At 37.6% G+C, this 240118-nt stretch overlaps 7 protein-coding genes and 1 long non-coding RNA gene across 35 annotated transcripts; 6 read left to right on the forward strand and 2 right to left on the reverse strand.

Annotated features, from left to right (window-relative positions):
• The first annotated feature begins 401 nt into the window (after nt 1–401).
• On the forward strand, nt 402–45205 carry IPPK (inositol-pentakisphosphate 2-kinase). 7 transcript variants are annotated; one of them, XM_075096559.1, is made up of 15 exons: nt 474–561; nt 8212–8299; nt 8979–9037; nt 14410–14457; nt 19886–19981; nt 20754–20820; nt 23393–23514; nt 23940–24029; nt 24664–24722; nt 25106–25178; nt 26183–26462; nt 27574–27724; nt 29203–29305; nt 29794–29873; nt 30870–34226. In XM_075096559.1, the coding sequence occupies exons 5-15, from the start codon at nt 19943–19945 to the stop codon at nt 31093–31095; spliced, it is 1290 nt and encodes a 429-aa protein (XP_074952660.1). In that variant the 5' UTR covers nt 474–561; nt 8212–8299; nt 8979–9037; nt 14410–14457; nt 19886–19942; the 3' UTR covers nt 31096–34226. The 7 variants fall into 7 exon arrangements, with proteins under 7 accessions (XP_074952659.1, XP_074952657.1, XP_074952658.1 ...); XM_075096558.1 differs by lacking the exons at nt 8212–8299; nt 8979–9037; nt 30870–34226 and adding exons at nt 1079–1204; nt 45118–45205 and having other exon boundaries at nt 402–561; XM_075096556.1 differs by lacking the exons at nt 8212–8299; nt 8979–9037 and adding an exon at nt 1079–1204 and having other exon boundaries at nt 402–561.
• On the reverse strand, nt 22028–195089 carry CENPP (centromere protein P). 12 transcript variants are annotated; one of them, XR_012661102.1, is made up of 11 exons: nt 191726–192086; nt 189375–189529; nt 188406–188563; nt 187969–188057; nt 183247–183335; nt 175720–175816; nt 35748–35827; nt 34663–34754; nt 34228–34371; nt 27604–27872; nt 22028–24237 (listed from the first exon to the last, which is right to left on the reverse strand). XR_012661102.1 is itself a non-coding variant. In XM_075096571.1 (11 exons), the coding sequence occupies exons 3-10, from the start codon at nt 189509–189511 to the stop codon at nt 34250–34252; spliced, it is 864 nt and encodes a 287-aa protein (XP_074952672.1). In that variant the 5' UTR covers nt 189512–189529; nt 191726–191775; nt 192260–192375; the 3' UTR covers nt 27719–27872; nt 34228–34249. The 12 variants fall into 12 exon arrangements, 11 of the variants coding, with proteins under 11 accessions (XP_074952668.1, XP_074952672.1, XP_074952671.1 ...); XM_075096571.1 differs by lacking the exon at nt 22028–24237 and adding an exon at nt 192260–192375 and having other exon boundaries at nt 27719–27872; nt 191726–191775; XM_075096567.1 differs by lacking the exon at nt 27604–27872 and having other exon boundaries at nt 24026–24237.
• On the forward strand, nt 67221–88984 carry ECM2 (extracellular matrix protein 2). Its single transcript, XM_075096554.1, has 11 exons — nt 67221–67396; nt 68144–68223; nt 71458–71776; nt 76789–76977; nt 78333–78815; nt 79112–79227; nt 80739–80874; nt 81818–81975; nt 83963–84102; nt 85225–85551; nt 86324–88984. The coding sequence occupies exons 3-11, from the start codon at nt 71482–71484 to the stop codon at nt 86529–86531; spliced, it is 2052 nt and encodes a 683-aa protein (XP_074952655.1). The 5' UTR covers nt 67221–67396; nt 68144–68223; nt 71458–71481; the 3' UTR covers nt 86532–88984.
• Nucleotides 106929–125168, forward strand: ASPN (asporin). Its single transcript, XM_075096563.1, has 8 exons — nt 106929–107216; nt 112736–113009; nt 114834–114946; nt 117024–117237; nt 117623–117733; nt 119973–120066; nt 122567–122705; nt 123932–125168. The coding sequence occupies exons 2-8, from the start codon at nt 112760–112762 to the stop codon at nt 124127–124129; spliced, it is 1119 nt and encodes a 372-aa protein (XP_074952664.1). The 5' UTR covers nt 106929–107216; nt 112736–112759; the 3' UTR covers nt 124130–125168.
• Nucleotides 143248–150036, forward strand: OMD (osteomodulin). 2 transcript variants are annotated; one of them, XM_075095483.1, is made up of 3 exons: nt 143248–143570; nt 146647–147602; nt 148478–150036. In XM_075095483.1, exons 1-3 carry the CDS (start codon nt 143341–143343, stop codon nt 148795–148797), a joined length of 1506 nt encoding a protein of 501 aa, XP_074951584.1. In that variant the 5' UTR covers nt 143248–143340; the 3' UTR covers nt 148798–150036. The 2 variants fall into 2 exon arrangements, with proteins under 2 accessions (XP_074951584.1, XP_074951583.1); XM_075095482.1 differs by having other exon boundaries at nt 143257–147602.
• Nucleotides 160796–173148, forward strand: OGN (osteoglycin). 2 transcript variants are annotated; one of them, XM_075096564.1, is made up of 7 exons: nt 160796–161151; nt 161779–162031; nt 166322–166406; nt 168292–168450; nt 169082–169284; nt 169854–169949; nt 170443–173148. In XM_075096564.1, exons 2-7 carry the CDS (start codon nt 161864–161866, stop codon nt 170611–170613), a joined length of 882 nt encoding a protein of 293 aa, XP_074952665.1. In that variant the 5' UTR covers nt 160796–161151; nt 161779–161863; the 3' UTR covers nt 170614–173148. The 2 variants fall into 2 exon arrangements, with proteins under 2 accessions (XP_074952665.1, XP_074952666.1); XM_075096565.1 differs by having other exon boundaries at nt 161082–161151; nt 161803–162031.
• NOL8 (nucleolar protein 8) lies at nt 192374–208062 on the forward strand. 9 transcript variants are annotated; one of them, XM_075096551.1, is made up of 17 exons: nt 192374–192462; nt 192997–193158; nt 193326–193388; nt 194355–194433; nt 194703–194850; nt 195715–195783; nt 196087–198027; nt 198313–198429; nt 199694–199813; nt 200187–200268; nt 201131–201275; nt 202802–202885; nt 203650–203927; nt 205795–205921; nt 206361–206431; nt 207055–207137; nt 207459–208062. In XM_075096551.1, exons 2-17 carry the CDS (start codon nt 193020–193022, stop codon nt 207510–207512), a joined length of 3600 nt encoding a protein of 1199 aa, XP_074952652.1. In that variant the 5' UTR covers nt 192374–192462; nt 192997–193019; the 3' UTR covers nt 207513–208062. The 9 variants fall into 9 exon arrangements, with proteins under 9 accessions (XP_074952652.1, XP_074952649.1, XP_074952645.1 ...); XM_075096548.1 differs by having other exon boundaries at nt 192390–192462; nt 192979–193158; XM_075096544.1 differs by having other exon boundaries at nt 192396–192553.
• Nucleotides 208063–211446: 3384 nt separating this feature from the next.
• Nucleotides 211447–225403, reverse strand: LOC142058783 (uncharacterized). The gene is made up of 2 exons (XR_012661104.1): nt 225236–225403; nt 211447–215877 (listed from the first exon to the last, which is right to left on the reverse strand). It is a non-coding gene; the product is annotated as an uncharacterized LOC142058783 (long non-coding RNA).
• Nucleotides 225404–240118: the final 14715 nt, after the last annotated feature.

A 240118-nucleotide genomic window follows, 5' to 3' on the forward strand; every position in this document is an offset into this window, starting at 1 on the left:
AGAAAACGCATTTCGGGCCCAGGTCGCCGCTTCGGGAGGAAGATGCTTTTCTCCCCCCGCCGCCGGTTTTGCTCAGTGGCCCCGAAAACCGGCCCCAGGGTGGCAGCATGAGGCAGGCCGGGCCAGGCCCCGGAGCGGATGCCCGAGGCGGGCAGCGGTCGGCCGGGGTTCTCGCTGTGGAAGAGGCGCCCGAGTGGCCTATCCCGCGGCTCTGCCGACACTAAACGAAGGGAAGGGGCTTCCTGCGCCCCCCGCCTCCGCTGCCGCCCTGACTTCCTGCCCCGCTCAATGACGGCGGCGGGCGGAGCTGCCCGGCGCTAAGATGGCCGCCTGGAGCGATGGGGCGCGGCCTCCCCTTCTCCCGGCGGAGGGCGGGACTTCCTGCGGTGGGGCGGTGCGCAGCCGCGATGGGGGAGGGGTGAGCGCGGCGGGCCGGCGGCAGGCACCGTCCCCACGGGGCGCGGCGGCGGCGGGCCGGGCATGGAAGTGGAGAAGATGGATGAGAATGAATGGAAGTACCACGGGGAAGGCAACCAGAGCCTCGTCGTTTCTCACTGCCAGGTGTGTGTGTGCGCGCGCGTGGTGGGGTGGGCTGCGATGGGTAACGGCCGGCGGCGCGCGGGCGCCCCTCCCCCTCCCCGCCGGGGCCGCGCCCGGGTCTCCACAGGCCGCCGGGAGGACCCGGAGCGGACCAGGCCTCGTGTCCAGCTGAGTCTTACCGTGCCTCCAGGAGCTCGGGTCTCCGCCGGCGGGAGCGGCCGCCTGCCTCTCCTTTTCCCCTTTCCCCCCCCAAAAGGAGTTTCCCGCCCGGTCGCGAGTGCCGCGGGGGCGAGTGTGTGCCGTCCTGCGGGAGAGGGCAGCGGGCACTTTCCCTCACGCCTCGCCCGGGTCCGGCAGGGGCGGTGGGCGGGCGGGCAGCTGGTGACTGGGCAGCTGCCGTCTGGGAGCGGGAGTTGTGGGGAAAAGTCCTAAATCCGGCCTGATCCCCTGCGACGCTGTGGTCGTGTCGGCGTCAGGGAGCGGGAGATGCAGGGAAGGAGCGTTTGTCCTTTTGTCACTGGCTCGTTTTCTGTACAAGGGTTCGAATTCTCGCTGCGGCGCTGATCCGGGACTCCGGGATGTAATTTCGGTTTCTGGCTTGGCCGTAGACCTCAGCGTGAACGGGGGCAGTCACTTCACCCCCGAGTGGCCGTTTACTCTTGGGGTATGTTTTGATTGGGGTTCTTTTTATTTTATTGTTAAAAAAAAAAAAAGGAGGAAAATAGATCCAACGTTTTGGTGAGCAGTAACAATTAAATGAAGCTAAATCCAATCAAGCAGACTATGTCAGTTAAAAAGCACATTGGCTGCTGTTACTGAATTCTTGCCTACTTGTATGCGTATTATTTACTTAATATATTGGGACACGTGTCCCATAAAAGAGTTTATTCTTTTTCTAAAATGTACTCGTGGCTATTTTTATGGTCTTAAAAATATGTTTGTATTTCAGCTTAAATTCTGGTATGGATTTGCCACAGAAAGCTCTTGATACTTCATAGATCTAAAACCAGTAAAGCCGAAATGATAAAATGTAGGCTTTATGTGGAAAAAATCTATAATAAGAGTCAAATTCTGAGAATTATTTTCTTCATAATGTCTAAATGAATGGCTGAAAATACTAGTTTTTTTTGATGTCTGTGTTCCGGATTATAAGCATAAACTAGGTATAAAAAATGTTAACATATATCAAGTCTGAGAAAATGCTGGAAATCTTACAGTGCTCTCCAAATGTAAGGAGGAGCACTCTTGTGGCTCTTGTTTCTTCCTTCTCTTGCTTTATATAAAATATTTTTTAAAATATATTTTTGTTACAAGAAGAAAGTGCATGATTTTGTTTCCTGTCTAACTTTTAGCTTTGAGAAAGACAGTTTAAAAAATACTTAGTCACTGAATGATAGAGATGAGAATACATAATGGATTAATAGTGATGTAATTGTGATATCTTTAAAGACCTGGAAAGTGAGGGAGTTTGCCAGAGAGTCAGGATAGTTGCTGAGTGTGTCAGTTCTCTTTTTAATAAGATGCTAAAACTTTAAGAAAGTAAAAGTGGAATAGGTATGATTTTTCCTTTGTAGACAGTTTTGAACCAGTAAAGCTGCTGTCTTAGGGCTTTGTGCCTACTGATGGTGCACTCTTGTAAAATTGCAGTGTATAAAATACTGTTTAGATGTTAATTGTTACTTTCTGCCTCTTATAAACAGGCTATACTTGCATGATTAATCATTGTTCTTGTGATCTGATGTCAAGTCATTCTCAGGTTTGTGTGAACAGAACAGCAGCATAACTAAGTGAATTTAATTTTAGCTCTCCTTGCTTCGTTCCATGTCTCTTCAGTTCATGTTTTTTGTGTATAAATGGTAGCGGGAGGGACAGCGATTTGCTTGCAGCAAGGAAGATGTGAAGGGATGCTCAGATACAAGTGCCAGGGTTGTGAGAGGCCAGGGTGGAACTGTGTGTGTGCTGCTTGTTTCCATGTCCTCTCTTTTGATGTGTATGGCATTCTGGAATGCGAGGAGGAAGCTTGTCCCTATCTCTGTAGGTCTGAACCTCTCTGATCTCTGATCCAGAAGATGCTTCTTCTGGAAGATCTATGAAGTTCTAAAAAAACGCGAAACAATAAAATATAATAAAAAATTATCCCTGTCCTCCTGGAGAAAAGGCCATGAGCTTCTTTGCCCTTTATAAAGTAAGATCTAGGGAGTTTTGTTTCAACTCCTGCCCTCTGGACCGCTCTTCAAAGCACTGCTAACAGGTACTGTGCAAGCTCACGTATCAAGCACAGGGTGTTTGGGCTAGGGTGAGCAGGCAGCCTGGGTGGGTGCTCTTGTTCTTGGTTGTGTGGAGTGTGGCTGGTTTGGGGGTGAAGGGTAAGAGGAACAAGGTGTGCATCATCAGTTCTTGGTGTTCCTGCATGTTTAAGGCTATGCTTATTTCTTTGGTTTGCTTGATTCCCTGTATCTTTCTCTTTAAGACATGAATGTAATGCACTGTTAATCCAGAGTTAGTACAGTACCAAAATTAAAAACTTGGTCATAGGAAAGTCACATGCCCAATAAATAGCTCTGCTACCAATGAGCTGATAAGCCCTAGATGCAGGCAAAAACATGCAACCTTTTTTTCCAGTGCCTTTGAATGGTGGCACATAGACAAAGGTTTGTCTGACAGTCAGACGTTGGCATTTTGTGGAACATGCTCTGTTGTTCAGGCGAAAGTGTTGTAAAGTACTGCTTGATGTGCTGTTTCTTCTTCCTAGTTATTAATCCTGCAGAATGCAACAGTGACTAAAGTTTCCCTCCGTGCCTGTGCTGCTACAGCCTGCGGAATGCTGTACTGAAACTAGTGGCTGAAATCACTGCAAGCGCACCTTTGTTCCTTATTCATGCAGTTAAGAAAAGATGACTTAGGCAGGCCTTGGTCCAATCAAGATGTCTCTTCTTACAGTGGTAGTTCTACAGAGTTACTTTAATTAGTTCTCTAGCATTTAGAAAGTGATTTGATGACTAAAGATGGAATGCCTGTGCCGAGCATTTCCAGTTACCATTGTTATCTCTGGAGCTGCATGGTTGCTTGGTGCACACTCAAACTTCTGCTTTCGTGGCTTTCTAAAGTTTAAGTTCTGATGAATCTAAAAGTCTGGAAGACATAACAATATCATGGTGCAAATTTCTCTGTAGATAAAGCTTTTCCTGTTGGTTTTTGTTGCAGCTGTGATTAAGTTAATCTAAATTGAAACTGAATTGTGGTCAAAAAGCCTTTGTGTCTTGGAGCCTGCTGAAATACTTCTGGTAGAAAATGAACAAAGACAGCTTTCCTCTCATGATTTTAGCGAGAAATACAACTGGCAACTCTGGTTCCTGAAGACAGTGCTTGAGACGGTCGGAAAGATCAGTCTGAAGTACAGAAAAACTGCAAGTTCATTCAGGCAGTGTCTGTATGATCCTTGTCCATAGGCCACAGTTTTGAATATTTGATTGAATCATAGTATCCTCATCAAATTACTCACTTGCCACCCTTCCCACCATCCAGTGAATTGTCTAGTTACTTCTAATTGCCATTTCAGAGATGCATGAAGTGCTGCAGTACAGATACAGCTCTACAAAACCTGAACCAAGCACTGTCACAGAAAGCCAGGCAGTTTAGAAAGGATGCTTCTTACTCCCTGTGTTTTTAATAGTGTCACTCCTTCCACATTTAGTGTGGCTTCTGACTTAAAAAGAGGGATAAACCACGCTTTCCCTCCTCCTCTCTGCTCTTGAGCAGTAGAGAGGGTTCAGAGGAACTGCTCTAGGAGAGTAATCTTCTTGTGTCTGTTGACTATCTAGGTTTTTCAGAAGTGAGCTGCTAATCCTCATTTGTAGTTCTGTGTTTTAATCAGTTGTTTGCTCTTACAGAGACACTTAACACTTCATTTCAAAAGGCTTCAGGAGATATTTGTAGAAAGTAGCATAAGCACCTCTAGAAATAATGACTCGTATTTCCTTTCACTGTTGAAACATGTGCTTGCAATCTCCAGTTTTTGCTTTATGAGATAGGGTATGTACATTCCTCCTGTGTGTTGCTGCAGTTGATTTCTACTTATTTTTAACCAAATGCTTAATTTTAAAATATGTTTGAACATTAAGCTTGTGTTTCAGGGTGACTGCTGGGAGGTGGTACAAGAGAAGAGGAGGGTTTTTTCCCAGCTTGTTTTTTATTCAGTGAGATGGTCCAGAGGAACCTTGGCGTGTGCTTGCAAAAGGTTGTGGTTTGTGTCCTCAGATGCCTTGATTGATAGTAATGAACTACTACTTGTCTTGGAGCACTTGCAGCTCTAACAGATATCCTTGGGTTTTGGTATGGGACTTAATTAGTAAATATGTAAACTGTCTCAGAGCATATGTAAGCTTAGGAAATAGAAAAGGGAGTGGGATGGTAGACAGAGAAGGTAAATGAGGCAGAGCTAAGGAGACTGGGTGAAGGAGTAAAGTCTGAACCAAACCTGCAGAAGATTCCCAAAGGTGGTGCCTGTAGTAAGTGAATAATATCTGGCTCTTCTCTGATTTTTTTTTTCCTTCAAGACATATGGGTAAAGATGGAGGCTATCACAGTGCTGACAAATGGCAAATTACTCTTAGTGGAAAATTTTGTCGTAATAAGCTTACTTTGAGAGAGGATCATTGACAAGATTGTATGTTGAAGACACGGGTTTTTGCTGAAAGAGTGAAAAGCTTATGGTCAGAATTACTAGCTAGCTGCAGCTTTCCTATTTGGTCTTGTTTGGCAGAAAGAGAATGATGCTGATTATTAATTGCAGTTTTGGTAAGAGAGTTGTCTTGGGGCACTTTTTCTGATTATGTTGTTCTGTACAAGTTCAAACACCTGTGTGTCCTGTTTCTTCTTCCATTGTTTTTTTTTTTATTGTGTGCAGTTGGCTGAATTTTTTGTCCTGTTGAAATTAGTGTAAGTAAAGTATAGCCCCCAAAACTTCTGAGTTGTTAATGAGAAATCCCAGATCCCTGACTATAAAGTGGATTTTATTCTGTTTTTTGTTCAGTTGTGTTCTGTTTGGTTTTTTCCTTAATGTCTGAGGAATAGTGAATTAACATCTGTGAACATCTTGAAATATATTTCCTTGATTTCAAGGAAATATGGAACAGACTGCTGATTCCTGAGTGAAAAGAGTCTTCAGGTAGGGGAGAAATACTGAAAAAACTAGTTCCTTGCAAGTTTACAATAGCTTATTAACAATGGCCTTCTCTGAATATTTCTCTGATTTAAAATATGGCTAAATTATGGTGTCTTGGTTCTTTCACAGTAAGCAATTATCAGAAAAGGCAGGATGCAATTTCTATTTATTGATTTTTATTTTGACTAATGGGAAACATACAGTTTTCGTAAGACTTGAACTTAAACATTTTTGTATCCTTGAGGAGATTCTTCTATTTAAATTCCAAACCTATGCAAATTCTTATTTCTGATGGATTTCATGCTCTAAATGTATCCAAAAGATTTACCAAGGCTATGTGATGTAATATAGGGAGGAGTTTTTCATCTGGTTCTGTAGAATTTTCTGGAGGAAGCAAAACTTATATGTGAATGAGTTGGATCTTGATTCCAGCATGAACTTCAGTGGGTATTAAGGGGCATTAAAACCTCTTCTGCCATTTTGCTAGTTTGTAGGGCATTTCTTTGACCGGATTTCTCCAGCATTGTATTCCTTTGGGGTATGCATACCTAAACATTGCCTAGCAAAAAAACCCCACCTGCATACCCTTTGCCTACTTAGGAAAAGGACAAGAAAACAGGTGGTTGCCTAAATGTAATATATTGCTTTGTTCTATATTTCCTAGTTGTAATGGCTTCCCCCCACTCCCCCCACACCATTATTGATTTACTTATTGTAAGCAAGTAGAGGAGCTTCTGCCCAGATTTACTGAAGCAAGCAGCTATAAAAAACAGTTGAAAAGCCAAGTATGTGATCAGGGTATGTCGTCGGTGGAAAAGAAAGGAAGAGATGCCTGCCTTGCTGTAAACAACAAGTTTTTAGGAACAGGAGGCAATCACAGTTTGAGTTGGAATTCGGGACCCTTTCTGGCAACTGTGTGAAACTGTATGCTTCCTTGCCTTAACCTTGGTTAACTGATATTTAAATACACATCTGTGGTCACTGGAAAAAAAGTTTTGGTTTTGGTTCTTTGGCTAACCTGTGATTGCAAATGTCATAGCTAATTGGGCTAACTCTACTTGAGTACAATCTACAAAGCTTTTACTATAAATGAAGAATTAAAAGTTGGAAGCACTTCCAGTTCTGTGGATTAGCTGCAAAGCCTTTTTTGACCCCCCCCAAAAGTCAGCAGCTTGAATCAACAACTATATAGAATTTTAATTCGATATTGCACTAGTGTAGTTAAATTTACTTTTTCTTTGGCTTTACTGGATATCTGCGTCGAAAGGATGCTCTGAATGCAGTGTAGTGTAGTAGTATCTTCCATAAGGTGAAAGGGAAAGTGGTGGGGCTGAACGAAGAGAGGAGAAAGCACAGAAAGTCAGCAACTAAAACTTCTGTTATCATATTAGTGCCTTAGGTTCTGTAGGTGGGAAAACACAGCATGTGTGTGGAAGGAGATGGGAGACAGAAACACTGCAAATCTTAGGTCTAGTACTACAATGTAATACAGCAGTGATACTTTAACTGTAGCAGCAGCAACACCACTCTCCTCTGGCCAGAATATGTTTTTTCAGAGGTGTCTTCTTATTTCACTAATAATAGAGTGCTGGAGCAGACTTGTCCTCTGATGACTTTCTCTTGAAATTCAAACTCCACTTTATGGCTTTTTTTTGTTTGTTTGCTTTTTCTTTTTCTGAGTGACTTCTGAGAATGCTGAAGGCTATGTGCAATGAAAATGTAAAACGAACTCCGGTTTTGCAGGCAAGCTCAGGAGGTAGCCTTGATTAAAAATCATCTAGTTTTTTCTGTTTGGGTGCTCGCTCAAACTCGAATGGGTTTCTTTTCACAGTCAAGTCGATATCTAAAAAGCTTTTTTTTTTCCTGTTATAAGTGTTTGGTAAATGGTGTAGTTCATAAGACTACACTTTGTCTTTTCTGTGCTGCATGTGTATCTTCCCTCAGTTGGCAGCAGTAGTGGGCTGGTTGCTTTGGTGGAAGTAACTTGGCCAACCCAGAAGCTATATAGGAGTGGTCAGTCTAATAGCCTGTTTTATTCACTCTTTTGGTTCTTCCCTCAATGCCAGCCTTTCAGTGGGTGTTTTCTTTGCCTCAGTATATTATTTTTGAGATATGCAATAACCGTGTTCTGACCTCCTGGTTTTGTTTGGGAAGGGACAGAGATGCTGCATTCTATTGAACAGTTGCCCAAGACTTGCTTAGGTTTCTTCTAGCTGAGGTGTTTAGGATGCTTGGAATTACTAAATTGTTCTAACTCTCTGTTTTATTACTTAACTTCATTCTAATCCCTCTTACTGTTTTGACTTCTTATTTCCTCCCCTCCTTATAAATATTTCCTGAAATGCCTTGTTTCCCCAACGTAGCAGAAGTGAGCAGCTTAAAGGAAGGAAGCTCGGTACATGTTTCCGTGTTCTTGTTGGTATAACTCACCTGTATGAGATGGATGATGTATTTGATACGCTTTTAAATGTTAAAGACTGGATTTATTTCTTGCTTGTTTTTAATAGGTAGGGTGTCCGGGACATCTACCATCTTACCCAGACTATGTGCTGAGGGCCAGGCATCAACGGGTTTATTCATTCTGTTCTCACTCTGGTATGTGTTTCATCCTAGTACCTGTGGGCATATCACTTGATACCGTTTCAGATGCTGTGATTAGGTGGCTTAGCTGAAGGGCAAACATTTCCTTCTCACTCATGGCTAGTGCAATCATAAAATTCTCTTGGAATTGGTACCATCTTCATATTGTAAAGTTACACAAAGCGTAGTTATGAAGCGAAACCTGAGTTAGCGCTTAACTATCACGGGAATCTAGATCATAAGCAAGCAGAAAAAAAGTGGAATTGAATACCTGAAGTCTGATGCAAGCTGTGAGCTCTTTGATAAAGAAAACAAGTATTGTGGTAGTGTTTGCTTTCCAATAATGGTTTAATATATTGAAAAGCATCAAGCCAGGTGCTATGTCAGAAATTCTTTATTCATGTAAAGAAATAAAAAGATTGTTCTTAAGGGACTCCTATGCTAAATAAGAGTATTGTGATTTTTGAATGCTTCCTTGCATTTCATGTGAGCAATTGCTAAACTTCCTCTATACTGGCAGGAAATGTAGCTTTCCTCACTTTGTTTTGTGTGATCTTATCCACCTTATACAGAACAAAACTGGGTTAGAAAACAACGTTTGTATGCAGTATTACTATGTGTACTTCATTGCAAGATGAGCAAGATTTTCCAGTGCTTAGTTTTTCATTCTCCCACATTCCTTCACATTGTACAGCACGCTGACACCCTTGGTGAGGAGACCTCTAAAAACGTCTTGTGTTGAGTGTTGTAAAGGTAAGTGTTGATTGAAATGCCCAGGCAGCATAGCAGGCATGGTTTTTTGAGTTTTTTAGTTCTCAGAAGAAGGAAGTCTCCTCTGTGCAGCTGCCTTTTCTGAGATGTGAAGATGACACCTCTTTGTCCATTTGCCTCCTACCCAGAAATCACATTTTCTGAATAGCAAACCACTGTTTTGTGTTTAAATCTCTCGGACTAGAGTTAGAATTCAAGGGGCTGTGGAATGTAAATTTGGAAAAAAGTGTCATAATAATTTTTTTAGTTGTCATATGCTGCATGTAGCTCTAATGTGTTACTGCAGAAATAGCTAATATCAGCAAGATAGTTCCATAGTTCATATTTAATACCATGGAAACTGTCATTAATTTGCATTTGCACGTCACTATGTTCATGTAGGGCTGGAAGAGCAGTTTGTAGTTTAACATACCACACACCCCCCCTTTTGAATTTTAGATAGAATGCACTTTTTGTAGGCGTCATGGCTGTATGCTGTCATAATCCGCTATGATTATGTTGCGCTGAATAACTGCAGTGATGGTAGAAGGCTTGGTATGCTTAGAGCTGTGTTTTGTTACCTCTTCAGATTCAGCAAAAGTCAATGAAATAAACAACCGGTTTTTGCTGCATAAAGAAACTCAAGAGCCTTTTCAGGCACCGTTCTCTCTAAAAGTACTTGACGTCCTATCTTCATCTCCTTAGGTAGTAGTTGATGGTGGTGCGTGTGATTGATCGCAACAAATAGTGTAGTAATAATTGCAGGGAAAGATTTGTTACCAGTCTTTGAAAGTTTCCCCTGTGTTGACTTGACAGTTGGAAGTGTGTGACTCTTACATGTACAACTTTAAAACAAATGTGGGTTTTCTTGTTCTGCTTGTATATCATGTTCCTTTTCAAAATTATTGGCAACAGAATGTAGTAGAGAGGTAGGTAACTTTGTGATGTAAGATTGCATATAGTGCTTACAAAAATACTGGTGAATTTTTAGATACTGCCATTTATGAGATGGTGTGGAGTGAGGGAGATGAGGTAGGTGGGAAGAGGGGTGGATTTCCCTTTGGGACTTAAAAAGCTGGTTCCCGAAGTGCCTTGGTTTCTACCAGTAGATCTTGTATATGTGAACAAAAGTTGGTAATCAACTAGATAAGAAGCTTTTCTAGTTATACTGGGCAGTTGCCGGACTAGATGTTAGAGTCATGCTTTGCCTCTAGACAAAAACACTTAATTCATGCTGTTTAAAATAATAAAAGAGTAATATCAAATGATGTGGACCTGCTTATCTGGAAAAGCAGAAACCGAAGTGATGTTTCCCAGGCTTTGTAGTTTGGACGTTCTTCATATTTTCATACAGAAGCTTATTTTAAAACCGCTGTGGTAACAGCAGAGGGAAAATACACATATTTCTGTACTTCTAAACAATTTTACCAGCATTTGAGCTTGTTTTTATGCAAATTTTCCTATTTCTTTCACTGGCACCACCTGTTACAGATTTTGTTAATAATGCAGCAAGAGACAGAAACCTGAAAAAACCTCAGTGATGCAAGCAAGGTTTTTCTCTGAAGGGGAATATCAAGATTATGGATTTGCCACAGTTGTGTTTAACTTGTGAGAACTCTCCAGTTCAGGAGGCCTATGTGGTAGCTTTATCTTATAACATGGAATTTTAGAAGATGTTTTGGGAAAATGTGAGGTCAATATCAAACATCAAGCTGTAAAGAAATAAATGTAAGCTTTTATCCTGGTTTCATAATGCTACCACCTAATCCACAGTACCTGGATTGATCCCAGTTGTATTTTGGCCTAACTACCAGGGACTACTTTGGATTTGGGTTTCATTAAGGATTAAAATAATAGCTGTAGTAACCACTGTGGAGAAGAAAAATGCTTGCAGCTAACCTTCACAGGGACTAAGACCAGCAAACGAACTCTTCTTATCCAAGATGCAGTAGGACAAGAGTTGTGTGTACGCATCCGCGTGTTTCTGTGATGTCAGTCACTTCTTTGAATACATTTTCACAGCCCCTCCCACAGCTTCTTGTCACTTCATTGGCAACCATTAACCTTCAGTTATGATTTAACCCAAACAATTGTTTTATGACAGGGTGCTAAAGAGGTGTTTGCCTTTCTTGGTGGGACCTTAAGCTTAAGGCTGGTGTTTCAAAATACTGTGGCTTGAGATAGTGCTCCTCCAGATTTTAGGCTCCTGGTTACATCATCCCGGCTGCCAAGCAATTGTAGACACAAATTTCAGTATCCTTGCTGCTATTGTTTGTATTGAATTTCCTGTAACAATTGGAAATGGTTTTTGTTGTAGCCCTAGCATGGTCCTGGATGCCAGTAAGAACAACGTTGTTTGTTATCTGTTCTCAAACTGCTGTGCCCTCATGTGAGAGTTGCACTTAAATCCTTTATTTGGAGGGCAAGAGCAGTCATGTTTGATATTTTGATGGCTTGGTTTTTTTTGTTTAATCTTTTGTTGCTAACTGGATTCTGAACATATTTGCAGAGAAAGGGCTGCTGGATTAAAAAAATTGTATTCTAAATTCTTCCTTTGAATTTCCTATTTTTCTAGCTTGTCTTGCTTCTTCAAAAGATGGGAAGCCTCTTAATGTTTCATGTGTTACATTTGCTTACCTCCGTGCATGGTTTCTTTTTCTTCTTTGCTTGATTTTTGCAGCCTGTTTTTTTCATCTTTTTGTCTGTCCAGGACTATTATCCAATTAACTAAACACTTTGGTAATAGTGCACTGATGGAAGGGGTGTTAAGCAGTGGAAAGGCTTACAGAGGTGCATGTAGAAAATTGACATTTAGGGAGCATTAGGATATAGTTGTTCTGATTTTCAAAGTGCTAAGGAGTAGTGATAACCTCTTAAGAAATCTGTTCTGTTCTGGATTTGGGCCATTCTTTTGTGTGCAGATAAGCATGTTCAATCTGTAAATAAAAACATTTCTAGGGAGTTTAAGATAACTGACAAAAAAAACCCAAACCCTTATGGTAACAACCACCCACAATATTTCCAAGTAAAGAATCAGTCAAGTGAATCAGTAATGCAACAGAATGTAAAATGTGGACCAGTATTTTCAGTGGTCATGTTTCTGGAGCAGTTGGCGTCTTTGACATCTGATGGGTTAACCTTTGTTCTGTGGCAGTGTGTTTGTGTAATACCTGTGTCGTATTGCACAAAGAGATGGATCTAGCAGAAAGCTTCCCCCCAAAACAAGAAAAAGTGGTTTTGGTTTGTTTTTTCACTCTGATAATCTAATAGCCTTATGAAGGCATAGTGTGGCCAACTGATTGAAGTGCAGCTGTGACTGAGAAGTTTTGTTTGAACTTTTTCCTTTTGACATCTTTAAACAAGCAGTGTGTTCTTCTTTTGCCATATATTGTTTTGGCCATTTTATCCTGGCGTGTCTTTTCAGAAATGATTTGGTAATGAAAAAATGCTGTAGTGAGTCCTGTGAGAGCAATTGGATTTTCCAGAGCACTGGTTGGAAGCTTGTTGGCTGGGAGCTGATCAATAGATAAACATTTACAATGCCCTTGAAATGCTGCAGGATCAAGTTACTGAATTGAAGTGATGATTAGATCCACTGATCCACTTGTTTATGAATATTTAAAGTAGGGGATACAAACATTTGAAACACTATAAAAATAAGATGCCGCGTACACAGAGCGCACAGGCTCATCAGACCTGAGCTCTGTAATCCACGTGTAGGTCATAATGGGAGAAAAAGAGCAGGTGTCACCCAGCAGTTTTGTGAAATCCAGGTGATTACAATTAGTGTTCAGTTTCTCTGTTGTTGTGACACTCGTGCCGTTTAGATCTTGCAGAACAAGTTGAATCAATATTCAGCAAAGTATCATTTTACCCGAGAGTGTTTTCCAGATGTAGGCGAGCCATGTGATTTATGCTGGCTTGAGGCTTTCTAGATACTGAAGGGGCTGTTTGGATTTCACTAGCAATGTCTGAATCCCAATCTTGTTTTGTTGGTATTTTAGACTACACATTGTCATCTGTTTTGCTTTTCTTCTGCTTTTTCTCTATATGTTAGTAATTAAAGATAACTGCAGTGCTCTCCCACTCAGCACTGTCCAGAGACAGCTTTCAGCCCTGAAATGTGGACTATATCTGGTGCTGTCATGCTATGGGATTTTTTTTAGTGGGAAGTCATTTGGTAGGGAAAAAGCTTAGATTCCATAAACCTGATTTGTAACTATAGCATTTTGTCTGCATTATCTTTTTCAGGGAATCTAAGTGTTAGTACTTCTTTGACAGTGCTTTAAATAGAATGTAATCCTTTTGATGTGTCTAGGAGAGGTTCAGATGGAGATGCTGAGTGACTAAGAGGTGACTCCAGAAAACAGCTGTTCATCTCTACTGTGGTGCCCAGTTTTTATCCACATTGTATATGGATAGGCTGAAGGGCATCAGTGGGAGTAAATACATTGATCAGATATTTGGGCTGACTAATCTGAGGTGGGGCTATATGTTGCCTCGCCTAGTAAAGCTGCAGGTTCCTTAGTACTATGTCAGAATTCGATTTTAATGTAACAGTCTATTTACCAAGTGTAATGGTTAATTTTGGCAAGATTCAATTGAGAGAAAGACAATTCAGGTGACTTCTGTGATGGAAGTCACTCTTTTAATAGGCTTAAGGAGAAAGGCTTAACTTCGGACATCTACAGAACTTTAACTGAACTCTTAAAAATAAAGGCTGAGGATGTTTTTAGAATTTGTGTACTTTGAAAATATGAAGGTGTTTGAATTGTTACTAAATTTTATAGAAATTGTAGAAATGACAAAATTTAGTGATTTTTTTTTTTTTTTTTAAAGATAACCTGCTGCATTTGTCCCTGTGTTTACTTTCTGGAAGTTTAGAAGTAGCAGGTTTTAGTGTTTATAAGTAGAGATGTGTAGCTACTGCTGGTAAGTGTCTTAATATTTTGTAATGCTGTGCTGATACTGTAAGCAGATGATATCTAGGTGGGTCTTCCTTTTTCTCCACCCCTCACTGCCCCTGACCTGTGGCTCAAAAATGATGGGGTGTTTTTCTGTTTGTTTTGATGCTGTGTTTTACCAGATTTTCAGTGCAGTGCTATAAACTAAGGGAGTATTTCTTCTGTTACACTTGGCAACTGGAAGCGCGGAGTGGCTGCCTTTTTAAAGTGGTGGCAAATCTGGGAACAGACGTTGATGTATTTGATTTCAAGTCGAGTGAAATAACCGTCTAAAATGCCTATTTTGCCCCTCCCCCTTTTTTTCTTAATTTCTCAGAGGAGATAATTGTCAGATTCCCCAATCTGTGCTGTTCAGAAATTGTGATGTACTTAAATGCTAATGAAACCATATTCTTTCCTGTCTTTCTTTAGCGCTGTGTGGTGCTGCGGTTTTTGAAGTCCCCCCCCGACCAGAATAAGGTAAGATTCAACATCTACTGTCAATAAAAGCCCCCAGGTGAGCTAATAACAAGTCTGAGGAGAAACAGGAAACCTGTGAAAGAACTGTGACTGATAGGAGTAAGAATAGGGGGATGTTTTGAAATGCGCCTGTGTTTCAGGAGTTTTGGCAACAGGAGGAAATTTGAGGTCCTTTTACATGACTAAGATTATGTGACTGCTGATATCAAGACCTTTGTGTGGGACAGATTGTGAGACTGCACAGTGTAGAGGGTATGGCTGTCTGTAAGGATAGCTGTGGCAACAGAGAAAGCATTAAATGTTGCACGTCAACGTACGAGAGCGGGGTGATGCTGACAATGAAATGACAGGAGACACAGGAGTGGTGTCATGATGAAGGTCTGCTGTTGGCTACTTGTTCAGTAGCTAAAAAGCCATGGAATTTGGACAAAAATATGAAATATTCACAGAATAGCCTTTGTCAGTGAGTGATTTTAGTGTGCTGTCTTGCAAAAGGAACACAGTGAGACACAGTCTACCAGTTTCTTGGACTGTGGCAGAAGGTTTTTCTGTTCGAGAAGGAACTGAAGTGATTTACCTTAGATTTGTTTTAACAGAGCTAAAAAATGATCAAGAATGAAAGGTGGAGAGCAAAAGTTTGGTGTTCCAAGGTGAAAAAAAGAGAGCACAAGAGGCAGGAGGTTCAAATTCTGCTGTTTCCCTAACCTCCTGAGTAGTCTTTAGGGCATGTTACCTGAGAGATGCAGGGAACGGCTTGATTTACAGCAGCTTCTGAACGACAGCTTTGTAAGGTTCAGTGGCAGACTGTTCCGTTGAGAAAGAAATACAAAAAGCATTATGACTGTACTGAGAGCTGGCCATGAGTGCTTCATTTTAGGAAAAAGAAACAAGGATGAATGTAAAGTAAGTGTATAGGAAGGATGTTTTGCTTTAAATGAGGAAGATGAATGCAAAATGCGTCCAGTTTAACAAGGGACAAAAGAGACATTTCTGAAGAGGAAAGCAGAGGAAGGTAAAACCCATGAACACAGTGTATGTATGAGTTATTTGATGGCTTTTCTGCTACTATTTTACTTGAAAAGAAGTCTGGTAAAATTAAAGTGTGATTCAAGTAAGTTTTTTATCTGCTTATAGTGGCAGGATTTCAAAAATGTATCCTGTGCCTCTGTAGTAGTTCAAGATAATGTTTAGAGTTTTTATGGGAACAGGGAAGAACACAGTGGATTGGAAGAAAGGAAAATGTTTCCTGTCTCAGTTTTTAATATAGCAGGGAGAATTAGACCACAAGTTTAAGTAAAAAGTCAGTTTATTATTGCCACTTATTTAAGAAAACAAAACACTGAGTACCAGCTTTTTTCCTGTGTTTTTTTTTTTTTTTTTAATCCAAAGAGATCATTGTATAGTAATTGTTTTAAAAAAATTGACAAAGTACGATGAAGTCACAAAGGAAGCCAGGAAGTGACTTTTCACAGTTACCCACCACAGCATTGAAGCTGATAGTACTTCTGCGGACTGCTTTAGTATGCATATAGGTTTTTTGTGATTGGGATAGCAAAACACAAGAAAAAAACCCTCCTGGCTGTGGTGTTCTGTTAGTATTCCAATGCTGGTCAGGTTCTTGAATGTTTTTTTCGTTGTGTAATCAGATTAATAAAATTGCTCAGAATCCATCCAAGCATGGAGGTGGATGGCAGTAGGTATTCCTGTGGGCTGTAGCTGATGAAGCACCAATGAGTTTGCTTTTTAGAAACTGTTAGCAAAACTTCTATTCAGAGTTGCCCCAGACAGGCAGGCTTCTCTTCTTACCCGTGTAACAGCAAAAAGGCCATTTGTAGACGCAGGCAGTGGTGGAGCATACTTCTGGAAGCATTCTAAACAGTCTCTCTAAATTCATGCTCTGGATTGATAAACGTATGCTGTAAGGGCAAACTCCCCTGTTATGTGTAAAAGTGCTATGTTTTGAGGAAAGCTGGCTTGTGATGGTTCCAGCATTCTTTCTTTGCCTTCTATTGTGATTGTTTGGCCTTCGTAATATACAATTCCTTTTGGCTTTACTCTCTAAATGGGAGATTATGTATTTTGAATTTATTTTATTATTCTGGTGATTTTTTTTTTTAAAGCATCGGGTTTCTTGGAGCAGAGTGGAAGACTATTTAATCTTCAGATCTGTAAACAAGTTCTGGAGAATCAGAGTTTTGTGTAAACTTGGATGTAGCAACATGACAACTGTAGAGGAGAAAATGTTTTTAAGATGTAATCTGTATTCCTGACTAGTGCACGATGAGTTAGGATATGAAGTGTTACAGATCTGTGCATGACGTTGTAGCTCATCCAATGTAAACAATTTTGAAAGAGGCAGTTGAAGCCAAATATTTTCTAGTAAGGCATGTACTGAAATTCAGATGTGGACAGATGCATCTCAGTCTCTTCTGCTTAACTCCTTTGGTAAAGGTAAAGTCTGGACGCTGCTTTGTGTTTATACTCTTTGGTTATTAATTTTCGACTAGATAATCTAGGAGTTAAACAAGGTGGTGTTATTGCAAATTGTAGTCTTATTGTTACAATTCAGTGGTTTAGTGTAAAATAACCATGATCAGTAATGTAACTCTGGGGCTTGCATTTCTTGAGTAGAAAGTCAAGTGTCAGGATTCATGGAATTATTTTAATTGCATATTGCTGATTTTAGTGTATAAGTCTTCTGCAGGAATGAATTTTTTGCCTCTCTATTGTATAGAAACTATTTGATGAGTTTTAGTGTTTTGCTAAATAAGCTGTCAGTGGTGATGGGTGCTTCAGAAGCTTTTTTATCTGTGTTTTATAACGTTGCAAGGTGATGCTCCGGTAGCTTGGTAGTTTTTTTTTGTTTCTCATTCAGAGCACATCAAATTTACTTGCTCTTAAAAGGAGGTGAGCAGGTGTCATAAGCTTGATTTGTAATTTTAAAGTTCTATCTATAATTTTAACTGGTGAGTCTTTCCTTGTAGTAGCAGTAGTGGTAAATGTCCTGATCTTCCAAAGTGCTTACTTCCCAATATGTGTGTGTGTACACATATACATCTATGTATGTTAACAAAAAAAAGCCTGTGGGTACTATGTACATAAGCAAACCGTGTCAGAATAGCCTGTAAGTGGGAATCAGCTGAGACTTCTGTTTCTGTATAAGATGATGATAACATTCTTCCTCACTATTCAGAATTTGTATAAGTTAAAGAAAGGCTTTTGCTGTCTTTAAAAGGGCAGAATATAAATTGAAGTTTTTGCTATAGTATGTGTGCAGAATTGTCATTTCCCACTTCATCAGGTGTGGAAGATACTTACTGTAACTATTGATGTTTTAAATGGCCGGGGGGGTGGGGTTTCTCTCTGCAAAGCAACTACTTCTTCCCCAGCCCAGAACACATGAAACACAAGGGTGGGTGGATGCAGTGTGTTTGCAGTCTGCTCAGGGTGAGTGCGGAGGGCTGGGGAGCTGGCATTTCCCCAGTGGTGGTCTTGGGCCGAGAGGAGTGAAGGAGCTCAGGCTGCTGGCAGCCCTCTCTGATGGGCCTCGGCACGTTCAGCACTAGCGATGGGGCACTGGCCTTCCTGGGAAGCACAGATTGAGCAATGCTGCTGTGAAATACCCTTTTGCATACTCATGTGGGTGGCCTGCTCATGCATCTTGTTGCTTATTAATTATTTTTTCTTAAATACACTTCTTTAGACCAGATGAGAAAGTTATTCAGGCATCGGAGTGTGTGTTCTGTTCTAAGGCTCAAGCAGTGGAAGGTTGCCTGTTGTAAAGAGGCTCCAAGCTTATTTTGGCTCCCTTAGAAGGATTCCGGGAGAGCTGTTCTGAGAAACAACTCCAAGTACAATATGCCAAGCATTTTAAAGAATAAGCACTGTCCTGACCTTCATAAAATTTATAGAATGATGGAAATTCTGTGTGAGAGCTTTGGAAAAATTGTGGTTTTCCTACTTGCTGCAAAGGATTGGGTTTTTTGGTTAGTGCTCTGCGTACTGAAGTCACAGTATTTAGTACAGTGTTACTGAAGTAAGTGTGTAGTAATGTGTATCACTGTAGGGGTTTTTCTTTCTGTAAAGCATTGTTGCATGTTGCAGTATTGTGTATTGCTGCTTCAGTCTGGAAGATGAATCCTGCTAGAGGACGAGTATTAAACTTGTTATGTAGTCTTAGCAGACCTGTGTTACAGTAACAAACTAATCTTTCTAGTCCTACATCTTGTGTAAGTCTGTTAGGTAACAAACCCTTCCGGGTGGAAAAAAAATCTACCTTTTATGATGGCATTATAAACCAAAGTTAATAAGATCGCTTGATTAGTGACAATCTCCTTTACCTGTAAACACTTTTAATTTGTGTTGGGTGTGGCCTTCCCTTCTTTCTCTAGACTTTGCCATTACATGAGTGTCACCCTCTTAGCATTTTGTTTTCTCTTAATCTGCTCCGTTTATTTTCCCCCCTCCTGCTCATGTTGTTTTCCCTTTGTTATTTTTCTAACTTGAATGTGAGTGTTGCACTTCCTCTTCCTCCACTGTTACTCAATCCCAAGGGTAAATCTGTCTGGTTCAGTGCTACATAGTGTACAGTGGTAGGCAGAGTAGTGTTTTTCCAGAAGAGGTTTGTTACAAAAGGATGCAGGAGCTTGGAGCTTGTCTGCCATAAAAATAAAATGCTGTGTGGAGAATCAGAGTATGCTGGAGTGCGGGATAATGTTGTAAATCTTTTCTGCTACCTCCTTAATGAGCAGAAGTCCGTCAAAGTCAGACTGCACCAATGTTGCTGTCCTGCTTCCAGTAGTCACTTAGTGTTGTTTCTGTCTAGCTTGGCATGCCTTGTAGAACTTTTGTGTTTCCTTATAGCCAGGTAACATGAAGTTCATGGAAGATGACATTATAGTAAGATTTTTCATTGTCTGGGGCAGGATTTGGCAAATTCTGTACCTGTTGATGCAGAGATTTTTTATGTGGCTAAGACTTTTAGGCCTTTAGGACTTCTAAATATCCAGGTGAAGTATTTTATAACACTCAAAGCTTCTCCTGCACATCACCTGTTGCTAAGAAGGCATGCTGTGCATCTCTTGACTATTACAGTTATTTGAGCTGTTTTAAGAATAATGGTCAAAGAGTAGATCTTGAGTAATTGCCCCCTCTTCCACCTTTTCCATTTTCTCTGTCCTTTCCCCCTGTGAAACTTAAGAAGTCAGAACTTCTGACCCTCTTCCTGGTTATCCCAGCCCCTCAGACAGCAGTAGGGAGATAAATGTAGCAGATGTTTCATGTGTCTGTTTAATTTCAATGTGCACTGACTTACCAAACTCTGTAGAACAATTAAGCTACTTCGCTAAATTGTTGACTACTATGTGTATGTATTCTTAAGTGTTGTTTGTCGTTATTTCATTGTTAAATTACCATGTTTGTGTTCCAGACTTCAGAGGAAATACTACACCATCTGCAAAACATCGTAGACTTTGGAAAACATGTCATGAAGCAGTTCTTTGGGGAGAACTATGTTCACCATGGGGTAAATCTTTTATTCTTAAAATAAATGGCTTATGCACTGTAAGCACTGAAGTGTTTTGGGAAACGCTGCAAGCTGGTAAAAGGAATTAATAGGGTTTGCAGATATTCTTGAGCAAGATACATGCACAAACAGCATTTGAATCAGATCAGAGATCCTGCTCTGTGCTGGATTGCACTCTGGTCTGAGCTATTTGAAGCTACCAATGGTAACGGTGGTTTCTGTGCCCTGCATAAGGTGAGAGGTGTGTGAGACAGATTTTTAGACTAACTGCAGAATAAGGGGAGCAATCTGGTTTCTGTGTAGTCAGAGATAACATTTTTTCCTTGCTGCTTGCTCTGTTCTTCAGGGTGGCCAGATCTAATTAACTGGATGTCAGATCCTTGAATGGAAGTTACACCTGCTCCTGGAACCCAAGTTCCAGAATTCTGCCTTGGAAGGGTGGGATGTGAGACATGGGATGGGATTAAATGGGATTGTTTCATTCATGAAAAGGACAAAATGATGCAAGTTTCTCCATGCACATTAAACTTGAACTGAAAATGCTCTTTCTTCATGTATTTATTTAAATTGGTTCTTGGTTTCACAGTGGAGTAAGTATTGTGTGTGATTGCAGGTACAGGTCTTCACATAGATGGTTAATCAGAGGGAAAAGCTGCTGATCATACAGTTTAGTACACTGTTAGCATCCATTGAACTTTGCTATTCCATTTTAAGGCCCCCAAACTGGATATTAATTTTTGTGCTGAAATACATTTTTTTTTTTTTTAATTAGGAAATTATTCAACTGCCTTTAGGCTTCGTAAGACAGCTCTGCTTAAAAATTCAGCCAGAGAGACCAGGTAAGTGCCAGGGTTAGCATTAAAAAGGGGGCCTTCCTCAAGCTGTAAAGCGCTGTGCTTTATTTTAAAGTAAAAAAGCATCATACCTCAGAATGTGAGGAAACTTTTTTCAGTATCTGGACCATGACACTTGGAAAAATGGGTGTATTCTGGAACTAAAAATTGTGTCTGATACTGGTGCCATTAAACTGGGGAAAGGGATCCTCTGTAAGCTGGTGTTTGTTAAATCTTGAACAAGCTTTCACCTTGCTGTGAAGTTCTTTATAAAGGTCAGCGAGGGAGGTGGAAGATGCATCCTGAAACAATTGTTTTGATTCCATCAGTTACTTCTCCTGGAATGTGCACAGAGCTTTGGAAGGAAGATCGTTTCAGAAACTCTCCATTACATTGTCCTGTTTTCAGTGTTAGTATTTTACTTGGGGCTAAGCATCTCGTGTCTTACGAGTCATAGCATTCAAGCAGTGTGCGACTTAATATTCCAGGTACTCATGTCTCTCTTTTCTGATATCTGGCATGTCTCATTGCGAGGGGGTGCAGTGTCACAGGCTGTGCTGCCTTTAAAGTTTAATGAGCGTCTCTGGGATATGGGGCAGTGCTTGCTTTCTCCCGACTCAGACAGTGCTCTGGGGTCGCTAGCCAGTGGTGAAGTGTGAGTATGCTTTTCTAGTCCCCTTGGATGGTGGCAGGGGTTGAAGGGGGCAAGTGTGCGAGGTAAGGGTGCATTGACCTTGTGAAACCGTTTGGAACATGCTGCAAGACTCGAAGCTTGGCAATCCCTGACACAGTCAGTGTGAAGTGAAGTCCTGCAGAATGTGGTGTCATCATTCTGAGTCAGCAACACTTGGGTGCATTGTTCTTCATGTATGGCTAAAAGTACAGTAAGGTGTAAACTCTAAAATGGGCGAAGAGAGGAGGTGTTCCTCATGGCGTGTTCATGCTGTTTTCTCAAACGTTCTCGGGAATGGCCAGAAATTCCTGCTTTTGCGAAGTTTCTTGAAGAAAAATGTGGTATTAAAGTACTATAACCAGTACTTCGATTCAGGGGAAAAAAAAAATGAAATGAATATACCTATAGTGAGCACAGGACATTCTGTATTGCTGACCTGTCCTCACCTTTTTGAGAAACAGTTCCACAGTGCCGGAAACCAGCAAGGAAAGTAAATAGTGTTTAATAAAAGTTACAAAATCTATGATACTCTGGTAGGAGTGAATGATAGAATTCAGTTTTATTTCTTAAATTTTGTGCGTCCACAGCTCCTGGGGTTTTCTTTAGAGGAAGAAATGTGGATGTGAGCAGCTGTCCAACTGGTATTTCTTGCTTTACGGCAGCAAATCTCGCTGTTCGTTCTTAACAGGAATTTTTTTTTAAACCTTGAGGAAAGAATTTCCTTTAATATTATCTTTCACACAAACCTGTGTGGAACTCCTCTAATACTTCCGATTTCTGGGTCTGTCTGATTTGACAAGTGGCTCTCAGATGAACATGGATGTACTTTTGCTTGAGTTTAGAAAAAACCACAAACCCCAGTGTTTTGTTGGAGAAAGATTTCTTCTTGCTTGTCCTAGTGAAGTACAGCATGTAATTGCAGGCTGATGCCTAATGAGGCTCCTGTTTCTTAGATTTTGTTTTTCTATTGTAATATTTTTCAGAATGGGCATTTTTCTTACCAACAGAAACTATAACAGAACATATGTATTCCATATGTCTGTTCAGTAACACAGATATCTGAAAATCTAGGAGTATGTGCTTATTAAATTTGAACTAAAATCTCGCAGACCTTTGTCCCAAAGGATGCATGTGGAGGGAGATTATTTAAAGGTTTTATCTATATAATGCCTCTTAATCTTAGTCTGAAACCATTGTGCTACTTTGTTTCTTCTCAGGATCATTAATCTGGACTATATTAAAAAATGCCATTTTTAAAAGGGTGGTCTTAGCAGAGAAAATTCTTGTTTGAAGTTGAGAGCTTGTGAGGAGGGGGAAGTTAACTTTTGTTCCTTCTATGTTCCTTTTCACCTTGTAATTATGTTGATGTAAGCACCAGAATGGCTAAGAAGAGGCTGCATACAGATAAGGAGTTGAGTGAAGCCACTTGCAGGTTCTGCTTAGATTTACACTTTCTCCTGAACTTCTGAACAGTTTATGATATTTCTGCCAGTTTTCACAGGTTCCTCTTGACTAGACTGAGGGATGGTAGTTCCTGCAGTTCTAGTAAGCAAAGGTGAGATGGCACCTTTGAATACAGTAGTCTCTTTACCTCTTGTTGGCCAACTGAGTGCACTCTGTTGCTGTTTCAGGCCTCTCACTGATACTGGAAACCAGCTGTTAAAAGCAGCTCTTGAGGCACTCTATGTACTTATGATAGTTTTGAGGAAACTGAAAACAGGTGTTGGTAATGGGGAAGGCAAATTTATGCAAGTGTATGATTGGGTAAAGACTGCTAAACTGTGTCCTGTCTACCTAAGTTTGTTCTGATCCCCCACACCTGGTGCAGAGGACAACTACAGGGTAAAATAAACACCCACACACCTAACTTTCTTGTTTGTGTTTTTGTTTGTTTGTTTTCTCCAGAGTCTCGCTGTGATAAAGATATGGACACTCTTAGTGGTTATGCAATGTGCCTTCCTAATCTTACCAGGCTGCAGACCTATCGTTTTGTGGAACACCGGCCAATCCTCTGCATAGAAATTAAGGTATTGAAAGGGAGAAGAACCTTCTGAGGGGTTTGTTTTGCATTTTTAAGCACATACTGATCAGAGCAGTTTTAAAGGAGTGCGGCAGTGGCATAAGGCAGAGCTCACAGCTTTCACTGTGACCCACAGGATGAAATATCCCCCTCCCCCTTCCAATTCCTGATCTTTCAAAACTTGAGAAATTCCCAGATATTACTAGACTACTTTTGTAGGCTGCAATAGTTTTGTGTGTCCTTAAGTGAGGACTCTAAACTAATTGGGAAAATAATATACAGTGACATATATTAAGCTTTTAAGTGTTGGATCTTGACTGGTTTGTTTGGTTTTAGTTTCCTTAAACAGAAGAGATTTGCATATCATGTGCCTTTATATTTATATAAAGAAATACATTTATATTTGTAATCTTTTTTGTTTCTTTGTTTTAGCCAAAATGTGGCTTCATTCCTTTTTCCAGCCATGTTTCACAGGAGATAAAGCACAAGGTGTGTCGTTACTGTATGCACCAGCATCTAAAGGTAATGTGTTGTTTGGTTTTTTTTTAAGTAGTTGTCCTGCTTTCCTTTCACTGCAGTTTGCTTTGCTATTCTAGCCTTGCTTTCCTGTTGAAACTCGCATGTTGTTGCTTAAATCTCTGGTATGACTAAAGATAGTAGGTGGGGATACATGCCTGAGTTGCTGGGTGTGGATCTGTTCAGTGAGAGATGGAACAAGTTCTGTGGGAAGCTGGAAGCAAAGAAATACAAGATTAGTTTTTGGGGACTATTAATGCTGCTGATTGAGTAAACTCCAGTGTCAAATTCCCTACTGCTCACCAAGTGCATGGTGGCATTCCGTAACTTACAACAGCATGTAACACACATGGAATTCATCTGACTGATGCTCATTATGTGTCTGAAATGATATAACTGTGTCTTACTGCAACTTAATGTGAACTTTCTCCATGCCTTCCATTTGTGAATGCAATCTAAGTGACTTGAGCTAAATATGATGAAGACCACCCCTACTAGTCATGAATTGTACATTCAAAGGGTTTTAAATGTCATAGCACTTCTGAAGACAGGATGTTAGTGCCATGCGCCCGACACTTAAAATAACTGAGAGTAGTTACTCCAGAACATGGTTAACAGCAGTGGTGTGGGTTTTCGACAGGTAGCGAACGGAAAATGGAAACGACCAAGTAAATATTGCCCATTGGATCTCTTCTCAGGGTAAGGAACCGTACAGATTTCTTTCTCAGATTATTTTGACTTTTGCTGTGATATTAAGGATGATCAATGCCTGCTTGTCTGATTTTTACAGCGGATATTTCTGGTGCTGTAAACCTTTTTACACCTATTTCGGGAATCAGAGTTGCTTACTAATATGCCAGTGCCTTTTGCTACATACCAGTACACCTAAGAGCTGCTTGCTTTACTCAGATTTAAACTTCTAATTGTGAATAGTCACTTTGTGACTTCAGCATGCATAACAGGCTTAATGGGTGTGTTCACTTCAAGTGCCTTGTTCTGATTATGCAGGGTCCTCCAGGCATGGGTGTGAACACCTTAAAAGCTGTGATAAAACATTCTTGGATTTATTTTTTCCCCCCTAGAAATAAACAGAGAATGCACTTTGCTTTGAAGAGCTTATTACAGGAGGCACAGAACAACCTGAAAATATTTAAGGTAAACAATCAAATCTCTCTGCTTTTTTTTTTTTGTGGCTTTTAAACAATTTAACTTCAGCATCTGAACAGTCAAGATCCTACTTCAACCCGACCTAGTGAACACTGTCACTATTGGACCCTACCAAAAGAAGAAAAAGGGAAAATTCTTAGTTAGATTTCAAGGTAGGACAGGTAAGTAATAATTTCCCAGAACTACTTAGTCTGAAAGGATCACCAAGGAGTAATTAATAGAAAAAGACTTTTAAAGATGACCAAAGTTTTAAAATGTTATGTGCTTCTTCCTTCCAAACTAAACCATTCTCTGATTCAGGAGGAAGATGATAGACAACTTTGCATGTTGCTGAAAATATTTTTTTAATTATCATTACAACACTCGTGTCAGCCAACTGCACAGCCTGCCTCATGGAAGAAGTAGAAAGTTACCTTTTTTATGGAATATAGTTAAAATATAAAGCAGTAACTGATGGCTTCTGCAGATTTTCAGATTAATTTTAGGAAATCAGATTCTTTACAATTCATTTCCAGTATTAAAGCAACTGTTTGAATTACTTAAACTTGTAGGAACTGTCCTGTTTTTTTCTATTAGTACAGGTAACAATCACACCTTTTCTGTCCCTTTTTATAGCCTTCTGTTTTCCAATCTGGCTTTTAAAAGAAGGTCGTTTCATGTAGTGCTTTTTCATCACTGACATTATTCAGAAAGAAGCGATAGGAAAATGTGCTAAGTATCAGTTCACTTTTATTATTCTGATTGCTTTTAGTTGGTGAAGTTGGGAAAATAGCACTTGACTTAAATGGGCTTTTTGGTCCTCACTCAAAGGTTATCACTTGTGGTACCCAGTTAAACTTGAGGGCAAATTTGCAGGAGATTGGGAACGTGTGTATTTGTATGCAGGCTCTTATACAATTTTATGTGCTATGTGTCTTTAAATCTGATGCTTCGATTAAATACAAATAACTGGATTTTATGACATGCCTAAATCTTTTTTTTCTCATTTGTAGAACGGGGAACTAATTTATGGCTGTAAAGATGACCAGGACTGTGTCTCTGACTGGAATGAACTTGCTCGTCACTTAAAACCTTTCTTTTTTCCATCCAATGGGCTGGTCAGTGGACCACACTGTACAAGGACAATTGTTAAAGAACTAATCCACGTTATAACTATGACGCTACTAAGTAGTACTGATGCCTGCAGGGCAGGTGATATGAAGACAGTTCCCATTTCACAAGGAAGAAGCTACTGTGAAGCAAGTGCTTTTAATAAGGAGCTACTAAGAAATGGTAAGAAAGAATTTCTTGAGTGCTGTCAACAATCAACTGTTATCACGTAATGATTCACGTCTTTGCCTCTCATTTGCAGTTTAAGGCTGATGTGAGAATGGAAACAGTGGAGTCTTAGTGACATTTTAAAAATAGGTTCTGAGCTGCAGAATTGCTAGATAATTGTTTTTAATATGACCTTGTAGTGAGCACTTTTAGCATTACCTACTGACAAGGATAAAAATAAATTTAGAAGGTGGTGGAGGAAAAATGGAAAAAAAATACCAGTTTGAGCTCATAACTGTCATGGGTATTTCAAATGAGGGGGGAGTTTTTATGTTGTATGTGATGAAGTTGGCTGCTTTGGTTGGTTTGTTATGTGACGCCTGTTTCTTGCCTTTTCCTACTCCTGTCAGCCCTCCCCAGCTAGGGTGTAGCTCATTCTGTTTTATTCTGCTACTCCACTCCTGGTAAAGAGAAAGGTATGAATACTGGAGGGAAAAGAAATGGGAAGTGAGAGTTGGAAAACTTAAAATTATGTTAATCCCTCAGTGTGGAAGCTCTAATTATTCAAGATGCTGCTAGTTATCCTAGTGACAAAAACAGCATGGTGCTTACTCTGCTTTTGAGGAGAATCTTTCCAATTGCTGTTTGCTTCTGCTCTGTTATGTGGAGAAAGCGATCTGACAGAAATGATAGCAAATACAAATCTGTTTATACTATATTAAAGCGACAGGATATTTGAAATGCAAAACATTTCTCCCAGCAGTCATGCTCTTGAAAGTGAATTTGTGGTGGCTTCAAACTCATGAAAAATTTCTCTTGTAGACTCACACAAGTAGATTGCAAGGGAAGTGTGTGGGTTTGGGGTGTTTTTTGAGTAATTTGTAGAGTTGCATACCAGGTGTTTTATTCTGCAGCCAAATATGTGGTGTTTAAATGTGCAGGTAAGTATGTGCACCTAGAACATTAGTGTTTGGGAACTGAAGTTGTTTTGGTTCGGTTTTTAATTCGCCCTGTGATTGGTCTAAGGAGTATTTGTATTTGCTTTGTAAACAAGCACATGTAATGGCAAAATGAAGCAAAAGACAACACTCATGTCTGCCTTATTTGAAAATACATTTTCTTCCAGGTAAACATAAATTGGAAAGCTCTGGCTTACCGAGGGGTTGTCTCCTTTATAAAACCCTTCAGGCTCAGATGCTGGACATGCTGGATATTGAAGGACTCTATCCTTTGTACAGCAGAGTTGAACAGTACTTAGAGGAATTTCCTGAAGAGAGGTAAGACTTGAGGGCTTTTCTTTTCAGTGCTGATTAAGTTGGTGTGCAGATAGGAGGGGCTCTATGCAGACACAAACAACCATTTGTTCTCTCTTGTTATGTTGTAAACAGCCTTCCTTCATGGAATTGCATATTCTGAATTTCTAACCTGAAATGCCAGATAACATAGAAGATCGAGTTTTTTTGTCAAAAGTTTTGTTGTCAGTCACTTTGACCTGAATTTTTATGTAATGAGTATGGGAAGTTCACAATAGGATAAGAGAGAAAATGCCCTTTTCCTTAGTAGTGGAGGTTGTATATTTGAGGAGAGATAACAGTAAAATAGATGGTTGGTTTTTCCTGCCTTTAGTACCTGCAGAGCTAGGACTAAGTCTGCAGTATTAATGATGTTTTTACAGTCATTCTCTAATCTGTTGGCCTACCTACAACCTGCCCTTTAAAAGCTTGGATTTGGTATTCAGCAGCAGTCCAGCCTGTGCCTGCAGGATCTTACAGAAGGCACGAGCGGGTAATGGCCCAGTATCTGCTGTTGCCCAGCCTGCCCCTGTTGCATGATGCGAATAGCTCCAAAAGCCAGATTCTAACCTGCATCACAAGTGATCAAATCGTACTTAAGGCACAAGAATCTTTATCTCATGGTATATCTTGCCTTGTGAAGAAATACTGGGCATTGCAAGCTGCTACATTTGTTCTCAAATAAAGCTTATTAGTTGTAATAATAATCACCATTAAAAAGCCTCGACCTGGACGGTTCAGCATTCTCAGGCTGTAATTTGCCTGTAATTCTGATGTTGCTCACACGAGGGCACGCTGGCCTCACTTGTAAGACATTGCTGCTTGTGCTCCTTCAGCTCCCTCTGACTCCTGTTGAAGGGTTATCTTATGGGCAGCAGGTTGGCCTTAAGTTCTGCTTAAATCACTTGCAGTGTGCCTTACTTGGATATTTATGCATTAAACAAATTAAAAATACATTCTTTCACCTGTGCGTGGTGTTTGTGTGCTGCAAACCCCACTTTTATGAGTTCAGCTTTTCATTAGGAGTTCAGGTATTTAACATGGGGAGGAAGGAGGGCAAATAAACCATCCCCTTGTTAGCAGATATTGTGAAGCTGGGGGCACAGTGGGCCCCTGGCGGCTAAAGGTACATCCTCAATGTTTTCAGCAAGGCTTCTGGGAGCTCCTGCAAACTGTAACAAATTTTGAAACCTACACATTTTTGCAAAATATACTGTTCTTGTAGTGCTACGCAGGTGGCAGTGGATTAAGAACGATTCGTCTTTTTAAAAAAACAGCATATCTCAAGTGATATGAGAATGAGAGGGACTGGTCATGGTGTTAGACTCTGAATATTAACCTGTTGTCATGTTTATTGGTGATGGTGGTTTTTTTCTGAGTATCTGGGCTGCTGAAGAAAGATCTCACTGAAAATCAGTAAATAATCCTGGTTATCTGTAAATCTTCTTTTAAAATTTATTTAGAAGTACATTACAGATAGATGGACCTTACAATGAAGCATTTTATGAGAAGCTGCTAGATCTTTCAATGGAAGATGATGGGACAGTAGCATTTGCATTAACAAAGGTACTTTTCTTGTGCATGTTGTTGAAGCTTATTTAGTCTATCAGTTTTGATAAACACCTGTCTAAGGGAAATGGATGGATAGTGCATTAGCAGCACTGCTGGCTTGTCAGATATCTATATGGTTAAAGGTCTTAATTGTGCCAGGGTCTAGCTTGATAGCAGAAGCAGTTAAAACCAAACATGTTTAGCACTAGTTCTGGAGAGAAAAAATAAAGCTGGTTATTTTCTAGACTGAGGAAGCATTTGCATGAACTGGTGCTGTTTTGGCGTTCAAGAAAGTATCTGCAGGAAATAAGCAAAATTCTTATACAGGGTGCTGTAAAAGCACTTGCTTCTGCTAACAATCGGTTATAGAGAGAATTTCCAGCTCTTAAAATATGAATGTACTAATACACCATGTGTACTAATGTCTTTTATAAAGAACAGTGTGCTTTTACTAAGGTAAATAAACTGCAATAGAAAATTCATGTTATTTTTATGTCATATAGGTGCAGCAGTACAGAATAGCAATGACTGCTAAGGACTGCTCTATCATGATTGCCCTTTCACCCTGTCTACAAGATGAATGGTAAGAGAGACCTGCTTTTGAACAACTCATTTAGAAATTGCAGATGGGTTTGCAGAGTTCAGTCAGTTCAAGTAACTTCAAAAAAGTGGGAGTTTTTTGGGGGGTGCCCAAATACTTGGCTGCGAGCATATAAATAAGGTAGAGCTCTGATTGAATATATTTAGGACAAAGGTCTGTTTCTGAAGGTTTAAGTTGATGAAAAGTGTTGTTGTTATTTATTCCCTTCTTGAAATTTAAATTGACTGTTCATAGTAGATATACATGATTTTAACTGGGTACAATTTTTCTGCCTTGGTGTCCTCAAAGGAGAGATTTTTTCAAAACGAGTTGCCTTTAACTGCCTCATTAGAAAACAGAAGTCTTTATTCAGCACATCAGTAAAAACAAGGCAATAATCAAGAGGTGACATCTTTCACTGTAAGGCAGGAGACTTTGCCACAATATTGTAGTGTGTCTGATGTGGGGGAGTTTGCTTTACCAAAGCCTTGTTATTTTGGTTTTCTGCATTTGCCCTGCTGTTCTTGAATGAAATATTCATGAGGGAGATGACTTGCGAAATGGTTGACATTTATTAAGTCCTCCATTCTTCAGAATGCTCAGACTGTAGTTCTGATACTAAATTTGTCTTACCTTGAACCTAAGGAGGAGTTGTAATGATTCCTTCTGCTTCTGGTTAATAAGGCTATTGCTTTGTGTGCAGATTGCCTAGAACCAGGTGAGGCTTACTAAATACAAAGACACAATAATTGAGAGTAAGGTTTTGACTTAAGCTGTGTGGAAACTGAAAGGAAAGCGACTGGAAGCAAGTTCACTTTAAGACTAGTTAAGCTGGAGCTATAGTTTCCTAAATGCTACATTAGCTGAAGTTTACTTTCTTTGGCTCTCAGGAAAGGCCTAAGATAGACCTTAGGGTCACTTTTGCAAGGAGACTCAGGATACACAAATGAAAAAGTCCCCTTCAGTGACTCAAAGGTGCAAAACGGCTTTGTTTTCCAGCTCTGAGCAGAGACCCATGGTACTAACGTCCAAATCAAGATTCACCTTTTCTGTTTCTGTCCTGGACCTCGATCTAAAACCATATGAAAGCATTCCTCATCAGTACAAACTTGATGGCAAGATAGTGAACTATTATTTGAAGAATGTACAGGCCAAAGATGACCCAGTTATGTCCAATCTCTTAAAGGAGAATGAAGACTGCACATTAGTTCTCCATAAAGTGTAACAGTTTCCTTAAGGTTATTTTTATTCAAACACACTAGAAAGTGAAAGATTAATGGAATACAATTATGGTGATTTTTTTCTATTGTGTTCAGTGGATTTTTCAGCTGTGAATGTTTTTGCTTTAAGAACTGATTTCTAATTGGTATGCCTTTTCAAAGACATGGAATAGCACTAAAACATGCATTTACTATGTAACCTTAATGAATGTATTTAATATGACAGAACAGATAATGTGCCATACCTTGGGACTAGAGGACAGATCAAATTAATACTAGAATTCAACTTCCTTAGAATTGAAAGAGCACAGAATTAAAGGTTTTGAAGTATTGCACTAATGTAGAAAGCTGAATTAACAAGAGATTTGCCTTGGAGCTTGTGCTTTGAGTCTCACTCATACCTACTAGGAAGAGGGAATGCTCTGATAAAACCTAATATAAAACTTTAGCATTAAGTTCATTGAAAATACAACTGAAGTGGCTACTCACGTGTTACTGATCTATGGAACTACCATGTTAGTGCAGAACACTTAAGTACTAATGCATGAGATTAAGAACACCAGACTGCCTCCAGAGGTTCTGTGATCACCTTGTACCTACCTAAAGCATCTGAAACTAAGTGAAAGGGTTAAAGGTAAGCATCTTTTGAATTTTATGCAATAGCTGGGCTTAGCTCATCTGACATACTGGTCTTTTTTATTTTCTATTCGTTGTATGCTGCTATTGAAGGTGAAACCACAGCTCACTCTTACCTAATTTAAATTGAGCTATAAGAATAATATATTCTGAATTTTACAGATTATTTCAGGTCTTTCAGATTGTGTCAAACATTGGCATTATTTCACAGATACCCCATGTACTGCATAGCGGGACCAGCTGCTTTCAGGCTTGTTCTTTTTAAGTGACACAGAAAAAAGGTGGTGGTATCTGATTTTCTGAAGCAGCAGGGTCACTTGTTCATGACAACTACTGGAGCTGAGCTTGGATCACACTTGAGCAATTTAACAATGGCTTTACTGTGTAAACATTGGCGTGTGCAGCTGAAGTCTTGTGAGATGTTGCAGTAAAAGCCATCCTCGGGGAAGATCCTGAGCTGGAGACTGAGGATATATTCAAAACTGAGGGTAGTACACAGACTTTTCCCATACACTTGGGGATTACGCCCCCTGAAATGTGCAAAGAGATGCTATTCAAGCTCCAGTGAACTGCTGTTACCTGGACATGATGTGTGCTTACCGGTAATGTTTTTCAAAATAGTGTAGGTTAACATTAAAAAAAATATATTTATGTTGGGTTCTCAGTGTAATGTTTGAATTGTTCCATTTTACCTGAAATTTAAAAACCGAAGCCAGGAAACCCTGTATATTGGTACAACTCAAGGAAGAAACATGAACTACAGATTACCACCCCTCCCACAGCAGTGGGGCTTTGCTGTGGCCAGTGACCCCTGTTAGCAGTGTCTTGTATCCTGCTCCCAGGTGACAGTGTGCCTGTCTGGGACAGGCTCGTGGGCTGCTCTCACTGAAATGTGATACTACAACAGTGCAATAAGCTGGTAGCTGACAGTGGTAATAACTCCTTCTTTCCAAAGAAAACCTGAGGGGGAGGGAGTTGTTTCTAAATCCAGAAATCCTCCGTTAGGCAAGAGGAAGAAGGAAGGACTATCCACAGCTGGAAATTTTTCAGGTCTTTACGCTGTAACTTCACACACATTTCATGTGCAACTAATGCGTGTGCTTGATCAGTTTCATTTTTATGCACGAGGGAGGTAAAGACAAAATAAAGGTTACACAAAAATAGCTCAAGCGGTAACATGTCAGTGGATAAAGTAGCAATGGATTTTGCCTGTCTCCTGGATTCCAAACTTGAAATTAGTCTGCCTTATATCTAACAAGATATTTTATAGAGTTGCTGTTCATCAAAACTTAGTCTGTGACATTGCTCAGCTGTAGGCTCTGACAGAAACACATCTGGTCTGTCAGTTTTTCCTGACCTACGAGAACAGTGGGAGACTAATTCAGTGATCAAATAGTGGATTATTAAAATTATGATATTATAAACACACTGTTGCTTTAGTTCTTGTTTCTCCACCTATTTCACCATTGCTATAAAATACTTTGTGATAAACAGAGCAGGCAGTTGTACTGCTTTTGTATAGTTAGAGCAGCTGTGGACTCGAAAAGAGGGCCTCTTAATATTACTCAAGAATCCACAGTTCTTATTTTTGGCTCCCTGATTCCAGGAACAACTGTTGCTCCCTGCCTAAGAAGGACATGACTTACAGTTGTACAGGTTTGCTTTGGAAAAATGTTGTTGGGTTGTGAGAGCTAGTCCGGAGCAGGAACTCTCTTGAAAAATGCTGGGAGTTCATGAATGATCTGATGATACATCTGACAGAAGTGAAGAAAGATTACATCTGTCTAATCTGTTTTGTTTCTTCAGGGATGAATGTATGAAATGTGATGCTTTTGTAATGTGTTACCTACTAGAATTTCCCCCTAGAAGTAGGAAATCAAACCCAAGTACTGCAGTGAGCAGTAGTTAACTCGCTCAACTCTCTTTGCAGAAGTGTAGTGGTCCTTTCTTGTTGTCTCTACTCAACACATACATTGTGGAAAAAAGTTACTTCATACAGTTATACCTTTTTTTTTTAAGCATAGCATGTCTTTGAAATCTCACATTGTCTACTTCCACCCTAATTTAAGGAGAAAGCTATTTAACTCCTTGTTCTAGGAGTCTCTTACTGTTCTCTTGTCATTTTATAATCACTGTACTTTTACAGAGCTGTGAAATGAAATGGATTTTTATGGATTGGACAGTGCATGATCTTTTAACACTTTCCAGGTATCTAGAAAATGTTAAGAAGATAAACCACTCTGGTACATTAATGATTCAGAAAGATAAATTTATAATTAAATCACTCTGTACATGTAACTATTTTATTTGGCATTTTTGTATTTAAAAGGCTGTATTTATTTTCATGTCATGACAATTTATATATAACGTGCCATAATTGTACAGATAGCATGTTTTATGAGTATGGTTTCTAAATGGAAAATAACTTAATGTTTATATTCAATAAAATTATAGACTGTGTAACACAATATCTTAATTAAAACTACTTTTGAAATTGCTACCTGTTGTAAGAAATGCTGGTATTCAATTTTCCAAGGCAACTACTTTGATCAGATTCTCTATAGCTGTCTCAATGCCAAACAGAAGCAGCATGCTCCGGAAGCGGGTGGGTGCATTTTCAATAGTTGCCATCTTCTGCTCCAAGACTGCAAGAAAAAACATAACAGTGAACATTACTTGCAAACAGCTGCACTGTTACTGAGGGTGGGTGTGAGGAATTGATTGCATTTTTGGATAAAACAGGTTATCTGCTGCTTAGAAGAGGAAGATACTTGTTTTGTAAGTCCTTTTAAGTTATACAGGAGGTGAAGCTTAGCTGTGTGCCTGGCTGGGCTGCCAGATGGATTTCCACTTTATCTAAAGAGGTGCTGGCCCAAAAAGGGGACAGGTGTTCTACCTGAAAGCTCAGAAACAGTCTCTGAAGTAAATGATGTTACCTTGCTCCGGAACTTTAGTTAGAAGGTCCAGAACAGGCAGAGTTCTTCCTTCTTCATCTATGTGTATCTTCCAAACTATCAGTAATTCAAACCTGTATCATGTGCACAGAAAAGTTAGTGAAGTGTGAACTAGCATCTGTCTTTAAGGTTTCTTCAAAGCAGAAAGGCCAGGATTCAGGAGGATTATACTCATTATGCTCTTAAACAAAATTCACCTCAGGTAACGCAACTTAGCCAGCTTTGTACATATAGTTTGAACCAAGGAAAACTGGTAATCCATTGACAAGGAAAGGTTACTACTTTGTTTCCAGGTGCATTTGAGTTTTTACCCTCAAGCATTTTTCCCCTGGTTCTTGTCTTTGTCTCTTATGAAGGGTAAGTCTCTGTGGAACAGTGGTAAGAAGCAAGATACGAATGAAGATGGAGTTGCATTTCCTTCCCTGCAGTCAAGTATGTGCTGTGACAGGCTGCCACCCTGGCCTTTGGCTGTGAGAGGGGATCAGCTCCTTTGCTCAGGCCCAGGGGTGGAAAATACTGCCTTGTCTTACAGAGGATGGTCGCCAGTTGCCCACCCCATTGCAGTAAGAGGGATGTTGGTCTTGGCATCTTTTCTGCCCCTTGCTTTGGTCATGTAATGCAGAAAAAAACCCAAGATGGAACAAATCCAGTTGAACCTGACATGTTTTCTGATGCCTGAGAGGGAGGATTCATCCCACATTCATAAACTTTGAATTTAGACTCTTCATTGTAGCATGAGCTTCCAAAACTGAGATAGTAATAGATTTTTTTTCTCCTAAAATGCAAAAGAAAAGCCTGCTAGAGCTCTGTAGTTTTTTCTACCTAGCTTTTTAAAAGAGTGGGTATGCACAGTACCCACAAGGCCTTTACATATATTTTGTTTGGTGTGTGTGTCCCCCCAGATTATAGCCCTGAAATATAACATGCATCATCTAATGTCTGTGTTCAGAGGCATTCTAAACCAAAGAGTGACTTAATGTTCAAGCAGGCGGATTATGTATAGATTGTCAATACACATGTCACAATCCTTTATCTGCATAAATCAGAAAATTTATTTCTTGGCTTACCCAGGAAGTTTGAGGTTCCTTAGAATTATATAATCTCCCAGCAGTCCCTCCGGAAGTGTCACAACATCAGGGTATTTGCTCTGTGAATAAACAGGTTCAAAAGGGTATAAATTAGGTCAGAAAAAATCAGAGTAGACACGGTGGTTTCTAGCCAGTGTGTTCAACTGCAGTGTGTTTGAATATGCTGTCACTTTTAGCTTGTATTTTTCATAGTTAAGAGTAACAAACCAATTGTTTAAAATTTTGAGGTGCTTTTTAGGTTTTGATGCTTTGGGGTGTTTTTTTTGTTTTGTATCAGTCATGTGCTAGCAAGAGATAATTACAGTTGGTCACCTCAGAGGAAAAAAGCTAGTTGTACAGGTGCATGATAAACAGGCCTTAGACGTCTTTGTGCAAGATGTAGGAAGCCTTGAAAACATGTTTTTTAAACTAAGTTATGTTAGTGTGATTTAACAGCACATTATAATGCATCACAGTTTCACACACAAAAACCCCACCTCGCTAATATGTTGTTTTGCTACTTCTGAGAAGGTGGGTCACCAAGTTCCATACAGTGCTTTGAAAGCATAAAGTAATAAAGGCAATGAGATGCTGAAATAACCACCATTATAAAAATATAATGGGACAATGGAAACATGATAAAATATATGAAACTACTGACTACTATTACAATTCCATGGTACTGGGAAGTAGAGATATTTTTCACTTACTACAATGTGCTAAGCTTGATCATCGTCCCATTACTTTGAGTGCATCTAATGATCAAGAGTTTTCAACATGTGTACCTTGAATTACCTAAGATGTGTAGCTTTTGCTATAACTATTTTAAAAGCACATAAAAGAAAAGCAGACTAGTAGCTATGTATGGAGCCTTTAGACGTTATGCAGTATGTAAGATGGCAGGTTACTCAGCATACAAGCTGATCCATAAGCATCAAAACACTGAGGAAAGACCACAACTGCTGTATCCTGTGGGGCTGTGCTATTGCAAAAGAAAACAGAATCTAGACGCAGCCTGTTATCGTGACAACTTCAACACTGTTACTTGCTTGTACTGTCTTACGTACTGGAAACAGCTGTGTTCCAAAAATTGCCGTTTATAAAGTGTGAAAAGACCATCAGCCTAAATCATTCTACAGTGCTCACAAGGCAAGTGGTACATCTTATGGAAAAGGAGCAAGAGAGCTTGTCTTTGAAAAGCACTGGAGAAACTGAGTTAGGTTTTATAGGATTATGCCTCATCTGGCAGACTAAAATTGCTACCAGATGTGACCTTGCTCTGGTTTAGGAATTTATGACAAACTGAAGGGGGAGTTGTGCAGAATGCCAAATGACATAAAACACATGGAATTTGCCAGTTTTAATTTCTACAAAGTATCTAGCAATATTTACCGTGGGGCTAAAGATCACGATCTATCCTGGGACCAAAGACACATAGAGGGCAACAAAGTGCGCAGTAGTTAGAGCATGAAAATGCGGTGGATCTAAGGACGCTCGCCTAGCAGAACAGTGATTTTTTTTTTCAGCTTTACCCCTCCCTGGGGATTTAGGCTCCTCTGATGACAACAAAACAAGTTTTTCCGTCTCAATAACCCCGTCTTTGATATTGATTACGTGCCTTCATTTGTCTGCTATGATAGGTCTCGGCGAATCTAGCAATCATGTCTTCAGCTCCTGGTTGCAAATACTAGAAATTTAGGATTAGCTTATACCTGGTGACCTCAACTCTGAAGTTCCTCATTTAGAAGAGCTCCCAAGTATACCATAGCTAAACACTGAGTCATGTTTTATCATCATCCACCCATACTGAGGCCTTTGGGACTCACAAGAGACAATCGATCAGAGGCACTAAATCAGAGTTCCCTTTTTTTCAAACTGCTGTAAAATGCACCCGTAACTTGTTTGGGTGTTCCTGTGGAGCTGCCATAACCAGTGCCTTTACCCCCAGCTAAAAAGTGGTATTTTGTATTGTACAGAAACCAGACGTATCTCAAGGAAAGCTCCAAGTGTGTAGTTTTCTACTGTCTAAATGCTTCCTTGTACCTGGGAGAGACTGCGCTGGTGAGTTCTGCACACAGGAAGCAGTTGTTCTGTGCCTTAACTAAATGGCAGCGTTTTGACAATCTGGCTGAATCCTGTGAGAATCCACTCTTGTGGGAAATTCACAGGATTTGGGATAAAATCCAGCTTCTTGGCAGGAAAGCTCCTACCTTAGCAATCCACAAAACACACAAAAAGTCAAAATACAAATACCCTCATCTCTCTTCAGCCATATTACACACTAAAACTGAAGTGATAACAGTGGCATGAAGCAGTAACTCACCCAGACTCATGTAAGAAGGTGTCTGCCTGGTTCAGCTGAGGGTGCCTCCTTAAAGTGATGGTGAGGCAGACACGGGACGCAAAACTACTGCACCCAGGAGTAAGTGAGCAATGTTAAACACTGACACTTTAGGGAATAAAACCCAGGAAACGCGGTCACATGCCCTACCTTTTATATTCCACATCTAAAACGTAATGTCTGTACCCCACAGGTAAAACATGGGGATCTGGCACATAAATGAAAAACCAGGCACATGCTTTGCACAAGCTGCAATAGTCCTGCGAGAACTACAATTCCAAATACATGTTGTGGGTACCAGATTATCAGCTCATATTCTCTCCTGTGCACCTTCTGTAAGTTTTCCCCAGGGAAAAGAGGAGCCGCACAACAGCCAGGGTAACAGAATGACCCGATCCACTGAAAGGTCCCTTGGGAAAGTCAGTAACTCCTATGGGATCATGTAAAGTGGCCACCAGGCAACTGAAGGCTCTCACATCAAGTAGTGTGATACCAGATGGGAAAGATTGGCTACGACTGCATTAAGCAAAACCTGACTTTAATCAAGAAATAGCTTTCCTCAGATGACTTCTAAATGTCGGTTTATGAGCAAAGCCAAAAGCCCAGGCTACTATTACTTCTGGATGGAAATCTTTTTTCCAGCGCCTTCAGGAGTCCAAGCAGGCAATCTTATGGGAATGTGTGTCTAAAACAGGAATAGGCTCAAATCACAGAGGCACGACCATCATGATGGAACACAGAGTCTTCCCTTTCTCCCTTGACAGATATTTTACACACAGAGCCATCTGAGTGAATACACTTGGAGTATCTGTTTTTAAACAAAGTATATTATTATTCAGCTGTTTAAAACTGCATTGCAATTTTCTGCATACTAAAGCTCTTCTAAGGAAAATGTTTTAAGTTATTCAGCTTAAGAATGCAAAGCAAAATTGGCAAGGCAGAAGCTACACTAAAAGCAGACAAATTTGCTTCTAACCCACGTATGAAGAAAATATGCTACTTTATTAGTAGATGGAACAAAAGTTCACAGTAATTTTGAACTCGGCATTCTGTAAGAATAAATGTATATAAAGAGTGCTAAGCAAGTCATGCTATGATAAGTCTCTCCACAGGTGTAAGCTACTTCTAAATTTACCAAAGATACTCCATTTAGGCTCTCATTTGGGGTGATTTATATGTATGTTTTGCTTAGCTAAGGCCATAGTATCATCTACTGAAGTCATACACATGGTAGTAGCATCAAAGCCTTAAATAACAACATCAACGTAACTTCAGTAATTAAAATATAAATTATTTGCAAAAATGATGAAAATTCTAGATACTGTAGAATACCAACAGCATCATTATTAACTTCCAGAAGGACTGAACAAACCCATTGCAAAAATTTAGGTCAATCCCTTAAGTAGCCATCAAGTGGGAAGCTGCCCCACGTGCTCCTGATGTGAGTCTGAATTCCAAGTAGCTGTGTTCTCCAGCAGCCCCAATCCCTGGTTCTAGCAGCAATCTCATTTTTGAATTACAGGAGTCTAACTCAGATAACAACAAAAAGAATAATTTTACTATTACCATGATCAAGTCCTATGGATACTTAAAACCAGCAATCACCAGGCTACAAAATGAAATAAAGTGCAGCAATCACATTTTTGGAAATTAGTTTGTATTTCTAATTTTACTAAGCCTTCTGCTAGCTACAGTTCCATTTATGAGATCTGGTCTTACAATTGTATCCTTAGGCACATTGCTGAAATATTTGGTGCTAACTTCACCAAGAACTCCTATCCTCAAGTCACAAACTATGTTAATCTGTCATAAACCAAATGCCGCATATACAATTTCAATCAATTATTTTTCTAGAAATTTAATTTAAGTTGCTTTGATGAGTTTCATTTTTAGATACTGGACAATACATTTGCTAATGCATTTCAGTTAACTAAAATATTTTATCCTGTAAGACAGCTGTCACCAACATCAAACTAAAAAAATGATTTATACTTCCCTGTATTTTTAAGCACGGTGGCAAGCCCTAAGTCAATGAAGAACTTCTCCAAGAAATTTAACTTTTCTGGTATCAACATGCACCTCAGACTTAAAGAGATAAGACAAAACAGGCTGCCAATACAATGTAACTGAGAAATGACTAATACCGTATCTAAAAAGAAATGCATCCTGTTTTTTTTCTTCTTCCCTTCCTCTCCACTGCCTGTCTGGGCAAGAGCAGCACCGTATAAATTGATGTACACTCAAAATCTGAATACAAGGATGAAAGAAAATCCTGTAATGCATGCAGACGAAGATGTGTAAGACAGCCATGGTTTTGAGAAGGTTTTCTCTTAAACTTGCGTTTTTTTGAGACTTCTTTTGAGCTGAAAATCAACAGGAAAAGTCTGGAACCTTCAGAATATGCAAGAAGAGAAACTCATTGCCTGCAGATGCTACAAGGTTGTCACATGCACATGTTCTTTATGTAGAAGTTTTTGTTGCACAATGGCAGTGTTGGAGTATTTTTAATAGAATGTTGTAAACACCACCATTGTCATTAAACATTACACTCAAAGCCTGAAAGACATGAAATTTGACTATGGAACGTGCCGTATCACAGCATTCAGCACGAGACTTCCAGTCTGATGAGCTGGAATTACCCAGTCAGAAAGCCAAATGGTTCACAAAGGGAAAATCCCTCAGAAAGACCTTTTGTTTTTAATGTGCCACGTTAGATTAGATTGCACCTCAAGTTTCATTTCAAGGAGCTTTTAAAAAAGTATGTAAAGACAGAGAGATGGTAATTACAATTTAAATGTATGAGCATGATCAGCAAATGTATACTATGTCCCCTTAGGGGTTTGTCTAGCATCCACCAAACAGAAAGCATCAGACAAATAGGAGGGATACAAATGTTTGGGTTTTTACAAAGAAACCCAGTGTTATGACTGCCACACTTACTTACTGAAATGCTGCCAGGGTTATAAAGACAATGTCACCTATGGGCAAACCGAGCACTCTCCACTGCTTTAAATCTGGCCAAATAAACAACCACCAGTCCATTAAATAACTACCCAACATAAACATAAATTATTACATTATTGTTAAATTGACTAGCTTTGTCTGCCAAGATTTGTTCTTGTATATGTAAAAATGGTGCAAATGTGAAGTGGCTGAATTTCCTCTTATTTTTCAGAAGCAGCAGTTGCACAGGTAAAATATAGACTTGTAAAATGTCAAAAAATCAATGAACATAGAATGCTATGTAACTTACTTTGAGAGAACTACTTAGAATTTACTTTCATGCGTTACACCTCAGAATCTGAGTATGCTTATCTTACAGGCTGACATGTTTAAATCTTTGTTTCTTCAGCAGTGTAATACTGGAAACAGAGGTCTTTTGAAGTTACTGCAGGAAGGAACATTTTATCCCATGCCACATATTTTTTAGCTGAAAAAGAAAGTACTTGTTATATGCCATTTCATATTCTCTTTGGTATCTTTCTGTGGAAACAAATTCTGTATTATCTAAAATCTGTATTTGGTGTGTAGAGTATTGATTACATTACACTCAACAATTACACATTGACTTTTGCTTTAAAGTATGTAATGAGCCAATGGGACAAGAATTAGAAGATGCAGTGAATCCTCAATCCCCTGCTTTTAGCTTGTACTGCCATTTACTGTGTGTATGTACGTGTATGATTCAGTTTTAAACTATTTTTGTAAGGTGTCTTTTTTTTTTTAACTGAATTCCACTACAGCAATGGAGGAACATTTAGAAAGCAATTTATCCAGTGTTAACACCATTATTGTCTACTGATATTTAGAGCAATGCTGTGGCTATTCCCTAACTCAGAGCAGTGTAGAACTGGTATCTCACTAAAAATCGGTATTTTATTTTATTTTAGTTTCTAGAGCAAGGATGTTTATCAGCATCCTAGTTATGGCAGTATCTCATAATAGCATACTTTGGGAATCAGCGTCCCACTCCTTGCTTGATCCATCTCTCTGCATCAAACAAGTTTTTGATAGATCTTCGTAGAAACATTTAGGTTGGAAAAAGTCCTTTAAGATCATTGAGTCTAATCGTAAACCTAATGCTGCCATGTCCACCACTAAACCATGTGCCTAAGCACCACAAAATTGTGCAATTAGAGTAAGAAATACAATACATAATTGCTGAGGCAGCATTCTATGTCATCATAATTTGAATACCCAGGTTCAAGAAGAAAACTTCTCATTATAGCTTCCCCCTATACTAAAACATATGGAACATTAGAAACACATACTTATTAGAAAACTAACACAAAATATTTCTGTATTTCTCAAATGGTACCTGGCACTGCACAAACCCCACTCAATGAACTCCACCTTCTGCACTCCAGTATAATTTTACAGTAATTTGACAAGATGCAAATCTCATTTATTGCCTCTTCTTGTGCAGAGATCTAATCATACTTACAATGTTGCAGATGTTTTAAAAAGTAGTAATGCTCTATAAATTCTATCCACTTTCATACTTGGCCTTAAAGAAAAAGTATGGCCGAGCCCCATATCTGTTGGATTAACAACACTGATATGATATTCTGGGGAAGGCTCTGTGTGCTTAAATAATATTTTCCTATTGGCCATTTGGTCAGAATGAGATTCAGACTTGAGTAACAGACATAGGAACACGAGGAAACCTAGCATCAACACAGCCCTACTTGACCAGATTTATGATTTTCAGGACTAAACCAAAATATCCATGCTAGGAAACGGGCATTGCTGAAGCCTCAGCACCAAACAAAATCTGTGTTCAAACAAACATGTTCTAATGGCAAGACGCTCAAGTGGGGTGTACTGTTAGCTTCTGCATCACCACTTGATACGGCTTTGTGAAGACAGTTTGGTCTGTGCCTGAAAGGTAGCAATGTTGTAACCTAAGGTCAATGATTTCAATTAGCGTAAAATACAGCAATGCTTTCAAGAATCTGACAATGTGTTTAAACAGTTAAAACCTACAAATGTTATTAGAACATAAATTAGAATAGAATTAGAATGTTATTAGAATAGAAAGGATAACCTTCAACAGTTCATTACCATGTGCTTTGGAAGATGGCAGCACACTTTTATTTTTGAATAAGCTTAAATATCAATTTGAAGCAACCGGGATACATAATAAATCACAACTATGGAAATAAGGAGTATCTACGACTGCAGGAGAAAAACTTTGACAAAACCTGTTTTTAAACATTAAAACATGAATTACAGAATTATAGAAGAGAAACATTTTATAAATGTGTTCTTGCATGCTATATATTGTTTTTTAACGTCTACACTGAAAACTGCCTAGAATGCTTTGCAAGGGCTAGAATTAGAATATCTTCAAGTATTCAAAGAATGGCATATTGGAAGTTCAAAGCATAAAGAATCTTAAAAGTCACCATGAAGTTTCTCATTTGGGGCAATTAAAGGAACTGAAATCAAGAAAAGATAATGCGCTTTCCCCCTTCAACTAAATTACACAGTGTAAAAACACTGTATTTGTGAAACGGATTTATGAAACTTCACCACTTGTAATTATGTCTCAGAATAAACACATCTTCCATCTTCTCATCTAAGTGAACATTTTACTCAAGTAAAACAGTCCTGCTGGTGATCTATGTTATGGAAATTACACAAAACTACAAGTATCTTCAGAACCAAAGAATAAGTTTAAAAAAAGAAGTGCACAATGAAAAAGTAGTTTTGTCTATGTGGCAGTCATATTACATCTTACGCACTGCTCAGTTCCCTTCTTTTAAAACTAAAACCAAAGCAATATTACCAACATGCACATGTTTCCTTTTTAGCAGAGGGAAGGAGAATTTGGGGGGCAGACTTGAGGAATAACAGTATGAATGTCATTCTGGACAGGGAAAATGTTTGCAGAAAATGTTTCCCAAAATGTCCTTACAAGGTCAGGGTATGCCTGGTTTCCTCAAGTTGTATACGTGCAGCTGGTTACTTGAATGAAAATTGCTCTGCATCCACCTAGTTTCAGACTTGTGTTTTTTAGCAGACCAGATCTGTAACTCAAGAGTTATAGATCACTTTGCTATGATTCCATCTTACAACACAACTACCTCTTAAAGTTAAGGCAATGCTCTACACTAGTCCCTGAAACCAACTGAGTGGAAGTCTTACTCATCGCCAGCCCAAAACCCATCTGGCATTAGCAAATTGCCAGTGAAGTTTCTTTGCTTTGTTCTTTTTTTCTTTTTATCCTTCAGTTGATTACAGCTTCTCTTTTTTTGGCCCCTACTCTGTTTCCATTGCCATTTATTTTCCTTCTTTCATATTTCCATAACATTGTTTTTCATGCTTGATTCAGCCATGATTCTACAGTACAGGATTCAGTTTGTCACTATTTGCTATCTATTAATTTACCATACTGTTTGTATTTTCATAATCTGATCTAGGCTATATGGCTACAGAAGAGCTAAATCAGCATCTGTTACAAAGCATTTCCCTTCAGTATCACTTTGTCATAAGGGAACCATATGTTTATCTGCAACTTAATTACAGCAGACTGGGAATAAATTAAATACATACTAGAGCCTTATTTTTAAAATGTGAGGAAAAATAGAATTAAATGAATCTGAAAACTCAGAACAGGAAGGGGTACATAATAAACACTTAGCAAACACAGAAGGTACAGAAGTTTTTTCTTTACTTTTTTTCCTTGCTGGGGAAGAGACAAGTCTTCTCTCTCTAAAATTGTTGCGTCAAAGGATTTCCAGTAGTTTCCAAAAAAATTATACTCCCGACCAACAATGTGTGCATATTTACAAACCAACGTTTCTAAAAGCAAAGGCACCAAGGTACTTTATTCCGTGTTTGTTTCTGTAGTAAACAGGCATATTGGAAATTAGAACACACCTCTCCATAACAGCTGAAAAGACTTGCAAGTTCGCTCAGTCGCTCTGCCTTCAGACACATTTACATTTCCCCACTGGACACCCTGCACTACCCCTTGGTTCCAAAATGATCTCCATCTATTTAATGCTGCTCTCTTGGACACAGACGCTGGCAAACCTGATGATTACAGTGGGCCACGGGCAAGAGGCTAGAAAGGGGTCCAGAAACCAGGAATGCTTCTGCTGCTAACAGATGAACTTCAGTGCAGCCCTGTCAGATGTGTTATCTGGAGCTGACTGCCTGGATGTTGCATGGCTCACAAAAGGCTGTCCTCCTCCTGGAAATGAGTCTACCAGATCTACTGATCAGTGTAAGAATATACACAGAACAAGCTTGCCATCTGCTACTTGGGGAGAACACATTCCGTATTGTTACCTGATGCTCCTGTATCAGATATTACTAACTACCTACTTAAACTGAAGAATCATATCCTTGTAATCAGCTTTGGCTTTCTCTTTGCCTTTTTAAGTTTAAATATCCCCATTTTTCTAGATTAAAATTTTTAAAATTTTATTAACTTTTAAAAATAACTTTCTCAGTACTAAGATGGCTGTAGAGCCATCCTCTGCATAGTTTCTGCAAAGATTCAAGTCCAGGACATACTAATTGATTTGGTTTTTGTGGGAGAGCATTAACACTGCAACTGGTCATTTCTTTCAGTGGAAACCCACAGTAAACCAGTAGAGCTCAGTAATTCTCTTCTTCCTCCACAAGTTTATTGACATACTAGTTTTCTTTATATTGTATTTTGAAACCCCTACCCTACCTCTGCAGTTAAGTATAATTAAACACTTATGGATGATAAACTTAATATAAGGCACTGTGTAGAAATCAGCAGATATGTCTAATTTAGCAAAAAAGATACTAAGCAGTCAAGGACAAAAAATTATGAAAGGAAAAAAGATGCCACATTACAGAATAGCATGAAGAATCAACAATCTGGGAAGAAATAATTGTGAGCCAATTTTTCAATAATCTGAAGGAAGTAGACTGAAGGAAAGGCATTTCTAGGAGAAAAAATAAGCTAAGTTCATGTTTTCTTCCGTTACAACAGAAACAAGATACTTTATAGACCTTTAAATGTTTTTCTGTATAGAAGATGCTGCAAGATTCTCTCTAAGGCTTTTTGATGGCTTAGTAAAAGGGTCCAGGATTGCATAAAGCAACTTGAATTCGACATGCCACAGAAAAGTTGATTATCGAGTGTGACCCAACTTGCTTTTGTACAGTTTACATTATCAAGCTTGTCCAGACAGCAGATTTTAAATATATTATAAATAAAAGCATCTGAATTTAGTTAATGACTTGGCTCTGAAGCTGTGTTAGTTTTTTTCCAAGTACTCTGATTAACTAAAAAGAAAAAGATAGAACACAACAAATAACATCTAGTTCATCTAAATAAGCTCAATGTTAGGCATTTTCTTTTTTAAAAGCATGATTAAAAAAGGTTCTTAGACAAGTAATTCAGCTTATGTCGATCATTTACTGTTGGGGTTATTTCATCCTGACTGTGAATCAGGTAGAAGATAAAAGCGCACAGTTAGGACGAGAGTCAGTTAATCAATAAAACTATTAATTTCTACAATTAGGAAAACAGCTGCCTGTTGGTACAGTAACTGGAGTTCTTTGAGATATATTATCCATATAAAAAGATAGTGTACCTGCATCAGATGAGAGAATTTTTCCCTTGACTTCATTACCCAGTGAGTCAGTTCATGTAACCAGCCAGTAATTATATATTCAATATACTGAAAATATATATTACCAATTGTTCTGTGGCGTCTACACTTTCATCCCTCCCCCAAGTTTTTTTGCACTACAGACTGCAAATGGAAACTCAAAGAAAGATGGCACACAGTAGAGGACAGAATACAATAATAAACTTCAGTTATTACTTATTAACACTGACTGCCAATTAATAGATCAGGTATAGGAAAGGTATTTGGAGTCTTGTTCAAATAAAGCTTAGGAAACTGCCTTTCTGAAAGAGTCTGAAGAGTTATTCGCTTCTATGTGGGCAAACACTTATCTTACCCGGTAAAGATGCATATGTCAATAGGCCTACTTGGAACATCTAAAATATCAGTTTTCGTTTCTCACCAAGAGATATAAACTATTTAAGAGGTCAATCTCCTGTCACTTAGTGCAAACTGTCCAACAGTAGAGAGGGGTTTGGTCAATCAGTAGCTGTCAAATTTGCTTGTACTATCACCTTCATATCTTAGGAGAGCAGTAGCTGTACTGTCATGTTTACTGGACACCAGTGACAAAGGCACAATCTGTGTTTGCACAAAACCAAAAAACTTCCTGCGTCACTTGCACTTAAGAATAAAGATATGCTCCCTTTTTAGTCCCACATGGATTTGGTATCAGTGGATGAATGACAATGTCCACAGCATAATTCCCACTGCATGTAGTACAATAATATTCATTTATGTAGCCAGCATAAGGACCAGATTTCTCCTTAAACATGCGCAGATATGTATGTAAAATGCATTCTCAAATACCATTATTGTTATTGTTATCGTTCCTGAGCATCAGAAAAAGGTTTAACATCTGCATTAGGTGAAAAGTAAAGCTTTCTATAAAAACATAAGCTGTTTATACATTAAAATATTTCCCACAAAACCTCCTCTTTTAATGGTTCTACAAAGCATTATATTTAGGACAGTCACAACAAAAATTCACCACCTAGTAGCTTTCATTTGTCTGGTTATTAACAATTATCAGTCCTTTCAAATATTCTGCTTATGTACAAATAAATATTAACATGAAATGCTAACATGCCTGTTGCTATCAACAAGAGCAGGAGCCAGTCCAGTTGAAAAGACCCTGAAAGCTTTAAACACACTCAGTTCCTTTCATGTAACACCCAAATATAGTTCTTTAAATCTGGCTGTCAAAAGCATGACATTTCAGTTTATCAGACACATTCTTAGCATAAACAAGAGTGACAGAGGAAATATTCTTGAGAAGACCCATGCATCTACAAAAAGAGATTTATAGTACACAAAAACATTTACCAATTTATAATTATTTTATGTGTAAGGGTGTCAAGTTGTCAATGCATAAATAGTAAGCTTGTAAAAATGGTCAACTATCCTCAAACTTTGATCTCCTAAATTACTTTAATAACAAAGCAGCAAAAACCCAAATAACAAAACAGAAGAAAAATTAAGGAACACTGAACCACTGTAACACTATTCACTCAGCAATGCCGTAGTGTACCTTAGACTAAATCTCTCAGAACAAGGATGATTTTGACTCAAATATTTGTATACTGCCAAGTACAAAAGAATTTAGGGCAGTCATGAGAATTCCTTAGTGTATCCACTAGGAGAAATCACATGCAGCTGCCAGGCAAAAACATATTCTTATGTTCCACCTTATTTGGTTTTTAAATGCCAAAGTTGCAGTCACCAAGAACGCACTGTGATGTATGTGTATAAATATTTGTTTTATTGCTAGGTACTGCTACAATACAAAGAAGTAAGAGTAATACTGAGACTAGCTGCCAGTGTAATTCATTTACTTTCAATGCAACGCCAAGGCACTTTTAAATTTGAATTTAAATGGCTGGCATTGCAGCAACATTTCAAACAACAACAATAAATTTTGTCTTTGTAGAAGCCCAGCTGAAAGAAAATCAGCTAATACTACAGCTTAACTTTATTGTTTTTTCTTCTTCAGTTTTTCAGACAATCAGTTTAATTCTCTTGTGTTTTTAAAGCTCTAGGGAAGTAAAATATCACAGACAATGCATATAAACCTAATGCAAGTTTAAAGCTTTCCTTTTTGCAGTTGTTTACTAACACGAAGAGTAGTCCTAACTCAACAACATAAAGCTGTAGAATAACGCGTGTTTGCAGCGTGGATACTGGAGCACCAACCTTTGCCAGAATGTATTTTTACACTGTTGGATTGAGAAAGCACAAGAAGCCTTCAAGCCCCCTAGTCCCTGTCTGCACTCATCTCAAATTCCTCCACAAACTCTCCCCACTGCTACTGACCATTTTCTGCACAGAATGGTGGCAAAATGCCACCATTTGGCCTGAGCTACTGGCAACTCCAGATGGAATGCTCATGGATCTAGATTGTGGAATGACTTCAGGACTGTTGGAATTCAACGTGCTTTCCAAAAGGACTAAGTTAGTAATGCATGGCATATAGCAAGGCATTGCTTTGATTCAAAATGGAATACTCAGCAATTCCACGATCACTTTGCTTGCTAGTACAATCAGTTTAGGAAGGTAAAACTGATGTCAGGGGTATATATCTTTTTTCTATAGTATTAGCAGCTCAGTGAAAGGGGTATGCCCTTCAGGCTTTGCCCTGATGGCCTACACAGATGAACTGCTAATTGCATAACCATATGATTGATTATTAATTCTATTAATAAATGCCATAGACTAACTGGGTACTCAAAATTTCAAGTTTCCACACAAAGTAGGAATGATATTTTACAAGATTTTATTTTATTATACCATACCATTTCAATACAAGCAACAGTGCAGACAATTTCAGCATTCTAATTCAAGCAGAATCTATAATCATTTGAGCTATGTTAACAGGACAAACAACATAGTCATATGAGAGGCATCAAAAATCCAGTCCATGTACATACAATAAAACTGTATGTACATGGAGAAAAAGGGTAAGAAGCAACAATAATGAAGAGGGGGAAAAAAGGAGAAAGGATTAAAAAAGGAAAAAGAGTGGAAAAGGGGCAAGTACAAGTGAGCAAAGAATGAGATCAAAAAGTTTAATAGTAATGGACAGATGAGTAAACATAGTTCAAGAACAGGGAAATTAAAGCAACAAACAAAAGGAAGATTTTGCATTCCCAGAACTTAAACATATAGTTATCCCCAGCTCATATAAAAAGACAAGGATGTAACACTCAGGCTACATTTCCAAACCCAAGATGAGAGGTTGGTACTGTAAAAGGAACTGTAAATGTATACACAGATGATCCAATAGTCAGGTAGGACAAATTTGTGAAGAAAGGCAAGCACGGTAATGTTATTTAAAAAGTAGTTCTGGGTTACTTCAATATTCTTTTTTTTTCCACTGTAGAAAGACCTCTGGATGACTCTTCCAAAACACACTGCAAACTAACATTTAGGGCCTCCAGCATATTCTTCATCTTTGGCTTTCTCTATTTTTTCCCCTCTCTGTTTTGGAATCAGCTCTTGTATTAGCATTTACTTGCAGCTGCCCCTGCCAGGGCAAAAGTAGCACTGTCTAGACTATGTACTTATTTATGCCTCTTAAAAATAAGTCAAATGATAGGTCTATAGCTCTTATAGCTCCAAAATCATGTTTCTCATTTCTAACCTATCCTGTTGCCCTGTGAATTCAGAATTTCTGTCTTTCAATCCTTATTAACACATAGGATCTTTCCTACTAATTTCTATGGTTAAGATGTTGTGACATTCAATTACCAAAGTATTCACTGTGAACGTACCTTACAAAATCTCCCAGCTCTCTGAAACAAAATCAGCAAATGCTTCTGACAAAATCAGTTTATTCCACCTTGTACAACACACATTGTGTAATAGAAGTAAAGGCCATGAAATATAGAAAAAGTAGCAAAGAATCAATGTTTTATCCAAAATACAGTATAAAAATCACACACAAATAGTCCTGCTTTCTCAACTGCTTTAATAATCGTGTATATGTAGGAGGAAAAAAGAAGCCTTTTCCAATGATCAGTCACACAGCTAAAATATTGCTTCTTTTAATTTATTTTCTCCACTACTGTTAGTCATACCAACCTTCTTTAAGCTAGTGGTAAAAATCCAGTACTGAATGCAATTACATCTTCATTTTGTTATGCAGATATACCTTGGTGACAATAGTTGCCATTTCTTCCCATTTGTCTATCTTGATTATTGAAAATTTAAGTTCATGCATGCTTGCAGAACAAAACAAATGCTACCCTTATTCTAATGCTTTGTAGAGCTGTGCTGCTGGGAACAAGCTTACAGTGCATTATCACAGGGAACATGCTGGAGCATTACAGTAGATGGATACATTAAATAAGTGTTAAAAGCAATCGTTCTTTGATGCAGGTGGATACTTACTCCTTTCACCCCATAAGAACAAAGTATAGATGTTAATGACAATAATTTCATTTTACAGCCCAGAAGACAGACGGAAAAGCCATTTTATTGCTTAATTCGACTTCCTGAGAAAAACAGGTTTTGTCTTGGCTGAGAGTTGCTGCTCTAACCACTACAGAGGCAGCTCTGCTCAGTCTTCCCCTCACTGAAATATGAATAAAAAAAATAAAGAAAACTTTTCAAGGTTTTAGATGGTGTAGAATGATTTTAAAACATTAAATACTAATCTTAGGTTAACAGTACTTTGTAGACACAGTGGCTGAAGAAATTTACACTCTACAGTGTAACTGGAAAAAAAGAAAATCAAAATCAAACAGCCGACAACCCCAACAACTCCCAAACTCTCTGAAGGTATGGTTAAAAAAACCTTATGATTTTAAATTATGACACTATTCAAAGAGCTGCTAAGCTGATGACTCTTGTGCTAAAAAACAGTTTGCTTTAATCAAAGCTTTTTAATACTTGTTAATTAAAAAATTCACATTGCAAATTGCTGGCTTGTTTAATTGCACAGCTTTGAGTCAGCTTTAGTGAACTCAATCTTTTAAAAATTCACTCATTAAAGGAAAATGGGCAATTAAAGCATTTCAGACACTTAAGCAGTTAAAACAACACAAGTTACCTTGCAACCTCTGTGTTTGTAAATGAATTAAGAAAAAGCAGTACAAAAGTAGCAAAATGTTTTAAAGTAGAAAATGAGCAACTAATAAAGAGGAAATACATAAATTAATCATACTCAGAGCTACTGCAAACACTTTTGAGTACACTCAAAATTTGCCACTGAAATAATGAATAAATGTAACTATAAACAAACATTATGCATACACACTTTATGTCCCCAAACATAGTCCATATAATCTCAAATTCTTATTACTCCATTTTCTACATCCTAGTATTTTCCTACTTGAGAAGTAAGAAACTATAGCATTATTTTACACAACCTTCATAATAACTTCTGCAGGAGTATGATATTTACCAATGTGTCACTTAACAGACTAATTTCTGATCATCCATTCTTTCCATGTATTTTCGTTGTATTCATTTCAGTTGGGCTTATGGATGCTCCACCACAAGATTAGGTAGTTACTCACTTGAATTGACTCTGTCTTAAAATTGTTAGATTGTAATTAGCTGACAAAACATTGCCTCAGTAATTGGCTTTCTTTTTGTCTCAAAATATTTGCCTATACAGCAATAGGTCTGATTAACAGATACGTATGAATTAGACATAGTACAGCTAATTCAAGTGCCAGTAATAGTGATGCCAGAACAGCACATCCTTCTTTGGTCAACTGTCTACTTGAGTAGCTCAGATATGTGGAAACTGCCAGTGCTGTCACTACTGATATTTCAGCTAGCTAGTTAAAGCTAATACATACATGTCAACACACCCTCCAATGACATCTCTGCAAGTTATGCATAGCCATGATGATGTAACCTTGATCTGATATAATTTAAATGAAGCTCATACAACAGAAATATTTTAATAAAAACTATCAAATTATTTTTTCTTTCATTCAAATATCACACAGTACTGCTGAAAGGTAAGAATGCCACATACTCTCTACGCCTATATCTACATATTATTTAAAAAAAAACAAACACAAACCAAACTGCCAAAACCCAAACCCAGTCTGAAAACAAACATGCCATGTTAAAACACATATAAACAAAGGGGTACCAGAAAGATAAATAATTTCACTGAAAAAAAAATAATCACAATTTCTGAGCATTACTCTGAAATGTTCTCTTAAAATTATTGTACATGTGTTAACAATCCACTCTTTCAGCTGATATAAAGGGCCCTTCACATACAGAATATCCATTAACTGGTTTCTTCTATCAGTTCTCATTAGTTCTGCACTGGGTAAAAAACTGGCTGGACAGCCAGGCCCAGGGACTTGTGGTGAATGGAGCTAAATCCAGATGGTGGCCGGTCATGAGTGGTGTTCCCCAGGGCTCAGTGTTGGGGCCAGTTCTGTTTATCTTTATCAATGATCCGGATGAGGGGACCTAGCATGCCCTCAGTAAGTTTGCAGATTACACTAAGCTGTGTAGAAGTGTCGATCTGCTCAAGCATAGGACGGCTCTGCAGAGGGACCTGGACAGGTTGGATTGATGGGCTGAGGTCAACTGTTTGAAGTTTAACACGGCCAAGTGCTGGGTCCTGCACTTGGGTCACAACAACCCCATGCAACTCTACAGGCTTGGGGAAGAGTGCCTGGAGAGCTGCCTGGCAGAGAAGGGCCTGGGGGTGTTGGTTGACAGCCAGCTGAACATGAGCCAGCAGTGTGCTCAGTTGGCCAAGAAGGCCAAACAACATCCTGGCTTGTATCAGGAATAGTGTGCCTAGTGGGAACAGTGAGGTGATAGTCCCCCTGTACTCGGCACTGGTGAGGCTGCACCTCGAGTGCTGTGTGCAGTTTTGGGCCCCTCACTACAAGAAGGACATTGAGGTGCTGGAGCGTGTCCAGAGAAGGGCAACAAAACTGGTGAAGGGTCTGGAGAAGAAGTCTTATGAGGAGTGGCTGAGGGAGCTGGGGTTGTTTAGTCTGGAGAAGAGGAAGCTCAGAGGAGACCTTATCGTTCTCTGCAACTCACCGAAAGGAGGTTGTAGCGAGGTGGGTGTTGGTCTCTTCTCCCAAGTTACTAGTATACTGTTTACTGGTATGTCATAATCAGGCAATCATTATTCTTTGAGAGAAATTATTTGCAAAGCTCTTTTGCTCTCATATTCATGACATATGGTCAACTGTGCTGTATTAAAATTACAAGTAGTAAAATAACAAGACAGGATAACTTCACTTTGAATTGGTCTGCTATGTGTGGAATATACTTCCATGGTTTTCAAAAGACTACAGAAGCTGAGGAAAACAGTTACATTCTACACACACAAAAGAAAAATCATATCAATAAAAAGCACTCTACTTGAAGTAAACTTCAACTAAACGAACCTCAAAGACTTTTATAAAAGTTAACCATTTCTGAAAAAGCAAAAATACTTATTCATCACAGTAACATAGATTGGAACTCACTGGTTAGACAGGTTGTGGCAGAAGTGTACAATAAAACTCACTCTGAAAAGCTCTTGAGCAAGTCACATCTCAATATATAAAATCAGTACATAGTGGCCCTCTGTCAATGGGGACCTTTAAATGTTACCCAAATGCAAACCATTACAGGTCGTCCAATCCTCCCAGGTCTGGGATGTAGCTGGACTAGAGGTACAGTTCTGTATACAGTACAGATCATTCCAAGAAAGAAGTGAAGATAAATATAATAAAACAAAACTGCTGAGTCATTAAAAGCTATGAAATAGCATATAACATGATTCAAATTCCCTTCAACTTCATCAGGAGATGGTATTTTATTTCTTGTTCAGGGTAAAAAGTAGCAGCTTATTTCAGTCAGTTTCTGGCAGAACAGTTATCTCTCAGGTTATTTCTGTATGGAGATGCATTGTCATGAAAAAAGTATCAAGGGACAGCTTAAGCTATTCCCATCCTCCTTACTTTCCTCCATGTTCCCTCCACCAGCTGGCTACTGCCCCCTCATCTCTGCCAGCAGAGCTGCTTGGGTGGCTATGCTGTGTGTCAGACCAGAAAGCAAAATGTATTAAAAAATGGCATTAGCCCTCTCAATATGACTAATAGCACAACCACAACACCAGTAGCAGGATAACAATCTGGAGGCAGCACAACCCAGCACTCAGACAGGAATGCATAATACTGCCACTGAAGATTTCATCTTCTCACATGGCTATTTCACCCAAACAGCTGTACAATGAGCAAGCAGGATGAAAGAATAGCTTAAGTGCTCCTCAAAACACTTGAGCATTGGAACTGGCTAAAGGCAAATACTCCTAGGTCAAAAACTCTGCTCAACATCCATATGGAACTGCTCTCTAAGCAGTACTGCCAAAAGACAAAATACCTTTATGAAGAAAGGAGCTCTGGGTAAGAACAGTGACTGATACCTCTATGAAAGGTAGGCTTGTCTTAGCTGCCATCCAGACGTGGTGAGTTTTTGGATACAACATTAACAGAAAACTTTTGATGTTCCCGCTACTGCAATTAAATAATATTTCTGTTCCAAAGTGGTTGATCTTTAGCCAGATTGCCATTTTCCAAAAGAAATAACTGCTCGTTTTGAAACAAAAAGCCCCATGCTGTGCAAGCATTTAGACACAGGATAGTGCAAGACCTAAACTAGGTTTGGAAACTCAGTAGACAGGACATGTTGACATGCCACTAATTATCAATTAAGAGGGAACCCCCTCATGCTGTCTCACCAGTCCCCTCCACAGCTGCAAGCTTCTCCTCATTATCTTGTATGATGAAAACCTGGTGTTTCAGAAACAACTCTACTTGTTCTTCAGTCATTTGATGAGTCCCCCAGTTAACAAAGGAAAGGGAATGCAAAGGATCTACTGTGAAGAACACATAGAAATGACAATAAAAAGGTAAACTGGCAAAGTCTTTCTGAGCTCTGGGAAAAAACCAAACAATGCTAATGTTCTTCTTCAACAAGACCTGTTTACACATGACACAAACACAGCCATACAGAATAACATATCCTGTTGAAGCTGATGATTTTTTTTTTTGTTTAAAAAATCAGCATTTCTCTCATCAAGATAAGACAGGGGAAATTGGTCTGGAGTTTCAGAAAATATGCAACTCCCATTTTGCACAAGTTTGGCCACAAATGCTAGTCATATCATAAAGCAAATATAAATAATCAGTTCAGGAGGTATTTTCAACTTGTACTTAATCCTGCATTTTGTGTGCTATGGAATTATAAATCTCTAGAAATGTGATAATGATAACAATACCAATATGGTATTAAAAATTAAATTTTAAAAGTAGACATGTGTGCATACACACACATACATATATACCCCTCCCATTTTTCCCCTTCAAATTCTCACTGATAGCACACTGCAGAATTGCCGTACAAGGAATTTTTGCCATTGCCCACTTACCCAAACAAACCATTTGGTGCCACTATCTGTAATGTGGAAAACATGAATCAACAGGCAAAGACGACTGATTTTTTTTTTTTTTTTTTTTCATTTAAAAGGAAACCGCAATCAAGCTTTGTTATTTTCCTCAAAGTGTCTTCTTGTACCAGCTGCCAACAAACCCTTCTTTTTGACTAAAAAGCTTCAAAATATTCGTGTCCTCAGTTTACATCTCCTTCCTGAGACAGTCTCTCAGTGGAGAGGCATCCTGTTACTAATTTCTTATTAAAACCAACAAAAATGTGAAAATGTGTCAGGCAACAAACAAAACTAAGAAGCAAGCCACAGCAACCCAACATCTACCAGATGAAATCTCAAACCAACATTTTCACCTGTAAGATCAAGCATTAATTTTCTTATTTCACTTCTGATACAATAAAAGATGGCAATAGTATACAAAGTTTATAAAAAATTGCATTAACTTTTTATAAAAGTATACAGTGTTCTGTAAGGACACTTTTTTTGCCATTTTGCCTACAAATGCACAGTACAACCAAGCACAACAAAGTAAATGGAAAGCAAATCATTGCTTTGAACAGTGCAAACACATAGGGAAAGACCATTAGAATAATTATATATTCTTATTTTTAATGAATTCTAAACAATCTATTTTCAGTGTTTACACAAAGATAAAGTCATACTAATTTTCTATACTTAAAATACCCACTTTTTCTGTATGTTCATTTTAGTCCAATATTTACTTAAATGGTTTAAGAGAAACACTGTCTCTGTGGTGTGGGTATGCTGTGCATGCGTATTGAAGAAAATGGATCTGTATATAAGAAGCAATGGTAAGACATGAATGAAAGCCTATAGGATGCTTACGTCTGTCTGCTGGAAGTTTAGCAACTGTTTAGGTTGCTATGACATTCAAAACCCTCTTTTGAACCATTCTGAATTTTTCATAGCTTACAGGAGAAAACTATCTTTATGAAAGAAATCAACAGAGAAAATCTCTTAGGGGGTATTTTTGACCAACAAGAACTGAATAGAGAACTTCAGATTTATCAGAATGATACTAGCAATGTGATAGTGTCTCCTCAGAACAGAAGAGCATACAATGTCTCAAAATACTACAGTAATGTCTTTGATACAGATTTATATTACCATAATTAAATGGGCACTTGCTGAAATTAAGATCCAAGACTACAGACTTACAGGAATAGCAAAAATATTTATATAGTCTTCATTTTACACAAAGTTTGAGTACAGCAGAAATTAGAGGCAATATTATGTGAACTATGGCAACGACAAAAAAAAAAATTAAATTACTCCATTTTTGTATTTATGCTGCAAAATATGATCATCTTAGAAAAAAGTTAGAAACCTCAAAATTATATTGATAAGTAACAATACTCAATACTGGAACATGAGAAAAACCAAACCCCAAACCAAGCTCATTGTGCCATTTTAGACACACATAAGACATGCTCAGTTGCTAAGAGAAATATTTCAGGAAAATACAAGTCAGCAAATAGCTGAAATGTAATTACTCAATACGCAGGGAAGTGTCAACATTTGAACCTGAAAAAAGAAGTTATACTATCTGAAAGGAAAGACAGAAAGATGATGACAATCTTACACATTTACTTAAAATGGCCATGGTTTTTAAAGTAATAGAATCACAGAATGGTAGGGGTTGGAAGGGACCTGTGGAGACCATCTTGTCCAAACCCCTGCTTGCACAGGTACACCTAGAGCAGGGGGCACAGGAACGCATCCAGGTGGGTTCTGAATAATCCAGAGAAAGAGACTCCACAACCTCTCTGGGCAGCCTGTTCCACTGCTCTGTCACCCTCACAGTAAAGAAGTTTTTCCTCATATTCAGGTGGAACTTCCTATGTTCCATTACCCCTCGTCCTGTCATTGGGCACCACTGAAAAAAGTCTGGCCTCATCCTCTTGGCACCCACCATTTAAGATCTACCCTCAGTCTGCTCTTCTCCAGGCTAAACAAACCCAGGTCTCTCAGCCTTTCCTTGTAATGGAGATGTTCCAGTCCCCTGATCATCCTCATTGCTCTCCGCTGGACTCTCTCCAGTTGTTCCCAGTCTTTCTAGAACTGGGGAGCCCAGAACTGAACACAGTACTCCAGATGTGGCCTCACGAGGGTGGAGTAGAGGGGGAGGATCACCTCCCTCGACCTGCTGGCCACACTCCTTTTTATGCATCCCAGGATACCGTTGGCCTTCTTGGCCACAAGGGCACAGTGCTGGCTCAGGGTGACTTTGCTGTCTACCAGCACTCCCAGGTCCTTCTCAGCAGAGCTGCTTTCCAGCAGGTCAGCCCCCAACATGTAATGGTACATGCGGTTGTTCCTCTCCAGGTGCAGGACCCTACCGTTGCTCTTGTTGAATTTCATCAGGTTCCCCTCGGCCCAGCTCTCCAGCCTGTCCAGGTCTCACTGGATGGCAGCACAGCCTGCTGGTGTATCAGCCACTCGTCCCAGCTTGGTATCATCAGCAAACTTGCTAAGAGTACACTCTGTCCCTTTATCCAGATCACCGATGAAGTCATAATGAAAATTCTACTAAATTTCTTCACCGATGCACATAGTACATGAAACACACCATCCTCAAATTTCAGGTAGGTGCTGAAGAGTTTACAAATTACTTTCATCTGTCTGTTCATTGGAATTTTAGATATAAAGTGAGAAAAACATCTCAAACTAAAAATGGTGCTGTGGGATTGAATGGAAACAGAACTAAGAGGCATTGAGTTGTGGCAATAATTAGTGTCTTAAGAAAGTTAATGCTAATGAATATTAATATTTTATATATTCCATTTACTTCAGTGAAGAACTGGAATTGGGATGCAGTTACAGTTGAAAAGCAAGATTTTTCATGTAAATAGAGCCTAGCTACATACATCTCATATTGCAAATTTATGTTTGCTCCCACCCTAAAGAAGTACTCAATGCTTTTTGCAATGTGTTGTTAATATTTTTAAAAACATGAGAAAATCTGGTTTTAATTTCTCTTAAGGTTGCCCAGCAACATTTTTTCCTTCTCCTATGTTTCTTTCCTTTAAGGATATTGGTGACCGCTGGTTACAAAAAGGAATGCAGTAACTGCTATAGGTTTTAGAAATACAATGTACTGCCAATCCCAAATTCCCCATCTCATGTTTTGTGCTGACTTTAACAATTATAAATTTTTTTCCCCATTGCTATTTTTTTTCCAACTATAAACTTGTGTGTTATATTTAAAAAGAACCCAAGCACACCAGTAACTTCAAAGTTTAGGATTCCATCTTTGCCTCTGAACAAAACCAGCCAGCAACTGCAAAAATTCATCATGACAACTAAGAGTAAAGCAATTTAAAAAATTAAAAAAGGAAGATTTCATGAAGGATTTCAGGACACTAGAGATAACAAAAGAAGAGTACTGTATATGCAGGTGGCTCACCCTGACCTGTTGTGCCACTAATCAGACTGCAACATGAAAACGCAGAATACTGCAGAATTATAAAGGAGGGAGGCATAGCATCAAGTTTTTGATGCTCAAGGGAAAAATGACAGGACAACCATATTATGATGACTAAATAAAGGTATAAAGTCTGCAAAACTGGGTCAGTAGGGAAGCTATAAACCTTGGCAGCCATTCTGAAGTGGCTGAGGAAAGAACTTGTGAGGGGAAAAGGAGAGGAAAAGGAATAAAGGAATATAAGATAAAGCAGATAATGTGACTAGGCTGTTCAGGGGCACCCTAGAATGCAGTCCTGCACCTGATCATAAAGCCTAGAGAAGAAGAGCAGATCTGTTTATGTTCTGACTGTACTTGTGTCTGACTGCCTTCTGTGGTCAGAAGGACTTGGGGTGCTCTCTCAGGCACTGAGGAAGAACTACCAGAATGGGCAGACTGGGTATCCTGAAATCCTAACACTGTATAAAGGTGGAGGACCCAGAAATGAAAAATGGCATAAGTACCATTCTAGATTCAAGTGCCTAACAGTGCCATAATGATGTATTCAGTTTTGTTTTCTATATTTTCCTAATAATTACTAATATTGTATATGCTTCTTTGGCTGGTACTGAGCATTGAGCTGATATTTTCATTTGCAAGCCCAGTTTAAAGACAAGGGTGGACGACAATAATACCTTCACTGATAAACTTTCATGAAGGTAACCCTCCAAGAAGCACCTAGGTGTTTCACCTAAGGTTTAATCAGTGACAGTACGGAGAGGATTTCCTAAGGTTCACATGGACAGTGCTAGCTGCCTTGTCAGGATATCTTGGAGAGCATGCCCTACAACATAAAACCTCACTTGGTCTACTGTAGGTATCTATGATGACTGGCACCCTCACTATGATTTGAAGAAAAATGGTCAGGAGCTTAAGACATGACTAATAGGTGATTAGAGGATGCCTTCAGTAAAGGTGCTGCAATCTGGAAGACAAGAAAAAAACCTATGTCTGTAAAAGGAAACACAAAGCAGCAAAGTGTCCTAACAAAATAAGGAGCTTGAGAGGAGCTGAAATGGTGACAGACATGCTACCTATATCAAGGAAGGAAGGATACATCACGATCTGTGTAGATACTGTAAGAAAATCACAGAATCACGGGTTGGAAGGGACCTCAGGGATCATCTAGTCCAACCTTTCTAGGAAGAGCCCAGTCTAGACAAGATGGCCCAGCACCCTGTCCAGACGACTCTTGAAAGTGTCCAATGTGGCTGAGTCAACCACTTCCCTGGGGAGATTATTTCAATGGTTCACTGTCCTCACTGTGAAAAATTTCCCTCTCATGTCCAATTGGAATCTCCCCAAAAGCAACTTGTATCCATTCCCCCTTGTCCTCTCTGTGTGACTCCATGTAAAAAGGGAGTCTCTGTCTTCTTTGAAGCTACCCCTTAAGTACTGGTACGTGGTGATGAGATCCCCTCTGAGCCTCCTTTTCTCAAGGCTGAACAAACCCAGTTCTCCCAGCCTATCCTTGTATGGCAGGCTTCCCAGTCCTTTGATCATCTTGGTGGCCCTTCTCTGGACCCCTTCCAGCCTGTCCACATCCTTTTTGTATAGCGGGGACCAGAACTGTACACAGTACTCCAGGTGTGGCCTGACAAGTGCTGAGTAGAGTGGGATGACTTCTTTATAAAATACTTCACTTTCATCCAGTAATGGATACGCATAGTCATGCTGATGATGTGGACTTTCCAACACTTGTATATGATATTTCTCACAATCAATTTATAATTGCAGAAAGCAGAACATTTCACAGCTTGATGTCTTGCAAGGAAGACCATGCTTTTCCTTTAATACTGTTCAACAAGACATCAACATGCAGCATAAGATACACATAAATCATTACCTAAATACAGACATATGTAAAATACACTCAGATAATTCTGAAATAACTTAAAAAAAAAAAAAGGAGAGTCATGTTACAAACATTACACTTTTTTTTTAATATTTTGGGGTAAGATATCCAGATAACTTTTTTCTTTTTTGGGGGGTGGGGAGGAGAATTAGTGTCAAGAAAATAAAAAATCTATAAACGTACTCCATATGTACAAGTTCCACAAAAGCTCAAGTGCTCAGAATCCATCCACAGGCCTATCATTTTGGGCTTTTGTACAAATTACAGAAATAGCCTGTCACAACTTGCTTCAAAAATAAGAAAACTCTGATGATGTTCATTGTCGTGGTTTAGCCGGCAACTCAGCCCCACACAGTCGCTCACTCACTCCCCCACAAGTGGGATGGGGGAGAGAATCAGAAGGGTAACATTCGTGGGTTGAGATAAGAACAGTTTAATAATTAAAATAAAAAAAAAAAACAACAACAAAAATGCAACAGAAAGGAAAACAATGAGAGGCGCAAAACCTGGGCAGGGGGAAGGGATGAACCACCGAAACAAACAGCATGCGACGCAGCTGCGTACCGCTGGCCAACCTGATGCCGCACCTCCACGAGCTGCAACTGCCCCCCTTAATATACTGGCCATGGTGTCACATGGTACGGAATGAACATCCCATTGGCCAGTCGGGGTCAGCTGCCCTCACCGTGGCCCTGCTCCTCCCAGCCTCCCACCCACGCAGCAGAGCGTGGGAAGCTGGAAAGGTCCCCAACCACCACATGCACCACAGTGAAGAGAATTAACCCCTTCTTAGCCAAAACCAGCACATCCACGTACACATTTTCTATCTTTTTAGTCAACATTTTCTCCGTTTTACTCCAAAGCAAGGAAAAAGATACCTTCAAAACCTGTACTGCATGGCTGCCATATATGTTGTCTAAACCATCATAATGTGGCAACTCATCACTAGCTAGGAGTCAGATCTGTAAATAATCCTGACTCTAAGTTCTACTTAGAGAGGTCTCAGTGCTAAGAGCACTCAAAGAGCCAACAAAGCCGACATGAAAACACACTGCCTTTTCTCTAATCTTGATCAGAACACATGGAATAAGAGAATAATAAAAAAATATATACATCCATTTGAAGTAGAATTGATCTTATTTTTTCTGAAAGCCTATTTTAATGTCATCTGCAATCACATTTCATGACCAAGCATGCCATATACCCTTTTGAACCACTTACAAATTCCTTAGGGATTGCTAACTATTCATAGAAATGAGAGACTGGTTCTGCTTGGAGAAAGGATAGCTCAGGGCAATTCTAAGAGTAGCCTTGCAATATCAAAGAGAATACAAAGCACAGGTCTCTATGGAGGTGCATCCTCAGAAGGATGAGAAAAAAAGAAAAGAAAATTTTTTTTCTCAGTTGCAGTCAGGCAGCCAAGAGCATTTGTGTAAACTCTGTCCTTGATGTTTTTCAAAACCAACTGAACAAAAGCCTGAGTGAATTCAATCTGCACCCTGCTTTGAGCAACCGGTTGGACTAGATGACCTACATGACCTCCTGAGTACAATCATACAGTCAGTTAAAAAGGTAATTTAAGCAATACTGTAAGTTATCAGTGGCTGTCTAAAATAAATGTATTCTTGCCTTTAGTATGATAAGCTATGTTATACCTGGGATTAAACTGGCTCAGTGTGTTCCCCTCGGCCCAGCTCTCCAGCCTGTCCAGGTTTCGTTGGATGGCAGCACAGCCTTCTGGTGTATCAGCCACTCCTCCCAGTTTGGTATCATCAGAGAACTTGCTGAGGGTACACTCTGTCCCTTCAGCCAGGTCACTGATGAATTGAGCAGGATGCGACCCAGCACAGACCCCTGGGGAACACCAGTAGTTATGGGCCTCTAACCAGACTCTGCGCCTCTGATCACAGTCCTCTGAGCTCTGCCATTCAGCCAGTTCCCAGTCCACCTCACTGTCCTCTCATCTAACCCACACTTCCTAAGCTTACCTATGAGGATGAAAGTTATTCATGTTATTTGTTTGGCCATTATGCAGAAAAAAAATTACTTTTTTAAAAAGGTATGGTGTAGAACTGAGGTTTCATGGTCTCTATAAGATGTGATCATAAAAAGTGACTTCAACTCCTCTTTCTATACGCATATATCATCTCCCAGATTTCCACTCTTAAACTGACCAATTCCAAATGCTTGACTTCTTAACTTTGCTTAAGATTTTTTCTCTTCTTTAAGTCTTTTAACATGTCCTCCTTTTATTTGTTCAGCCTGCTAGCTTTCTTTGATGACTAAGGTATTACACTTCAGGCATTTTCAAGATTAAGAAACACATGTTATTCCTCCTCTTTCAGCTTGCTCCATGTATTTAAGTGGCCTTTCAGACAGAATTTGAAAATCTATAAGCCACTTCAAAGACCACAGATTCTATTACAGTAACCTTTACATTAATTTTACCTCCCTCTCAGATTTAGAACAGAGCCATGGTAGTGAACATAAGTTTTTCCTCCCACTGTTCATTCCGGCAGGAAGAAGCAAAATTAATAAAAACAACAATAGTACTTTTGCACACTAATACTCCTTGCTGTGAAAGGAAAAGAGGCTACTGATGCCCCCAGGAAAATCAGAAAAATTAGAATTGGATGTTATGGTGAAGCAATGTAGAAAACTATGCTTAGAGGATGAAGAAAAAGCAGTGGCAAAAAAGATTCCTTTTGCCACTCACACTTTGGAAGTAATTCTGTAAGATCACAAGTAAGATCTCTAGTTCATAAATATTCTTGTATTCCCTCATGGTATAGGAGTAGGTATCAAAAGCAGACAAATTTTGGCTTTTATTACAAGTGAGGAAATGACTGCAAACATACAGATGCGAAGGAGAACAATATGTTATCAATGTTTTATGTAGTTCCAGAACTAAATCTCTGTAGGAACCTGTTGAATACGTACATCATCTGAAGTTTGTGCTTCAATTCATCCTGTCCCAAGAACACTAATACTTAAAGAATCCAACTTTTTGGTACAAAAGGCTGTATTCACACTACCCACTGAGGTGAACAAATTCTGCTGGGATAGCAGAAGAAAGAATCCTGCTGTTGCTCCATATTGTCATAACTATGCTCCTTCACAATACGGAGATAAGGTATTTTCATATGATATGGCTAAATGAAAAAGCACACTTGCTCTTGTATACTTCCCTAGTATAGTTTTTAAAAGATACTAATTCTTTATTTAATTTCTACTTAATGTGGCAACAGATCAGAAAACTCAAGCAGAAATAGTGAACCAATTACAATTACTAGAAATCCTTAAAATAAAAAAAAAAACTTTATACTAGCATAGGGGTTCAGGAATGTTGCTGTCTTAACTCATGGTATCCTTTACAATCACAGAAGTGAGATTTAGATCATTGTTTGAAAAGAAGGTCTTTTGGGAAAACACGGAAAAAAATTATTTCAACTGTATCAAATTGCTTAAAAGCCTATTTCCACTATTGGTTGTCATCTAATAGGTACAGTTGTTGTAACAGATGTTATAAAACTCTTTTGTAACCACTATAAACAAGCCTGATGCCAATCTAAATTCTAAACCCTCTTTTTCACTGAAGATTTCCTTGAATAACTTCCATTGGATAATTTCAGCAAAATAAGAGGAAAAGTCTTATCCCTCTACAAATAACAAGCTATAAGGAAAAAAGATCAGCCTAGATTTTATGAAGAATCCATGCCAGAGGCTCTGGGCTTCCATGTTCATTTCACACATCCTATGGTTCTTGCTCAAGACACTAAGCAACAGTGCTCTTGTGGCAGTTTGCCATGAGACACAAAATAATAAAAAGTTATTTTAATTATTAGTCACTGCTGTTTACTCTTTGTCTCTTCTCTCCTCAAATGAGACCATTCCTTATTAAGGCATCATCATAGACAGTAACATTCATATTGCACAACTCATTCAAATGACTAGCCATGCCTATGGGATAGGCAGGCATACAGTACTTACAGACGAAGCAGATATTGGCAACCTGTTCTGCTCTCAGAGTGAATTATTCACTTAAACAGAGTAAATACTAGATCCCTGAGGATACCACAATATTTTTCACTCAAACAGCAATTACCTGAACTGTACATATCTAAAATAATTTGCACGGCCATCCTAGTCTGAGGTGTTAGCCAAATACACAGTATTTTTTCTTTAGTTATAACGACTGACAAGTTTGCACGGAAGATTTAAATGTAAATAACAATAACAAAAATATTTAATTATTAGTTTAATATACATTTAAACCTTATTGGAAGGCAGCAGACAATGTCCATTTTTAGATACTACTTTTACAAATTAAAAAAAAAGCCCAAACCCACCAGATATTAAGTAGCCATGGGACACACTAACAGCTCCTACAATTTTCAAACATGACTGTTCATTGTAGGGAAGTGTAATGTCATTTTCAGGAAGAAGGAGCCATGTCTTTGCAGATCCCTCAGACTGCCTTTATTTCTTCCTTAACAAAAGTTGAGAGAAAGATAAGCAAGGGCCTCACAGGCATTCTGTTTCGTACTAATGGCAGGTACAAGTAAGATCACAGAGCCATACTCTTGTGCCAGGTAACACTAGAGGGATGAAGGAGCAGAACAAACTAGATTATTTGTTCAATACAACAGGCTTTTGATCTGATATTTTAACTTCAGTGTGTGTAACAGAAATGCCAGGTGGCACCAGACACATATAGGAGAAATTTATTTTTGGCATGCATATTAAAGGAGAACAGTGATTTAAAGGTGGCCACAAGTAAGGCCAAACATGGATACCACCATAATGCCTCCAGGACTTTTACTCACATATTAGAAGCAGTAATATTATCAGAGAAACTGTTTGCTTACCAGCAACTGCTTTCTGTGTGAACCAAGGCTATGGAATACACATATAACAGATTAATAGATCACCTCAGATCCTTAAAATTAGCAAGCCTTTGAGCCTCACTGTTCGTGCTGAAGTATCTGTTTTAGAGAAGTCTATATATTGATTCATTAACACGGTAAGGTGTTGACCTTTGAAAAAAATACAGAGATGACATAACCTAAGTCATCCAGCTTTAAGGATTTGCTAGAATTCAGCAGACCCACTACATCCAAAGCAGATGCATTAAACGAGAGCTTCACTTGAGCAAAGGCTGGCCAGATACACCTTACTGGCCTACTAGTAGGCAATCTTGTGTCCCAGTTAGGCAGGCCTTCTGGACATGTGTGCCTGAACACTATCAGAAGATGGTCCTCAGATGGCAATCAGAAACATAAGAAGCCACATTTAAATATATAATAAAGTGAATGCTGGCACTTCTGTCTCTAATAAATACACCATCATTTAAATACGTAATGTCTTTTAACTGACATGCATAACCATAAGAAGATTGTATTTGCTATTCTTTTCCCCACTTGTGCGGGAGCAACATTTGTTTAACTCACTCTTTACAAATCAATGCTTTAAGGACAGGTACTGAACCCTGCTGTATCATTTCAGATGCTAGCTCCATTTGCTAAGTATAACTATCTCCATTCTTTTTAAACAGATCCAGATAAAATACAAAAATGTATTATTTCTTCTTTTGACTTTGCAAAGCAAAGCACAGTAGAAACTGGATGACTATTTTAAGAGACGATGTGTTTTCTCAGTATCTTTCCACCACTTACTGGATAACAATTATGGTTAACTCAATGGTTATACCATTCCATGACTATCTGTCTAAACATTCCTCAGAGTACGAATTCCAGCAAACAACAAATTTTTAAAGTCAGAACTCAGAAAACTCCATCTACCAGGTAGATTTGTAATTTCTGAAGCTTAGCAGACTCACCATCTCCTCAAACACTGACACTCTGCAGAACATTTATGTGGGGATGAAGAAAAAGGCTCTGCTGGCATACAAAGGGCTTGTGGTAATGTACCATTATTCCCTCCCCTCCCCTCCCGCTCAGTTCTCATATTCGAATTACTAACTTCACTGCAGCTTCTGCATAGCGGTGCTTGAGGATCATGTTTCAGGATGTAATTAGCCTTACAAAAAAATGAAGGGAGAATGCTTCAGTAATTTTATTTTCCATGCATAAGCTACAGCTTATGGTGAAATCATTGCTGTAAATGGACAAAAGAAACATTTTCCATGCTAAAACTTCAACAAAAAGGTTTGCTTCTTACAGATAACAGGCTATACAGGCAGGAGTGGATTAAGAAAATATGAATTGTGGGAAAAAGTTCTAACTTTGATAAATGCTTTTATGTTAAGTTTATGCTTGCCAAAATGTATTCTCTCTGTAAAATAATAAATCTCCATTAAAAGCATGCAACCTGGAAACTAAATTTCTAAATACATAAAACAGAACTGAATAAAATACATACTTTTGTGTCTTTTGAAAACACTCCGTTTTCCCGTTCCTTATGCAACTGTACATACTGAAAGAGAATTTCCAGCTGTGCCTTGTCAGCCTACGGACCAAACATATTGTGCTGCTTTTCATTTTCCTTAAGTAAGCTTTTTAGTTCTCCAAGTAACAGTGTTAGATGATTCTCTGCACACAGAACAGAACAGCGCTTTGTCCCCAGGGAAAGAAGCTATTTCAGACTTAACTAAGGAATCATCTACCATGTTTCAACCATTCCTACTGTTTTCTCTGTTTGTTTTAAAGATATCACTGTGATTTTGTTTCATTTGCAACTGGAGACTAAATGACACCAGGCAGAATCTGCTGTTAGGTTAGATTACAAGGTAAAATGTTTAAAATTTTAAATTACTGCTTAAAGCATGGTGTTGAATGGCTTAAATGACATATTAACTTTGCAAATATGTATTAAATAATATTAGCTATATTTAGCAATACTGAACATAAATGCTTTTCTAGATAAAGTATGCAATACCAGTTGATCTGCTTTTTTTTTTGGTATGAATGCTTGCCATGCACTTCAAGCTTAAACTAACTGAAAGTGCAATTAGTTTTACTGGTATGGCTAAATGTAACTAATTTCTATGCAATATATTTAAAGAAGAGTATATGAAAAATCTTGGTAAATCACTTTAACCCCTGTGTATCGTGAGAAATAACCTTGACTACTTAGATTGCTTGAATTTAGACGGAATAGAGAAAGATAGATTATTTAATACATTCTGATACTCTGGTATTTCTAAAGGGTAACTACTTCAAAAATTAACTATTTCCATAATAGCAAAATGATAGATACTGAACTTACTGAAGATAAACGTTTTGAAAGTTACAAACTACTGAACATGTTACATGATAGAAGTAAAGTTAATAAATATGCTTACACACACTATGCATGATCTAAACATTTACGGGATTTATGGGTAAAATTAAAAAAGGTATAGCAATGCAGTCATATTGAGAGTATCTGGCAACACAAAGATATAATAGTTGCATTATATTAGGTATCTATACTTTTATTTTGATATGCAATCATTTATTACAGAAGTCTTACAACTTGAATTGGTTGAATTGTCCCCAAATTAAAAGTTGGCTGGCACTATACTAAATATATCTTCCTGATAGATAATCTGAGGATTCCAGCCATGGGCAGTAAAGGCCCAAAGTGTTTAAGGCCTTTTTCTTGCATGACGTTCACGACTGGGGCCTTAAAATGCAAGATACCACTTACTAAATAAGCCAAGGTAAGAAACTTAGAAACACAGCACATGTTTTTCATGCAAGGAACACCATTTGATCGAAAGTAGCAGTGTTAAGCTTTCAGTACTGAAGAGTTAATTAACTTGGTGTGAAAATACAGCATATAAACTCACATATATGAACAGGATTAGTTTATAAAGACATATTATTGGGGGGTTGTTGTCTGTTCGGTTTTGTTTGGTGTGTTTTTTAAAAAATTTGTAGTTATAATGTATTTTATGAAAACAAGTTTCACTTCAGAATAAATGGATTTATTATAGAGTTTTACTCTATATTGAAGTTAATGGCAAAACCCTGAGACATAGTTTGTACAGTAAATGTAATGTAATTCACGCTATATTATTCCTGATTTTTAAAAATACATGCATAGAGAATGGAGAAGTATTTCGGTCATGCCATTATAAGCCTCTGGTCACAGGAAGAAATGGTTAAATATTTCAAAAAGCACAAATGTAACATAGTAGCATGGTAACTACATAGCTACAGCATTATTATAAAGCATACTACAAAAATGTGACCATAATTAAGATGTCACTAACTCAACAGAATGAATACACATGTTCAAGACTTTTCTTTGTATATTCAGTTTTCCCTAAGGGCCCTTTGTGTTTTTCATTCAAACTTGCGGAACAGAAGTTGACTCTGTAATTTTATAGGTAGTCATTACCCTGCAAGTAAGTTAGAAACCAAAAACATTAGGTCATTTGTCCTGCAAGCTGAGGTACTAAGAAACGAGCATGTTCTGAAAAAGAAAAGACATCATCAATGTAGAGTACAAGGTTCTGCATTTATTTGATATGTTAACTAACAGTAATATCTGTAAATAAAAGGCCAGTAGTCTATACAGCATTTTGAAATAACTGATTTCTAATGGGTAGAGAGCAGTAAACTAAAGCCCAGATTAATTTCAGAACTCTGTTATTACATTGTACGTTATGTGAGATGCCTCTCAAATTCCCTTCACATAGAAATAAAAACATTAGCTTAGCTTAACAAAAATTCTGCAAATTAATATAGATAGGCTATAATATTTTAAAATTAAAATAGTTGAACACAGAAACTACAATATTAGAAAGATGTAAAAGCATACTGCTTTAAGCTTATTTACTGCCAACTTCCCATTTAAATTGTGCTGTGGAAAGCATGAAAGACGTTCAATCAACCACATGCCTTCTGTTAAAGAAAAGTTAGGTTACTTGTACCAAAAACTTTACCTATTATATAAATCAGAAAATACTAAGATGCAAAAAAAAAAATAATCTGATTCAGGTGAAAACATAGTTCAAGTTCCTGAAATAACAGTATCCTGTATTTATACAATATAAGTAACTGTAAGACAACTAACTCCAACATGAAAGACTACATACAAAACCAGACTGATGAACATTAAGAAAAAGCATTTTTTAATGCCCTCAAGGCTTTCTTAGGGAAAAACGATGGACATATTCTAAGCCTTGTCTTGGACACAAAGACTAAGCGCTCTAAGTCTCAAGTTCTTCACTAATTCTCAACATAACAAGAATACTAGTGTCTTCAGACTCTATCATCTCAGTAAAAATAGGCCACTGGACAGAAGCGTTTCCTTCTGAAAGAATTGTGCCAACAGAGCTATGACAAAACATTAATAACTTTGGACACGCATAGCCTTATTTTCACACTGGTACAGCCATAGCCGGAGATGCTTTCTGTGCATACTCCTGAATCTGGGCTGCTGTTTTGGAATGCCACCTATTGGTGACAGTAAAAGTAATGGTTCTGTCAGAAGCATAAGAAGGTTCAAGATATATAATAATTCCAAATTTCTTAGAAAGTAAATGCAGAACACAACCCATTATAGATCCACCTTTTTAGACTACCTATGCTTAATAAAAACTTCCACTAGAAAAGCAGATGCGGGATGTCACAAATAGTGCTATTGTGATCAAACTTCCAAAAGGTCTCCTCTGCTGCAGAGCCGAAAAGATTCTGTTAAAGAGGTAGATGGCTAGAAATGGAAGCAAAAGCAACATCTCTTTTCATCTATGGTGAAAAATACCTTGCGCAGAAATGACAAACCAGAAGCATTTGGGGCAATGTATCAGAAATGAATTGCCATTTTTCTGTTACATTGCCATTCCCATGTTCAGAAGTTACAACAACCTGGAAGAAATATTAGCAATCAAAAAAGAGGAAGCTTCCAAGAGGAAGCTTGGTTATATTGACCTACCACGTACTGGTCCACCTGCTTTGAAAAGTGCACCATATGACTGACATCATCCTAAAAGCTCTCTAGGTATCTAATTTACCTCTTTTTTCCCATCCAGGATACTTTCTGAGACTGCAAAACCATGCAGGCTACATCGTTAGTCTATTATTTCCTGCTTGTCTCTCTGTGCATTGATTTTTCTCAAAATGAAACTAATGCACTTCTCAGGAGGCAAAGGAGAAGAATGCACTACAAAGGATTGAGAAGGAACTCCTCAGCAGGGCACAGATCCCCAAGACAGCCAAGGATGAAGCCTCTAGCTCCTGTTGCTGTAGTACCCAGCATACCTCTTATTGATATTGATGACAGTGTTATGGGAGTATTCGACTCTCTCATAGGTTTGGGTGGACATGAATCTAGTTACGATGTTTTACCAGGTAAGAATAAAGCCCCTCTTCTACTTCAAGTCAGCCAATTTTTCTCTTTATTTTAAATGAGACATATAAACTCATGAAAGTTTTATTTTAGCTCTATCTGCAACACATACTGAAATAAAACTCAATTACCTTTTTGCTAAACTACTTTTGATGCCTTTTATAACTTTGTGGTTAGCATATGAAGCTTTTTAATTGTCTATGCTTAATCCTTTGCCAAGTAACAGCGATATTTTCTCCATTTTTTCTACATTCTCATTTCATCTTAACTAATAAAAATTTTGTTGGGATATGTTCATAATTTCAAATGTGTAGAAAGTTTGAAGGCCATTTTGAAGATTGTCTTGCTCAATATATCTCCTGAGGCAATTAGCATTTCGGTGAGGCCCTACTATCAGTAACACCAGTGTTATTTAAAATGGGTTTAAGTTCTTTTTCATTGTTGTGTTTTTGAAAAGCAGCATTCAAACTATGTCTAGATGCGATATTTCAGGAGTAGTTCTTTATTTTGTAAATAAATTAATAACACATGGTAATAGTTGCAATATGAAACAAGACCCTTATGATGGAAACCTTAGCAGAGAAAGAAAAAACCCCACTCATTCAACACAAGATCACTCTTATACTCCATCCATATTGAGAGCCCCGATTTATTTAAAAGTAGTTCAATAGAATGATTTATGCAATACTTGCCTTCTTGGTGATCCAGAAGTTTTCATATTTCTGCACTAGTATGTATTTTATGGTTTTTGAAGGAGCTGTAGGGAAGAGGATTTGATGTCTTAAGAAACAAAGTCCATAATTTTATTTTTACTGAAACCTGACTTTGTAATTGCCACAGGCCTCTATATAGTCTCCTCAGAGAACACAAGACTAGATGGGGATTGAGAACTGATAGTTAAGTGTCCCTTCGATCCTTAGTGCAGTAAAGGAAGAGAGAACTCTTGCTGTAGGATGCTTGTGGTTTTATGTTCAGTGTCACAAATGGGAAATTATGACTCACAAAACAGGAGATTAAGATTCACAAGTCTAAAAATCCAACTTCCATTCTGAAGATAAGAACTTCTGAATACTGCTATTAGGATTTTTCAGTTTTGAAACTCGAGTTATTAACCAATTGTAAATTACTGAGATATTACAACACTTCGTTTCTTTTCATAGAAAGAGGTTCAAGGTTTGAAGAAAAGACACTGGGATGTTGTGAGGAACCAATACAGGGTCGTGTCCACTCTATAGCTAATAAATATAAAGACAGGTATTTCCAGTCCAGCACCAAGAGATCATACGCTGAGTAAAATCATCATATACACTTTTATGACTTTTATGAAAAAAGTAAGAATGCCCTGATGACCACTGCTCTACATAAAACAATAATAATCCAGTTTTATCAGCTAAAAGTTAAGACTCTTAGTGTGTCACACAAGAGACTTGACCGCTAGGTTAATAGGTCTCAACTTAAATGGTAAAATATATTTTATTCACATTTTCTTAACAACTACTATTTGTTCTGAGTCTTTGCTTTCAGAAAGGCTGAACCATTTCAAACAAAATATTTTCAGAGTAAGGGATTTTAATGGGAAAACTAGCAAGACTCTATCATTTCTAGTGTGGACTACAATATTACTCTTACAATACATACTACTAATGTCAAACCTTTAATTTAAAAATATTTGTTAAATTAAACAGAGGAAAATACCACATAAACAGCATACACTTCATGTAAGATATTCCAGTCTCTCTGTCAGAGACCATCAGTCATGCTGAAATAATGCATGGTTCTTCCCCCCTCCCCGCCCCGTTTGTTTCTTTCTATCTGGACTTTCATCCAAAAGCTGAGCTAAAACCACTGAACTCATTTTATTTGGAACTTCATGCTGAATTTACACCATATTTCCAAAGGTTAGAATTCCTGTGCTCATCTGCCAAAGACTTCAACCACAATGTATTTTTTAGTCTAGCTTCTAAAGTTCAAAATTTTTTCAAGTTAATGTCAGATTTGGAAAAAACAGAGCCTATTAAATAATAGAACACTATTATTAATCATGCTTCAGAACAGAAGAAACTGCAATACAAAACGTAATTTTCATTCTCCTAGCTACTTATTTTGCTCTTAGTAGCCTAAAAAACAATTTACACATATCATATGCAGAATGAAAATTAGCAGTTAGAGGTTTAACAGTAACCAGTCATATCTCCTTCCTCCATATAAAAATCATGTGAACCATCTAAATTAAATCAAACAGTTCACCACAACATAAGATAATTGCCAGCTGTTTGTCCTTTACAGACTACAGTCTGCCCGTTAAGCAGTGCAAAATAGGATGCACACTGTTGTACTTCTAATATCTGTTAAACCTCACTTCTCGCTGCCCGTACTGCCCTACTGAGGTTATTCAGTGGCTAGGAAGTTTAAGCAGCATCTCAACAGAGTCTTTGTCTCACAGGGGTTACGTGAATTCCAACATAGTGCCAAATAGCAGTTCTGCAATGCAATAAAAGGGTACTTCTTTACCTTTGAGCATGCATACTTGTCCTGTCTTTTTAAGTAACTCTCATATACATAGAAAACAAGATAATTTGTTAAAGTCAACTGCAGAAGCCAAGGCCTGATAACCCACATCTTTATGCTTATTCAGACAAGACTTGCACCAACTTCAGATATAGGCTAGTGGCTAAAACAGAATAAAGAATTCAAGGAAGCACAGAAGAATTTCCTTCTCAAGCCAGATATGTTCCTCTGGAACAGCTGACATTTTATTGTTTAACGTGAGAAAGTGTAGTGTTCTTTTTGTGTTTCCTTTGGAGATTATTGAAAAGAAACATTGTGGCTTCCTGGCAAACACATAAAAACCAGAAGTCAGAATACAGCAAACTGCTGGATTACAGATACCTGGGTAGAATGACAAGGAACTTAAAGCCAACTAACATCTGGCCTGGGCTAACTCATCTCCTCCTTCAGTTGTCATGGCTTGAGCTGATTAAAGCACAACTTTTTTTGCCTGAAATGATCCATACGTATCCTGGACCTTTGAAAAACCAAGATGCAACTGTTCAAAAAAAGTAATTTCTCCCCTCTTCCATCCTGAGAGTAACTTAAATCAAAAGAACAGTTTCAAATATATAAGGAACGGAGAGGAGCATCCAAACAGGATGATTCTGATAATTAATTTTTATTCTGGAAAACAGGTTCATATCCAATGGCCTTTATGTAGAAAGGCAAAGGAATACCTTTGTTGTGAAGCTAAGAGTAGGACTGCCTTCAAGGACTTTGCAAAATACCTGTTTTTGATTCAAATATTAATTCCAGAGACATTTCAAATGAAATATCTACAGTAGTCTTGTCAGGATATGCAGAGGCTATCCTGAATATTCTTCCCTTTAAAACTGAACAACCAGGCATGGACCAAGGTGGAGTGTGGGAAAACAAACCATGCAAACAACTCTTTCCAAAGACAATTTGTCTATTGCAAATGGAAGTCTCTTGCATGTAAATTCAGTTGAGATAAGATTTTTCCACTACGTTAGACAATCTTCATCTGAAGCAGTAAGTCAAACCAAAGAGGAAAAAAGGAGCAATTTTTTTAATTATTTATACACAGGAAAGTACAAAGTAACCTACAAACGGGTTTTCAGCTTGAAATGAACACTTCAGCAATGCATTCTTACATTAATCAAAAAGAGGAAAAGGAAGGTGTGTAGGGAGTACAGATTCTCACCAGATTCAGAGGTACACTCAAAAATAGGAAAAGATTTGCATGGGATGAAGAATATCAACCTTGGCTTTCCTTCTCTCAAAAGACCAAAAAAAAAAAGTGTCATACTAAAGTGCAACGTTTATCCTGGAGTCTGGATGAGAACTGCCCAGGGAAACATTTGCTGAGGTAGATTCCATCACTGGAAGGAAAGAGAGACTGGGAATAGTTTCATTCCCAAGCCTTTATGCTCTCCAACAACTTGCCTACTGAATATCTGGGTATAGCTTACAAAACAAATCTTTTCTACATTTCTTTCTGAAAATCTCGATTGGTACCCTGGGGAAATCTCAAGTTTTTGTAGCCATGTCTAGAAACTTTGGAGGCGAAATATTTATTAGCACAAGTAGTTCAAGATTGCAACTTTCCTAGCAAAGAGTATTTTTCAGATAAAGCAAGTTACAGGGAAGATGAGACATTTGCCATCTTACCAGTCGTTACAGAATGGACTTCACTTCCATTAAGGCTATGAACAGTCACTGTAAAGTTAATATTGTTACCCTCCTGGTTCCACAGAACCTTAACAAAACTTTCTCATTTAATGCGCAAGATATTAGAAAAGCTGTCTAGTGCACAAGAGAGAAAAGATGGGGCTCTGGAAAAAAATGTTCCCAACTTCTGCATGATTTATTTTAACTCTATTATGATGAAAAAAAACTTTGTTTCTTTCTCAACTGTATCTATGCACAACTTTCATTGAAATCTGTGATTTCTGCTTTCCATTTTTAAAGATGGAGAGGAAAGAGGAACTGCTATGCAAAAGACCCTCAAAAATTCACCATCTAGATTTAATTTCTCCAATTCTAGGAATATCTCTGAACTTGAATAATTCAAGAGTTTTTCCAGAAGACAAAGCTGGTAAGGGTCCTCATCAGCTGGCTAGGAAGAGGGGGAGGGGAAATAAACTATTATGACAACTGCCTGAAAGAGAGGGAGCAGACAATTAGAGGGACAGAGAACTGCACTCAGTTTTCACTGTGAAGCTGTAAACAGGTAACAGCTACATACACATTAATTGTGTGCCTCCCCCTTGACGCCTTCACAGCTGAGAGGCCCAGAACGAAATAGGGACTGGAGACTACTAATAAGTTGAAGAAAATACAGCTATGAAAAATAAGGAATAAGGGTAAGGTACTTTGAATAGGGTGTATTTTAAAAATGGGAACAAAATATGAACGCTTCTTTCTAAAGTTTTAAATAAACACTGTTGGTTTTATTTCAGTTTAAGCTACTTAACTCCCATTTTCTATTTTCTTTTCTTAGGAAAGAAGGGGCACTGCACAGCTAATGGGATGATGATGTATGATAAAGCCGTCTGGTCTCCCAAGCCCTGCATTACCTGTCTCTGTTCAAAAGGAGAAGTGATATGTGATACCACCATGTGCCACCCTCTGAAATGTCCCAAAACTATTATACCTGCAGGAGAATGCTGCCCGATTTGTTCTGATATTGGTACAGTACACCATAATATTTTTACTGTTTTAAAACTACCTTATGCAAAACATAACATAAATGCTATATTTAATGATTACAAGGTACACATTATCCTTTTACAGAGAAAACAAGTCCTGAATTACATGATAAGAGTAGATCTTCATAATTTGTGCTTTAGTTGACTTCAGTTTCTTAGAGTACACTGGCTGATAGATGAGTTTGAGGTAATATTTAAAGAGAAGAATATGTTAAGTATGCAACAGCAAACTTAATTATATTTCTTTTTTTAATTTTATTTTCCCCTTTCTGCTTCTTCCCACCTTACCTTTACAAAATTTTGGTAAATGTACAAAGAATATCTGGTTAGATTTTATATTCTGCTTCCATTTACGAAGGATCAATCAATAACTTCTAGCCATTAATGTATTACACATAGATAATAAACATCATACAGTTTACAGACTGGTAAATCTTTGTTAGGTGTGTAAAAACATGCAGCTATTTGATATAAATTAAGAGAAAGTCAACTCCAACAAGAGGAGCAACAGAACTATAATCTTGCTTCTTCATAAAAATTTTTTTTAAAATTGGTATCTTTAAAAAGAAAAGAAATGGAGGAGATAATGCTGAAGGGTGATTTCCTTTCCCCACTCCCAATGCCCTAAGTCTGCAAAGTACTGAACTTAACCTCCTTTTACTGTAAAAATATTATTTAGCCTCGTGTGTGTGCACATATATAATACACAGAAATGCACTGAGTAGAGACGTGATAGAAATTAACTGTAGAACTAGAAGTCATGTTGACTGAAACAATTAAATTCCTTTTATTTGAATTGCCCTGTTATGAGAGTAAAAACTGCATTTTGGTAATGGAGTTAACACATTTCCCTGGTGAGCTCCCCACATGCAGCCATCTCTACACCTCACAGTCCCTTGCGCAGGAGAACAAGTCTTAGCCTTTTTGAATTTTATTCAGATAACCTTCCTCACAGTCCCAGACACATTCTTTTTCCTTTTTAGACACCTCCACCAACACAAAACCCCCTAATTAATATATTAGTTAGTTCAAAAAGGAAGATAATGAAGGCTATATTAATTTCCCCCTCTTTTTTCTGGAGTTGCAATGAATCATACCTGTCTACAAACTGTTCTGTATGGTTGGTTAATCATTTCCGAAAGTATGCCTCTTCTGTCAAGCAGTAACGTAAGACCATGTTTTCATTCTTTCAAAACATATTCTAAAGGGAATACTATTCTTCTATAGTTACCATATTTTTATTATATGAGGGGAACAATGTTTACTAAATCTTTAGTTTCATATCCTCTTATCAGACAACTTACTTTTTGTTGTTGTTGTCATTGCCTCTGGCTAGCCTCCTCTTTGGATTCAAGTATTATTTCACTGGATGACATAAGTGAGTTGTCTGGTGATTCTCCAGAACCCCATGACCTTGACAACGTCAATGTATTCTCATCAGCACATACTCACGCTGAAAAAGATCAACTGCTTAGAACAGAAGTGGTAGAGATTAAAGAGAAAGAGGATCGTAAAAAGGATGAAAAGAAAAGAAAAAGGAAAGGCAAAAAAAATCAATGGAAGTATAAAGCCTATCACAGAGAAAAGAAACCTATCACAAGAAAGGGAGCTACAGAAGAAGAAATACAATATGAAAGCAAAGATGACGATGGTACTTTCAGAATGCCATCTCATTTCCCAATTCCTGTTCCACCCATAGAAGCTCCTCCTTTGCCATCTGGATGTTCCACCTTGGACACTACAGTAAGCTGTATTAATGCCAAACTTACACAAATACCACTAATCTCAGATCCAGATCTAACAAGTCTAGACCTTACAGGTAAATAATATGTCTACTTTGCATGATTTTTCCCATGAAGTAACCTTATCCACCCTCAAATGCAGTTGTTCCTTATCACAGAAGTGTATTAGAATGAATTTTACAGCTAAGCCTCTAAAGCAATAAATTAAAAATGTTAGATTTGCTTACTAGTGTTTGAATACTAATATTAATATATCTACACACAATTGTAAACAGCACAACTATTTTAATAATATATTTTTCATGTACAATACTACACAATTCAGATGCACGCTATAATTCGTAACAAACTATTTTCTTGAATTCTGTCCTAGGAAACAGTATCACTACTATCTCAGATGAAGCATTCAATGGGATACCTAATTTGGAATGGATTGATCTGAGTAAAAATAATATCACCTCTCCTGGCATAGGTCCACGAGCATTCAAAGTAAGAAAGCCTAACTTTTCTACTATCCTATGACTAATTATTGCTTAAAGGAAAATTTTTCCTGCTTTTCAGTCCTGGCTTTTCAAACCTGGCTATTTCAAGAAATCTCTCTTCATAATCAAGAGTATGTAGAGATTTTTGAATGACAGTCACCAAGTATTAAATGTTAAACAATAAGGGAGATAATATTTTCTATATTCCATTAACAACACCTGGCATACTCAGACTCAACATTTGTAAATGTATGTATCATCTTTCTCAATACATTAGCTCTGTTAAAGCTTATGCTCTTGGATTCCCCCCAAAAATCAACTCAATAGGAGTTCACCTAATCAGCGGTATGCTTACTGTTGACTATCTTTAATGAGAACCTTTCAAGCATAGCTGCTTACTAAAATAGTCCAAGAATCCTTCTATATTCAGTCTTTTTCTTGCAAGGAGAATTTACACGGTAACAGGCTATTCAAGTGCATCCACATATTCCTCACCTGGAGACAGAATAGTCCCATAATAATTTTTTATGCAAGCAAGTATGTACAGGTTGTAATTCAAGTGTGGAAGTAAGGCATCAAAGCCTTGCTTTTTCAGGCAAGGTGAATACAAAAAGTATATGAACAAAAAATCCAATTATCACAGTATGCTTTTAATTCTGTTTCCTGCCCCATGCAATCAGTCTTCTTGTAGGACTCTCAGTATATTGCTTATATAACATGAACAGCTTTGGCTGATTTCAAAGGGCTTCAGTTCCTACAGCTCCTATGAAATCAAAGTGGATGGAAAAAACAGACCAAGAAGGTGTCTCATGAAATAAATTTTAGTGAGGCTTTTATCACACCAGGCAGTTGATACAAAACTGGAGGAAAGCAGGCTTCAGTGGATCCACTGCTAAAACAGTTCCACCTTTTTAAGAAATGCTCACTACTGCATGATTACTGATGCATGTTTATCAAAATTAAGTTATGATAATTTTTCATACCAATTTATTAGGCTGGCTGAAGTAATAAAAATCCTAATCATTGAAGAAGTTGCTGCTGTTATGCTTGAGCAAAGTAAATTTGCTGACCTACAGAAAACCATCAATGTGCTCACAAATGAAAAGTATGAATGCGTAATCTATAAATGCATGTACTTTGAACTCCTAAATACTGCAGTTGTGTAGTAAGATAATACTTACCTGACTTAAAGACAGTAGCAGTAATATAAATAGTTATGACTGGATATCTGCAGGATGGCTATGTGGAAAGTTAATGTGCTCAATCAAGCTGTTCCAGCTACACATTAAATTAACTGGAACCTTTGTTAATATTTAGCATAAAGAACCCAATTAATTAGACTGACAGGAGAAAAACTTTTTTTTTTTTTAATCAAAACACTGGCTACTAGTGCACTGCTGCTGAAAGTCTTCAAAAAGCGTGTGTTTAAGAAAACACTAACTATGACTACATAAGATGTTTAACCATATATTTTACACCTTGATAATCTAAGTTCTCTTCTTCATCTCTATGATTAAGATCCTGAAAAAGCTAAAACGTTTGTATTTGGATGGAAATAAGCTGGTACATATACCCTCTGAATTGCCATCAACTTTAGAAGAAATAAAAATAAATGACAACCGCCTTCATGCCATTGATGAAGATGGCTTACAAGGTACTTAGAAAACTAATATCATTCATACGAAGATTAAAATAAATTTGAAAAGCAGAATGTTTGACCAAATGCATCTGGTTTGATATAAACAGAAAAATAATTGCTAGCTTTTGAGTGCCATGTTTTCAAAAGGCAATGAAAACTGAAATATTTGCATGATGAATTTTTTTAAAACTACATTTTCCCTTCTTATGCAACTGTTACTCTCCCAAATAAGCTTATATTTAAAGCTACTAAGTAGAGGTGGATTTAAAGTATGTTAAAGATTAGTTTAAAATCATTAAACTCCACTATTAGGAGGAAGCATACAAAGATTCTGTAAAAAAAAAAAAAAATTTGGCTTATTTGTGAATGAGGAACTTATTATTATGAAATAGTATTTCCTGATTAACTTTGATTAATACTGGTTTCTTCTGTGACCTGCATTTGGATGGCTGAGGAGCAGGAACAGTAAAATCCATGAAGGGTTCTCAACACAGTACAGTAGGTGGTTGAAAGGAGTAGAGCAGGGAAGGGGAGATATGACCCCAAAAAAAGAGTAACATACCCATTATCATATCAGTGATGGGAGACCCATGGAGGTCACTGGGCAACTGCACAAAGGTCAGCACCCACATAGTATTCCAAACATCATTTGCACATAAACATGAAGGAATAAGGCCTAAATGGTAGCACTACCCACAAGTCTTACAGCTGCTGCCTTTTCCATTGTAAGTGAGAGAGAAAGCTATAAATAAAGCTCTGGTCAATCTCTAAAGTTCTACAAACTAATAAAGAATATAGTTCTATGGTTATGAGGTAATAAACGAAAATCCTTTCACTACATTTATTCATTGCTGTGAACTGATCTGAGTAATGTTTAAGACAGTTAAATTTTAAACATGCATTTTAACAAGAAATGAGATGGCATTAACTAACAGAAATTCCATCACTTTCTCCCCAGATTTAGAGAACTTGGTCACCCTGGAATTAGAAGGAAATAAACTTAGTGAAGCGAATGTCAGTCCTTTGGCTTTTAATCCTTTGAAAAGTCTCTCGTATTTGCGACTGGGAAGAAATAAATTTAGAATTATCCCACAAGGTCTTCCTGCCACTCTTGAGGTAAAAACAAAACAAAACAACTGAAAAAAGAAAAACAAAACAAAAACCCAAAACCAACCCACACCCAAATCAACCAACAAAAACTGAAAACCCAAAGAACCAAGAAAGCTTCATTTTTTCAGATATTTTAAGACTTTTTTTTTCTATTTACTGCCTTACTATCATCTGGTAGAGATAAATTTAAATTTTATAAATTTGTTTCTAGATATGCTAGTAATTTTTATTCTTAAATAGTTATTTCTAGAAATTTACTTATATACCAGCTCCATCCCAAAAGATATCTTTTAAGTCTGAATTTATCTAGTACTGTCTCACAAGACAGGATAGCCTGCAACTTGTCTATTCAGTTACACATCATTCACATAATACTCCTAATACAGATGTCTTAGTGCAAAAATATTGTGAACTTTGAGATACCGCACAAAGTAAAGTTCACAAGACAGCAACAAGAATAATGAGAAATCTAGAAAATCTATTTTATAAGGAAAGATTAAAGGAAGCAAGATTGTCTAGTCTGAAAGAGAGAGATGCCAATATCTAACCATACCTTTCCTCTTCTGGCTTTCTAGATCTCAACTTCCCTTGTTTTCCAAACCTTTGCTGAATTCCACCTTATTTAGGGTGGGAGGCAGTGTTTCAACGGGAGGTTTATTTATCCTCCCTGAACAGTTTCCTCATTCCTTGATTTTTAATCAAGAAATTTCTTCTTTTGGTAGTCCCTCATCCCATTCCTCTGCCCAGAATTTGAAAGTGATTTGTTGCAGTGGTTTGTTTGTTTTTGGTTTTTTTGTTTGTGGTTTTTTTTGGGTTTGGTTGGGGGGGGGGTGGGCGGGTGTGGTTTTTTTTGTTTGTTTGGGTTTTTTTTAAGGAATGCTATCTGGAAGGTATTTTTTCTGTCTAGTTTCATTCTCTGCTTACCTCAGTCTTTACTTCAAAGATATTCCTTACTACCTATTGATTCTATGTTTCCTCTTGCTCTTTTTCATTTCAGTGTCCTCATATTTCTTTCCTTTTACCCTTGGGATATTCTGTAATCTAAAACGCTGGGGCGGGGTTGGGGGGAAAGGAAAACCAAATCTAGCAAAACCAACAATATATTTTCTATAACATTATCTTGTTCTGCAGCTACTGCCTTCAACTTTACTTCAGCCTAGTGTTCTCCACTAGCCATTCACTCCTACATTATATATATATATATTTTTTTTTCCTTATTTCATTCCTACTTGATGAAACAGTGAACATCTGGCAAGTGTTCTACACTGCTTCATATGATTTGGGAATATTTGCTTTTAAACCAACACCTAATAAATTCACAAACAATGACTTTCAGGCTACAAAGTTGCTTTTCTCTTTTCCCAAAGCCTTCCTCTAAGGCCCTAAATTCTATTCTGGGTTCTACAGAAGTTTTAGTCATTGCTCCATTATTATTTCACGTCGTATTTATCCTACATTACAAGCCATTATGAGGAACTTAGGCTCTGTAAAACACACAGTTGTGATACATTGCAGACTCAAAACATTAAGCTTTGTAAAACATTAACATCTTATATTCCTACAAATTTGAGTTTCAAAGCTCACAGGCACCAGCAAAAAATATTAAGAAAGCAAGACACTTAATATTTTTCTCACTAAGAGCTTTCCAAAACAAACAAACAAAAAACCCAACAACTTCTTGTCATTCTCATCACGCTCGCATTATAAACTTTTACACCATACAACTTCAGGCGAGACAAGAGATACAATTGTTTTTCTGTTTCAACTTTCAAAGCAATCTGTATTCTCACAAATGAGAAAACAAAACAATTGCTTGGGAAAGTTGTGTTTCTAAAAGTCACACTACAGCCACAAACTGACTCAGATTCAGATTCAGAAATTAACAGATATATCAGGTAATATGGAGGAGAGGTAATAGCTACATTTTAAATTTACAATGGAAAAGAACAGCATATTTTGGTTTCACCAATTTTCTTTCCAAATGCACTTACAGGAGATATACCTTGAAAATAATCAAATTGAAGAAGTGTCAGAAATTTGCTTTAACCATACCAGAAACATAAATGTCATTGTGCTAAAGCACAACAAATTAGAAGAGCACAGAATAGCACCTTTGGCTTGGATAAACCAAGAGTAAGTATGAATCAGATACAATATAATTATTTTATTTTTCTCTGTTGAGTCAGATAATGAAATAAATATTTGCACTTCATTACTTTTAACTTGAAATTGTAGTAATCTTTTGATTTGCTTGTTTTCCTTTGCTAACTTGTTAATTTCCTTTGCTTAAATTGTACAGTCTGGGACGTATCTGGAGTCAGCTTTAAAACACAAACATCTTATACCTCAAATTTGTACCATAGTGACATAAAAGTCTAAATATTTTTCTGATCATCCAACAAAAAAAGAATATTAATTATCAATAATTCTCCATACAATTATACAATAATTTGGCATTAATATATTGTTATCTCACAGGTAATTAAAAAATAAATTAATATTGTCCTGGCCTTATTAGACTAAAAATTATAGACACAAAGGAGATGAAGGGAAGGACTGTGCAGCCACATTGTGTCTGAGTATAATATAAACAGAGCAAGCAATGTGAATGAAGAAGCATAAGATGACACTGCTTTTGATTCTTCTGTTAAATGATTTACTAAGATATGTAGGGTACCTTGCCATAACCTGTCAGCTGCAGTCCTATCAATTGTTTTTGGATTTGTAAACAGCTTAATCTGAAAACAACCACACTGTTACTAACAGCTTCTCTGATCTCTGGAGGTGAATCATGTCTGAATGATTTAAAAGGAGCCATTCACAAAACAATTCCATTTCAAATGGGCTTTAGAACAAAATTTTAAAATCCATGTCAATGGGATAACTGCTAAAGTCCCAAGCTCATTATGTGCTCTCCAGTGTAACTCGTTACTGCAATTCTGCAATGCTTGCCAATCACAAATTAGTCCCCTGTGTTTCCCCTGTCCAACTTTATCTCTGTACTCATAACTGTAGATTTCTTCCCATCAACAGAACAATTGAGCTTGATTCATAGTTAATGACTTAAATTCTTTCTATTCCCATGCATGACCATGTTCCATAAAACACATTCTGTTCCATTAACAGAAACAAATTTCCCTTTGAAATTTAATTTCCTTTTAATCACATTAAGCACTATTTTGTCATGAAAATAGCATTAACAATGCAGTATGCTATAGTGGTTTTATACTTTTTTTTTCCCCTCCTTTAATGCAGGAACTTGGAATCGATTGACCTCTCTTATAATAAGTTATATCATGTTCCCTCCTATCTGCCAAAATCTTTACTACATCTGATACTTGTAGGAAATCAGATTGAAAGAATTCCAGGATATGTCTTTGGTCACATGAAGCCAGGGCTGGAGTATCTCTACCTGTCCTTTAACAAACTTACTGATGATGGAATAGATCCAGTATCATTTTTTGGAGCATATCACTCTCTGAGAGAGTTGTTTTTGGATCACAATGAATTAAAGTCTGTACCATTTGGAATTGATGAAATGAGAAAATTACATTTTCTAAGACTGAACAATAATAAGATAAGGTAATTTCCAAGCTCTTTGTTACATTAATGGTGTTAAAATAATTATCACAAGACATGCTTTGTTTTAAGAACTTTTTCCTTATAAGTAAATACTTTTTATAAAAATTCTGAAGGAGGAGCTAAATTCTGGGCTTTCTACAGCAGTATTTCTGCATATGATAAGAGAAAAGTGAGAATTCACCCTTCCTTATAGTTCTTGAAAATGCTTACACAGATGCTGAGCAACAGTTCTCTCCAGGAAACTTATGTACTACTGCTTGGGCCACACGTCCACCAGGGCAGCTACAATTTGTTAGGCACAGCAAAGTACCAGCTTTTTCTGCTCTTGGACCAGAGTTCAAACTGGTCACAAAAGAACTGGAAGGAGTCCTCGCCTCCTGATGTCCACTGAAAGTGGACTTTCAGAAGGTTTCAGCCAGCCCCAGTTGTGAAGTTAGGCATGCTCTTTAGTTCCTCTGTAATGTTACAAAGCAAAGGAAGGACAGGCAGAGGATCTTACCTGTGTTACACAGAAAGTTTTCATTCAGCAACATGTGGCAATACTTTCCTCAGGAAAACTAAGTATATGATATAAATGAGAAAACAATGCAAGGAGAGAATTTTAAAAAGAATGACTTGTGAAAGTCCTCAATAAATACATTGCTGAGAAAATTTAACGTACTGCTTAAGTTAACATTTTCAAATCTCTAAATAAGCAGCATCTCTAAAATAAATTATGGAGTTATGAGTTATCTTGAATAATTAAAATATAATTCCTCCCACAATGTCACAGGACCATCCCTCCAGAACGCATCTGCAGGCCTCATATCAATGATGATGATAATCATGACAATAGCGAAGAGGAGGAAAATGAAGAGTCGCGTTTAGAACACGTTCATCTTGAAAACAACTATATCAATACAAGACAGCTATCACCACATGCATTTTCATGCATAAGATCCTACTGCAGTGTTGTTCTTAAACCACAGAAGACCAAATGAACACCCAACTTTTGCACTGCAACTCCTATCTCTAGAAGCACAGCTTTATTTATTCTCTGCTACTAACAGGCCTGCTTATTTCTGATTTAAATCCTTCTTACTACTATAAATAAGAAACAGTATATTATATACTGAGGTAAGGTAATAGCATGTTTCTTAATAAAATTTCATTACAAAAACATTAGATGTAAAAATAGAAGCTCAGGATCATGTAATATTTTTACTTAAACACAATAGATCAAACTGTGCCCCCAGATATACCCTCTGTAAGATCATATTTTAGAAAAGAATATAACTAAACCCTCAACTTGGTCCTGACTTACTTGATTAAATTAATTTAAAACATTTAAAATGGTACCATCATCTTTAAAAATTATACGAATTAAAGTCCTTGAGCTATGAACATTCTAGCAGTACGAGAATCAAATTTCTTAAATCATACATGGTACTGGATTTTCTACCAAACATTTTGCAGTGATAAATTATCCTCCAACCAAAATTTCAAGCAAAATGTTGAATTGTTTGTTTCAGATTACCCTGAAAACTTCCCATATTCAAATAAAAAGTCTGATGAGTTAGAGCAATTAATTTCTATGTGGATACATTTTTCTTTCTTAAACAAAAGTTTATTTGAATTTTAACTTTTTTTTAAACCCAGAGAGTAGTAGGTCCCGTTCATTTGTACAATAGTTAGCTTGCTAGCTTTTTATACTGTATAGGAACAGGATCATGTTGCCCAATTAGGGGCCTAATTAGACTTCCTTGAAACTTTAAAATATTCAGTTAGTGGTTATTTGAAAGCTTCTAGGTAATCATAAATCACAACTTCAGAGACAATGTTGATAAAGCAGTTTCAGTAAGACATTTGATATGAATGTCTGCTTAGGTACACAATAGTAAACATTTACAAATAGATCTGTTTCCCTAGAAAGGAGCTCAGTCTCTTGAAGATTTTTATAATGTCTGAGTTCAAAGAAAAGAAGCATTTTTAATAGTCCACTCCAGATTTTAATATAATATTCTTTCTCTAAAGTGATCAAAAAATTTGATAAAAAGTAGTTAATATTTTTCTTTTTAAAGAACAATTAAAAAAAATCAAAGCAATTCTAACATCTTTCACATTTATTGAATTCTATATCCCTTTCTTATAAGAGTAAGCTGGCGGTAGGAAATTATTACAGATCACTGGCAAGTAATTATTCTTCATGCAGTCACTCTCCACTTTCTCCTGGGCTATTCTGCGAGTCATAAAACAATCTGTACTCTGTTTTCTTCAGTACTATAGGTATGCTGTCTAATAATTCCTTCTTCATACTGAATTGGAACAAAGGATTAAATGGCTTAAAACAGGGATTGACTTTTTAAAGCACATTAAAAGCTGTAAACAACTGCACATCACAGAACCTTCTATGGACACATATTAACTAATTAACTGTAATTTTACTGCCCTCACTCCGGAAGTGAAGATTTCACTATGCATTTCCCACACACCCCAATCTACAGTCAACAGACATGTCATATAATCAGCATAAGCATACTGTTCGCACAACATTTAACGTCTCCAAACATTTTTTTTTAGCATAATAGACAGCATATATGAACACCTGAGTTTTGTTTTCTCTGAAGCTATACAATCATGATAAAACAAAAATCACACTGTTCTATCTCAAAGTTCTCTCTTACTCAGATAAATTATTACCTGCAAGGCATGACGGTACTTCATCTGCAGTGAGCCAAAACATAATGAATTTCCTGTAAGAAACAATCCTAAAGATATGTGGATTTCTGTACAAAGATTGCTTTGGATATTTTGTTTGGTCAAGTATGGTCAGATGTCATACCTTAGTGATTTGCTAAGTTTGGTAAACAACGGTGACATCAACAGGCTGAATTTTTACATAAAATGTTCTGGTTTGGGTGCTTTGATTTCATTGCTTCTGCACTATCAACATTCAATTCCTTCCTTCCTTTTGACTTTGGCTAATACTTTGGCTAATATTTCTTTGTCAAACACCATTAAGTTCCCAAACTACTGTTTTAAGAGACTAAAAAACCCCTAAATTATTAAAATGAATACTTTCAGTTCTATTGCTAAATAACTTCAGACTTTGCAACACTGCTGAGCAGTTCTTTCAGAAGCTTTACTAAGCATTTTGAATACACAGATTGACCCAAGGAGGGATTTCCAGATAAACAAGCTGCTGTATTACACCATTTTATGCATTCTTACAATAAATTTAAGCAAACACCATGGATTGTTATAATTATTTTCATTCAAATAGAATACTTTTCTAATCAAAACATTCAGACTACCCACTAGAAGATCTCCACTGGATTTGCATGTGATAACACTGCTAAAATACAGACGACTAAAGATTTATTGCAATCATTAATATATTTTTTCTCCAATATGCACTTTTTCACACTTAAGATATCATAAAAGTTACTTTTATGCAAGTAATTTGTCTAAGATTTTTCCCTTGGTCGTTTAATACAATGAGTATCAAGCTTGCCTAGAAGTATGCTGTGATAAGTTGTTCCTACAAGAAGCATTCAATAACATAACATGACCTAAAGTAAGGTTATGGTTCAAATATAACGCCACAGTAGTGAGACAGAGAGACGGAAGGAAAACCGTTTTGGAATTGGAACACAACAGTAGCAGAGGCAGAAGACCAAGAAGGAGAAAGAAGCCAAGGGATTGAAGGGTACACAACAAATGGATGCTTACTCAATATACATTGGCAATTGAACTTGGATAACATTTCCATATGTCAAATGCAAGCAGTTTAAGACTGTTTACTCTTCAAAATTACCAACTACATTGGAAGCAAAATGGGCTTGATTATGAAAAATCTCACTACTTTTTAACAGTGACCCTCAAAGGATTTTATAAAAAAAGTAATTGGGATTATCACCGTTTTACAGCTTGTGACAGTAGGACATAGAAAAGTGACCTGACCATTCTTGGTCAAGACAAATATGGGAACAAATTCAGAATCTTTGGCCACCAGTAGGACAAAAATATGCAATGACAGCTCAACACAAACGCCCTACAGTTACTGTTTATTCTCTGAAATACATTTGAGCAAATAATTTTTGCAGACCTGCATTGGAAATTAGTATGCTTCGAGAAGACAGTTAGATTGAGAAGGGAATATAGTTCTCTTGAATTATTATCAGACTCAGAAGTCTTATAAAATAGTTTGGACCAAAGCATGTAATAGCCATTAGATATTCTTGTGGAAGTGAACCTTGGTCATACTGGTCCTTCGAAAATTTCTGTGTCTTACAGAAGTAGGCACCACCTGATCTTTTAGTCTAACAAGAAGCTCAGTTGAGGCATACCGGGAGAGCCTTCCCATTATTCCTAGATAGGTGGAATACCAATGGCCTGCAGAAAGTCACTCTATGCGAACTGGCAAGTCCCTGATAAGAGTGTGCCCCCTGCTTTAGGTGTGCCTGCTCAAGCAGGGGCGCTGGACAAGATGATCTCCAGAGGTCCCTTCCAACCCCTCCCATTCTGTGATTCTGTGAGGAAGAAAGCTGCTAAGCCAAGCAAGTAACGAGTTTGACAAGAAGATTTGGGTAGATACACAGAAATACTCTAATTTCTCCTGTTTTCCAGATGCAGATGTAGCTGCAATTTGTGTTCACAGATAAATTCAAAGGTGAACAAGCTGTAAGTTGCTAAGACTGCAAAGATGTCCCATCAGAAATTTTTTAACCATTTCAGAGAGGAAAATACTTGGAGTAAAAACCTGAATAAAATTTTTTTAGTAATCTAGTAGAGACAAATATAAGGTAAATATATCTGAATACAATGATCTAATGTAAATATTGAAACTATGAGAGAGTAAGATATTTTAAATTAAGAGATACAGAATAGCAAAGGTTATGATTCAACAGTCATAGCAATTCTAGAACTACAGTCTTTTGTGGCACAAGAGCAATTTGGGGGCTTTAGACTACCTGTTATATTTCTAAGTTCTGACTTGCATTGCTGGTCCACGCATCATACATAAGAATTTGGACAGGATCTGCTAAATCCTTCAGGTAGGTCCCATTATAAATTCTAACATAACAGAAGACATCCTGTCATTATCACCATACTAACAGAAAAGGTATTGATGTTGACATTTTTATGGAGTAGGATCTTTCTACCAGTTAAATGATGACAGAACTTTGAGGATCTGCCTGAACTGTTGCCACACTGCTGTGCACAGGGACATACACTTCTGGTAAAATAAGAACTGCAAAGGTGTTCAACAAAATAAGGTTGTTATCATGGAAGCTCGGGTAGTTTTCTGAATTTGAAGCAATAATTAGAGACAGTGTTTCCTCTACAATAACGTAAAAGATCTTTGAAAAGAAACCCTCAGAAAAATAAAGGCATCATATGCCTCACAAAGTGAGATTGTTGTTATTAATTCCCATGTGTCGAGACTATTAGAACATCTGAGACCCCAAAAATATAGAGCTCACAGTATACGTTCTTCTCAGTTTTACATTTCAATTTAATAACAAATAAAGAGATCCCCTCATGCCAAAAGCTACAAATCACTCAATTTTGCCCCAAAAAGTTTGAGACATGACCACTAGCTTTCTAGTGGCCTGTCGTGGTTTAGCCGGCAACTCAGCCCCATGCAGTTGCTCGCTCACTCCCCCACCAGTAGATGGGGGAGAGAATCAGAAGGGTAACGCTCGTGGGTTGGGGTAAGAACAGTTTAATAATTAAAATTAAAAGAAACAACAACAGAAATGCAATGTAAAGGAGAATAACAAGAGGCGCAAAGCCCCAGGGAAGGGGGGAAGGGAGGGGAACGAACCACCGAAACAAACCGCCCGCGACGCAGCTGCACACCGCCCGCCAACCCGACACCGCGCCGCCCCCAAGCCGCAACTGCCCCCCCTTAATATACTGGCCATGGTGTCACATGGTATGGAATGAACATGCCATTGGCCAGTCGGGGTCAGCCACCCCCACCGTGGCCTTGCCCCTCCCAGACCCCCCCGCCACATGGCAGAGCATGGGAAGCTGGAAAGGTAGCCAACCCTCCACGGTGAGGAGAATTAACCCCTTCTCAGCCAAAACCAGCACATCCACGTACACATTTTCTATCTTTTTAGTCAACATTTTCTCCGTTTTACTCCAAAGCAAGAAAAAAGATACCTTCAAAACCTGTACTGCATGGCTGCTATATATGTTGTCTAAACCATCATAATGTGGCAACTCATCACTAGCTTCCTAAAGTAAGCTTCAAAATCTCTACTCATTTGGAGGTGTAGGCACTTGAAAATGTAACCACAGGGACCTGCCTGTATCCTCTTTGGATTTACAGCATGTAACAATCCACAAATGGTCACTCCTTCTGTTTAAATGCAGAACACAATGTTGAATGTGCAATATCAATGTGTGCTACAGCTTTTATACAACCACTCCTTGCTAAAGTTATCTATCAAGTTTTGGAAGACCAAAATTGAGGTCAAATCATTGCTTAAGGGGAGCCAGAATCATCCTATGACCCTCTTGTAGGATGGCCCAAGCAGAAAGGTGAAGCCTGCTTTGGAAAGAGTGCGTGTTTTTAGAGAGACTTACTTTTAAATTTGGTTTTGCATGCAGGAAGCATTTTAAGAGTTAGTGGACTAGAAACAGCAGTCAACCATGTAACTTACACTCATTTGGAGGGAATCCTGCATACAGTCCTACTGTGTTCTTGAAAAGTGAAAGAGGTATAAGCATCCACCCGAAAAGACTACATCATAAAAATATGCTTGACTTATTCAGCAGACATACATTCCTATTTTCTAATGAACAAAAGGGAGAGATACCTAGTGCTATTGCTTATTTAATAACATTACTCTTCTATTACAGCTAGTTACCATTAAATCTCAAACTCTCTATTTCAGGTGAAAAGGCTTTAATTTTACTTCTCTTGGCACACTGAAAACCATTTTAAATGAGGGGAAAAAACAGCAGACGTGAAATAAGAGCTCTGATTTAATGATGTCAACAACTTCTGTACAGCTGCAAGGCCCAAAATATTGTGGAAAAATGTTGGAACACTTTTTGCATCTAAAAGTAGTGAAGATGTCACTTACAAAACTCTAAAATGTATTCAACATATTTTTCACATTAAGAAATGATTGTATGATCAAAAATTAATTTAGCTTTTTACTTTCCTAATAAATTAACACATTATTAAAAGTTTTATACTGATTCAGGCATCAAGCTGCTATACTCAAATGCTAACAAGCATAATTTTAACAATTTTGTTACAACTGCTATGATGAAATTCAATGGAAATACATTGCTTTAATGTTCCCAATATCCAAGTTACAAAGTCTTATTACACATTTAATGTTCCTTGCTAACAGACACCCTGTTCCACATTAAAATTCCATCAGGACAGACCCATAAAGGCTTAGCACTGTTTTTCCCTTTTAAGTTTAGAAGTGAACAGAGAATACCAAACAGAACTTTTCATAAACATCTTCTATTATATATGATGCAAGATGAACAAGATGCTGCAGTTACTACGTCATTAGATTACTTTTGGGAAAACATTCTGTCATGGCTTTAGCTGGGATAGAGTTAATTTTCTTCACTCTAGCTGGTATAGTGCTGTGCTTTGGATGTAGTATGAAAACAATGTTGAGATAACACACAGATGTTTTCGTTGTTGCTGGGTAGTGCTTGTACTAGTCAAGGACTTTTCTAGCTTCCCATGCTCTGCTGGGTGCACAAGAAGCCAGGAGGGGAGGGGGCACAGCTAAGAGAGCGGATTCAAACTGACCAAAGGGATATTCCATATCATGTAACATCATGCCCAGTATGTTAACTGGGAGGAGCTGGCCAGGGGGAGGGAGGCAGCAATCACGGCTCAGGGACGGGCAGCATCAGTTGGCGGATGGTGAGCGGCTGTAACGTTTGTTACTGGTTTTTTTCTTCCTCCCCCCCCCCCCCTCCTTTTCCATTTTATTATAGTATCATCACTGTTATTGTAATAATAAATATAATAATAATTATTATTATTGTAATTATTAAACTGTGCTTATCTCAACCCACAAGTTCTTTTGCTCTTCCGATTCTCTCCTCAGTCCCACAGGGGTGGGGGGAGTGAGCGAGCGGCTGCATGGTGTTTAGTTGCCGACTGAGGCTGAACCACAACAAATTCGTATACCAGTGCATGCCCCTGAAAGAACTTACATAGTTGACTACTGCATAAAACATTTCTGATGACACCATAAAACAATTAATGATAAATAACCATCCATTTATGATACTGAAATGCTCCAGTTAGAAAAGCAAAACTAAACCAACATATTTGCTATCATTATGGGGTCAACTTTTCCACACAATAAATGTCCTTATCTAAACTGGATAACGTTTGATCAGTCTTAAAAGGAATGGCATAAAAAATGCTAAACTGCCTCAGGGTGAATCTCAAAACTAAATGAAATAGCTGTCTTAGAAACACAGCTTCATTTTGCTTCAAGGAAACTACAAGCAAAGGAAGACTATAAGTCTCAGTTGTTTAAGAGGTGGCAGTCACTGACCTGCTCATTCACCTGGATGTTCACAAGTCCATGGGGCTGGATGGGATCCACCCGAGGATACTGAGGGAGTTGGCAGAGGAGCTGGCCAAGCCACTGTCCATCGTTTATCAGCAGTCCTGGTCAACCGGGGAGGTCCCAGATGACTGGAAACTAGCAAATGTGATGCCCCTCTACAAGAAGGGTGGGAAGGAGGATCTGCGGAACTACAGGCCTGTCAGCCTGACCTCGGTGTCGGGAAAGGTCGTGGAGGAGCTCATCTTGAATGCCATTATGCAGCACATGTGGGACAACCAGGGGATTGGGCTCAGCCAGCATGGGTTTATGAAAGGGAGGTCCTGCCTCACGATAGTGGTCTCCTTCTATGATAAGGTGACCCACTTAGTGGATGAGGGGAAGGCTGTGGACATTGTCTACTTGGACTATAGTAAGGCCTTTGACACCGTCTCCCACAGCATTCTCCTGGAGAAGCTGGCTGCTCACGGCTTGGACAAGTGCGCTCTGTGCTGGGTTAAAAACTGGCTGGACGGCCAAGCCCAGAGAGTAGTAGTGAATGGAGTCAAATCCAGTTGGCGGCCAGTCACGAGTGGTGTTCCCCAGGGCTCAGTGTTGGGGCCAGTCCTGTTCAACATCTTCATTGATGATCTGGATGAGGGGATTGAGTGTACCCTCAGTAAGTTTGCAGATGACACCAAGCTGGGTAGAGTATCAATCTGCTGGAGGGGAGGAAGGCCCTGCAGGTGGACCTGGACAGGCTGGATCATTGGGCTGGAGCCAACGGTATGAGATTCAACGAGGCTAAGTGCCAGGTCCTGCACTTGGGTCACAACAACCCCATGCAACGCTACAGGCTTGTGGAGGAGTGGCTGGAGAGCTGCCTGGAGGAAAAGGACCTGGGGGTGTTGGTTGACAGCTGGCTGAACATGAGCCGACAGTGTGCTCAGGCAGCCAAGACGACCAACAGCATCCTGGCTTCTATCAGGAATAGCATGGCCAGCAGGAGCAGGGAAGCGATTGTGCCCCTGTACTTGGCACCGGTGAGGCCACACCTCGAGTACTGTGTGCATTTTTGGGCCCCTCACTACAAGGAGGACATTGAGGTGCTGGAGCGTGTCCAGAGAAGGGTCTGGAGAACAAGTCTTATGAGGAGCGGCTGAGGGAGCTGGGGTTGTTTAGTCTGGAGAAGAGGAGGCTGAGGGGAGACCTTATTGCTCTCTACAACTGCCTGAAAGGAGGTTGTAGCGAGGCGGGGGTCGGTCTCTTCTCCCTAGTAACAAGCAATAGGACGTGAGGCAATGGCCTCAAGCTGTGCCAGGGGAAGTTTATGTTGGACATTAGGAAAAACTTCTTCACCGAAAGGGTTGTCAAACATTGGAACAGGCTGCCCAGGGAAGTGGTTGAGTCTCCGTCCCTGGAGGTATTTAAAAGAAGGGTAGATGTGGTGCTTGAGGATATGGTTTAGTGGTGGACTTGGCAGTGATAGGTTAGCAGTTGGACTCAATGACCTGAAGGGTCTTTTCCAACCTTAATGATTCTATGATTCTATGAACAGCAGTACCCTTTCTTTGTGAACTATTTTTGGTCACTGTCAAAGACAGGGGACTGGACTAGATGGGCTCTGATCTGATCCAGCACATCTGTTCTTATGTTCTTATGTACTTTACACATAGCCTGGCCTAACTGCTGCTGAACATAACTGTGCACATTTCCATTAAGTACTTACTGACTTTATCAGACTATGAACACAGTTAATAAAGTTTCCCAATATACAATCTGGTCATTGCTATGAAGTTTCTTGGAGCAATACATAACTGCCTCTTCTCTGCAGTCATGTCTATTAAAAATTCCTATTAATGAATTGAGTTTTCCAGGATACTACAAGACACAAGCGAACAGGAATCTCATTTGAAGAGTGAGGTGGCCTAGAGAGCTGATGACAACTTTACATCTTGTCAGTGCCCAGTAGCTGAGTACTATTATATGAGCCCACACAGCTTACATGAATCATTCTATCTCAGTTGCTCACTACAATTAGACGTACAGTTTGATCTGTATTTCATACAGGTCTGTTTTTCATTGATATGTATACCTGGGAAACCTTGTCCTGGTAACTAGAAGTAGTCAATTTTACTTATTTGCACATTTTCATCTGGGGGTTCTAGTTCTATGGGTAATGAGGTTTATTTGGGGCATTGAGTTCAAAGCTCTGTATACAGAAATTGTAATTTTTTCAGCTTGGGCAAATGTGTACTGCAACTAACTGGAAGACCATATTAATCTCAAGAAAAAGGAAAGATCATCTCTCTCCCCCAGATTGCAGCTTTCGTGAAAACATTATTTTCTATGGGAGGATAAAAATATGAAAAACTGTGCTGGATATTAGGAGCAAGGCCGTTGGGTGAAATACCTGAACATTGTTTATTTATCATAAGGTCCAATAACTGTTATGCTGGGCTCAGAAAATTACCTGGTGTTTGGGACTTACAAAGCCTTAGCTACTCGCTTTTCCCATAAAAGCCATGATGTTCTTGCCCAGTACTTCAAAGCCAGTCCTATGAATTAGCCAGCCATAATGGAGACAAACATTCTGTGTAGTCTCTACAAGTGAAAAAATACTCAAAAGTTGAGTGAATTCCCCAAAACAATATTCTTCCAGTCTGCTTGAGCCATCCTGACTCCATTCTTTAAATGGATTTTTTTAAGCATTTAAGAATTAAAGTAAATTAAAGCATTAACAGTTGCATTATTTTTATAAATTGTATTCTTAAAAAACATTTACCGTATAATTTCTTCTTTAGTAGTCTGTTATGTAAGGAATTTCCTACACCCACTGAGTAAACAGTTACTGTAGTTTGGTAGAATTTCCATTTCTTTTGAGTTTAATTCTGTGTACAGGATACAGATCTCCACACAGTTATTGAATGCAAACTTTTGCCTAATTCATAGCTTCTGATTTAGGCTGATATTTATATTAACACAGCTTTGATAAACTGACTTATTAAGACCATCTAATAATGTACTGTTTTCTACAAAGTACTTTGAAGCAGTTCTGTTAATTCAGACAAAAGAACTTCCATTCTAATTGTGGAGCATTATGAGTATATATACAGAAAATTGTAGGTTTTGCATGCAGTATTACTAAAATAAATCTATGTTTCGCTGTGGGAACTCTTCATATGATAGTAATTCCTAGGGAAAATACAGAAAAGCTGACTTACTTTTTCCACAAGGCAGATATTTTTCTCAAAGGAGCAATACTGAACACAGCTGTGAAAATATTAGATGTTCAATAACACTATCAACCAAGACAAGAATCTAAGTGAATTATGTAATGGTATTTTAAAGGATTAAAATTAGGAAAAAGGATTAAATTGACTTAATTTTTTTCACAGCAATTTCTGCAAAATCCTGAAAGTTGGCTATGCCATTACATTTTATTATCTGGCCTCATGCATTCTGCTCCTTAAAAACCTTCATAGTTAGGGAACGACTGCCCTCATTAATATTTCATGGTTCACATCCCCTTTCAAATGGCTATTCTTTATAATTATATATATGGCTTGCTTCCTTCTAATGAAAGATGGTTCTGAACTTCTTCAGTAAAGCTTATTCACTACTAGTCTTCCAGGAAGAACTCTCTTTCTGCTTTTCTTCCAGGACAGTTTGGCTGTCATAACAAAGAACTCAGGAAACAAGGCTTTTCCTCTTTCAATTAGACCAATTACTTTTTGGGTCTATATAAAACATTAAAATCTACTATGCTTCCTTGCACATTTCCACAACTGAACTACAATGTTTCATGCAGTATTTCCTTTTGTTTTGAACCTGCCACTCACTCCTTTCTTTTGTGTTAACTTAGTTTTTGCATTGGAAAAGGCAAAATAATTATTCTCTTTCTTTATGACATATGGGTTCAAAAAGATCTGTATTACCTATATTCTGTACTTATTTTGAAGGCTATTTTGATAGCTTCTGGTAAAACCTTAAATGAAAGAAACATTAATTATCCATTTTAGTTGAATTAACTTTCTTACCAATCTTCTGAGGATCGTTTCATGTGAGGAGACATGCACCTTTTACATTGATTGTAAAACATGCAGAAATTATAATAACCATGAAACAAAAGTATAGTTATAGTATAAATCCTATGCTGACAAATTACCAAAGATGTAGTTTGCTTCATTAACAAAATAAAAGTTATATACTGGTAACCAAGCTTACTTTCTAAAGTCAAAGCTACTTGGTACTGCTGTGGGCAAGCCGAATGGAAATTACCCTTTGTGGAACATAAGCGTTCAAGAAAAAGATAATAGCTTCTGCTTTACAAATTGTTCTATAAAAAAGATCTAATTTTCCATGCTGCAAGTTAATACGCAATTATGACATATGTTTTCTTTCAATCTACATAAGTATTTCCATGGAGTGGTAAAAGTAACTTGTATCATCTAGTGAATTTCTATCTATGATAAAAAGCAGTGCAAAACCATCCAGGGAAGCAAACATCTTAACTAACACATTCCCATATTTCCAAACAAATACCTTTGAATGTAGTATATTAGGGTATCTGTCAGACAATTCTAACTTCTCTGCTAGTTTCTACATGATCTTTTAGCTTAGTTTATATGGTTTTGCCTTCGAATTTCTTTTATTTTTTGTCAACACTTACACAACACCTACCACACTACATCACTGCATGCACAATCGCAAGTGAGACTGAGCTGACATCTAGATTCAACCAGCCACAGGCCTTCGCTGCCTACATCAAAGTAAATGTGCTTGTTCAAGGCTGTAGCAGATTCAACTTTTGGAATATCCCATATCCACAGAGGGAATAATGACAAGAATATGTTTGGTACTTTATACACATGAACTTTATTTTTTAATATGTAAGCACAACTAGTATGAACAACTGCAGAACCAACATATTTTCACTAGTGAAAGAACAGACCTAACAGCGTAGTTATTAGACGTGTTACAGTATACCGAATATCGCAGCGTTCCCTAATTTACATTTAATTTCTATATGCTCCTTTCCTTCTTATGCTTAGCTGCGGTTTTCCCCTACAGGTGAAATGGGAAAAGAATGAATGCTAGAAATCAGCAAAACACTTGATGATATATAAGTAATAAAAAAAGACAACTATATTTGCTTTGAAGGGCCAACTTGGAAAAAATAAATCATAGAATCATAAAACAGTTTGGGTTGCAAGGGACCTTAAAGATCCTCTAGTTCCAACTAGTGCCATGGGCAGGGACACCATCCACTAGACCACATTGCTCAAAGCCCCATCCAACCTGGCCTTGAACACTGCCAGGGATGGGGCATCCACAACTTCTCTGGACCACCTGCACCAGTGCCTCACCACCTTCATAGCGAAGAATTCCTTCCTTAGACCTAATCTAAATCTATCCTTTTTCAGTTTAAATCCACCACCGCTTGTCCTATCACTACATGCCCTTGTAAAAAGTCCCTCTCTGGCTTTCTTGCAGGCCACCTTCAGGTACTGGAAGGCTGCTATAAGGTCTCCCCGGAGCCTTCTCTTCCTCAGGCTGAGCAACCCCAACTCTCTCAGCCTGTCATCGTAGGAGAGATGTTCCAGCCTGCTGACCATCTCCACGGCCCTCCTCTGGACTCATTCCAATAGGTCCATGTCCTTCTTATGACGCAGGAGGCCAGAGCTAGACACAGTACTCCCGGTGAGGTCTTACCAGAGTAGAGTAGAGAAGGAGAATCATCTCCCTTGACCTGCCAGTCACACTTCATTTGATGCAGCCCAGGATTCAGTTGGCCTTCAGGGCTGCAAGCGCAGATTGCTGGGTCATGTTGAGCTTCTCATCAACCAACACCCCCAAGTCCTTCTCTTCAGGGCTGCTCTCAATCCATTCTCTGCACAGCCTGTATCTGTGCTTGGCATTGCCCTGACCTGTGTGCAGAACCTTGCACTGGGCCTTGTTGAATTTCACAAGGTTCACACAGGCCCACCTCTCAAGCCTGACAAGGTCCCTCTGAATGGGATCCCTTCCCTCCAGCAGGGCTACTGCAGCACACAGCTTGGTGTTGTTGGAAAACCTGCTGAGGGTGCATTCAGTCCTACTGTCCAGGTCACCAACAAAGATGTTAAACAGCTCTGGTCCCAGCACCAACCTGAGGAACACCACTCATCACTGGTCTCTACTTGGACGTCGAGCCGCTGACTGCAACTCTTTGAGTGCAACCATCCAGCCAATTCCTTATCCACTGAGTGGTCTGTCAAATCCACAACTCTCCAGTTTAGAGATAAGGATGTTGTGTGGGACTGTGTCAAATGCTCTGCATAAGTCCAGGTAGATGACATCAGTCGCTCTTCCCTATCCACCAGCCCCACTGCAGAAGGCCACCAAATTTGTCAGGCACGATTTGTCCTTCGTGAAGCTATACTGGCTGTCAAAAATCACCTCCTTATTTTCCATGTGCCTTAGCATAGCTTCCAGGAGCATCTGCTCCATGATCTTGCCAGGCACAGAGGTGAGACTGACTGGTCTGTAGTTCCCCCAGTCTTACTTTTTTTCCTCCCTTTTTGAACAGGCAGGATACACTCCCCCTTTTCCAGTCAGTGGGAACTTTACCATACTGCCATGACTTCTCAAATATGATGGATAGTGGCTTAGTAGCTTCATCTGACAAGTTCCCTTTGGACCCACAGACGCATCTCATCGGGTCCCATGGACTTGTGCACCTTCAGGTTCCTTAGATGACCTCAAACAAGATGTTCTCTTACAGTGGGTGGTTCTTCTTCATTCTCCCAGTTCCTGCCAGTGCCTTTTATGACTTGGGTGGTGTGGCTTGAGCACTTGTTGGTGAAGAGTGAGGCAAAAAAGTCACTGCATACCTCAGCCTTCTCCACCTGCCAGGTAGCCAGGTCTCTCGTTTCCTTCCAGACAGGGCCCACATTTTCCCTACTCTTCCTTTTATCACCGATGTACCTACAGAAGCTTGTTGCCCCTGACGTCCCTGGCCAGATCTAATTCTATCAGGGCATTAGCTTTCCTAACCTGATCACTGCCTGCTTGGACAATTTCCCTGTATTCCTCCCACGCTACCTCTCCTTGCTTCCACCCTCTGTAGGCTTCCTTTTTGTGTTTTGGTTTGTCCAGGAGCTCCTTGTTCATCCATGCAGGCCTCCTGGTGTTTTTGCCTGACTTCCTCTTTGTTGGGATGCATCACTCCTGAGCCTGAAGCAGGCAATTGTTGAATATTAACCAACTTTCTTGGGCCCCTCTTCCCTCCAGGGCTTTACCCCATGGTAGTCTACCAAGCAGACCCCTGAAGAGGCTGAAGTCTACTCTGCTGAAGTCTGCTCTCCTGAAGTCCAGAGCAGCAAGCTTGCTGTGCACCCTCCTCAGTGCCCTAAGGATCTTGAACTTCATTTCACGGTCATAGCAGCCAAGGCAGCCCTTGAGCTTCACTTTCCCCACCAGGCCCTACTTGTTGGTGAGAATAAGGTCCACCATAGCACCTCTCCTCATCGGCTCCTCTATCACTTGGAGGAGGAAGTTATCATCAGCATGTTTGAGGAACCTCCCAGATTGCTTATGCAATGTTGTTTTGCTGGCAACATGCTGTATTGCCCCTCCAACAGATAGCGGGGTGGTTGAAGTCCCCCATGAGGACCAGGGCTTCTGAACATTAGGCTGTTCCTGTCTGTCTATAGAGAACCTCATCCACCCAGTTGTCCTGGTCAGGTGGCCTGTAGCAGACCCTCACTATAATGTCACCTGTCCCTGCCCTCCATTTAATCCTGACCCATAAGCTCTCATTTGGCTCCTCACCCATCCCCAGGTGGAGCTCCACACGCTCCAGCTGGTCACTGACATAGAGGGCAACACCCCTCCTTGTCTCCCCTGCCCGTCCTCCCTAAAGAGCCTGTATCCTTCCATTCCAACACTTGAGTTCACAGGAGCCATCTCACCATATTTCTGTGATGCCAGTAAGATCATGGACCCCCAGGCATGTGCACATCTCTAACTGCTCTTGTTTATTCCCCATGCTATGTGCGTTTGCACAGAGGCACCTAAGCTTGGCCCCTGGTGAAGCTGACTTACTGGCTAGAGTGGTTGGAATTCCTTTGTGCTGCTCCTCAGGTGCTCTCCTGCTGACCCGTGACCTTTCACCAGGCTCTGGGCATCTATTGGTAGCACTGGCATCAAACTGGTGGGAGTGGGATGGACTGAGGTTCCCCTCCCTTGGCAACTTTAGTTTAAAGCCCTCTTTAATATAGATTATATAATACTTATGATTTAATAATAGCATAATTATGAGAACATAATATTAAAAACCATAACAGCAGTGGTTAACTACAATTAAAGCAGACTTTCAGAAGCGTCCCAATGAATTTAGTGTTAGACCCAACCTTGCCTGAAATAGTTACTGCTCTTTTGTAGATGAGGCACAAATGAGACCATCCTATAAAATTCCCAGAAACAAAACACGCACCTGAGAACACAGGATAGGTTAATTAACATGGTACCCTTTATTTTTTTCTAGTAATGTTTCTGAGATCTTTCATTTCAACTCTTGCAAAGTAACAAATCATGTGTTTCAAAACTTGCAAACAAATATAGGCTGGAGATCTTCATATTGTTACTTTTTCCATCTACAAACAGTATATGCTGGAAGTACATGCAAACATTTACGGACCCATGTTCTTCATTAGACATAGAAGTGCAAACTGTAGTCAATTACTATGTTATAAATGTGATATTTACTGGGGCCATTTCTAACAGTCCATCACAAATTGAGCCACAGACATCTTCTTTGGGATCTTTGAATTTTTAATGTAATAGAAATTACTTTTGGTAAAGTTAGGAAAAACCATAATACTAAATTAAATTAAATCCATATTGTTTATACTGCTTGTTAAAACAAAGGGAAAAACGGGGGGGGAAAAATCAGCATTTGCAGGTTATCAGATTTTTTTTTTTAATTGTTGAACTTTGGCAGAGTAAATGCTTGATGCTCTGTGAGGAAATGTTGTGCTCAGTCCAGCTTCTATTCTGAAACAGAAAATTTTCCTTTAGAACTTATTATCGGAGTGATTCAGTAGTTTGGCACTGGCTGCAGAGCTTTTCATTTTAACTACTGTTTGATTTTCCATGAAAGAATGTCTGGTGTTTCCAATGTCTGTAAGGCAGCTAAATACCCATATTCCATAAAAATGCCATGTAACATTATCCAAACTTGTAAGTAGCATCAAAAGCACAACTAACAATTGACATGTACAAAAACCAAAACTACTTCAAGACCTTCATTTATCCAGCAGGTTATTTTTCAGGCAGAGCAGTTTCCTGATCCAGTTAAGCACACAAACCTTGTTACAGGACTAAAGAGATGAGCATCAAGGTGGGAATAAGCTATCTGGGGACTTCTTAAATAGGCATTCCACACAGAGAAATTTGTATTAATCTGTAGCCTAAAGTAGAACAAAGTTAACTTACTCTCCTCTAAGGCAACACAAACAATCTGCAAGGGTGAAAAACAAGATCTGACTCTTCAAGGTTACTATTTTGCCTCTCCAGTCATTCCAGATCACCGCGTTCTTGCATGCATAAAGCACATAAATCTGACAATCACACAGAATATATATGCACACCTGACTTTATAGCTTTTTTTGTACATGATCTCTTAATACAGCAAGCTATGAATTGCCCTTCAATATTGATATGTTGCTAATAAATGCCAGGGACTAAGGACATTGACTGCAAAAGGAAACAGTATATTTTGTTGCAGTTTCTAAGGCAGCTGCCCAAAATATGCAAAACGTATGTATGTATTTACAAGTGAAAATTAATTAATGCATTATAATAAATAATAATTATTGTGTTATATTTATATATAAACACTCAAGAATCAAAAAGAACTACAGAAGCTGAAGAATAGTTTTTCTATGCTCAGCTAGCTTAAATGGTGTAATTCAACTTGGGAAGAGTCAAAACTTAGCTCAAACCAAAATACGCAACTGCACGCCACATGGACTGGTTGTGAGCATGAAAGGAGCATGTCATGTTATTAAAATGTCATGGCCAGTCTCCAATACAGATTTGTGCAGTTGATGTTAGATTCATCACTTTATGTAAACCACATTTATAAACAGTGCTAGAAAATGAAGTACTTAGTTTGCCTTACAATAACAAACATAAAAGATCTGCTTAAGAAAACAGTCTGCAATGTAAGCATTAGCCACATATGGCAGCATATGCTTGCTTGCTCAGACATTTAAAGTAATACTAATATAGTAATTTTCAATGATTGCAATAAAGAAACCAACGTAGCATTTTATATGACTGATGTGATACTGTTAAATATAAAGCACCATCCAAATTTTTTCCATTTGCATATTTCACCATAGCGAAAGACAGTATTCTGAACCACAACATGCTGGATATACTCCTATCCTTTGCCTTGGAAATTAATCTCCACTACTCATAAAATTTACATACATATTTTAAGGCAAGAATCCTAGTCTTCAAGCAATTCTTTCATTGGTAGAAATAGAAGTCACTGAAAAGGTCTGAGCAAGGAGTTTGACCTTTATATAATCTTTTAGTTATTTTAACATGTAGTATTTTGTAGGAGAATATACATGCATTTGCTTGCAAGGAAAATACCCTCAAACTACTTTCTGTTTAACAGTATCTCTCTTCATTAAGACCCCAACATCACAGATTAAACAACTGTGACAGATTTTTCTATCAGGCTATTTAAAAACAGCATTTGATCCTACCTCAAAAGGCTGCAGCTACAGCCTTTAAATGGCTGCTACCCATTCTACATAAGCACACTGCAGTCTTACCCCAAGAAGTGAGGGGAACATTGACCTAAGTACCTAGCATCAATTCATTCATTTGGACACTCCCAGTTTCATTCAGAACTCCACAGCTGCCCTACTGTGCTGGCTCATGTAATGACTTTGGGTCCAAAAAATAAAGTATATTGGAAACAGTGATTCTGGAGAGGAATTCTGCAATAGTAGTTAGCTTTTAGTAAACTGGAAATAAACTGCAAGTGTTTAAGAGAACAGGCTCATGAACTAGATTGAGAACCACTGGCCTATTTTAGGTTTTAGTATTGCATTCAACAGCTAACATCTGAAGTTCAGAATCTGGTAGTCAAGAGACCTGAAAAGGTGACTTCTGGGTATTTTATTTTAGAATGCAATTACATTCACAATCAAAATACTAAACCCATGTCTTGAGATATGAAACAGTTTCATTACAAGAACAGCATCTCAATATAAGCAATATTTATTTCTACCATATTGATATTATACATGAATCAAAACATATGGGTAAACCATTACAGGATAAGATACAGTGACATTTTTCCAGATACTACCACACTACATGTCAGCTTCACTATGTAGTACAGCTACATCAAACTTTATGTACATAGGAATGTGTTCCTACCACCCGAATCAACTAAAAAGATGTTGCTAAACATTGGGAACTGGGAGCATTATTGCAAAGCTAGGATCAGCTGAAATTGCTGATTCAACACATTACTATTGAAAGGAGAAGTGAAAAAGAAGAAAACGGTACCTTGATATTACAACCCTCAGGCCCTGCTCTCTTCTATTACAGAGCCAAGAAAGCATCAGAGGTTTTTTTTGAACAGCAATTTAATACAAATTTGCTCAAGTAAATGCATCCAAACCAAGCTATTCAAAACACAGGGGAGTGTTTGTCTCAGAAGCTTCTGTTTCTAAATGCAGGCAAGAGAATGTAGATATATGCAATTTGAGATTTTGAAGAAGTTTAAGGACAACCTTCAGGTTTTTATGTGAGAATGTGATTGCTCTTGAAACTATAATTTCATTCCTTGGGAAAAGCGATAGGGAGAATCTTTATCATCACTCACCTATGCTACTGGAACTGGAACACATGTGAAAACAATGTAGCAGGTAACACAAGCATGATACAATAGCACCAAAGTTTTAATTTTTGGCACAGTATCTCTTTCTTAAGTAACAGTAGACAAAATAGCAAATATGCAACTTAAACCGTCTTTTTGCACAATAAATAAAATTTCCAGGCTATTTTTCCACAGCAAGACCAGACTCAAAACATAGAAAGGAGCTAATTAAAGAAACAGATAAAGTCAGGTGTGCATGGAATTGGATAGATACAATGTATTGTAAATTTAAAGACACAAAACTGTTACATTGAATATGAAACTTGTTTTAGGTAAACTCAGTCATACATTCCTGAAGCATACATAAACAGGCAGCCTAAGAAAAACAAAGAAAGAATAACCCAGTTTCTAAATATTGTGATATGCATGTCAGTACAAGCAATGTAACAGGACAAGCTCTCAAAAACTTTAAGCTCACAACTTCAAACCTTAGCACAGAATATTGTAAATATTGTCTGTTTTAAATAAATATGCTTTATTTCTCATACACAAAGAGGTATAACTATACTGATGAATAAAATCTAATCTACATTTTACATTCTTGAACCAACTTCCCCAGCCAGATAATTGTCTACTGAAAGAAAGAGGTAGTATTTATACACAACTACACAACAAAGTCTTAATTTTATAACTTTAGAAAGGTTTGGCAACATGCTGATCACAATAGGCTACTGGTTTACTCTGCCACTGGCTAAGGTTTTATACTTTTATTCCAGTCACACTTTTTAAAGAATAACTGCTAATGAAATCATAAATAAGCAGTGTGATTCTATAGCAGGAGTGACCTGAAATGGACCTCACTGTACTTCCAATGGCCTGATGTCTATTATTAAACTACAGGTTTCACAAAGTCTTCCACTAGATGTCTAGAGTTAAGCCAGAAGTTTTGGCTGCAATACAGGCAGTGATGAAAAACACATGAGTGGTAACAAGTCATCTTAATATCATTCTTCAGTACTAAGATGGGCTAATCTGAAGCAGCACTTTACTCTGGTATCACCTACGGTGCCAGTAAGATCAGGAAGTTTGGAAGTGGAATTTTTCTTTATATTTACTTCCATTTCACAGAACTCAGCCTAACTTCCTTCTTTGCTATTTTTTATTTTAATATGAAATAACTGGACATAAAGATCTCAGGTGGATTATCACAGTGCTTCCAGAAGAACTATCAAACTTGCAAGGTATGTCCAGTTTGAATATCTATTCTACTGAAATAGCAATAAAGCATTAAGCAACAGGTTGTCAGTCACTATGTGGAGATTAATAACGTCAGGTAATTTAGAATTAGAAGTACCACTTTTTTATGGAACATTTCCAAATCTACTTTGCAGCTGAAATAATTCTGTATTTACTACGTCTGAGCTGCAAAGCAAAAAAAGATGCAGTGAATTATTTAACTATTAAGGAAAGACTTGTCAGAAAGAGTTAACTGACAATAAATTTTTTCCTCAGTTATTACAACCTACGGAAATCTCCTACAATCTCAGCAGTTCTTATAGTTACAACTCAGCGTTAACTTTCTGTAATTTGATATTCAAGTTGTTTTTTTTAAAGTAGATATCAGCAAAGTAATTAAAAACAACACATGAAAGAGTGAACTGTAGATGAGCTACAACCTAAAAATGCTCATAGATCATATTCAGTAACACACAAGAGTCAAGCAGTGTTTTCCGTAAAGAGTAATAGTCTCTAAACATAACTTATTTTGTAAACACGCTATTCATTATTATAGAGTACATAACTTCAATATTGGACTATTTCTCAAGACAGAATAATTTCTTCAGTAATCTGACTGACCAAAAAATACCATCTTGTTTTTCTTAAGCAATTTAAGTAAATCAGTAGAGTAGACAAACAGTTAAACATAAACTCTTTTTATTTCTGGAATGGGACAATGACTAATAGAACCAGGACTATTTTTAAATACAGCTTTCAAAACAGCTATGGTCTTGCCTTTCTTTGGACAAAATCTGTGCACAGTGCAATGATTTGTGTTACTAATGAACACCGGGCTTTTTCTTTGCCTCTGTAAAGACCACCACTGTGTCATTTAAACATTTCCTTTCAGAAACAATGCCATAGGAAATTTGCCTCAGTACACCGGTAACAGAATTTACTTCTAATTTTAATTTAGAGTCTTTTTAAGTCTTAAAACTTTACCTGTTAACTCCTTCAGTGTCTTAACTGGTAAGACAACAAAGACTACATGCTGCAGGATTGGTGTGCAACTTGCCAGGGAATCCAGACTTAGAAGTTTTGTGGTTAGTATGGGATGTGTGCATAAAAAAAGGACTATCCTCACAGGAAGTGTTTTTCTTCCCATAATTCATGTTTAGAACCTTCATGTCACAGAACTACTGCGCACTTACATGGGCATTGCCCATACAGTCTCTAAAAGGTTCTAATCGCATTAACATACTATGACATCACCTGCATTTAACTAGTTATAAATGAGAAATATAACTAGTAATAGCATAAAAAATTAATATCTTCCACATGTTGTTTGGCAATACGAGTTTTGCTAAAGATCACCATATCAGTGAGGATAAGTATGTCTGAAACAATTAGTACAGTGACTTTAGGACTGTTACATACTTCAGGAAAGTCAGCCTTGTAGCATCTCTATATGTAAAGTGTACTCTCCACGTTCTACTACCTCACTTTGGAGTGGCTAGTGTTCCAGTGAAAGAGTGCTAGCCGGAAGCTTTTTTTGTACCGAAGGAAAAGTAGGATTGCTATAAAGAATGTGTAATGAAGAAGTATGTGAGCCCTCCTTGAATTTGTTACACTCTCAAACTCATCTTGAATGTTCCAGGCTGTAAAAATGAGGATGGACAAGGCCAAACTTTGTCCAAGCAACAATCACCTGTTTTGGTTATTATTCAACAGAACACCTGAGCCTGTCTATCAACACGTATGTCAAGAATGGCTGTCCCACCTCTCCTCCTTCCCTCTCTTTCTGTTTAACATTCTGCCCCCCTGCACCAGGCTGTTCCTTTGTGCTGGCTCTGATACTCAGACTGATTCAGTTTGTTCACCCGGAAAGAATGTGTTGGGGTTTTTTCTTGCTTACATTAGTTTTATGCTGGTTTAGTGAGTTCAATCAGCTCAGCCAACAGCCTGAATGGAAGAGCTGGTATGAGAGAACTGAAAGCATGTCCTGGGAGCAGAACCAGCCTCAAGTGGCAGCAATGAGCCGTTAGTACTGCTGTATTAATGAACAGCACTTTCTGAAACAATTATTTAATTAGTTCATAAAATTCTCATGATAAAATAATTAAAGTATTTCCAGAAAGATCAATAGGATCTTGGATTTTAGGCCTTCATTTTCTTTTAATTCTCTTACTTAAACAGAAAGCTTGTACAAGTTCTTTGGGATGAGCTGCAGAGTCAGTGCATTTCCACAGAGACATATCAGCATCTGTTCACTGGAAAACTCAAAACCTCAGCCAGGGGAAAAACATTAAAAACCTCCACAAAATCCAGTTTTTTGAAATCCATTCTTTGCAGTTCTTTGGCCAATGCAAACCTGGAGTCAAACTTGATTAACACCCATAACTACAAAGCCAATTAGCAATAAGGATTTCCTAATGGCAAAATGGGAAGATGAAGCAAGGGCTTATTCTCTTTCCTAAAAAAATTATCACTACTCAGGCTTCCTTCTGTACAGGGACTTGTTTTCAAGAGATTTAAATCACAGAACTAATACATTTCATCAATGACGTATTTCAATGATACTTTTCAAGAACTGTTTGTGAACAACAGGTGTTTTTCAAGAGTTGAAATTGGTCACTACTCCAATCACAGCCTCAACTTTTTATAGTTTAAAATTGTAATTAGTTTTTTGAATATCTGAAAGGAACAATTCAATACATTTGCTACAGCTGCAAGTGCAGAAACAGGTTCTTAAATTGTTTCATAAGGCAACTTCCTAGCACCAGATCCAGAAAAGCATTTCAGGAACATATATGAAAGATCACCTTTTAGGTACAGTTACACTATACATCCTATCGCAAATAGAATTCAGCAGGGACTTAGAAACTAAATGCCACAGGACATGACACATGCTACAACACTATATCCTACATGCATAAATTGTATGACGACACTGAATATAGCACAGAGTGTTTTGTCACTTAATACCTAAGCAGTCAGAGGAAGAAGACAAGCCTGAATGCCCATCTGTGAAAACCCAGCCATTAAAGCACTTGTCCAAAACTAAGGAGAACTCAGAAGTCTGAAAGGTTTGAAACTCCTCACCTCCTAATTAATGGTTTGGCAAAGTATTGAACATTTTGACTGTTTTACTGAAGCTGAAATACCAGATTGATAGGGCCAAATATTCCAAAGGCATACAGCCAGCCATGACCGCAGTTCTCTCCAAACAAAAAATGTAGGTTCCACATCTTGTTCCCAGCACTGTTTATATTTGAAGACTCTTTCAAGAAAACACATTGTATAGGATGGCAAGTACAACTACAAAATTTCTTCTAGAAGAACTGAAAGAGAACATAATTCTGAACACAAAGAAAAACATATGGGAAAAAGATACATGAAGATGCTTTTAAAAGAGAATGCTAAATTAGTAAGAGATACAGTACTCAAATAAGCACGTAACTGGAAGATTAAAATATGTGTTAAACTTAGTTATATGCTGTGTACCTGTGAGATACAAAGCATAATGTACTTCTGTTTTCAGAGACATATTTGGGGCAAAGGGGTCACTATGTTCTTTTTAAAAGGCTGAGTTTTATGTAATCTAAATACAGTTAAGTGTTTATCTTTCTATGCATGCTGAAATGTACACTTTACAGTAGTAGCAATGTATGCAATACACAGCATTTTAATGCTGTTAAGAACCATATATAAGAAACATCAAGATGCCTTGTATAGAAAAACGCAATACAAACAAAAAAGCAGAATTTTTAATAAGACAAGTCAAAACCCTTGTATAAACCAGTGCAGTCCTTTTCCTATGATTGAGGACAAATGATAAAATGCCTAAAGACATTTTTCAGCTATAAACAGATCAGCAAGCATTTAATTAGGTGATCAAACAAGAACTGACATTATTTAGTATTTCCCTAAAGAGGTTTATGATAGTCTAAATAGAAACATTTTTATAAACAGGATATGAATAATGAAATTAACAACAGCCCCTCTTGGTTTGCACAGCATACTGTAGGATCCAAATGACTTCTGGAACTGGGCTTTGGAAGGGAACATTGTAGAGCTGAGGGCTGAATTTACAGTCAAAATTTTCTTAGAGTTGCAAAACATCCTGTGGCAATTCTTATTCTCTGTTTTCCCTTGTGTCTAGTTTTCTAGGACTATTTGGTCAATAAAATAATCTTTAGAATAAAACCAGGGTATGTAGAAAATTTCTAAGGGTTTTGAACTATTGATCATCATTACTCAGGTAACGCATTATACTGTAGTTTAAAGACTGGACTCCTGGTTGTCCCAGTCAGGTGTCGCTAAGAGACATCTGGTAAAATTATAAATCAGAGAAGCAGAATGAAATTGAATGAACAGCTGTATGAGACAGAAGCCACCATATTTTTCTAAAGACAAATCTACTTTTTAAGCCTTTTATAACCTGTGTATTCTCAACAACATCAGAAAAAATAATTGTAGCTATCCAACATGGGGTTTTCTGCTTTGAAGGTTCCCTTACTGAGCCAACACCTTTCTGTCTTCCAGACGGAAGGACTTTTGATTACACAAGAAACATACTTTAAGGTTACAGGTAATCTAGAAAGCTGATGGGGTTTATGGCATTAAATTCAAGCATGGTGCATTTTCAGCTACTTTCAACTGGCTGCCTAGCTACCACATACAGACCCTAGGACAACAAAGCTAGGTTGAAAAAAAAAATTGTTTATTGAAAAAATATGCACACAGAGGTATTGGTTTCCAGCTTTTTTCTGGATGTAATTTAAGTTACTGATTTCACGTGAGAGAGATTCATAACACAGATTCAACCCCTGACATGGGCTTCTTGTCAGAGAAGAGAGCCCTCATCAATTAAAAATCATACAAATGTGCTTGCATTAAAATACAGAGGAGAACGACTGCCAACAGCAATAATATACAAATGACTAGGATTTGGGAAAAGCCTTGTCAGGACCGAAAACTCTATTTTTCCAGATTATAAGATGATGTGTTTAATTAGAAGTGTTTAGGGAGTAGAATAATAAGTGTTTAGGGAGTACCCTGATGAGTGCATTTTATGTATTGCTAACCAAGTATTTCCCAGTTTTCCAGATGCAAGCAATACATATAAGCCCATGTATCCCACTAGAAATATATTTTCATTAAGAAGGAATAAAATAAAACCAATTCAAAATTCTGGTAAATTTGTTACAAAAATTACACTTCAAAGCCTGAAGCAAATGACTATACTATCTTTTAAACTCAACTAAAACACACTGATATAGCATTAATGTTTGATGAAGTAATATTTTAATAGTATTTACTGTAACACATATTTTACAATATTTTATTTTAAAGAATATTTTAAATAATCTTCATCTTTTGTATACTAATTAAATCTTAATATTCATAACAGACCGTTTTTCAGGACCACAGACTGTGGCAGTAAGTGAAGTAAGTAATCCAATACCTTTGTTCGCTGTTTCACATTCACTGATTCTTGTGTCTGGGTTTTTTTGTTTGTTTGTTTACTTTCCTCTTCAAGATTGGCCAGCCTGATTAAGAAGATATGAAAGAATACATGCTCCTCCTCTTCTTGGCTTTGTGCTCTGCCAAACCTCTCATAGCGCCTTCATATTTTACACTAAAGAACATGATGCTCCAAGATATGGATGATGATGATGACGACGACGACTACGATGACAATTCTCTATTTCCAACCACTGAACCAATTATATCACTAATTCCTTTTGATCTGTTCCCAACATGTCCCTTTGGATGCCAGTGCTATGTGAGAGTTGTCCATTGCTCTGATCTAGGTAAGAATGAATTTGTGCGCCTGTTCTCCACTGGACTATACTAGTCATTTTCAAAAGGAGCTTACATTTTTTCAGTTAGGCAGGCAAATAATTTCTAAGTCAAGTCCAGCAACTAATCTGTGTCTGGCACTTTTTACAACACAAATGTTTTCCCAGTTTATGTGCATCTGTTTTAGAAAATTAATAAACTGCTACAGCCACCTTCAATTAGCAATGTCTTCTATTCATAAGACCATAGAATGGAAAGGCATTTAGAATAGGTAATAACTAACTGTAAAAAACTACTTAACTGAATAAGTAGTTAGTTTGTCCATGAAGACAACAATCATAGAATGCAGAAATACTTATATTTAGATTTTAGATTACACTTTCTCTTGTTTCATTTACTTCCATGAAGTTATAACCAAACAGAGGCGCACAAAAGTTTGCTGTATCTTCCATTTGCATTAAACAAACTATTAGTCCTCTCTCTCAAAAAAGACTATGGCTGAAGAAGTACTTCATGCACAACTACAAAGCAACAGGCCAAATGACAAGAAAACATAACAAAGGAAGAAGAGGCCATAAATAAACCACAAGAAAGTTTAACACCAGTGCATAAATGGGATCCAAACTATTTGCTCGGCTTAACTTCCACTAAGGTGCGCATCACTGGTAACATTTTAACTGAAGGCAAATCTGCTACTGTCACTGTTGCAGATACATCCTAGTCCCTAAATATGAATTCATTATTAATCTCTCCAGTCTGAATTAGTGTTCATTGAAGTTTTCCCATGATTCAAGGTAATCAAAGGACTATGCTCCTGCCACTAGCACCGTGACAATGACATTTGTTCTCATTGCAGCTCTGCCACCATCCTAAACTTAATCCTAGACTCATGACTTAGAAACATTGAGTCAATGAAAAAAATTGCTGGGTTTTTTAAACATGTCATCATTAAGGAATCAGGATAAACTTGCTGACAGCAATAACCTATGGTTATTGCATCCAGTTTACAGATTGCAAGCCACTTTAAGTTCACACATACCCCCTGTTACCAGACTTCATCTTTAAATAACTGTAATCTATTAATTATAGAATAATTGTTAATAAACTGGACGAGCATTTAGCATTTCATGCATCAGGATTTCCACTAAAAAGCAAGTGACTATCCCTTGCTGGTCTCTAGATCCTGATTCAGAATCTCAGATGGCATGAACTGAAGTGTTTTTGTAACTGAATGGTGAGCTGGATTGGGGGATTTATACAACTGGTAATTAAGTACTGGCAGCTGGAAGACCATCTTTTGTCCACTTTTACCAAGAATACATTTCTCAGCCTGGGTATTATCTGTATGGCCATATAAGCAACCGTGCCGGTACAAAGAACAGTGCAGAGGTAGAAAGGAGCATTCAAGCATTGAGCAGAGATACCTTAAAGCCACTGCAACAGCCCTGTTCCTCAATAGAGAACCACAGCCCCAGGTCCTCTGAGGGGCTGCTTCCTCCAGGGACATAAGCAGTTTCCCTGTAGAACCTGTGCTCTGAGGCTGCTTAATTCACAGATCTAGGGAATCTGCAATGAGAACCCCATTCATACTTGTCATGGTCAGGGGTAGAAGCCGTTTTTCCTGAAACTATCCACACATTTTTGTCACATTCTTACATAATTAGTTTCTCTCATTATTGAATATTCCCTTCCTATTCTCTGTCTTATGGCTGTTAGTATTTTCTCTCCAATCATAATAATCAACAATCTTACTGTGTTTTGCTGTTCAGTAGTTTATTTCTTTGGACTTATATAAAGGCATGTAATGTTTCTGTTTATCTCACATACTTAAATAGGTTTGACATCAATACCTCGCAACATTCCACCAGATACTCGTATGATTGACCTCCAAAACAACAAAATTAAAGAGGTCAAGGAAAATGATCTCCAAGGACTCACATCACTTTATGTAAGCTTGCTATTTCTAAGTTTGAAATCTAATTTACCGATCTGAACTATTTTGATACTTTTAAAACACAAATGATATTTTTCTTCTCCAATAGTATACATAAAAATACAGTCTAATGCATGCATATTTGACTGCTCCCACATAGTAAGAAGCAAATCTCTGAGCTGTGAGAACTACACTACTTTCTACAACATCCAGAAAATGTACCACTTGTATCTCACCAAAAAGATCCTCAATATTTATGCAGTCCTTAGCATGCACAGAAACACTCCCTACATTTTAAAGGCTGCAAGACAAGTGCTCCTTTTTTATCTGCTTAGCTATAAAATAGAAGAAAGCACTTAATCTCACAGAACAAGAATGATATTTTTGAAGGGCATTTTCAAAAGCACACAGTATACAACTGACACATATGCCACTGAAACTAATGCTACAAATCCAATTGACCCAAACCAAAAACAGACCAATGCTGAATTACAGAAAAAGAAATGTGCTTTACTACTCTTTTTTAACACGCTCAAGTATTCATGTAGAGACATAAGTATCACTGGCAACTGATAGATCTAGATATTAACAGTACAAAATAATCCCTTTCTATAATGAGGCCTGGAAAGGCAGATTAAATCTGTTTTGGTATACTTATTTCCATAAGATGTCACTCTAGATCCGGTACCATCGAATACTGACAATTTTTAACTTTTCACTGTAAAAATGACAAATCTGTTCCAAAAGTTATAGCAAACTAATGACATTCTATTCCACATTAGAAAGACATGAATCACACATTAAGCTACCAAAACAAATACCTCTTCAGTCATATTTTGTTCCTGAGCAAGAACTGAAAATTTACTGGTTTTAAGTGTTTATGAATGAGCTTGTTAATTATTATGGGTTAAGCTAGCACAGAAAAAATAGAAACCACATATATTCATTGTTGGCAACAAAGTGTTTCCAATTCCCCTTAAGTGCCCTGCATCTGAGTACAGAATGGTTTTACCAGCAGGTTCGGGTTAAGCACACTAACTGCAGTTTGCGTTCAGTATAAAAAAATCTTAGAGAAACTAACATCCAGTGACTGAGAAAGTAATTGGAATACACCAGCAATCACCGCATTATGCATTAGAGTCACCATTTAATTATGTGGTAACTGAAAACTCTGAGCTGTTTTGATTTTTCTCATTAGTTAATTTGTAGCAAGTTCTAACAAAATTTTTACTGAAAAGAAAGTTTATACAATTTGTCTGAGTACTAGTCTACTTAGCAAAGACACAGATGGCAACTTGGATTAGGAAGGATCATTTCCTGTTTACTTCCTTAAGCTGTACACATTTTTTCTGGGAAACAAAGATTAATTCTGTTTTGCTCTACTTCCGCCCCAACACAATTCCAGAGAGCAGATGACTTAACAACAGCTCAAAGAAGTAAAAAAGGAACAAAAATGAATAGTCTAGATATGGAAATGCAGAGATGTGATTTGACGTGCAAAATAATTTAACATAACTCATATTTTGTAGTAACTCATTACAAGTATTCTGATAACACATAAAACCCAAAAAACCTGCCCCAAAAGAGGACTAGTGTACTGTACAGTCAAGAGAGATACTTAAATGCACAAGAGTTGAAAAATTATGGCAAACAAGATATAGTCAGATTAAAAACCTGAATTCTACTTTGCAGCATTATGCTGAAATAAAAGATTAAATTCTGAGTTTTGAGAATTTTTCTGCATTAAGGAACAACAACAATGAAAAAGAATATAACCCCCATACAATCCCACAAAATGTATGCAGACAAACATATTGTTTTGCCAGTTCTTCTCATTATCAATGGCACCTTGTCAGCTCTGACTAATTTTTCTCTACCTTCTAGTTGATGTTCTGGCTTCCAGTTTCCTTTTTGCTTTTCACAATCAAGTAGAATGCCTAAAGTATATAACAAAGAGCCAAAGTTTGGTGTAATGGGAAAATAAAATATTTTAAATACATGTTAAATTATATATAAAATTAATTAAAATTCACAATGATAACAGTCCTGTATAGAGAAATTTTCCTTTTATTGCTCTTCCCATATTTCATAGGCATTGGCTTTAAACAACAATAAAATATCCAAGATCCATCCAAAAGCCTTTCAACCAACAAAGAAGCTACGACGACTGTATTTGTCCCATAACCAGCTAACTGAGATTCCAACAAATCTACCAAAAACTTTAGCAGAGCTCAGAATTCATGCTAATAAGGTTACAAAAATCCACAAGGATGTATTTAAAGGAATGAAGTCTCTACACGTTTTAGGTAAGTCCAATTAAGTAGAAGAGAAAATGTCTTTATCAAAAATGTAACCTACTATATATAATTTTCATTCAAACATTTCCCCAATGTGCAATTTCTTCTTAAAGAGATATCTATGCTGTGGAAAATATCTTTCGCAATTTAATTTCTATGTGAAGTTGCTACACAGGTCAAGTTTCTAGTAACCCAGCAAGCCAAGTTAGACAGCCTTTATTCACTGAAAGCTGGTGGCTTCCACCCCTCAGAATAGGTAATCAAAGCTAAACATTAACGCTTAGAACATCAGAAGTCATAAACAAAATGAAATCAGCTGTTTATGACTTAGTCTAACATACACAAAATTCCTATGCCATAGTTTGGGTTTTTTTTTTTCCCCCCCCTTGGACAGAAATGAGTGCAAATCCTCTTAACAATGACGGAATAGAGCCAGGGGCTTTTGAAGGCGTAAACATCTATCATATAAGAATTGCAGAAGCTAAATTGACTTCAATTCCTAAAGGTATGCTTTGTTTAACTTTTTCTATTTTACCTATACCAGTATACTCCTAAATACAATGCTTTAACATCTATATGATTATTAAAATATTCATAAATTCCGTTTTGTATTGTTCATTAACACCAAACCACCTTCTACATTATTTTTCTTTTTGTACTTAGTATCCAATTCTACATCTCAAAAATGTCCATGCATGTGCACACACGCTTGCTCTCCAGCCCCTCTCCTGCCTTCTCCTTGTCAGGTAGTTCACTGCTCTCAGAGTCATCCAGAGACTCTTCTCAGGAAGAACAATGTGAAGAAAACAACAATAAGATGTCACTTCACATCTTACCCATCAGCCTCTCAAAAATCCTTACAAAGAAAGGATAAACCCTCTGATATTTGTTCTGGGTCATAAGAGATATGCATTTAAACAGAAACCCCAAAATTTCTAACTTGAATTTTAAATGTTTCAAGCAACTCTGTAGCTCAAATATGCTCTGCAATATAACCACCTTAATGCAAAACCCAATACAGCATTTTATACATCTTTTGATGGGGTTTTGCTATGTAAAATTTACTATAATTTTAATTAAATCCATCATAAGATACTACAAGATTACATCACTCTTTCATATAAAACAATTAACTTGTGATTGGGAGGTAGCAAGAAATTAAAACACTAACTTTACAAATCACTGACCTCCGCACACAAAAAAGTGGCACGACAGAACTCAGTACAACACTCTACCTGCATTTTCTATAGGTCAACATATTATTTAACCAAATTCTCATGTTTTTCAACTCCTCAAAACTACTAGCTAAGAGAAAAAGGGAGGAAACGGCATAATACCATATGTTGTACCATTCATTAACTCACAGGGAAACTAAATGTTGGCCCCTAAGGTATTTATTTCTGGATCATTTGAATAAAGAACTTCTATCTTATTAAATTTAATCTCTTCTTGTAAACAGATATATATCTCCAGTACCATCATAATACCATCTCCCATCACTTAACTAAAAAAGATATACATAAAACGATTCAGTTTGTCTTTGTTATAGAGAAATCTCCTAGAAGGAAACACAGCATGAGGTCCAATATGTATTGTCGAATATATAAAACACCATAAACAAACAGGATTTCATGGTGAACACATTCTACACAAATGGAAACTAAGTTTGTAGATCCTTCTATCTGCAAATGTTATAATGACACAAAAAGATTAAAAAAAATTAAGATAAAAAATGCACTTCAAATCTAAGATGGACAGATGGGTAGTCTTCCTTCGTAATACTGTAATTCAGACACAATCAGCACCCGGCAGAATTGTAAACTAAAATGTAAACTGGAAAAAAGCCCAAATGAACAATCACCAAAGCATGTCAACTGGCATCAAGAAAGACTGTGAAGCATACCACTTTTCTTCAGTATTGTAATGCTACAACAAATAGCAATGGCCATGGGAGCAGTGCTCTCCTAAGCCATATATTAGTAACAGAAATATGCGGTTTGTCTTGCTTGATGTCAGGGTGCCATCTAGACAGGTGCTAGTAAAACTGAACAGAAGATCAGCACAGAGAGATTAAAATTTGTGACTATCTTTGTCTGCCCTCACTGAAAGATATTGTAAAAAAAGACTCCATCTCCTGCTCCATTCACTGACAGTTCTGAATTGGGACTATTTGGTGCCACATGAGAAAACATTTTGTGTACTGACATAGGAAAGAGCGCATCAAATATCTCATTTTGCATTGAGATTTCTGAAAGCTTTCCTCCCAGATCACATCTCAGGAGCTATAATAGCACAATTGTTACATTGCATGGAACGCATCTACAAAAAACTTTCACAGGTTCCACAGGAATAGGATTTTGACTGCCAACTGTTAGATAACTGCACATAACATACAATTCACATCTTTGACACGTTAATCAAAAGTATGTGAAAGCCGTTATAAAGAAAGCCAGCAAAGTTATACCAAATTTTGGAACTCTGAAATCTTGACATTAGCATATACACTTTCACATCTAAATTTTTGTTTTAAAAGTTACTATTTTAAACTAAATGATGTTGTTTTTTTTTAAAGTAACATACTTGTATTTAATACCCCTTTCTTTGATGCAAACACCCCCTTCTCCCCCCCACAAGATTCTTCACCCAATCCTAAACACAAAGGAAAGAAGCTGTTTGGAACATAGTTATTCCAACAAAAGTAAGTTGGCTGATTTTTCTCATACTGTGCATTTGTTTTTCATCAGAATTGCCCTCCAGTCTACTAGAACTTCATTTAGATGACAATAAGATCACAACAATTGAACTTGAAGATTTTAACCGGTATAAAGATCTTCAAAGGTAAAATTGCCACACAGAATGCTTTTATTCGGAAAAAAGTCAGACCTGGCAGGATAGCTTATTTGATACTTCTCTTGTTAATGGGGAAAAAAAAAGAATATTTAAAAAAGTGTTTTAGGAAGAACTGCTGTAAGTAATAAGATCAAACTTTAAAAAAATAAACCAAACCACCACCTCCCCCCACCCCACCTCCCAAAAAAAACCCCAAAACCCCAAAAAAAACCCAAAACAAACATTAGCCTTGTTCTTACATATCATGCCTACAGTTCACATCAGAAGGGTATGGCGAGAACAGCATATGATTACAAAATGTAGTCATCATAAATTCTTACCTCTTACACAGCACCTGGTGTTGTGTAATATAGCGTGGCTCTAATATCTCTCAGTGTGCTAGTAATAATATGCCTCAATTAAGCACTGCATGTATTTCTCATACTTGGAATATATGAACCTCTGTGGTCACATTATTTATCAACAGCATTCAGTATTTTTCTCTAGCTGTTCCCTATCAGGCCCAGGCATTTTAACTCCTTGGTCACTCATCTCACAAATCACCCCCCAAAATGAGGTATGCAGCAACACCAACTGCTTTTTCTCTTTTTTTTAGGAACAGGATGCCTTTCTTGCAACTAAATTTATAGGATTTAAGAGTCATAATAGCTTTTTAATTCCAGAGAAGGCCTAAGTGTACTGGAAGGAGACACTCTGTACACACCCCAAAATAAAACAGAAAAGGATTGCAGGAAAAGGGAAATTTAAGTATTGTTTATACAAACACATGGGAAAACTGGTAAATTGTAAGGGACAAAAACTTTATCTCCTGAAAACTAGCCTGACAAAAATCCAGTAGCTGGTAAAGGAACCAACTTGCTAACTGTTTCTAAATGTGATGGGGTGGGGAGGTGTTTAAGAAAAAGAAAAAAATGCATGTTTCTGAGGAACATATCACTGAAGTAGGAGAAGAAGAGGAAGCCATTTGTGCAAAGCTCAGTTAAGTACCCTGAAAATATGGCTGAGCAGCACTGAATTTTGGATTTGGTAATAGAAACTACTATCAAAGGGGAACTATTGAACTGCATTTAGATACCAACTTTAGTTTCTGAAGAAATCAAGGAAGAAAGGAGAAAAAGGGGATTGCAGGATGTGTGAAAAGATCAATTCCAAACTGACCTGTGCCTCCACCTTCTGAATCATCTTCCTAGCAACACAGGCTGAAGTCTTATAGCAAAAAAAACCATAAAGCCTAAATTAAGAAGAATTTGGAAGTAGGAAAGAAGGCCAAGTACTGGGTCTTACACTTGTGTCCAACAACCCCATGCAATGCTACAGGCTTGGGGAAGAGTGGCTGGAGAGCTGCCTGGAGGAAAAGGACCTGGGGGTGTTGGTTGACAGCTGGCTGAACATGAGCCGACAGTGTGCTCAGGCAGCCAAGACGACCAACAGCATCCTGGCTTCTATCAGGAATAGCATGGCCAGCAGGAGCAGGGAAGCGATTGTGCCCCTGTACTCGGCACCGGTGAGGCCACACCTCGAGTACTGTGTTCAGTTTTGGGCCCCTCACTACAAGGAGGACATTGAGGTGCTGGAGCGTGTCCAGAGAAGGGCAACAAAACCGGTGAAGGGTCTGGAGAACAAGTCTTATGGGGAGTGGCTGAGGGAACTGGGGTTGTTTAGTCTGGAGAAGAGGAGGCTGAGGACCTTACCATTCTGTACAACTACCTGAAAGGAGGTTGTAGTGAGGTGGGGGTCAGTCTCTTCTCCCAAGTTACTAGCCATAGGATGAGAGGAAATGGGCTCAAGCCCAGACTGGATATTAGGAAAAAATTCTTCACTGAAAGAGTGGTCAGGCATTGGAACAGGCTGTCCAGAGAGGTGGTGGAGTCACCATCCCTGGAGGTGTCCAAAAACACATGTAGACGTGGCACTTCAGGGCATGGTTTAGGTGGCATGGGGGTGTTGGGTTGATGTTTGGACTTCATGATCCTAAAAGTCTTTTTCAACCTTAATGAGTCTATGATTCTAAGGTAGTCCTGCATATTTTTAAAACATCAAGTTTTTGACTAAGTTTATATATATAACTTTCGTTACAAGACTTGCACTTCTTTGACTCTTCTTTAGAACAATACTTTTTATTACTGTGAGTATACTTTGTAGCTATACTACTTGATGAAGGGGCATGATTTATTTTACAAGCAGATTGGTTGATGTTTATCATTTTAACTCTTGCCACTAAAAGTAGAAAAACTACATGCAGAACCAGACAATTGCTCACAGATTAGCTGCTGTCCTTTAAGTGGAGATTAAATTAAGAAGAAAAAATATTTGTTAGATCAATGGTGGGGGGTTTTTTCTACCAGAGGTAAGATTTCATCATCTTTCCCCAGTTCTTTTTTCCCCTCTATGTCTACTCCTGTATTTTAACCCTGAAAAAAAAAGTATGCTTTTCAATGCTGTGAATCTTGATTAATCTTTAATTAAATGCTTCTTGCACTATTTCTAGGCTTGGCCTTGGGAATAATAAAATCAAAGATGTGGAAAATGGAAGCTTTGCCAACATACCAAGTATACGTGAAATCCATCTTGAAAAAAATAAGCTCAAGAAGGTTCCTCCTGGATTACCCGAACTGAAATACCTGCAGGTCATATATTGAACTTAATAGAAAGCTCCAGTACTTATGGGTTGTTTAGCTTTCACACTGCCATACTGACTACAACAATTTTAAAAAAACATACTTAACTGTCACATATATTTTGACATGACTCTTACACTAGGAAAACCTGAAATCCCGTATGTACTTAAAGAAATAAACAAGATCAAACAGCAGGAACATTTCCTAGAAATAAACGGGGGCAACGTGCTACACAGAAAATGTTTTTGGAAAGTTTGTTGCAGATTATTATAGTTCCCATATTAACAAACTGGAGTGGAAATTTTTCCATTTCCATGCTGAAAAGCCTTAAATCCAAACAAAATTATTTATGAGGCCGAAATGATACGGTTTTCAAATTTGTATTTAGGACTAGATTAATTCTACAATAAAATGCTTTCAAAACACATTTCTTTCCCAAATTCCAGAAGAGTAATTAAAATCAAATATGTATTTTAAGATTACATATGCCTTAGGATACAGAGCAGAACAAAGCTTGGGGAAACATGAAGAAATGCATAGATGACAGAGCACATGATAAAGTGTTTGGTAAAAGCTTTTACCTCTGAATTTCATTTCCTTCCACTTATTTTACTTCCCATTAAAGAAAATTGTTGAGAGATATATATTTAAAAAAAAACAAACACCAAAGCCCAAACATCAATTTACACTGTAATGTAATATTAGATATACAAATAAAACAATTATTTTATCAATGTACATTATTTTAATTAAATTCTAAACTCTATCATAAGCCTTTTTCTTTTTTACTAATTTAAGCTACATCAACATTAGCCTTACCTGTTCCTATAACAATACCAACAAATCTCTTCTAATAGCAACTTTTCTAGAGTCTACTCTTTAAAATTTATCACTGAGCATTTGTATTATGGGAGAATATAATATGCCATCACTAGAATTCTTACTGTAAGTTAATATAAAACTACATTTTAGGAGAATGTTCCATAAGAACAGAGTCAAATTACTCTGACAACACACTGATAAAATATCACGTAACTTCTTTTTGTGGGAGAAACTGTGGCAGGAGGGTGACATTTTTAAAAGATTTAACACAAATTTTTAATTCCTGTTACTGTTAAGGTCTGCATCCAACTGATCTTATAGCAAACCTCAGTTATCTATATAACAATGAATGTTTAGATATTTTTCCCATTTACATACTAACTACTGTATTTTACTGTTTCTTATTGCTGCAGGTAGTCTTCCTTCATTCTAATCATATTGCAAAACTGGGAGTGAATGATTTCTGTCCAACAGGAAGAAGAAAGAAGAAAGTGTTATACAGTGGCATAAGCCTCTTCAATAATCCTGTAAAGTACTGGGAGGTTCAGCCTTCAACTTTCCGTTGCATTTTAGCCAGAAACAGCGTGCAACTTGGAAATTTCCTCAAGTGATACCGAAGTTGGTAGTTTCAAAAAGCAAGCTCTCCGCATCAGTTCTACAATACTTGAAATTTGCAGAAAAAGGCAAATTTTACACTATTTAACCAGTTTACAAATTATTTACTATTTCAGAGATAATTAATTAGAAACAATATGTTAGTAGGACCCATTGTATTATTTGACAATGTTCAGCCTACATTTGAATAATTTAAACAAAAGCCTTTATATCTTACGGAAGGACTCTTGGAAGCACAACTGGAAACCGTATTTGATGTTTCCTATTATAGATATTAAGTTCTTTACTTAAATCACATAGTTTTGACATATTCTTCTGAATAAATTCTAAAAATCAAGTGGAAATGACTTTTTCCACTGTAAGGGCCTTTTCCTCTGCCAAAAAGTGTTGTAAGAAAAGATGAAAAAAAAAGTTAACAGACTTCAAGGACAACTTCTCATGCCATTTTTGATAATTGGCAAAGATGCAATAACAAGGTACAGTATTATAAGGTCTCTTGTCTCTAAACTATATATTTTTATAACTTATTAAGTGAGATAAAGGCGGGTTTCATATCAACATCTAACATGCTAAGAACCTTTAAAAGTTTTTGGTATTTTTTCTTGCAACTGTAAGAGGGAAACGTCCTTCAATGTTTTGCTATCAATATAATTTGATGCACACTGAATATTAAAAAGTAGGATTTGAGATTAATCATATGCTTCAAGCTTAACAGGAATGATTATTAAATTCCCTTTAGGCCAGCACATACATTTTCTTTTATCTATTTCAACTGTAATAAGTGTTTTTCATTTAATTTTTTCCTCCTTTATATTTTGACATCATATGGGTTAAGAATTCCCCATTAATGTAAGTACTTTAAAATTGCTGAATGCAAGCAGATAGCTGGAACTCAGCTGCCTTGACTTCTTATGTAGGTCAGCACATAGAATTCTCAATACTGACAGTACTGTATGAAACTGATATTTTATGTATCTATTTAGTGTATATTTGCTATTGTGATTCAAAATAAATTAAACTTAAAGAATACTTGCATATGTATACTTGATTACATGATGGGTCATGTCAAAACATTCAGAGATTATAACCAAACACCTTTCTGACTCTTCTCTAGATATTTTCTCTATTCTTCGTTTTTCCAAACCTACATACCTTTTGGATTGTTTATCACTGCTGTTCTTCACAAAGTTAAATATTCAACACTATTTGAAGCAAATGACACAGACTAGTAGTAGAAGAAAATAATACACAGAAATCAAGCAATTCCTGATCTCTCAGCCTGTCTACCGCCTAAGTACACTAAGCAATAAGCATCAAGTCAAACACCTGATTTTTTTTTTTTCATCTGCTTGGTCTCTTTGTATTTAATATTTTGTTAGCACCACTATGCTGTTGAGACCCAAAACCAAAACGGGGGAGGAGGGAGAGTGGGCCAGGGGAGGCTTTTAGTGAAGAACAGTTTTGCAAACAGAAATTCTATAAAACACTTCAAGGCAGAGTAGAACCAAAACACTAAACAAGACACAAAGACCAAAACAAATCTGCAGATCACCAAGCATCTTTATATTCCTGGCTTCTGAAGATGTTTCTAAGGAGTGCATTTCCTAGAAAATAACATGAGGAAAGCAGCGGTCAGTACTGAAAATAGTAGTTAATGAGTATATTCTTCATCAGTTGGTCTAGTTTATATCATAGACTTCTTTAGCCATAGCTATGTATGTATGCATGAAGAGCTACGACCTCTAAACATAGACCAGTGTTAGAGGACAAGTCTGGTGTATACATAGGAAAAAAGGCATTACCTTCAGTAGACTTTTCCACTTGAGAATTAGTTACTACACTCATAGGAAAGACAGAACTGTTGATACAGTTCATACAGGGAATGCATACCACCTTTTACTGCCACTCTGCATTTCCAGTGAAGACACAGTCTGAGCCTCTCTAATGTTGCACTTTAAATAAATTCAACAGTAACGAATCTGACAAGGCTACAGAGGGAAACAGCCAACTCTTTAAGCCACCCCTACAAGATTTACGTGAAGCATGGAAGAACGTTAAAAAGAGTAAGGGCAGAAATAAGCAACTGAGAATGAAACAGCTTAGTAAGATAAAGAATAACACACCACACAGACTAGTCATTTATCCTAGAGTAAATCATCATCACACAAAATCTTCACATTCGTACTTAAGCAGGAGCACCTACTACTTCATGGTAACAGCCCAAGTGCATATTCATACCCTCTGGAAAATACCAGCCTTCTCTTAATGATAGGCTGCCTGCCTTATACTACCATAAGGAGCTCATGACCCCATACCGGGGATACAAAGCATTGTCAATAACAACTAACTGTCCAAGAACAAAGTGAAGATTTGAAATAAATGCCCATTCTTATCCAGTAAGAGCTAAAAAGCTAAAAAGTCCTTAAAGCTCCACAAAACGGTCACTGCTTATAAAGTTTACTATCTAAAAGGTAGAGGAAAAGCAAATAAAGAACAAGGCAGGAAATTTGTAGATGACCGGAGCATAATCAAGAGCCAAGAAAGATTTGAGGGACTTGCAGTGGAAAAGAGTGGTCAAGTAGCAACAGCAAAAAGAAGTCCAATCTAAAGAAGGTTAAGAATGAAAAATGGAAGGAAAATTTCCCAATCTTCCCAATCTACTTTGTAGAACACTAAGTTAGCAGTCTTCACCTTGAGTAAGTGGGAAAAGGTGGACTTCAAGCAAATCTTCAGTTGAAAGCACAAAGAGCAAGCACAATGCTAGTAAAAAGAATAGAACTGGTAACAGAAAAATCATTACATTTATATGAATCACTAGTTTAAATGTATTCTTAAGCACTCATGCTATACTAGTTACACCAATTTAGCGATGACAACATAGAGAGAAAAGCTGATGCAAATTCTGCAGCTTAACCAAAAGAATAAACTCACAGCATAATGTAATACATTATTCTACACTAATTTAGGGGTAAGGATTAAAAGGAAACATAAAAGAGAAAGCAAACAACTCCTTATCTAATTGAAGCTTATGCAATGGACAACAGGCATCTGCATCTGTCAAGACTAAGAGAGATTTAAGAAGATGGACTAAGGTCTGGACAGGTGTAGAATGACTTCTGCGTCCTTTTATTAGGCTACACCTCTCTACACCAAAGCAGGCCAATTCATCAAACCCACTGCTAATAAACCCACTCAGCAGCAAGGAGCTGTTGGAAGCAATTACCTATATTCTCAGAAAACTTAATAACTGCATTTTGCATAAGATTTCCAGGCATAACAAAGGCCCACATGTGAGTAGGTTGCCACATGAAAAAATAAAATCCCTCTTGCTTTTGTTCAAACCGCCTGTGTTCCTATGACTAACCACCAGGTGCATGTAAGAAAAATGGCTACTGGGCTTTTTGGTCTCCAAAGGCAAGGAGTTTAAGTTGAGGCTAATTAATGATCCCAATACAGACTCCAGAAAGTGTACTCAAGTCTTGGTCCTCATCTGAAGCTTTCCTTGGGGCATCGCTTTAGCAGAGTAGTCCTAGTCCCTAGAAAGCACGGTTAACACTTTCTAAACCTAAGAATTCTTTACAGGTACTCTCATAAGAGTTTCACCAAGTTTTAGGTCCACTGTTGGAAGTCAATATAACGGGAAAGCTTTCCAAAATTGTAGCAGAGTCCTAAGAGGTAGAAGACTGTACAGTCTAGATCTTATCCTTTTGGATCCTTAAAAACTCTCGTCTTCTCACTCTTTCCTCTTTGCCATGCATTCAGACTGAGAAAATCTTTCTACAGTCAGCATCCATGGATACATATAACATTCACAGAAGAAATTGCAACACTATTTTGAAAATACTACCTCCACTGCCACAATAAATAATGTCTAAAGGATTTTATCAACCGCTTAGCTTTTCATCATCTTCAAGGCAAATTCAGCTACCTTTGAAGTTTAAAACCCTTCACCTGTGACTTAAACTACATTAGCAATTCTGCATTAAAGCAGTAGTATCAAATGGTTCATTCTGTCTCCTGTAAGAAATATTTAGAGAAAAAGGAGTAATTTCCTATATCACATCACAAATTCATAGGATGCCTGCCACCTATGAGAAAAAAATATATTCAACAACCCTCCACTATTTTCAGATATCATTCCCCAGCTAGCATTTGTAGGTAATAATAACTGATAATGTACATATCTTGTATCTTTGACATTTTGGTTGTATTTTAATGTAAACCCAAGTGACGTCACAATGACATATAGACATTACAATATAAAATGTGCCTTACACAGTTTCAGCAATGATTTCTGAACATGGACAGCAATGAAATTAACAGAATAGCAGCTAACTAATGATAATACACTGGTGTTCAACAGTCTTTCCATTGAACAAGGCTGTTCAGTATCAATCTTGATTAAAAGGTCTTCCTGGTCAATTAATATTGCTGTTCAAAGCTAAATAAAGCACATTCAGATTGAATTTCTAAAAGTCAAAACCACTACTTTTATTTCAGAAAAGTAGAAACTAAATCCAATCTAAACCCAATCTTCAAATACTTCTTACTGCTTCCACCTAATAGATGGAAGAAAAAAAGTAGTTACTCTATAAAAATCTTGTATCTTTATGATAAAGCCATAAACACAGTGCACATTAAAAAAAAAGGTTTCAAGGTTTCTTACCATACTAAAGCTGTATTAAAACATGCCAGCTGAAAATCTTTGAAATCAACTCCACCTTTACATTCTCCACAGGTGTTACAGAAAAATGACAGGGAGAGGGAGATTTGACATAAGACTTTCTAAGAGTCTTCTCTTACTACTTATTCCTTGTACAAGCAACTACATTCCTCTAAAAAAAAATTATATCTAAACTTGCCAAATTTTAATGGGCTTCTGTCTTCTGAAAATCTGTCAGGTCCCTACAAGAAGACAATTAACAAATTTCACCAGAGGATGGCAGCCTATTGTTACCAATAGAAGGAAAAGTAATTCTAAAGAATAAATAACAGTGTTTCTGCACAGTAATATCCCAGTAAACTTCACAAATACTGATTAAGCAGAGTAGCCAATCTGAGTACTAAAATACTATTTGAGTACTTCTAAAGAATGAGTTCTATGTCCTGCTCTACACAGGATGAAATAACCTCATCTCTCTGAGTTTCCTTCCCCAGTACCAACCTACTTAATACAGTACTTTAAAACACAGCAATACAGAGAATAATACAGAAGTTACACGACATTAGAAGACAAATTACAACAAACTTAAGATACTGAAAGTTTAAAGACTATAAGATACTATCAAATCATTATTTTAACTTTCACCATCAGCTATGACAAGTACATACCACGTAAATCAAAATGTACATCCAGTAAGACAGGATTTCTTTCATATCCATATTGAAAAGCCAAACAAACAAAAACAAAATTTTGAAGCAAACCACTGCAGTTTGTTTGCTCTACAAGCAAGGCACCTAATGAAGAATAGTTTTGTAAAGATACCTACACCATGCAACCCTCAATCTCCCATCACAAAATCCCATTCCACCTCATATCCTTAATGATATTAGTCCCAATGCAGTATCTTCTTTATTTCCTTCATAGCAATATATCCATAGATCAGAAGCATGGGTTCAGAATCAACTACTTGCTTGTCTGCAAACTAGTGTATGAAACTCACAGATCACCTAGGTGCCTTTCTCTGGCTACTAAACCAATTACAGAAAGCAAAGTAGTGTTGATTTTTCTTCCTTTTTGCAGTATCAATAGTGTTGTCTTCCTTTGCCCAGCTGTAAATTTACAAAAAACATGCAGGAATTCAGTGTATCTGGTAACCTGGCTAAAAGTGCCCACTACGTTCAGAAGTGTCAGCAAAGAGAAAAGGACAGATGGACAGAGAAAGAGCACAGTTATTTGGATATCACTGTATGACCTTTGGAAAAAAAGAGTTGTAAAATCATAAAAGCACAATGAAGTATGGGCTGGAGAGCAGACATGGAGGTGAATTGAAAACTGCCTGAAAGGCAGGGAGCAGAAGGTGGCGATTCAGTGAATTCTAGTTGGATGCCAGTAACTAGTGGCATATCCCAGGGGTCAATACCAGCTCAAATTCTGTTCAACATCTTCATTGACGATCCACATGATAGGGCACATTACCCTCAGCAAGTTCACTGATGACACAGAAGTGGAGGAGTGACTGATATGCCACAGGGTTATGCTGCCATCAAGGGACCTCGACAGGGTGGAGAAATGGGCTAACAAGAACTCATGCAGTTCAACAGAGTCCTAAGTTCTGTACCTAGGGAGGAATAACCACATGCTGGATGACCTGGAAAGCAGCTTTGCAGGAAAGGACCTGGGGTTCTGGTGGACAAGTTGAACGTGAGCCAGCAGCATGTCCTTGCAGCAAGAAGGCTAACAGTACCCTGGGCTGCTTTAGAAGGATAAGAACAATCTCTTAATTCCCAGTGTTGCTAAGTTTTTCCATGAACAAGTAAGTTACAGAAGCCTGGATTCCTATGGATTTGAGTCTTACAGCCCTCAGGTACCTCCAGCTTGTCTCTACCTCACACCAACACCTCAGCATATTCTCCCACAGCTGCCTTCCACAGCTACCACCTGTTTGGTTGCCAAGTGACAGAGTGAAAAGTATGCCAAGGGGTTAGTCAACATATCTCCGTTTCGTCTTGCCATCTGGCTGCTTGCTCTAAGGAGAATTTGTAACTGTCTTTTCTTCAGTTGAAGTACCTCTTTGGAGCACTTTCCTCTGCCCAGCTGCTATTTTTCACAAGTTGGTAACAAGTACATATGTATTTCCCTCTATCCTGTGTCAAATTAGGTTATAAGTGGCAAAGAGGATCAAAAGATAAAGAGTGAAATATGTGACAAAGACAAAAGCTTCCTTTCCTTGAGAAATCAAAAAGTTTGGCTATTCTAAAGATAGTGGAAATGTCCAAAAAGTTTCACATCAGCAAGTATCCCATCAGGAATTCCTGCACCAGCACTTCCCGAAAGTGACGGAAATGCCTAGGAACAGACCAATAGAAAAAGTCTATAAATCAAGATATGTAAGTTTTTAACCATTGATATTGGTTTACTAAAGTGGTAAATATTTCAGCTACCTAAAACAGGTTATGCATAGGAAATCTGATACAACTTCACTGTTATGAAATTCTGACATAATTTAACGTAATTTCAGAAAGTATTTACATATGTCCTAAGAAGCAATTTCTGCTATCTCCTGAAGGCAGCAATTACCAACATTTAACTATGTACCATACTCATTCAACCACAGTTGGCCATTTACTGATCTTACAATGTTTCTTTTCAAGTTAAAATAATGAAATCATTCATGTTGTCAATCTAGGGAGCTTTCAGAGTTAAAGTTTCTAGCTAATATTTTATTTACTACTAGTAATTCTAGTAGTTGCATTCATTGGAATCTGTTGAAGAAACTTCAAATATCTCCGAGAAGACTGCTCAGTTAGGTTTGAACAAAACCAAGAGGTCTCAACTTTCCAAGTTTGAACTATGTCAGTTTTTTCTGTTAATCAAAGTTTCTGGATATTTTCCCATGTTGCCCTGATTTCCAAAAATATCTACTACATAAGTGTTTGGGTTTTAAAGACAGATTAGCAAGAACTTCCCCGCCCCCCCAATGAAGTTCAATGAAAATAAGAAGATTCAAACGCAAATACTAAGAATACCACCCAGCATCAGCACCCATTTTTTCAGTCTTAAGAGCAGATTCTTGGTTGAAATATTGCACTGCTTATGCAGAACAACTAAGGTATACCACAACATACAAGCAAAATATTAATATTTCCATTTCATTTTTATTAAAATTTAACACCAGCATGACAATAAAAGCAATTGTAAACTAAAAATAATGAAATCATCTTCTGAAGCCTTTTTTTTTTCTCCTTCTCTATGTTTAGAATTTAAGATTGTTTCCTGGGTTTGTGGGCTTTTTCCCTCCCCCTTCCTTTCTGGGGAGACTAGAGGTTTGAGAACAAAGCTGCTAATAGAAAACACATGGAAAAGCCCTGGAGTAAATGAAAATCTGACTCGAATTCCAAATGCCACGTATCACATACCACTGCCTAAAATTATCTGCTAAGATAAATATAAGTTCACCCTGCGTACTCAATGAACCACCTGAGATGGAAGACAGTGTTAAGTATAAAATGAACAGAAAGGCTTTAATGATATTTAAGAGAATTCCAAAACTGATCAATATTTTGAAACAAGTTGGGATGTTTCTCAAAGCTTGTGTTAGCCAACGAAAGATTAGCTCAACAGAACATGCTGCCAACAGTCTTGTTGCAGTTCTTCATATAAAATACGAACAGTTCTACTCAACTGAACAATACAATTCTAGATTTAACCATTATGCTGCTGGATTGCAGTGGGAATACCTCACAGCCAGGTTTTCCTCTGCATGAACACTTTTTCTGTTTCAAATTCCTGCCCAGGAGAAATTCGAAGACTATGAGATTTTTGGAACAGCAGCATTGTGGATGTAGTTTTGACAAGACTCCCACACATTTCCACACACAGGTAAGTCTTGCCACAAACTCCCTGTGCATAAGCAGTAAATTTAACAAGCCTGGATGCATTAGACTAGCCACACATATGTAGATCATCTGTGCATCTGGTGCAGTATGTTTCATACACCAGACTCATTATGCATGTACTACCCATCATCTCTATAAAGGTTTCTTCTATCAGCCAAGGGGAGCAACATTGAAATCAGTATGCACTCTTCACAATTACATTTACAGTAACTGTTAAGGAGTTACATTCTCAGTTAAGCATGGAAAAAAACTCTAGCTGACTAGTTGCCAAAGGATGTAAAAATCTCCTGAGGGGCAGAGAGGGAGCAAGTCACTGACACAAGCATGCACTAGCCTCTTAAATTTTCAGCCAGTTATTTCCAAGTGCTTTTTAGATATAAAGACCAATGAAAATATTTTCCTTCCAGGAACACTCTTCACACAATACCTTAACTCCTTTCATTCTTGTCTGTGGAAAAGAAAATTAGCCTGCCATTCTAAAAGTTATTATTCTACCAAAATGTATATCCTATTTAGGTCACCAAGAAGAACATCCAGACACCACACTATTCTTCTGTCAGCTCAATTTTCTTCTATCTTCTTTCTATTCTACAGGATGAAACAAAGAACAGGCTGAATAAGTGATTGAGGGATCAGTGACGGCTAATTTTTTTAGCATGAAGAAAGGGAAGAAGTCACTTACATATTAACCTGATGTGTAAATGCTCAGATTCAGGAAGTGATATAATATTATTCTGCAAGAATAATAAAAGCAACTTGCTACTCACTTCTCCAGCAGCACTACTGTGATGCAGCGTAATTATTACTTGCTCAAGAAAAAGTTAATGCTTAATATATAGAAATCAATTTCATGAAACCTGACTTTGCTTTTCAGCAAGCATATTTTTCGTTTATATTTTGAGCTAATACATACAGTTTCCATCTAGTGTTACCCTCTAGTAAATTATGATTTCTAATATTTTCTATTTCCTCAAATCACAGAATGGTAGGGGTTGGAAGGGACCTCTGGAGATCATCTTGTCCAACCCCCCTGCTTGAACAGGCACACCTAGAGCAGGGGGCACAGGAACACATCCAGGTGGGTTTTGAATGTCTCCAGGGAAGGAGACTCCACAACCTCTGTGGGCAGCTGGTTCCACTGCTCTGTCACCCTCACAGTAAAGATGTGTTTTTCTCATATTGAGGTTGAACTTCCCATATTCCAACTTGAGCCCACTGTCCCTTGTCCTGTCATTGAGCACTATTGAAAAGAGCCTAGTCCCATCATCCTGACACCCACCCTTTAGATATTTATAGGTATTGATGAAATCCTCCCTCAGTCTTCTCCTTCTCCAGGCTAAAAAAAACCCAAGTCTCTCAGCCTTTCCTCATAAGAGAGATGTTTCAGTCCCCTGATCATCTTGGTAGCTCTCTGCTGGACTTGCTCAAGCAGTTCCACATCCTTCTTAAACTGGGGGGCCCAAAACCGGACACAGTACTTCTGGTGTGGACTCACAAGGGCAGATAGAGAGGGAGGATAACCTCTCTCAATCTGCTGGCCACACTCCTTTTAATGAAGCTCAGGATACCATTGGCCTTCTTGGCCACAAGGGCACATTGTTGGCTCATGGTCAATTTTTTGTCCAACAGCACTCCCAGGGCCTTCTCAACAGAGCTGATTTCCAGTAGTTCAGCCCGCAACATGTACCGGTATATGGGGTTGTTCCTCCCCAAGTGCAGGACCTTGCCCTTGCTCTTGTTGAATTTCATCAGGTTCCCCTCGGCCCAGCTCTCCAGCCTGTCCAGGTCTCGCTGGATGGCAGCACAGCCTTGTGGTGTATTGGCCACTCCTCCCAGCTTGGTATCATCAGCAAACTTGCTGAGGTTACACTCTATCCCATCATCCAGGTCATTGATGAATATGTTGAACAGGACTGGACCCAGCACAGACCCCTGGGGAACACCACTAGTGACAGGCCTCCATCCAGGCTCTGCCCCATTGATCACGACCCTCTGAGTTCTGTTGTTGAGCCACTTCTCAATCCACCTCACTGTCCACCCATCCAACCCACACTAGATTTCACAGGGCAAAGAAGAACTTCTATTTAACTCCATTTATAAAATGACTAACACAAAAAAAGAAAGTCAAATACCTTCCAGAAATACTGAAGTAGTAAGTAAATGTCAGTACAACAGTATAATACTTTGCCCCCATATTCACTAGCTGCATAACACTGTCCTATAACAACCTCCAGCAGAATCTTAATGTAATATGATAAATTTTGAGATTAAAGAATCAGATTACTTTTAGAAGTTATGTTCCATGAAAATATCTGCCTAAATACAGCAGAAAAGTTCTATTTATGTTCTACCTGGCAAATCATGCTCCTATATAGTGGCTTGTAAATCTGGCACATTTGATATGAAGATAGTCTGTTGTGATGCTATGCAGAAGAGAACATTCTTCAAACCTCCATCTACCACAATCATAGCCAGACCCCATCAAGTACTTTCTTAAGCAACATGGCAAAAGATTCCTTACTTGTCACATCATGATCACAGTTGACAATTGGCATTTACCTATACAATATAGCAATAAACTCTTCTGAACACAAAACATAGTAAGGTAGTATGAAGTCAATAGGCCACTATCTTTTCTCCTTGAGATCACAATCAAGGTGAAATCTGTAGGAGATTGTGTGTTGGTACTATAATCCCTTGGTATTTTGGTTCTTACTGAAAAAAATTTCTTAATGAAAAGGTCTTCCTGGTCAATTAATATTGCTGTTCAAAGCTAAATAAAGCACATTCAGATTGAATTTCTAAAAGTCAAAACCACTACTTTTATTTCAGAAAAGTAGAAACTAAATCCAATCTAAACCCAATCTTCAAATACTTCTTATTGCTTCCATCTAATAGATGGAAGAAAAAAGTAGTTACGCTATAAAAACCTTGTATCTTTATGATAAAGCCATAAACACAGTGTGCATTTAAAAAAATAAAAGGTTTCTTACCATACTAAAGCTGTATTAAAGCATACCAGCTAAAAATCTTTGAAATGTTTTCCTTGAGCACATTGCACTAGAGCACACATAAGGCAATATTTCATTTCTCCTGTTTCAGGAATGCTTTGCCTTAGCGGTATCTGTGTATTATAGATGCATACTGCTTCTTCATGGGCTTTGCGTTTAGAACAGAATGGGTAATGCATGCTTCCCACTTTAACCGTTCCCTCCCAAAATCAGAATGCACAGGAACCTGAGAAGAGGAGGAAATGTGAGCATGGAAAAATACATCTATTAGCTGTGCAATTGCTTCATAAAGTAACTTTTATGTCTTTCTAAAGAGTACCTTTCCACTCAAACATTCCACTGTGGGTAAACCTAGTATCTAGTTCACCCATTAACAGTTCTAAACAATTACATCAGTCATCTCTCTGTGACTGCTGTCATAACATGCAGGCTTATTTAGAGGTTTCAGCAACAAGCCTAGTGTTTGGCAAAGATGTGAAGGGAATTTTAAGCAGCTGTCTTGCAGTCATATAGAATATTAACATTTTTAAAGGCAACTACTACTATTGAACTCTATCAGAACTGAGCCAATCTAATCACTCAAAGCGCTGGTTTCAAGCCATCCCCTAACTAAAACCCAGTTAGAATTTTTTTTTTAAATAAAGCATTATGGATGTTTATATTTTGGCTACAAATAGTTGCAGGTATTACTTCCACTCTCAAAAGTGATAGGACAAGGCAAGAGTCAGGCATTTGAAGCATTCTATATAGTAACAAGGACGCTTGATTACCATGGAAGATCTGTAACTAATGCCTATATCACCTCAACCCTGTAACAAAATGGCTGCTAACCTGAATGCTGTTTTAGGTGTGAACCATGTTCAAGCCCTCACCCGAAGCAGCCATATGGCCTTTCAAGAATCTCAGAATAGCTAATGATAGAAGAAACAGAAGATTTCCTGCCACAGAGTGATTGGCTAAAATAACTATGAGACCCTGCTTCAGCTCTGCCAAGAAGCAGCTATGACTCACAAATTATTCAAACAGTAGAGAAACACTTCCTGACTTGCCGTAAATCAAATAACAAGTATATTTTATGTGTCAGGCAGAATATAGCTACATAGACAAGTATCTTTCCCAAAACAGTGTTAATATTATTTAAAGAAAATCCAAACAAAATGGAGATAAAAATGCAGAGTAACTGAAGGAAATAAATGGTACAGAGATTATGTCTTTCCTTAGAAAAGCATATGCAAGGGTAGAGATGAATGACGTATAATACTTGGTGTATCTATGACAGTTTCCAAGCTGCAGATTCTGACTGCAGAAAAAATGTACTGCAGGCCATAACTGTAATGCTGGTTGCAAAACCAGCATTACAAAGTCTTGTGCTAAAATGACAGGATTTATTCTTCAAGAAGAGAGAGGGATAATAAAAATTAAGAACCAGTTTAAGGATTATCTCCAGTTTCCAGACTACCGAGAGAGCTGAAATGCTGCCTGGCAAAATCCTCTGCGCCACAACACAGGACAATTGTAAATATCTATTGCTCTGGAAATGTTGAGCAAATACATCACCAGTGAAAAGAAACACATCTTGTAGTCACTGTAAAAACAAGGACCTTCATTCTTAAACATACTCAAAAGAGTAAACAGGAAGCACTTTCCATCACATGCAAGGGGAAAATTTCTACTAACACAGAACATTTTCCTATGCATGATCATTTAGGAATTCCTTGGCAGATAACTTGGACAACTACTCCTTATCCTTGCCTGAAAGTAGCTAAAATAAAAAAGGCAAGCTTATTTTTTGGCTATAAATACATGATTTGCAGGTTGGATACAAACATGGGAACAATCTGAAGTTGCAGGCACATTTTCTAGTCCCTTTAACAAAAATGCATGAAGTCCATAGCTATGGATGAAAAAAAATAAGCTAATGAATAAGGTAATAATATAAATTATTAGGACAGGGTAGAATTCACATTATCTCTTTTATGCATCTGTCAGCTTAGGGCATTGAAGTTAGAATTTCTATTTGAAATAAACGTGTAGAAGTGACTGCTTTGGAACAGACTCAAGGAATTGAGTTAGACAGTTACAGTGGATGCTAAAAATGCTCTCCCAGTAAGCAGCAAAAGTTTCTAGTCAACTTCACATGTTAAGATGACAGTCCTCAGATTTTGCTGATTTATTTTTTTAAGACATGAGGGTCATGCCTGAACTGCTAAAGAACTGAAAGATGCACTAGTATTTTTTTAAAAGTGGTAATTATACATTGAGTGTCATTTTACGCTATCGTAAATAAATAACACTGAATAAACTATTACAGAAGCAATAGGACAAGTACAAACTCTATTTGGACTTACTAGCTTGGATTGGTACTGCTCACAGGTCTCTGCACTCTAGGTTCAGCTATGTTACCTTTCCCACTGTCCTCCATTATAAAACACTCTGTTCTCTTAATTTTATTTACAATGTTTATTACTTTTGTTTATTAATGAGTGCAAGACACCTTTCATATACTATGATCATCTATACAATTTTATATTGGAAAAAAATCAAGCAAAATAAAGGCCATGTTAAGAGTTTGAGGTCCAATTGCTAATGCTGCTTCAAGGAAACGAAAACACCTGCACCAGCACACAGTGGTTGCAAAAACAGGCAGACACTCCCATTTTATAATTGGTGTAATCACAGATACACAATCTCCAATTAAGCAGGCAATATCCCAGGAGTCTACGTGGGAGGAAAATATAGACTAAAGTAATCCATCTTGGAACAACCAAAGTAGGCTGTATAAAATACAAAGCATAAAACAAAATATAGTTGTTGAACAAACTATTCAATTACTAAAAATATGTCAGCTGACAACAGTGACTCTTCTGAGGAGAGATTTATGATTTCATGCAATAGTCCAGGGTATTTTAGAGTAACCAGGCACTATTTACTACAGATATTATTGCTTACATGAATTTTAAACTTGTTTCATTATGTTGGTATTGTTTATGATTACTTGTTATTGTGGTAGTAGAGACATTATATGATGAGGACTATTTAAATGCCTCTGCTGTAGAAAGTAACATCTATATATCAAAAAAAGTAACTCCCCAATATAGTATTACAATCTTCTAACACAGCAATACATTCAGAAAAAAGTTACATCCCTCCTCTTCTAGTAGTCTTTCAGAGTCAATTATCCATTACTGTAAATTGATATCAATAGCAAAAAAAGTTACACCCACCCTTCCATTCAAAAAGCTCCAGTATTACAAATTTGAACATGCCAGGAGGCTTGATACTTCGGCTTTTGCTTACAAAGCAAAACAAATTGCAACAAAAATTGTTCATTGCGCATGTTCAACCAATCATCTAATGAGACCAGGACTTCCTAATGTATTATTTGTAGATGCATAGATGCTTCTAGTGAATTCTGCTCTAAAAATTCAGTGTATTACTGTTTATTAGTATAAGTTACTCCACAATTGCCTATGGGATTATATTAATTCCCATGTTACAAAGTCAATAAGCTCTTGCTTTCTCAGTCATTTATTCTGTATCAGGATCAGCCTTTGAGATCCAAATGTAGTTGCATTTGTTAACTAGTAATATACTTCAAAGGTGTGGGGGTTGGGGGGGGAAATGGACAGACATAAGTGGAGGAGTGGTGGAAGTGGAGAAGATACAAGAAAAAAAAAAGTCCTCCATTTCCCACAGCATGAGTGAGAGGAAGACATGTTTGTATTTCAGAAAGAAAATAAGTGCCCATGAACCCATCACAGGGCTTAGGATCCCCCTAACGTATACCAATTTCTAATAAAAATATAGGACAATTTTTTCGTAGGTTGGTTGCTTGCTTGTGTTGGTTTGTTTGGGTTTTTGGTGTGGTGGGTTGTTTCTTTTTTTCAGGACTGCATGGTCATCTGAAAAGCACATTCTTGAAATGCAGTCATAAAACCTACACAAAATGGTCTTTAAATTCATGGTTGTAGCACATATACTCAAGTTATAACAGACTGTTAAAAATCAACCAGGAACCATGACCTGCCTTTGATTATAAAAGTCAATGAAGAAAGTTAGTTCAGAGCATGATTTGATTAATACATGCAGAATCTACAGTCTAGCAAATCTTAGGAATTATTTTTCAAACGTAATTTTGTAAATTCAACCATTTTCAGCTGTTCAACCTGTTCCTCCTAGTAGCTCCTAGCAAAACAAAGCAACACATATAAAACAGGCTGCTTAAGATGAGGGTTGCCAGATTTTGATCTTGTAATACCACCTACTAAATAGGATATAAGTAGAGACCACACAACAAGGTTCAGGTCAGAGGCAATGGTAAGCCCCACACATGGCACAGCTCTGTCTGTCTTTCTGTTTTTAAACAGACTGGATCTTGTCTCAGCTCTGCAGAATTGTTGATGTGATTCAATGGTCCCTTTTCCACAACCTTTAAAAATGCATATTTGCACAGGGACATGCTCCTAGAATGTCTTCAGTGGAAAGAGCAAAGAAACATAAAATCTGTAAGAGCTATTATTAACTGAGGGCTCTGGCTGGGCTGGAGGCTTTGCAAGATCAAGAAGTTCAGTATCTGCATTTGCTGAGAGCTCTACGATTCGGTATCTGAATTTTCAGATTAGTTCTGGCACAGGATAAATAAATCCAGCAGCCACCTTAGTCTTGATAATTGTTTACTTTTGTTGATGGCAAGCACAAGTAAGAAGTGCCTTTGCAGATGTCATGAGAGTCATACAGGCTGCAGGTGGCCTGCTGACAGCATTTGTGGACTGCTAGTTAAGACCTAGAAATTAAGATGGGAAGAGTTTGTAGCCATTTTCTGTGCCTACAATCTGACTTTGAAGTGCAGCCCAGTCTAGATGATACATGACTAAGGCTGTTTCTTTACTTCTGAAACCCACAGGCTTTATAGGGAACTAAATTACAACATTCAAACTTCCTCATTATATTTGATCATACATTCTCTTTTCTACTATGCCATCACTTAAAGTAACAAACTAACATCACCAATGCTTATCTAAAACACAGAATTCCTTCAAAGTTCTCAACCGAAGATTTTAAAATTTTGATCTTTAGGCATTTCTTCAGATGTCTGATAGCAGGGCCAGACCTTAACTGAAGAACTTTCTAATTCTAATGAGATCGTGCTTCCAAGACAGTTCTCAGTTCCGACTTACACAGTTTAGCTTCATTTGATTTCCTTTAATCCTCTATGATCAAGACACTTTTTTTTTTTCCCTTTCCCTAAGCTTCATATGGACCATTATAAGTTAGGGAAGGGGGGCAGGGAGAAACCCAAAGAAACCCCAGAATCTTTAATAATGAAATGGTAAATACAGGGGAAAGGCCAAGCAGTATAAGTTACTCCTCCTTATATCAGGGCCAATCCCATTCACCTCAGTGCCGCTGGTTTTCTTCTTTACTTATTCAACAAATATTTTGGCTAAAATTTGGAAATTTCAATTTTTTTAAGTTTACTCAACTAGCTAAACAAACCTAAAATCACAAAATATGAGAACAGTCTCCTTTCTTAAACTTTCAGTTCAGAACCAAAGCTGAAAAAGCTAACAAGTCTCATAAGTTGAATACAGTTAATGAAGATGATAACATTTCAAACATTTTAATTTACAAAAAGGATCCATCCAAGTTCGGTTTAAGAAAATATATCAGCTTCAAGGCAACCCTGAATTCTCACTTGTTATACATCTTGCTTTGCATCACAACTACATAAATGATGAAAAAAAATTACATAATTAGCAGTAAAAATAAACTTATGAAACAACTTTTTAAAAACAGAAAACCAAAACACATTGAAAACTTCATAGATTTGTCATGGCCTTTGAAACAAAAAGTCTTACATGAATGTTAAATTTAATCCTCTCATCCTCCGTGTAAGGATATTCCTACCACACCTCAAATCAAAACTGAGGGAAGAAAAAAGCACACAACTTGACCAAGATAACAAAGCATAGACTTGTTTTTATCCAAGACAGCTCATACAATAAAAAAAGGAACTGAGTCTTAATATATCCCATGGCTAGATCTGCATCATCTGCAGTAAAATATGCTTTAAATCAAGAGCTTTGCTACAATTTTTCAAAAGGACAGACGCGTCTGCTCTGCCACCACAGATTTTTAAATGCATTATGAGATTTTAAGTCTCCCGATAGCTTATGAGGATTTGGGACACAATCTGTAGTTGAAAAAAATAGAAAAAAATCAGGTATGAAATTAAAATTCTAATTTGGTCCAATTTTTATCTTTAGATAAAATAATTTTAATTTTTGCATTTACTTTATTTAGAACTGTTAATATAACGGAGCTTCAAAAAATTTGCACCATATCCTTTGTCTTGTGCTTTAAAAAAACCCACAAACTTTGTAGCAGCAAATATTTTACTAACTGGCATAACAAACTTGGTGGGATTTTCTTCATTCATTATTATGTATGTATTCTAATTATTTTAAAGGTCAATTACTTTTTGGTTTAGTATTATTTCGGTTTAGTGGTAAAATGTAGCTATTCAACTATTTACAGTACTGTTAATAACGGATTATGTAGTTTCAATTTTACTCCTTCGATGTCTCCCTTATATTCTGTATTATCTACCTGAATACATGACTGTTTTATTTTAGTTCTAGTGTTGCCAATTCCTACAATATTACTTTTTGTTCATGGCTTCTAGTGCTTTTCTTTATATCCCAAATATTAGAATCATGCACAATTTATCTCCTTAAACAATGTTCTTGTTCTGAATGTTACAGAGGAAACTTGAAAAGGTCAAGCAAATCTTCAGCTTCAGGAAACTCAAAGGAAAAAAAAAAAACCAAAAACCTCACTGTTGCATTATTTTCTCAAATATGATACCTTTATGCACTTATGCTTTTTTAAGAACCAGATTCTTCCTTGTGAATAGATTTTGAATTAATGTAATTCTTTCACCAAACCAAAAGCATAATTAAATGCTTTTGATAAATCCTACAAAGGATCCAGAACACACTCTCACTTCAACAAAAAAAATTGTCCTTTCTCCATATTGCGTATTTCACAGTTAAGTACCATATAGCAGCAAAAGCAGATAACCATGCCTTTTTTTCTCCCTCCTAAAAGCTATGAAAAATATTTTCAGTAAAATGGCGTATGCCTCATGTCATACTTGTCTTTTTCATTTGTAGATTTATGCTCTTTCTATACAACTTAGCAAGAACACGTTGGAAACTTACTGTGAATCCTGAACTACAACTTCAAAGCAATACTGAGAAGCATACCATCATACCAAGAGCACAGTATAGAACAACTACTTTGCAGAAAGGAAACAGGAAATATGGATTGTGGAGGGAAGAAGAGTATGTTCATAAGACCTTTTCTATAGCCCATGTTTTCCCTCAATCTTGATAAGCTTAATTTTTTACTGTTTCTTAACTTTATCCTCCAGAGAACAAATCCTTTGCATAACTGAGTCACTGTAGTTAAAACTGCACTATGAAATAACGACCTCTGAAATATTTTCTGAAGTCTTACTCCTTCGATTTTTTTTTTCTTTTAATGGGAACTGGTAACACTGAAAGAATCTTGCAAATAATTCTGAAGTGATTTTAACAAAAGGAGTTATTTTAACACAGCATCTACAGTAACTGATGATGTGGCACAGAACCTTTTTTTTTTTTAACTGGCAAATCAGAAGAGGGGCTAAGGCTATTATTTTGCCTTGCCTTCCCACAAGGCAGCTCACCACAAAATATGGCTTAGAGAGATCTTTTGTTCCTCCAGCTGTGTTAGACTATTTCTCAGATGATTTCACCAGCACAATAACTTGCTGCCCTCTACAACCTGAGCTTCACAGACCTCCAAAGAGTAAGTTTTCTCAGTAAGCAGGAATAAAAACAGATTGTGTTATTTTTACAGTTAAGACTGATTCATGCATGTTATATAATTTTTAGCTTTCAGCTAGTAAACTGCTTACAAATACAGTTAACTAAGCTTTGAGTTTATTACAGATGGTAGAGAATCATGCTTTTAAGATTTCCTGTTTTCTTTCAACTTTGTAAATATGCAGTTTATCATATTTTGTGCATACACCTTGCTTCCCCCATTATCAAGTTTCACCTAACGTGATTCATTGTTTTAAAGCTAGTTAAGTTCTTACTAAGACTTCTTCATTAAATATTTCTATCTCCGCATCTCCGCTTTAAGACATCACCTGCAAGCCTGGTAGGACAGCTACATTTCTACCAAAAATGCACTCAGCTACAGCCAAGGTATAAGAAAAGTCCCCCAAAATACCAGCTCCTCTCTCTCCATAAAATCAGCAAGAGATTTTGGTACCTATTACTTATCATTCCATTTGAAGTTATGATAGCACTCTACCTGTCCACCTGGCAAGTGGATCAATTGCATGAAGGCCTAAGTAAGCTTTTTCCTCAAACTGAGCAGGACTTTCCTGAGTTGTTCCTCCTGGTTTCTAGGGACTATTGTGGCACTGTGAACCACAATTATTAATTGGAAATTTTGTGACACCTAGTAGAAGTGCTGAGAGAATAGAACTAGAAGGTGAAGCTAAAGTTCTGGACTGAAACTGAGAGGGAGGAATGGGAATCAAAAGGAAACCAAGAACACGAAATAGATTGTATAATACAATAGATTGTATAAGAATCTGTTCACAAAAAGGCAGAATCAAGTAACAGAATTTAGAGACAGATTTTATGTAGGTAAACACTGCCAGCTCTGACTACAAGTATGGTAATAAGGTATTCTTTCAATATACACTGCCTGAAATCTGAAAACCAGTTAATTCCTCCTGGATCACAGTATTGCTTCTCAACCCAGCAAGGGCCTGCAAAGTTTATCAGCATAGTACATTTACACAATGCTTGTAGAGTATAGACATATGCTCTCTGTGTAGACATATTTCTTCCATTTACTTAGATTAGCTCAGACACCTGATGATGCTATAAGGATATGGACACTCTGGCTTTGCTGAGGACCCATCTACAGTGGGGTTCTAAACAACTGACTCCATCCAAACCTGTTCAAGATTTTAATCAGTTATGAAACTTGATTAAAGGAGCATTCAAATACAAATGATACAAAGTTAAAATCAGAGTTAGACAATACCACAAATTATTTCACCTAGTCATTGTCACACACGGGCTGTGGTCAACACAGGAGGATTATGAGGATGTATTAAATTCCATGATTGTTACTACTTTTTTTTTTCCTTAGGATTCTCTCTCTCATTCAATTTGTAGAATACTTCATGCATTAGGAATTAATCACCACTATGAAGCATAGGAAATTAGCATCTGTAAATCTTATCTCCTTTGTTACCAATTAATTGTTTGGTAAAAAAATATTAAGAGCATCAAGAAAACAAAGAGGGTCCCCTGAAGAAGAAACATGAACGACATTCTAAAAAAACCCTGAGAATATCTGCTTTCCTCTGCCTCAGGGTTCCCACACTGTATTTAAGCAAAGTCTCTTAAATTTTTTTAATTATTTATGCACTTTGACCTGCAATGTTACATTTCGACTCATCTGTTGTTTAGGTTGAACAGCTTGGCATGATTCACAACTCTAATTCTACCAAATTATGTAGTCAGAGGAACCCTATTAAGTGCTCTAAAATGTTAGCCTGGCTTTGAGAACCAGAAATTTGACATGCAAAATTACTTGTTTTTCACAACATCAGTACTTCACATCAGAAAGGTGCTTGGAAGGTTAATTAGTTTAAGTCTATAAAGAACATACGATTACAGAAGCACAGGAAAGCTATAAAGCTTTTTACCAAGGAAAATTTTACATAATGGGAGGTACACAGTAGTTGAATTGTATTTTATTTAATTGACAGGAACAGAAAAAAATTTTTGTCATCACTAATGCATTCTACTGTCAGCCATGTTTTGCAGAAAATACTAGAATGAAACATAAAATGCCACAGAACATACAATCACCAATGTCATGTAAATTTCTATTTTACATAAAATACAGTAAAAATAATCTTTCCCACTGTTCTATTTAAAGGAACAACCCTGCAAATACCTCACCTTAGCTGACAATATATATCTTCGACAAAAATAACTTTAAAAGCAAGGACTACAGACATAAGCCATGGCTTGGATGCTAAGTAAGACTAGCAAATTTCTTCACAAGGAGTGTAGTACAACATTAACTTGGGTTATTTAGAGAGATGCTGGAATTCCACGCTTGAAAATTTTTCAAGGCTCACCCAGACAAAGTCTAGGCTGAGCTAATCTATAGGTAGAGCTTCCAAGAGCACCAGGCTGGACTACATGATCACCAAAAGTCCCTTACAAACAAGACTTCTATGATTCTATGATATTTACCATGCATCACTTGTGCAGTGCAAGTTCATAGACAGAATAACTAACACATTTGCAAAAAAAGTTTTCACCTTGACAGAGTTTAATAAGGCCAGCTATGTGTTTCCAAAGGTCTGAGGAAGAAACATTACTCATTTAAAACTAACTTGTAAGGCTGATACTTAACCCATTACACTGGAAAAAATGCAACATCTCAAATGTCCAACAGAAACCCTGAACTATACCACTTTTTACACAGATTCCTTTTGCAACTTCTCTGTAATAAATTAAAGTGAGAAAGGAATGAAGACTGGGATTTTTTTTCTACTCCCGACTGTTATGGTACCCTTCAGTAATAGGCATAGCTACAGTAACAGGTAGAAAGCTGTTCTTTGTCTTAAGTCAGACAAGAAAACTTATGTTTACTTCAAGGATGGTGTATTTCTTTATGGCTGTTCTCTTGGAAGATAGAGATTAAAACTTGGTGTTGCTAATAATGTTACTGACAACATTGCAAAAACCCCAACCCATTATTCTATCTTATATTGCTGCTTCTTAAAGCTGAAATTTATGTGATTTATTTTATGACTATTTAATAAACTTATTTTTCTTCCTCATCAACAGGATACAAGATACAAGTTTAATTATGGGGATTCTGAGCCAGCTATCAATCATTCACCTCCTGTGGTCTGCTATGGTCTTTTGTCAATATGAAGACTATGATTTTGAGGACGAATATAATGAGGAGCCAGATCACCAACAACCATATTATTTTAATTCAAATACAGAAGCTGAAGTGCCCCACTTTCCTTTTCCAGTTGAGTGTGCCAGAGAATGCTTTTGTCCACCAGCTTTTCCATTATCAATGTACTGTGATCATCGTGAACTTAAGACAATACCAAATATACCTAGTCACGTCCAACAACTTTACCTGCAAAACAATTATATTGAAGCTGTGCCTACAGGACCATTCACTAATGTTACCTTCTTAAGAGAAATTAACTTCAGCCGCAACAAAATTAAATCTCATATGATTGACCATGGTGTTTTTGCCAAACTTTCAAGCCTAGTGCAACTTCATTTACAACATAATGAATTAGAAGAATTTCCATTCCCACTCCCCAGCTCTCTCGAGAAACTCCTCCTTGGTTTCAATAAGATTTCTCAGTTATCTGGAAATGCAATGGAAGGATTACCTAACATAACTATGCTTGACCTTTGCAATAACTTTCTTGACGACTCGGTACTCAAAGGAAAACCCTTTTCAACCATGAAAAATTTAATGCAGCTCAATTTATGCAACAACAAATTACTGACTATGCCTCCTGAACTACCATCATCACTTATGTATCTCTCTCTTGAAAATAACTCAATTTCTTATATTCCAGAAAACTATTTCAAGAGACTTCCAAAACTCATTGCTCTAAGAATGTCCCACAATAACCTGCAGAACATTCCACACAACACCTTTAATCTACCTAACCTTCTAGAACTTAATCTTGGGCATAACAAATTGAAACAAGTATTCTATATTCCAAGAAGTTTGCAGCATTTGTATATTGAAGACAATGACATTGAAAGTATGTTGATGGTTGTAATTCTTTAAAAGCAAAAAACCCTTAGATTTTGGTGTTGGTTGTGGGTGGGGGACAATTCATCTTATTTTCCATCCAAAATTAAGAACTTTTAGCCTACACCTATCAGAAACATCTCTTTTGTTGCGTCCTTGGTTTCGAGGACCTGCCACCTTACAGCTTCTTAGATTATGTATAAACCAAGCATAGAATCCAGCAGTCATCCAAATTTACATGTTGTTCAAGAGATACTCTGATGTCCTTAGCAGCGAGGTGAGCTTAAGCCATTAGTGTTCTTAACTAACCTGTTCACGTGGCACTGACCCAGAGCTCATACATGCCACTTTTCAGGAGCAAATGCAGCTATGTAGCTTTTGATCAGGTTACGGTACAGGAAGAATATCACCCCATTTTCTTCAAGATGCAGTATAAACATATCCTTAGTTGAGACCAAACCAGTGAAATTAGAAAAGATTTTATTTTTGCACCTTATCCCAAATTTGCAATTTTTTGTAAAATTCAATACCAATTTTTCATATAACAAGCTAAAACCTTTTTGAAAATTGCTTCTGATTAGGCAATTGATAAAAACATACAAAGAAAAGGAATTATGAAAATGTTCCGTTCACATATAATAGTAATTACAAATTGTATGGTAGCCATATTTATTTTTTGTTTACTCCACAACCTTATACTTCACAAACCTCAAAATTGTTGTTACAGTCATGTACAAAACAGATTTAAAACACAGGGAAGGATTATATTAATGCTGTGCACAGCAAAAATATTTTCCATTTCAAATTTCAAAACATTTACCTTTCACAATAGGTCTTAAATATAACTTCTCTATATAATAATTAATATTTCTCTCTCTCTTACAGTCATAAATGTTACTTTGATGTGTCCATCTATTGATCCAATGAACACCAACCAATTAACCTATATACGGGCGGACAAAAATAAGCTTACGATTCCAATAAGCACATATGCATTCTTTTGCTTCCCTCACATTCGAACCATTTATTACGGTGATCAAAATGTTAATGCCAACAAGTCAACGCAGCTAAGAATACCAGTGTTTCGACGATTTTTAACACCAGAAGAATATGATGAAGCAAGGGACAATCATGAAACACATGATCATGAAACTGAAGAAGATCATGAAGCAGAAGACAGCTACTTCCATCCTTACTTTCAGTGAAGCAATCATTGTTAATGAGTATACATGGAAACTTACTTAGTTGTGGGGGATTCTAATCCATTTTAGAATAGTTGAATCATTTGGGATATTTAAGATACACCTATAAAGTGCAGACAGGATTTCAGTGTAGGTAAATGTTTATTATTGATGTAGCAAACAACATAATACTAGGAACAAAGCTCACTCACCTCAGCATTAGATAGCACTCAGATATATATAACCTGGGTCGATGATGTCCACCCACCTCAGGTGGGCAGCCTAGGTTGAAGAAAATTGACCTCAAAAAGCACCTATGTTCTAAAGTGATTCAACTTGCAAAAATGACTAAAACACAAATCAATGTCATGATCAATAGGAACAAGTGGATGAGGCCAAAAACCCATACAGCTATACATCCTGCTACTGACAGCAGTAGAAAATAGACACACTAGAGAAAAGAATAGGAAGGTAAGATCACAAAAATACTTCCACAAGGTTCCTCCACATCTTCCAGAAAGATAGATCTTTCTTCTTAGTATTTCTAATTGGACAGGAAAATCACAAATTATGAGTTTCAAATCTTCCTTACTATGTTTGCAGTGTCCTGACAAGGTGTATTATAATACTTACTTCTCAGCTTGTACCTCTTTCAAAGGAGATTTTAGCTGATTAGCAACATAGGCAATAAACTACCTTTTGTCAAAAGTCTTAGGGTCCATGGAAAAAGGATGTGCATTAATACAACTGAACCATTAGCATCTACATTCTACCTGTGCTTTAGTCTATATTACTTTAGAAGGCACCTAAAAATGTAATGTAATCTTCCTATTAGAATTGTTCATCAAGTAAAACAGGTACAAATAGTAGCATTGCAGGTTTTTTAAATTATTCATTTAGACTATTCCTCTGCATAGCTAATACCAGTTAGCTTATTTTGCTTTAAAGTAGAACAAAAATTGCTTTAAGCAATCTAAAGAAAAGTACTTAAATATTTAAGCTATGCAAAGTTTTTTATTATGTCTTATGCCTAAAAACAGATCCAAATAACTACAGAGCAAGATAGTATTATAGGGCACTTTACTGCTTTTGTTTTATTTTTCAGCACTTTTTTCTGTAAATCTCTGTTAGCAGTGAGGAAGAATCACCATTTTCAACAGGAAAAACAAATTAATGCCAAAAATATAACCATATATCATACTACCAATTTTACATTATACTTTAAGTGTGGAAAACTAAAAGGCTATATAAAAATTATTTGAGCAAATTTGTATTAGAATTTCTAAAATGTGTCAGACAGGTTTGGTTTTTTCTCTTACAACCTCAGTTATTTTTTGAAGCCCATCTTAGTATATTCTGGCTTCTGATGCAAAGACTAGAATTTTAACAAAAATGGAAAAAACATAATGATACTATTTTTTAATTAAAAGAATTTCCTCATAAGGCCATAAAGATAACCCTTAAGAACAACTGGTTGTAAAAATTTGTGGATACAGAAATTATTGTATCTTTCTTAAGTTGTGGGTCTTAGGTCAACTAACTGAAGAAATGCTATTCTTTCCTCCTTCCCCTTTTTCATATCTACTTTCTGATATAATATTCATGGCAAAATATTTTATGGTCCCCTCACAAATTGATAGCACAGCAGAATTTATCTTCTTTAAGAAAAAAGTTATTAACTTTTATCAACCTCAAGTACCTCTGGCTTCATGACGGAGAAATATATGTATACATTCAATACTTTATGTATACTATACTCTTATCACAAACATATGTACATTATATATACATATATTTAAAGATAAATATCTATTACTTTATAGTTTTATTAATATAGAATCATAGAATAATTAAGGTTGGAAAAGACCCTTCAGGTCATCAAGTCCAACCGCTAACCTATCACTGCCGAGTCCACCACTAAACCATATCCTCAAGCACCACATCTACCCTTCTTTTAAATACCTCCAGGGACGGAGACTCAACCACCTCCCTGGGCAGCCTGTTCCAATGTTTGACAACCCTTTCGGTGAAGAAGTTTTTCCTAATGTCCAACATAAACTTCCTCTGGCACAGCTTGAGGCCATTACCTCACGTCCTATTGCTTGTTACTAGGGAGAAGAGTCCAAGCCCCGCCTCGCTACAACCTCCTTTCAGGCAGTTGTAGAGAGCAATAAGGTCTCCCCTCAGCCTCCTCTTCTTCAGACTGAACAACCCCAGCTCCCTCAGCCGCTCCTCATAAGACTTGTTCTCCAGACCCTTCACCGGTTTTGTTGCCCTTCTCTGGACACGCTCCAGCACCTCAATGTCCTCCTTGTAGTGAGGGGCCCAAAACTGAACACAGTACTCGAGGTGTGGCCTCACCGGTGCCGAGTACAGGGGCACAATCGCTTCCCTGCTCCTGCTGGCCATGCTATTCCTGATAGAAGCCAGGATGCTGTTGGTCGTCTTGGCTGCCTGAGCACACTGTCGGCTCATGTTCAGCCAGCTGTCAACCAACACCCCCAGGTCCTTTTCCTCCAGGCAGCTCTCCAGCCACTCCTCCACAAGCCTGTAGCATTGCATGGGGTTGTTGTGACCCAAGTGCAGGACCTGGCACTTAGCCTCGTTGAATCTCATACCGTTGGCTCCAGCCCAATGATCCAGCCTGTCCAGGTCCACCTGCAGGGCCTTCCTCCCCTCCAGCAGATTGATACTTCTACCCAGCTTGGTGTCATCTGCAAACTTACTGAGGGTACACTCAATCCCCTCATCCAGATCATCAATGAAGATGTTGAACAGGACTGGCCCCAACACTGAGCCCTGGGGAACACCACTCGTGACTGGCCGCCAACTGGATTTGACTCCATTCACTACTACTCTCTGGGCTTGGCCGTCCAGCCAGTTTTTAACCCAGCACAGAGCGCACTTGTCCAAGCCGTGAGCAGCCAGCTTCTCCAGGAGAATGCTGTGGGAGACGGTGTCAAAGGCCTTACTATAGTCCAAGTAGACAATGTCCACAGCCTTCCCCTCATCCACTAAGTGGGTCACCTTATCATAGAAGGAGACCACTATCGTGAGGCAGGACCTCCCTTTCATAAACCCATGCTGGCTGAGCCCAATCCCCTGGTTGTCCCACATGTGCTGCATAATGGCATTCAAGATGAGCTCCTCCACGACCTTTCCCGACACCGAGGTCAGGCTGACAGGCCTGTAGTTCCGCAGATCCTCCTTCCCACCCTTCTTGTAGAGGGGCGTCACATTTGCTAGTTTCCAGTCATCTGGGACCTCCCCGGTTGACCAGGACTGCTGATAAACGATGGACAGTGGTTTGGCCAGCTCCTCTGCCAACTCCCTCAGTATCCTCGGGTGGATCCCATCCGGCCCCATGGACTTGTGAACATCCAGTATAGTATATTAACCTTAGGGAACCTTTATTACTTCCCATCTATTTCAGAGCTTAAGAGAACAGTGCACAAAATGCAAATCTAAATTAATACAATCATTTTTGAAAGGCTTGCTCAGCTTTAAAAATGAATACTTCAAATATAGTATTTTATATTTTATCACAAACTTTCTGCTTTTTGAAAACATTTATGAAGCAAAGCTTAGCTGTAAAGTAGAATTGAAGATATTGCCATTGTCGCAACTAGTTATATACATTTCTTAAAGTTTAAATATAAGTCAAACTGATAATTATTGAAAACTTTAGAGCTCTCACTACATTAAACTCATTCAGATGGAACACGAGAACTGTGTTACAAGCAGAACCATCATAACTCACTTTTCATGGCAAAATATCCTATATGTAGCAAATATAATGCTATTCTTTTAAAAAAAGACTTTAGGGTAGCATTAAAAAAGAAACTTAAATATAGAGAGTAACTAAAGAGAAATAGAAAAGAAGAGACATCATGATGCTGCTATAAATCTGTGGCTCACCCATGCATTAAACACAGTATTTATTTCTGAGCCCTTCAGGTAGCTATAATCTCTACATTCAGCATAATCAGAAAAGGATCAGAGAAAGGTAATATGGTCCCAAGGTAAGGAGTGGCTTCTATATCAGCAACAAGGAGTAGGCTAAAACTCACCAGTTCAGAAAAGAGATGGCTAAGGGGAGATATAGGTAATACCCACAAAATTATAAGTTGCATAGACAGCATGGGTCCTGGGCCCCCCAGTTTAAGAAGGATGTGGAACTGCTCGAGCAAGTCCAGCAGAGAGCTACCAAGATGATCAGGGGACTGGAGCATCTGTCTTATGAGGAAAGGCTGGGTTTGTCTAGCCTGGAGAAGAGACTGAGGGGCGACCTTATCCATGCTAATAAATATCTGAAGAGTGAGTGTCAAGAGGATGGGACTGGACTCTTTTCAGTAGTGCCTAAAGACAGGACAAGCTGGAATACGGGAAGTTTCACCTAAACATGAGGAAAAACTACTTTCCTGTGAGGGTGACAGAGCAATGGAACAGGCTGCCCACAGAGGTTGTGGAGTCTCCTTCCCTGGAGACATTCAAAACCTACCTGGATGTGTTCCTGTGCCCCCTGCTCTAGATGTACCTGCTCAAGCAGGTGGGGTTGGACAAGACGATTTCCCGAGGTTCCTTCCAACCCCTATCATTCTGTGATCAGCTGCTCTAGTAGAAGAGCAAGGAGTCAAATGAAGCTAATATGTACAGGTACAAACTAGACAAACAGCAGTTTGTAAGCACTGAGTAGTCAGCCCATCAGACTGCATGCCTGAAAACACAGTGGATGCAGCAGCAATTTTATATGTGGTTTCAAGGGAAGACTCGATAACTAATTGTATTTCTTGGAAGAGATCCATTATAGGTTGCTAAACAGAAAGCACCACAGGTACAAGAGTGCTGAGCTGGAACTAGCTGGAGAATGGAAGAACATTTGGAGACAAGAGACAAGAATCATACATGCTTGTTTGTCCTATTCTCAGTCTTCCAAAGCCCTTGCTTATGGCCATAGTTGGAGACAGGATATTGTAAACTAACCTTTACTTTGAGTTCCACACCCAGTTCTATGGTCTTACTATCCTGGACTATGGTAACATGTTGGTGTTGCTGTTTATTAATAAATGCTTATTGCTTTGATATAGTTGAATTTTAAACTCTTTGTTAAGCATTACCAACTACAGTTATACGCCAAAGAATATTCTAGCTCATTAAATTTGGGAACTGCATGTCTACAATACTTCATGTTGCAGTGTTCTATAGCAAACACCCTTACTGATTCAGGTACACAAAGTAGCCTAGTCATGTAAGTGTGCAGTTCTGTATAAATCACATTATACCACTATATAACCACATAGAATTTGGTATCAAAACATATTTTCCTCACATTTGCTCTGGCATTCATTATGAATCTATTTTCTGAAAAAGATGTATTAAAATGCTATTTATTTTATCAGTAACAGCAAGACCTAACAAGTATCAAACAGCTTAATTAGTTTGTTTACAGCAGTCAGTAAATACAGACACAAAGCCTGATCTGGTTTATGACACTGTGTCTGTATTAGCAATTCATGTGAAGCACTAGGGTGGATCAGTAGAGCAAAACACTTGTGATGAGGCCATGGACCACTCTTCTTTGAGGGAGAGGAGCTTTACTTCGGACTAGCCCCAGCCACTAATTAAAATCCATTAGCAGCTGCAGCACATCAGGTGCACCCCTGAATACATACATCTTCTGGTTTGTTACATACAAAAAGAATAGTCTACATACTTCAAAGAGCACTGTGATGTGAATCAAGGTGCAGTAAAAGTTGGTGTTAACAGGAGATTAGCCTAAAAAATGCACTCCTGATCCTAATTAAAACAGTAACAGAAACATAACCAGAAACACAACAACTGAGAAAAATGAAATCTCAGTTCTGCTTTCAGCTTTGGACAAACTATTCTGAAAAACCATGTTTTCAAGTCTTATCTGTGTAAACAAGGATGGAACCTTCTTGAACGCTAAGGTAAGTATCAGGATTATCCAGACTACATAATAGTTGGGAAGGTTGGAATACAGCACTGTAGAACATCTTGATACCCATGTACACCTACAGGGGAAAAGCTTCACAGATTTCTGGAAAACAGTTATGAGTAAACTTTAATCCACAAAATCGAAGTGCTCAAAACTACAAAAAACTAACAAACAGAATTACCCCCTCCCCCCAAAAAAAATCTATAACACAAGAGGCTATTGTAAACATCAAAATAATCAAAGAGAAATAACAATAGTTTGATCCACCTGGCTACATTTCTTCCTTCAGCTTCAAAACAGTGGGAGTATATTTTGCCTTTTTCCAATTTTTGTTGGTGGTGGTATTTAATACTTATAAGGCTTAGATTTTGAGATACTTCAGTATTTTGCTAATAAAAGTTACATAGATTAGGAAAAACTCCTTAGTAGAAAACAGATATTTTACATTTCCAGTTTTCTGACTTCTTTTAACATATCCCTGTTCCACTTTTAAAATATGAATCCATTTCCTTCATTTCCCAACTTGACCATTACAAGCAATAAACATAGGAATTTCCTACTGAAAAACACGACACAAGTACATACTATTTTTTAACAAAAAAAAATTATATACAAAAAAGATTTCACAATCATTTTCCAATACTAATGCAAGAGCACGAACTTTCCAGCTCTAAACCAAATTGTGTATACACAGTTGGAAATTCTGGAAGTCAACAAATATACACCTTTATCATATAATGTTTTAAGCTATTTTGTCCAAAATTTATACTTTTGACAACCTAATTAATTTAAAAGGAAAATATATAATACCTGAATCTCCTAATTCATTGCATCAGTTCATCTACAGAGAAAAAAATCTCAGCCTTCCCCCTATTATAAAGCACAACATATGGAACATATAGATAAATATGACGACTAGCCATAATCACAGAGAGTAAAGTAGATGCTATGAGTAACATAAGGAACAGATAACTGGAACATAGAAACAAAATACTTAAGGCCAATGAATCTTGGAGCCCTGACTCTAGCATCCCTGTAGACATAGTCATGACTCTCAGCAGATGTTAAAATTATAATGAAGTAATATCAATTCAGGAAGGAATTTGAAGCAATTTTAATAAATTGAGGCAGGTTGGCTTTGATTCAGGATATAACTGGTGATATATAGGCAAAGTTCAGGCCAGCATACCTTCAGAGGGGTCTGAGTAAATAGCAGGAAGTATTATTACTCCAGTTACCATTTGTATTTGTTAACTGTAGTTTAATTTCTATTTACTACTGTGTGTAATTTTTAAAATGTGCTTTATTCACAGTAACTGATACAAGGAGTCTCTTTTTCCAGAAATGCAAGGAAAAAAGGTAATGTCTTCAGCTTTAAAAAATTCTGATTATAAATCAGAAACATATGGAACAATGTTCATACAATCAGTAGATCATTTTTCAGCTGTCTTTATTTTGCAGCTGGTGGCTCTAACAGTGACCTAAACTTAATCTAATTCACTTAGCCTTGGAAATAGTTGCAACTTTTCATAAAAATACTGGAGGTACTTATGTATAACTATTTAATCTCTGGTACTTTTTTGGTCATTCTGAGTCTTCAGGAATGTTCTAATCCTTCTCTGTAAAACTTAATGACCATTTATTTTACATTTAATACTACCTCCGAACCCTCCTCCATTTATCAAGGATGCTGAATTTAAATATACTTTGCTTAATATTAGACAAACACTCTCCTACCGTATCACTTTCAATGCAATTTCTGTGCACTGCTCACAAACAAACCAGGAGACTGCTTCTTCCCTTTTGGGTACCCAAAAGGTTCCTCTCTTTTTGTTCCCTGAATGAATGCAGCCCCAGCATAAGCACAGATATTAAACTGCCTTAAAACTATTTTCACACTCCTGTAACAGGATCTCAACAAAAAGCAGAGGGGAATGCAGGAGTCACAGAGAAGTTCCATATCACACATACACATAGTCAAAACGTGCAGCTGCACCATCAAAGAGAGAAATGTAATTTTAGAAGGTAAAATTAATCAGGCCACAAAGTCAAGCAGAAAAAGCCTGTATTTTAGAAAAAGAAAATGATGTAGAGAACAATCCAGAATACTTAAGTTATTTATTTCCGGTTAAAAAAAAAAAGAAGAAAATAAAAACCACAGACACAGAATTCAGCTTTAACATCACTTCATGCCTCTGTTCTATAACTGTAAGTCTATGTTTCACTTCTTGCAGATTATTTTGCACGTTATCAGGCTGGTACAATAACTACCTTTTACTCTATAAAACCTTTTCTATTTTATTTATTCTAATTCAGAGCAGCTGGTCAACATTGTGAAGTGTTTAATCACACTTCAAACAACAGATATGCTAAGGAATATTGAACATGTTACCTTCTACACAGAGAAAAAAAATAACATACAAAAGAAAATTCAGCATTGTGTCTAGGTCTATAAATGTCCTGAAGTCTTTAAAAGCTTTCCTAATTTGTCCCCATCTTGTTCTGTCACAGATAGATTTCTACCCAAGAGAAGACACTGATTTTTGAACATTCTGTATAAGTGATTCCCAATATTCATCAGGCATGAGGAAGCTAAGCCATAATCCATATTTTCTTTCTTCCAAGAACACTGAAAAAACAATAAAACCCTGAAACTGAAGAACGTGCCAATATTGTCCTTTAGCGACTATGATACAAGATGAAAGACACTGTTTTTAAGCAGCTGCAAAAATGTATTCTCTTTGCCTAAAAATAGAACAAACCTTAGTATTTAAGATTTTTTTTAAATCTCAGTTTTCTTTTTTTTTCTCCATAGGAATAACTTGATAGCAACCTTACTGCACTCTCTCTAGTGCTGCCTCATAGCCCCATTAATGCATGCACCCCAGAGATAAGGCCCTTCCCCACCCCACCCCTTCTCCACCTTTTTCTTCTTCCCTCATCCTGCTAGTTTTCTGCGTCCCATTGACAATCAAGACTCTATACAGGCAATGACAGTCCATGCTTCCACATAATTCCTACAGGCACTCTAGAGAAGTAATTTCCAACCAGGTCAATCAGTTCTTCAGTGCCTTGCAGGGGTTTACCAAGAATGAAATATAAGTGCCCAACACTGAGAATTATCAGCAACCAGCCTTCAGTTCCATTATAAAACACAACACAGCATATAAAAGCAATGCTAAAAGTACAGAAAAGTGCTCTCCTATTATTTTTGTACTAAGCATTAAACATCAACATGGTAAAAAGGTAATTAACATGCTAGCACCTATGAGAAGTGGATAAGAACTGCTTTGCAGTATGTACCTGAGTGATTAGTTCTACGAAAAACTTTGGTTCCTTTTTTGATCTGCCTTTTGAAGCATTAATAGAAAGGTGAGGACAGAAATGAACTAGTGATACTAAAGCTATGAGCAGGGCAGAATATGTGAGGCCACTTCAAATACAAGATAAATAGACTGAGCTGAACACTTTCAGCTACAATTCATATTCTCACAAAACTGTAGGGAAATTACTACTGTTCAAATTTAAGCCAGGATTCTATTTCAACACAATTAGTAAAATAGCCATTTAAAATGCCTAACATTTTAAGTGAAATTATCTTGTGGGAAAGTCAGTCCCACAAGTGAAAATGAGATATCATGGGTAAAAAAAGGCACACCTGACAAATCAGAAAGCATACTATAAACACATTATAAAGGCCTTCTTTAAAAACTGGAGCTCAATTAGTTAATAATTGAGTTTGTTCAGGTTTTCAGAAAAGAAACCACCTTCTGAGTACATAGATCCTTCTATCGAGAGTCTAAGAAACAGGTGCCTATATATCAACCCTGTAAAAACTAACAATGCCTAAAAAGCACTTTCACTTGCCAGGGTGAATACTTCCTGTTAACTTCCCTATTGCCAATACATAAGAACCACACTTTTGCTTTCAGAAGACTTGGACATTGTGGTTGTTTCAAGCCATTTTGAACAATAAAACAGCACTGTTCTCAAAAGAAGCAACACTACCCATCCTTGTTTGCAACTACTTGTGCCACCCCATTTCTTGTGCTGGTATGAATATACCAGCACATAGAAAGAATTTATATTAAATTATTTGTTACTAATTTTTTTTCTTCCTGGCACAAGGGATGACAAGCAGACAAAATACAGGCCAGGACAGTTTAAAGTGACAGTAAAACTACCCTGTAGGTAAACCTTGATGGCATCATTCCAAAATAATTATTTAACATATCACTCTTCAAATGTATTTCTAAGTAAGCATTCACAAATTTCTTCCAAGTGCTTAGATAATAACAGTGAGTACACAACATTTTTGTGGTAAGCATACCACTGAAATCTTGTGACCCTGATGAACACAGACGTTTTCTCCAGAAGCTGTTATAAAGTTTTTTAACATTACAGAGCCTCTTCTCTTGCAGATCAAAGTAAGAGCTTTCTCACATGAAGGCTTCCTTAATTTTCAAGGCCTCATTTACCCAATAATTGTCCCTAATTTTTAAAAATTGTCATATATAAGGAAAAAACTAAGCTATTCAAGATATTCCATTTACATGACTGAAATCTAGGATTTCTTTACTGAAAATAAATTTTCATGAGAATATATTTAATATTTTATATCATGCTTTCAGCTTAAATAGTTAATACTTTTCCCTTAGAACATTTATCCTTTGATTATATTCAAGCATTGGAAAAACTTGGACGCCCCAGAGCCAGGTGAAATCTTAACATAGATGTTTGACAGGGCAGCAGCTGCTGGAAAGAGGTATGTACAAAGCAGAGCCGGTCATTACTCCTGAAACATGCATGAAACCATGAGGGGTGGTAAGATGGAATTGACACTGCAACTTTTTTGTCCCTTCCTCAGCAAATACACCCTTTCTATCACACCCAGTACTTCCAACTTGAAGTACTGCAGCAGAAAACACCTTAGCAACCTAACCACTTCAAAACTTTTGTTGTTCCTATTGTTCCAGTAGAACAATAATCAATGTGATTCAGAGTCCAGTTTCCATTACTATTGACCCTCTTCCCTACAGCAAAATCAGTATCACAGAATCATAGAATGATTTGGGTCGGAAGGGACCTTTTGAGGTCATCTAGTCCAAATCCCCTGCAGTGAGCAGACACATCTTCAACTAGATCAGGTGGACAGGATATCCTTGAGCAAGCTCCAAGTCAAAATTATGACATTGTTTAATTTTTGTATGAGCTAAACAAAAAACATTTTTACAAAAGCCTAATAAGTTCAGAAAGTGGTAACCGATTATAAACAGGAAAAAAGTTTAGAGAGCAAACGACTGTAGCCACTCTACAATTTGCAGATTTACTACAGACATCTGATTTCTAAACAAGGCAGCACTCACAAGAAAACTTAACCAAATAGGCCCACTGTTTATCCCCAAGATTACTCTAGCTGACAGTGCTATCTAAAAAAAAAAGAGAAATGTAAATTTGATAATATTTCCAATAGATTTTATTGCTACATACTTCTTAAAGACTCAAAAAAAAGCTACTTTGTAAACCCTAAAGTTGGTCATCTGGCTCACATTTTCCTTATTATGTATTCTTGGCAGTCAGTACAAAGAATGGGGGAGGAAGAAATGCATTAGGAATCTAGAAAACCGCTGCTTGTAGCTCAGATAAAAATTCTACACCTGAACAGTGTTTATTAAGTTATCTATAGAACTGATGCAGAACTTTACTCAAAACAAGTATTTATTGTGAAACCAAATCTTCAATAAATTGCCTAACAAGTCATTCAATTATGTATTTAGACTTAATTACTTGTCTGAAAATCTCACACACAATTCTAAAAAGTATTGGTTTGTTTCCAGAACTCTTCAGGCTGAAAAGTTTTCATTTCATACTTAAACTTCTCTAAACATACACAACTCAATGAGACATTACTCAAAATGTGACTAATATAGTATACATATGTTTTGGCTCTACCTCTGTCTCAGTCAGAAAGCAGCTGCTTTGTCTCTTAGCTAAACCATTTAACAAAATGGGTAACACATGCCTTGTTATAGACCTCTAGTTACCACAATTAATATCTGATTTACAGAAAGAGCCTTAGCAATTATAAAGAGTAAATCACCACAAAGCAGAAGGCTACCATTTTAACAAGTAATATCAAAAGTAGGATGAGTTAGACTTCACATTTAGAAACGGTATTCAAAGTACAGCCCCCCTGCTCCAGGATATTACCTCTTACCCTAAGGAAAGAATGTTGGCAAAGCCTGTTTTACCCCATGGAAAGCACTTTAAGACTGTCAAACTTTGAAAGAGTATTCATTTCAACAATTTGGATCTAATTCATAACTTTACTCTTTTATTAAATCCACTTTAGGTTAACATACAGATAAGGATACCTGGTTTTATGACAACCACAGAACTACTCTGAATCTGCTAAAACGGTAGGTGGACTTCTTTCCTAAAAGTATACTATTAACCTAAAGCTTAAATAAAACATTTAATTAAACCGGGAAAAAATGCTGTGTAAAGATTTACGTAAAAAATTATTGTGTGTTTAAAATGTTTTAAAGATTATGTTTGTAGCCTCCTCCCCCTGCCTGAAAAGTGTACAACCTGTAAAGATTCAGGGGTATTAAGTTATCTTGTTTACTTTCAAGTGTAAAGACAAAGACAGAGAGATTATTGTTACTAAGCATTTAGGGTTGAAAATCATTATTTGTACAACCAAGAAAAATGCATTTGAATCTCTCATTTTAATTAGTTCAGCTACATACATGCCAAATGTTTCATAAAATGCTTTACAAAATCCTCTTGCTACTAACAAAAATAACACACTAGGAAACTTAAGTAAATGCAATTAAGACAATATTTTCCTTATTAGTTGGGAAAAGTTGGGGTTTATTTCCCAGTTTCTTTTCATGTTAAGAACAGTTTTTAGAACGCTAGAGTCTAATTAAAGGATATCAAGAGTTAAAAGTTGTTCCATGTTCTTTATGCGTTAGAAACCCCTGCCAACTAGTCCTCTAGGCTTTAAATATTGTTTTGACGGATTGCATTTTCATTTCCAGTCACAAAGAAATTATTCTCCATAGTCAACACACAAGCAGACCTCCACCAGCTCAGTGAAAGCCAGATACATTGTTCCGTGCAAGAATGAAGACTTTGCAAACTACTTTTTTTTTGTTTGTGTTTGTACATTTGGTAAATTCAGCACCACCTATACAGCAAGAAGCACTCCAGTTTTACGAGTACGATACAGATGTTACCATGAGAAGCCTGATCCAACAAGATTATGAAAAGCAATCCAAGGATTTAAGAAAGGTATTTTATTTATATTATCAGTTTAATATTTTTAACTGCTAAGCATTATGTGAATAAGGTGTTACATGCATGTATGAAAGTTTTATAGAAAAATCTTATAAGAATAGCAAAACATACATTGGTTTCAGATATAGGGAAAGCCATAAATTAAAACCACAAAGATACCACCCTTGCTACAGTTTCAGAAACCCACAAAAGACCGGCTTTCACAAATAAGACTAAAGCAGCATTTTCAATTCTGCTGTAGTTATATGCCTACTGTTGTAAGGGTTTCAGGAATGGGAACATTCAATAGTTTGAGTAACACTGTATTAACACAGTAAGTTTGATTAAAAACAAGGAGGGCAATTTTATTTAGAATTTCTTTTTTATATCAAAGTAATACTTGAAACAGTACTTTTTATTGGACATAACCTGTCAGCATAAACCACAGTGCCCTCTGACTTAAACTATGAAGTTTTTTGCCTTGGTTTTCCAGGGGTGGGTTGTTTGGTTTTTTTGCAACTCAACGGTTTAGCAGTCCTGAACTACTATGGAACATCCAGTCCTGCAGTAGTCACCTACGTTATTAACACTTCGAAAGTCTTAAAGGTAGCAATAAAGACTATTCCTCACAGCACTCACCAGCACCCCCAAACGGTCAATTCTGAATTTTTTTTTCCCCCTATGTGCTCCACATATATGCCTTTTAATTGAAATACCTAGGTAGAAGACACAAAAAGACTGACAGGGACAGTTAAAAATCTCTTGTTTAGGTCCTGCCAGAGGCAGTCTGAACATACACATCAAGAGAATGAGATACAACATTGTTCAGGAAGACCAAAGAAAAACTAACAATGATTGCCCCAAGATTAGTTGCCAAGGAAAATACCACATATCCAAACAAAGTGGTAACAAGCAAGTATTAATAAATCCGAGGAAGTTTTCATTAATATTAACTGTACTTGTTACAATAACTTAGTCTGCCAAACAAGAAAAAAATGACAGTAAAAGGTAATTAGTACAAGTAAAAAATTGCAGCACATGTATATAAATCACTTCTGTATACCTTTTTATTATTTTCCCAATTGTACTTAAATTATAGCTTTCCACTGTTAGACTAAAAACAGCAGCTGCATATTTATTAAACAATGTCTAAGGTATTTTTAAAACTGACATCTGCCACAGTGATCAAGTAACACATTCATAAACCTATGAAAGAGACCATTTAAATGACTCTTAACTAATAGGTACCTATCTGCTCACAACTGAGTAAGTTTTCAAAAAAAAATACAAAAAATGTTAACTTTAACTAGTTAGGCACAGCATCAGATGTCATTCATTACTAAAACAGTTCTAATAAGGATACACTACTGTTTCAGTAAAAAGAACAAGGAGTATACCTACAAGGAAACTGTGCCAATGGATGTGCCACAGACCAAAGTCCATACTGGTAATGCTATAAACTAGAGGTCTTCTGAAGGGCAACAGTTCTGCTTAGGATAATTCTAGGAATGCAGTCGGTCATTATTTCCATCAGGTCAGTTCTCCAATTACATGTTTTCATTGCAAAATAATAAATTAGTACCTTATGTGCCACAAATACATCTATACAAGTTCCAGTGTTCCCAATTTAAACCAAGGGATGTGCAACAAGTCTTCTATTCATTTAGTGCACAAATTCTAGCTCCCAGAATATTTCAAGTGTTAACTCTGAAATACAAGCCAACAATTTCCTCAAACATACCCAGTGAGAAATCTATCTTGCATGACAAATTTAACTCCTTACTGTGTGCTTGAACACACAGTTAGAAAAGAAAAATTTAGGGACAATATCAGACGAAATCTATTTGTGTTAGTGATCAACAAAATGAAGCAAACCTTGGTCTACTATTACAGAAAAGGTCAGCTAAGCAAAGCTTATTACAATGATTATTATTTGAAACCGTAGCCACCCCATCACTGAATTAAAATATTAGTTTAAGAACATGAAATATTAATTTCCACAACAGAACTGTACAATTAGACACCATCTCATATCTAGACTAATTCATTCAATTGAACATAAACAATCAGCGTTACAGACCTTTGTTTTTTAAAGGCGAAGGTTAATGTGGTTTTGTATGGGTAGTTCATGTCTGTGGAGTAGAGTTCAAGAGGAAGGTGGAATTTAAGTGTGTAAGTAGGACAATGTTCCTTCAGGGTATTCCCTACATACACAAGTAATGGACTTTCTGTGGTTATAATCCAATCTTCTGCACTGGTATTCCACAGCTAGAAATTTTTATAGCTGACCAGCAAATACTTCCAATATACTGGTTATTTATACCACTTTTTTTTTTTTTTTTTGGGGGGGGGGGGGAGGGGACACGATGACACAGACAGACTGTTTCATTTTACAGATCTTACAGTATTCTGCAAATAATCAGTTTCACTTTTTGCTGACATTTCACACTTGCAGAAATTAGTTGTACGCTGTAGTCTGCAAAGAACTCACAGGCATTCTCTTTCACAGATCACACCTCCAGTAGGATACTGTACTAGAAACCTAGACCTGGTACAGATATGCTGTGTCAGCAAACATTTTTCATACAAACATATCAAAAGTGTCCCTTATGAGCCAAACATGCTACTATAGAAGTGCAGTAGTTCTATTATAAGTCCATCTACAAAGAAGTCTCTACTGGCACGGATACCTCAGCGAAGGACCATGTCTTCACATGCCTAATCAACCTATCTGTGCAAGTGAAACATTTTTGCAGAAACCTTCTGTAAGATTTGCTGCTTGAGTCTAACTGTTCGGCTCACACCCCACAGCTTCTCCACAACCAACTCTGAAAAAGCTCTTACCCTACACAGAAGTTTCATGCTACAACTGCTAAACTGTTGCCAGCACTCTAACCTGGGTATAAAAGCTGTAGAATAAACCAACCTATCCCAAACTTCACAGAAAAACAACAGTCAAAAAAGAGCCATAGCCTGGATAGACAGATGCAGGAAAGAGCCAAGGAATGGATGATTCACTTGCTAAAAACAGTCAAAGTGACAGAGGCTGGCCAAGATATTTGTTTCTCAGGCTTTATGTCAAGTTTGAGGGTTTTATTTTGCAGAATACAAGAAGTCCCCACAGTAAAATATATGCAAGCAAACAACTACTAAATAAAACAAAGTATCAAATCAAAAGTAACTCGACAGTGTTACTTTCACATTGCTCTAGTGGATGAACTACCTGTGTGCTACATCCCTGATTTGGGGGGGAGGGGAAGCAGGAGCAGAGGTAAAGAATTTAAAAACAAAATTAAAATAATCAGTTCACTTGTGAGCAGTCATAGTGCATAAAAAGCTCTCTTCAGCAGGGGACTGTACTCCTGCCAGGGCCTGATGCTTAAGCACATTTAAAGGAAAATATCTTCCACATTCAATAATGTACTTTTCCCCATGTGTTTTCAATAGCAACACAGACCAAAAAGCATACTGTATTACTCTGTCCTACAACTATTCCCCATCAAAAAGGACAACAAATGATGCTAGCCAAGCACAACTGCCACAGTCAACCTAAAAATCCCCTTAACTTTAACATATGAAAGTCATAGTATAACCCACTGTGTGCGTACTGTAATTCTAGAAATATGTAATTCTCTAAAATTCCTATGATATTCAAGGAAAACCTGACTACCATTCCCTGCATCACAAAAGGCCCTTTCTGTTAGCAGCCCAAGTGTTAAAACAGACTTAAGTGCAGTTAATGGAAATTAATTGCTGAATTTCAGCCAATACTTGAAAGGAACATGTTTATAAACTAAGTTGCCCTGCAACTAGAAAGATGCAATAATTATCTCAAAAGGGAATTCTGAATAATTTCAAATGCAAGGAAACATTTTACAAAAAAATACAACTTACATTCACAAGAGTCCCATCAAATTTTGCATGATGTGCATAATCTATCTTCAGAACTGTTTTTTTGTAGACACCCATTGCTTACATATTCCTTCCCCAACACGTAGTCTGTATTTTCTCTCTATTTTTATTGTGTCTACTGTTCTTTCCTAAAGAAGTTTAATTTCCTAAAGAACACTAGTAGCACCACCTTCCCTTCTTGCCTTTTGAAGTGAAGAGCTCATCTACAAAAGGGCTAATATATTACATTAGTCATCCAGCATATCCAGTAGAGTATTTTAAAATTAAATGTCACAAGGGAGTATGTTGTAGGAAGCTCATTTTTAAAAGACCTGCTATTTCAGATCCTTGTAATACTCCATGGCTTTTGTTTGCTGTTTATTTTTTAAAATAACATTTACTCTCAACTCAAAGGATGGAACAAATGTTTCTTTTGACACTTCCCTAAGACTGCAAGGGGATGACAGTGAACGCAATGTACAACCAACAAAGGATACAAGTAAGTTAATTTATATGAATACTGTAACATTTAAGCTCTCTAAAAGAACATTTTAAATATGAAAATTTAATATACAAAGGATGACAAGGGATATAGAATTAATATTTTCATTAATATCTTTCATATCTCCTGTGGAAAGTCTTCTAACATCAGATGGAGCAGGCAGAAAAAATTTAAAGGATCCTCAGGTAAACTCCAAATACACAAAGCACAGCTTCTAAGAATCTCTACAGACTAACCCAGTCATATTTGTTGTAGAGATGTACCCAAGTTCAAGTTAGGCAAAACTACTAAGAGAAACAGAATACACACCCCAATGAGTTCCACACTTTAACAAGTATGATGAAATATCATGTGATTAAATTACTTAAATAGATTTCTTCGAAGAACTGGCTGTTCTCACAATTTACATCCAATGATCAGGTTAAAATACCTCAGGAACATTCTTCACTAGCCTATGTTTCCTACAGGCTCTGAGCTGTGTTTTCCAGATTTGTCCTAACAAGCCACCATGATTTCTAAATGCAAAAGTAACAATGTCATGCCAAACAGAGCACTAGAAAAAGACACACATTTTGGTGTATCTGTGATCTAAACTTCCAAAAACAACTGATGATCCAGCAAGACCACTGGTGTGTCAACTTCCAAAATTGTAATCCAGGTTACTTATTGCCAAATAGCATCTGTCAACAAACCCCCATCAAAAGTGGTAGAAATTTGTAAGAACAGAACTTCTAGTCACAGACAAGCATAGTGACTGTTGCCTTTTAAATAGCGACAACATTATTCACATTTTCCATTTCATACAGTCTAGCATATGACAAACAAGACACTAAATCAAAAAAGCAAATGGGACAGAACTCTGAAATCTAACAAATGGTTATATTCACAAAACTAACACTCAGGATCTCAATTCTGTTCTCTGCAGTACTTCTGTAAGGGGGGGAAGAATTAATCTCTTATACATACTGGATTGGCTTCCCAGTATTGACTGGCTACTTCTATAGCCCTCTACTGGTTGTGGAAGATCCTGTTTTGCTGCGTCATAACAAACTAACTAGCGGTATGACACTACTCTGTATTACAGACAGACCGATTGGGAAGCTAACCAAAAATCTCACAATATAGAAAACGCAATAGATTACATAGCAGTGATGATGAAAATGGATTGAAAGCCAAATTCATTATATGTATTATAAAATTGCTGCCATACAGGATTAATGCAAAGCAGAAGTGACTAAAACTCTACTGATGTCTATGAGAAACAGGACAAGCCATAATGGGCTTAAATCTGCATTAAAAAAAGACACAGAGTTTCTCTCACTACTTAAAATAACAGCTGTTAAAAAAAATAAGAACTCAGGAAAAAAGGAACAGATTGCCTGAAGTAATTATATAATCATAGTTGCTGGAGTTTTTATAAAAAGGATTAGACAAAATAGTAGCTAGGAGTAACAGAGCATACATGACCCTGCCAAAAATGCTCCAGTGCAATGACAGTATCAAATGTGCGCACTGCCAAATGTTTGTCCTGCATGGATTTCTCTTTTGAAAAGAATGGTTCTAAAGATGACATTTAACATGGCCACAGAGTTGCAGTTGTCATATACACAATACTCTAAGGCAATTAAAGAATGAAACTGAATTAAGATCAATTAACAGCTTTTCAAGAAATGCTCAGATAAGAACATACACAGGGAAATTACGCACAATAAAAATAATATAAACCTCAAAATTGAATATTGAAACTTTTCAGAACTTGATGTGAATCAATTTCTACATAATCTCATGATGGAAATTGTAAAAGATATTAGCGAAATTTCCATTTTGAATATTCAGGCTTAAGTTAAAAGTTAACTGTCATCTCAAAATAATTTCCTTTCAGATTTACCTACTTGTCTGCTCTGTGTGTGTTTAAGCGGATCAGTGTACTGTGAGGAAATAGACATTGAAGCTGTACCCCCGCTGCCAAAGGAAACAGCATATCTTTATGCACGATTTAACAAAATAAAAAGGATAGCAGTCTCAGATTTTGCTGACATTCGTAAGTAATGTTTGAATTTCAATTTCCATTCACCTGATAGTACATTTGAACCTGTTGTCCCTTAATAGTATCCCAAGATCACCAAAATAAGAAATATTTTATACTTTGCTAGATTTCATTATGTGTATTAATTATTTAATTCAATGCTTGTATTAGAACAGGAACTGTGAAGGCAATATGGAAACCCATTTTGGCCCATGTATCCATCTTTACATTCCCACACAATCAGAGAAAAAGCAGATTACTAAAAATAAAATTCAACTCTGCATCCCAGCCAGTCTTAAATGACCAGGTATTTTTTTCCCTTCAAATGCTCCAGGGACTTATCTGTCAGTGCTCTCTCTCTCCAAGATGAGAAATTCTGTGAATATCTGAAATCATGTTGCCTCTAAGAAAGAAAGGGGAAAAAAAAAAAAGAGAAAAGGATCCAAAGTATTTCCTTACTTTTTTTTAATTCAAGACCACGAGGAAAGCCAAATGTGGATTTTTATCCATATTTTAATAGTAATTACATTTGTAGATGACAATCACGATGCACAGCCAGTGTAACAGTTGACCTATGCAACCATATCTTTCACATGCCATGTAATTATGAATTCCATATTTAGATTTTCATTTCTTTTGTGTAAAGCTACCTTGAGAAGAATTGATTTTAGTGGAAATAGGATAGAAGAAATAGAAGATGGAGCCTTTTCAAAGCTTCTGTTATTGGAAGAACTTTCTCTTGCTGAAAATCGACTTCTAAAACTTCCTGTTCTACCTCCCAAACTAACAACATTTAATGCAAACCAAAACAGAATCAAGAGCAGAGGAATCAAAGCAAATGCCTTCAAGGTAAGTAAAAGACCATTTATGTAACTAAAGTAAATAAAATTAGTAACCAGACTATCCAGCATACCACCAAATTAATTTTTCTGCGCTTTTGTAATTTAAGAAACCAGCTACGATGAAGCAGCTTTCCAGCTTTTGTTTTTAAGGCACTTTGGAATAATAGTCCTTTGTGCATTCACTCTCATGTCATTCATACAAAAAAACTTTTCTACAAAATATCTTCCCTACTTACTTTCTCTTACATGCAAAGAAAAACTTGATTTAAAAAACTGATGGTTCAAATACAGTTCTGAGGACCATATAAAAACAAATAAACAAGGGTAGAGCTTTGTAGTGGTCTCAAGTTTTCAGTATCAGATAATCAGTTATGAATTTCGAAAACACAGGCCTGTTCTATGAGTTTCTTGATACAGTAGAATTCAACATTCACAGCAAAAGAATGTTTTCTGTTAGATTGCTTTACAGGCTTTCTATGTGATCAGAAAAACATACTGATGTCTTGTAACAGGCACAAGTTACTTAACCTCAGGTAAGCAATAACAGCATTAATAATCTCTCTCTCTTTCTATTAGAAGCTGACAAATTTGGCCTACCTCTACTTAGGACATAATGCACTGGAATCTGTTCCCCTTAACTTACCAGAAAGTCTGCGCATTCTCCACCTTCAGGTACTTTTGAAGTATTTCCTTAACATTGTATTACAAATAGGCTCATTAACTACATACTTCAAACCAAACCCACCATCATTTAAAACAGTTCACACTGCAGTTGTGCTACAATTGTGTAATGCTCCTCCAAATAAAACAATTTACCTCTAATCTGTATGGCCATTCAGTGTTCAGAAGTTGTCTATCAGCTAATTACCGTGCAAGAATTTGTCATTAGTTTCTGCATATCAAGGATAGGGAATGGTAAAACATAAGCAATAATCTTTTATCAACAATGTATTTCAAACATCAGTAACAACCTAAACTGCTTATCAGCTCATTGACTGGTTTGAAGAGACTTGATTCCTACATATCTATAGTAGACACAAAACAATCCCAATGACAATAAAATGGGAGGGTAAGAGGAATAAAATTAGTTTAAAAATTCTTCAACATATATGGGTGTGTGTATATACTTACGTGTGTATTTATTAAAAATTGTTTTGTTTTGCAGTACAACAATATTACTACAATCACCGATGACACATTCTGCAAATCTAATAACACACGTTACATCCGCACACATATGGATGAGATAAGGATGGAAGGCAATCCGATCCTCCTGGCAAAGCATGTTAATGCTTTTTCCTGCCTGAGAACACTGCCTGTAGGAACATACTACTAGCCACTACTTATGTAATGATAACATGCCAAAACTTAAACATGGTAACAGATGATCATCTTTTTCCTCTGTTTACACGTTTATATCCTCTCCCTTACTAATGCCATTTCCCCTGCATACCCAGAACATGTTACCATGTTGAAATGTGGTTCTCCTCTGAACAGCCACTTTATTTAGTAGTTACAATGTCACCCATGCTTTCAGAATCTTTTCTGTTAATGCAAGTGTAAAAATACATACATGCACACACATATCAACTTTTATTTCACCACATATTTTTTACATGTAGGTAAAAACCACGCAAGCAACTGCTTGTTCACATTCTTTACCAGTACCCAGAAAAAGCACTGCATTTTAGTTTCAAGTAAATGCAAAACATTCTTTGAGCAAACTGAAGAGGCAAAAATACATCTTAATTCCAATCCCACTTTTTAAATCTGAAATGAAACTTTCTCAGTTGACCTTCAAAAGTGTATTGGATGAAGCTGGATACAAAACAAAGTGTTATGTTTAGAAACAGAACTTCTCAAAGCTTTCTTAAAAGCTTGCTTTGTTGAAGATTAGAGTAATTCCTATTTAGGCTTAGCGTATCAAGCAACATAGCAATTGGATCTTTTCAAAGATGTGTTAAATCTCCTTCTACTATTTTGTTATCAAAATAATCTAACAAGATTGTGTGTATAGACATGTATTTTATTTTTACACAAGGTATTTTTAATGGAGATATGTAAATTTTGCTCAGCTGTACTCTCAAGAGTCAGTTTTGCAATCCTTGCTTCCTATTTTAATACAATGGTCAAAGTACAGCATAGTATGACACCAAGTACCTTTGTTACTGACAGATGACAGACCGAGCCTTGTTCCGCTGCTTTTTCTTGACAAGGAAATGTGACAATATAATTAACAGCAAAGCTGAATTAATGTTTTCACCTGTAATTAAGTAAGGTGTCATCTAGATGTCAGCACAAAGAAACAGAATTGCCCTTGTACAACAATACTTTCACTAAGTAGGGAAAAATCAAATCAGATCTTTAAATCAAAAAAGTTGATTCTATCATTAATCTAAAAATACTGCTAATGCCAAAAAATTAAACTAGCATCATTTCACTCAACTCCTTTAAACCATGCAGCATATTAAAAGCACAAACTGATATGTGCAGGCCTCAGTCAGGTCACTTAAAACTAGACATAATTGATACAGGGCGCAATGTTTATAATGATACAACTATACATTTAATTTTCAGTTTCTCCCATGAAATACCTACCACAGGCATAAATGAATGCTACAAGTGTGCTAGTTACTGATAGCAGATCGACTTCATACTAATTTTGAAGCTAGTATAGATTCCTAATTTGTAGAAATAGTTAAGTATCAAATGCATGATGATGTATCACTACATCTAGAATACTGATTTTATGAGATATTTTGTATTAGTTCTGTTTATCTTATTGAGCTAAGCCTTGATTTGTTAGTGCTTGTGCTATGGGGAATTAAGTGCATGCTTAATTCTGAACATACTGATGCTCTGCTACTAAGAGTAGTGAGACCTAAGTGACTTTCAGTTACTTTTTAAGTGACTATGTCAAGCATCAACTGTGGATTCAATCCATCAATCTTTCTGGAAAGAGGCTGCAATTATGAAAAGCAAGACAAAAATATTTTTGCCCTGAACCCAAGACAGACATAGCAATCTCCAATATTTTCCATTTTAAGTTATTTGGTATAACAGAGAAACTCCATTGTCTTAATACAACTGAGAACAAAATCAAGTCTGACAGTGAGAATACTTGGTTTTCATTTTCTCATGCATGTCATAAAAATTTGATGTTTCCCGGTTTTTAGGAAAAGGTAAAAAATAACGCCAAAGCATGTAAAAATACATTCCAACTTCAAGCCAAATTTATAGTAGGAAAAAATAAAAGCCACCAATGCTCTCATCCATCTTTTGATAAATGCCTACGATGGAGAAAACGCAGCCTAGTAACATTACATAAGCAGTGGCCTCTGATTTTATCCTCATCACAAATCATTATTACTAAAGCTCTTTCCAGTATTAGTAGGATCAGTAAATATCACCAAAACTCTTCCTGGGAAAACAATTATGTGTATACAAAAACTTGCATATATTTGTGTAATATATAAACGCATGTAAACATTCTAAGACCTAACCACTACCACAGTATTCATTTCACATTAAACTGTTGTATATATTTTTGACAAAGTACTAAATATCAATGTAACACTAATTAATGCTCTTAACACTTTGTAGGCAAACCAAAGTAAACAGCTGGTACCTTCTGAATGCCTCATGCAGGCAATAAATTACCCGATATGTTTTAATTTACTTTCCCCATTCATGGCAAGTACACTCATCAAAAGGTTAAGTGAGAAGGGCTTCAGTACGCAAGACTTTTTTGCCCTCTATTTGTGTGACCAGTACTAATATCAAGCTGAATGTACACCATTCTATTTTTTCCTATCACTCATTTGTGTTCCGTATTTCCAATAAAACTTGGGGTTTTTTCCTTGTTTATCAATATCAGCTTCAACAATCTGCTCTGAGGAATGCCAACATGCTTCAGTTCTACAGATTCATAGCAGACTAAGGGTGCATCTAATCAGAAGATTATTTGCAGATGTAAATCCATTTGCAGACATAATATTTGTTGTGGCAATACAGTAAGACCAGTCACACAAGTAATGCCATACAAAAGACTTGTGGGACACTTCACTCACCCCTTCAAAATCTATTTAAAGCACTGCCTTGTAGATTTTCAGTAGAGTAGAGGAGCAGCAACAGAGGGTAGTAACAGTATGCTCAACTCTTGACTGTGCGTGTGTGTGAAGCACAGAAGTTGTAGACTAACCTGTTTCAGTAAAAAAACACAACTGATAAAAAGCACAGTGTCAGGGAGTATATAATGCCAAGCACAAAATGCTTACACCTGAACATTGCTCTGCTCACACCAACCTAACCCTGCCCCTGCTTTCTAGGAAAGCCTGCTTACAGTTAAATCAATGTATAGTTTAAACTGCTTTTTTGCTTAATCAAAGTTACCCATCCCACCATTACTCTTGGTAACTGGGAAAACTCTCACTACAAAACTGCCATTTGTGATGGTCAACTTATTAGAAATACAGTGCCATCCAACTCTGCTTGAAACTTGCAGTTGCCATTCATTTCAAATGTTCATTATTATCTGAAGTATTCAATCACTTCTACATTATTCCTTTCTCCTTAAGTACCAAAACTAACAGATAAGAAAAAAAAAGAATCCACCTTTCCTGGTTTTACACTACACTGTGAGAAAACTATTAGAAGCACTGTCTATTTCTACTTAACAGCCTGGGTAAGGCAAGCAGGTAGTGGGGAAAAAAAAACAAACGAGATTACAGATGCTTTTTTTTCATGTTGCCCAAGTGTGACTATTAACAGGATAAGACTGTCCACTTGTTTTTAAGCAAATGTTAAAAGCATACTTCTAGTCACATTCACCCAAATTGCTACAGAATATTAAGTTACAAATACACATTATCCTTAGCAATCTAGTTATTTCAATTTTCAGATTTGATCTTTGAACCCTTCATTAATTCTCTCACCTCAGAAAGTCTTCTATTTCTAAATTAAATCATTATTATTGTTAACAGAAGTAAGAAGGCCTGGGGAAAAAAAACAGACCCACAAACAAAAAAAACACTTCATAAGTCCATAGTCAATCATACTTGATAAATACTCGCCCAGATTGGTTTGCCTTTGTCCATGGAAAGAAAAATACCTTTACAAAGAATTTGTCATCTTGACAAACTTGTGATACATGTCTTCACTGACTTTATCTTCACTCATTTTTTAAGCAATGAATATATCCCTTCACTGTTTACACTCAACACCTGAACTAATACTTTTAAAAACTGTTTAAGATACACATGACAATTGAAAAATAATCTCCAGAGTTACCTCCTTTCTATTTTTGTATTGAGGTTTAAAATGACAAATATTTACAACAGTTCACTAAGTCACCATCCCAGAAACCACAGTGACTGCTGTCATGAGTCTGATCAAAGAATCAGGAAGCATCTAGTGAAGATGGAAAAAAATTTTTAAAAACCCACACCGAAGCCCTAAAGTGCTTGGTGCTATACCTTCTCTATGGAGGGATTAAAGCCCTTAAACAACAACAAGCAGGATTAGACAACATCAGTTTATAACTCAGCTGCGGAGAGCATTTTCTTTTTAAAATGTTATCAGAAATTAGTGGGGTTTTTTTCTTTAATCTGGTTGATTAATAGAAATTAATTAATCTAGCACAGAACTCAGAAGGCCTAAAAGATTAAGAAAATAGGAAATAAAGCAGTTCCCACTTCATACTGCAGCTGAAAAGGAAAGATGGTGCTGAGCTTAATGACAGTAAATGCTTGAGCTAAATAAAACTGAAAAAACCACACACAATGAAGCAGCTAAACAACCTCTCTAACATTAATCATCATATAAGATGTTCTCTGTCTGTAAGACTGCAGTATTTTTAATCCAAGTAGTATTTGTTTATCTTAAAACCAGTACAAAGAAAGCAAACAACCCGAATAATGGTAATTTAAAACTAAGTTCAAACACTATATTCCAGTTAAGAGTGAGGAACAGTTTATTTCCCATTCAAGTAAAACATTTGAGAACTGGAAGTGCTGTCACCCAAATGCATGCTGCCACGTTTGCAAGAGAAGCAGATCCCGTCCCTCAGAACTAGCATTTGAATGCCAAAACTTACAAATGTTATTTTCTTTTAATTTCTTCTTCTGCCTTTTTGTTGTTCAAAATTAAATATAATACCAATGAAAAACTCCCCCACAGAAAGGCACAGACATTCTTATCTTCCCCCACATATGAGGAACCCAGCAGTAGCACGGTAAAAATCAAGACAAATACCAAGCAAGGGCATCACCCCTTGAACACAACACAATAATCTTTAGCTAATGTTCTCTTCTCTACAGTGTACAAAACTAAGATTCCAATATTCTGCTAAAAAGTGCTGATTTCAACTCCCTTGCTCTGCCGTAATGAACTACTTAAAGAACTAAATAGACTACTGATACATAAAGGCTTGATAGACAATTACCTTGAAATGTAGGAAGGTGCATCTACGATGTTCACGCCACTGAGCATAAGATGAAAAGCTTCTGAAAAACATTAAAAGATTTCCATGTTCTTCAGTGCTACAAAAGAAAAAACATATTGTTTAACCTAAACCATACTAGTCAGACGTACCAATTCTACAGCCTAAACTTTCCACCTTTCTCAAAGAATTTGTGACTAGCATTGTTCAAATTTGAAGTCAGATATCATAACTCCTCAGGAAGGTAAGCAGCAATAAAGTTAGTCTTATGTGTAAAATGTGATAACTTAACAAACCAGTCACCTGTAAAATCTTAGTTTGACTTCATGCTTGTTTTCTAAATCAATTCCAAGATGTTGCATAGTAAAACTGTGACCTACAAAACTGGTAAGATTCAGCAAATTGCATCATTAAGCTTTGAATATTCACGAGATCTTTGTCTTATTCAACTAAATCTTTGCATGACACAGTATCTGCCCCTGCTCATGTGACATCTAGCTTTTCAAGATTAACCTTGAAATGTCAGTAAGCAAGAAGGCCTGTTCATTAGATCATACAGGGCATCTAAAAAAAGACCAAAGAACTTTTGATACACAGTTAAATCTTGATTTCTGCTATTAAGGAGAGAACAAGTCTTATGAGGAACAGCTGAGGGAATTGGAGTTGTTTAGTCTGGAGGAGGCTGAGGAGACACCTTATTGCTCTCTACAACTACCTGAAAGGACCTTGTAGCGAGGCGGGGGTCCGTCTCTTCGCCATAGTAATAAGCAATAGGACGTGAGGTAATGGCCTCAAGCTGCGCCAGGGGAAGTTTACATAGGATATTAGGAAAAAATTCTTCACCAAAAGGGTTGTCAGGCATTGGAACAGGCTGCCCTGGGAGGTGGTTGAGCCTCCATCCCTGGAGGTATTTAAGAGAAGGGTAGACGTGGTGCTTGAGGATATGGTTTAGTGGTGGACTTGGCAGTGATAGGTTAGCAGTTGGACTCCATCTGAAGGGTCTTTTCCAACCTTAACAATGCTATGATTCTATGATGATGATGATCTTGATAATTAGGGAGTGGGACAGGATGGGGGAGAGAAATGCTAATAAATCTGTAACTGAGAAGTGGAGTGCAGAGATCTTAGTGCCAATCCCATTGTGAACAGAAATTAGTAAGCGTGGATGGAGCTAAACTGATTCTTGCAAAATGTCAGTCATGATTTAGCAGTTCAGCTGCACATGGATACATTATGGCTTCATTCATACAAATGATCCTACACATGCACTAATAAATAGTCTTGGAACCTGACGTTCTGCGAAGAGCAGTGCAAACACACCTTTGCTGGACTTGCCAGAATGGATTTGGTAGAGCTTACAGTCTATCGCATGAGACTAACATATTGGTGCTGTTCTGGCAAGGAAATCATTTAATTGTGATGTTATTGCAAATACTAGTTTTTCATCCATAGTGCCTCTGAAAACAGAAAGGTCAGCAGTAGTCATTTCACTCTCTGGCACCTCTGAGGAATGTTCAATACAAGAGACAAAGCATAAGAGGAATAAAGAAAAGTTCTTAAATTTTGGCTTTGCCAGTTTCAGAGTAATTGAATAGCACCGAGTAAAAATGTATACATACAGTGATTCCATGCTTAGTATAATAAGATTTTTCCATTTCCACTGACAATAGTTAGCAAAAAGAGGCAACAACACACAGTGCCAGCTAAACCTAAGAGATCACAATTCCAGGACCTTGGTGCTAAAGACAAGTTAAAAATAAAAGCAACACACAGAAGATATACAGATTTTGCATGTGGAACATAAGGAAGGTTATGTCCTCCATGTACCTGTTTCACACACACACACAAAAGTTTAAGTAATTTAACTTCAATATAATTTCAAAATTAAATATCCCCAGTGTCTACAGAATCAGACAGACACTTCCACTCCCAAAGAAACAATAAATATTTTGAAAAATATATGAAGTTACTACTGACATAATTTCCAAAGTTCCAAACACTGCATGAAGCACAGAATCAAAGAAAGCTACATGGCTGACTAATTATCAGTTCTTGCAGATAGGGAAAAACACACTCAATTTTGAAAATAAAAGCCGTTCTTGATATGCAGAGGTGATTACTCTGATTGAACAGGATAGCAAAACAAAGTAATACTGACAAAAACCAGCACACTAACTTGGACTGAGAAATATGGCTGTTATTTTTCATCCGTCTACAACATAGTAACAATTTTGCATGTAAGAGAAGTTGGCACACATCAAACACTGGGGCTGGTACCTTCCTTTATGTCATGAAATTTGATTTATAAAAGAAATTTGCTAGCAAAAAGTAAGCAATACACTTCAGTAATTAGTCCTAAAGTTACTTTCTTTCCTTATACATTTACTAGTTTGTCTTCCTAGCAAAACTGTGTTAGTTTGTATGTCAACTATGATATATACAAGCAAAACATTTTCAGTAGAACTACACCATTACATTCACTCTGAGACAGCCCAGGAAGGCAGGCAACAACAGCAGAAACGAAACCAAGGTACTGGAAGTCAATAATGTGCAAAAATCTGCCTTAGAACAGTTAGGATTACATCTCTTTATTCAAATGGTTCTATTCACTTAGGCGCCATCACAGTAGAAAGTTTGTAGAAATCAGGAACTGAATAGACCTTACCCTCCTTATTGTTAACAACAGAAGCAACAACCATTAAAGCATATATACAGCTTCTCAGTTCTAATCAAAAGAGGAAATAGTCCATCCACTGTTACAAGGGATAATTGTATTAAAGACAGATTAGAGAAAATAGGGGAGTGGTATTGGGGGGAAGAGAGAAGAGTTTGTCTTGGAGAGGTTCCTTTAAAGAAAAAAACAATAGACAAAATATTTATTCTTCAAATTTCTAGTAACGTAAAGCTGAGGATAGAGAAAGGAAAGGAGACAATATAAAATAACAGAAACTGCCAAATAGCCAATGATCCATCCAGCATTGTCAGAGGGAGGGAAGAGAAATGCTCACAAAGGGCGTACAGTTTATACTAAAGAAATGTGGCAAGAATGCGAAGAAAGCAAAATTCCACATAAGCTAAGTGTCAGAATACCTACAGAAACATGATTCTTTAATCATAAGGAGGAACGGTTTCATGTCATTGTTGATATGAAGCCACAGTCAAAGGAAGCAGACTACTAGCCATTGTCAAAACACACCTGGCAAGCACTGCTTTGAAAATACAAAGATTTGTTTCAATTCCTAATACAGGATTTTACAAGTTTATAAAACCTGACCATGGAAGATACCTGACATACATTTGTGAATATTTCAGAAAGTTACAGAGGATCTAAATTCCACATGTAAATTTTAGTTTAAACATCCTTTCTGTTTGAAATTAGCTATTCTTCTTGGATTTGCAGAACAGCTGAGAGCAGAAACTCGAGACCATTAACAGAATGGTTGCAACAGTGTATTACCAAGTCACTTCAGCCATTCAAGGGAGAACTGTGCCTTGGGTCCAGCTCTATTTAATTAACATAGAGGAACAGCAACCCTTAACATGTTACACAAACATAAACTGGAAAAAACACCATGAAGTTCATTCAGATATTGAAAGTGTAAGAGAAAAGCCAAGCAAGTTTTATCCTAGCCTGGAAACAACAGCATCATTAAAGGAAGTTACCACAGTAGTCACACCTGCCAACAAAATCAGGCCAAGATGAAAAAATGTTGGCAGCACATGTAAAACTGAGTCTCTGGAAGGACACAGACACATACTGATTTACAATAGCTGACTAGCTCTATGTTCTGGACAGCTTTTAACCACAACCTGTAACTGTAATAAGAATCAAGACTTAGTAATGACTGCCCACATCCCACTGCCCAGTGAGCATGTTTCTACACATACTACAATATGCTTTGTAAATCTACACACATGGAAGAGGGCAACACAAAACTTTGTTACAAAACTACATACTTAAATTCTTTTTAAAAAGCTTGGCAATTTTGATGAGCATCCACTCTTATGCAATTTAAAAGTCTATCACAAGCCTTATGACTTTATTTTAGGATTATGTCTTTAGTTTGTTAATATTCTTTTCTTCTCAGATTCATCCTTAGGCAATAGAGCAGATGAAAATTTTCAAGGCTAGATCACCAAGCAGAGAGAGAGAGTTTTGGATAACAAGTTCAAAGAAACAGTTTCAAATGTAAAGGTTAGTCTGTGAATCATACCTGAGTATATGCTTTTCTAATGTACAGATATAGCACTGGCTAAGTTTAAGACAAAGCTAGATTTAGTGTTTAGAAAGGGAGGGGGGAAATCTGTGTTGGCATAAGCAGACACATGTAATATACATAATTTTTTGTATTGGCAAGGAAGAAAGAGACTGCGTAAGAGCACCATTTCTGTTAGCTGTCTCACAGCACTTAAACTATCCATAAAGAATAATTCCTAATTAGCCTAAGTTGGCTTCAGTATTAGGAATTAGGCTAACTCCAACAAATGCTAAAATACCAAGAAAGCTCGATATAAAATAACAAGGTACTAAGAGAGCACATGCTAAAATGTAAGCCTCTTTTTTTAAAGACTTTAGCGTGACAAAATAGCACCAAATTTAAAGAAAAAAATTCCAGTAGGAATAGAAAACACCCATCTCCAAATCCAACAGCCATGTAATAGAGAAGTTATCCAAGAGCAGCAACAAGCATATTCAGACAGAATAACTAAGTATCAGGTTAAAATCCCATGCTCTTCCTCTCACTTTTACAAAATAACATCAACAGAACACAGAAGTATATAAGAAACCTAACTGTTGTAAAAAATATTTAATCACAGAATCACAAGTTGGAAGGGACTTCAGGGATCATCTATAGTCCAACCTTTCTAGGAAGAGACCAGTCTAGACAAGATGGCCCAGCACCCTTGTCCAGACGACTCTTGAAGGTGTCCAATGTGGCTGAGTCAACCACTTCCCTGGGGAGATTATTCCAATGGTTCACTGTTCTCACTGTGAAAAATTTTCCTCTTGCATTCAATCTGAATGTCCCCAAAAGCACCTTGCATCCATTCCCCCTTGTCCTCTCCCTGTGACTCCTTGTACAAAGGGAGCCTCCATCTTCTTTGTAGCTGTGATTCTGTGTTTAATATAATACATGTTTCACAAATCCTTTACTCTGACTTATAAATTCTAATTAGTCAGTAAAAAGTAGGATTAGTTTTCAAACTGTCTGAAAGCTCCTCCTGTTTGATTAAGTAATCTCTGCAATAGTTAACTAACCCAACAATTAATGGGCTATCAATTAAAAAAGAGACCGGCAACAAGATTTTTCATAGATGTTCTGGACCTCAGCACTAATAAAGTATAACATAAGTGATAACTGGTACAAACAGGACTCAAGTAAAATCCAAAAATAGAAAATTAAATATAGTGATACCATTTGCATACACATTTTACTGTCACAACATATTTAAGGAATGGTACACATCTTTTAAATATAGGTGTTATACATTGCAGCAGTACCTGGTTGAAAATGAACTGCCGAATTTTGCTTCTTTTAAAAAGATGTTGCTTAAGTGTTCTAGCATTCCTCTGTTTGCTTCCAAAGCAAGATTGGCTTGAAAATTACAACTGAATGCCAAGTGTTTAACTCTGGTGCTATAAAGACCCTTTGCTGTCATGCATTATGAAAAACGAAGAAAAAAAAATTAGAAAGATGAGGAGAAAAAAATCCAGGCCAGCAGAGAAAACAGAACAGAGCTAGACAATGGATTTCGCAAGACTGGGCCAAGGAGGCAAAAGAAAGAAGCAGAAACTGGTAGGGAGGCTGAAAAGAATGAACAATACAGAGACCAGATTCAGCTGGTCAAGAACAGAGGGAGAGTGGAGGGAAGAGGTAGGAATCAAGATTCTAAGAGCAGCTGGTGGACTGAAAAATAAAGGGCTAGTTGGGAAAAAAGACTGAAACTGAACATGAAAAGAGGGGGTTAAGACTTACAGTAAGAAACAAGAACTAGCTTAACAAGGCAATTGAGAAAACAAGCCATAAAGAGAGATCACATAATCAGATTAAGTCAATCTAACTGTGAGTTGCTGTCAAAACAGACACTGTCAACATCAGCCACACTCTAGCCACATATTTACTGCCTTAGATCAGCAGCAAACATTGTGGCATTGCAGGACAAGTCAAACAGAAACCATGAAATTTGAAGGGGTTGCATGGGGCAAGGTTGGGTTCCTCTCCCTCCCTCCAAATAACTTTTTCAACCAAATGACTACATTGAACTTATTTGCCATCTGGCTTCAAGAGTATATACATTGACACAAGGACAAAAGATGGTACATGCAAATAGAGGCTAAGTAAAAAGAGCTGCTTGCTTTATTGACAGCAAAGTCTTAGTTCATCTTATATCATTCATGAAAAAAATTGTTTCCTTATGAATACTGGTGTAATGTGCAAAAGGACCAGGGCGTGAAAAGGCAGGGACAAGACTGCAGTGCTCAAGCCAGGATGAAACAGGGTTTGCCACTACTTCAACGCATTTCTTTCCAGTATGACTATTAAGTTCCAAGACACCACTGCTGTCAGAAAACACTCACGAAAAAAGAACAGGGTAATTTCCTCTTCTAAATTCTGCTTCTTGAGAGCAGTCAGCTACTGTTCTCAGTTATACCACTAGCTTTAGTAGATTTATATGGAAATTCCAAAGCCTCTAAACGAAAAATTCAGCCCTCAGTACAGACTAATGAAGCCTGAGATAACTCAATAGTTAGGTCTACAACCCCCAAAAATTAATAAATAATGTATTTGTTCTCAGAATAGTCTGCTAGTAAGTAGATTTCAGTGAAATACCACACACAAATAATTTGATCATCATTCATCCTGTGTGCCACAAGAAGTTGACATCCACCAGAAAATAATCAAAGTAGCATTCAGTCATATGCTTAAGTGTTAGTATGTATGTTTCCTTAAACCATAGTGCAAATACACTATTCCAAGTTTTTAAACTATATTCTGTTGATTTTAAAATACCAGTGAATGACATCCTGATGCAAAGAAGAGAAATGGAATGGTGAGCAGAGAATTGGAAACAGGCAAGTCCTGGAGAAAGGTTCTGGATGTACACTTCAGTCATTCCTCACCCACATTGCACATTTGTGACTCACATACACATCCAAGTAACAGTTAATGTGTTGATTACATAAATTTAAATGCAATAGCTGAGATTATCATGTTACATCTTTCTCTGAACCAAACAATTTCAAACAGCAAAACCACATTATAATCCAAAAACTGTTCCTGTTTAACATGAATTCATAATAGCCCTTTCAGGCCTTAAAAATTGTATGCATTTCATCTTCTCTTCAGAAGGATGCAAGCATGGCATCTAGGTGCAATCTAGATGCAATCATGGTGTCTAGGTTGGGCTAACAGTACATTACCAAATAAAGAAGCTGACCTGCCAGCAATTTACATGAAAACTCAGTATTGCATTTAGTATCAGATACCCCATACAATAACCTTCCTTAAACAAAAAACTCCACCTTACCTTGACACAAACTTGCTCAAATCTGAATCTTCTCCAAATTCCATTGCAATGCTGAGATCAGTAACAACAGCAGCCACATTATCTTTGTTCTAGATTGGAGAAGTAACAACTCCATATTTTAGAAATTTCTCAAGTGAGAAGAAAAGAGTCTATTTGCATATAAAATAGACAAAAATACACGCAAATGCTTCTAAGTACTATAACCCTTAAAATAGCTTTTTTTTTTTTTAACTACAGCTTGTATGTATGGACATTTACTTCAACAATATCAGTATTATCCATACAACAAGGCTTTTGGAATAATACCTGAAGCAGTCAGCATAAAGAATATACATGTGTAAAGGAGGACTTATAAGAGGTTTATCTACTTCATCTCACATCACTTCCACTTAAGATTCTTCTCATTTTTCAATACAATCCCTAGCTTCCACATACACCAGAAAACTCAAATATAAGGTTACATCTGAAAACCATAATAATGCTACCCTAAGTTAAAAAAAATCTGTTAGTTTCCTTTTATTTTTTATTTTAAAGCTACAGTTTTGCCTCAAATTCTTGTCCCTTTTTACAATAACTGTTCATGATAATAAAAATTAAATGTTTTCAAATTAAAATATCTAATAGCTTATAAAAAATTAGAATAGTTGTTAATATAGTACAAACGAAGCCACAATTTAATTCTCTTTTCTACGCATTCTTGAACACAGAATAATAGGTTAGATAACATTGAATGAGAAGGCTTAATATCACGTGGCTTGAAGACCATAGCAAATGCTTCACTTTATACTAGAGACTTCGTACTTTATTTTTCTTATACCCAGTCATGACAAGCAAATGGGAATGGCAACACAGAGGAAACTAAACAGACAAGCTGGAGCCAAATGCCAACATACAACAGCAATCCCTAGTAGTGGTTGGACAGAACTACTGCTAACGCTGATATATGCTTTTATTTTTACCCAGTATTATCCTGTAGGTTATTAACGATGACTTTGGGTATAATATTTGATTTGTAGTTTAGAATAATTGGTAGCAGTGAAATATATCTTAGCAAGACAAGTATGTATCTTAGGTTGGAGCAAGGTGACCTACAAGGAATGTGACAAAAAACAGACATATGAGCTCAAGGACAAAAAGGAACTAAGGATGAAGACAAAGAGATAAGAGCATTGTTACCACTAAATTAGCATTTCTAAGGCCAAAGACTATCTGACATATGGAAGGCCAGAAAGCGAACAACCACCAAGCTAGATAAGACCAGTACTATGGTTTGGCAGATTAACAAGAAAAAGGTGAAAAGTTGAAGTGAGGAGGACTATTGGCCTTCCTCCCCTCGACCACCAGAGAAAACTCTCCCAGGATCAACAGAGTCTGCACAAAAAGGAGGGATTGTATGTTAATAAGTCCTCAGAAGTCTCCACCTTTTACTTTACATATGTACATCCCCTTCGTGATTATGTATTTGTACGTGTATTTAAGTCCTGCCAATGAGTTTTCAGGTATGCACGTTAGGAGAAGCGATCCCCCGTGCATCCGGCGCCGTGAATAAAGAATGCCTGCCTTTTAACACTACTTTGCTGTTACGAGGTTTATTGCCAATTTCAGTAACAACACTGCTATCAGTAAAGATGGAAAAAGCAAACCAAGAAACCACAAAGTTTAGTGGATTGTGTAAGAAACATCAGGAAAAATAATTTTAAATTTAGAGCAAAAGATTCAACGTGTGCATGGAGTTGTAGAGAAGCTCCTTGTTGTCATAAGCTAACATGCTACCTTCTAAAGAAACTAGTTTTCCGGTAAGCAGGTTATTAACATATGCCAAGATACCATCTTGGGGTCAAATAAAAAGATTTAAAAGGAAAGCTCTTGAGAAGAAAGCAACTCTTATTTGAACGATTGCTTTCTCAAGACTTGTTTTGGCAGACTTCCAAGCTAATTGTACACATGCTCTCCTAAGGATAGTAAGAGGGGAAAATAGATAAATCACACAATGCTTTTGCATTAACCTGCTTTCTTCATCCACATTTTGCCCTTTGTAAGCATCCACCTATGCACAATGGTGAACAGACAGGAGCATCTTCGCTTGCGCTCAAAGCTGGTGAAACACTAGTCAGCTTGGGAACGTGAACTATACACTAGCCTGATGCTGTGCCAAAACTAAAGAACCAGCTAAGATGCAGAGTATGTCAGGCAGTGAGTGACAAATACTACAGTAATATAAACAACCTCAACTATTCAAAGCTAGTCAGAATGAACTCAGATCTGCCTACCCCTCTTTTGTACAACAGTATCCTGGAATACAGCTTTCAACATGAATGACATTTAATGTTTTAAGATCAAATTGGAGATCATTACAAGAACAATTTGTTACTGTGTATTAACAGGTTTGATTTAAGGTGCTGTGGACCTAACTATGTTGTAACTTAACTACTCAATTAAACAGCTAGACTTAGTGTGAAAAAAAAAATCTCTATCTTCTGCTGCATACCAATGTGTTTGTTATCTACTGAGCATTTCCCCAAAACAGCTACTGTCTTTTATTCTCAAGATGGTTGAAACTAGTTGCAACTCTACGCTGCCTTGCCCATGGTGATTCTCAGTACAGGTTATTTTGAATTTAACCATGAATGCCATATCTTAGAAAATAGGCATCTTCATTTTTACATGCAAGAAGCCAGTGGCATAAAAAAGTTAAAGCTAAATTTCCAGGCCTTAGTCTGGCCTGAAGACACAACTTTCCTGAGGGCTATAGAGGCAGACTCATGCACCCACAGAGGAACTACCAACTTCACCACAGGATTACCCGCACAGTGTACAAAGTCTCTGGCAAAACCAAGATAACGTGCCACTACTTTTACACCACAGAAATAGCCAGCTAGAACTAGGCAAAATGTCAGAATTTGACTGTTAACAGTCCTGTCAGGAGATATGCTTTTTCATTATAAAAAAAATGGAAGAGAATAATTTTTTCATCATATAAATTACAAAACTTTCTATCTCAAAAATATACTCCTTAAGCTTCAATTTTAGATTTTTGAACTAATTCTCTCAAAATCTGACTTAAGCAGTTCTAACAAAAGAAAAATAGAACTGTACATAACGGTTTTATATTACAACTCTAACCAAACCATTACATTATGATTTTTACAACAGCTATAAAACATTAATATTTAAGGAAATGCAAAATCTTTAATTACAGTCAACTTCATATACAATCACAAAAACTGAGTAAAGGAACAGAAATCAGTCTGTGTTTGAAACAGTGAGAGTACTTCTTGACTTGGGTATGTAACACAAAAAACACTAAACCTGTATATTATGGCACAATTAAAAACTACTCTTCACTGGTGTTTGTTTAACTAATTCACTATTTTCCACAACATCCAACAATCCACACCACACAAATGTATAAGATATTGGCAATTTAAATTTTATTAACTTACAGCAAACTGATATATTGTCTGCACTGCATATTAAACTAAGTTACAGGTGCCATGTACTTTTATTTTAAAAATTATTTTATAAAAAAGAACTCAAAAATATATTTGTCAGCTGAAGTGTTTTTTAAAAAAAATATTTACACTTGGTATTCTACATATTACTCTAGTGTATCTCAGCAACACTGCAATAGAAGTGTGAGGCATTACGTGGACGAGCGCTGCCATCTAGTGGTGTAATGGATTTAACCATCACCAATGCCGCTATAAACTAATTTAACATCCAGTTACTCATCCGAGCTCCACTGAGACTAAAAGATGTCATCATTCTGCAGGAGCTTGTGGGTGAGGAAGAAAATTAATCCAACCAAGTGGCATGATTGATGCATGTTATTTCCATGATCAACGCTAAATGTACTTTTATAAAAGCAAATGACAAAATGATATCACTAGGACAAGTTTCAAGTTATACACGGACTTAGGAGGTTACAGAATAACCTCATTCAGTTGAACTCCTGCAGTTTCGCATTTGCAATCTACATGTGACTATCTAAATACTCATTTCCTAAATTCATAATATGTATTTTCTTATGTAAAGATGTCCTTCCTAATCCTAGCAAGGCATTTTTAGTACTATCAGGTCCCATCACATTCAATTTTAAAACAATACCTCAGCTGAGATGAAGATCAAGTTTTCTTGAGAAGGAAATTTTCTGATGCCAAAAACATTATTACAAATTGGGGTAGCAGCTGCTTTCCACTTATCATTTTGAATCCTGTGTTAAGAATAGATTCTTATGAAAGAGCTTCCTTGTAAAAAATCTGTAGTCATTAGTGTAACTTCTGCACAGTCCCATGATGTAATGGCTAGTCAACTAGCCAAGCAAACAGAACATAGGCAAAGCAAAAAAAAAAAAGAGTTAAAAAACCCAACCAATTGTTCAAATTTAAATTTGTAGTGGTTTAGCTTCAGTTCAGAATTTTCCGGTCTCCAGAAAGATATCTGACTATAGGAGATAACATGATAAAAATTTCGTAACTGAATGTTGAGCCTGACCTTCAGAACTATTTTGCTCAGATGCACATGGAATTCAAAAGTTGGGTCCAGCTGGTACAGAGCAAAACCAACCCACTGAGGCTTAGATTAAAGAAACTCAGGCAATCAAAATGACAAAACACCAATTGAAGGTTTCAGCTGGAAAAGGAAGTATTGACATTTGTCCATTTGAAATTTTTTTTGTTTGCTTGGTTGGTTTTTTTTCTTTAAGCATACATTGATCCTTACCTGCATTTCAAGAAGCTGAAATTCCAATTGAAAAGACAGGGAGTGGCAATTCCCTGACAGTCTGTGCTTCCGCACTGTTCTGTTTCTAGCTGTTATAAAATAAAATTAAGAAAATACTCGATTGTCAGTTTATTCAACAATGACTGTATTTCTTCCATTACTCATATTTGTAGTACCAACTGATACCATCCATCATATAAAGAAAGAAGTCAAGTTAAACAGACTAAAAAAAATCCAAACAACTACTTGGTAGTTTTTCACTTTCCCACTATGCAAAGTACTGTATTTACTCAGAAAATATTTGTCACTAAATTCTGTTGTATTTCAAAATAATTATTTCTGCTAACACCAAAAGTAGAATTACCACATGCATTTGCAAATGTAATGAACTGAAACAGTATGCTTAGTATAGCACCAAAGGGCACAAAAATGCTTACTTTTTTCCACTGTTTTCTTGGAATGACTTGTGAACTGAATACCAGTAAATTTCATTAAAAATGAGAGATCTGTCTCTAGACTTTCAAGTAGAGCTTTCAGGTTTGATGAAGATTCATGTCCCTCGGATTCTCCCAGAAATTCTCTTTGGAATGATTTTCTAGAATGGGAAAGAAAAACTAAATAAAATCAAAAGGGAAAAAGACCCAAACATACAGTACAGTAATATCATTAAATAAAAGGCATTTGTAATGTGATCTGATGATTTTCAGACCAAGATCAGTTTCCAATGAGTGAAATTTCAGTTGGATCATATTACTAGGAACACTAAGCTATTCTAACTTACATAAATACTTTATGTTCACTGCCAGGTAGACACAGCCTTTATTATAAATCTTGAGATGCAAGTACCCATTTTGAGGAACGTACAACAAATATGAGCTGTGATGCCTTTACTCATCTAAATAACTTATTTTATCTACAGAGTATAAAATTACTATAGAATATCAGTTAAATAATGGAAATAAAAAGCCCTAACATAGCACTTCTTGAGCAAATAACTAGGCACACCTGTAAGTGTCCCCAAGCCCCCCCTTTTCATTTTTTTTCCCTTTTACTGTTTTAAAGTAAACATACACTGAACTGTTTCACAGTGCATAACAGAAAACACAGCCTTTCCAGTCAACAACTTTGCAGGGACCACACAGTAACAGACCTGAAATCATGCTCTGATCACTATGATTGCCTTTAAAAAACAAACAAAACAAAATCCTAAAACCCCACAAACTACCAACAGAAGGCAGTAAAAAAGAGGTTAACTATAAATTTTTTCTAAGCTTTTACCATATATATACCCACATCCTAAACAAGATCAGCACTGTAAAAATAACATATGGAAAGTCCTAACAGAGGAAAAAGCAAACAAGTTTGACAAAGAAACACTATTAATCCAAGATGTGAAAAAGCCCTACATTGACATCAAAATCTCCTTGTCAGAAAAAAAGGTGGTTTCTTGTTGGCTATCTTCATACTTCTCAGCCAATAGTGTAATTTCTTCTTCCAGTGACTGGATTTCATCTTCATAAACTTGAAAAATGCTGTTGTCCATTTCTCAGAATCAATGTTGCTAGATAAAACAATAAGTATATTTCTTAGGCCAAATTCTTAAAAAATATCAATTTTCAAAATATATTATCTATATCCAAGGAACTAATTTAAGAAATGCAAACATAACATTAGGCAATTGTTTCTCTGATCCCTCCGCTTAAAATGAGACAGCTCTATTATATTTCATGACTTTTGAAAACAGAATTGGTACATACAATTTTTAAACATCCCAGGTAGCTTTGACAAGTATAATAATTATGCTTCCATAAAGAATTCCAGAGTATCAAATGCTCCTGTTTGCTATGGAAGTTTAAACTAACATATAAACCTTGATCCTCAGCAACCAGATTTGACAGGAATTCTGTCACCAGCTTGAAAACAGAATTAAGCTTCCAGTAAAACTCTGCTGTTAATACTACAGTACTCCGTCATCAATGTAACTCCTACATAAGCCCCAGAAAGCACATGTAGAAAGACACTGGTCTGCAAGTAAACATTGCAAGAGCAGAAAAGTCACTTTTCATAATTCTGAACGTAACAAAGCTTCCTAAGAAATATGGTAACTCTACTAAAAGCAACATGAACAGGAAAGATTCTACTTCCCGTGAATGCAGGAAGCTACTAGATATCAGCAAGAATGTGACAGAAAATAAGTTTCTGGCTTTACGTAAGAGAAAAAGTTTGAAATTTCAAAATAACAATTTTGAAAAAAAAATTGGGTTTTTTGCATTAGTTCCTCAAAGACTTCATTCACTGAGTCCAAATGTAATTATTAAACCAATTTTAAAATCACTGCATAGCCTCCAAAAACATAAGTTAAATCAGGAATCTAACATAGTCAAAGGCTTTTTTTAAGAATGTTTTTCACTAATCATTATTTCATCCAGGAGCATATCCAGCTGTTTTACATTTGCTGTAATAGAACAAGCTGTTCTACTGAATCCAGCTTTGACAAATTCACCTAACAATCCACCTGATTAAATGAAGCAGACCTGTCCCTATTAACACAACACACGACCTGTCCCTATTAACACAACACACGACCTGTCCCTATTAACACAACACACGACCTGTCCCTATTAACACAACACACGACCTGTCCCTATTAACACAACACACGACCTGTCCCTATTAACACAACACACGACCTGTCCCTATTAACACAACACACGACCTGTCCCTATTAACACAACACACGACCTGTCCCTATTAACACAACACACGACCTGTCCCTATTAACACAACACACGACCTGTCCCTATTAACACAACACACGACCTGTCCCTATTAACACAACACACGACAATCTGCCTTTCAAGTAAACAGCAAGAAACACAACCATGTTTCACAAATAATTCAAAATAAACACACGTCAATTTTAAGAAAAAAATCTGACATTCAGCCTAGACATGACACGTTCAAATGACTGTGGAGAACGTTACGCAGCTCAATTGTAATGTACTAATACTTTCAACTAGGAAAAAGAAATAAATCTAATTTTATGTGTTTCTTAATAACCCCCTACTGTATTTGCAAGATTCACACTAACATGGTTCAATAAAAAGGGATGAGGGGAAATAGAATTTTGTTGGTTTATTTCATAGAAAACAGCATTTGAATAACTTATATGAGAAAATTACATTCAAAACATGTTTTGCATTAAAAACTTATTTAGTGAATAAAGAACGTATGTGTAAATAGAGAATTGCTAAGATTGTTCCTAGTCGTGATCTCCTCCGAAATTTTAAAGTAATCATATGCAATGTAGAACAAAACACAAGATCAGTGGGGACAAGAAATATAAGTTCTCCAACTTTTAATGCATCCTATTAGTTTGGGTTTTTTTTTAACTATATACATTGAACAAAGTTTTGGTATAATAAAGACTACGTTGGGAAAAAGAAAAACATTACAGTAGCTAGAACTTTACCCTAGGTTGTTAGCTAATTCCTCTTTTAACAGCTGGCTTTTTTGAAAACAGTAACAGAACAAACACGCTGCCTGCAGCTATTTTAACTCAAGTGATTTTACTAGACTGCAGAAGACCCAAAAACTAGTTATACCTTCAAAGAGCATCATATCCAGAAAAAAAAGCAAATACATTTAATTAAATAAAATATAAGTTTAACGACAATCACTTTCCCTTACCCTAAGCGTATACACACATATATATCTATTTGTGCGTTTACAGTAAATATTTCACATTTCTACATACCTGCCCGCACGCACCCGTAAGCGTTTGCTTTTATGTTGCCACAGGACGTCCTGGGAAGAACATGCAACAACTCGTGAGAAAGGAGCTGGCGGAGTTCTGTGCTTCGCTGCCTCGCTTCTGGCCTTCAGATCCCACAGGGTAGCGGCTGAGACACGGGACGCGCCAGCCGAGCCGGCACTCTCCCGGCCCACCCCAATGGACGGGTTGCGGCTCCCAGGTGCCGGAGACGGTGCCAGAGACCACCCCAGAGGCGGGAGCGGCGGCGGTAGGAGCGCCCGAGAGGAGCCGGCAGCCCCCGGAGCCCCAGCCCAAGCACTGCGAAGAGCAACTCACACCTCCCACCCAGCCACCGCGCGAGTCCCGCACCTTCAAACTGCGCGCGCCTAACCGACCTGCCGCGGGTCCCGGCGCTACCACATCTGCTCCCCGAGCAGGGGGCACCGACCGCGCCTCTATTCCCCCTCGGGAAAAAACAGAGACACCTGAAGGGTGGCTATGGAGACCATTACTCCAGATGAACAGCAAAAGCATTACCTTAACAGCTATTTCCTTTTCTTTTGCTCATATCTTGAGGAAACTCCCCCTCTTTCATAGTTAGCTATGCCCAAACCGTCAGCGGATGTAAGACCCAATCTGTGTGTTCCTATCACAGTTAGCCGGTCGGAAACAGGAACCCGAAAGAGACAACAATAACAGGAATCCAACCGCCCCAGGAAGCGGAACCCCCTTTATGCCGAGTGAGGGCTAGGAAGGGATGCGAGAGGGAAGATAAATTGCGTGACGCTGGGAGGCTCGCACATGGAGGCGGCGAAGAGTGGTAGCTGAACGGTAGCGTCTGTTCAGGGGTGTAGGTCTTGGCGGGGTTCTCGGCCTCTCCCTGGAGGCGGGAGTAAGGGCTAAAGGTGGAACCCCTTCCCCCGCCTGCCTTAGACAAGCCTTAGAACGGTTATATTGCTGAGAGTTGTTTGCATTTGCAGTCCTGCACCCGCTTATGAGCTCTAAGGTTTTTTAAAAAAAAAAAAAAAAAACAAACCAACGCTTAAACCCTGGTTAATTATAGCGGGGTAGTGTTTGCTGAGCTGCAGGAGAGTACAGGATAGAGCGTGCAACTTAGTGCAAAGCAAAGGAGTGCTTTTCTCGAAAGGTTTTTTGTAGAGGGCTTCTTATGGAACGATTTGTTCCATAATTTGGTGTTCTGATTGCGTTATTACTTGCAATGTAAATGTCAGGGAGCTATTGTTATCTTCTTACAGAAAAAGTGTGCGTTACAGGTGTGACAGCTTGACCTCTCAACATGGAGAAGAAACAAGTCTCAAAACGCCTGTATGTTGGAGGGCTTGGCCACACGGTTTCTAAGGCTGAACTGCAAGAAAGATTTGGCAAGTTTGGGCATGTTTTGGATACAGAAATTATTACCAGAAAAGATGATCAGGGTAACAATTTTGCATCATCCTTTAAAAATGAATTGGTTTTCAGTTTGTAATGTGTGATGGAATTTTTGTTTCAGTGACACTTTATTTTCAGGAAATAGCTTAATTTTCAGTTTTAAAGGAAACACTGGAATTATATATAAATTAACTGCATGTTTATCATTGAGCAGGCAACCCTATGAAAACTTTTGCATATATCAGTGTCAGCATTTCTGATGCAGATCTTAAAAAGTGTAAGTACTTTTTTAATTTTTTTAAGTAACTTGCGTTTTGAGCCAAGCTGCCTTACTGATAACACATCTAATGCCAAATCAGGACACGGTCAAGGTTTCATTCTGTTGTCATATTTGGTCTATTTTCTTTAAGCTGCAATTTTTTAATGGAAATAGTTTTACTAGAGTTTTCAGTAAGTAGATGTAAGCAAATTAAAAAGATTCCTTGTGACTGAAATAGGTGACTTGTGAGAACAAACTCATCCTTTTATGAAAAGGTATAGGAAATGTGCTTCAAATGCTTTGATCAGGTCCATAAAATATTGGAAGTGACTTGATGTGAGAGGAAACCCAGAAGGAGAGTTTGCATAAAGCATGTTTCTGTTAAAGCAATTTTACAAATCCCAAACTAGTTTGATTACAAAACTACTGTCAGGGTTATAAAACCACCTGTGTAATATGTAGCAGCAAAATGGCAGGTGAAGGTACTCACACCCGAAGAGAGGGATTGGTAATATGCGCTTTTATCTAGAGAATACTGCTGTTAAGAATAGGAAAGCTGTTTGAAAGCAACTAAAAGCTAACTCACCCCTTTACTTGAATTCCTTAAACTCTGTGTACAACACTTTCCCTTTGTTTTTTAGTACTCCTTAACTTTGTTTTTGAAGTACAGAAGTTAAGTTACAGAAGAGTATATCTGACAGCAGTATAGAAACTTCAGGGTACATGTACCTGAATTTTCAGGTTTGTATTTGAACTGAACCATACAGACTCTCTTGAAGTCAGAACTTTAATTTTGGATGTAGATTTTCTTGCCTTTAAGATTAGGGTATTAGACCTTTCATATACAAACTTGACTCACGTGAGTAATGGAGTGTAAGATCATACTAAAGAAACGTCAGGCTATCATAGAAGGAGGCATAGATAAGTCTAAACTGTATTTTTTTAATGTAGAAAATATTAATTTCCCATCTCTTTGTTTTACAGGCATGTCAGTTTTAAATAAAACAAAATGGAAAGGGGGGACACTGCAAATTGAGTTGGCCAAAGAAAGCTTTTTGCACAGGTAAAAATCAGTTCAAAAAAATGTATGTTGTTGCTAGAGTTATCCTTTTTCTGCTTACCTGATAATATTACGCTTGTACTTTCATCCACTATGCTCTTATTCTTTCTAGTTCTTATTGACATTAGTGGACTGTTGATGTGTATTAGATAGTACATGTGTTGCATCATTATTGCTTTAATGGTTACTGTTCTGTGGGAGAGGGTCACTGCCAGCTATAATGTAGCCCGTGGGCAGACCTTTTTTCACATACAATGTACTTTTTGCTACAGGCTCGCTATGGAGAGGAAGGAAGCAAAGCTGCAGAAAGAAAAGCCACAGAGAAATGGCAAAGTATGTCTGTTAGAATCACTGAAAAAGGCTGGAGTTGTAGACTTTCACATGAAAGCAGTACCAGGTACAGAGGTGCCAGACCATAAGGTATGATGGGGTGGGTGTGTAAAGAATTAAAACAAAACAAAATCCAGAATCAGGCACGAGCTTATTACATGTAAATTGATATCAAATCCCTATGCTTTATGTAAAGAAACTTCTATCAAGTGTGTTGGACCAACTTATGAAAAGTAGTCTAAAGACATACCTTGTGTGTAGATGTGTAGAATGCTCCTGTCGTTCTAAGTAATGGGTGGAAATAATCTTGCTCATACTGTCTTCTCTTGTGTTAAATTAGGAAATGCTTTGTTACTTGTTTATGTTGGGAATGTCACCCGCTAAAAGCATGTAAAGAGAATGTGTACCTTATCTTTATACAGTATATACATTTTTGACAGCTGGGTTGTTTGGAACTAATCTCTGTGCTTCAGCAGAGTCTATGCATGCTTACAAAAGTAAGACTTGGAATAGTATCACTGAACATGCAAACTTAAGCAACAAAAATTATTTGCTAAGCACAGAATGTTTTTGGAGGGCGATAGAGGGATTTTTAATTTTTTAGTGGGAAAGGGGAAAATAATAGCTATCCTGTCTGTACAGTTACCACTATTAATTCGTAAACCAGAAGCCTTATGTTAAAAACAGTACTTGTAAAGAAATTCAGTTCTGTATTGTCAGTCTTTACTTGCAGGTTGTAGAGATTTGGGATGTTGGTTGGTTTTGGTGTGTTCCTTTTTTGAGAAGGAAACTGGCAAAGTTGCACAATAAGAACATATCTCACTTGAGAAAAGAATTAGTCACAGATGATTCTTTATTGGTGTTTCTGTTATCAAAGAATATACATCTTGCTTTACTCCAGAGTTACTTCCATTGCTTTTTTGTTTAACACTGGTTATTTTTCTTTTCTTTTAGAAATGGGTTGTTGGTAAATTTGGTAGAGTCTTGCCTATCCTGCACCTTAGGAGTCAACAAAAAAATAAAATATCCTTTTCCTATTGGTTGGGCACAGGCACAATTCCCTTCTTTCTTCTGTCATATGGGAAACCATCTTAGTATTGACTACTATGTCATACTTAATGTATTGAATTCCCTAGGTAAATCTTGCAGTAAGTTGTTGTGATTTGAATAATTTTTTAGACTACAAGTCAGTTGCTTGAAGGCTTATGGTCATAACATTAAAAAGGACTCCGTTGTACTTTCATGCAGCATTTGGCCTGTTCATAAAGATTGGCAGTCCGCTTGCTGAAAGAATTAAGTTGCTTTAATTCCTTAACTTGGGCTAACATTGTGAAATATGACCCATCAAAATATTGCCATAACCTTAGAAAGCTGGAGCCAGACTTGACACATGCAGTTCCTATATCCCAGCTTACTTGGGGCTTGGAAGAGAGAGATGACAGCATAAACAAGAAGCGGCAAGGAGAGTTCCCTGTAACTAAGAAGGCACCTAAAAAGCTGAGGCAACTGGGCAGTGAGGCTCTGAATGGAGCAGTACCTCTCTCTTCTGGGTGCCAGTCATATTCAAAAAACACAAGGTCATCACAGCTAGATCAAAGACCAAAATCCAAATCCAGTGAGAAGTCTAAATTGCCTCTATCAAGCAGTCTTAATAGTAAAACATCAGGGAGAGGTTTATTACCAGATAAAAGAAATGTTTCTGGTGTAACAGCTCATAATATGAGTGTTTCTGATAGTGATATTGATTCTGAAGAGGAAATCAGAACAATGTTGAAGAAAGAAAGAGAAATACAGAAAGCTGAAAATGTTGAGACTGAAAGTGTCTGGTTGGAAATTTTGGGGGATAATTTTGAGTTAAAATACAATAGTCACTGGTCCTTAAGCAATCCAGATGCCATGAAGAAAGCTATCAAAGAAAGTTATATAGAGAAAGAGACTGTAGAATGCAATAATAGTTGCGATTTAGCAGATACAGATGAAATTATTGCTGAAAGTAAAACTCCAGATCCAAGTAGCAGGAAAACAGCAATTTCAGAAGGTTCTAAATGGGTAAAGGTGGAAAATAAAGAAATACGAACTAACAAAAAATGCGATGTGGTGAATGATTCCTCACTGAAAACCTGCAATTTAAAAGAATACATTGAAAGAAAAGGGAAAATTAAAAAATCCAGAATTGCTGCCTTGCGGAGTACAGCAGTTAACAGTACAATGAAGACAAGTGATAGTGAAAGCTCTTATTCAGAGCCTGAGAAAGGGGAGTCTGAAGTCAGTTCTGATTATGAATCCATGATGCAAAACTGTTGTCGCTTAGACCTTACATTAGATGATTTTAAAGCATTAGCTACTGAAAACACTGGGACACCAGTAGAAGAATCAGACAATACACAGAGTCCTAGTCAGTGCAGTGTTAAAAAAAATTTTAAGAGTAATGAAAATGAAACAGAACTTTCTAAATTTCACCCTGCTGCAGTTAAAAAAAAATGTATCTGTCCTGAAGAAGTAGTTGCTGCAATTTTAGCAGGGGAGAAGAATGCTGATGAAGAAGGCTCCAAAGGACAAAATAATCTGCGTTTGAAATATCAGCCCTTCAGAGGAATGGGGTCCCTTTGTGAACAAGAGTTAACTAAGGACAGCACTGGTTTAAAGAAGGGCTCTGTAGAAAGTTTAGGCCTTGAAACTTGTATTTCTTATTGTGGGGAGGAGTCATCTAAAAGGCAGTCTAAGAACCATCCATTATATTCACTTGAAGTCAGCAGTAAAAGGAGACAAAATATGCATTGTGAACAGCATAGGGAATTGTCAGATGCTGCCTCCTTAGCAGATGAGAGCGATCAGCCTGTGTCCTGGCCACATTTACCAGGAGAGAGCAAAGATATGAGTTCTTGGCAAGAAGACCAAAATTCAGGGCATGGAGATGCTGTTCCAAGTATTGACCAGAGTGAAGATGAGAGCAATGACATGGATAATAATGCTGCAGCATCACAGAAACATGTTAAACAACAACTGAAAAGCCCAAAACTGCTTTCAAAAAAACTGAAAAGGAATGTAGGCAATAAAAATCCAGAATGTGAAGCTAATAAATTTGAGAATAAGAAGACAAGCTTTCTCAAAGATAAGGAGCTCTGCCTTCATGCTAGTGCTTCAAAGGAACCCAATACAAAAAAGAAACAGTTGCAGGATAACCAGAGAAGGCTGGCAGCTCTAGAAGAGAGACAGAAAGAGAGAGAATTACAGAAGAAACTCATTCAAGGAGCTCTTTCAAATCTGGTAATTACACTCTCAACTTCTGAATAGCATGCAGTAAAAGAAAAAGGGAAATTAACAAATGTAGTTTAAGATATTTTAAAAATCATATTCTGGAATTTCTGATTACATTGCCAGTTCTCTTTTGAGCGTATACAACATGCGATGCATACCTAATTCCTGGAATGTCTCTAGAGTTGCAAGAAGAATAGCAGATTCTTTCGTGTCATGGAAATGTCCTTTAGCTATTTATGTATGACTGTAGCAAGTATTTGATATGTTTAACATGACAGTTTCACTCTTACATAGGATAGCCAGCCAGCAGGCAAGCATAAACACATCATATTCAATTCAGATTTGGAAAGCGAAGCTGAAGTAGATGAGATGTTGAAGGAAGATGCGAGTTTGGGAAATATGCACGAAGAAGTAAGTGTTATTGGGGGAAAAAGTCCAGTATTCTGTAAGGTAATTCCATAATAATGTGACTATGCCTTTTATTCTGAAGACTGTTTCATAGCGAAGTGACAGAAAAAAGTAGATAAGGTTTGAATTAATATGAATGGTTCTTCCTTTTTTGCTAACATGAAACAGGTTTCAAAGAACTTAACCATGCATCTGATAAAGCTGGAGAACTTGGAGAATTTGTAAGGAGATTGAGATTTGTATAAAACATAATCTGAGTAAAAGAAAAACAATGTTTGTTACAGGCGTACAGTCTTAGGCGTAATTAGTTTTGAAATTTCGCTGCCTTTAGTCAAAGGGGAGGTGAGGCAATTTGGCTTGAGTAGTACAAAAGGTTTCTCTGCTTTTTCCAACACTGTGCAGAAAGAATCTGTATTAATGCAGTGTCTTGTTTTTAAAGTGATGTTGGGGTCCAGAGAAGTCATGGGGGACTTCTTCTTTACACCTTACCTAATTGACACCTTATTTAGCAGACTCCTCAGGACTTTACCGCCATACTTTCAGCACAATTAAGTACTTTTTTCTGAAATAGGACTTCTTGTAGCATCAGATTTTTCAGTCACATCTCTCCTAACGCTTGAAACCATTCGTTTTCTGTTGTTGGGGTCTTTTCTTCATAAATGTACCAAGATTAGGACCGTTCTCACTATTTAATTAAAACCTTATTTGCTTGCTTTTCCTCACATTTAGTACTTTTTTTACTTATATACCTCTTACTCTGTATTTAGAATCCCTGCCCTGTATTTTACCTTTTCTTTAAAAGAATCTGGAATTCTATGAAAATTGTTTCAAAGCCATGGAGTGCTTACCTTTTGTAATCATTGATATTTATCAACTGACTTAAACTATGCCCTAGAGTTTATACCATAAATGAGGCTTGTTCAGAAAGCATATAATTAGCCATTGGTATTTTTTAATTTATCTCCCTTGACATAATCAGAAAGTTAGTTTTTATAACTAACTCTCTTATACTCTAAAACCTGAGTTACCCTTTGCATGAATATTTTGCCTATGCTAAAACGTAATAATTGTAACTGTAAAACAGAACTCTGCGAGGTGTGTATACAATGTAAAATTTGAAGTACATGGATCAGCAAGTGAGCTCGTTGTTCTAGAAATCCACTTTTTCAGATAAACTGGGGAGCATGTTAACTAAGTTGATGCTGATGTATTTTCTCAAACTTACATAAACGGCTGCTTTTCTGTATTTTCTTTTTGTTTAACAAAGGGTGAATCTGCTCCTAAAACTTCAGGCAGACTGTTTGAAAGCAGTGAGGATGAGCAAGATGATACAGATGATGAGAGATTCAAAATAAAGCCCCAGTTTGAAGGCAAAGCTGGTGAAAAAGTGAGTGAACCCATTAATGTAATTGAGTTTACTTTTAAGTCTCCGTAAGGCCACTTCAGAAGAACATAGCATGTGGGTTTGCATATTTGCTGAATGTGATTTTGACAAACCTGCAATAGAATTCTCCTAAGTAGAGAAAACAGTAGCCATGGAGGCAAAAAAGTGTCTTGGGGAGCGGGAGGAGTTTCTCTGATGTTGTTGTCTTTGAATACAGAAATTTCTAGGAAAGGCATCAAGAGCTAAAGGTCATAAATATATGTATGTATGTTGTCATACATATGTATATTGTCATAAATATAGTAAAAAAAAACCTTACTGAATGTTGATGATTTTCTTCTCCAGTGCTTAACTGGATGTATTTCATTTTGTTTAGCTCTTGAAATTGCAATCACGATTTGGCACAGATGAAAGATTTCGCATGGATGCTCGATTCCTTGAAAGTGACAGTGAAGAAGGTAAACCTGCTCATATTTCCTGGTTAATGATAGTAATAAAGATATATCATGGAGCCGTAGTTTTGGATGCTCGAAGCAACTTACGGACTACATCTGTTTCTCTGGTGATTCCTTAAGGAAAATAACCCAACTCTATTGTGGCTGTACGTATTGGTCAAATTTATAGGTTGCAAAGTATTTGTAATGCCTGAAGGAGACGCACTTGGTTGATAAATCAATGTTTTAAAATATTTTTTAACACAGGATGATATCAGAACATGTTTATCCATGTTTTTCACAGGATAAGTGATGACATATTAAAATAAAGTCATTGACCCTTACATTCATTTAAACTGTTTTGTGGTCATCCTGCAGTCCATGGCTGATTTAGCAGCCTTAGAAAGGAAGATTTCTTTTTTCTTTATTTTTTTTTTTAAAGAGCAGAAGACAGAAAAGCTGAAACAGTAAAAAATTTTTAAATATCTTTCCCCTCAAAAAAACCCAAAATTGTTAACCTAGTTTCCAAGATTCATAATTTGTTTCTGAAACTTCAATTTTTGCCTAGTTCTGCTACTCCCTTAGTTGCTTTAATGTGATCTTCTGTACAGCATCTATCGGTGGTAGACTAGTTGCACAGTTACGTGATATAAGCAGGGAACAGGTTAAATAACTGACCTAATCTTCACATGAAATGGATGCCCAAGACATCTCTAATCAAAGACTTTCTATAGTGCAGGGAAGAAAGCCTCTAGTCTTAAAATAAAGGAAGTGATGTGTTGATGTGTGTGAGCTCTTCTACTGCTATGGTAATGTTATGTATCAAATATTACAGGCTTATTCAGGTCATGGCAAGCTAAAAATAATGAATTTATTTTTCTCTTAGCAGAGACAAACATCTTGAAGGCAGATGAGGAAGAAGAGCTTGCTGCAGAGAAAAAGAGAAATCTAGAAATACTGGGAAGCCTGTTGAATATCAACCTGGAACACCCTAAGTCAACTAAAACAGCCACAAGTGCTAAGAAATTCAAGTATGAATTATTTATTATCAGCAAGGAAGGAATTTTAGGAAAGCTTGATTTTTGCTAGTGTTTCATAACTAAAATTTCTGCCTAGCTAACTGAGAAAAGTCTTTCCTTCTCTGTTGTGTGCATTTGAAGTCAGCCTTTAATGGAGTTTCCCAATTGGAGTGTACCAATAGACTATACAGCCAGTAGTTATTTTCAGGGAAAAAAATTGGATGCCTGCTTGAATTTCTTGTAGTAGATTTTGAATGATTGGATTATTGGTTATGGAAATAAATATTTTAATAAGTCCTTGCCTATTAAGCTATAGTTTCTCTGTGGAGACAAACTTAAGTTGGTTAAACAAAGAACATATGAGTTGGGCAGTAGGTCAGTAAGTTGGACTCTAACTTCCATAGGAGTTAATAAGGTTATTGTTTCCTCTGTCCCATGGGTGATTAACATCAAGCTTCCTTTTCAGTGCAGAATTTTTTTTTTCATTTTATCTGTATTTCTGCTTTTGAGAAATTTCTTCGTTAGATTAGGAATTTATTACATGTTGCTGTTGGACATGCTCTAACCTTCATTAGAGGATGAGAAGTTTGGAAATGTACTATGGGAAGTATTGTGACATTTAACTATGCACTTTAACAGAAATCGGTCTGTGGACTGAATTGGTGGAAGTTAGTAGTGGTAAGAGTAATAAAATAGTGTGCAGTTGGTAAATTTTTACCAACAGCCACTATTGGAGTTGTATCAGTTGACTGCTGACTGCTAAATACCACTGTGATTGCTGCACAATCATATTTAATTCTATGGCTTCTGTAAAAATATTAATGTATTTTCCAAAGACCAAGTAGAGGGGAAAATAATCTATGCAATCCCAGAGGTCATCTTAGGAAAGTCTTGTGAATTACAATGTTCTCTAATACCCAGTTAATGATATAGTATATAACCATTTAAAAGTAGTTAATTTATGCTGTAATTATTGAGGGAGAGGAGGGGAAATATGTGATTACCTTCTTGCATTGCCATAAGGCAGCGTGGGCTTTACTACACTAGTGTTGGGGTCAGTCTAAATCTTAGACTGCTTTAGCTTAAAGTCCCTAAAACCTTTAAATATTGAAAGGTGGGCATAATGGTGTTTTGGTTTGGGGATTTTTTTTTAGTTTGTTTTTTTTTCCCTCGGACTGTTTGAATTTCTGTAACAATTGGTACTAGAAGAAATAGATATATCGATAGCTATATTGATGCAGCTCCTCAAAATCAATAGGTGAGGGTATAAACTTACTGCATAATACACACAACTTGAGGTCTACATTTTACATTAAATACTACAATTTCATTAAAGCCACTTCTGTTCATAATTTTTCCTGACCTGGACACTGACTAGCAGGTACTTTCTAAATGCCAGTTAAGATTTGGATTGGTTTGGAGCCTTTTTGGTAAAGAAGTCAATGTGAATTTGAATCTGACTGTAAAGGTTTAGGGTAGCTTTCAGTTGAGCATTTAGAATGTCTTATGGCTTCTCCTTTTCCTTCCTATTTTTATAGAGATATTAATGCCCTCCGCTATGATCCCACAAGACAGGACCATGCAGTTTTTGAAAGGAAACCAAGTGCTACAGAAAAAGAGAGGTAACATTACAGCTTGGTAACTATAATAGTGATGGTTCTTCCCGTGGAAAGATGGCTATAGCAGAAAACTGAGTTTGAAACTATGCAGACTGATATTTCTTCATTAGTTCTCTCTGCTGTTGCTAAAATCAAGCTCTAGTAAGAATTGTGACCACTAAAAATACCATGTAATGTCATCTTCTCTTTCTAGTCCATCTATTCTCTGCATAATATTTTCTATCTTTTCTCCCATTCAGGCTATCCCTTTGCTTCAAGTCATAAACTTTAAGGTTTGCAAATCTGCAAGAAAAAAATTAGCTCTTAACATTTCTATTGCCAGAAAAGAAATCTGTCCTAAGTATTTTCATCTAGATGCTATCATGTATTAAGTTAAAAGTCAGATTGTGGTTAATTATGATGTAAACTTACTCCTGCCTTTGGAGCCAAACCTCTGACGTTTCGCCACTGCTTACCCTCAAAGGGTGGGTAAATGGCAGGAGGTGAAAATAAATGAGTCAAAATTCTAAACCAAAAGGATAATCATGCTATATATGACTATATATGCCCTATAAACCTCTTTATGGCAATAGGAAATATCCTATTGCCAGAACCTGAAATTGCTAAGAAAGAAGGGAAAAAGAAAACTCCACACCTTGAAAGTGAACTACTCATTTATGTGCTTAGATAAGTTTAGGAAGACATTAATAGCAAGATTGCCTCTTAGGGAACCTTTCTTTTTTAAAATAAATGTGCTGTGTTACTACCCTTCAACAATCTCATTTCAGTAAAGCTAAAAGGAAGAAGAAGAGGGAAGAGAGTGAGAAACTGCCTGAAGTGTCTAAAGAAATTTATTATGATATTGCTGTTGATTTAAAAGAGTTGTTTGGATCTTCAAAGAGCAAACCAGAAAAAAATGAAGAAATACCCTGGGACAAAGATGATGCAGAGGACTCTATGCTACCTGACTATTTGGGATCTAACGTTGGGAGTAACATAGCTCAGGAGCCTAGTGGTTTCACATTTTCCTTCTTTGGAGACATGGAGGAGTCGGGCATAAAGGAAGGTAACAGCAGAACATACGTAATAGTACAATTTCTAATGAGTAACTTAGGTCAGGCATTGTAGAGTTATATAGTGTATAGAAATGCAGAACCCAGGTGATTTTTTTCAGAGGCACAAGTAACTAATTATGCAAAATCATTATGATCTTCTCTTACACTAGCCAAGATTGTTGTAGTTTAATCACAGTTAATTCATGCTTGCATCCCAGGAATTTTGGAAGGGATGTTCTGAGAGGGAATTATTTGTTTTTTGAACAGTGATGGAAAAACTTGTTGTCATCCACTGAATTTCTCAAACAGGGGAAAAGATTATATGCATGCCAAATCAGCTTTCATATAAAGCAACAAGATTTTAAATAAAATGTGTGGTAATTAAGGTAGTATTATGAGCAGCAGAAAACCTTAGAGTTGACCCCAAGATGAAGAACATTTTATTATGTACTTAATTTCATTCTTGTACCTTTAGAAAATTGAAACTGAATGACACATGATTCGTGGAGTGTCCTAAGATAAAATCAAATGTTATGAAATAAAGATTAAAAATCTGAAATCGAGTCACTTAATAAGTAGTAATGTAAGAAATAAAAGGAACGGTGTGAAGTTAACTGAAATACAAAAAAAACCACAACCACCCAAAAACAAAAACAACAACAAAAAAAACCAACAAACCCCCATGTTTCTGCTGACTTCATAAAGTATTCAATGTCTCCTGAATGCAGTAATACAGGCTTCAGAATATGTAAGAGATCTCTAGAACAGAGTGGAAAATATGAGTTCAGAGTTCACAAAGTTCGTAGCACTGAGAACCACACTTGAGCACTGTGTCTTATATTTGCTGTTATGAACAATATTTGGCTTATATTGCATAAGAATCCTGTTTGGTGGCAACAGGGCCACTGTGTTAGCTGCTGTATTGACACAAACAAGTCTCTCTCCATTGGACATACCTTGGTTGCCGAGGTGATTTGTTTGTGACTATTTTTGTTGTTGTTTTTGTTTAACTTGACTTAAGAGCATGTGTGTCACATGGAAACCATGAAGGGAGAACATGTGGATAGTAGTCTTTTTTGAGCACAAATGATGGTTATTTTGGGGACAAGTTAAACTTGCAAATGCTTGCTTTTTTCCAAAGTATAATTTTTTCATCTTTCTCTTGAATAAAACACTGTGTTTCATAGTGTAGTTACTGTTGGGTTTGGAAACTTGTTTATATTGCTAGAGAGAGACTGTACAAGAGCTGTCTTCTCTATTCTGGTCATCCAGACAAGAACTGTGCTTATCAGCTAAAAGAAAAGGGTACAACAAGTTCATAACCTCAGTCCTCTTGGCAAGATGAAGTAGTAAGGGCTCAAGTACGTGTATAAGGTACCATAAGCCCAACTGGGCTTCTGGCAACTGTCTGTGTATGCTATAGGCAGGAATACATACATGAAAATGACATAAGCTAAGGCATTATGAATTTCTTGGCAAAGGAACTTAATAAGATAGTTCACAGTGAAAGAAAGCTTTTACTCCAACTTTTACAAGCTAAAAATATGAATAGGCACAATTACTCCCGACTAAGTTAATAATGATTTTTAGGTTGGAGTGACTGGATAGAAGCCTGGATCCTAAACAAGCTTCAGAATGACTCCAGCACTTTTTCCCTATGCTGTGGTGATATTAGTTGTGAATTTTGAGGGTGAATTTGTGACATATGAGACAGCAAACTAAATTCATACTTGCCCAGAGGGTGATAGAAAACCTTGGAGGGGAAGTTTCTGTCCTTATTAAATCTGTCTTTTCTACTTCAGAGTGAAATACTTAAATTGGACATTTTTGCTGGCAAGCAGGGAAATAATCTGGTTTTTAATTGTGATATTATTGCAGAGCCCTACATACTTGAAACAATAAAACCTGTAAAAGTCACATGGCAAGAAGATCCACGCTTCCAAGACAGCAGTTCTGAGGGTGATGATGAGCCAGAGGCATCAGAAAGTGAAAGGGACAAAGAAATGCAAGTTATATTTGTATTTATTCTCTACTTGATTGCAGTAGTTTGCTATGAGAATTTAATAGCAGCACTCAGGTTATGGGAAACAAAGATGTTTGTTCTACATCTCTGAAAAATGGGAGTCGTCTTAGGAAACCATTCCTTGCTGCACAGAATGAAACATTCAAAAATCTGCGTACCACACTTGATTTGAGGTTGAATATAAAAGCTGAGTTTCTAGTTCAATGCATGAGAACTTAACTTCGGTAGTGAGTTTGGTGAAAGGTCAAATATAAATTAAGATTGTTTTAAGAAACCTTTTTTTATGGAAGGCTATACTTGGTTACTATAGAGTAATGTTTCTAAATGCATAGTATTTTACTGGAGCATTACAATTTTAACTTGTGTTAATGGAATTCGACAGTAACTTTTATGATGCTAAAATTCCTTTGTGTTTGTCTAGGCTTTTCTCTTTACCACAGACAGAAAGGGCTAGATTTTTCTTCTTCTCCAAAGATGATGAACGACTAAGAGGTATAATGGAACTCATTCATGCCTTTTTTTAACTCTTACTGAAATTCAGTGAGAAAAAGATACTGCCTAGTTATTAATGTTTTGTAGTTAAAACACAGATGAGATGTTTAAGGGTTGCCCTCAGGCAACGAAAACAATTGCTTTTGCTATTTTATATAATAAATTATCAAGACAGCCTTAAATAACATTTGTTTCCTGAGACATATTAGAAAACTATCATTAAATGTATCTGTAAAAGTTACTGTGCTAATACAGATATTGTACTGTAATCTTCCATTTTACCTGATGAAAACTGAGACTGTTAAAATTGAGCTCTGAATCCTTAGCAAGCATAAACTTTGTTGGTACACATGGGATAAGGATGCTGTGCTTTTAATGAAACAGATGCTGTTTAGCTGCAATTTATATTTCAGCATATTAAGGAAAACTGATGCTGCCTTTAATTTTTCTTAGTGCACCTGGCTGTAATACATATCTCTGTTTGACCCAACCATGTTATAGGGGCAAGACAGGAATATAAGAATAGGCTTTCTGGCTTTATTGCTGTGTTGCTCATGAGACTTAAAAACAGCAGCATATTCAGAACTGTTTAACCATATCAATTTGTTACTTGTTTTGTGCAGAGGGCCCTAAGCTGTTTTGTAGAACAGTAGACCTCACTGAAGAAAAAGATGGTTGGGAAGACAGACGTAGCTTATTGCTTCAGGTGAGTATTTTAACATCTGTTATTGGTAACTGCAGCTGAAAGAACAGCATGAGGAGGGAACATGGCTGCTTATTTACTTAATTTGCAATGAAAATTAATTCAGGACCTTTAAAGGGCTTGAAACTTCGTAGTTACCAGGAAACTAACAATTTTTAGTACAGAACTGTGTATAACATCACGCTGTAATGTCCAGTGAGGTGAAGTACTGTTTCTCTCTATTGTACAGGCCCAGTTACCTCATAGCATGTAAAACAAATGTTTGAGGCAAACATAAATTTAGAAACTCCTCATGATATTAAGTTAAAATGTAAATATTTTTAGGAATGCCGGAAGAAGCATAAAGATGCAAGAAGGAAAGTGAAAGCAAAACAATAAATCTTCCTTACCTTACTGGCCAGAAATGTTTTCTTTCTTCTTTGAAGAAGTTGCAGAAAAATGTTACTTTCAAAATTCTAGTCTTTCAAAGATCTGATTGGAAGTAATATTGGAAATTACTGTTAAACTCTGTTTCTAAATAGGTATGTGTTTATTGTGCCAAATCAATGTTTGTATCCAGCTATGATTTTTCTCTATATGGTTTAAATGTGACTTGCTGCTTTTCAAGATTATAAAGTTTGATCATGTAAAAAAAGACAACACGGGGTTATTTTGCTGTGTTCTCAGGGTCGAGAAATAGCAGGTAGCTCCATGTCTTTAAGACTATATAGAATGTATTCTCCCAAACATAATAGAGATACTCTTTGAGATTCACTTCCAAATACTTGGAATGCATTATTTTTAGAGTAAAAGTTGACCAGAACATCATTAAAATACCTGTATAACAGTGAAGACTTCATGAAATGGAACAATTTGTATTTATTCACAGACCTCATTTTTCTACTTTTTCAGTTGAATGTGTACATTAATAAATATTAAGACAAATGTTGCTGCTGTTGCACGCTTGTTGATAAATTAGTATTTCCACCTAAATGGTCTCATTCTTAGGCTAGATGGATGTAAGTACTCAGAGTCTCCTAGAGCAGAGAGGCTTGGCCAAGCTCACCCTTGGGAGGTGGGTGCGCTTTCACTCACAGGTGGCCAGGCTCACACAACTGTCATAATCCCAGATGCTCTCTCCCTTCCACCATACATGCTGTGTCACCAGGCAGAGGCTGACCCGGAGAAGCAAGGAGTGCTGGCCCTGATCCCCATCTTGTGGCACAATAAAGTTGGTTGTTAGTCTCTGCACTGGGAGATCCCACACTCATTTGTCGGCTTCTTCCTCCTCTCCCTTTCTGGAGGGGCAGCATTAGGGGCTGGGCACAGAGGGTTCTCTTCTCCCCGCATGTAGGCAGCACCTTGCCCAGATGTCCCTCCTTGCGGGCTGGCCTGGGCCAGCTGCCCAGCGCCATGGCCCTCTGCTTCGGGCCTCGCTGGCACCGCAGCTCACTCAGTTCCCCCGATGGAAGTTCACACCCACCCCCGGGACCCCTGCTGCCATCTGGCAATGGGGGCTGTGCTGGCCCACCTGGCGCGGCACTCACGGCTCACCCCACCAAAATCACATGCCCTGGCCCCAGCGACTTTTGACACGCTTCAACTTTGTTTCCTTCTGGACAAGCCTGTACCAATTTCCTATCCTCCTTGCCTAGGTTAGGGAGAATTGTGGCAAAGCTACTTTTCTTTAAAAGTTCAGTTCAGTGACATGAAAGCTTCTGTAGGCTGTGTTCGTACACTCGCCAAAGGGCGCTCCCCAGTTCTGGGTCCTGTTCCCCAACACGATTGCTACTGTACCAACTGAAGGCTTCCTTCTTGCAGTATAAGCCAAGAAGTCATTTTTAGGAGAGATCGCAAACACCTGGTAAGAGTAAAGACTCTACGGAGCTCAGCAGAGTCAGAGCAGTACCTGTTACTGAGGGCTTGAGTCCCGCCGTATGCCCTCCAGAGCAAAAAAATCATGTGCTCTATGGGAGGGTAACAAGGGGCCTGGAAATGGCAATCATCCGCAAGGATTTCCCTTCTGTTGGAGACCAGCAAGTACCTTTCTACACTGCAAGAAGGAGAACAGCTTTGGTTACAGAGCGACTGCCGAACAGCTCTGCGGAAGCTGGCGGAGAGCTAGACGGCTGAGTCAAAGACTAACGGTGACCAAAGCGCAAAGGAAATCCCGCGGGGTGGCTGTACAGATTTGAACAACCCTCTGCTCTTCATGGGGTGTGTGTCTGGTCTCATGGTGTGTGCGTGAAGTGCCTTCCTGACAGGCCTTAATGCAGCATGAAAGTTGATTCCTTAAAGTAGGGAGCGGCTGTCCTCTCGGAGGAAGGCAGGGCAACCTGGGAGCCCTGGTGGGCTGTTCTGCCAATAAAGAGGCAATGCAGAAGGAATGGAGGTGCAGAGGGTCCATAAGAGAACTCGGTGGCAGCACTTTGTCCTTCTAGTCTTGAGTGCTGTGACTGGGAAGGTGTGAGCTCTAGACGCGGCCAGAGCAGGCAGCACTCTTCAGGGGGATTGCGATGTGAGCTCCGAGGCGCTCCTGAGCAATGGGGCTCAAAGGGAGCTGGCCAAAGAGCTCTGGTCATGCACAACCTCGCTCTGAACGGAGGTGCTTGCTCCCTGGCACTGTTCACCTCTCTCGGCATCTAGCCCAACGGAGCTCTGTAATGCCCTGGCGTCAGAAGGCCGAGCAAAATCTCAGAAAGCCTGGCTGTGCCTGAGACACCATCTCTTATTTCATCTGGTAGGTTCAGTAGTAGTCTCAGTGGTGCTTCACAAGGAAATGTCCCTGCTGCCTTTGCACCCACTTAAGCCTGCAGCCTGTACTGCCTTCTCTTGGGGACTCCTCATGCCTCTGGATTGAAGCTTGTACTGCAGCACCATTGCTAAAGACCCCCAAGGACTGAAGAAACAGTTCCCTCAGCTGCCCTGTAGCTAACCAAGGTACAGTAAGTTTCTGAGGGTAATTGGCCTGTGCTCTACACTTCCCTTCTTGTGTTTTGGTTTGGTTTGGGTTTTTTTCCACAAAACATCCTTGTAGGCCTTCAAGAAGACAGCTACCAAGGGAAAGTTTCAGTCTTCCCTACCCTACCTGCTCCTTTGTAGACTTGCAAAATCTTTCCTGTGCAGAAGGATGGGAAGCTCAGGTGTTTTAGGGTATGACTGTGAGCATTGTTAGAGGTGAATGGTCATGCAGATCTTTTCTGCTGAGAATCCTTTCTTATTTCTTTCATGTAAACCAGAGTTTCAATGGCAATTCAATGGTTGGGGAAATACACTGCTGAGATGAGAAAGCTGAAAACTGTCTTGTCTTGAGAGGTACAAGTCAGAGGACAGAAGATCAAAAAGCAAATATCCAGAGTATGGAGTAGATGAAGAATTATAACTGCCTTTTTTCCTGAAATTTTGTTCTGTTTTCTTCTCTATGTCTTCCGAAGTTTGTCTGAGTAATTTTTTCTCTTTGTTTTTTCTGTCTTCCGAATTCATTTGGCATTGAAAGAAGATTGAAAACGTGTCAAAAGATTCTTTACTTACTCCCTCATATTCTTTGGCAAACATGAAATGGTAAGTTTATAGGTAACAGGCTTTATATTTGAAAGCCATGAGATTAGACTCAATTTTTAAGTACCTGGTGTATCATGGTGCTTTGTGAAGATCTTAAATGGAATGGGTTTTTTTGTGGTGCATTATCATTTCTCTTCCTGAGGCTAGGAGGTCCTCCTAGTTGTAATAAATGCCACATTTTGCATTGTATTGCCTTACTGCTTCTGCATGCTATTATTTTCTCCCAAGAACTGAAGTTCTAATGTTCTGCTTTCCTGTGATCCAGAGTTTCACAACTGTTATGCGATAGACATAGTGCATCGTAGTATCGAGAGACCTAATGATATACTCTTTGCAGCAGTATAGCGTTTCAATCAAGACTAATCTTTTCAGGCCACTTTGATGCACATGAAACTACGAAACAGGTACATCAAAGCCCCAAATTAGCACAGGAATAAAAGCGCTGGGCACCTGCTATCAGCCCTTCTGACTTCACTAGGGTTTGTACAGCTGCATGTTTCGACCTGCATGGATTTGCATATAGGAAAGCTGGAGAAGGTGAAGTAGCACTAAGCTAAATTCTCTTTGACTTTTACTGTAACAAAGCACATGGTTGTACCAGTTTACCAGAAGAGAATATATTATGCAGTAGCACATTACTAGAAAATCCTCTTAGTAAATCTGCACTTAGGCATGGATCAGCATTGATGCTTACAGAAAATGGCTGACTTGTTTTGCAAACAATCAGTGCTTCCCTGGAATCTAATCACTCAGAGAACTCAGGTCCTTGGAATATTTTAAGAATAAAGACTGCTGTATCAAATCACTTTATTAAATTGATATCACCGGCCAAAGGAATAGCTGACTTTAAAAGACTTTTACATATTTGCAAAATTACTAAGGTGGCACATTTTGATGTCTTAAAATTTAGTCAGGTTGTTTTTTGCACGATAATGTTTCATCTGTCATATTTAAGGATCTTTCTTACAAACATAAATGTTTAGTATCTTTCCTCAATCTTTCCTTTCATCCCCTCTGTCTTTTGACCTATCTTTTCTTTCCTTACAAATCTATGGTTTCCCCTGTGGTCTTTAAAGTCAGATGTTTGGAATATTACGCTATCTAGTTATGCTACTGGTTTGATGTACTGAAAGTACGAAACTTTTCACTGGAAACACCTGGTCTGTCAGCAGCAGCAGCATGTCAATAGTGCACACCGTGAACTGGAAGCCTGTTACTCTAAAATGCTGGCATGTAAAGGCTGTAGTGGTCTCTTCCTGACGGTGGCAGCGGTGATACGAGTTTTGCCGTGTTGCAGGCAGAAGGCGCGTGTAGCCAGAGGGCTGGTGCACAGTCCCAGGAAAGCTGGTGTGTGGATCTAGTAGGACTAGGAAGGGCTAGCAAACGCAAGGTCATCGTCATCCTATTAGCGTCTTCCTTGGCCTGCATTTTGCATTTCCGACAGGGCTGTTTTTATTGATCTTTTAGCTTGTGCTTATCTCCTCCGAAGCATGGGGTTTTCATCTTCTGGTGGTTCTGCTGCACGTATTTCAGCGTAGCCAGTTCTACACTGTTGCAGTCTCCTTACACCATTTTGTAGGTAAAACATGTCTGCGTTTCAGCAATCTATGTAGTTATTAGGTTTGCATGCACACAAGGTAAGGAACTAACTTGTTTAGATTGACACCTGTGGTTTTCTGAATCAGAGTTAGTATATATCAGCTATCTGATACCAAATACACCAGAACCTAAAAGCTACCCCCACCACCTTCCCTGCTGTTTGTTCCAGCTGACTGCACACAACTGACAGCAGGTTGTGTGTGCTTACAGACCTCGTGGTGTAGGGGGGAGGGTGTGAAAGGTGGTGACAAAGCAAAGAGGAAAAAGGAGAGACCAGTTGCTTCCAGAAGCAAAAAACAGCTCTTACACAATAGCTGACTGTTTTCTGCTCCTCCGTCACCTAATGTCAGTCTTCCATGTGTATGCTCTTCCCTTCTCTTTCCCAGACAGCTCAATGTATGAAGCACCTCTGAAAAACGATTTGGCAGCACAGCATTTTAGGAACAACTGTGCAAGCCGTCACTAGCCATCTCTTTGCTGAAAGCAGGTGCTGTTTTAGACCAGCATTTCATTACTGCAAGTCTAGTAACATCCATTTTGTATAATTCAAAAATAGTTTGTTCAGCTTGAGAGTGAGGATATTCCCCCTAAAGGTCCTAGCAGCCTGAGGCTATGGTTGTGCTACGTTCAGAAGGCATATCACCAGTTAGCTTTAATCCAGCTGGACTGAGTACAGCAGTTCTTAAATAGTAACACAGAGTTCAGTGTGGGCTAGCTCGCCAAACAAGTGTCCAGGCTTCCCAAGAGGCTTATAAAACTTGAAGCAGTGAAAGCTGGCCCTAGCTTGGCTGCTGCAGTCAGTTACTGCACCATAGCATACTAATATAACTTTTTGATGTGACTGATGAGTGAGAATATCATTCAAATCATTTGGACATAAATTCTTGAGGGCTTGGTGATGCTACTGAGCTACTTAAATTTTTGTGTGTAGGTATTCAGCCTAGTAGCTGCATGTAGCTACTGAATGAAACAGCATGTGGTTTTATTTCCTTGGAAACAGAAAGGTAAAATGCATTACCGTAAGACCCTAGTGAAAATGTGTTTTCAGCCCATGTTTGCTGCTGACTAATGGCATGTTTGCTGTTGGTTAATATAGAGCAGCTGTTAAATAGCTATACTTCAACGGTAGTGATGTTGTCCTGTGTCCAAGCCCTAGGTATGTACGTTACCTTTGAAAAGACAAAAGTATTATCTGGCTGCTCCTGATTATGTTATTGTATTTAAAAGAACAGATGCTTGGTAGAAGCATAATTTTTACTAGCAATCAAGTACTTCCTGAATGCAAACATGCCCAAAATCTCAGAGTAGATAGTTGATATGTAGAAGCTCCTTGATTTAAACATCTGATCGTCAAAATGGTATCCTCAACTAGAAGGTTAGTATGGCAAGGTTAATGTATTAAATCTGTATTTGCTCATTATATCCAGAAACTTGGGACATATTGGCTAGTATGACCAACAGTCCTTGGTAGGGTTGTTTTGGTTTTTGTTTTGAGAAAAAATATGAAAGCATGAACTAAAAGCTAATGTGGATGATAAGCAGTAAGCATATAATTGTAATTGTGGAACTAAGTGCGTTTTGCAGTGTGTCAAAGGTTTAGGGGAACTACATGGCAAGAAAGAGGAGCGGCTGATCTGTGGTCCAGTGTGGCTGTTACACGAGGGGCAGATATGTCCTGTGTTGGTTTTAAAATCTGCTTGCCAGCTAGAATACAGGCAGAGCAGCAAAGATCCAGCTCCCTGAGGTTTTTTATATTATTTCCCACCCCTCTTCAGTTTGCCTATAGTCACACCAAGGAACAAAGCACAATATGGGCTCTGAGAGAACCAGTGATTTATAACTTTATAAAGAAAAAAGAAGTGCAGCTGCCTGACCCACTGCTTGGCACTCAGGTTTGTTTAACTGAATTCCCTTCCTCCTTCCCTGGGTCCCCCTGCCCTGGGGTTGCCCCCACACCCCTGGGGCCGCCAGTGAGGCCCAATCCAGGCCACACTGGCAGCCGGCTGGTGCTGCCTTGTGTACAACCAGCTCTGCCTTCAGCTTGAGTGCAGAGTTACTCCAAGGTTGGCACAATCATAAGTAGAATTATCAAAAGCAGTCAGCATGGATTCACTAAGGGGAAATCATGCTTGACCAACCTGATCACCTTCTATGATGGCACGACTGGCTGTGTAGATGAACGGAGAGCAGTGGATGTTGTCTATCTCAGCTTCAGTAAGGCATCTGACACTGTCTCCCATAACATCATCATAGGTAAGCTTAGGAAGTGTGGGTTAGATGAGTGGAGAATGAAGTGGAGAACTGGCTGAAAGGCAGAGCTCAGAGGGTCATGGTGAACAGCACAGAGTCCAGCTGGGGCCTGTAGCTAGCGGTGTTCCCCAGGGGTCTGTGCTGGGTCCAGTTCTATTCAATATGTTCATCAATGACCTGGACGAAGGGACAGAGTGTACCCTCAGCAAGTTTGCTGATGATACAAAACTGGGACGAGTGGCTGATACACCAGCAGGCTGTGCTGCCATCCAGTGAGATCTGGACAGGCTGGAGAGCTGGGCCGAGGGGAACCTGATGAAATTCAACAAGAGTAAGTGTAGGGTCCTGCACCTGGGGAGGAGCAACCCCATGCACTGGTACATGTTGGGGGCTGACCTGGCTCTGCTGAGAAGGACTTGGGAGTGCTGGTGGACAGCAAAGTCACCCTGAGCCAGCACTGTGCCCTTGTGGCCAAGAAGGCCAGCGGTATCCTGGGATGCATAAAAAGGAGTGTGGCCAGCAGGTCGAGGGAGGTGATCCTCCCCCTCTACTCCACCCTCGTGAGGCCACATCTGGAGTACTGTGTTCAGCTCTGGGCTCCCAGTTCTAGAAAGACTGGGAAGTACTGGAGAGAGGCCAGCAGAGAGCTATGAGGATGATCAGGGGATGGGAGCATCTCTCTTATGAGGAAAGGCTGAGAGACCTGGGTTTGTCTAGCCTGGAGAAGACGGAGGGGAGATCTTATCAATACTTATAGATATCTAAAAGGCGGATGTCAAGAGGATGAGGCCAGACTCTTTTCAGTGGTACCCAATGACAGGACAAGGGGCAATGAGCACAAGTTGGAACACAGGAAGTTCCACCTGAATATGAGGAAAATCTTCTTTACTGTGAGGGTAACAGAGCAGTGGAACAGGCTGCCCAGGGAGGTCGTGGATTCTCCTCCCCTGGAAACAAGCAAAACCCACCTGGACACAGTCCTGTGCCCCCTGCTCTAGGTGTCCCTGCTCAAGCAGAGGGGTTGGACAAGATGATCTCCAGAGGTCCCTTCCAATCCCTACCATGCTGTGATTCTGTGATTCTGTGTAATTGAAAGCACCACTTGCTAGTGGGTAGATTGCACCCAGTGATTGATTTCTAAACAAAAAGGCCAAAGGATTCTTTTTTTCCTACCAACCGATGATGTCTTCAAAGGACTCTCTGTTCTTTGGTGTGGAAAGTTTTATAAGTTCCCAGCCATACTACGTGCCTTTTCCTCTTCCATACATTTGTGGCTTGCATTTTCTGTTAGCAGTTACGATCCAGTGCAGCTGGAGCAGCAGATAGTAATAACCTTTTCATGTGCAGCTTTCATCTGTTTAACGGAAGGAGTTGACACTTTGAGAAGTTTCTCAATATTTGTCAATATCTTTCCCATTAAAGCTTAATCTTCCCCGTGTTTTTAAAAGCAGTATTTACAGTGTTTGAAACAGCTGTACTAGGAATTACAACATTTTTCAACATCAGTTTTATTAGAATGTGTGATTAGAATATTTCTGCTTTTCAGCTCAAGTGCTCATTTCAAATGCATGTATTTTGATGTAACTTGTTTTGCAAAATGATACTCTTTAGGAAAAATTGCGACGCCCCACCATGATCTTTATTCTTCTGCCTCCAGAACATACTGTATTTAACTTTCAGAATATTGAAGACAATGCAGTCTGACTTTTCACTATTTTCATTTTATGCTTTGCGATGTTAAATATAAATGCCATATAGCTAACTGAATAATACAGCTGCTTTCCACCTTGATATCCTACAGTATTCATCTTCTATTGAAGATAATCTATTCCCTCATTGTACAAAAAATCTTGAAAATGATAATTCTGTAGAAAGAGAAAATGAGGACTGTCTCATGTAAGTGTTCTTGAACAATATTTTCAGTTAAAAAAGCAAAGGCATTTTTTTTGTGTATTTCTTTAAAGAAGGAAGAACAAAGGGAATGTGATGTTAAGACATGCATTAATTGGTTGATAAGAAGATTGAAAGAGGTCTCCATGTTAGAATATATGTCTAGACCTTGGGTTTGTCTCATTAAATCTTTGGCTTTTTAACCATGACAGTTATGCCATGTAGTTAAAAAAACCCACAACTAACCATGTTTCTTATGCCCTATTTAATTTCTGCTTATATATAGATTTAAATTATTTTCCCCTTAGAAGTTCTTTTTAGCTCCTTTGAGGTGCAACTGGCATATAAGATGCTGTAAGTAATTTGAATTAACCTAAAATCTGTATATTTTCAATTAAGATATTAATGTGGGTTAGTAGGATATTGCTTTAAACCAAGGTGCTTGATAGGTGATAAGGGCAGTTCAGAACACACTCAAGTAAGTCTTTTGTAAAGTTAATGTTTAATTAGGTAGCCTATTTATTTTGGCTGCAGTTTGTACTAAGGAACCATAAACCAGTCCTTTCACAGTGTAAGCTGTAAGGAGTCACAGGCTAAAATAGGCTTTACATTACCTCAGGAAGCAGCTGAATGAAGATTGTTCTGCTAAAAGTAATTCTTAGGAGGCTAAGCATTGTGCTAACTGCCTAGACTATATAAAGGGATGGATGTACCTATTGCTGAGATACACTCCTCTGGGCAAAGGGAGACTATAACCCATAAATACTTTTTTGAGAAGGAAAAAAGTTTCTGTTGATAAAGATTACTTTCTTGTTTTTTAAAGGCAGTTGGGGATTAATTTTTGTATGTGAAAGTTGGGCTCCCATTCCCTGGAGAAGATATTTCTTCCTTCTTATATTTCATCCTTCTTCTGCCCCCCCTGCCCTCAACCACAGGGCTCTTAACCACAACTTAAATGAGAGGGTGTGACTGTGCTATTTAATTAAATTATGGTATTGACACGAAAAGAATTGTGACTTCTTTCATTGTGCTCCTTACAGGGGCAAACACTGGGCTAAGATACTACAGCTCCTATTGCAAAGAAATCAAGGTAAACTTACTTGTTCAAAAGAGCAGGAAAAAAATTGTTCACACATCTGTCAAAAACAATAACTTCTATACAAAATTTTCATCCACACCAAAGAATCTGAAGAAATACTAACGTGTTTAAATGTAATAATAATAATGCTGTCGTCACATCATTAAATTTTAGGTGGTGGACAAATTACTCTTTATATTATTGTTGAAATAAGATATCACTGGCCTCTGTTCTTCAGATCCATATTTATAACTGGATTCTGTCTTCAGAAGTGCATTAATTTCTTAGGTCACAGGGGAGTTTGCTGCAATTGCCTGTCTGTGCAGCCGTAGCTACCTGACTGTGCACAGAAGCAGCTGAGGTGTGTGCCAGCATTCCTTTCTCTCACTGTCCTGTGGGTTCGGTCAGGAAGCAGAACGGGTAGACATAACTGCCTCACTGATTTGCTGCTTGTGTATGTCACCACCTTCTGTTTGTTTGTTTGTTTGTTATTTGGCATTGGTGGAGTTCAAATCACATTTTATGTACAAACACAACTTCCAAGGAAATAAAATTCTGTTGGATATTTTGCATTAGGCAGAACTGCAGAATTCAGCTTACTGGTAATGTGTTTGTACATGTAATTATTTATTTTATGGCCCCAATGGGTATTGTTGCAAAACCCAGATGTGCATATCTTATAATTTCCATGTGTAACTGACTCCCATGACGAAGGGCTTATGACTTCTTGGCCAATTACTTTTTGTAATTGGAGAAGAATTTTCCCATTCACCACAAATGAATCAGATTTTAGCGCTGGAGATTTAAGTCCCACTTACTGCTGAAATCTGCATGCAAGATCGTTCACATTAATGCTGGTTTTGAAGATGAGACCTAAAGCTGTAACAAACTTATTCTTTTTCATTATATATGGAAGATTTTCTCAGTAGTTTGGCCTGTTACTTGGGATCATTAGTATTACTTTTCTTTATGATCAAAGTGTACTACTGAGTCCCATGGCCTGCTCAGGGCTTGCTCAAGTGTATCAGTTCTCAGGACATTGTTCATTCTGTCAGGTTTCTGGGTTTTGTTCTGAATTCAACATTGCTCTGCGTTAGAATAGGAGCTGAAGAGGTAGTATGATAACTTTTCAACATCGTTTCTTAAGCCGTATGTATTTTTGCATTACTTTTCCCTGGGCTAGGGCACACCCTTGTTTTCCAATTAAAAGAGTTAATGCTGGAACAGGTGAGATTTTTAGACCCTCAGGTACAGTCTTGTCAGTGCTGATTTTAATACACAGGTCACACAAAAAGGGAAAACTTTTTTCATCTTTTTAATTAAAAAAACCACCAAACCTTTAAGGGTATTTTAATTGTAAACCCATGGCTTGTTTTCTTTTAGGAGGGAATATACTTTCTGCTTTCAGTTTAGCACCTTTTGAAATTGCATCACTTGGTATCTCTGCTTTCCTTCTGACAATGATCACGCAGTTGTAAACGATTTTTATCAGACAGTGCACCAGCAGGAATTTGAACCACTTTCTGTTGCTTTGGAAACAAGAGCTAATATAACAGAAGTTTGCATGGCTCTGCATGAAATGTCCATAGACTAAGGTTTTCTGCATGTACACAGCTTAATTCCAGGGAGTTGTAGGTTCTTAGGCAAACTGTTGCTTTTCCTCTTAGCTTGAGGGGGGACGGGAATTGGGTATTCTAATTCAGTAAAGCTTGCCATGGTGCTGTGTCAGTCTGTTTTAACAGAGAGTGGGGCTTATTACGTGTGGTTGGAGCATGCAGAGTTTGTGTGGCAACAGCTCTCCCAGCCAATCAACAGAGATGTTAGATACAGTGGAAGTATTTGTAGCACTTCCTCTGCTCTTTTTTTTTTTTTTTTTTTAAATACGCTCGTTCCTCATCCCCCTTTTCCACCACAGGCTTTCGGTGACATCCTGGCTTTTACTCTGGTTTGTGCAATAGAACTTCGTTAAACCAAGCCTTTTCTGTTTAATCGTTTAGTTGTGACCTATATCTGCCAGGAAAAGGTTCTGTATTTTGTTTTCCTCTGCCTTTCTGTAAACTACTCCGCAGTGCCAGCTGTATGGTGTGGCTAAGTAAAATGTCTGAATATCTCTGTACACATTTTTTAAGAGGACTTAGGAGACAGTGAATAAATTTCATTAGCACTTACTGCAGTTTTCCAAGATCAGTTTTGATTAACAAGGCTACAGTAAAGGGAGTGCTGGAAATCTACTGCATACAGCGCTGCGTAATTCATACCATATTGTGGACTGCTGAATCATAAGCAGTTACCGCTGGTATTAGTGAATTTCCTCCACTGAGATGGAGGGGGTTGGACAGCTAATGCAGATGATACTGGCGAGTAGCCTTGCACTGTAAGGAAAGGGAAGAGGTTAAGAATTAATGCAAGTTAGAAAAGCTAGAACTGAGGAACTGAACTCTGGTCCCACCTTCCAGGTATTTAAGACAGCTGGATACACTGGATAATAGAAATACAGAAGAAAGGGATCTCTGAATCTCCTGTCTACTGCTCTGTGCTTTGGAACAGAGGAAAACCAGACTTCTACTTAAATTCTCATTCGCTAGGCAAATTGGTAATTGTTCACCCCTCCTTCCATCTCCAGCCCAATTATCAGATTTGTTTGACAATCTGGTAGCAAGCAGTGCCTTTGCTTTGGTAACAAAGTCCAATCTACAGTTACAGCAGTTGAGTTGCAGGGAAGATACACATGGTATCTCCCTAAAAGACAGGTTCTTAAACACAGAGGCCCTTTGTGCTGCTGAGTAACTTGGATCTGTTTCTGACAAGTCCCTGAATTTAGCTTTATGGTATTTTATATCCCGTAGTCTTGTTTGCATTTGTTTTTAAGATGTTGTCTTACCCAAAGACAAACAACGATACCCTGTTGCTCAGCTGTCAGGCTTGGAGGTAGCTGAGGACACTGATTTGTGATTACACAACAGAACATGGTATATTTGGGAAATGAACAGTCCCCTCTCCAAAGAATAAGCTCACTGAAAGATTATTTGTGGTGTTTCCAGCGCTCATCTGAAGAAAGGTAGAACCTTTACTTTGTTTGAATGGTCAGTATTAAATTTGTCCTTTGTTAACTTTTTTTTTTGCTTAAGAATGTGGAGTATCATCAGTTAAAAGTTAGTCCTTTGCTCTTTTGATTTTGTAAAAACAACTGTGCAAATGTTGAACTTATCTTTCATTTTCATGAGTAGACTATTTGTGGGTTTTTTTCACCTGAATGTCCATGCACATCGCTTTTGTAAAGCTACACTTTTATCTATGTTGTTGCAGTTCTCATAAGGCACGTTAGGAAATGGGCTATATGCTGAGCACTCACTGAATTACACTTGCAAAGAATGCTCTGCATTTTCCTCCTGTGGAAGGCACAGTATAGTCCATTTTACAAGAAAGCATTGAGTGGGGAGATGTAACCACATGGGATACATGCACACTGCAGAGTGTACAAGGCCACAGAACATGGCTAGAAAAGACGCTGTTACAGATGCAGGTGCTATAAACCAGTCAGCAGTCCATTAATTAAAAGTGACATTGGTATGAAATAGGTACCACTTTCGGGTGCCACATAATGACAATGTACTCCCAGTGTACATGTGGGAGTTATGCAAATTTGCTGTGGTATGTTTTCAATAACATACAGTGAAACTAGCCTTTAAAACTAGCTTTTTAGCCTAGCAGCAGTATTGAATGCTGTAATATTTCAGTAGTGTTTAATTATAGTTTTTCTTTTTGGTAGATGATGTATGTTCTTGTGTCTGCTCTTATAACTGGTATATATTTTGTCGACTACCATATGTATTACTAAGGCATGTACATGCTTGAAGATGAGATGTTTTGCTTTTTAGCAAGTAGGTGGATGTTCAGAAAAGATCATTGACCAATTGTTATCCCTTCTGTCTATTTGTTCTTGGCAAGAGAAAAACTTCTGTCAAGAAACTCAAAACTTTAGGATAATGGGGGGCAGGGGATGTGAATGATATTGACTCTGTTGCTTTTATTATTGAAAGCAAGCAATTATTCTGCAAATAGCCAAAACAAAATTCTGAAAATTAAGGTATTGTTTTGTAGATAGACTATAGTCCATGAAATGTGCTCTCCCTGTCTAGTTTCTACTTTCAGCACACATGAGGAGATACTGTGAGGATATTCCATGGTACCCCCAGAGAAAAATGCTGTACAGTTTGGACTTGCTTGTTGTTTTGATTATTCCTGTCTTTTGCTAATGATTTACCAAGCTTTGCAAGCTAGTGGAGTAAGTCCATTGAGGCCTAGATGGTAGTTACAGAAGAAAGTAAGTAGCACATGAACCTGTACTGATTCTTTCCAACGGAGAAGATCAGGAAGGTCAGGATATATTCCTTCCATCCTGCTCTGGGCTGTCAATATGGAACAAATCTAACCTGGTACCAGCAGTGTCTCAGATGTGTTGGAAAACTGGCATTGACTGAAATAGTCTTACAGGCATCATGAGAGTACAAATCGGTAATCTCTTAGTGGTATAAGACAATAGTAAAAGAGAGTGGAGACTGCTAAATTAAACCATTGTACAGTAGGTTTGATGCAAGCTTTGGTAGATCACACTTTTAACCCATTTGTTCCTGTTAACCTCTTTCTTTCTTTCCTTCCATCCTTTACAGTTCAGCAGAATCTGTTTCATTTTTAATTAATTTCTGCCTCTAATCTGTATTTGAATCGTTGTAATTAGTTTTCACTGTTCAGTTGTTTACCTCAATTAAAGGATGTGAATTCTACCACTGGAGAGCCAAGATAAATTTTGACAGGCTGCAGCAGTTGGGTAAGTGGAGGTTTCTTCACCATCTAAAAACGTCTTACAGTGTCAGCCTTAAAAATGGTATGTGATATTGCTGTTATCTGGTATATGCCATTTTGTTTCAGACAAAAATTAGGAGATCATATAACTTCATCTATTTTGTGCCAAGATTTTATGTCTTTGTATAGTTCCGTAAGTGTATCTTGTAGGAGTTTCATTAAACCACATTATAATTATCCTCATTAAGAATTATTTTGCCTTCCATTAAGATAACTTATCTTTCCCTTCAATACTGACAAACCTAAGTAGCAGGAAACCACTAATCAGACCTTAATGCAATGGGCTTGCAGACTTTTAAAGCTCAAATGAGATTTCCTGGCTTTCAGATTTGGGTTGGTTTTAAGCTTTTTGATGTTGTTGGGTTTTTTCCTTGACACTGAAAGAAAATTTTACTACTCTTACTTCAGCTGAAAGCTAGAGAGAGCTCTGTAATAATAATTTCAAAACCTGGTTCTTTAGAGAGAATGCCACATCTTGAATCACCAATAACTTTTCTTATTCCAAATAAAATTAAATTTTCATTGTATGCAGTAAGACAGCATGTTCTAATAATGTAAAGTCCTTGCCACTAGAATTTCCCTATACATCTTAAAAAAGGCAAAAAAACCCCAACCCCCCAAAAACAAACCCCTAAACCATAAAAGGTCTAATTTTGTTTTAATTCTGAGTGTACATTGATAATAGCCCCCAGTGCAAACTGCTGAACAGTGAGCTCTTTAGCAAATCAGACCACATGTTTACATGCTTAGATGTTCCAAAGTATATGCAAGACCTTAAGCACTTGCTTTTGAGCATGTTAGCTTACCTGTTAAGAAAGCAAATAGAATATTAATCAAAATAGTCTTTTCTTTATGATGCGAGGTCTTTGTATATACTTTTACATTTGTGGTTTCTGATTTCATGGTTACAGAGGTGGCTAACTAGCAGTTAATGAAGTGTAAGGTGTCACTGCGTTTTGCTTTCTCCTGGCAGCACAGCTGAGACAGCTGCAAAGAAACAAATTTAGAGTCAGCTCTGTTTGCCACTCAGCCCCTTCACACACACAATCACTAGCTTTGCAAAACATGTCCAAATACAGCTAAAGGAGTGTTGAGCTAATCAGTACCTAGTGGCAGCTAAAGATTTGGTTAATGAGCCTTTTTCTTCTTTTTTTAACCATTCCAGAAACATAAGCAGACATGACAAATTACTATCCAGCTTTAGATATTATCTGACTGTTAAAGCATTTTATGCAAGAAATAAAATTACCTAGTTTAGATCCATTTAGAGCCAAATGACCTCTGTCTTTGTGCTTGTCACACATAAAATTTTCTATGTTTATGTGGGGTTCCTTTGATGCCTGCTTGTGTGGGCTATTCCCTTGGTTCAGATGCCCACTTACTGCACAGTACCTGAAAACCTAATACAAGTTTCTGCAGTCTTCTCCCTGCTGGATTCTCCCCCTGAAGGAATTTTTGCCACTCATGATGCAATACCTGTTTTACAGTAGTCTTTACAAATATGATCACTCATACTAGACAGTCAATATGCAAGATGTTATTAGTTCCCCTGCATGTAGTACAGGGCTATTTATACTAGCTTGGTTTTGCATGTGATGCTTAGAGTAATGGGATATAAAACATTACAGTTTTTAAAATTCCTTTTCTTAGGTTGGTTCTCATCTGTGCCATTAACAGAAGTAACAAACTGCAGTCACGGTGAGGAGAAAGCATAGGTAGCAGAGAAGCCACTGATTTGAATATCTTCCTCACAAGCTTTGTAGATGAAGTTATTTTCTCCATGAAATACTATTCAAAGATGTACATGTGCAATCTGAGTTCTCTTCTAGCCCACCTTCAGAAAAAGCTTAAATTGGCAGAAAAAAAAATAGCTACAGCCCTTCCAAGAAAGATCTGAGCATAAGCAAAGCTGAATTTGACATGCTGTAATTTCTTGAAGACAGCTGTGAGTTTTGATTTTTCTAGGCTAAAAGCATATGTTTTCTGTTTTAGATTCACATAGATTTTTATCTCCTAGATACCTTCTGCACACGCTCCTCTCTTATTATTTGTGTGATTTGTAATACCTACTTTGCATAAGCAAACTAATTGATAAATTATGATCCATGTATGTCTCAATACAGATCATTGTGAATGCTTGAATGCTGCCATATTCTACAGTTTAACTGGGAATATACTAGATTCTAAGTGTGCATATGTGTTTTGTACTGTCAAGAAAAAGAGAGAGAGCAAAGCATAAGAAACAAGATTATATGGTACAGTCACTGTTTTTAATTCTAAATCAATAGACATTTGTGGGGCTTACTTGGCAATTAACAATTAAAATTTTTTTTTTTGCTGTTATTAGGTTACAGCTGTTGCAGGAAGTGGGAAAAGTGTGTTGTCAAATGGAATAGCCTCATTTATTTCTGACTAAAGAGTGTCTTGACAGTGTGAAGGTAATGGTAGGAAGTGAAAAGAGAGCACAACTGTTAGGTTGCTTAACCTGTTCATACCTAACAAATGTGTCAACATTTTACATTAAAAAAAAAAGAAAAAAAACCTGTAGAACCTAGATAAAAGGCTTACTGGTTTCTGTAGGCTAACAAATGCATGTTTGTTTACATAATCTTATTTGAGATCTGGGAGTGAAGTACTTTTAAAAAAAAAGTTACTTCTATGTTGCTTTAAACTTTTTTTTAAAACAATTTTTACATGGTAGAAGACATGTAATAAAAATAGCTTGTAATGAAACAATATCTAAACCTCCTAAATTAGAACTGTAATTTAACAACAACAAAACCCCCTTATATATGATTATTTCCAATCTCCCAGACTACAGTCTGGAAAAGACGAACTGTGTGATGTGCTAAGTACAGCAACAGTGGAAACAGCAGCTCACCTTCCTGACAGGCTGGCTCCACCATTGCCACTTCAGTGTTTGTGCTACTAGGTTCAGTCAGAAGGTGGGTGGGATCTTCTGTTTACATCCAGTCCTGTACAGTAGGTAAAATGACTCATTCCTGAAAACTCCAGTGTTGTTTTGATAGCCTTTTTTAAAGGTCTGTATTATTTTCTTGTTCTAGTAGATAATTAACTGAAACTGTAACACTGAGTTTTTTAAGGAGTTGGTATCTTTATCTGATTCTTGAAATGATGATCACTATACTCACTCATATCCTGCCACACTTCTCAACTGTGGTGAATCTATTAAAGAAATCTTTCAATCATGCCATTCTTGTGTTTAAACCTTTGTAATCTGGGAGAACAACTGAACCGATGCTGTCAGGTAACATTTTTTGTATCTTGCAGATGAATTGACAGATACTTCGGATTTTTTTTAATTTTAGATTTTGTAGTTTTATTATTTTGGAGAATAATAACCTTTTAATTTTATACATATAAAAATAATTTTGTAGTGATAGAGTCACAATACAAGATCTTTGCCTTTGGTCTTGGGAGAGAAGCAAAGATAAAATGGCAAAGTACACTGATTTTAAAAATGTTTTCCTTTTTATTGTTGGAAAGGAATTTGACTTCTCGCCCCTCCCATGAACTGCCTGCTCCTCATAAATAACCTCCCAACGTATAATTAATAGTTATTGTCCTTATGTCATTTCAGAATCAGTCTGTATCTAACACTGGCATGAGCCTGGAATTCTTTTGTTCTGACCTAAGACAAAAGTCTCAGTGCATGACAGTGGGAAATACATTAAACAATTGTTAGAGGGCTATATTTATGTTCAGTAACTGCACCAGGCATTGTTATTTTATGCTTCTGATTTTTAACAAAACAGACAACATTCAAGGGGAGAACTGTCAAATGTGGATGTTAGACACAAAGGTGTTTCAGGCCTACACTGAGGGTGAGTGTGAAAGTGGTTAGTGTCTGTCTCCTTTGGGCACTTCAGATGGTTATTTGAATGGGCTTTGTGTTTATTCAAAGTTAGCTGCCACTGGTGTTTTTCTTCTTTTATTGAGGATTCAAGGATGGGAATGCCACTAGTAAAGTAGTGCCTTTACCTAGCATGCTGGATCTTGCAGTACTGCAGTTGTATTCATCTCTGGCTTTCAGTGGCTGTAAATAGGGCAGATCAACACTGTAGCCTTGGCAGCAAGAGTAATTTTTAAGGGTACAAATAAAAATGTGGTGTCTTCCTCCTGCAGGCTGTCAGTGGACTTTGGTGCTTAGTTGCCCTTCTTGGTTTTTCTTTTCCTTTATTCTTTTTTTACTTGTTTCTAATCTCTACTGTTAAGCTAAAACAAAACAAAACAAAACCCAAACAAATCAAAATAAAACTCTCTATATTAATAGCATTTCATATTGTTTACTTCTAGAATTTTTAGGGTTTTCTGATACATCCTCTGCAATCTTAGGTCCCCAAGTTCTATCTTATTCTGCTGCTCTCTTTATTTTATTATCAGATCAGAAAGTGAAAATTTGCTTGTACAAGCAGAGAAGGCACCAGCCTTCACCTCTTAAAAGATCATGTGAAGTTTGCAGTTTCATTCAGTTATCATAGGTACTGTAAATATATAGTTTGGTTTGGTATGAGCTTATTATAAAAACAGGACCTTGAGTCAGTTTACACATTGTCCTGCCATCCTGGGTCAGGATGACAAGCCACTGTGACAAAAAATAAGCAACTGCTGAAAATGAGCAGGTGGGGTTTTTTTTGTACAAGCAGGTTGTCAGCCTTCTTACTGAAAGTAGCAATCAGAAACAAGAAGGGTTATTCAAAGCTGTTTGTTCCACAAATAAATGGGCTAAATTTTGACCAGGTGAACCTGATGACTGCTGGTGTTTAAAAGGCATTGACATTCAGAACTCATTGAAAGTATTTAGAGAAAGTAATCCCTCCTACACAGATATATACAAATACTGTCACAGTACATTTCAGAGTCCAGGTTCTGTTCTGTGATATGTGGAGGCTTTAAAATGTCCTTTAAAGCCTTCAGCTGAAATGTTCATTAGCCACTTATTCCAGATGCTTTCAAGGATTCTGTGGAATACCAGTTGTTCTAAATCTAGCTCTCTGAACACAGCAAGCAACCATCATTCCCCTGAAATTCTATCTAGAGCCATATTTCAGACAGTAAAATACAGTATTTGTTGAAATGTTGACTTTTGTGCTGCTGATAAAGGTAAGATACCAAAATTAAACATCTAATAATTGTTAGTGATGTCTCATTTCAGCTGAATTAGGTTATTAGGGAAATCTTCAGTTGTACCTTCTTCTGCACTGCACTTTCTTAGTTTTTCTTTTACCTGCATATAAACAGGAGAAACTAATGAAGCTGAGGACTTGCTGATGCTAAAAGGAGTATGTGCTCCTTTCACATTGCTTGTGCTAGGCCTAGTGCTCATCTGACCACATCATCGGCAAGCCAGTCCCATCTCCTAATCCATCAGCAGATGTCTTTTTGGTTAATTCTTGTTCTGTGACTGTTGATAGGGGTCAAACTGCAGTCACATACTGCAGTCAACTCAAGGTGTAGGAGGAGCCTGTGGGAGAGGGTTAAGACAGAAGTGTTTCCCAGGAGAGAAAGAAGGTAGGCTGGTTTACAGTTTTTTAGCATTTAACAGAAAGCTTTCAGATATTTGCAAGTGTTTTTTTTGCTTGTTTGTTGTACTATATACCTGAAGTAGTATAAAAGTAATATATAAGTATATAATAAGCTGTGCAAAATTATCACTGTCCCTCTGACATCTTCTTTGCTTCCTCTGTAAGGTCCCCTTCCACTGCATAAGAGTAGATTTGCTTTGTGTTGTTCCATGAAGGGCGGTGAGCTGAAGCTACATGCTCGTACTTACTCAGAGGCAACTTCTTGTGGAGATGTAGAGTGTTACTACTGAGAGAACTAGGGTTTTGTCTTTAAAGAGAGCTCACATAGCTGTGCATGGTGTGACTATGGTCTTCAGTGATATTCCAAGAATTTTCAGTTCACATCATCTTTGTGGTATGTCTTGTATTTTTCTTTAAAATATATAGAAATATATATTAAATAATTTGTATTAAGAAATTTACAATTGTGAAACTGGTAGGTTAAGTGTTCCAAGGTGTGACAGTTTGTTTTGTTTACCTGCCTTTCACCTGATTGTCCTAGCATGGCTTCTGATCTTTACAGTTTGCTTTGCTCTCATCTATTAATTTATATTTCTTTGAATGTGCATTTTGGTAATACTTGGATTGGCAGTAAATTCTGTGATATTGCAGTGTTTAATAGTTAAATGTGTGCGTAAAATATTTACGATTACTGAAGTATATGACAATAGAAGTCTGTTTTATATGTTAAGCTTGTAAGAGCAAATGCTTTTAGTTAACAAATAGTTGGACAAAATCAAAACCAGTGAATTCTGTCCTTTAGCTAGAGAGAAAATAGCAGGAAACTACACTCACACACATGTACACAAACACACACATATGACATTTAGGAACTTCTCTGGTGTCTTTATTCGGAAGAGTAACTTAGTTTATGTAATTAGAAATTGAAGTGCTGCATCTTGGAAACTTTAATGTTACTAAATTCAGGTTCTTGTTAGGAGAAAACATAGACTGATTCATTATTTGTATACGGGGAATTCACCATTGCCAAGGATATGTGTGAGGCTGGAATTCCAGGTAATGGAAGAATCTGGATAGTACATGTCCTGTGTGTTGCAATCCATAGCAATGGGCCTAACAGCCTCCATGTGTTTGCACTACATGGATTCCTCATTCCTGGAGCAAGGAATGCTGAGCGGCACAGTGTGGGCACAGCTGGGTGGCTTTGTAAGGGCCAGATCACCTACAGCAGAACCAGTGCTGAGCTGGAGCTAAAGAGCTTCACTGTGCTAAAGATTACTCTGCTCTAAGGCAGTTTGTTGAATCTGTACTGTATGCTTCCAGTTTTAACACAATGGTGAAGTAATGGTTATGTTGGCTTCTGCTTGGAGCAGTTTGGATCTCTTGGCTGTGTAATACAGGTTAGCCATGGAAGCAATAGAGCTGTGTGAGCTGTCTGTCTAAACTGCCGCGTTGTTCTCTCTGTGGCATAACTGTAATCTTTAATTTGAACCAGCTCTTGTAAATGATCTTGTTTATATGGTGAAAGGGAAGGGGATCACATGTCTTTAAATTACATGGAGCACATTCATTCCTGATGGATAACAACCCTTAAAAAACTAGGGAGAATAGATGCTTGCAAACTTCATTACTTCATTGGGTTTGGGGGTTTGGGGAGAGGTATTAGGCAATTCACTGTTACTTTTGCGTTATTATTGCTATTTTTATTTAAATTCAACCTTTTTTTTTGAGTGCAGAGGTCAGGTAGAATTCACCTTCATTTCTTACCTGCAGAATTGAGTAAATGTATAGCCCCAAAATATCAACATAAATGCACAAAACCTAACACTTTAATCTGCTGTAGTTGTTTCTTTCATTTATGGCCTATCAGGTTTTTTTAAACAGGCAGGTTAATCACCTTTTGTAACAGGTTCGAATTCATATTTTATGCTTCTTTTTTTAATGACTTTAACTCTGAAAATAGGGATGATTGAGTCAGTGGTTGCTATGGAAATGTTCATTTGATACATAGAGATGTAATCGGATGTTTGTTTCCCCCTGTCTTGCAGCTTCTCCCAATCCTCTCACCATTGATAGCTGCTGCCTTTTGCAAGGCATCCAGAAGGATGATGTGTCTTGTAACTGGCTGCAGGCAAAATGAGCTAGATAAGCTTAATAATTTAAATTGGTGATCTGAGCTAACTTGCCTGAATTTTTTCCTGAATAAGATAGTGCTTGCATGAAGTAGACTGCTGACTCTGGTGGAGGCGGTAACACCCTGGCAGAGAGGCAGGTGCCAAGTTCAGGTGGTTAATGTAATCTTCTAGTTCAGCTTAACTTTGTACAAGATATACATCCACTTGCATTAGTGTTTTTTTATGACAAGGGCTATTCTTGCATCTTGTTTACAGTAAAATTATTACCAGGCTTTTATACCTAGTTAAAGCATGTTTTATAATGGCCTAACCCAGACTACATTGGTAAGAATGTAGTAGTACTGGTAGGAATGTAGTTAAAACAACCAATGCTTCTTTTAAGCATTGATTAGCCTCTGCTCTTTGGAGGTGGACAGGACATATTTCAGGTTTTGTGAAGAACTCCACTTCTGGGAACATGTAGATTTCCATTTTGACAGTTGGGGCAGTAGGAGGTACAATTCAGGAAGATTGTATCTGAATGTTTTATAGTGACTTTAGCTCACCACAAATTGCTAGTCTCTTTCCTGGTCATCATCAGATGAATGATTTTTCTTTTTTCCTTTTTTCCCTTTAAGCAGGGAGAACCGTACCTGAATTGCAGTTTTCAGCTTGAGGTTTTACAGTGCAACAGAAGATTTTTGCCTCTTCTGCCTCAGAAATTAATGAAGCAGGTTCAAGTGCTTATCTGTTCACTGACTCCATGTTCAATCCATATATTGGAGAAATACCACAATTTTTTAAAAATAGAGATAATGTCTTTTTTAAAAAAATCATCTGATATAATTAGAAAAATAGACTAGTGTCTCCCCACCTCTAACTCCCTCAACCCTTCAAGTCTTAAATAAAAGCAGTGTGCTTCGAAGTTAAATAAAAGTTGAGATAAAATCCAAGTTGAATTCAGAGTTTAATTAGATGTACACCAGTCAGACCCATCTTGGGAAGATAGATCAGGCTGGCAAAAAAAGTAGTAAGATGGCCATCTCTAAAGGTGGCGAGGGAAAGCATAGCCTGTGGAATATGGACAAGATGATTTAGGGAAAAATAGTGCATCTTTTAATACAGTGTACAGGTATTTGCAAGAGGCCATCTATTTTAAAAGTTGTAGCTGAGTTTGAGTTTTGTTATTCCTGCTGAAATGTGTTTGGAGGATTATGTGCTTATCTGGGTGAAGGGGAGAGATTCAAGAGGGTGTATGTGTTCTGGGAGAGAGGCCAAAGTTGGCTTGTGACAGGGCAATAAGCCTGTTCTCTGCATTGTGTTTGAAACAAAATACCAAATCAAGTAGGCTTAAGACAAACATGCTGTATTCTAAACACATATATGTGAGGAACTGGAAGAAAAATGAAATTGTAGAAGTTAATAGGTGTGGAAAAGAACTCTGCAAAGTTCATTTGGTGTCCTGAATACTGAGGATAAGATTAGGTTTGGAGGAAAGAAATGTCTACACCTCAATTTAGGAACCAAGACTACATCTTTGTGGTGAAGACAGGACAAGGACACTCTGAACCACTTATTTTCACTGAAAGAGGAAGCTATCTGGTTCTAAGGACCCTGATCTTTACGGAAGGTTATCCTATGAAGATTTTCTCCTGCTTCGTAATTGTTGAGATAAAAATTCAAAGCATTCTTTTTTTGGTTATGTGTATAATCTATTGCATTCACAGTTGGGGTTTAAGATACGTTATTTACATTGTGATGGCTAACGTAAAATTCATGCCTAACCTACTGAGGAGTAGTTCTGTTTGCACAATTCCAAATAAGCAGGAATGCCAAGTAATAGAACGCACTTCATTGCTGGACAATTAAACAGGATTAACTAGGATGTGTCCTTCAGAAAAAACTTAGTATCACCTTTATCTTGTGAAGCTTTTTGGTTAATTGGCATGATTTTTTTTCTTAATTGCAGTCTTAACTGACACAGCTGGATGTTTTTGTATTGAATAGAATTGATTATGACATTTGGAAAACCTAGAGCTAATCCATATGAAATAATTTTACAGTCCCAGAGAATGAAAGGTCTAATTCTGGTTTGTAACATCAATAATCCTGTTTATGTTCTTAAAAAGTAATGTGTGTCCTGTAGCTTTGGAAGCTGGTAGTTATCAACTGTTACTCCTTTTGAGTATTAAAATTGGAGCTCAAAGCTGGCACCTCATTAAAATACTTAACCAGCTCTTTCAAAGCTGATGGCTTCCAGCTGGAAACTTAAATAAGTCTGTGATAAGGGACAGTCAATAGAGATGTTGTGACTGATCTGTACATGTGTCATAAGGTGTTTGTTTTAAAAGTACAGTAATCACAAGAACTGCCAAGAGGCAACGGAGTTGTTAAAACACTTGTTCAAGTGGTTTTTTTTAACTTTAAAAAAGTGAAACAATATTGCTTGATATCAATATTTAGAATTATCAAATCCATTATATAACTGAATGATAGTCAGAACCAGGCATCCTGAGATACTCGTGTAACTCAGGATGGAATTTAAAGGAACTACTAGTCCACAAATTTTAGACTGTCATTTCATAAAAGCTAATTCTGCCTGTTGTGCTGTAAAATATTTACCTGCTGGCATATAATTCTGGCCTCAAAAGGCAAATTTTTATGTAAATTACTAGTCATCAGCCAAACTAAACAAGGTTGTTGTGCACACACTGGAAAGTACGGAAACTGGTGATGTGGGGTTACTGAAGACATTCATCCAAGTTGTTTGTAATTCAAAAAAAGGTGCATGTCTGCAGCATGTGGTGAACATAATATATCATCTGGAATGGGTAGTCTGGGGAGGAGCGCTTGGGATGATAAACAGTCTGTCAGTGCAGCAGCTTGAATAGTCATTTAACTCTTAACTTGAAGTGTGCCATGCAGTCAGTCAGTTGTAGAGTTTGTCCTTTTGCAGAATGAAGTTCTTTTTCCTGCTGGGAGGGATCCATTTTTCTGTGGATCTTCTAAAAGTGGATTTTAGCCAGACTTCATGAGACAAGACCAACATTGACAGTGCTGCACACTCCTCTGAAGAGTTAGGTAAATGAGTTACCTGTCTCTCCACTGGAATGGAAGCTATGAAGACAAAATACATACACTTATAGACAAGTACTTTTCCTTTGTCATTCCTAGCTATATATCTAAGTGCTGAATAATGTAGCAGAGTGCTGAACTCTTTTATTCCCTAAACCTTTAAAGACTTTAGTGGTATCATTCAATGTAGTAAAGTTGTAGTAGAACAACTTGTCATGTAGCTATCCAAAGAGATACTATTTTGTATTCACTGGTAATCTGATACCTTTTACCAGCTCTGAAAGATGGAGAAAAGAATTGTAATATACTTTTGAAAATTACAAGGAACTACTTATACTGAGGCAAAAATAGAGGTCTAAGGAGCTTTGATATGCTTTTCCTTCAGAGAGCGCCAATATTTTCTGTATTGGGTGGAGGTTATGCAGCTGTTTTTATCCTAATGTTAACATGCAAGGTTATAGGAACCTTTCCTCTTAATTGAGCAATCACAGGAGAGTATTTATGTAACTGAAGATCTGCAGCTGCCTGTAGAATTAATTAGGAGAGGAATAATTAGGCAAATAGTAGTGTCCAAAAGGTCCCAATAGAAAAACGTATCGCACTCCCAATAGAAATTTCATTAATGTTGTTATTTGTGATGAGATGTGCCTTTTGCAGTACCATAAAGGGAGCCAAATGTGGAAGGATCTCAGTGGGATGTCAGCTTGCATATGAAGCAGAAACAATATCAAGGTTTTAAGCTGTCTAATCTCATTTTGTCACTTAGTCATGGCTGCACCTCTGCTATCTGCTTAAGAGTCTTCCTTCATCGAATGAGCCGATTCATGGTGAAATTGGTATAAAAAAGAAAAATTCAGGTTAGTACTTGTTATAGAATTGTTGCTTCATGTATAAGAAACACGTTTCTTATGTCAGGCAGGTAACTGAGTAAAAAATGAGACAAATTAAACTTATTTCAAATAATTTTGCTTTAATTCAACAGCTAGCTGGTTCAAAGAATGGAAAAGTTAATGAGCACGTTATCTAGACTTTCCATTGTAATATTACTTATGCAGTGGAATAAAAGAAAGGTTAATTAATGTGATGTCATCTTTATAGTGGCTATTCTAGGCAGTCATCTTTTTGGTTCCTGGTCATAGTAGCAAGGTCTGTCATGTGGTCAGTGAAGGTAAATATCTTAGACATAGTTCTCCGGGGGAAGCTGAGGGTGGATGCTATAACAGAGAAGTTGAGTTTTCCCTATTCTCCCCTTGTTTTGCCATCTGATAATCTTTTTTAGCTCTGTTACAAATTACTGTATTGCATTTCTCTCTAAAATACTGTACAATACAGAGTGCATTTTTCAAGCTGGTTTCATAGGTGCATTGGAATGGTATATATAACTAAAAAATATTGTGCTGTGAGAATATCTGTTATCAAAACCTATCAGTAAAACCAAAGCATTTAACAGGTAATCATTCAGAGAGTCCAGCTTGGGGAAGAGGTAAGTGTAACTTGTCCTGAAATAACCTCCTCCATGCCTTCCATCTGAGGCATGGGGAGGTGAAGGGAACTGTTTAAGCGTCACAAATATAATCTGAAGCAACACTAGTAATATTAATTGTTTCTAACCAAATTGGAATAATGTCCTTCATTCCTCTACCAGTGAGCTACAGTGCTGTCCTGATTTGAACTGTGAACAGGATTTTGTTTTGGGTTTTGATCAAAATGAGCTAACAACTGATGTGCCTGATGTAGTAAATTCATTTCATTTTTAGTGATGGGTAAACTAATCCACATCAAAATGTTCTTGGCTAACAACTCTGGAAGACCAGTGCTTCTCTTCATCTTAGTGAAAGTCTACAATAACAGTTGTGTGCATTTTGTATCTATCTATTCTGCTTCCCCCATTATCTATAGTTGCTAATGTTTTTAATTAACTTGGTTTCCTGTTATGGTAGCAGCTGTGGATAAATATCAGTTAAGCAGGACTCTTTTTTTATGTGCTTTTTTTAAAATGTGACTATAAAATATTTATTAATTCTAGATTCCTGGGGATATGTTCAGACACACATATCTCTTCCTTAGTGAACAGAGACAGATATCCAAGTGAGATTATTGTGACTCTTACTGTAGACAGTATGTATAAAAACAGAGTGCAGGGAAAAGATGGAAATAGTTGTCTGATTATGGGTCTTTGAACATGGTCTAGATGAGAGGCAGTGCTCCCTAGTTTACTGTCCAGGCCATAATACCTGAAAATGTGGGATTCTGATTTCTTCTAATACACTTAATTTTATGCCATTTATTAGCTAACCATTTGTAGCATCAATGGCAAAATCTTGCTTTTGATGCTTTCTAAACACAGCCAATTTGAACTCTTGCCCAGAACTTCTAGGAGGGTGTACAAAAGAGCTGTGCAATGAATGAGCAGCAAGTCTCTCAAAGGAGTTAGCTATACTGTACGTCCCAGGGCAGTACTGTAACACATGCAACATGTGCAGCAGTTACATCCAATATGTCTGGGAAGCACTGAACACCTGCATTAGGGACACAGCGATGGTGACAGATGTGCAGCAACTCTAATATACATAAAAAATACCAGCTGCTGTGTAAACACCGTGCAGTTAAAGAAGGGTTGCTTCTGTCTGTAGTGTCCTTGAACAAAGCATGTGAATGCATTGTGCTGTGCAAGCATGACTAATGCCAGTACTTTCAGAACTGGCAAGATTTACTGGCAAGAAGGATTTCTTCACAGCCAGTATATATTGAAGGTGGACTTTGCATCTCACAGGCACACAAAGTGCAAGTGAGACAGAGCTGAACAGACCTGTACTGCTGAACCCTTCAGGGTTATTGGAATCTTGGAGAAATAGAAAAATAAATCTTAAGCCCATCCAGAGAAGCAAGCAGAAAACCATTTTCTTTGTGTGCTTTTTTTCCTCTCATCAGAAAGAAAACACTTCTTAAAGCATTCAAACATTAGCCCAACCTAAATTTTAATACTTTTTTTCCAGGCAATTTTTTTTCTGATATCCAGAAGTATTTTTTCAAAGTAGATTCCAGGCTAGTGCAAGGACAGGAACTGTGGATTTTGAATGATGGGGAAATTGAAATATTGTAGGACACAATGGGAGTCTGATTCAGAAATAAACAGATTTAAAGAAAGTTAGTGCTGGAGAGCACTTCCCGATGCTTCAGAAAGTTAAACAGCTCCGGTGAAGCATAGGTCTGAAGAAGTATAACTCTTCTCTGTTGTGTCTCAGCTGATGAGCATCCTCCCTCTAACCATCCTGGGTCTGTGTCCTGCCTTGCCTTTTTCATGACTAAATTGGAGAAGAAATATCAGGTCCAATTTGTTAAGCCACATCTACTGTAAAAGTCCCATGCATTGGCTGTCATTTTCTCATAAAATCACAGGAAAAAAAAAGAAAAAACAAAACCCCAAATGAACAATGCAGTGGAGAGGCTAATGGCTGAAAAATCAAAAAGGGAAAAGATGTGGAGAAAGCAAAAAATATGCAGGTTACTTCAGGAGGAGACTGTGAAGGGAGGTGTTCAAAGGGCAACACTGGTTCACAGTCATAGGAGTTACTTATAAAAAAAACCCAAAACCCTACCAAACATTAAGAAATTTAGTCATATTCACGTCAGGGCAGAGGCAGTGAGTCAGGAGGTTAACTGGTGTATGCCACTTAGCTCTTCTTACATTTTGTATGTACAACAGTGCATCTTGGCATGAATCCCTACTGTATGATTTTAATTCAGCCATACCCACAAGACCAGACATTTCTAAACTCTGATACTGTTCATGCCAGTTGCAAGGCATGAACCTATGCATCATTACCCTACTTCAATAACGGAATTTCATTGAGTTGATGTCTTCACTGGTTAAATGCTGAGGCCCTGCTTCTTGGGGAACTGTTGTACTGAAGGGACGGACTCTTCAAAAAGTGTTATCTTTGCATACCTCACAAAATGAAACCCTGGGACCATGGTTTTAGCAAACTCAGGGTTGCTATGCTGGCTGCTGGCACCTTTTACAGCCCAGACAATTCATTCACAATTTACACAAGTCAAATTAGTAATCAAAAACATAATGACTTAAAAATGTAACTCTGCCTGAGGTGGCTGGAGGACTGCTGGCTCACTGTGGCTTGGTCTTTCCACACTGGACATGAAAAGAAAGGGTACTGGCTGGTCAAGAGAGAGGGTGATGGGGAGCTAGCCCCGGACTGCTTGGAGGGGATCTCCAAGGCGGCCAGGCTAGGGCAGCAGGCTTACACTGTAGCCTCTATTAACTTCTAATTAAAAAATCGTTGAAAGCCAAACCTCCTAGTTCGATTAGCACCTTTTTTTTTTTTCTCCTTTTTAATGGGAACGTAATTGTTTCTTTCTTGTGTTTAACTAGATTAAGTTAAAGTCGTTGATACTCCACCCCCTCTCTTTCCTTTTTCTCCGGATTAAAGGCTGGAGGCTGTCGGTCACCCTGGGGACAGAGTTGCAGGCGTCATGGGGAAGCAAATTGCTCACCCTTTCTACTCCGGGGCTGTGCTGCGTCCTAGTGCCTCGCTGCTGCCCTGTTGCCTCATCTCAGTTTAGTGTCTCCTAGATCCCTGCAAAGTAACATCCAACAGGTTAGGAAACCCTGATCCAGTAAATAAAAAGCAGGTCACCTCTCAGAATCATGTGCAAATCGCATGCAAGCCGTTTTCTAAAATTAAAGGCTGTGTCATTCTTTTATTTCTGTTACAGATGTGTCGTTTCCCTAAGTAAGAATTGATTCTAACCCGAAGTTGAATTATAATACATGCAGTCACCACTGTGACTAGACAGGTATTTACTCTGGGTGGCTGGCCTTTACAGATGAACAGAACCTGCACTGGGAAAATGTTGCCATCAATTTTCCTAAAGCTTTACTTCTCTGCATTCAGCATGGGCATCATGTGGACCTAGAACTGGAGAAGTGCTTGTAACAGGTTTTTTTCCACTCTCAATCTCTTTCCCAGATAATGGAAGCTCTTATGCGTTTAAAGTATGTTTTGGAGAAGTTATATTCTGATGTATGAAACCTTTAGCTTATCTTGCTTTTAGGCAATTATTTATGAAAGAAAAGGAGAGCTATAATTTAAAGCTAAATAGGATTATATATTGTCTCTACTCCAAAAATTGATTTGCAACGATCTTTTCTGTAATTCTAACTAGTATTATCATGTACTGTTGTACTAATATGAATACAGATTTCCTAATCTAACATATTATTATAAATTAAAAGCTGCTTTATGCAAGGATTTGGGTTTAAATAAGTTTTTCAGAGGAGGATAGTATTGGCTCACAGGTTTACTAAGCCACTGAAAGTAGTCAGATATAGATACCTCTTTCCTTTCCTGTTATACTACTTCACAATTCAGCTCTTACTTTTGTCAGTTTTGATGTTTCCTGAATATGGAAATGATAATATTAAATGATGAAAAATAGGTTAAAATAGAGATGGAGGGGTTGGGAATGTAATGTAAGTATGGATTTATTTTAAAAAGGAAAAAAAAATCTGGCAGAAGTTAGTTGTATATCCTTTGAGAAACCAGTACTCTGCCCTCCTGTTTGTTTCTGCAGCTTTCAAAAGTTGACAGGCCAGGACTGACAGACCCGATGACAGGGCAGAAAAAGGCTCTGCAGTCTCACCTTGTTGATACAAACTTCCTGATCCTCTTCAAAAACCCAGAAAATTTTTGAGGACTAAATGAAGAAGCTGGAAAACTGTAGGCGTACAGGGACAAACTCAGTCCTGACTAGTGTAGATGCAGCTCCTGCTGGCTTTGCTAGGAGCTGTGTTCAAGCCAAAGCTGAATTAGGCCCAAAGTGTTGGTGTAAGGCTGCAGTAGCACTAGTGTAGACCTGCCTTGTGTAAGGTTAGGCTATAAGGCAATGCTAAAGCTCTTCTGTCCTAAATAACTGTGGGAAAATGGGTAAAGAGTTAAGTGGCCTTAGAATAGTTCCATATTCTTGAAAATTCTTAAATGTTTATAATGCCTCCTATATGAAATATCTGGGGTGTTAAATCAGAAAACAGTAGAACACAGAGGGGGCATAGATTTAGCTAGTTAAAAGAAAGTACTTTACACAACAGACTCTATTCCTTGTCCCAGTAAGAGAGTGTAGGGGCAGATTATATCAATTGGTCTAATCAGGCATCAAACAGATTTGTGATGACAGATCCATAAAGTAATGGGAATGGTTAGCATAACAAGAGTAGATGTTGGGGAGTATGAGGGAAATGAATAGTGGAAAGCAGGCAGATGTGTGCTTTCCTCTGGACAACTTCTCTTGCTGCTCTTGGAGATCAAATACTGAGCCAGTTGGACCACTGGTCTAACCAATAATGTATTTCTAGCGTTCTTAAACATTGACATCTTGTGATTTTTTTTTTTAATTGAAAATGGCAAGTTCCTGCTATTGCTGAAGTCAGCAAGTTGATCATCCTATCCAATGTGAAAGTGAAGCAGTTTCTTGTGGTGATGACCACCATCTCTTACAGTCCTACTGAGACCAAGTTTTGGTGTGTAGGAACTATAAGAAAAAGACAATGAAAGATGTGGAGGAAAGGGGAGAAACAGTTGATCTTTAGGAACAGAAGGGAAATGGGGGGAAAGGAGAAAGTTGGAGCAGGAGGATGCTAAAGCAGATGAACACAAGAAATTATTTCTCCTCTCTGAACAAAAACAGGAAGCATCAAACCTATATGTGAGGCTGTCTAATGTTCTGGAAGGCTAATGCCTTTACCACTGTACCTCTTACGTAGCTAGCCTTAGATATCCAATACTTTCCAATTTTTGCAGTAATTGGTTTTAGGAAAGGAAAAAATGTGTTCTCTTGTGCATAGACAGAATTTCTTGATGGTCTGAAATGTATAACAGGACTTTTTTTATCTTTAAGACGGATTGAAGCAGGTCTTGAAACATGAGATTTGCCTTTTCTCAAAACATGGGCTAGTTAAATAGGGATGCAGAAAAACCAAACTAAGGAGCAATCAGATAAAAGGATCTCTTTTAG

This window comes from Phalacrocorax aristotelis, chromosome 6, assembly GCF_949628215.1.
Source record: "Phalacrocorax aristotelis chromosome 6, bGulAri2.1, whole genome shotgun sequence".
NCBI classification, from domain to species: Eukaryota; Metazoa; Chordata; class Aves; order Suliformes; family Phalacrocoracidae; genus Phalacrocorax; species Phalacrocorax aristotelis.

Bases quoted from the DNA above. Each gene is read 5' to 3' on its own strand.
- IPPK (XM_075096556.1), top strand. From the start codon at position 481: ATGGAAGTGGAGAAGATGGATGAGAATGAATGGAAGTACCACGGGGAA. The intron at 24,030-24,663 runs GTAATGTGTTGT...GGTTTTCGACAG, and splicing joins GTATGCACCAGCATCTAAAG to GTAGCGAACGGAAAATGGAA. The intron at 25,179-26,182 runs GTAAACAATCAA...TCTCATTTGTAG, and splicing joins ACAACCTGAAAATATTTAAG to AACGGGGAACTAATTTATGG.
- ECM2 (XM_075096554.1), top strand. From the start codon at position 71,482: ATGCAGGCTACATCGTTAGTCTATTATTTCCTGCTTGTCTCTCTGTGC. The intron at 78,816-79,111 runs GTAAATAATATG...ATTCTGTCCTAG, and splicing joins AACAAGTCTAGACCTTACAG to GAAACAGTATCACTACTATC. The intron at 80,875-81,817 runs GTACTTAGAAAA...CTTTCTCCCCAG, and splicing joins TGATGAAGATGGCTTACAAG to ATTTAGAGAACTTGGTCACC.
- ASPN (XM_075096563.1), top strand. From the start codon at position 112,760: ATGAAAGAATACATGCTCCTCCTCTTCTTGGCTTTGTGCTCTGCCAAA. The intron at 113,010-114,833 runs GTAAGAATGAAT...ATACTTAAATAG, and splicing joins TGTCCATTGCTCTGATCTAG to GTTTGACATCAATACCTCGC. The intron at 114,947-117,023 runs GTAAGCTTGCTA...CATATTTCATAG, and splicing joins AAGGACTCACATCACTTTAT to GCATTGGCTTTAAACAACAA.
- OMD (XM_075095483.1), top strand. From the start codon at position 143,341: ATGATGTGGCACAGAACCTTTTTTTTTTTTAACTGGCAAATCAGAAGA. The intron at 143,571-146,646 runs GTAAGCAGGAAT...CCTCATCAACAG, and splicing joins CCAAAGAGTAAGTTTTCTCA to GATACAAGATACAAGTTTAA. The intron at 147,603-148,477 runs GTATGTTGATGG...TCTCTCTTACAG, and splicing joins TGAAGACAATGACATTGAAA to TCATAAATGTTACTTTGATG.
- OGN (XM_075096564.1), top strand. From the start codon at position 161,864: ATGAAGACTTTGCAAACTACTTTTTTTTTGTTTGTGTTTGTACATTTG. The intron at 166,407-168,291 runs GTAAGTTAATTT...ATTTCCTTTCAG, and splicing joins ACAACCAACAAAGGATACAA to ATTTACCTACTTGTCTGCTC. The intron at 168,451-169,081 runs GTAAGTAATGTT...TTTTGTGTAAAG, and splicing joins CTCAGATTTTGCTGACATTC to CTACCTTGAGAAGAATTGAT.
- CENPP (XM_075096567.1), bottom strand. From the start codon at position 189,511: ATGGACAACAGCATTTTTCAAGTTTATGAAGATGAAATCCAGTCACTG. The intron at 183,336-187,968 runs GTAAGGATCAAT...TCTCCAATCTAG, and splicing joins TTCAGCTTCTTGAAATGCAG to AACAAAGATAATGTGGCTGC. The intron at 35,828-175,719 runs GTAATTGTCTAT...GTTTATTCACAG, and splicing joins GCACCTTCCTACATTTCAAG to AGCAAATACCCTGATGTTGT.
- NOL8 (XM_075096551.1), top strand. From the start codon at position 193,020: ATGGAGAAGAAACAAGTCTCAAAACGCCTGTATGTTGGAGGGCTTGGC. The intron at 195,784-196,086 runs ATATCCTTTTCC...ACTTGGGCTAAC, and splicing joins GGAGTCAACAAAAAAATAAA to ATTGTGAAATATGACCCATC. The intron at 200,269-201,130 runs GTAAACCTGCTC...TTTTTCTCTTAG, and splicing joins TGAAAGTGACAGTGAAGAAG to CAGAGACAAACATCTTGAAG.